Source organism: Eulemur rufifrons, chromosome 13, assembly GCF_041146395.1.
Source record: "Eulemur rufifrons isolate Redbay chromosome 13, OSU_ERuf_1, whole genome shotgun sequence".
Lineage (NCBI taxonomy): Eukaryota > Metazoa > Chordata > Mammalia > Primates > Lemuridae > Eulemur > Eulemur rufifrons.
This window is the reverse complement of record NC_090995.1, coordinates 6400462-6676647: the sequence shown is the minus strand read 5'-3', so window position 1 is coordinate 6676647 and position 276186 is coordinate 6400462. Positions and strand designations below refer to the sequence as shown.

Sequence of the window (276186 nt, the reverse complement as noted above, 5' to 3'; positions counted from 1 at the left end):
CTCGTCCTGAATTTAGTATGAAAACAAAGGGGTTGTTTTTGTTTTTGTTTTTGTTTTGTTTTGTTTTTGAGACACAGTCTCACTCTGTTGCCCTGGGTAGAGTGCAGTGGTATCAGCCTAGCTTACAGGAACCTCAAACTCCTGGGCTCAAGCGATCCTCCTGCCTCAGCCTCCTGAGTAGCTGGGACCACAGGCATACGCCACAACACCTGGCTAATATTTCTATTTTTAGTAGAGATGGGGTCTTGCTCTTGCTCAGGCTGGTCTCTAACTCCTGAGCTCAAGCAATCCTCCTGCCTTGGCCTCCCAGAGTTCTAGGATTATAGGCGTGAACCACCATGCCTGGCCAAAAGGGGTTGTTTTTTGTTGTTAATTTACAAAATCATGCTATTTTATATTGTATTGCACTCAAAGAAGACATTTAAAACTTCTCAGCATAGGTTGGTGGCTATCTATATTTCTCTGTAAACATATCTTTAAATCTAAGATTTGGCAGAGGTCCATGAACATCTGACAAATACTTATCTTTTCTTCTAGAACATCCTTTTAACAGTTGTGACTCATTAATGAAACTGTGCTTGTACATAACATTCCTGTAGTTATTTGCATAATTATATTTTCTGTTTATCCCAGGAATGCAAAATGTTACATCAAAACATTCATCTGTATAATAAACTCCATTAATAGATAAAAAGAGAAAAACCATAAATCATACTATAATCTCAATAAATAGTAAATAAATGCTTAAGAAACCATTATATAAAGTTATCGCTCATTTGTGATCAAAACTCTTAGCAAAAAAGAAAAACCTCTTAACAAAGTAGGAATAGAAGAAAACTTCCTTAACTGGATAAAAAAATCTCTACTAAAAACTTAGAGCGGACATCCTACATAATGGTAAACCGATAGAAGCATATTCTTTAATGCCAGGAATAATAAGAATCACGCTATTTTTTCTACCATTCAGCACAATCCTGGGCAGTCTAGCCAATGCAACACAATAAGACAATAATAAATGACAGATACAAGGAGAAGAAAGGAAGTGAAAAAACTGTTCATTTGCAATGAAAATGATGGTCTGTATTTAAAATACAAAAGAGCCTGCAGATAAACCTGACCCTAAGTCGAAAGTGGATATGCTAAGGTCCTCAATACCCAAGACAAACTAAGAGAACAGAAGGGAAGGGCTTGACCTACCAGATAGCAAGGCTTAGATAAAAAGCCTCGTGATGAAGGGACTGTAACTTTTATTCAGGACTACACAGATGGAGGTACAAAGAGTCTCCTAAAACAGAACCTGTTGTGTGACAGCCATGACACACAGCGGGGACAGAATGGGACTGGACTATGGCTCTGAGACAATAGAGGAAAAATACACACAATTAGACCTGGACTTCACATCACACCCAGAAAGAGCGTCTGGGTTATTTGGCTATGATTTGACTATCCCAGCAGGAGGATTCCCGGGATCAGTTTGGTTTCTTATTTCCTGTTGGCTTCCCTTTTTGAACCCTTCTCCTGTCATTCTGAAATGGCCTTCACAAATTGATAAAGGGGGTGCAAGATGAGAACTGTGGTAAGGGCCTCCCTAAAAGTAATGATAATGAGCCACTGTCCCTCTGTTTGCTTCTCTGTAACTGCCACTCTGGAGCAACATAGCTGCTGATCATAAAGATTCTGAGCCTTCTCCATAGATAACATCCCCTTTTTGAAACCTAGAGGTAGTTTCTGAGATATCTTCCAGGTCCCGAATTCCAGGGGAACGGCTGACCTGCCCAGACAAGGGGCCCATACCCAGGGACTGACTCAACCGGTCTTGTGACCACCCCCACAGGAATCTGGTGAGCAAAGAAGACAATTTCTACAACCCTATGGTTCCACCCTGAACCCAGACAATGAGCAGACTCAATTGCCTACACCAAGCTGTCTTTAAAACCCCGTCTCCCAAATTCTCAGGGAGGCAGATTTAAGAAATTCCTCCCATCTCTCTGCTTAACACTATGTGGAATTACAAACTCTTTGTCTACTGTAAACTCTGCTGTCTGGGTGTGCTGGCATTCTCTTGGCCAGCGGGCAAATGACCCTGGTTGGGTGATAATTCTTTTTTTTTTTTTTTTTTTTTGAGACAGAGTCTCACTCTGTTGCCCGGGCTAGAGTGAGTGCCGTGGCGTCAGCCTAGCTCACAGCAACCTCAAATTCCTGGGCTCAAATAATCCTCCTGCCTCAGCCTCCCGAGTAGCTGGGACTACAGGCATGCGTCACCATGCCTGGCTAATTTTTTGTATATGTTTTAATTGTTTTGCTAATTTCTTTCTATTTTTAGTAGAGACGGGGTCTCGATTTTGCTCAGGCTGGTCTGGAACTCCTGAGCTCAAGCCATTCTCCCGCCTCAGCCTCCCAGAGTGCTAGGATTACAGGCATGGGTCACCACGCCCAGCCAAGTGACAACAATTCTGTGTTAAGAATCTCATGTAGGGAAAACTGCATGTACTTTCTGAAATGATACAGAAATATAAAGTTAAAAAGTTGATCATGCTTGAAGATCTCCTTTACACCTATAATTAATCCCTAGCCTTGTACTTCAAATAAAGTTACCTAAGGTTCTTGAGGCAGCAGATGGATAAAAAACTCATTCAGAATCTCAAAGAATACATGAATGAATGGATGATTGATAAATACCCTGGATAGAAACTTGCACATATGCTAAACTTGTAAGGAAATAAAATATTTTACAGGGAAGCTAATAGTGACTTTGAAAAGTCCTATCTTAGATACTTCCTTTCTTTTTCCTGGGTTTGTAGTTCTTTTTACTGTACATAATGCTGATATATTTTAGCTGATTTACAACAAAAAATATAGGAGCATTCAATCTCAGAGGCAATTTTAATGTGGTCATTGATAAAATTACAAACTTTCATAACAAAACCATTTAATTTTGACTAAGTTGATATAGTATTCTGCATATTGCTGTAAGAGCACAGTAAAAAATAGTCTCAAAAATTCTAGTCTCTGTCAAAGAAAGGTGACAAAAATCCAAATGCAACTCTCTGACAAAACAGGCTAATAGTAATTTACTATGCTAAACATATTCATAAAGATTTCAGCAGAACTCTTTTTAGTTAAAAAAAGGGATAGAACTTTTGGAGTAATTTTGATAATTAGAAAACTTACAAATAAGGAATTAAGTACTAACCATTCTACAATTCAATCCAAAATATTGGCCAACTCAAGCTCTTACTCTTAAATAAAAGACATCAGGAATTCAAACATATTTGGGAATTTCAGACAGCTTTTTACATGCTTAGTATTGTGCAATAGTCTAGAAGTTTGAAAAACAAAGATTACGTGTGAATTTGCTAGTAGCTCTTTGAGCTTTAAGCTCACTTTGCATTTAAGCTCTTAACTTGTCCAGTAATAAGCCTGTACAAAATGTAGTGCCATGGAGCATAATGTTTGCACTCCTATGGTGTAGATAGACTCTGTTGTTTTGAAATGCAAAATTCATGTGAGATACTGTTGCCCACGTAGGCATTTCTTGAACATATTGCCATTAAATAAAAGCACTTTATTACTTCCTAACACTTGGTGGTAAAGAATGTTGATTTCCCACATTTCATAGTGTCCCTAGACATTTCTAGGTCAGTTCTGGAAAAGTTGCCAGGTTGGAGTTAAACTGTAGGATCATAGAGAAATAGGAGAATTTTTGTTAACCGAGTAAGATACTGATTTCAACCACTAGATGTTTAATTTTGAATTGGCAAGCTGGGATCTCTGTTTTGCTATCAAATACCAATTAAATATCATTTCAAATGGTTGCCTCACATCAAAGCCAAAGCAAGAGAAATAACTGAAATATCCATTAGGAGCTGTGAGTTTAAATTCCTTGCATGGAGTAAAGCCCTACCTGTCTCTGAAACCAAATGATGATAGGATGCAATGCTTCGAAAAACATGGAGACATTTCAACAAAATGTGCCTTAAAATAATAGAAAATATTACAAATAACATTGCTGAACTTTAAAAAAAAAAAAAAAAGAATGAAAGAAGGAAAGTGAAGAACCATGAACTGCAATTCTTTACTGCATCACACATTGAAAAATCACTTGGGAAAATTCTAGAAGAAGCTACAAACCCTGATTAAGACAAGATTTTTTCTTCCAGTATGGACTCTAATTTTCTATGTTAAAATCCACTTGAAGGGATCTTTCAAAATCTCCTGTGTCTATATTTTCCTTAAAAATGACCATTTGGTTTCCACATGCTCATATACATGGAGAGGCTCTAAGTGAAACAAGGTCAGAGTGAGTACGATGGTGAAAATAGGTCACAAGACTGTCACTCAGTCACAAACAGAATATGACAGTAGTAAAAATAAAACCCTAGAGGAAAGAGCAAAGAATATCTCATTTCTTATCTATGTAGAGTTCAATAGTATCACTTACTTGTGCTGTGTCTCTGTGGAGTCTCTGGTGTCTTCTGTGCCTGGGTGTGTGGCTGCACTTGGGTTTATATGATGAGTAAGTGATGGTCACAAGCCAATGAGAGAAGAGGCAACCACTTCCACCTAAACCCCTTCCTTCATCTTTTAGATGAAATATGCATGCCACAGAGTTCAAGCTGCAAAGACGTTCTGGTTATTCCTGGCATTTTATAGGACATCTGTGTATAAATAACCCAACATATTTACATACAGGGTAAAGTCCAAGTCATACATGCTTACATGACCCCATTGTTAGACATGTTCTTTTATTTTTAAGGTCTTACACCATAGGGTCCCAGAGAATGGAAAAAAACGTGAGTGCAATTAAATCAGCTTTACAGACAAGCACGTGGCTCCCTTCCTTCTTTTAACAAGGTCTCCTCAGCAGAATCCGTCTCAGACGGTCTCATCATTTACCTGCTGTATGTTTCTTCATCACAGTGGCTGACAATACAGTGTATTTTGTTTGGTTTTAGTCTCCCCCAGTAGAATGAAACCGCCATACAAGCAGGCACTTCATGGTTGAGTTTACTGTTTTCCCCTCAATACTAAGACAAGTGCCAGGCACACCACAGGCACTCAGATATATTTGATGATGGAATGGCCCAAATTTATATTTCCCCACAATTCACATTTTTGCAAGAACCCTGCATTGGTCTTGCTGCTGGTATATTTCATTTACACTCATTTCTCAGAGGAGCTGCCATATTGTTTAAAGTGAACCCAATATGGAAGATTCCAATACATCTTGTTGATAATCCTTATCCAAATTAGTACCAAATGACTGTGTCTTAAAAATTCATTTTTTTGCTCCTTCGTGCAAGAATTAATTCCAACTGTGATAGTAGGACAGCTTAGTGAAGCGATCCAACAAAATACCTGCGTGTGCGTTACTGAGCCTGAGGATTATCCACGAAACATTTTAAGAACAGGCTGACTTTTAACTTCCAGAAAATTACACCCACAGGCAGCAATAGCAGCCTATCAATCATGTGATATTTCTTATTTCTAAAGTGCTTTTAACTTTGAAAAGTATGTTGACCTCCACTTATTATTATAGAGACATAATACAAGAAAATATATGTAAGTCTTAGTTTGTAAAAAGTTTGAAAAGACACAAGTGCAGCCCCTTACCCACCAAAAAAAGATATTATGTATGTCAAAATTAAGTGCAAATGGAGTGGGGGTAAGAGCTATATGAAATTAACACAATGTACTTATTATCTTTCACTGAGTTTTAACTTACATTTTCGGAAAGATCTTTCTGTTCTCGTCCCAATCATTTTTAATGCCTATTTTATGGATGAAGAAACTGAGATATAGGCAAATTAGATAAATTGCCCATGAATTTTTGATGGGACAGGCTAGGATTAAAGCCTAGGCCTTCTGAGGACACATTTAATATTTCTTCCCTGCATAATGCTGGTGCCTGTGTATAGTAAGAGACTGTTTCAGCTAAAAAAAAAAAAAAAAAAAAAAAAAAAAAAAAATATCAAGTATGGAAGAAATAGCACTTTTCTCGTTTTCTATAACAATTTTATGCTTTGCAATCTATTCTTTTGTCTGGAGGAAACAAAGTAACAAATCATCTATTAGGGGAGGAGCTGTCATCTGATCCTTGGTCATTGATCAGCACATGCTCTCCTAGCAGCCACCCATTGTCCTCGTGTGCCTGGCTTTCATGCCAGTAGCGCTCTGCTGCTCCTGTGGCATTCTCATTCTGCCAGTGTCTTGCCCAAATCTGGCAGTTTAATCACTTATATGCTGTCCAAGATTCCACCTGCCCAATACCCAACAAAGCCATCCCCTCTCTGTGGTCTTGCTTCCTCTCTGGCAGCACAAAAGGGTCCCAGAGCTCCTCTGTTCTCAGGAACCAGAGTTTCTCTTTGCTCATCCTAGCCCAGGTGGGGATGCTCTAAAATCTCCCAGTCTTCGGCCAGCTGTGGCACTTTGGACAAGTAACTTAATCTCTCCGTGTCCCCTTCCTTCATCTTTGGATGGAGGTTTATTCAACCATAAATACTTATGTGTATCCAATCTTTGCCAGGTACTGTTCTAGACACTAGAGATACAGCAATAAACAAAACCAGACAAAAACAGATCTTCGTGGACCATCCTAACAATAATTACTAATAACTCCCCCATAGGCTTTTATTTTTTTTTATTTTTTTATTTTTTATTTTCGAGTGTGCTTTTAGTGTCTGGATTTTAACTTGTTCCACTTTTACAACACAGTCGTCCCTCAGTATCTGTGGGGGATCAGCCCCAGGACCCCCCTCAGATACCAAAATTCAAGGATGTTCGAGTCCTGATACAAAATGGCATAGTATTTGCATGTTACCTGGGTACATCCTCCCATATACTTTTTTTTTTTTTAAAGAGAGGGTCTCACTCTGTCCCCAAGGCTGGAGGGCAGTGACATAATCATAGTTCACTGCAGCCTTGAGCTCCTAAGCTCAAGGGATCCTCCTGTCTCAGCCTCCTGAGTAGCTGGGACGACTGTCGTGAGCTATGGCCTCAGGCCCCTCCTGTGTACTTTAAATCATGTCTAGATTACTTCTGATACCTAACACAATGAGAATGCTCTGTAAATAGCTGTTATACTGTATTGTTTAGGGAATAATGACAAGGAAAAAGGGTCTGTACATGTTCAGTGCAAATGCAATTTTCTCGATCCAAATGTGGTTGAATACACAGGTGCAGAACTCACGGATACAGCAGACCAACTGTACGTGCCTTCTAGTCGTCAGCAAACACCAAACGACATGTTCAAATAAAGGGCAAAAATGTTTGCTATTTTTTTTAAAGCCAAAAATTAGAGGCATATATACGGTAAAAACCGGATGTCTCATTCCTTATCCAGTTCTACTTCCCAAAGATGACAATGATCTGTTGTGCACTTGGAATATTTTTCAAGTCTAAACAAATTATTCCATTTTTGTCACAAATATACTATTCTCAAAGTGATATATTATTCACAGAATGAATAATCCCATTCATATTGTTCTATAGCTTACTTTTCTTGTTTTGCAATTTCTTTTTTTATTATTTATATTGCAAAATTTTACAGGAGTACAAAAGTTGAGGTTACATCTATTGCCTTTGCACCGCCCGAGTCAGAGCTACAAGTGTGCCCATCCCAGAACGTGCGCCCCACACCCATTAGGTGTGAATATACCCATCCCCACTCCCCCCCCATGGGCTTTTAGAGGATGAAATGAGTACATGCATATGTGTGACAACAGGTGCCTAATGCATAGTTACGGATCCATGAGTGAAAGTGATTGTTGCTATTAATAGCAGCTCATCTGAAGGAAGGATCATTTCCCTTTGAGAGTCCATGCTTAAGCGTTCTTTCCTTTGCTGTGGTTGGGCTTTGGAACCAAAAACAGGAAGAGCAGTGGTTGTCAGGCAACTTTTATTTTTCACTCTGCTTCATCCTCGCCTGAGCCAGTGAACACAGAGCCAAGTATCTGCTTGACCAGGAAGAAGGAAAAGAGAGAAATGCAAGGTGAAAACCCTTCACGGGCTGTTACCCCCCAATACCCTCCTCACCAGCAAGTGTCACATGCCCTTCGTGAACTTTCTGCACATCCAGCTTGCCCTGCACGAGAATAACTAGGAATCAATGCGGCAATTTGTATGACAATGTCCACACGACCATTTGAAGGGCTATGATCATTGAATGACTCTATTCTCATTTTCTCCAGTAGTTTTCTAACTGGAAAACTCCTAATCCAGTGGTATCCCTAACTGCTGTTCAAAATCCGACGGTGGGTCATAGTCCAATTTTATTCTTGTTTTCTTTGTTTTCCAAATGGTATAGTTATGGGGTCGTACAAGGCAGTGATTAAGAGTTTCAGCCTGGAATCATGAGTACGCAGAGGAATCTCAACCATTTGGGAGTTCTGGAACTTTAGGCCGATCCTGACCCTCTCTTAGCGTCAGTTTCCCTGTCTGTGGAATGGTGATGATAAAAAGCATTCCAGAGTCGAAAGGATTATATGAGTTTGTGCATTTAAATCACTGAGTGCCTCGCTTAGCAAGTAGTAACTGCTTGGTAAGTATTAGTGGTCATTACATGTTTCTTTCATAACGGAAAAACAGATATAACTTTTAAAAAACAGCCCACATATGAGTTCCTTTTTATTTATTTTGGTAAAGGAGAAGTGTTCGAACCAACCTGTTTCTCCTTTTCTGGCTTCTTTGTTGGTAGGGAGGGAGGGATGTTTCCAGAAGAAGCCCACACCACTTCCTTTACTTGGCTTCAAGGATGTTTTGCTTTATCTTGGTATATTTGATTTAATAAAACAGTTTCCTTTTTATAGGCAGTTAGTTAGGAAACTCAGAACATGCAAAACTATAAAGTAGTTAAACCTGGGGTTGAGAAGGCAGGAAATGAAGGCTAGGTTTCTCTTGCAGCTTCTAACCTATTTGGGGTCATTGAAATGTACCTGCAAAACTTTTAGTGTCTGTGCTTGTCCAGATTTTGATAATGCTAAAGCTGTTTTTCTTACCTGCCTCTTCAGGTATCGTGAAGAATGATATGGTAATTATCTCCAAGAAGGTGAGTAAATATTTCACTACGTAGCCTTTTGGCTAAAAGAGGATTCCCAGATGTAAGCAAATAATAGTAATATGAATAGCTGAAATTTGTTGAGTATTTCTGTGGACCAGACAATGAACAAACTGTTTGCCTTATATTAGATCATTTAATTCCCACAAAACAACATCAAAAGTGGTGTGCATATCCTGGAGTGTGGTCACATAAGTGACGAGGGGATGTCATGACAGCGTTTATAGGTACAAACTTCCTCAAACATTTCAATCTCATTCACAAGATTTCATGTTTATTTCTTCTGTCCAGAGTGGGGGAAATAAACATGAAAATTGAGTAAGTTAACTTGTTTTTCAAGACTTTCCCAGAATCAATGAATGTCATCTCTGTAGCGTTACAACTTGTCCTGGAGAAGAAAGCACTAGGTACTAAGTCCCATCTTATCACAGGACAGAACTTTTACACTGTCCCGTGACCCCCAAGAGTCACATGTTCTCTTAGACTCTTAGTTCTTGGAAAATAACAAAGTTGGCCTAGTGACTTCTGAGGTCACTTCCTTCTCTGTTATTCAAAGACATAATTTTCCCCCTGAAAACATTTATCTGTCTTACATGACAATGGACTGAAAACTAAATCCAAAGGGGCACAGAGTTTATGGGCTGAGAGCTACAGGTGCACAAGTTATCTTTGTCCTTATATAGAGCAACGAAGACAAGACCCCCAGATCAAAGGAAGGCCACCCACTCTGATAATCCCAGGTCACAGGATGGATTTACTATTTACAGGTTCTAAAGTAATGCAGACATGTGTAAGTTTAAAGAGAATTTTTTAAAGAGATTAAAGTGTCTTCCTGGAAGTTATCAAGAAGTAGACAGCCAAAGTATACCTATTAAAATGATTTGCATGTTTGGATTTTTTTTTTTTTTTTTTACGTATTTCAAAAATGAGTTAATTTGAAGAAGTGTGTTTTCTTCATGAGATCTAGAAAAAGGAGATTTTGGAGAATGGGAAGAAAATTCCCAGGACTTTACAGGGAACAAGTACCAGCAGACACGGACATTGTGCTCATCACGTACCTCGTACTCACTCAAGATTTTAATCTGCCAGCGTCTCAAAGTCAGCAAGCAGCAGATCCAATATCTGAACCAGCTAGTCAGCCTTCGGAGACTGTGCTCGTAATTACTACATTGGATTGTCTCAAAAATATATTTAATAGATCACTAGAACAAAGGAAAAGAAATAGGCTACTGTCGTGTGCTGACACAATTTCTTAGGGTGATCCAACTTTCTGTAGTCTAAATGTTCATATCAAGTAAATTTCACATCTAAATTCTTTCTCCTAAGCAGGATTTTTTTCCCATCATTTCATTCTGGAAGTTGATTTTTTTTTTTTTTTTTAGGCAGAGTCCTGCTCTGTCACCCTGGCTAGAGTGCTGTGGCATCAGCCTAGCTCACAGCAACCTCAAATTCCTGGGCTGGAGCAATCCTTCTGCCTCAGCCTCCCGAGTAGCTGGTACTACAGGCATGCGTCACCATGCCCGGCTAATTTTTTCTGTATACTTTTGGTTCTCCAGCTAATTTCTTTGTATTTTTTTTAGTAGAGATGGGGTCTTGCTCTTGCTCAGGCTGGTCTTGAACTCTTGAGCTCAAACGATCGGCCCGCCTCTGCCTTCCAAGTGCTAGGATTACAGGCTAGAGCCACTACACCCAGCCTGGAAGTTGATTTTTCATGCCTTCATAGCAAACATAGAGGATCTCTGGAAGAATATTTTCAGGTTGGTCTACGAAGCAAGAAAATGGAAACAGCTTTGTTTCCGCAGACACAGCTAACATCTGCTGCCCTGCGCCTAGTGAAAGGAAAATTCTACAGTGAAAGGAAAATTTTAAGAGATGACTACAGAAATTAGATGGCTTCAATCCTTGCACACAAATTTATACACTATTATAAAAAACATACAGCTTGTATAAGAAGAAACAGTTTTTGTTTATATTGAAGTAACAAAAAGATCCAGGAAACAGTCAACAAAGTTATGCTAAAAAATATTTTTCTGGCCTCCAAGATACAATTTTGCTACTTAAGTACTTTGGTTCTTCATAAACCTGAGCCATACAGGGAGAAAATACCAGCTGCTCCTGACACGCTGGGACCCAGTCCACGAAGGCTAGAAATGGTCTGCTTTCTGGCAGTGTGTACATGTTGTTGGTGTAAACAGTTAACTAGCTCATGGGAAGCTACAGGCTTCAATTACAATGAACCACCAAAGTTTGGAGACAAGATCCAAAATGGTCACTAAGCCTGGGATTTGGAAGAATTTATATAAATGGTCAAAATTTGTTATCTGCGGACACCAATTAAAAAAGGATGTGTAAATGTGATTCTGAAAACTGGAATGCTTCCTAAATTTTAGCACAGATCCTATGACCCATGTAACAAATGTCAGACACGATGGTTCTGAGATAACGGCATCTTTTGTTTAATTACTTGTTGGGGTGGATTTGACCCTTTGGCTATTCCCTTCCTTCCTCAACATCCATTGGTTTTCCTCTCAAGGTTCTCTGTTCTCTCAAAGAGAGCAAACTGTCTCGATACAATATTGCCGTTTAGCCAAGGAATGCAGAGTATACACACATGAGTAATTAACATGAGATCATCACTCCATTAACATATAGGCAACCAACATATATTGAACACTGGTCCCAGCACTATAAGACGTCCCCCATAAAGATGTGTTCTTGTGTACTTTTTGATGTCTGGAGAAAGTCCTGAAAAGAAGTAACTTGTCCAGGTTTCCATCACTATCTAAACTGAAAGAATCTGTAATAGACAGGTACAAGTGTCCCCTTTCCCAAGTGGCTTTATCCCCATATTGATTATGCTATTTGTTCAAATGCCCCGCTTCTCTGTAAACTGATGCAATACTGGGAGAGAGGATTTGCTAAACAACTGACAAAAATTTTGCGGTTTATGTAGCAAGCGTATTTCTTAGTATATACTAATAAAATTATTTTTTGGCTTTTTAGTGGTTTATGGTATATTGACTTGATACAATTTCCAAAAATGCCACACAAAGCAGCAGATCTTAGATTACCGGAGATTTACCAATTGTAGATATTTTGTTAGGCCCAGTTTGAAAATCCAGGCATTATTTCTGCAAACAAATAGAAATTCATATGAAACTATACCCATAATAATTAAAAATTTAAAAAAGTAAAAGTTCGAGCATTTTCTTCCATTATCTTAAGTGCTATATAATGGAAGTGCACACATTAAATGTAGGCATTGATCTCTAGAAACTGATACATCACAATTCTTATATATCCTTTACTTGAAATTTGTGTGTTTTTTAGAGATAGGGTCTCCCTCTGTCACCCAGGCTGGAGCGCAGTGGCATCATCATAGCTCACTGCAGCCTCAAATTCCAGGGCTCAAATGATCCTCCAACTTTGCCTCCCAAATGGCTGGGATTACAGGTGTGAGCCACCACGCTCAGCTTACTTGGAAGTTTTAAATTTGCTTTCTCTTTTTTCTTATTCATATCAAGTTTAAATCTCATTGTTTCAATTTCCAAACCTGCTCTTCCCAAGCAGCTGGTTAAGCGTCACATATAGACAACACATGTTTATCTCATTTCCCTCCCTGAGCCACACTGAAAAGTCAGGAAAAGTATGCAAAAGGTATAGTCAACAAATACAAAGAGAAAGGAGATGAGAGTATATAGGAAACATTTCAAAAAAAAATTTGTCCGACAGGAAGCAAGTGGAGGAGTGGCAGTTGGCTGAACTGTGTTCAAACTTAAAACCTAAGTTTTCCTCCAGGTGGGGAGGACACAGACTGAGGAGAAACCATCCCAAGCACCATGAAGGATGCTGGGCCACAAAAACCACAGAAGTGAATTTGAGATTTGGGACCGAAAACAAGGGGATTAGTTAAAAGCCAGCTTAGAGCCCTGGACTCTGGTCACCCTACCCTTTCTCAATCTCCTTTGTCCACCAACCAACCCCTTGGTCCGGAAAAAAAAAAAAAAAAAAAAAAGCCATGGTGTAATCTAGCACTTTGGGAGGCCAAGGCAGGATGATTGCTTGAGACCAGACTGGGCAATATAGTGAGACCCCATCTCTACAAAAATGTTTTAAAAATTAGCCAAGCATGGTGGCACAAACCTGTAGTCCCAACTACTCAGGAGGCTGAGGCAGGAGGATAGTTTGAGCCCAGGAATTTGAGGTGGCAATGAGCTATGATGACGCCACTGACCTCTAGCCTAGGTGACAGAGTGAGACCCTATCTCAGGAAAAAAGGAAAAGAAAAAAAAAGAAAAGGAATGAGAGAATCTCGGGGAAACAGAGACACTGCAGGCTATGGGATATAAAATTGAGGCATCAGTCATCCATGCCATTTAAAAAACTGTGACTGATGCTGTCACTATGTGTCGGACAAATATCCCCTCAGACTCCCTTCCAAAGCTCGCTGTTGAATGCATTTGTCTTCGGGTCAGAAGAGACAGAGGATAAGGAACCACACATGATCCTAGAGGACTTCTGTGGTCCCTGGTAGCTCTGGGATTTTTATAGCTGTCTCCTTTTGGTGTATCCAGTTCATTTTTTTCTTGAAAACAACTTTTCCAAAAAAAAAGACAAATTCCTCACAATCACAATTGCAATAGGAATGGTGATTATTTTCATAATGAGAAAGTAAATGGAAAGTATGATATGAATAAGTATTCTCATTATTGAAAGATTTTCTTATTTGAGGAAATTGCAGTAAATTCAAATATTTGGTGTGCTTATTTCATAATAATGATAGTTGTGGGGCTGAAGAAGGCAGATGTTATTAGATACTATTAGATCCATTTTACAGATGAGAAAATTACAGCTTAGAGTGATTAAGTAACTTAACCATGGTCATGTAGTTATTAGGCAGTGGTGCTAGTAATCAAATTCAGTTCTGTTAATTACAAGTATCCCAAAATGCTTCACAAAGTTTTGGTTAACAACTCTGCACCAAGGAAAGATTCTCCAGAACAAAGAAATAAATGTCGAGGAACACCACTCCCTACAAGTTTAGAACATCTAATTATTTGATTGTGATCTTGAAATTTAAAGGTTGGGATAAATACCTTCAAATATTATTTTTTTCCTAAAACTGAAAGTCCATAAAATCAAATTTAGAAATACAAATGAAAATGAACAATTTGGGTCAATCTTACCCAGTATTTATCTTTTTTCCGTTAGCCATTTCCTCTGACAGTTTTTCTCTGTACCTAGCGTGCTCTGAACTTGTCATCCCCCTGATAAAAGTTTTGCCTTGGTTCATAGTTGGGCTAAACCTCCTTAATATGATTTCTATTCATATAAATATTAGCTGAATATTTCTGTATTCTTTGCTAACCTTTGTCAGGTAGCCAAAATGGCCATTTGCATATTCATATTTTGATTCTAAGTTCCTGTTCTCTTTCTATGACATAGTCAGGTAGAGTCACCCTTTGGGACAGTTGGTTGAGGTGAGAGGTGGGGAATAGGGTAGGATGGATGAATTTGTGGGAAGATCAGGAAGAAAAAACCTTACAGTATGTTATTTTGGTCCATCTGCCATGCCCAACATTTTTAGGCAGATTAAATAAAATGAAAAGTGTATGAAGAACAGCATTAAAGAGGGAGAAAAGTCTTAACAGCAAAATGCTTTTTGTAAAAATGGAGGAAGGACAGTGTCCTCTGGTCATCTCCTGATGCCTAAGAGGGGTGGCAGTGAGTTCTTGAACATGTTCCAGCCTCAATAGTCTGTTAGCACCAGCGCCAGCCACGCCATTGAGATGGCCCAGCGGGGAAGACCCTCAGAATTCTGAGCTTGGGCTCAACATCCCAGTTCCCTCTTTCCTGGAAACCATCTGAAAATGGTGTGCATCAACTACGCTGCACATTTTTTTCCTTCTATTCCAGTTTCTTAATATCTGCTAAACAAACCCCAGACAAAATCTGCTCGGTGCTAAGGTTTACAGTCTATGTATAAAATACTGTAAAATTCAACCATTTTAAAAGTCCACAGAGAAACCTAGAAAACATGCTAACGTGAATTGCCTAATAATCTTTATCTTTTCAGTTTCCCCTGCTGTATCTTTCTTTTTCTATCTCATTTTCTCCTTCCTGGAGAGATACTTTTAATGTTTCACAATAAAAAAACATTTTAGTTCTTTTTTTTTTTTTTAAACTGGTGCCACAGTACATTTTAGTTATGAAAATAAATTCCCTATGGGCCGGGTGCGGTGGCTCATGCCTGTAATCCTAGCACTCTGGGAGGCCGAGGCGGGTAGATCCTTTGAGCTCAGGAGTTCGAGACCAGCCTGAGCAAGAGTGAGACCCCCATCACTACTAAACAATAGAAAGAAATTAGCTGGACAACTAAAAATATGCAGAAAAAATTAGCTGGGCATGGTGGCGCACGCCTGTAGTCCCAGCTACTTGGGAGGCTGAGGCAGGAGGATCGCTTGAGCCCAGGAGTTTGAGGTTGCTGTGAGCTAGGCTGATGCCATGGCACTCTAGCCAAGGTGACAGAGCAGGACTCTGCCTCAAAAAAAAAAAAAAGAAAAGAAAAGAAAAGAAATTCATTATGTTGGTAGTAAATTGGTTACTTTATTGGTAAGTTGAATTTACTATGTATTGTCAAATTTGTGAGCATATGTCACAGGTAAAATGATCAAGGTAGTTTTGCCATGGTGATCTTTGGGCAAAAACAAGAGAACAAAGATTTTTCTTCAATTTGTTTAGCCATTTTTTCCCCCATAATAAATATCTTTGTACATAGATCTTTGCATAGGATAAATCATTGTTTTTGTAGAGTAAATTCCCAGAAAGGGAATTGCTGAGTAATTGGTTATGTGCATTTGAAATGATAATACCTATTACCAAGATGACATCCAGAAAAGTTAAACAAATTATTCCCTAGACAATATGAGTTAATGATAATCATTTTATTAGTTTCCAATCTCATGAGTTAAAATATCTCATACAGTTTAAATTAGCATATCTTCGGTTACAGATAAGATTGAACATCCTATATTTCTTTGTTATTTATATTTATACATTTGTGAATTTCCTCCTAATCCCCTTGAAGTATTTTTCCATTGGGGATTTCATCTTTTTTACTTATTGCTTTGCAAAAATCTTCTTGTAGATACTATAGGTAGGCTGTAGATTAGCTATATATCAAATATCTTTCCCCATCCTTGCTATCGATTCAGTGAGCAGAGTACTTTCTCATCATTTGGCTGAAGACTTGGCCATGTGGCTTGCTGTGACCAGAGTAATACCAGAGGTGACACAACCAAAGGCTTCAAATGTGCTTGCACAGTTTGTTTGGTTTTCCTCTTCTGCTCCTGTGATCTGCCATGACAAGGACATACTTGTAAGTAGCGACCCCACCTGCCCTGTAGACACGTGGATGAGAACACTAAAATGTTCACGGTTATAAGCCACTGAGAATTCATTGTGCAGCATTCCAGCAGCAAAACAGGGCCATGAGATCTTCCTCTAAACATCATAAATATCAATGTGCTCCTGTCAACTAATCACAAGAGGAGACATTTGAAAATACAAGGAAGAAAGAAAAAAATATAGAAAACATACTGCTCTTTTTCAAAGAAAGAGATGCACTAGGAGCACTTTCTTTGAACTAGAATATTCATCCATCAAGTATAGTAAAGCCCAGTGCCTAGGGTCTGCAGTACTTTCAGGGGCCCATAAAAATAGTTTTCTTTCTTTTAAAATCAGATTTTAAAAAAATCTTCTAGTTCAAAGAAAATGTTGCATAGATAATATTAATATATTCATCTTTATACCAATGCCATTATAAAATATATTTTAAATTTTTTTATATGGAGGAAGGGGTCTACATAGACAAAAGGACCAAGAAAGTACAATAAGACTCACTCCAGAGCAAAAGATCAATCCTTTCCAGCCCCTTGGCAGCGAATGGAGGTTATGATCTTAGGATGCTTCCCCATTCTTCCTTCTGTGTCTTTACTGGAAGAGATGCTTTTCTTTTATGCCATATCTTCTTTTCTGTTGGTGGTGGTGGTGGTGGTTAAGGAAATGTTATCATCTCAAAGACCATCTTTCCTGCTTACAAATGGAAGAGGGAAAGGAGGTACAGAGCAGGAGGCAAGCTTTGTGCAAGTCCTCATGACTTGTTCGATGGTTATCAGCAAACAGTAGGTCATCTGGTGGATCTGGTCAGCAGCTGTCTGCGTTGGCCTGTTCCGGACTCTTGATCTGTTTTTCTGCAAGGTCGTTTTCTAGTCTCGTGCCCTGCCACTGTGTACGCAAGTAGCTAGCAGAACAAGCCAAAAGCATGCTGGAAGCAAAATGACTTCCCTTTAGCTAGCCTAGGGACATAGTCTGAATGGCCCTCGGGGTGGCTGATATCCTCACTCTCACCCTCCCCCTGCCATTTGTCCCCCCAAGCCCTGAGCTACAGTCCCCAGTTTTGCTCAATATTACACAGCAAGTAAGGGGAAAAGTCTGTACACAAAGCTAGTTCTTAAGACTCCAGGGGCCGGGCGCGGTGGCTCACGCCTGTAATCCTAGCACTCTGGGAGGCCGAGGTGGGCGGATCGTTTGAGCTCAAGAGTTCGAGACCAGCCTGAGCAAGAGTGAGACCCCATCTCTACTAAAAATAGAAAGAAATTATATGGACAGCTAAAAATATATATAGAAAAAATTAGCCGGGCATGGTGGTGCATGCCTGTAGTCCCAGCTACTCGGGAGGCTGAGACAGGAGGATCGCTTGAGCTCAGGAGTTTGAGGTTGCTGTGAGCTAGGCTGACGCCACGGCACTCACTCTAGCCTGGGCAACAGAGTGAGACTCTGTCTCAAAAAAAAAAAAAAAAAAAGACTCCAGGACCTTAACATTTCCTTCAATTGCTTGTATACTGTTGGCTTTTCATGGATGCACTTGTCTCAAAGCCCTAGAATGGAGAGTCCACAACCTTCTCTTTTCTTCTCTCTGTGTCCCACACCTCTTACTCTCAGGAGGTGCTGGGGCGTGTCTATTCTAAGTCACTCCCTCGGGCTAAGCCCATTCTGTCTTGTCCACTAATATGCAAATTGCTATGTCCCACCGTTCACCCCATGTCATCTCCCAATGTGGGCGCTTGTCATTACAATCACCTTAACTCATTTAAAGCCAGTCAGGCATTTACAGTCTTTAAGGAGTAAAATTTATATTACAGCGAAAATAAAAATTTGCAAAAGTCAATTATCTTAATGAGTTGCAGGTGGAGGAAAAAAGCCATTTGCAAGGGCATGCCAGGGTGCTACGGATGATGGAAACCAGACAAATAGTGCTTAACTCCTGCATCAGAGAGGGCAGCTGTGTCTGAATGTTGGTGTTAGGTAGATAGGGAGGGATTCTGGGCCTCCTAGTGGGTGCTCTTGCCCCCATCTTGGTCCTGCCCAACCCTAACTCTCCATCCCTAGGGAGTAGGGAACACCCTACGAATCTGCCAATCAGAACTTTGGTGCACCAGCTGCAAAAGAATCCAGAGGACTCTCTAGCCTACAGGCCAAGCTGCATGGGTACCATAAAGTCCGGAAAGTGACCTAGAACCCACGTGCGTAGTTAAGGCTCTGGTCATGTGGCTCCCAACTGTCCAATCAAAGTGATCCATGGTGACCTCTGAACCACAAGGGCGGGCCCTATCCGGGCACTATAAAACAAGACACAGACCATAGCCAACCTCTTTTTGTGCCGTTCCTCTTGCTCTCCGTCTGCTGTGACAACGGGTCCAGTCGTCATCTGTGGCGTATGTACTGTGCTCTGTAAATCTATATCTTGCTCTCGCCCTATAATCCTATATTTTCTCTCCTCAGTAAACCTCATTTTCGTGCTTGCCTAACTTTGGCATGTCTGGTCATTCTTTGGCCATGAACATGCCAAGAACCAACCTTTCAGACTAAAATCTGACATCGGGAGCAGAACAAATAGCTGTCCTTCCCGATCCTGACTGAGTTCATGGTAAGTGAAGGGAGTATGGGGGAGAATGGGGTCATATATTGGGAAATTGAAGCTAGCATTGAAAACTTCATCACGAGAGGGAGAGGATCTATGTGGAGGAGGAAAAAATCAGTGGGACTGAAGGTAAGGGTAAAACAAGGAAGGGTGTCCACACTCAGACCATAGCCTTACCCTGGTGTGAAGGAGATCACTTCCTAAGGGAAATGAGGTCTGGTAGCACACCTCAGTTTTAGGGTACATTTTTAAATGGAACAGAATATCCACACCTATTTTCATCTACTAATTATTTTTTCTGGAAACTGACCCAGGTTATAAGAGGAGTTGAATGTGAGATTTGTTTGTTGCTATGGTTTTAGAGGTGCTTTGCTTTCTTTGTGCATTTTAGTAGCCTTTGCTGGTTTGGTCTGCTTTAACTCATCAAGAAGACACGAGCCCTCCAGTGAACCAGGGCAGACTAATGGTAACCAGCTGGGAACAATCTTCATTTAAGACCCTCCTAGTTACCAGCCTATTCTAGAGACCAGCTCAACTTCTCAACTAGCATTTTCTTTCTGGAGCCTCAAGCTTCATACCCTCAACTTCCTGAAATTGCCTTTGACTCCAGTGTCTACAAGTGCAAGACATTGGCCAGGAGCTACCAGTACTAACTCTCATTCACGTATGAGTCTTAAACATGGTTGGGATGCAGAAAATGACTGCCCAAAACATGGCGCTTGGACATGCTGAGTGCTTTTGAAAATTGAAAGGCCTCAGAATCAAGGTCCGTATAACCTTGTCTTGTTCCTCCTTCCCAAGCACAGAGAGGGACTCTCTCTGAAATTTCCTTATCTAACCAAGAAAGCTTTTTACCCAAAGAAACACAATTGCCTTCTAACCCCTCCCTGAACTTCTCTATAGAAGACTGTAGAATGAACCACACCTGGATGGGCTTTTTCACAAGCTAGTGCCGGCCTCTGGGCTCATTTACAAGTTAATTTCTGTCTTCCTTGTTATTCATTCTCTCTAACAATTATTTACTGTCCATCAAAAGAATAGTTTCTGTTCCCCACTTTCTCCCTCCCCTGTGAAAAAGGTATAAAATCTTCTGTATCCCACTGAGAGGTGGGGTAATCACTGTGATTTTCTCCTGTGCAAGTTAATCAGTTTGTATGCCCTTTTTCCTGTTAATCTGCCTTTTGTCAGTTGATTTTTCAGCAAAACTTCAAAGGGCAAAGGGGAAGTCTTCCCTTCACCCATACATTTGTAAGAATTATCTGTTTCCATTAGATTATGTGATACCAATAACCAACAAGTGCAGGCATCACTTACTGTCACCGAAAATTCGGCGCTTGTCCCTGAGGCTGCATCAGAAGAACGAGGACAAGTGGTTTGAGGAGAAGGAAAGAGAAGTTTATTAATTTGATGGCAAACGAGGGGTTTAGCAGACTTTCGTCTCAAAGTCCCAAAGTCCTATTTCTGAGCAGAAATACAGAGTTTTTAAAGGTTCTGATCAATCCCATCTTTGGCTAAGGCGATCGATCGATCGATCGATCGATTGTGACCTCCACCCAGACAATTCCCTAGAGCTGTCTTCTGTGGCACAAAGAACAAAAGACATTCCCCTGCCCCTCCCAACCACTGGCCTGAGACAGGGATACAAGTCCTAGTTCTCCAAAAGGAGTGGGGGATTTTAAAGAGACTTAAAACATGTTGCCATTTTTGAGCCATTTCTTGCGTTACATATTCGCTTGTCAATATTACCCTTCCATTTCTATGGGAGGAGGGGTGGCTACTCCGTTACATTACCTTATGGTTTGGGTTTCAGAGTATCCAAAGGGTTAAAGACTTCCACAGAATTACTGATTTTTGTGACAGAGCTTGTGTTTTCTGGTGCTTAGTGGATGGCACTGTTCACCTCATTCTCCCCTTTCCCTGGAATAGCCCAGACCTCAGACAGATTTCTCTGTTCCTGAGTTCAACCCAAAGGTGTCAACCGGTCTTCGAACTCCTAGGTCACATTTTAGGCATCTGGGCCTTAGCTGAAGAATGAATCTCATTTAATAGCAGGAGAACGACTAAGAAGAAAGCAACAAAGCCTCCATCCCAACAAAATAAAGGGAATTGATGTTTGAGCAACTTTCCTACTCATCCCTTTCTCATGGTTTTAGGGAGTTTTTTTCCTCTGTCTGCTATGCTTTAACTTGTTAATAATTGCTTTAACATAACCATCGCTAACTTACTTTATAGTTTTCCAGCTCATTCTTTTTTTTTAATTTCAATTACTTAAAATGAATTTAATATCTAGTCATGAGACTGCCTCCTATCTGCAGCTGACACCCTGACCAAGGAGGGAAAGTTGTCCCTTTCCTATGGTCTTTGAAGGAAACCAAATGCCTGTTCAATTTTGCAGTGTTTGTCCTGATAATGACAACATGCAGGGAGAAGGAGCTCATCTCGGTCATGTCATTACTTAGCCCAGAACATTCTGTCCTCTGGTACTTGTCGTCTTTGTCAACGCTCAATTGCCCAACACAAGCTACGGCCTCTTCACCTTACTTGCTTTATATAATATATACTTCTTGTTGTAGCTTGAAGTTTTTTGTTTCCTTCGTTTTGTTTAATCAGCTAATCACAAATATTCTGTTCAAACAAAATAAACACTTAACATGAAAAAGAAAGCTTCTGTTGCTGTTACCAATCTTTCTTGTCCCTTTTAATGCAGGGTCTATTACATTTGGGGCTGACATTATTTTACTTTCATCTTTGGCTGGATGTTAAAAGTTGCCTTCCTAGATAAATTATCAATTAACAATTCAGCAGTTACTGAGGTCAAGCTAGGGGCCAAACTTGGGTTGATTAGGTGACAGAAAAGCAGCATGGTTTAAAGGAAAGTCTAAGAACATTAAAATTTAAAGTATAAAAAAAGAATTTGAATTTCTACGTAAACATATTAACATCATAGCTATAAAATCTTGGGCAAGTCAGAACTTTATTTCCTCAGCAATAAATTAAGAGTATTGATACTTAAATTTATTCTTAAAGAATATATACATATATATATATTTTTATATATGGGGAAATATATATATGTGGGCTGGCACATTGTATATGCTAAATAAATGGTAACTGCTATTATTTCTTTACTTAGCGAATTTCACATATTTACTATCCACTAGAATAAAAGAGGATTGCGTTTCATTTTCCCTGAAGTGACTTCATTTGGTTCTTGTTTCTAACACCCCTATTATTTTGCAAACTGTTTCTTCACCATCAGTTTTGTGAGGTTGGTGAACGAAGCTTCCCCTTCCCGGGAAGCCTGGGAAAAGAGGGCGTTGCAGTGTGTGGGAAGACAAGCATGCTCACCTTGCTCTTCCACTGTCTCCAGGTTCGTGGACAGGCCCTTAAACCTCTGGGACCTCTCTTGCTTGGAAGACACTTCCCTTCTAGCATGAAGAACACCGGGCTGTGTCTTCCAGCAGCAGGCACGGATGGCCATGGCCCAGCCCCAGAACCTTCTCATCTTCAAGTTTTGGCTCAGGTAGGATACAGCTGTTTCTTAATAAATGTTTACCAACTGATTATGTCCTAAGTGCTAAAGGGGAGAATCTAAAGGACACTCTGGCTTGCTCTTGGTGACCACGAATGCACGGTCCATATGTTTGTGTTTAAACATAGAATCGAAGCTTAGTTCTCTGTATTATAGACAAGAGACAGTAGGTAGAGCCCACTGTTCTTCTCAAGGAGAACAATTAACATGTGGTTTCTGTGGGCTTATTGCTTTTCTTTCCATCCTGCCATGGGGGACCTTTTCTGGTCTGGCCTCTGGTCCCCCTTCCAGCTCATCTACTGATGACATTGCTGGACTCTGGCCCCGATCCGTACTGACCCAACTTGAAGGTATTTCTGTTCAGGAAGAATCCCTTCCATCCTCGGCTGCCAGTCCTCTTTCTCTCCACTACTCTTTAACTTGTAACTCCCCGCTATTATTGCACATGCTACCCCACGTGAGAGAAAGAACTAGAAAACTGGAGCCTGGGGCAGTAGGTTCCTCTTCTTCGCCACGAATGTGTAAATATTGCCTTTTGCGGAGACCAGTTTCCCTCCTGCTGTTTTGTTTTGTGTTCTCCTGGCTGCATTCTTTATTTTCATTTCCCACCCGTCTTAATGTTCCCAAAGAGAGCATCAGGACAGGCACTCTTGTCAAAGGTGGCAACACGCTCCCATTCTCCCACGGTTTAGCACAGCAATGATAATGCGGAGACACTCCCTCATGTCGCTGGGAGATAGCAGACAGCAGCAACAAGAAAGCCACTGTCGGGAGAACCAGGCCAGACTTGTTCTTGCGCACACGTGAGACACGCTTTGGGGATGTCTATAAACCCTGCAGGAGTTTGAGGAAAAGGAGGCTAATACCCATTCGTCAGGAAGGTGAGGCATGGAGCTTATTTAATCTGAGAAATTAATGATAATGTGATTGCATTTGTGCCCTCAGGCTGCTATAAACAAAGGATGTGGGGGGCAGGGTTGAAGGGGGCGATATTCTTTCAGTCTAGAAGTATTCCTTGAGTACCTTGGGTTTGCCTGGCACCATTCCAGAAATCAGTGGGGAACAAACAAGGCAGACAAGGCTCTTTCCGTCAAGGGTTACACAACTGAGGAGTCCCTGCGAAGTAGGAATGACCTGGAACTTCGTTGTCCTTGATATTCCAGAGCTCTGTGGGCATTATACTCCATATCAGTTAAGAATCCTCAGTCTCTAATTTCCAACCAGCTTCTAGATTAGATTCAGAATCCAGGTTATGTCGCCAACCTTATGGCCAACTCAGTAAGATCAGAATGCCTGTCCCAAGCCAGACTCAGAGCATAACGCATTCCTCCAAACTCAAGAAGTCATACATCAGCTCTATGAGTGCTATTCGGTACATAATATTTGAAGGCCAGTGGTCTTGAAATGAAACGTAGTTATCTAGCTTGGTTAGAGAGATGGAGACTGAATTTTTAGCCTCAAACCATTGGTGTTTTTTTTTCTCTATTCTTTTAGATGTACCTTTAAAAAATAGGACCACAATGATAATTGATCCAAAAATTGTTTTGATAAAGTGGAATGCTGATCATTCATGTGTGTAAGTACTGTCCCTATTTTTGAATTCTTACACTGTTTTGCGCTGAATGGAAATATAATCCAAGGTAACCTTCTCAGCTGGACTGTCTTTTTCTTTTTTTTTTTTTTTTTTTCCTTATTTTTGCAGCCATTTCATCCCAAACCAGGACTGTCTTAAGTGTTATTCTCAGTAGAGCTATTTTCTGGTGATCCCAAGCAGAGAATTAAAACACATAAACAGCAAAGCATCCATTTCAACAAATTGAACTCAGATGGGAAACTCACATGCACATTCTTTGGAGGAACTGTGACGTAATGAAAAGTTTCTTTAAAGAGACATTTTACAGCGAATGAATTGGAAAAAAGTCAAACCTGTAAATATTCTAAAACGACTCATCCTTTGGGATGATGAGAAAGTTCTGGTGACAGATAGTGGCGGTAATTGCGTGGGAGTGAACGTAATGCCACCGAACTCTATACTTAAAAATGGCTAAAATAGTAAATTTTATGTCATGTATATTTGAGCACAATAAAAATATTTGAAAAACCCCTACTCATCCCGAAATAAGCCAAAACTTAAAAACATTCTCCAAATTGTGCTTGAATTTCCATCACATGTTATTTGGTTTGAGCCTTGAGTGACGACCACACCAGTGGTTCTTAAGTCCCTGCCAAAATCTTTCTGCATGTATTTGGCCTTGGTTTTAAAGGAAACATTTATTGGATACAGAAAATATAACTCACGTCCTTACTGATTCACTGACATAATTAAATAAGTAAATATACCATCCAAATTGAGCTCAGTTTCGAATTAAAACGCCTATCTCTCGCTCCAAGAAAATGCCTATGGCCTTTCTAGCATATGTGTTCAATACTTATATTTGTATTTGCCAAACAATTGTTCCCCTAGAGATGCCATTTGACTGCTTTGAATTCAAACACTTTGGACTATTTTATCTGATGTCCAAACCTTACAAAAATGTTTTTATGGAAAACTGGTTAGTAGTTCAATGTCCAAGGTATGTGCATAGCTCAATGATGTTCAGTTTTGTTCCATTGGGATCAATGCTCAATACAGAGTTGATGGACCTATAATCCAGGAGATTCTAGGACCATTATCAAATATCTCAGCTAGGATTCTGAAGCCAAGTGGCTGTGTGTTTTTAATGTAAAACTGACCTAGATTTGCATCTATTGTAGAATCAGGATGTTGTTTTCCAAGCTCTTTTTTTGTTTTATGGCGAGAGATAAGCTATTCTGCAGTGAGTCTAGGTACAACTACTGAAATTTTTGTTTCGTTTTCTTACATTTTTATGTAAATAATTTTCTGCAATGAACAATTTAACATAATTCTAGCTAGTTATCGATTTTTTTACAATTTAAATGTGTGTTTAACTCTGATCTGCATAAAGTGATTACTGTTCAACTAAATTCCAAAGGCTTGTTGCAAAAGTAACGTTTCAATTCCTGGCCAATGATGCTTATGTTAAGGGTTTTGGTTTTTTTCCAAAGAGAAATCTCATATTCTTCTCCAGTGTTAGCGTATATATAAGTGGCAGACTCTGTAGAATTATAACACCATTAATGATGATTCTAGTGAATATTTCAACTAGTTATGATTGAATAATCTCTGATAAAATAGATCAATTCCTCAGAATATAATGTTTGGCTTTTGCTTTTGGGATACAGTAGCCCCATTTTATATTTTGCTTAAGTTACTGCCCTTTATTTTCTCTTTTTCTTTTTCTTTTTCGTTTGAGACAGAGTCTCTATCTGTTGCCCCAGCTAGAATGCAGTGGCATCATCATAGCTCACTGCAACTTCAAACACCTAGGCTCAAGCGATCCTCCTGCCTCAGCCTCCCAAGAAGCTGGACTACAGGTGTGTGCCATGAGCCCAGCTAATTTTTCTGTTTTGGTAGAGAAGGGGTCTTGCTCTTGCTCAGGGCTGGTCTGGAACTCCTGAGCTCAAGCAATCCTCCCACCTCAGCCTTCCACAATGTTAGGATCACAGGCTTGAGCCACTGCACCCAGTCCCTTTGTTTTCTCTTAGCAATACTTTTAGTTAATATAACTTACTGGCATCAGGCTTGTTCTAAACACTTCATTTTTTTTTTTTTTTTTTTTTTTTTTGAGACAGAGTCTCACTCTGTTGCCCGGGCTAGAGTGCTGTGGCATCAGCCTGGCTCACAGCAACCTCAAACTCCTGGGCTCAAGCAATCCTTCTGCCTCAGCCTCCCGAGTAGCTGGGACTACAGGCATGCACCACCATGCCCGGCTAATTTTTTCTATATGTTTTTAAATGTCCAGCAATTTCTTTCTATTTTTTTTTAGTAGAGACAGGGTCTTGCTCTTGCTCAGGCTAGTCTCAAACTCCTGAGCTCAAATGATCTGCCTGCCTTGGCCTCCCTAAGTGCTAGGATTACAGGCATGAGCCACCGCACCCGGCCAACGCTTCATATTAATATATTTAATTCTGAAACAACACTAGGAGGTATGCATGATTGTTACTACTATTACTATTATTGTTCCTGTTTGATAAGCAAGGAAACTGAGGCTCAGAACTTGCCCGCATTTATATAGCTAACAAGTAGAAGAACTTGGATTTGAACCCAGGCAGACTGTCTTTAAAAGTGTTGTTCTTTATCCCTGTGCTATCAGACAGGCACAGCCTCATAAATTTCCCATCTATGTCCAGCTTCCTCTCTTGGCATTTGCCTCTTAGAACCCTGTGTTCCTACATTCTAATGCCCTTGGTTGTTTTGGTTTGTTTTGATTTTGGCCTTTACAGTACTTATTTTTGTTACTGAAAATTATATGGTAGAGGGCAGAAAAATGTTTCTGATTCCACTGGTTGGCTCTGAGTTGCTGAGTCTTGGTCTCCTTGTCAATTATGACTAGCAGCCAGTGAGGATAGCTAAAGTGACTTTGTCACGTGGAAACCAGTGTTTGCAAAAATACAACAGAGTTTTTAAAAATGCAAAAATATATTTTTAAAGTATTTCCCATGGAATTACTTAGATTCTGTATAAAGATAACCTAGGTAAGCATTGCAAGAAAGAAAAGAAAAGCTGAGGTCCAGCATCATTTATAAATTGTCTACAGTGGGCCTCAGAGCTGGTGACAAGGCTGAGAACAGAAGCCACCTCTCCTGACTCCCCATTTAATGTTCTTTCCACTTAACCTCAAGAACTAATAGTTTCATAGAGGGTACAGGGAAGTAAAAAGAGAGTTAGAAAACTGGGAAGGTGGTGGAGGTGAGCACAGAATGGAAAATGGAATCCACAAAGAGAAACTAGAAAATGTTTTCCAAAGGAGGTAACACAGAGCTTTAGAACTGACTAGGCAAAGGGAAGGGAGCGGTGCTCCATGCAGTGCAAGGGGCATATTTTAACATCCCAGATCTGTGAGAGTAGAGGACTCGTTCAGAGACTGCAACCCACTTGGGATGTGTGGGTAATCTATAAAGTGGGAAAGAGGAGGCTGGATGTAGACAGAGGGGAAGAAATGAGTGCCTACTCTGCCATGCTGAGAAATTAAAATTTTAGGCTGGGCGCGGTGCCTCACACCTGTAACCCTAGCACTCTGGGAGGCCGAGGCGGGAGGATCACTCAAGGTCAGGAGTTCGACACCAGCCTGAGCAAGAGCGAGACCCCATCTTTACTAGAAAATAGAAAGAAATTATCTGGACAACTAAAAATATATAGAAAAAATTAGCTGGGCATGATGGCTTATGCCTTTAGTCCCAGCTACTTACTTGGGAGGCTGAGACAGGAGGATCGCATGAGCCCAAGAGTTTGAGGTTGCTGTGAGCTAGGCTGACGCCACGGCACTCTAGCCTGGGCAACAGGGCAAGACCCTGTCTCAAAAAAAAAGAAAAAAAAAATTAAAATTTTAGCCAACCTTTTTGGGATGACATTGAAGGATTTTATAGAAAGAAGTGTTGTGATTAGGTTTGCATTTTAGAAAGAACACTCTAGAAGGAGAATGGATTGGACTTTGGGGTGGGGAGAGAGGGCTGGCAAGACTAATGGCAGGATGCAGAGAGACAAGAGGAAACTGTCGAAATGCAATGGAGAGAAAAGAGCCAATTTCAGAGACAGTAAGGGAACAGTGACCGTATGAAAACACATGCCGGAGGTGTCTGTTACGTGACACCAAGTCAAAAATGCAGAACGAAGAGCCCAGTAAGAGGTTCACCATGAGGCGCCAGTGAGACATCCGAGTGGAGATACCTAACTGATGTATGGTTCTATGCATATGGTGCTCAGAAGAACATGCAAAAGAGAGATAGAAGCTGGGCACATTGGCACATGTATGTAATCCCAGCCCCTCGGGAGGCTGAGGCAGGAGGATCCCTTGAGCCCAGGAGTTCAGTGCTGCAGCGAGCTATGATTACGCCACTGCATTCACTCCAGCTGGGTGACAGAGTAAGAACCTGTCTCCAAAAAAAAAAAAAAAAAAAAAGAGAGAAGACAAAAAAGGTAAACAATGATCACTTAGTTTGGTTTCCAAAGAGCCATGATTAGACCTTTGGAAGTTTCCTTTTATAATTGATTTGCTCAGTAGCCCAGTATTTTACTTTATACCTTCAGTTTTTCATAAAACAAACACTTAATCTTTAATTTGGAATTATTTAATTGATTGGGAATGACATTTTTTGTGCCAAGGAGTCAAATTTCCTTCTTGATTTCTCCTTGGTTGTGTTTGCTTTTGTTCATTTGGAGCCAACTGAGATATTTAATGACTAACCAAGAATGTGACCACCCTCCACCCTCGTTGTTACCATGTAGACAAGCTTAGTCAAGCAGAGACCCCTTTACTGGCCCTTTTATCTTTTATCTTTTCAAAAAAAATCAATTTGAGACTCATTTCCTTTTAGTATGTTTATCTTCTCTTATCTCGCCAACTGTAACTCTTCTATCAATTATAACTTTTATTCCGGAGAAAAAATAGAAATCTTTCGCAACCTACTCAGTCTCAACACTATTGATAACGAAAGCAGTGCAACCTTGCTTTTCTTGTGGGCTGCTCTGAGAAAAAGAACACAATAATGTAGAAGAAAGTCCAGGATTTTCATGTTGAATCTGTATTTATTTCCCTGTGGTGTTGTGAGGACAATTATGGTAAATTTGTCCTAATCTCCTGACTTTTAGCTCTTCAAAAGAAATAGTAATAATAATATTAAATTTTGTGAATGCATATGAGGGATACCATACAGAAACAAGCCCCCCCAAAACCCCCTAAATTTTCTGCTAGAAGTTTCATTCTCTTAGTCTCAAGTCTCAACCACAGAACACTGGCTACAGTAATTATAATCTCAAATGCAATCAATTTCAATTAATTATAATATGCTATGTTCCAAGTCTGAATATTTTTTTAATTTTTTTAATTTTTAATTTCTTTCCATCTTTTTTTTTTTTTTTTAAGATGAGGGTCTTGCTCTGTTGTCTAGGCTGGTCTTGAACTCCTGGCCTCAAGCAATCCTCCTACCCCAGCCTCCTGAACAGCTGGGGTTACACGCATGAGCTACTGCACTTGGCTAATCATTTTTCCTAAGTTATGTTTGAATAGTTGATGAATTGTTTTGGGTCATGATTAGGAAGCAGTTAATTTTTTTAACATAAATTGTTTTGGGTTAAGATTTATAAAGCACGGGTAAGGAAGCCAACTCATTGGGATGCCATAACGAATGATAATTTCAATTTAACTGACAATCAGACTTTTCAGCTTTGATGGAAGTTGCCATCGAGCTATATTTGAGGACACAGAAAGGGGAAGCTGTCCTGAACTTTAAATTAGATCATCAAAGACTAATCTTCCTGCCTCCAGTCTTGTTCCTTTGGATTCATCTTGAATTTTACAATTCAATTAATCTTTCTAAATAGCAACATAATTATGTTATTCTTTGGTTCTGAATCCTCAGTAGCTCTTTATTGTCTATAGAAAAGTAATCCAGTAGATTATAGCAGAAGTCTCCAAGCCTCTCTTAAAAAGCAGCTATGTGTAAACAGTAAAAAAAAAAAAAAGAAAGAAAGAAATTAAGCAGGCAAATATGTTATTTCCTCTGCATAAAATCATGTAGATCTAATATCTCAAAGAATAATTATCTCATACCCCAGGGCTTACTGCTAATGATAGTAGATTAAATTCATGTCTCAAATGGCCTTCTTGATTGTTTGACTAATTTTATTAGACTACCTCCTTTCATATTCAATTAAATTATCATTTGTTTTTTACCTCCTAACATAGCTGGTCAAGGCAGATAGTAGAAAAGTCAGCTTTGTAATTTCCTTGTTGTCTGTGCTTGCAATTTAATATTTTCCATTTATGGTTCCTTTGCAGGGATCTTTTCATGGATTGTCCATTTATGATTGTTTAAAATATATTGCATAATCCATCAGTTCACCTAAGCAGGCATACAATGAACAGCGTGCAAAGACTTTACAGTCTAATAAGATACCCAGTCTTAACCTCTGTTTCTGGAAATATGGCGGTGTGATGTTCAGAGAAATTATTCCTACTAGGACATCCCTAACAACATCGTATAAAATACTTTCCAAAAAAAGATTACTGATTAATGCTGGCAGAGGAATTAAAGAACTCTTCAGAGGCTACAGACATCAAAAAAGTAAAAAGTGAGAGCTGGGTTTTAATGTTCGAACACCCATACGGCAAAGAAACAAACCAGGGGTCCTGACCACGATAAAAGTTTAGAACAGAGATGCTGGTGCAAATTCAGGACACTTACAGGACAATATCTTTGTTAGGTGAGATGGGAAAAAAAAATTAACCATCAACTAACAGAGAGAGATAGCTGCCACAGTCTGGGAAGATTGAAAAAAAAAAAAGAGAAGAAAAAATAAAATTTTATCTTAAGTACTATTAATAATCACAAGCCTACACTCACATGGGTTTATTGCCTAAATTCACAATGTTTCACCCTCCCCCAGGAAAAAACACAGATCAAAAATTTAATTTAAAGTAATTCCAGGTTGTAGTGTTCTCTGGAGGAAGGTACGTTAAACTCAATTGCCAAAAAATTCTCGTGGTTAAAGTTCAAGGAAAATCAGCTTACAATAAAAATGACTAAATACACACAAGAACAAGCCACCATGAGTGACAGCAAGCAGAAACAACAGACTACTGTATTCACAGCTTTAAAATGACAGGTGTGGCCAGGCGCGGTGGCTCACGCCTGTAATCCTAGCACTCTGGGAGGCCGAGGTGGGCGGATCGTTTGAGCTCAGGAGTTCGAGACCAGCCTGAGCAAGAGCGAGACCCCATCTCTACTAAAAATAGAAAGAAATTATATGGACAGCTAAAAATATATATAGAAAAAATTAGCCGGGCATGGTGGCGCATGCCTGTAGTCCCAGCTACTCGGGAGGCTGAGGCAGGAGGATCCCTTGAGCTCAGGAGTTTGAGGTTGCTGTGAGCTAGGCTGACGCCACGGCACTCACTCTAGCCTGGGCAACAGAGTGAGACTCTGTCTCAAAAAAATAAAAAAATAAAAAAATAAAATGACAGGTGTTAGAATTGATAACAAAGGAAAATAGGAAATAAATGTGCTTAGGATGTTTAAAGACATACAGTAATTCATTGAAAGTATGATGAAAGCAAATTATTATCAAAAAAGTACATTTGTAAAATGTATCAAAAGGAATTTTAATAAATGAACACTACAATAATTGGTGTTAGCAAATCAACATTTTGGTTAAATAGCAGATTCAAGATAGCTAAAAAAGAGAATTAATAAATTAGAAGAAAGTAAAGAAATTATAACAAATGTAAGCTTAGAGACACAAGGATTTAGGAAAGATGAAAGGAAAAGATGAAGAACACAGACGATAGAGGGAGATCATATATACATCTAACTGAAGTTCAACACAGAAAATACAGAGAATGGGAGAGGGAATTTAAAGAGATAATGACTGAACAATTTGCAGAAATAACGAAAGAGATCAATCCTTAGATTCAGAAGACCAATAAACCCAAGGAAGAATAAATAGAAAGAAATATACTCCTTATCATATTATAGGATTTCAAATTATCAGAGGGAAGATCTTTAAAGTAGCCAGAGATAAAATGTAGATTACCTTAAAATACAGATCAACTGAGTTCTCGACTGCAATGACAGAAGCCAGATGATAGTGAAATGATGTCTAGATGCTGTCAATCAGGCTAGTACTTGATCTTCAAGCAGCATTTGGAAATATGGAGAAGTATCCTCATTGTCACAATGTCTGAAGTGTGACTGGCCAGTTACACTTCATTGTGCCTCGGTTTTCTTATCATTGTGGGGTGATAACATTTATCTCATAAGATTATTGTGAAGATGACATGAATTAAATATATAGAAAGCATTCATAAAAGCACTTGGTACATAGAAAGAGCAATGCAAGTGTTACTATCATGGTACCCTGGAGCTAACGTCTTATTACGAAAAGGGAAGTTAAGACAAAGAATTGTCTGATCCAGATTTCTAAGAGAATCCCCCATTGGAAAACACTGGAAACTACTGAACTTCTTACACTACTCCCACTATTTTTCTCCATCTCACTCTGTCACACCCTATTCTCTAGTCATTGTCACCCTCTGGATTCACTTTTTCTTTTTCTTTCTTTCTTTTTTTTTTTTTTTGAGACAGAGTCTCGCTCTGTTGCCCGGGCTAGAGTGCCGTGGCGTCAGCCTCGCTCACAGCAACCTCCAACTCCTGGGCTCAAGTGATCCTCCTGCCTCAGCCTCCTGAGTAGCTGGGACTGCAGGCATGTGCCACTATGCCTGGCTAATTTTTTCTATATATATATTTTTAGCTATCCAGATAATTTCTTTCTATTTTTTAGTAGAGACAGGGTCTTGCTCTTGCTCAGGCTGGTCTCGAACTCCTGACCTCAAGCAATCCTCCCTCCTCGGCCTCCCAGAGCGCTAGGATTACGGGCGTGAGCCACCATGCCCGGCCTTGAATTCACTTTTTCAGCCAACAAATAGTTACAGAAAGCTACTAGGTGCCAGGAACCACTCTTTGCGTTGCCTTGTGATTATATCATTGTCAATTCCCTGAAGGCGTAGGTGTCAGAGACTGGCTAGATAGTCACTCATTCCATTTCTTCTTCCTGTTCACAGGGGAAGATTACATTTCCAGCCTCTCTCGCAACTGCGGTGGGGCCACACAACTGAATTTGGGTTAATGGGGTGGTAGAAATCATGCACACCCCTTCCAGGGCTGGCCGCAAACATCCTGCGCTGTCCCGGCCTCCAGTGCTCTTTTTGCTTATGCGCAAAGGAGGAGACCAGGAGCTCTGGATTAGCACATCCCAAACACCTAATCAGACTTTGACAAAGAAATAGACCATGGTCAAGAGCTTTAAAATGGTCCTGACCAATGCAGCAGGTTTTTTTTTTTTTTTTCCTTTTTAACTTTGTAAACCTAGAACACAGCACAGTGCCTGGTTTATAGTATCTCTTCCTACAGACGGCACAAAAGTAGAACTGGGAAAATGGGCATGGAGAATTTGGGCTAGCAACAGGGCGGGGCTGGAGGGAGAGGGGGAAGAGAAGTCTCAAGATCAGCAGCTGGACGGAAACGAGAATGTGTGCTCAGCACTCTTGGCAGGTTTTCCTGTGTAAGGGCTACTTGGAAATGAAGCTTAAAGACCAGGGCAGGGGGCGGTCCACACATACAGCAATGCCAACTTGATGGCAATACACACCATTAGATGTTCTCTATTTAATTTGTACAATTAAAATTATCCTCAAGCTTTTAAGAGAGGGGAAATAAACCACACTCTTCAACTGATATTAAATCTGTCCACATTTGAAAACCACACATGCATTTGTTTCATTTACTGTTACTTTTCTTGTATTTCTCCAAGATTCCTTTGGAAATAATCACTGTTGTAAGCCCACTGGCGTATCCAGGGAGAGGGTTAGAAGCCTAGTTTCAAACATATGGCAAAGCAAATACATAGAAGTATTTGGAAATGAATTTTTCCAATCATAAACCTTCTTACTAATGCTTGGGAAAGCACAAAAGAAACTTTTATTGCTCTCTGGTGGTGATTTGATTTAAGACGAGAAAATGCTGGTAATCGTTTTTCTCCTCCGTATTTTAACATAACCTTTGCTCTTTCCTCTAAAGGAAACCATTTTTTTGTTAGCCCACAGCTTAAACTGATGAAATACCTATTTTTGTATATCATGCCACTCCAAGGGATTTATACTGTGACTTCTTAAAGTGTTCCCAGCATCAGAGTGATCTTTATAATTTTCTTTGGAACTCTTGACAAAATGTTCCAATACACAGATCTTTAAACATTTCAAAGAATTATGTTTCCATAAATGTTCATACTGTCCCTTTCTGAAATGACAACTTCACACTAGGAAAGTTCCATCCACACAACTTTGGGAATGACCAGTTTATAAAGAGCCCATGTGCTCACAACCGCATTTCAGGGTATGTAGAATCCTCCTGAGAACCCCAGTTTCAGAATCACGAATGTACGTGACATTGGCTAAGGGTGACCAGTAAGGAAAATGACTTTTCTGATGCGAGATAATATAAGAAGGTGAAAAGTTGGCTGGGCGTGGTGGCTTACACCTGTAATCCTAGCACTCTGGGAGGCCGAGGCGGGAGGATCACTCGAGTCAGGAGTTCGAGACCAGCCTGAGCAAGAGCGAGACCCTGTCTCTACTAAAAAAAATATAGAAAGAAATTTCTGGGCAACTAAAAATATATAGAAAAAATCAGCCAGGCATGGTGGCGCATGCCTGTAGTCCCAGCTACTCGGGAGGCTGAGACAGGAGGATCCCTTGAGCCCAGGAGTTGGAGGTTGCTGTGAGCTAGGCTGACGCCACGGCACTCTAGCCTGGGCAACAGAGTGAGACTCTATCTCAAAAAAAAAAAAAAAAAGATAAAAAAAGAATATGGAGAAATTGAAACCCTCAAAAAAAAAGAAAAGTAATTGGATGAGGACAGTGACATTCAATCTCTAGCCCACCTGACTGTAAAGGGTTTGAAAGCTAAGTAAGGAGTCTATATGCACATTAAACCCTACCTTTATTCACAATACGTAAAATGACTTGCAAATATATGTATTAATAATTCTCAGATTTCTGGAGATGCTCTTAAAAGTAGTAAAATGTCAAAGTGTTGCTGAACTCATAGTCACTCTTGCCACTATCTGTTCTCCATCAGTTACTTTTAGGTAAAATGTTGCTGTCGTTTCCATGTATGTGTTCCTTCAAAATTCATGTTGAAATTTAATTCCCATTTTGGTGATATTAAGAGGTGGAGCTTTGGGGGAAGTGATTAAGTCATCATGGCTCTGCCCTCATGAATGCGGTTCATGTCCCTCGTAAAAGAGACTTCAGAGAGCCACATGGCCCTTCCGTCCCTCTTGCCATGTGAGACACAGCAAGAAGGCACCATGTTAGAAGCAGAGAGCGAGCCCTTACCAAACACCCAATCTGCTGGCACCTTGAACTTGAACTTCCCAGCTTCCAGAACCGTGAGAGAGAAATTTCTATTGTTTGTAAATCACCTAGTCTAAGGTATTTTCTGATAGCAGCAGGATCAGACTAAGACAAATGCGTCTTAAACCCATTACCAGAGCACAACCAGAGGAGGATTCTTTTCTGGCTGAGAACAGAGGTATCCCAGGAGGTAAAGAAACCTCTATTTTAGTTGAAGCAATTAGTCTCCACTAGATGTTCCCCATTTATCAATGACAGTTGTCATCCTTTCCTTCTACATCCCAGCGTGTCTTGGTAACACCTACAGAGGTAAATTCAGAGTTTAGTTACAGGCTGTTGGTTTTGTTGACTGCAGGCCCTACTACGCATGGATAAATTTCCCTGATGACAATTATCTGCATGACTCAGACTATAAATAGCCTCACTGCAATCCTGTCACACGCTCCACCAAGCACTAGAATATCCAGGTGCTTGAGTTTGTACTCATGCCTTTGTTGGTGTTTGCTTGAATGAGTTTGAAAACTACTGAAACCCTTAGATACCAGGGTGTCCTGCAAGACTAAATGTCTCATCACCCGCTATGGTTGGGACTTGGGTTTATCCTGCCCTGGTGGATGGCTTTATTGCCATTCCTAGATTTACTCTCTCAGCCAGTCAAGTGCCATACGGTGTCATAAAAGTACAGGACTGGGCCCCAAATGGAAATGTTTTCCAAAGGATAATTCCGTTCTTCATTTAGAAAAAGAATGTCCCTTCCTTTCTGGAAAGTTCCAAACTGCTTTTTCTTCCATTTGCCCTCTACGTTAATTGAACTAAACATTCATCTTGAATCTTTTGAGCTGTAATAGGTTTTCTTTTCCCCCCAGATAGGATGTTAATGAACCAGACTGTTTTAAATTTTCAACTCTCTATATTAGTATTCTGCCAGTGAGGGCACGCAAAGCCTTCTCATGGGGGATGTGAACGTGGAAAGTTTCAAGGGAATCAATTTCCTTATGCTCAATTTTTATATGTACTCTTCCTTGAAACTGATCTGCCTGAGAATATGTGTTTAAGGAGTTGGGCCAATTTTCCTCTCCCACCTTCCCTGTCACTGTAGAAAAGTCATGTGAACAGCTCAGCCATCCTGTGTTTAATATGTACATGATACCAGGGTGTTAAAATCTCTGCGAATGCCAACTATAGGAGAGGCTAAAAATATTGCTGCCAGTGAAGCCTCATTTAAGCAAGGCACCATAAATCCAACGTAGAACTTTGCACGTTTCCCTCCCTTATCCATGCTTCTGTGCACGGTGTTAGAAATGGGGTGTTTTGGCCAATGTTGGAATGGCCAAATTTGGACATATTGTACAGTAGGATTAGCAAGAACGAAGACTATTTTTATTTAATGATCATTTCTTTTCTCTCCCCTACTGGTAGGCAAGAAACATGTGTCCCATCTAAGAGAGAACACAATGAAAGCAAAGCAAAGAGAACATCAGAAATGTACACTCAAGATGGCAGCATGTTATGTCATTCACTCAGCAAATTTAGTTTTTTTTTTGTTTTCTTTTTTTTAAGACTTCGCCTCCAGTTATCTCATACTTCATTCTAGCTCAGCCCTTAACTTCCAGGATAATAGACTAAACCTTGTTATTTCACCCACTAATAAACGTAACCACGTGCTCTGTTTTCCCACCTGTCAGTACATGTAACTATTCTACTGTGATCAAAAGCCAATTCCTGCACTTGGGTAGATCCCATCCTTTCTCTGCTCAGGAACAGAGAAGAGCAATTCCAGTCCTTTCTACAGCATCAATTTTTCACCCTCTCTTGATGATTTCCTATCAGTATCCAAGCATGCTGTCATTTTTCCTATCTTAAAATATCCTCCTTAATTTAACCCCACTTGCTCTGAAAATCATCCATGTTTACTCTCATGTCTAACAAAATTCCTCAAAAAAATTATCTGTGCTTGTTTTCCCTGATTCTTCTTCTCCCAATCTCTTTCATCCACCAGGTGCTACAAAATTAGGCTTTCACCTGTCGTTTCACCAGAAGTTCATTATAAAGTTCATTAAGGACTTTCACAGTTACTAAATGCAATGATCAATTTTATCTTCATCTTGCTTGGTCTGTCAGCAGGATTGAATACTATTGATTAATCTTTTCTCTTTGATGTGGATTTTCCACTTAACTGGACTCCTACTTTTCTTCCTCCCTAACTGGTCTCTCTTTTTCAGGCTCCTTCATTTTTTCTGCCTCTTCAATCCAACCTCAAAATGTTGACCTGTCACGTGGCTCAGTCTTTGATCTCTTCTCAACAGTCCATTCCTTTGTGATCTCATCAAACCTCATGGCATTAAATAACAGAGTCCATACACCAACGACTCTCAAATGTAGATTTCCAGCCCAGCCCACTCTCCTGGACTTCAGGCTTATTCTAGATTTTATTTTGCATATACACACACACACACACACACACACACATATATATTTACATCAAAGCCCTTTGGGGCATCCTTTATCCTTTATTCTCTCATATTGCTCATCAAATGCATCTAAACCTTTTGTGACCCACCTTCAGAAACAATTGATAATCAGACCACTTCTTGTCAGCCTGTTCTGAGACGCTATCATTTTTCGTGTGAATTATTCAATAGCCTCATTAGAGGTGTCCCTCCTTCCACGTTGGCCTCCCTGCAATTGTGTTCTCAACAAAGCAACCAGAATGATTCTTCCAAAATGTAGCTCAGATCATGTTATTTCTCTGTTTAAAACACTCCAGTGTCCCCTCCTCTGTTTCACCTGGAGTTAGCACCAACGTCTTTACAATGGCCCTCGGGGCCCCTCAGGGTCTGGCCTCCCATGACCTCTCTGAGCTCCTCTTCCACTGCTCCCCCCAGCCCCTCCCACACTGCATGCTCAACAAGCCCCCACGTTAGGGCCTTTGCATTGGCCGTTCCCTTTATCTGAAACACTTTTCCCCCACTTGGCTTATCTTCTCCCCTTTTTTAAGGCATTGTTCAAATCTTATGAATTCTACAAACCACCCAAGCCTCTCTCCCCACCTTTGCATTCCTTTTTCCCATTCTACTTTTTCTTTTTGCCATGTCACATAGTACCTTCTAACACACCACTTAATTTAGTTAATGTACTTATCGTCTGTTTCTTCTCACTGCAATGTAAGGTCCTTGCAGGCAGGATCTTGGTTAACTTTGTTGACTGATGTATTCCTAGAACAGAGAGCACAGCACCTGTCCATGCGAGGTGCATAAACATATTGGTCAAATAAATGAATGAAAAATCCTTTAGGGGATAGACAAACAATTTTGAAAACCATGGCCGGGCGCGGGGGCTCACGCCTGTAATCCTAGCACTCTGGGAGGCCAAGGCGGGAGGATCACTTGAGCTCAGGAGTTCAAGACCAGCCTGAGCAAAATCGAGACCCCGTCTCTACTAAAAATAGAAAGAAATTATATGGACAAACAAAAATATATACAGAAAAAATTAGCCGGGTGTGGTGGCGCATGCCTGTAGTCCCAGCTACTCAGGAGGCTGAGGCAGGAGGATCGCTTGAGCCCAGGAGTCTGAGGTTGCTGTGAGCTAGGATGACACCACAGCACTCTAGTACGGGCAACAGAGTGAGACTCTGTCTCAAAAAGAAAAAAAAAAGAAAGAAAGAAATCCATGGATACGAATGATTTCTAATTTCATAAGGAAGCCAGCAGTTCAAATGAGACACGTCTAAAGGAAAACCTTCTACCTTCAAATTGTGGTTTCCATTTTTAAAAATTGAACAGTATTCAATAATGGAAGCTGTTAAATCATCTTTTGAAATGTATTTCTGAATGAACACTAAAAGGTACAGACTATTTTTGGATACAGAGCACTGAGGAACTATTACCTAATTTATGACCAGCTTAAAATAGGACATTTTCTATACGTCTACTTTTGGAAGAGGACCTAAAACTACACTGGAAAGTTTTATATTATGTAGTTATAGTTTTTAAAATAAAAGACAAAAATCAAGAATTGATTGCCAATCCTTATTTAGAATTTCTTTATTAACTGTAAATCCTGTTAGGTAAGAGCCAATGCAGTGCCTTTTTTCTTTTTTTTTTTCTTTTTAAAGCGGGGCCGGGGGTGGGCTTTAGAAATTGTAAAGTTAAGAGCTTAACATTCGTTCCTTCCAAATTGTAGAAATTGTAGACTTAAAAGTTCAATTTCTCTCCCCTCCAGATAGCTAAATTTAATCATTAGAAAATCACCTGGCAAACACTTTAGGAAAAATAGAATAATAAAGAGCATGGCTTTGTGAAAAGACGTCCTGTGAGACCTATCTAACTTCTTCGCAGAGCAGAAGGACGGAATTGGTTAGAACGGGCATAATTTATCTTGACTTGAATAGGATCACTGGAGGAATGGAAATCATGACCCCAGAAAAGTACAATCTAGCACGTGTATCAGCCCCTTCTTTCGGTCAATTTCTAGGCAGACTATAAGTGAGTTTTCTGCACATATCACTTTTTGTGGTATAGGAAGAATTTTCGTGGAGGCAGCTCATAGCTGTGATTTGGTAGCATACAAGAAAGAGGAGTGAGATGCTACGACCAAAGCATGCTGCAGAACAAGACAGCATACACTAAGGCCAAATGGCACAAGGTCACAGTGAGCTGTTTCTGATCTGTCTACACTGGCAAAGAAAATGTTGTTTCAGGAACAAACTCAGTGCAGCAGCAATGCACATCAACACCCCAGATAGACTGGAATGTGTGTTGCCCCTAAAGATTGCCCAGCTAATGTTATTGTTCAATGCAAATATTTTCCTAGAGAAAAACAAGTCATCAAAGGCAACATTGACCTGGAAACCAAATATCTTGTAGGGTTTATGTTGAATCTGTGTTTTCTCATATTTTATTTAATGATCCCATTAATGGAATGTAGAGGATACAAATTAGATTCATGAATAATTTCAAATAAAAAGATAACATATTTGCTTCCGTACAATGGGTTTTGGCCTAGTAAGAAAAAATAGAATGCGGTTTAATTCAGTTTAGCAAGAAGATTCGTGTTCATAAAGTGACGCAAATACGGAAGAAGAAAAAATACACATCATTAAATTCACGAGTGTGTGGCTGAGCTAAAAAGAAGACAGTAAGCACGGAGAACACAGATAATGATACATTAGAAATGCTTAATATTGTTTAAAGATGGATAGGACACTAGGATTTTATGGACATAGGTGTAGCAGAGAAAAGAAATTATTCTCTACTCTGGTACGAATATCAAAGTGTCTTGGACAAAATGTATAAGAAACATGAAAACCTTAGAATTCACACACACATGAATTAAAATGATTAAGGGGTTGAAAATAGGTGATATGGAGATCGGCTAAATGAATGGGATCATTAGAAGGGGAGACTGTGGGCTGACCTCGGCCTTTTAATTTATATAGGAACATTATGCACATGGCGACCAGCTGTTCTCCAGCTCCACTGAGGACTGAACCAAAAGAAATGGGTCTAAACTTTGGCTTGTGGGGTTTAGGTTAAATATGAAGAATAGTTTCCTGACAGCGAGGGTTGTAAAATACTGAACAAATTCCCGAGAGGCATTTTAGAGTCTGCTTCCCTGGTTATCTCTTAAGAACATAAAGTGCTTTACAATCTGCTCTGTAGGGTTGCAGAGTAACGAAGAGGGAGACTAGGTTATAACTCAAAATCCTAGCAAGAGAAAGCAGGATTTCTGTCTTTATGAGTCTATACAGTCAGATGTGGTATTTCCACCCAAGCAGATTTCCATTGTGGCTGTTGTGTCGTGGGGGTTTTGTTGGGTTTCATTTGTTTATTTGTTTGTTTGTCTTTAGAAATGACGTCTTAGTGGTTGAGAATTTGACTCATTTTCCTACTAACCCTCTATTTCATTTGGAAATAAATGTGGCTCATTTTTAACTGGTTTCTAAAATTTAGATTTGTAGGATTTTTAGACAAGATTAGTGTCTTATTTATCACTCAGAAGGATATATTATGATGGTCTTTGCCTCAGTACTTTTTAACATCTTACAGCTAGAGCACTACTGCTAGGAGACCTGGGGCAGTATATTTTCATATGGTTAAAATATTTCAACTATCAATCAGACCATGGCTTGAGACTAACTCCCAGTAATAAGAACCATGGTATCTTATCTTCAGTTTGCACATATTTAAGCCTTTATTTTCTCTTGAAGGGAGAGAAGATAAAACCTATCCTTCGTCCCTGAGGGTAAGAATTTAGCTCTGTGTATTTACTCTTATTACTTGAGTCAATCAGGCAAGGTAAGTAAGAATGAGACTCATTGTTCAGGCATGTATATGCGGGAAAAATTAATAAACATTTAATGTCCGATTCTAAATTTTCTAAGGAGGCAATATATATTGGCTATAGTTGTTACTGTTTTTACAAATGAGTGTTTATATGATTATGACATTAATGGGGGACTTTTTGCTTATGTAAAAATGTCATGTTTAATATTGACTGTAAGAACTTCCCATGCCTATTACCTTATTGATGACTTTGAGAACTAAGTGCTATTTTATAAAATATGTCCCAGATCAATGAAATAATTTGTCCAAAGTCACACAGTAATTGGAGAAGTAAGAACTAGATCTCAGAAACTCTATTGAGAGATTTCCTAGGACTTTCTGTGTCAAGGAATAAATGCTCTACCCATCAGATTTACAAAACTAATGCCTGCCTCTTTCTCTTTTCTTGCCCTTCCCTTCTAATCAGAAGATCATAGTGTTACCCTTTGATAACCCTACCAAAGATACCTCAAATTAATAATGGGGAAATACTTTTTTTTTTTTTTTGGAGACAGAGTCTCGCTTTGTTGCCCGGGCTAGAGTGAGTGCCGTGGCGTCAGTCTAGCTCACAGCAACCTCAAACTCCTGGGCTTAAGCGATCCTACTGCCTCAGCCTCCCGAGTAGCTGGGACTACAGGCATGCGCCACCATGCCCGGCTAATTTGGGAAATACTTTTTAAAATGAGAGACACTCTGCAAAATAACTGGCCACAGAAGGCCATGAAGGTCAAGGAGAGTTTGGGGATAGTTCCAGATTAAAAGAGATAAAGAGACATCACAACCAAATATAACATACAAATCTGGGCTGCATTTTTTTTTTTTTTTGCTATAAATGACATCATTATTAAGTTGAAGTGTTTTGATGTCTTAAGGGGGAAAGAAGTTCTTAGTGAATATGAATATACTACTGGCACCCAAGTATATATTAGTAATACTTTGTCAAAGGTGCCTACACTCAGTTGTCCTATGCCAACGGTAGGGGTGAGAATCTAGAACAATGTCTCTAATCTCTGATATCCGTTCTTTCTGAGAATGTTTATACAGTAAACAGTCTTGGAAGACAGAAATAATGTCTTTTCTGCAGCAAAGAGCAGGCATGCTTTCTGTTCACCATAAAAGATTAAGGTTCACTGAGCCCAGGGTTTCTTTCCTGTAACACAACTCATTGAATATACAAGTGCCATGTGGCCCAGGGCAAGAAAAAGTAGGATAGTAAGATGAAGGCAAGAGTGAAACGAATATTCTGGAAATTAGAAATTCTTACACAAACGCTAAAGTTAAGCCACAAATTCCTTGATTTTCTAGAAGGAAATATGAATTTAAAATTCAGTGTTCATAAAATTAAAATATTCTGGTTTAGGACAAGCGCAACTTTTTCCTACCACTAGAGATTAAAATACCTCTCATAGGGCCTCATTCAATGGGATTCTCATGTAGTTAAAATCTTCAACAAAAACCCAACAGTAAATACCATAACAGGAAAATTTTGTACATTCTGTGACCATTATATGAGAATGTATGACTATAAATCAAGTTTCTGCCACCAGATAAGAGCAATATCTTGTTTTTGAGATTCAAGCCTTTAGGTTGACTTTTCCCAGTTGTGAGCAAATGAGTTTTAGCTGTCCATCAAAATAACCTCCTAGTTTTAAAAAAGAAAGGAAAAATAAATAAAATAAGGAGGGTGGGTTGAGGGAGAGAGAAACCCACAGCACAAGAAATTAGGCAATTTCTTATAGGATTTAAATTTTTTTAAATTTGTTGTTACTTAAAACTAGGAAGTATCCTCCCCGAATTGATCTATAGTTTCAACACTTCCAGTTAAAATCTTAGCAAACTGTTTTAGAGAAATTGATGAGGTGATTCTAAGATTTATACGAAAAAGCAAAGTATCTAGAAACGTCGAGACAGTTTTGAAAAAGAAGAAAGTGGCTAATTGATTTTCAACAAAGACGCCAAGGTATTTCAACAGGAAAACAATAAGTCATTTCAACAAATGTTAACAACTGGATATCAACACAGAAAGAAACGAACCTCAACCTAACATTATATTTGAAAAATTAATTCAAAATGGATCAAAAACTAAAGCACAAAACTTTTACAAGAAAACTCTTGTGACCTCAGCTTAGGCAAAGATTACTTAGATGGCACACATAGACACACACACATACACACACCAGAGAAAAACAACCAGAGTAAATTATACTTCATAGAATTTAAATATTTTTGATCACTTCTGAAAGACTGTTCAGAAAATGAAAAGGCAAACGCAGACTGAGGGGAAATATTTTGCAAATATTTGCAAAAGACAAATGACAAAAGATGTGTGTTTAGAGTAATAAACTTTTAGAGCTCAATAGTAAGACAAAAAAACAAGTAAGACAAACAACTCAATTTTTTTAAATGGGCAATACATCTGAACAGACATTTCACAAAAAAAGATACAAATGCCTAATAAGCACCAGAAAAGATGATCAATATCACTAGTCACTAGAGAAATGTAAATTTAAACCACAATGAAACACCACTAAACACCCACCACAATGATTAAACTTCAAAAGATTATGAAGTGTTGGCAAGGAAGTGGAGCAACTGGAGCCCTCATGCAGTGCTGATGAGAATACAAAATGGTGCAGCCAAATTGGAAACCAGTTTGGCAGGTTCTTTAAAAAGTAAACATAACATTTACCATGCATCCTAGAAATTTCACTCCTAGGCATCTACCCAAGAGAAGTGAAAACTTGTCCACACAAAGACTTCCACATGAATGTTCGTAACAGCATTACTCACAATAGCCAAAAAAGGTTGGGTATGGTGGCTCATGACTGTAATCCCAGCACTTTGAAAGGCTGAGGTCAGAGGATCACTTGGGGCCAGGAGTTCGAGACCAGCCTGGGCAACATAGTGAGACCCTGTCTCTACCAAAAATTTAAAAATTAGCCAGGCATAGTGGTGTGTGCCTGTAGTGTTAGCTACTCGGGAAGCTGAACCGGGAGCATCACATGAGCCCAGGAGTTGGAAGTTGCAATGAATTATAATAGCACCACTGGACTCTAACCTGGGCAACAGAGCAAGACCCTGTCTCAAAAAAAAAAAAAAAAATATTATGCTAAAGTGATAGCAATTTCTGTTTCTTTCTGCCTTATTTACTGGAAGTGTTACTCATTGTTCCTCACAAGTATGTGGAATTTAAATATAAGTTTCAAAATGTGGACAATCGGTATTACTAGAATGTTATTTAGTAATGGGCAAACAAAAATACCTTAAAACTTAAAATCACATAAAAGATATTTGTTAAACAAAGACTCCTTGAAAATATACACTAAATTTAAATAAAATGCAAAAGACTTTTACTGAAATAATACTTTAACATATATTATTTTGCAAGAAATGATTAATTTTCAAAACGTTATTTTTTTTCAAATTGTAAAATTAATACATGTTTATTGTAGAAAATTTAGCAAGAAAGAAAGTAACAATCTACCATAATCCCACCCAACAGGGATAATCACAGTTAATATTCTGGTATTTCTTTCTAGTCTTTTATCGTGTATGTGAACGTGCATGTTTAGTTTTATTTTCTGCTTTCTTCGCTGTTACAGAATGAGGATTATCCCATGACAGTAAACGTTCTAAAACATAATAAATAAATGCTCAATAATATCTCATGTTATTTTTGGTTACTGTATTTATCTATAGTAGCATTTTCAAACTAGTTTTTTACCCTGGAAACTTTTACTTAAATGAAATCTTAAAATAAAGCAACAACAGGGCCGGGCGCGGTGGCTCACGCCTGTAATCCTAGCACTCTGGGAGGCCGAGGCGGGTGGATTGCTCAAGGTCAGGAGTTCGAGACCAGCCTGAGCGAGACCCCGTCTCTACTAAAAACAGAAAGACATTATATGGACACCTAAAAATCTATATAGAAAAAATTAGCCGGGCATAGTGGCGCATGCCTGTAGTCCCAGCTACTCGGGAGGCTGAGGCAGTAGGATCGCTTGAGCCCAGGAGTTTGAGGTTGCTGTGAGCTAAGCTGACGCCACGGCACTCACTCTAGCCTGGGCAACAAAGTGAGACTCTGTCTCAACAAAAAAAAAAAAAAAAAAAAAAAAAAAAAGCAACAACAGAAAAAGAAAACAAAGAAGGAAGAAAGGAAGGACAGCCAGACAGACCTGTACAGTAGAAGCTGTTCTGTTTAGACGAAAGATCTTTCCTTTAACTCTTATCCTTCCCTCCAGGGCAGCTTTTGCAGGGAGGGGCTCCCTTCCACCCCAGTTTGAGTTACAGGGTAAATATTTTTTTTTAAATCAAAAGAGGAAATTTTATTTTTTTCTTAAGAGGGCTTTCATCTTTGTATACTTAATCGTAGCTTATTTTTATTAGGGCTCCATACTTTGGACTTGTCTGTGTTAAGAGAATTCTCGTCCAAGTATGTTCTGATCATGATTTTGTCAACTGATGTTGAATTGTGATTACGGCGCTGTGAAAGCCGTTTGCCCTTGTGCTTAGCACACTGCAAAGATAGAGAAGGAACAGGAAGGTTCTGTCTCATCTGTGGCTGCGTTGCCATCAGTAATTGAAAGCATAGCACACTTTTAAAGAAAATTCTATTTTAACCAGAATTTTCTCTCTTTGACCTTTATTTAACCAATAATTTTATAAGGGGCTGTGTGGGTGCTTATCTCTTCTCCCCCTCAAATTGTGTCAATTGCAGTGAAGCTTAACATTTCTTTTTTTTCTTTTTTTTTTTTTTTGGAGACAGAGTCTCACTCTGTTGCCCGGGCTAGAGTGAGTGCCGTGGCGTCAGCCTAGCTCACAGCAACCTCAAACTCCTGAGCTCAAGGGATCCTCCTGTCTCAGCCTCCCGAGTAGCTGGGACTACAGGCATGCGCCACCATGCCCGGCTAATTTTTTGTATATATATATTTTAGTTGTCCATATAATTTCTTTCTATTTTTAGTAGAGACGGGGTCTCGCTCTTGCTCAGGCTGGTCTCGAACTCCTGACCTCGAGCGATCCACCCGCCTCGGCCTCCCAGAGTGCTAGGATTACAGGCGTGAGCCACCGCACCCGGCGGAAGCTTAACATTTCTGTTTTCAAATTCAATGCTTTTATTTAAGAATATTTACAAAAAGGGCCATTATTTTTTAAGAGTCCAATCTCTATCATCTACATAAAATTTCGTTCACCCTTTTTAGCTGCTCTTCTTACCAAAATCAATACTTTGAAAAAGATGTTAGGTCAACGGCTAAAACAACTAACGTGTTAATAACCATTCGCCTTCTTACAGCATTTGGAATTAAGCATTTGTAGTTTAACTTTAGCCTGTTTCGCTCGTTTTAGTTGTTGTACATTTTAATAAAATAGTATATTTCACACCTTGTAATTCAAGATTAAAGTTCCTGTAAAAAATGTTCCCGAAATAGCAAATCAATTAGTCTGTAGGCTTCCAGAGTTTTTCCAGAAAATGGTTATTTTTCTTATTTGTACACAAATACAATAGGAAAGAAGTCAGAATGTCAGACCGGTGTCCCTGTCCTAAATTCCTGAAGGTCCCATAGCTCAGTCTGCAGAGAAAAGTGCTCTGAACATTTAGGAGATCTCCAAACGGTTTACGTTTACATTTGGAGCTCCTACCCAAGAAAAAAAGTTGCAGGATCATCTCTTTCGTCCTTTATCTCTTATTCATTGCAAAGTAAATGGCTCTTCACTACAGTGAGCCGTCCCTTTAGAGTGGAATAGTGGGTGGGCGCTGCACTATTTTTAGGAATAATGTTGGAAATCATTAGTTCTCGGAACCTACTTGTAAATTTTGTGTGTGTTAGAAGATCTGGGAAGCCCGACAATTCCCACGTTCATTTCCAGCCACTCAACCTACAGCATCCATGGAAAGTTCCCTGCTTTCTCCTCCCTGAGCCTCCGCCGTGGACTGGAGCATAAATGCCTTAGGGTGACTGATGACGCTGGAGATGACAGAGTAACTGGCAATTCATTCTTAGTGTCCTGTAGATCTTTCATTTTAAACAGTGACCTAGACCTTTTCTAAATAAAATGTTTACATTCCTTGGTGAGTAGTGGCTCTTACCTCTTTTTCTTGCTTTGCCCTACACCTAAGATTTCACCAAATGCTTAGCATTTCACTATACCTGTTCTCTCTCTCTCTTCCTCCCCTCCATATTTATATGTATATGTACATCTGTATACCACTTATTAATAATACATTTGGCACTAGTATTTTTGTTGAATCGTTCTTTTACATAACCGTGGTATAATTATAAAATGCAGAGAATTTTATATCGATAAATTAGTATTATCTAATATTGGTATAATACCATCTAATAGTGGTATAGTAAAATAAAAGGCAAACAGTAATTATATTTTATTTACTAGAACAATAATAGTCCCTTCTTACGAGCAAGGCAGTAAGTAATGTGACAGTTTCAGAACAGGTGTAACCAAGGGACACAGGTCGGACAGGGATATACTCCTGCTTCGCCAGCTACCCCCACTCCACACATACACCTGTGCCAGGTGTATCTAACACTGTAACTCCTCTAGCATTATAATTTTCTTTTAAAAAATTTGCTTAGTGCAGAAAATCATCTCATCTCAATAACCAGTGAGTCAAGCATGTAAGATCAAATAACTATTTTTCTAGTAAGTAAAATATAATTACTGTTTGGCTTTTATAGTAAAAAAAAATTATACCATAAATTTTGTTTGTACATATTATATTATAATTATAATCAAATTATGTATGATAATATAACATAATATTATATATTGGAATATATAATATTATATTATGTTATATTATTATATTAACAGTTTTGTCAGTGGTTAAAACTATCTTACTACCTTTTACATTTTGTTAAATGTAAAAATCTATGATAGCAACAAATAAAACCCACCAATATATAAAAATACAGTGAGAGTATTTGGCTTTTAACAAAGGAGATGAAAACCTTTTGTGATATGAAGATGGGATTGGCAATATAAGGCAAACTCTTTTTTAAAAAATGGTACTCTTATCTAAATAAAAGAGGAAACTTTCCAGGAAAACGCTAAAGCACTTGGGGCAGGGGAAGGTAGAGAAAGAGAAAGAGAAAGAGAAAGAAAGAGAGAGAGGGGGGAGAGAGAGAGAGACAGAGGGAGAGAGAGAAAGGCCACCACTAGAGGGCGGTAGTCCCCTCGCCTGCCATAGCTAGATCATCTTAAGCCTCCCTCCCTACTTACAGCTGTTTACTGTTTCTTCCAGCTAATACTTGATCATTTTCTTCCTCTCACAGCAAATGTCAGTTTATGTTGTTTCACTAACTTTGAAATCCCAGTCATTGAGAGGGATCATATCGGGAAGAGTAAGCATGAATAGAACATTTAGAATTCATTGCGTTTTTATTACCCTTGCGATCAAATAACTTAGAAATAAGGTCACACCTGGGATTTGGGAGCGAAATCATTTCTCTCACCGAGTACTCTGCATGCAAATAAGGTTTAGCCTGTGGCTGGCTGATGCTAGTTAAAGATTGCTTCTTCTCAAGTCACATGTTTCCCTTTATCTTAGCACACAGCCAGCTGCAACCAGAGAGCCCTTTTGCCCAAAATAGCTCTCCACCAAGCTGTCCCTTTACCTGAATACATTGAGACGGTGGTTCCCGACCTTCCAAAGGGAGGGCCTTTCAAAGCAAAATTTCACAGACCCCCTGTGTGATAGATAATTCTTGGACTCCTCAAATCGGTAGATTAAAATATTTCTAACATCAAAAAGATACTATTAAAAAAGATACTGTCACTTCAGCAACACCTTTTAATGAATTAGTATTGTATTAGTCACAACGGTGCACATTCAAAAGAGCAGTACCAATATGCAGAAGTTATTTAGCCAGTCAACAGTTAAGGCTTAGTGCCCAAACAGGTTCATGAACCCCTCTTGGTCTACCTCTTACGTACGACACAAGGTCTGGGATTTGCAAGGAGGGAATCATTGGATTTATATGTTATCCCACCAAACTTCCATTTTTAAGATGGAAATATCTTATTTTCTGGTTATATGTATTTTTAAATCTCATCAACTCACAAAATATGTATCTTTCTGCGCAGAATTAAGAAGGGATGCCAAAGTTCCTGCCATTCATCAATCAACAAACGTGATAGAAATTCATATGTAGCTATCTACATATGGTCTTCTCATGAAGATTTACCAAGGTTAACGATTTTAAAATATCAATACCAGTTTGATCTCTCAAAGACATCGATCCCAAATACCAGTGTGTTTGTATGACCGGAGCAACTTTCTCCTGGTGTCCTACTGAGTACCAACGTGCATTCCTAGCTCAAATTTCCTGCGACCTTTGACATCACAGATGAAGTATCTCCTGGCACTATTAAGAGAGTATCTGGCCTCATGTATCTCTGAAGAGAGCCAAGATTCCATAGCTCATGTCAGCTGACGATGGAACTCCACCGCTCAATTCTGGGAAAAGCCAAACTCCATCTTTTGCAAAAGTAACTTACTGTACATTCTGTTTCCGTTTCTCGTTGGAATTCATCAACCAAAGGACAACATTTTCATTATAAAATACATAATCATATATCCATGCTGGTTTAATGATTATCAAGATAAAGTATCAAATATCATAAGGATCATATACAATACTAACCTGAAAAAAACAGACTTACTCAAAAGATAGCATTCAATTCCTGTGTCAATTAAGAAAACCATCATATAATATGGGAAAATGAGTTGATTATATTTCCTATGCCTCAGTGTTACTTTACTGTAAAAAGGAAGTGATTATTTTTACTCTTATCAGATATGGAAGAGGGGTTCATGGGTCATAGGTTAACAGAGAGAGACAGAAGCTTGTATATAACCTATGTGAGCACTTTTCACTCTTTTTAAATACAAGGTTACAAGATCCTCTCTTGAACATCATAACTCCACAGTCTTTCACATGTGCTGGTGCTGTTGCTTTGTCAGACAATTCTGGTTTGCACACGCATTTGTGGGTTCCTGTCTGTAGATAGAACCTTCTGGAATTTGAAGCCCAGAGGTTGGGAAATGCCGATCTCAGTTAACCTTCATTTTCTGAGGTCCAGGGAGATTAAGTGATGTGTACAAAATTTCACAATTAACTGGGGTCAACAACAGCTACAAAACAAGATTCTCCAAGCTTTGTCTCATACAATTTCTGCTACTGCCCCGAATTATAGATAAGAGTACCTAGCATCGTGGAAAGAAGATTCCTATGCTAGTTCAGAGAACTGGGTTTTCAAGCCAGTCTATCAGCTCAATGCCGAGAGCACTGCTCCACTTCGTATCTGGAAACTCAGAAGGGAGCACAGGAAACTTATAAATAGAATGGTTACAAATGGTTTGATGTCAGTCTTAAGACATAAATAATGTTTAGCAGGTGTCAAACCAAGGCCTGGTTCTCTTTGACATTTCCATCCGTGACCTAGATAAGCCATTGGCAATCTATAGAGCCAAAATCTCTCAAAAGAATTTTACATTTTAGGAAGCCTTCTGTGTCTGCTATCCCAGCTGCCGTTCCTTCTCCTCTGCTATAATCAAGCTCCGTTTCATTCCCATAGCTCGACTGATCTCGCCTACAAGTTAGATTATTTAATTCCTACTAGCTATGAGTGTCTAATACAACAGCCCTTCCAAATATCTTTGAGACATTTAATTTCTAAAAACAAATTTGTTTATCCAGAAAGAATACTATTTAGTGGGTAGAGATATGCCTCTCTGTGCTGCTTACCGACTAGAATATTTTTTTCCAGCCAACCATAACCATAACTCCTCTAAATTCACTAAGGTATTTTTTTTTAATTTTTGAAACTTTTCAAATCACAGCATTCTTTCTTACTGAGACTGAGCTGAACCTCTAAGCCCTTCTCAATTGATCAATGAGAATCAATCGGCACTTGCAATGAAATTTATTTGCCATTTCTGTTTTATAGGATGTGAACATATTTCTCTTTGGAGGTAGAGAGTGATATCTTATAACCTCTCAAAAACACCCCGATATAGCTCATTTTACTTAAAAAAGAAAAAAAGACAAGGTTGTATTTCTTTTTTTTTTTGTCCTCCATTCCTTGTTACTTATAAACTGTGCTGAAGCTTGAAGAAAATGAATATGTCTACAGCTTTGGTTTTATCAAAGAGATAGCAAATCCTTCCATCAGGATCACTTAGATCTAAAAATTATTTCTGGAAGTACCAAAAATGCCTGCAGTCACATAGAGTTTTGAAAAGTATAGTGTTAGCTATTCGTAGTATATTCTTAATGAATGTACCACTACATTTTTTTTCCACTACATTTTTTTTTAACATAAAAATGATGTCAGTTGGACAAAACTCCCCAAAGGGTTTACAAATAAGGCTACTTAGAGGCAGCCACAAGTGGCTGACAGGTCAAGAAAGTAGACTGTCTCCTACAGACTTTGCAGTTAAAAATACCCCAGTGACGTATTTTTATAGGCAGGCCGGGGAAAATGTCCATAAATAGCTCGAGGAAGTTTAGCCAAGAATTTAAGTCGCCAGTAAAAATATTAAATTGACCCTCAATAGAAATATGTCAAATTTAGTTAATACTTAAAAAGGCAAAAATAAGGAGGAACAATTATAGCAATTATTTAAGTTTGCAGAATTATTTTGTTTGCTCTATTCTGTAGTCTTCTAATATTTTATTATTTTTTCCCTATTTTCATATCCTATGATTTTCTTCATCTTAAATTTTATTTTTATTCATCATTGCTTTAAATGTTTTCTTTCTTTCTTTCTTTTTTTTTTTTTTTTTTTCCTGAGTGTGGATTTTTAACCTTATCCCGGAAACTTTCCCTTCTGAATTTCAAATCGTCACTGCTTATCGGTCAATTTTTTTTTTAAGGGGGACAAAAATGTCAATGGGTGTGAGGGGTTGAAAGGGACATTTTTTACCTTTCTGACACTGGAAATCCATAGCCATGAGATGCTCTTCATCCTGATACGTGGCTTCTTCGGGTTTTAACTGTCGGCACTCAACCATGAACTATGACTTGGCAACTGCTCTCTAATCCTAACTCAGGTTAGTGAAGTTTCACAATTTTTTCCCTAGAGAACAGCCAACGCTGACCTGGCTCAGCACCACCAAGCGCAGATTCTTTGAAGAGCACTCTACCGGAGTCCATATAAGGAATACGGTACTTGGTCAGGGCAGCCCTTCTTAACCCAACATTGACCATGACAGTGGGGACGAGGCTTGGCAGCCACTCCCTCGTAGCCTTCTCCCACGTTAGTTCGAGAAAACAAGCTAAGAAGGAACAGAGATGCCAGTGAGCAAACTTTCAGAATGGTGGTCTGATTCCTGGTGACTTCCAACTTATTACTAAGAAAGATATCTACTTGAAAAATCAATTCATTGGACAGTTACTTAACTGGTTATAAAATTGAAAAGCTTCTTAAAGTCTTACATATTTCAACTCCCTCATCTGATGAATTTAGGGGAATTACTTTAGCTCTTAATGGATGCCAGAGTGAGGGAAAGAAGCCGGGAACAAGAAGGGGGATAGGACTGGAGTTTGGAAGAAGGATCAGGGCTTAGTTGAATCATTTTTCTAGTCTTTTGATGTGGGGAATCTCCTTCATTTGTATTTTCTTTACACACAGACGGTGGTCTCCCTTGTCTCAAAGTGTACATTTTTGTTCTCACTTTTATTAATAATATATTAATCTTGTAAGTTCTTTCTTATATTCCAATTTTCTCTATGCCTCTACTCTAACAGTTCTTTACTAGTTACTACATAGAGTAGGGGTAATTTTAAAGACTACATTAAATTTTACGTAAAAACATCTTTCTCAACATTCTTCCAATGAATGATCCCTGTCGTGTCTTTTGATATTCTGCCACCAAAGGCTACTAAAGAGGGGTTAAGTGTCTACAAAAGCCCCCCCATTCCTGTTTTCCTTGGTTATTGCAATTCTAAATTTTTACTGGGAATTTCAATGTAAACAAGTAGGAATTTGCTATGATTTTCATCCCATGTTCCTTGAAACCTCTGCGCCTCATAAACATCTGTAGGGTTGTGAAGAGGTGTGTAGAATGATCACAGGTGGGTTGTTTTCCCCATTTCTTCTGTAACCTAATTTTACAAGATTGGGGTTCAGGGACATGAGGAAAATGAGCCTTATGATTTGGACACTCCAATCGAGTGATATCGACTCAGTCTAAGACGGCCGTTCCATGATTCCCTGACAATTATTTTGAGATCCATTTGATAATTTAGAGTGAACTGTATTCATCTTCAACATAGAGTAAGAAAAAATTACTGCTTTGCTTTTGGAAAAGCATATTCATCTTATAGAGATGACAAGAGGGAAAAGGGTGAGGTTCTTCAGCGTTGCTTACGTCTTTATGTTTGCCTTTGGCAAGTGTATCAAAGGTGAATAAAGCCCTTTGGAATTTGAATTTCCAAAACACTGTCACACATAAACTTAACAGCACTCCCGGTTGATTAGAAATGCTACTATCGGGTGTGAACACCGCTGGTTTCACACGCAAAGTGTATTCAGCAAACAATGCTGGGAACAGAGCCAAGAAATGTCTTTTCTCTCACTTCATATTTCCATAATAAGTCTCTAGCCCCATTCTGTCCTCTGACTAATCCACCCACTCCAAATCTTTCCTGTTTACACTGTAAGCGAATGGCATTTTAAAAATCTTCCCCCCTTAGCAAAAGCACAAAAGCCTTGCACACAGAGACATGTAAGCAATGTCATCTTGAAAAATCTCTTAAAACAGATATTCCTTTATGAATTTCATAGATCGTGAAAAGAAATAACTCAACACTCAACCCATTGGACTCTCCATTGTAAAAGTGTCACCATCAGAGAGCGCTAGACTCTGAGTGCAAGATTCAAACTCTAAAAGATTTCAGCTTATTTAACACACAGGTTCCTCAGTCCTCTAACCCAAAGAATCAATATGAATGCTTCAGAAGAGTCAGTCCTGATTTGGCGAAACGTTTGATTTTTCTTAGCTTGTGAAATTGACGCTCCCCTCAATCTAGATTATTGAACCTTGTAGAAGATGTTATTAAACATGAGCAAAAGTTTATTTCTGAAATCTGAATAAAAAAATAAACATTCATTCACATACTAGGTGATGATCCATGGTCATTTCCCTTACATGAACCAACTGTCCTCCACTGAGAAGTCCAGAAACATCTTTAAATGACAGTCCACTAGTCAACTAGTTAGAGTTGCAAAAAGTCAACTAGTTAAGAGTTTATTTTACTTTTTTCCTTTTGTGGGCATTTTAGAAACCATTGAATCTTTTTTAAAAGATTTTATGTAGCTCTCCATAGATCAGGCATTGTTTGGATGTCTCTACAGAGGTATTGCCTTGAAGCAATTAGATTGTTTTCACTTTCTGTCTACTGAGGGAACAATTCTTACCCTGTGGTTTCAGTGAATGTTTAGGAAGACACCCAGATAAATCTGCCTATCTTGTTTTCCGTCTCCAACGGAGCCCCAATTCTGCAAATCATCACTGTCATTGGATCAAACTGCCCTCAGCCAGCACAAACTTTGTCGTGTCGGTTTTAGTCACCACCAGATCTACCACTCTCTGCCATCACATTTGACAGTTCTGCCACCGTCCTGCCGTGACCCACTGTGAGACCTCAAGGTCAAGGTTGACTGCGCCTACTTAGGTTTTGCCTCCTTTACCTTTGTGATGACCAGAGCTTGCTGGTTCTCTTTATAGGAATCTCCCTGACACTTACTAATTTCCAAGCGGAGGAGTTCCTTTTACAAGCCTTTATAATTCACCACTTGATGGGTGTAATCTTCTGCCCTTCAGCTTCTCCCCCTTTGATCACCCTAAGTGCTATTTGTCTTATATATTAGACAATAATTGTACCTGTGAGCCGCAGTTAACAGTGAGGGTAAGGTATCATTATTGCACGCTCTTACCAAGTAATTAACATCAACCAAGCTTTGTTCTCACTCTGACGTCCAACACACCCAAGGCCAGGGCTTGGAAGGGGAGAGGTCTGGGTGCTCAGCTCCTCGCCCAGGCTGCTGGCCCTGTAGGTGGGGAGGGGTGACGTGAGGAAGTTCGTTGCTGCAGTCACACAAGAGATGGTCCACGCAGTGACACAGTTCAGTCACCGTGCTGAGCCAGGAGGGAGTCCAGCCACAGGTCTGTTCAAAGAAAGGAGGAGACAAAGGCAAGGACAGCCACACACAAAAGGCTTCCAGCAAAATCAAAGGCAGGAGGATGACACAGGAGGTGAACCCCAGAGCACTGGCAGGTTTGATTGCCACGTGGGATTTTGTAGTGGATTTTTCAAATTAGAAACCTTACCCTTGGGAGGTGTGCATTCACGTAGTGATTAGTAATTGATCAAGTATGTAACCTCCCATTGAAATAGCATTCCAATTGCAACAATCCGTGATTTAGTTCCTTATATAGTCATTTTAAAATAATTGGTTCTTCCTATTGATAAGCAAGTTTTGACATGGAAAACTATTCTTTTATGCTTAGCATTCTGAAGTCTAAATTAGATAAAAGTCTAGTTACTTCCTTTACTTAATAGCCTCTTAAAGATTGCTGTTGAAGCTAGATAAATCTCAATCAAAAAATTAAAACTAGAACTGCTCGGGAATATAAACTAATATGCTTATGGTTTCCTAAAGTTGTTATTTCTCTAACACAATAATATTTATAAACTATTATCATTAGCTCTAAGTACTCTCATCTTTGTCTTTTTAAAAATTAAATCAAATTAAGGACTTTTTAAAGAAACAGTTAGATCCCTTCTCCAGTAACAGAAGACGTTCAAAGCAAAAGGATTGCTTGATCATATAGAGGTTAAAATGATTAGCGTCAGTCAATAGAATTGTTTAATCCTAATGTCTGAAAAGATAGAAAGAAAAAGAATTCTGTTTCCATGCCACTAACCGGCACATGGTGTTTGTACCCACCATGGATTTGTGAGTTTTTTTAAACTTTATACTCACCTGTCTGAATTTTCTTATAAAATTATAAACACACACAACTGATTAGCTGATAGTTGAATATAGCTGTCTATGAATAGTCTAACAGAAAATGTAACTATTAAAATTTAAATGTTTCTCATTTAACTGCCAATTTATTTGAATGATTCCCCCAATTATTTGGGGAAGAGGAATATCTAAATAAATCAGGGTAGACTCTTTTTTAGCCTTGCTAATTATTGCATACCATGAAGGAATCCAAATTACATGATTTTCTATTGTCACTGGTCAATTACTTCAGTAGTTCAGTCTCCTCAAAAGGGAGTTATAGGACATTTGTGTCCAATATTAAGGATACAATCTTCAGTGTGCTCTTATTTTCTTTCAGTTCCAGGTTTTCGAGATGTGATCCTTTGGTACTTCTCATATTCTTTCTCCCATTCTCCTCCCATTTCCACCTCTCCTGCCCCCTACCTCAAAAGCTACATCCTAAACTTACCCTTTCTCTTTAGAGCATTTCTCATCCAAATCAGCATGTTCTTTCTAGTGCAGTTCGTTTACTTTATAACTTGGGTAACTAAGTTGTTTCTCATTTGCATGAAGAGTCCAGTCCGAACAGGGAAGAGAGGTTTAAATAATTACTCTAGTTCATTAGCCTAGAAGTGGATCCTTCCTCAAGACACAGAGGAATGGTTCTGGTAGGGAAAATGAAGCTAGCACTTCACTTTGTGATGAATAGGAACAGAATGATATGCTTGAATATCAAAAAAAAAGCATTTAGAAATTGTAGGAACGGAGGCCCAGACTCAGAGTCATGCAAAGCTCAATTGGAGAAATGGTTGGGAAAAAATATTAGCATAGTTTGACGATAATGTGCAGTTTCCAAACATTCCATAGGACTTTAACCTTAAGAACTAGCCACTCTGACGGACGCTTTGTAAGATAAGACCCATTAGTGGCATTATATAGTTTAAAGGAGAAGGCACAGAAGATATTTCCTCACTCTGGTTATCTGCTCTCTGACAAGATTAGGTGGCCATTGGGGACCTCGTAATCCTCTTCATCGAACTACAAGTCAGAGGGCAAATCACAGCACCGTGAGCAGCTCTGAACTTTCTTCTTTATTTTCAACTTCAGAAATCTGCATGGAAAAAAAAAAAAAGATTTTATTTCTTTATTGATGATTCATCTAAACTTAACCATTGTAATCTGTGTAGAGGTATTCTGATATATCTTCAGGAAGACAGGATTCATAAAAATTTTAAAACTACGGTAACTCTTCAGTGATAATGGATCCAAGGTATAACAGAACTCTTTTTAAACTATTAAATGCATGACATCGACCAGCTGTATAGGAGATAGAGCAATAGCACTTGCTACTATTCATTCCTACTGCGTCAGGCACTGAGTAAAACACTCTATGTGGGATCTTGTATGAGCCTTATAAAAACCTCTAAGGTAAGAATCAATATTCTGATTGTACAGATAAGAAAAGTATATCCATCTTTCCAGATAGATGGAAAAGCATAGTGGATTATAATTTGGAGATTTTTATAGGCCAGGCCTGGTAACAGTCACACGTTAGTATGTGATTGATCAGGGAACCAACCAAGATCTGATTGGCTCCAAAGCCCAGGCCTATAACGTGGCCCTGAGCTGCCTGAACACATCAAATGTTCTCGGCATCGGTCTCAAAAAGAAACATAAATGAAAGAGAGAATACAAATCTTTTTGGCTTTGAAATATATCTCATTCATTGAAGTGGTTGGAAAAGAACTATGAGTTGTGGGAGGGAAGAACAGTGTAATGAGGTAGCATTAGCTAAAGTCCCAGACCAATCTCCCAGAGTTGGTGGTTTTAACATGATGGTTTTTGGTTTTATTTTCTTGCTCACATTCAAAACAGGGATTCCTGATAAGCAGGCAGTTTTAGCACAAGTGGTAATTCAATTCTTTCCTTATCTTGGCTTTGTCATCTTTACTAGGTGACTTTCAAGGGTGTCCAAATAGAGGCAAAAGCAGAGTGGATTGTAAATCGGAGATTTGTATGGGCCAGGTCTGGTAATGTCACCTGTCTCTTCTGCTCATTTGCCACCAGCTAACATTTAGTGACATCATTATACCTAATTCCAAGGAAGGCTGAGAAATAGTGTAGCTATGTGCTGAGGTCTGAATGTGTTCCCTGTGATAGTATTAAAAAGTGGGGACTTTAGGAGACGATTAAGCCATGCATGGGATTAATGACCTTATGAAAGAGGACCAAGGGAAATGTTCATCCCTTTTGTCCCTTCTGCCACGTGAGCACATGCAAAAAGGTACAAGCCATCACCAGATGTGGAACCTGCAGGGGCCTTGATCTTGGACTTCCCAGCCTTCATAACTGAGAAAAAGAAAGTTTTATTATTTATAAATCACCCAGTCTGAGGTATTCTGTTATAGCAGCAGGAATGGATTAAGACACTATGTGATGAAAAAAAAAGGAGGGCAAGACCCAAGTCTTGTGCTATGGCTTGGTGTTCTGGGTAGCAGCACTCTGGAGGTATGAAGTGCAGTTTGGTAGTGGCAAAAAAAAATCTTGACCACTTGCGTAGTTAAGCAACCATTATCTCTAATTCTCTTTTCTTCACTTATTTTTGTTACTACTCTCCTTTTCAGTGTTTAACTTTTATTTTTTAGTTACTGAGAGGGACCCACAAACAGCTATTTCAAAACAATAAAATGCATAAGGGCCATGTATATGTGTGCAAATTTGTGTGTTTGAGCTTGTCAGAGTTGCATGAATAGTATAAAGGCCTGTTTTGTATTTTGATTATTGCCATTTTTCCCCACATGACATATATATATATTTTAATTGTAAATACATCGAATTATTATTTTATAGCAATGAAAGGATTAGTGGGACTTACGCTTCCATGGTGATGGAATAACAGGGACCAAGTTTGCCTCCCATCTAGAACAACTGAAAACTGGACAGGCCATATGAAATGATGCCTTTTCAGACATCGGACAATTGGAACCATACGTCTGTTGTCCCTGATAGAAGAAAAACAAAAAAGATAAGCTTGGTAAATGCTCCGTCTTGTTGACTGGAGGCATTTCTCAAGCCACAGCACAGGGAGGTGAAACCCCAGCAGAGCCCAGAGGTGTCAATGCATTGAGGAGACAGAGACCAGAGTTTCAGGAGGAGAAAGCAGAACATTTTTTTTTTAATTTTTTTTTTTTTTTTTTTTTTTTTTGAGACACAGTCTCACTCTGTTGGCCAGGCTAGAGTGCCGTGGCGTCAGCCTTGCTCACAGCAACCTCAAACTCCTGGGCTCAAGCGATCCTCCCACCTCAACCTGAGTAGCTGGGACTACAGGTGTGCACCACCATGCCTGGTGGAAAAAACTTTTTAGTACACAGGCATTGGTTAGAATCCTCAGAAAGATATCACCTTGATAGAGGAGATAACTTAGATCCAGGCTCGAGGCTGTTCTGGACACATCCTAACAAAGTTAAATTTGAAAGGATCAAACTAATGCCAAGTAATTTAACTGCGTCTCAGAAGAAATTTCTATAGTATTTAAAGGAATACAACAGAATATAGTACCCAACAGGATAAAATTCACAATATTCAGCAGCCAAACAAAAATGACTACACAGGCAAAGAAGCAGAAAGATATGTCCCATTACCAAGAGCACATTCAATCAATAGAAACAAACCCAGAAATTACAGAGATGGTGGTATTAGGAGATAAGAATATCACAAGAGCTACTATATGTTCTGCATGTTCAAGAAGGTAAAGGAAAACAGAAGTACAATGCAGAGAGAAATGGAAGACACAAAAAAATTCAAACAAAACTTCTACAGATTAGAAATGCATTATCTGAAATGAAAAATACACTGGATGTGATTAACATTGGATTAGACACTCCAGCAAAGATAAGTTAACTTGGAGACACAGCAATAGAAACGTTCCAAAATGAAGAACAGACAAAAAAGGTCAGAGGAGCTGGGCATGGTGGCTCCTGCCTGTAATCCCATCAGTTTGGGAGGCTGAGGCAGGAGGATCGCTTGAGCCCAGGAGTTTAAGGTTGCTGTGAGCTAGGCTGACACCACGGCACTTTAGCCCAGGCAACAGAGTGAGACTCTGTCTGAAAAAAAGAAAAAATGAAGACAAAATAAGGACATTTTCAGGCAAATAAAAACCAAGAAAATGTATTGCCTGCGGATCTACCCTATAAAAAAAAGTTAGAGGTAGCTCATTAGGCAAAAAGAAATGATATCAGAAGAAAATTTGTATCCACCCAAAGAATAACACGGCCCTTCCAAGAAATGGTTTAAATGGGAAATTACAAAAGGCATTGTTCTCCTATTTTAAATCTTATTAAGAGATAATTGACTGTTGAAAGCAACAATAATAATGATTTATTGTAGAGTTTACAATATATGTAAAAGTAATGCACAGGACAAAAATAGTACAAAGGAAGAGGGGAAATGTAAGAATACTATTGACAGAATCTTATCAACACATTACATATGGAGTGGTATTATATTATTTTAATGAACATTGTGATAAGTTTAAAAAAATGTATATTGTAGATCCTTTGAGAAACCATCAAAAAATAAAAGAGCTAAAGCTATAAGCCAATAATGGAGACAAAATGAAATACTAAAAATAAGTAATCTCGGAGAATGCAAGACAAGGGGGGAAAAAAGCGCAGGAAACAGATGGGAGAAATAGAAAACAAATAATAAGATGGTAGATTTAAACCCAACCCAGCAATCTTACTTCTTGGTACTTACTCAAATGAAATGAAACCTATGTGCCCACAAAAACTTGTATGCAAACGTACATGATCTGTAAACAACTCAAATGTCAATCAACTGGTGAATAGAGGAACAAATAATGAAGTCTCCATACCCTGATATACAGCAAGAAAATGAAACAAACTACTTATACATGCAAGACATGGATGAATCTCAAAACTATGTTGAGGTAGAAAGGCTAGTCACAAAAAACTACACACTATATGTTTTCTGCCTTTTTTTTTTTTTTTTTTTTTTTTGAGACGAGGTCTTGTTGTGTTGCCCAGGCTGGAGTACTGGAGTGCAGTGTTTGTATGTAGTTCACTGTAACCTTAAACTCCTGGGCTCAAGCGATTCTCCTGCCTCTGCCTCCCAAAGTGCTGGGAATACAGTCATGAGCCACCATGCCTGGCCCCTGTATACTATATGATTCCATTTATATGAAATTCTAGAAAAGGCAAAACTGTAGCAACAGAAAGAAGATCAGTAGCTGTCAGGAGCTGAGGGAGAGGATTAGCTACAAAGGAGCAATGAAGGAATTTTGGGGGGTGATGAAATTGTTCTGTATCTTGACCGTGATGGTGGTTATACAGCTGTATACATTTGTCAAGGTTCATTGAATTGTACATTTAAAATTACCTCCCTCAATAGAGCTGACATTAAAATGAATTAATGATTTGATAACCACATCTTTAAAAATAGCAAGTTGACATTACAGTGAGCTAGTAAACACCCTTGAAATAAGACCCTTCTGTGGGGAGATGAAGGATAACTCATTGGAAGAATGCGAGGGGAAAAAATCAGTAGAATAGCCCCTGTTCCAGGAATCCCAGGACTGAGTGTATTAATAGAGACCCTAATCCCTTGTCTATAGGAGTCTGTTAAAATGTCCCTGAGAGCTTTGGCTCCTGTCTTATCTAAACAGAAAGAGTGACTTCATTACAGCCTGTCTGCTAACTGATTTCATGTCGAAGGCATCAGGAAATGCAGCAAGTCGGAATACCCTCGTATTTGCTACCTAGTTCCAAAGAGCAAACAAACAGGCCTCAATTAGCTAATCGAGGCCAACTGGTTTTGGTCTTAAGCGGTCGCTGGATTAGGGACAGATGACAAATGCTTTTGAGATAGATGTGTATAAACCATTTTAGAGCCTGAGGCAGAGCGTATCATACTACAAGTAGAGCAGTGTAGAGCGTAGCTGGGGAAAGAAAGCAAACTATAAACTAAGGAAAAAGTGGAAGTTAATGCCAAACAGAAAGCTAGGAGGGGCCGAAGACGCACCTGTCTTCTTCTAAGGCTCATTCAAGGGCTTAGATAGTTTTAAAATCCTTCTAAGCAGGTCAATGCAATTAACTTTCCATTCCATCTGCTTATATGGAATCTCTCATTTAACTACTTAATTCTTACTACCTTGTTATTGGCATATCAAAACATTTTTAATAAAAATAATACATAAACAAGATTTTAAAAACTTGAACAAGTGCAGAAATGTCTAAAAACAAAAAGTGAAAGTATCTCTTCCCAGGGTTCATGCTCATATATCTTCCAGAAGCATGAGTGATAGTAACATCTCCTGGCTTTTGTAGAAATGTGATCTTTATGCTGTAGCACCTAAGATTTTCAGATTTCTTATATATACTTTTGATACATATTTATATCATCAAGCATCACTTTGATTTTCCCTTTAAAATCTCTGTTCTCCTATTAGCCTTGATTGCTCCCTAGGTGTCGGTCAACGGCACCCGATTCATTCATATGCTTAAGGCAAAAATGGTGGAACATTCCTGATTCTTCCTAGTTTTCAAAACTTGCACTCCATTCTTAAGCCATTAATAAATCTTTTTCAATCCACTTCGAAAATATTTGCCGTATTCCACAATTTCTTACCATATCTACCACTACCGCACCTGGATTCGAGCCACCATTCCGCTCACTGTTCTCTCTGACCCCACTTTTACCTTTTAAAGTCTGTGTCTGTGAAATTATGTCCTAACCCTGTTAAAAACCATCCAATGACTTTCCATCACACTGAAATGCAATTCAAAGGCTTTCTGTAGCCTACAACGCCTGCCTTCATCTGGCCTTCTCTGACTTCCAACGTCTCTCTCACTAGTTCTTTTTACCCCAGCAAAATGTGCCTCCTTGCTATGCTAAAAACCAATTCCATGCATTTCTTTCTCCAGATATTTTTTTGTGTTTTGTTTTTCGCTTTTTATTCTGTCTGAAATGCTCTTCCTCAGGTATTTGTGTGACTCACTCTTCTGTATCACTCAGCAGTCTGTTTAAATGTCACCTCCTCAAAAAGCTGTTAGCCTCAAATGTTACCTTATCGGATCACACCTTTATTCATGATCCCCTTCCCCTGCCCTTGTCAGTTCTGGTGTTGTTTTTGCTGCTGTTGTTTAGAGACAGGGTCTCACTCTGTCACCCAGGCTAGAGTGCAGTGGCATCATCATAGCTCACTGTAACCTTGAACTCCTGGGCTCAAGAGATCCTCCCACCTCAGCCACCCAAGTAGCTGGGACTACAGGTGCATGCCACCACACCTGGATAACTTTTTTGTGCTTTGGTAGAGATGACGGTCTCACTATGTTGCTCAGGCTGGTGTCAAACTTCTGGCCTCAAACAATCCTCCCACCTCTACCTCCCAAAGCACTGGGATTATAGGCATGAGCCACTGGGCCCAGACTTTATCAACCTTTATAACATTTATCACCACTTGAAAATAATGTATATACGCATTTTATTATCTGTGAGACACATTAAAATTCTAACTTCCTAAGTGCATAGACTTTTTAATTTTAATTTTTACTTTTAAGAGACACCATCTCACTATGTTCCCCAGGCTGGATTTGAACTTTTGGGCTCAAGCAATCCTCCCACTTCATCCTCCTGAGTAGCTGGGACTACAGGGTGGATTATTTTTTTAAATTACTGTAATCACATCCCTAAAACAGTGCCTGTCATAGAGCAGGTGCTCAATAAATATTATTTGAATGAACGAATAAACCTTCAGCACCTTTAGCTATCTAGACAGTTTAATGAAGTGCTTCCTACTATTTATTTTCCCATGTTCCTACTAGACCTATTCTGTTCACCAAGCACGTATCAACTGGAGATATCCATTGTTTTTCTCTATCCGAGGAACAAAGAAAGAGCTAACCAAAAATAACTGAACTCAATCCATCCTGGCTTTTGAAATATTGGTGACCAGCTAACACATCAGAATGTGTGATTAATTACAAAAGTAGGTAAAGAAAAAAACTAAAGAAAATAGTGTTAATATTTGTATACTTCAGAGACTGTTTATTTGATGTTTTCTTTTTGGACTCACAACTCATTTCTAAAGAGATCTTGACCACTGTCTCCCAGTGGAAGGCTGGCTCCATCCGAGCTGACCACACATTCGTCTGCTCCAGACCATCTCCTGGGTTCCAAAGATCTTCAGGGCTGCCGTGTTCTATATTAAGCTGGATCCCTCTGATCCATTGGTTCTGGAACCCTGCCAAAGCTGCGGACATCTTCAAAGGCCTTTTTCAAATTGCAGGGTGGAACTGTGTTCTCAGAGAGTTTACTTGTGTTTTTCATGATGTCGGTGATGATCTTAACTTCAGACAACATTGCTAATAGATGGTTTCAGTCTATTTAGCAATACACCATATAACTTTTTTTTTTTTTTTTTTTTTGAGACAGAGTCTCATTCTATTGCCCAGGCTAGAGTGCTGTGGCATCATCATAGCTCACAGCAACCTCAAACTCTGGGCTGAAGCAATCCTCTTGCCTCAGCCTCCCAAGTAGCTGGGACTACAGGCATGTGCCACCTTGCCCGGCTAATTTTTTCTATGTATTCTTAGTTGTCTGGTTAATTTCTTTCTATTTTTTAGTAGAGGCGGGAGATCTTCCTCAGGCTGGTCTCGAACCCCTGACTTCGAGCAATCCTCCTGCCTCGGCCTCCCAGAGTGCTAGGATTACAGGCGTGAGCCACTGCGCCCGGCTTCCATATAACTTTTAAAGGAAAACCTTAATCATTTTTAATATTCCCCAATTTAAGCAAATGGGAATTGAGATTCAAAAGCAACTTTATGATATCCTAGCCTTCTCCCAGAGCTATGTAACTTTTTTTTTTTTAACAGATGTGTGCTTTCACCCTGGCAATTTTTTTATTTCTTATTTTCTGCAGAGACAGGATCTTGCAATGTTGCCCAGGCAGGTCTCAGACTCCTGGCCTCAAGCTATCCTCCTGCTTTAGCCTCCCAGTGTGCTGGGATGACAGGCGTGAGCCACTGTGCCCAACCATATGTTACAATTTAGTCCATTACTCTGGCCTCATCATCTATTTGGCAAGTTGTTGCCTAGTAATCAGGTAAGATTACTACTTATAATCGCACTAGGAAAAATTTTCCTTTAATTAGTGTTAATTATTTGTGTTTTTCATGGTGTAATGGAAAATTAATGAAGGGAAAGTTTTTACTCTGTTCATGGTTTCCAGTGAAATATAGACAATTTTAAAAGAATGTAGGACTTTAGTTAAAATATCTATGAGACTTTAATGAATAAAAGGTCTTGATTTGGATGTTGCTTGCGGATTTCATACAGCCAAGTGGTTCTCACTTAACAAGGAAAACAATATAAATCTCAAATATGGTGGAAATTTAATCTAGTAATCACATCCTGGCATACAATGCATAGTATTTTGAAACCCCCAGATAGGAAGGGGTTAGACAGCAAGAATGGACACATTAAAGCTGGGTTTTTTGCCCAGCTTTTGCCTTGAGTTTAAGACATAATAAAATCTGTCTAAAATTGTACCTGAAGAAAGTAAAGATGACACAGTTGAGAATCCATGGGGCTTACTCATAATAGGCTTAAAAGCTAATTTTTTAAAAGGCCAGATTATTTACTGGATGTAATTGCTATTGACCCATGTCAAAAATCATGTAATAATAGGACTTATTAAAGCTGAATTCTATTGTACGTACACAGCCCTCTCATTTGGTGTGAGGTCAGTTTAGATGTCTGCCTTAACCCTTCTTTCTCTGAGTTGTGGTCTATGCAGCCTGCTCCTTAAACTAGAAAATGTTCTGGGATCTTGCTGAGATTGTGTAACAAAACTAGGGGCTTCCCCCTGAGCTAGACATAACAAGCCCTTAATAAATCCTGTTCTCTTTCATTTTATATCCCATGTTGTCTTATTTCTGAAGTGATGCTTGGCCGGGCGCGGTGGCTCACGCCTGTAATCCTAGCACTCTGGGAGGCCGAGGTGGGCGGATCGTTTCAGCTCAGGAGTTCGAGACCAGCCTGAGCAAGAGCGAGACCCCATCTCTACTAAAAATAGAAAGAAATGATATGGACAGCTAAAAATATATATAGAAAAAATTAGCCGGGCATGGTGGTGCATGCCTGTAGTCCCAGCTACTCGGGAGGCTGAGACAGGAGGATCGCTTGAGCTCAGGAGTTTGAGGTTGCTGTGAGCTAGGCTGACGCCACGGCACTCACTCTAGCCTGGGCAACAGAGTGAGACTCTGTCTCAAAAAAAAAAAAAAAAAAAAAAAAAAAAAAAAAAAAAAAAAGAAGTGATGCTTGCGTTCCAGTTTGGATTCTATACCATGTTGTATAGTCGCTAGAAATTGACATGAAATAAACAGGATGTATAGACAAGCTTTTATCCTTGACTGTCTCTATTATCACATATACAGCTTTCATTAAGAACCTGTTTATTCTTTCAAAGGCAATAAAAGGGAAAATGAATGAGTAGTGAAATGATAGAGTTATGATGAAAACATTCATAGCAATGTTATGTTGAAGAGCAGAAATAATTCCATGGTGAAAACTTCTCAAGTTTGGCCAAATAAATAGCTATTTTCCCCTATAAAGCACTTTACCTCTCTGTCAGTAAGATTCTATTGTTCTTCGTATGTCAAGGGATTTCAGTTTATAGAGATCAAGTGGTGAGTGCCACTTGGAATTCCTGGACAGGCCCCCAAAGAAGGAATTTGTCAGAAGGACTAAAGTTTGGTTTAGTTGATCCATGATTGTATTTATTTCCCATTTACTTAAGGATCCATGGGCAAGTATAAAAACAGCTTTTCTCTTTATGTAAGTAAATGTAATTGTACTATATTAATTTTATAAACCAATTACCATTGAGCTATTTTTTAAAAATTGAGGGAGAGATAAATGGGATAAATGTTTGATTGGTATAAAATTTCAGTTATGCAAGATGAATACATTCTAAAGATGTACTGGATAGTATAGTGCTTATAGTCAACAATATTGTATTATGCATCTAAAAATTTGAGGGTAAACCTCATGTTAAGCATTCTTACCACAAAAACAATAACAACAACAACAAAAGAAAAAACAAAGGAACTCAAAGAAACTTTTGGAGGTGATTGGTATGTCTATTATCAATACCTTGATTGTGGTGGTGGTTTCACAGGTGTAGACATATGTCCAAATTCGCCAGATTGTATGCATTAACTATGTGCATCATATTTAAAAACAAATTAATAAATAAGTATTCATGAAGCAAGTAAAAAATGATCACTTTAAATAACGATTCAGGCCAGGTGCTATGACTCACGCCTCTAATCCCAGCACTCTGGAAGGCTGAGGTGGGAGGATCATTTGAGCCCAGGAGTTGGAGACCAGCCTAGGAAACATAGTGAGATTCCGTCTCTACAACAAAATAAAAAAATTAGCCAGGCGTGATGGCATGCACCTGTGTAGTCCCAGCTACTTGGGAGGCTGAGCTGGGAGGATCCCTTGAGCCCAAGAGTTCCGGGCTGTAGTGAGCTGTGATCATACCATTGCTCAGGCAACAGAGTGAGATCCTGTTTTTCAAAAAAAAAAAAAATTGTGATCTAATCTAAAGATTTTTTATTAAATCAACACACATTTATTGAGCATCTACTCTGAGGCAGCTACCCTGCTAAGCTCTGGGGATACAGCAAGAACAAAAAGTCCTTGTCCTTGTGGAACTAACATTCTTATAGGAGGAAGATTTATCTTGCATTCCACTCAACTATGTAAAGGATTTCTATAAGAAGCTCATCAATCAAGCTTGGTTTCCAGCATTCTCTGAAAAATAGGAGAGATATTCCTATGTGGTGTGCAGATAGAGCATAATAATTTAAGTGATTCAGTGATATAAGACCCTACTTAATAGTGCTATCCTCTTAAAACAGAGTCTAGAAACAAAAATGGCTGGATGATATGAAACTGCAGATCTTTGTATCAAAAGAATGTGATCATCAAGGATCAAGACTATGAGGTAGGCTTCTTCACAAGATGGATTATTAATAAAAAAAAGTAACTTTATGGTTATAAAATATGAATCTTTTTATAAAATATTTATGGAAGATCCCTGGGTTCCCAAGAAAACTGATTTCAAAATAAATGGAAATAATATAATGTTTTGACTCACAAACTATTTTTCATGAATAATACCAGAATCATCTTCCTGAGGGAGAATATTGATGTTCCACAATTAGAGCAGAAATTACAGATATGGATACATTTGGATATATGAGTATTAAAAAATACACAAAGCTTTCCTTGGTTTCAACTCCCTTCTCCACTCTCCCTTTGACCTCACTGTCTATCATAACTTCCTTCCTCATTTTTCTTTGCATTCTTCAGAAAAACAATGGAAATATCATTTATCTCTTTGAACCCATAGAAAATCCAGACACCATGTTAAATACCTAGGTAGGTGATATATGGAATGGGAATGAAAAGCTTGAAATCTTTGCCTGTAACCCATAGACATAAAAGTCAAAATGTTTGCTATGGTTTGAATGTGTCCCCCAGAAAGCGTGTTCTGAAAACTCCATCCCCAACGCAACAGTGTTGAGAAGTAAGACCTTTAAGAGATGATTAGGTCTTGAGAGCTCGATCCTCATGATTGGATTAGTGTCATTAACAAGGGAGTGGATTCATTATTGAGACAGTGGATTTGTTATAAAAGCGAGTTACACCCTCTCTTTGTGTTCCCATGATGGGATGATGGAGCAAGAAGGCCCTCACCAGCTGTGGTCCCTCGATCTTGGAATTCCCAGCCTCCAGAACCATGAACCACGTAAGTTTTTGCTCATTATAAATGACCTAGTCTCAAGTATTCTTTTAAAGCAGTGGGAAATGGACCAAGACAGTGTTACAATTGGGATCTGTTACAGAGGACTCAAAGTAGAGGAATCTGACACTGAACAATTATTAGGTAAAGTAGTGGTTCCCCTTTCCCCTTCTCCCTCTGCAGGATGAAAAGACAGAAAGAGAGATTACTCTTTGTGAATAAATAGTATAATATTTTCCTTGAATTTTTAAAATTTCCTAAATTGCTATAGCAGTCAAACACCAGCCACTAGCCAGGTAGCCTTGGACAAGTTATTTAGTCTTTCTAAACTTCAGTGTTCTCATCTGTAAATGTGCATAAAAATTGTAGCTACCTCGTGGGGTTATTGTGAGACTATGTATGTAAATCACCTAGCCGGGTGTATTGAACACAGTAGGTAAACAATAAAGAGGGCCATTACTGTTATTTCTCTTAAGCCAGATATGCAAAAATGTACGTAGTTAAACTGAGAAGCACAAACGTGCTTATTAAATAAATATTGATGAATACCTACTGTGTGCCCATCAGTTACTGGGTGCAGAGGATATATTATTGAGCAAGATAAATTCTGACCTCATGGAGCTTATGGTCTGAAAGGCAGGATTTGACATTAAGAAATAATTACTCAAATTACTATATAATTACTATCACAACAAGGGCTATGAAGGAAAAGTTCAGATGCTATAAAAGTATAACCACGGTGGGTAATTTCCTCTGAAGAGTTACAGAAGGCCGTCTCAGAGAAGTGACATTTAAATTAAGATCTAATGTCAACAAGACACATTTGTAGGGTTGGCACTGATGGAATATAGTGAAGTAATTCAAATGTATAGATAAAATCACACAAAACGTCCCATTTTAGCTGAAAACATTTTTACTTAAAAAACAATAGAAGAAAACTTTCTAAGGGTCCTTACAGTTTGAAACTATTGTTGTAGGGTATTACTGGGTTGTTAGATTCAATATAAAAATTATGAAAATTCTATTTAGTGAAATGCATTAAAATGGATTAATTTGTTACAAAATCAGGTGTGTGTTTTAAAAGCTAGACTTTTAAAAATTAACCTTGCTGAGTTTTAGGCTTCTACAGTGTGACTTACAACATGGAAATGGATACGGTTTTATTTGCTTTGGAGAGTTTTTTTTTATTTGTTTATATTTGTAGGCATCGTTGTGAAGTGGAAAGAACATTGAATCAGGCGTCAGGAGGTCTGGGTTCTATTTCGGACCGTTATTCATTCACTGGGGAGCAAGGCATTAAAACTACAGTTTCCTCTTTTGTCAGAGGGGATATTCCTTACAAAAGCCTTGAGTTACAGAAGCTTAGCAGAGGAGCACCGTTAGCTCAGGAGATGATAGTGTAGGTCAGAGAATTCCTGAAACCTCATTCGTCTTCCACCTAAACATCTGTTTGCTCTTCTTTTCTGGCTTGATGACCATAAGGGACCTGAAGTCTCATTACTTTAAGATTGGAAGGAAAGACTAAGAAAAGACAGACCAGTAGATTTTGGTGACCATAACAGAAACAAATAACTAGGAAGAGCAAAAGTTAACTTGAGATTAAATAGGAAATAATGGGAATTGAATGTTAACCACCTCAAGTTAATAGGAGTCTTTTTTCTTCTCAGTGGTGCTTGGGGTCCTGTTGCCAGAAATAATCATGCTACTATGAGAACCAACCAAAGTGTTCCTCATTTTCTCAAAATTTCACCTTCTCCATCTTGTTCTTCTTCCTAAACAACTATCTGCCTTTCCTCATCCCATTCCTCTTTCTTTTTGTTTCCTTGTCTCTTCTCCTTTGTTTTCCTTCTCTCTTGCTACTCTTTTCCCCCTACTCATTTTCCTTTCCCCTTTCTATTGCTTCATCCCACAAGAACACAATCATTAATTAAAACCCTTAATAAAAAACCAAAGCAAAAATATATTGTAATAAAAGCCTTGAAAATTATAATCAGTTGTTATACTAACATAATACAGTAGCAAGCTTGCCAACAAATAACACTGAAGGTTCATTCCTCATGTCAGCCAGTGCTACTTGTAGGATTTCCATTTGGAAGACAGTAGTATCCTACTCCTTACATGTTTGCACTTATAATTTTTTTAAGGGAAAATGTATAAAGAGTGATAAGCATTGCATTTCTGTTCAATATAGAGGCCAGTCTGAGCTAGACATACCATGCTCTGACATTGTAAGATAATTTTATTATCACTCTGTAGATGGGCTCTTCAAAGAAATTACTTGTTGATCCATAATGCTTATAGTCATGGAGATAAAAAAAAATAGGTAAATAAATCAGAAGAAAAAAATAAAAGATTGCTGTCTTAGGTCATTTTGTGCTGCTATAATAGAATACCTGAGATTACATAATTTACAATGAACAGAAATTTGTTTGCAACACGGTGTTAGAGGCTGGGAAGTCCAAGATCAAGAGGCTGCATCTGGTGAGGGTCTTCGTGGTACATCATCCCATGATGGGCAAGAGAGAGAGAAGGGAACGGGGCTGGACTCGTCCTTTTATCAGGAAACTACTCCCTCAATAACATGATTAATCCATTGATGAGGGCAGAGCCCTCACAACCTAATCATCTCTTAAGGTACCACCGCTCCACACTGTTGCATTGGAGATTAAGTTTCCAACCCATGAACTTTGGTGGACACATTCAAACCAAAGCAACTGCCTTAGATTTTGTGGAACAAACCAGGGGATTTTTAACTTCAAAACTAACAACTTTTGGTGAAATTATGTATACTCAACATTATATTTGCAAACAAGATAACCAAATGTCATTATTTCCAAGACAGTACTGATATCTAAATCCTACAGCAGGGAAATTCTTCAGCATCCTCACTGTTTTTTCACTGCATGGTCTTCTAGCTAGCCATCTTGGAACAGACTAGCAGAGGAGGAAACTACTCTTTACAAATGCCGGAATCAAAAGTGTTGGCAATAAATAAGGGCATAATGAAATTCTCTCTGATATGATTCTTTTGGTTGGAATTAATTTTCCAGAATTTGTGTCAGTAGATAGTGATGGGGTTCAAGACGCACTACCCCAAAATATGGCGCCTTGGCATTTAAGAAAGCACCAGAAGCAGGAAGGTCTTTCTGACCTTCTCCTACCATTCACCCTGAGGCAGGCCATAAAAGAATTCTCTGAACTTCCTGTAAAGCAGGCCACAAGGCACTCCAGTGAGAGGTGCCTTCCTTAAACCCAGAGGCAAGGAATGTCCTTATCTCTGAAGACAGGGGGACACAAAGAATCTGAATAAACAGGTGTTGCTAAGTTTCTCCCAGTTGACTACCATTAGATCTTACCCCCTCTGTCCTATCATACTTCTCTACAACTATGCATTTTTTTCATCAAACTTAGCATTAATGGGTCTTCATTTCTGAAGGCTCTTGTATCACATTAAACTTAAATAAATTCATATGTTTTTCTCTTGGTAATCTGTCTTTTGTGATAGGTGCCTGAATCATGCCCCTAGTGATGAGTGGGAAAAGAAATCTTTTCTCACGCGCACAACAGGATGGTTGACCAAGTTGAATTCTTGTGGATCGGCGAGGGTTGGGTTAGAAAGGAAGCCACTTAGAACAAATGAAGGAAATTATGAAACCTCTGACTCTCTTGACTAAAGCTTCTCATTTACTCCTCTGTTAACTTAGTGTGAGAGAGAGCTAATGAAACAGAAATTTTAATAATATGAGAACTCAAAATTGTTTCCATTTTCAACCCTTTGATAAATAAAAGCTAATATACTACTAATAAATTGATAGCATGTGTATGCACAAAAGAAAACAGGAGTTTGTTTTATTAATCTTATAGAGAAACAAATACTAAAGTCACCAAACTTGCAAAAGGATGAAAAAAAAATTTTTTTTTCTGGTGTTCAATTCAAAAATCTAAGGGAGAACTTTGATGCTTTGGGAAGTTATCCCACAGAGATTGGGTTATAGGTTAGTCTTTCTTCAACCATCTCAGGAAAAAAAAAAAAAAAAGCTGGAGTCCTTTCTCTGAAATCTGGAAAAACAGGAAAAATCTGTGTTTGTGTTTTGCCAGTATTCGAGTCTAAATGACTTGCAGTGTGACCATGGCACACGCAGGTCAACAGTGGCTTAGTAGGTTGCTGCCTAAACTTGAGCAAGGAGGCTGGGAGTTTCTCTCAAAATAGAAGACGATAATTTAAAATGCTATTCTTATAGGTCAATACAATCTTAGACATTGTGTAGCTTCATAAAAGTGTTTTGGTAATAGAAAGAAATAGAAATTATTGGAAACTTTGACAAGGAAGAGTCTGAAACCAAGCCCTTGTTAGTGCATCTCTGACCCTGGGCTGGGGAAGGTGTGTTAGGAGCATCCTAGGTCATCTGCAGAAGTAATCACCCTACAAGGGAAGAGTCCATCTGATTACCCCAAAAGGGTGAGGCTTCTCCTTAACTTCATGCATCTCTTTTTACTCTGATACTATACCTTTTGAGCAAACTTCTAACCTGAATTTTATTTTCCAATTAGACCTTCCTGGAAGTAAAATGATCTGAGGATTCAGATTGCTTTACAAGTATCCTGTTAGTGTAAATTAACAGATTGAACTTCTGTTTTGTTTTGGTTTTTTAATCAGGTTCTAGCAAGCTTTATTTTTTAACATGAATGAGTCCTTGAGAGTCTGTCTATTCAGCAGTGGAACTAATAAAAATGAATTTTTGAACATCTTCATTTTTAAATGGATGGACCCTCACAAAGATTTATTTCCCTGAGAGTTTCAGTTTGAAAGAAAAAAGAAAAAAAAACTACCAAACATTCTCATTTTATCAACTGTTTAACTGCAACATGGATGAACTAAAATTCACACTTTGTCATTTAACCTGAAAAATAGTTTGTGAAATCTTGTCATGTAGAATATTTACTGTTGTTTAAAACTGTGTATAACATATTATTTTAAATTATATTAATGATGGCATTTATTGAGGTTGGGTAATAAATATAATGAATGTTCATTATATTATTCTTTAACAAAAAGCAACAAAAAGCAAACAAAAAGGCACAACAAGAGATTTAAAATCCATCTCCAAAGAACTTTCTAAAATGGAGGTAATGTGATTTGTTCTCTGCCTGGATTTTCAGGGTATTTGTCTCCACAACAAGCACAACTTTAGCTCAAGTTACTCGGGCAGAGCTATCAGGATCTACCAGCTCTGCCCCTGGCTTGGCCCTGTGTCTTTGCCAGAAGGTACTATATTTGGATCTGTGGATAACAGTTGATACTTTGGCTCAAGTTGGAACAACCAACTCATTTCTTTTCTAGGAGGGATTGATACTTGTTAGTCCTTGCTGATTATATTGAAATATTTGTGAAATATACAGGATTTTGATTTTTCCTAGGGGATGTTTCTGGCCTCTTGATGAAAGAACTAGAACCTCTTCTTGTACACCAATATCTTCCTCTATCCCCTTGTATGCCAAAAGGATCTCTTGTTCCAAATTTATTAATATATATATTTCTATCTTTGGGCCAGAAGCACTTTTGTTGAGTCTAAGTTCTGAAATTATAGCACACTGATTTAACTGTCATTATATATATAAATTTAACAGTATAAATTTCTAAGTAAATGTAATGAATAATATAAGCAATACAATATATAAGTAGTATAAAATTATATTAAATATAAAAAGAATACAAGAATTTATCTTTAGTTTTTTTCCCCCCTGAAGATTAAATCCTACACAGAGAGATTTATCACCCTATGTATTTCATTTAAGAAGATATTCAATTAATGTTAATTTGGGAAATGTATTTATTTTGCCTATATTTTTCATAGTACTTTTTGGTATTACTTTAACTAGTGTGTTCAGGGTGTTTGTTTAAAAAGTTATCAAAATAATTTTTTAACATTTAATATAACTTTGATTAAGACTGTTCTACTGAGATTGATTAAGGTGTGTTTATATCATGTACGTGAGTTATTTATTTTTAATTAAAATTTTTTTTAATTTTTAAATTTTTCATGAGTACTAGCACATCAAGGTGGTTAAGTACAAATTAAAATATTTAATAGTTTGGTTTTACCTAGACCAAACTTGAGAATATTTTATTTTTCAGATTTAATTTGGATATGTGACCAGTACTAATGGAACAATCATATATATGCTACGATGTTTTCCTTCCTGGAAGAAATATCAAGCATTGTGTGAGATTTTAATTTGATTTTTTCACTCTTTTTCACATACTGGAAAGTAAGTTATTATCATCAAGGGACTCATTTCTGTGGGGAAGGCAAAGAATCTTAACAGAAGTAATGGTTTTAGCTTAAAATATTTGAAGAAAAATAGTTCTTACAATCAATTTTGAGATTTATGTCTCCATCCTGAAATGGCTTTTAATATAATCAATCTTTTTATCTTCTTGCAGTTTACCTAATCATCTGTGTCATTTATGTAAAATATAAAAATCATCAAGGAAGTTTATAATCCTAAATTAGAACCATGTTGGGCTGAATCAGACCTACGTGAAAATAAAATTCCAGATGACACAAACTTCCATAATACAGTCTGTAAAAGTAGCCACACATTTTAGTTAAATACAAGTACATATATTCAGATTGCCTGCATTTAAAACTTGGCTCTGCATACACTAGCTAGGTGTATAACTGTGAGTAAGATATATCAATGCTATGCCTTCATTTTCTCATCTGAAAATACTGTATAGTACCTAGCTGGTAGGCATGCTGTGAGGAAGAATTAAGTCAATACATATGAAGGATTTAGAAGAGTATTTAGCTATTATTAAATGTTGAAATTATTCAAAATTTCAATTTGTTCCAAAGGTATATGGTAAGTGTATGTGCCAATGTATATAACCAATGTATGTATCTATAACAATGTTATGTGTATTAATATAGACTGATAACGCTACTCTTAATTTTCAGTTTATTGTAAAAGTAAAATATTTTCATTGAAAATTTGAAAAGAAAAAGCAAATAGAAGTAGAATAAAATTATAGAAAGTTTCCCTACCCAGAAGCAACCATTGATAACATTTCTATCCAGACTTTTCCCACGAATTTTAAAATGTAAGCTTTAATGTTTAAAGGAATATTTAACTAAAATATAGATCTTGTTATTTATACATAGCAAAACTGCAGTTACTTTGTTAATGCTTCGAAATTCTGAGAAGCAGCAGGCATCAAACTTTGGCTAGAATATAGGTTAGAAAATATTTTGTCCTGTGGAATAATCAGATCATAAAAATACTTATGGATTCCAGTTTCATATCTCGGATTTTTAAAAAATGTCTTCCTTACTTTCTTCACCAGTTAACCTTTTCACAGCTGAGAGAAAGTGGCTTTGAGAATTTCCCAGAATTAATTTTATGAAATTAAATGTCAGTAGGTATGTGTATATTACACAGACTGACAGAATTTGATGGGATGTACATTAGATGCTATCTGCGGAATTAAGTCTAGTTTCGGTATATGTTATTGGTCCACATTCATTCTCTCATATTCCTTATCTTAAGAACAATTCTAAGCTTTAATCATATTTTTCATGAATTGATTCATCACTCTTACGTTTTGGCAAGGAATGACGTGCCTTAATGCATTCCACTGCAACTACAAACGTAGGTACCTTCCAACCAAAATATTACTTTCCTTGCTTTTCCCAGAGTATGTAAATGAATTTTAAAAACACTTAGTAGAGGTTCTATCTTTTGGGTGGAGAGATTTTACTGTAAATAAAGCATATCAAGATTAGATTTCCCCAAGGATCTTTCCAATCCAAAAAATACAACTTAAGGCCTTATTTGTACACTTGCCTTGTTGATAATTGTGTCCTCCGAACCCCACCATTGATGGAAAGATATATGGAAAAGCATGAGAAATTCTAAACCCAGACATGTGAAAGACCAATGAGTCAGCAGAGATTAGATCAGTGGTTTAGGACAAATACCACACTTAAAGACATTGAGATTTAAAAGCCAGCTAATTTAAAATTAACTTGGGACTAATGTAAGTTTATATTATCATGATGAATTTAGACAATTTATGTAGTTTTGAAAAGATCTGTGTCATTTTATTATCATTATACATAATATATATTCTCAAATGAAATATAGAGAATTATAAAGTGAAAAAATTAATGCCTTCATAATCCCATCTCCCAAAGATAGCTAATGTATATACATATACTTTTCTATAAATAGAGAGAGAGTTTCTACATATATGTAAAGTTTGGGGCATGGTAAACACTCACTAAATAAGAACACATAGCATTTTAGTGATACATGCCAAAATGTTGATGGTTAAAAGAACCATTCACAATGTGTCAGTCAGGGTCCTGAGAGGAAACAGATGGTAGGCTCAAACGTGTTTAACTGAAAATAATTTAATAAGGGATTCTGTATAGTGGTATGGAAAGTGTGTCTTCTCCAAAAATGACTTGCCGCCTTTTATAAGTAAGATCTTTCTAAGTAAGCACTCTCACAGTGAGCACTTTAAATGTTCTTTATTTCACATTTTCCTTAACTCATTCGTAGAAATGTGTAAGACATTACGATCAGTAGATGAAAAGCTAACAATCTTTTTATTTATCTCTTTTTGGTTTCCCAGTCCAGTGCTCTTCAACTTTTTACATCAGGGCAAACTTGCAAACTGGGAAAATGGATGAGGGTTCTAATCATGGTCTGCCCCACCTCCCAGGTTGAGAAGATTCATTTCTTGGCAAAAATTTTCATGGAAAATTCCAGAAATAAACAATTCATAAATTTCAAATTGCGTGCTGTTCTGAGTAGCGTGATGAAATTTCATGCTGTCCTATTCATCCCTTTGCCCAGCCTGTCTGTGTGGTCTAAGCTACTCACTTTGGTCACTTAGTAGCCATCTCAGTTAACAGATTGGCAGTATCACAGTGCTTATGTGCAAGGAACCCTCATTTTACTTAACAATGGTCTTAACATGCACGGGTAGTGATGCTAGGAGTTCAGATATGCTAAACAGAAGCTGTAAATTGCTTCCTTCAAATGAAAAGGAAAAAAAATTCTCCACTTAATAAGGAAAGGAAAAAATATCATATGCTGAGGTTGCTAAGATCTCTGGTAAGAATGAATCTAACCATGAAATCGTGAAGAAGGAAAAGAAATTTGTGCATAGCATATATGGTTCAGTACTATTCTGGTTTCAGGAACCCAGGGAGGGTCTTGGTATCCCCCTTGGTATCTCCCGCAGATAAGTGGGGACTATTGTAACATCTTCACATACTAAACCTTTTCAATTATTGACTCATTTTTTATTTCTATCTTATCTCCAAAATTACTCTCACATATTCTCTATTCTCTCAACCAGCCACCAGACTCCTCAATGAATTGACTTCATCTGAGTACAACATTAGCCTGGCTAACTCTTGATCTTATTATGAGGAATATTCCTCCCCTTCTGAAACACCAAACTTGGGTGGAGCTCCCCAATAGTTTTTTCAGTGCCTTTCCCACCTGTGCTTCTTCTGCATACCCCCCACTTACCAACTGGCTTTTTTTTTTCTTAGTAGAAACTGCCAGTGAAATGCACAAGTCCTTCAACACTTGCTCCTCTTCCTTCAATATCAGTTATTAAGAGCACCTCCAAAACTCAGACTTGAATCCCTGAAGCTAGTTTACACTTTGCCTTCTTCCTCAATTACGCATTTACTCAATTGCCTAGGCTACGTGGATCCGCTTGTAGCCTTTCTCATCCATAGTCGTCCTTTCCTCTCTCTCCATGCCTGCTTTAGTTCTGTCCTTCTTCCGGGACTCCTCAGTAAGCTTCAGAATGACACTGTGCCTTCTATCTTTTCCCCCTAGATTACCAAATGTTTCTTTAGGTATTAGAACTGTTAATCCTTTATGTGCGTTCTAGATTTTAAACATTAACTACTCATAACTATGAGTGGTTTATTTACCTTTCAGTATTAGGACTTAAAAGATAAACTGACTTAAAGTAGTACAGGAACTTTTTAAAGGCTGGCACTTTATAGTTTATGGGGTGCAACTGTAAAAGCTCCTCACAGCTATGCCATCTTGTAATTAAAAGTTTCTGTTATTTTGGAAGTGCTACAAGAGGTTCTGAGTCATACATTGGATAATAAAACGTTAGAGCAAACATTTATACACTTAGGCAAATACTGTGCTTGGATGGAATATTCTTAAAAACTCTTCCTGCTAAATCAGCTAATCTTTTGATCTCCTTTCTTTTTCTGCTCTAGCTTTTTGTCTGATTATGATAAAATGAGGCTTTTAATATGGTTACCTTTGTAGTCAGTGCCTTATTGCTTAGCCCTGGAGAGTTAATGAGGCCAAGGACACTGGTTTGATTTCCCTGTGGATCAGTTTCTTCTTGTTCTGCTAGTCTGTCGTCACAGACTGTCCTTGAAACCATGGCCAACCATTTCATAAAGGTCAGTTATGAGGGAGATGGAGAAGGAGAGTCAGAATGGCTCCGTGGCAGTTTATTATAAAATGCCCTCCTGGTTCCGGAGTTTCATCCTCCGCCATATACAAATAACTCAGCATTTATTTTATCCATAATTGGCTGCAGCTAGCACCTCTATGGCCCTCAACAGTGTTAGCTTACATAGCTTTCCATCTTCTTTCTCTGATCTTTAAGCTCGATGGCCTACTGAATTTACTGAGAGGCACTGTGTTGTCACAAAAAGAACATGATTTTTGGAGTCAGACCTTTCATTCTCCTTCTATCATTGATCACTTACTTGTGTGCCCTTGGTTGAATTTCTTAATCTCTAAGTTTCTGCTTTTTCCTACTTTATATGATTGTAAGAATTAAGTAAAATAATGTACACAAAGCACCAAGAGCATAGTCTATGCATAATGAATGTTAAAGTTCTCTATTTGTCTTTTGTGATACATAATCCATTGGTTAGGAAAGTTTGGTATGGCTATCATTTATGTAACACCTACTGAGTGCCAAGTATGTTTTGTAGTGCTTTATATTATCACGATTCCTCATGGTAATCTCACAAGGTTATTTATAATTATCATTTTCTTTAAGATAAACTGAGATAAAGTGTTGTTATCTGGGATGCATGGTTTTCATCTGAACACAGTACACAGCAAATTGGGGTTACAAGGCTATTTCTAGGGAAGCAGTTTTGAAGCACTACAGTTTAATAATTACCCAGAGGCAAGGGAGGGAATTTTTGCTAAAAAGGCAGATTCCGGGAGCCCACCTACAAGCTGCCCATGTCATTTAGATGCAATTGGGCCTTTGGAGGACACTTGGATAAATATCGGTCTATGCAAGATAATTTGGTTCACTTATTCTATACTCCAGGCTTTAAACTGCAGTAGGAGGAGGTTCAGAGGCAGACTAGCAACCGTGGGCTAACACTGAATTTGCATAAATAAGCAACAATGTGTTCACTCAACTCTTCCTCATCACCTCAAGATGCTTGTCCTCTAAGTGATACCTCCATAGAAGACTTTAATGAATCTTTGTTGATCCAGGCTCAATGTAACTGTATCAGCAGCAAACAGATGAGGAGGTATAGAGATGGGACTCGTAGAGTGTAACTCTAGCCATGGCCCCGTGGAACCGTCACAAGCTGTCATCTCTTATAACCAACTTTCCTATCTGTAAATGGGGATGACATTCATCTTACAAAGTTATTGTAAGGATTACCACACCACCTAGAGCTCATGGGAGGTGTTTATAAAGAGTAGCTATTGTTACTTATTGATTTTATTTTTGAGTGAGATGTCAAACTTGATAGCGTATATTAAAGCACTCTGGAAACCAGTTCTCTTACTGGGAAACCCCTTCCTCCAAAATAATCCTTTGGAAAATGTGATAAAAGCTATGAACCAGCACCGCACAATGAAGATATACTGTGAGCCACATATGTATGTTTAAATTCTCTAGTGTCCATGCTAAAAAAAAAAAAACCAGGTGAAATTAATTTTAATCATGTATTTTATTTAACCACATAAAACTATCATCATTTCAGCACGTAATCGATTAAAATTATTGAGATATTATACATTATTTTTTTCAGACTAAGTCTTCAAAATCCAGTGTGCCGTTTACACTTCCAACATATCTCAATTTGGGCACTCAATTTTCAACGGTCAAGTGAAATGTGGTCCTCCCCAAACAAAACTGTGTTTAATAGAAACGTTATTCTGCTTCCGTTTTAAAATTAAAATTAAAATTCACTGCACATTATTCCCGTTTGCTGAGGAATAAATCCCTCCAGCTAAATTGGAGCAACTTTAGAGAGACAGGAGAGTGGGCTACTGATGAGGACGTACAAAAATGAGCTGAGGATACAGCGGCTGAAGCGCTTTTGGCCGCTGTTTTCTGTCGCTGTCTTCCGGTGTGATGACAGGGTTAACTTCTACATAGCAGGGTTACAGATTTCCACCTTCCTGACCAGCAAACTTCAGAGCACATAAAGCTCTTTCAAAAAACCCAGGCAGCAGCCGCTGAACGGGCGCAGGCAGGGATTTGCCCAAAGCCCCCTGCTATTTTTAGCCCGAGCAACTGCGCGCCAACTCGAGTTTGTGCGAAGAGAAATGCACCCACTACAAAGCAGACACGCGCAGGGTTAGACCTCTGCCAGGTGCCGCTCGAAGTCCCCTGAGACTACTCCCACCGAAACTCGGTGGCGTGACTGTTTTTCCACAGCCGCAGCTTCAGCCGCCCCTGCGAACCCGGCGCGGCGCCCCTCAGCGGCCTGCCCGGCGCGGCGCGGCCTGCGCGGCCCGGAGGCGTGGCCAGGGGCGTGGCCCCCAGCCCGGGGGTGGGGCCGGGAACAGCGAGGAGGCGGAAGTTCCCGCGGGCCGTGGGGACGGCGCACGCACCGGGAGTCACTTGTCAGCGCTCGTCTGAGGCGGAGGCTGCGCCGCGCCGGACCCGAGGTGAGTGGCCGCCGGCCCGGCATGCGCGTCTCAGGTCTCCTGCGGGGAGGCGGGAGGGCCGCGGGCGCCGCGCGCCGGGCGCAGGAAGGGAAGCGCGGCCGCCGGGAAGGCGGAGGTGGCGCTTCTCGCGCCGGGACGGCTCCTCAGGTGCTTTCCGGGCGCTGAGCGAGCCGCGCGGGGACAGCGAGGAGCGCCCGGGAGAGGGCGGCGCGGGAGTGGGCGTGGGGCCGGAGGGTGAGCCCTGGAAGTCCCCGCACCCCGGGCCGGCCGGGACAAGCGCACTAGAGACGGGGGCGCGAGAGCCGGCGCTGGGGGCGACGCGGGCGGGCGCGGACCGGCTCCCGGGCGCCGCCGCTGGGCTGCCCCCGTGGCGTCCGGGTACCCCCGGGTAGTGCCCAAGGGGAGGAAGCCGGACTGGACGGAACAGGGCGTGTGATTTTTTTTCTTTGCCCTCAGACTACCGAGAAGCAATTATGTACCTCCAAATGCTTGCAATTGTGTAACCGAGGAAAACTGTGCGTGCGGAAATAAAGCTCGTTTAAAAAGCAAATCTGCCACGGACACCAGAGTTATCAATACTTAACGTACTTTGGGGGGGGGGGGTTGGGAAGACGGTGCCTTCGGTGCGTTTGACAATAAGAAGTGGAAAAAGGAAGGGCGTGATGGCACCAGGGCAGAGCTTGGAAAGAAAATGCGTGGCTGCGCTGGGCAGGGCAGGTCTAGGGTGCGATCGCCGGATCCTATCCCGAGTCCGCCTTCCTGGCCGGGAGGACGTCTGAGCCCGCCCGCCACGGAAGCGGCCCGCTCGGGAGCCTTATTTGGCAAACAGGGCTAGGCGTGAACCTCTCCTGGAAAACTGTCCCGTCGGCTGCTTTCATCCCCTGCCTGTGGCTTGAATTCTTCAGCCCTGCCTTCATTATCTCTCCATCGGGGGGAAAAGGGAGCCTCAAGATCTTGCTCTTTAACTTCAGGTCCTCCTTGTCACTCTGTGTAGTTCATCTCGACTCTTCTTTCCGCCCCCCTCCCTCCCTCCCACCCACCATAGAAGCTGGGTTTCAAGTGTGGGAAACACCAACCTTCCTAGACTTTTCCCTAAAAAGAAAGTCAGTAATTGTGCAGAAATTCCAAAATTTTCTGCGTGTTTGAAAGCAGAGTGGGCTGCTCTTTCCTGCCTGCCCTGGTATTTTAGGAAGGGGCACAACTAATAACCAGATGGAGGAGACCTGGAAAAGGCCAGTAAAAATATTGCCATTGCTTAGGGCACAGAATGTTTTAAGGCACATGAAATTCCGGATGAAGCTAGCAGGAGGAGGATCTAGAAATGAACGGACACTAACTAGAAATGAAATGACACTGGTTTTGTGGTTGAGACCTTGCCAGTGCTAGAAATTTCAATCACAAGTGGGAGCAGTCAGGAACAGAGTCCTCAAGTAAAGGGGAAGCTGCTTGTACATGGGTTGATATATACATGAAATACGTTTTCTTGTAGGGAGGAATGGGGCCAAAGGAAGTTGAGCCCAACTTTCATAATCTTCTCCTGACACAAGTTAAAGATTAAAAAAAGAGGGCAGGCTTCCTGAGAAGTATCAGTTGGCTTTACACGCTTCTGATTTGTATTGTGTGCTAATTCAAGACAGTTTTTCCTGCTAGTTTTATAAAAATCTTTTCTTTTTGTAGCAGGAAAGCAATGAAATTGTGTGTGGATCCTTATTAGCTCTCCTCTATTTATTTATCACCTATGTGCAACAGTTGGACTTCTGGTATGGCCTTTGGGTCATTTTTAGTGCCCTGTGCCTGTTACTTCGGTATGAAGTAATACGTTATTGCCCAGTGGTTCAATGTACTACCATGCCAGGGGAAAAGCTCATTTGGTTTCTAGGTAGATGCAGTGCATATTTTCCCTGATTTAACTTTTTTTTAAAGAACCAGGCTTATTTGAAAGTTTTACCTCATTTTTTTCTTTATGGGAAGGAGGAATCTGTTTGCTTTAAATATACCCGGTGGTTTGAATGACTACCTCTGCCACTATGAATTTGGTGCGATGGGATAGAAATTTTGAATGGGTTAATAAAAAAATGAAAAAATACTTAAAGACAGGTAATATAAAATGATGATTATGTTGCACAGCTCAGATTTTCCAAGGAAGTATGTTTTAGAAATTATGTATCTGTTACATTTTTAATTTTTTTTTAACACATTGACTGCCACACTAGAAAATTTTTTTTTCCTTGGGGCCACTGTGTTTTATCACATAAATATAATAAAAATGCCAAAAACAAAACAGTCCTAATTTAATGAAAATTTTTTTATTGTTTTCTGTGCATGAGTTATATGCAAGTTGAAAAATAGTTCTTGTAGCTCCCAAGGTGAAGAGACATGTGAGCTACATAAGCTTCATGAGGCCCCAGGCTCAAAACTACCATGAGTTAAATACAACTCACATGGCAGTTAATTTGTTAAAGAGGGAACCATTCTGTTTCTTAGTATTACACTAAAAAAAAGAAAAAAAAAAAACTTCATTCCTTCCAATCTCTCCTGCCACTATAACAACCAGTAGTAAACTCCAAGTTAGACTTTTTTTTTTTCTTTAAAAAAAAAATTGTATAAAACTACTACCACGAGAATGATTATGAGCATAGTTAAAATAAGGCAGAAAAAAGAAAGAACTGTTGTGCTCATTCTTTTCTAAAGCAGCAATTCAATTTCATGCATTAAGGTTAACCTCGCAGTTCTACCACATTTCGTCATGATCTTATTCAGTGGGTGATAAATGCCTGCTCTCTACTTTGCCTGATGAGGTGTGTGTATAAAACAAAAAGCAGGCTCTGGCTCAAATATCACTGTGCTAGAGTATTGCCTATCATTGCCTATTTGAAGGACAGGTAGATATTACTTTAACTGTGGAAAATACTATGGTCCTATAAGAAGAAATATGAGTTGTAGTTTATGATTGGAAAGAACAGTTTTGTGCATTAAAAAATAACTTACTGCTGGGTGCAGTGGTGTGCGCCTGTAATCCCAGCTACTTGGGAGGCTGAGATGGGAGGAACTCTTGAGCCCAGGAATAGAGACCAGCCTGGGCAACATAAGGAGATCCCCATCTCAGAAAATAAGACAAAACAAAACAAAACAAAATTCTCATTTTGAAGAATTTAACATTTGGAAAGCATGAATGGGAGCCTACTGATTCACAGTCCCTTTCATATGTTAGAGTAACTTAGAATTTAAGTAAATGAAATTGAAAGAATCTTGCCAACTGCAAACAGAAGAATATGTGAGGTGAAGGGAAGGGGAAAATCATTTTGAATTCAACCTGCAATAAAATCTTATTCTTTCTTATATACATTAGTAAAGCATTGTAAAGTACTTTGGTTTAAGTTTGAGTGCAAGAAGCCACAAACTAGGATTGTAGCAAGTTGTAGAACTCATCAAATGTCTATCTAGAAATATATTTTCTAGATATTTTCTATTTTTTTTTTAATGTATATATTTTTAAATGTTGCTGGCTGCTTCTAGATCACTCCCCAGGGAGAAGACCTCCGAGGCTGCTGACATTGTGCCAGTCGGGCAGAAATATATTCTGATATGGAATCTTTAGACTATGGAAATTGGCATGAGTGTAAGAATTATGTATTAGTTCATAGATTCCCTTTCTTAGACTGAAATTAACAAATAACTTTATATGCACTTATCCTCTATATTCTTTCACCCTCCAAAACAAAATACTAAATGTAATTTAATTTGCTTTATATTAAATGCATTAAATATGTACTAGGGTTTCAAATAAACATTTTTTTAACTGTCTCATTTTTTTTTCACAGTGTCTTTCATCTCCTGGCATTGGACTTTGAGCCATTAGAATCATGAGCAACTACAGTGTGTCCTTGGTTGGCCCAGCTCCTTGGGGTTTCCGGCTGCAAGGTGGCAAGGATTTCAACATGCCTCTGACAATCTCTAGTGTAAGCAAACTTTACAGATTTTATTACAGATGTTCATTCAGTGGCTGGTCCTGGAAATGTGAGGGCTGAGTTGTTGAAATCTCTGTTGACCTGTACTCTACTTATTATGATTGCTTGTGGGATTTAATCTCAGCAAATGTAGTTATTCATAATATAGGATAGGAAGATGACATTTAGCAAGGATAATTAATTTCAATTTAGCTTATTTTTCCATTTTCCTCCAAATTATCAATAATAAAATGGAAAAGCATTTAACTAGGGGGCAGACTGTAAATTATTTGAACTGTCTTTAATTTGGGGAATTCTTGAACCTTAATTTCTTCATATGTAACTTAGAAGGTTGTGCTGTGGGAGTTTAATGGTCCCTTTCAGCTCCAAAAGCTGTTATTAAAACTTGTTGATCAAAATGGAATAAAATGGGCCAGGTGTGGTGACTCATTCCTATAATCCTAGCATTTTGGGAGGCTGAGGTGGGAGTATTGCTTGAGACTAGGAGTTTGAGACCAACCTGAGCAAGAGCAAGAGCAAGACCCCATCTCTACCAAAAAATGAAAAATTAGCCGAGTGTGGTGGCATGCACCTGTAGTCCTAGCTACTTGGGAGGCTGAGATAGGAGAATCGTTTGAGCGCAGGAGTTTGAGGTTGCTGTGAGCTATGCGATGCCACTGCACTCTAGCCCAGGTGGCAGAATGAGACCCTGTCTCAAAAAAAAAAAATAAAATAAAATAAAATTACTGTTTTTATTATTTTCCTCAGCTCACTTTCTGATGAAGGTGATAGCCAACAGTAAAATGCCAAATCTACTTACTTTTGAAGAGGAAATTAAGGGCTTGGGTCTCCAAGTAGATGGTCAGCCTATGAATAATTGAGATTTGGCTTTTTGCCTCATTGTGGATTTAGTTTGAATGTATTCTATATGTGTATTTTAAGGATATGTTTTCATTATTCTGATGATAATATTGATGGGTAGTAATTACAACTTCTGTTTATTGACTATATGTCAGGCAGTGTTTCACTTTCATCACCAATAGGTAATTACTACTATTAATTAACTTGTTAGGGTTTTTTTTTTTTAATATATTCAAATTCATATGAATTTCTACTCTTTTACTCAAATGGTAACATAATATACATATTGTTCTCAACTATTTACCATAGAGAACTTTCTCTCTACATAAGGAGTTTAAAAAAAATTATATAATAGTTTCCTATAGGGAAGTAACATTTATTTAGCCAATCCTTTACTGAAGGGTAGTCATATTGTTTCCAATATTGCTATTAAAAACAGTGCTACAGTGAATAGCATATATAGGTATATAGGTACATAATTAACTATATGTATCTAAGTCATTTTGATAGGTTGTACAGTGAATGAAAATACCTATTTTGGGCCCGCCACCCCCCAGTCTTACCAACAAGCTTTTGGATTTTTACCAAGTGCTATAAAGGCATCATCTCATTTAATTCTTTTATCAGCCTGCGAAACAGTGGTATTATTCCCATTGTACAGAACTGTGCTGTGGGCTCCCACGTCTGGTGTGAGAGTTGGCTTCTAGGCAGTTATGTTGCCTGGCTAATTAGGCTGCCTGCCTAATAATTCCCTTTATCTTAAATTTAGTTAGCTTGTTCTCTAATCAGATATTTAGAAGAGTATCATTTTGTTTAATTATATATATGTATAAATACATAAGAAACACACATACTCTGCATCTTACAGTATATATATATATATAAAATTTGATTTTGAAAGATTAAAAATACGTATGTGGAGCACCTACATATCCCTATTAAAATACTACAAATCTCATTTTACTAATGGAGTTTCCTTTGTTTCTTGGCTATTGATTTTAAAATAGTTGTCTTTAATTTATCACCAATTTCTGTCTTGATTCCAGTTCATCACATTTTGTAAGGAAATATATTCATGTATAATCTAGTCTGCAAGTTTTAAGACTTTTGTGGTTGGATGAAATTTTAAATGTAAAGCATCCATGTGAAAATGTGTCTTGTGATTGATTCCTCTTTGAGTGAGGTAGTGTTCTTTTCCTTCTACTGAAGATCTATTATGAGAACAGGAACAATATTGGAATGTTATCTGTTTTTATGTTTTGTTAACATTATTTTACATTAAGTTTGAATATTCTACTTTATCTAAAGAAAGTTACTGTTCCGTTTAAAATACTTTCATTTCTGCTGAAAAAAAGTCCAGAAATAAATTGATGCCTGAATGAAATAAACTTAGTCATCACTTTGTTACTTGGTAAAAGAAATGCAAATGGAATATGTAAATTTTGTGATACCATGCCTTTAAAAAAGTTTTATGTTCCTCAGTTCCCTGGCAGAGAATTTGAGGTGCTAGGTCTATGTTGTGATGCTGATACAACAGAACACCGTGTACATACATGTGTGCCCTCCGCTGGCACAGAAGAATGCTTTCCTTGTGTAGACAGAGTGCTAATTAAAGGATTTTGAACATACTGATTAAAAGAGACTAGGGTAACAAAGCTGCTGAGTTATTTCTGTTCTCTTACAAAAGTCTCTGCCATCTACTGTGACCTTTTTGGGGCTTGTGCAGTGGGGCATGCTATCCACTCTGGACTGGAGAGGATTGGAGGGGGAGGGGGAGGAGAGGAGGGAATGTTGGCTCAACAGGGCTGCTGGGCTGTTGGCCTTTCATTGTAGTTATTTTTAACCCCTTGTGTGGTTTAATTTAAACATGCCTAGTAACATTGCCTAATAAAGATTTGTGTTTAATAACTAATTTATATTTTGGTTAGATTATTAATGGTATAAATTTTTAACTTACTCTCATCTTAATTAGTTCTCTGGTTAGGCTTATTCCACGTTAATTATGTAAAATTACTGGGATTTTTTTTTCAGTGATCATCAAGTTCTTTAATTAATAGTATCAAGAAGCAATTAAGACCTGAAAGCCTGCCTTAAAACATGTAATTTAATGATTCTCCTATTTTATTAATGCATATAAAATTCTGATTAAGGTGTGGCACACAGTATTCCCTGAATTATCTTTTATAATATTATAAAATTAAAAAAAAATTATTTAGAGACTTGAAACAAACCTCCCATAGTTATAGGGAGCATAGAAGGTATATTTTTTAATTTATTCTCTGTTGAAATTCTAAAAGAAAAAAAATCAGGGCCGGGCGCGGTGGCTCACGCCTGTAATCCTAGCACTCTGGGAGGCCGAGGCGGGTGGATTGCTCAAGGTCAGGAGTTCGAGACCAGCCTGAGCGAGACCCCGTCTCTACTAAAAATAGAAAGACATTATATGGACAACTAAAAATCTATATAGAAAAAATTAGCCGGGCATAGTGGCGCATGCCTGTAGTCCCAGCTACTCGGGAGGCTGAGGCAGTAGGATCGCTTAAGCCCAGGAGTCTGAGGTTGCTGTGAGCTAAGCTGACACCACGGCACTCACTCTAGCCTGGGCAACAAAGTGAGACTCTGTCTCAACAAAAAAAAAAAAAAAAAAAAAAAATCAGACGTTTTTGCTTAGTTGGGAACTTTTTCATCTTTATATTTAGAATTCAAGAGTATACATTTTTTTCTCTGATCAGGTATTATGTTGAACTCTAAAGGCCCATTTACATTTATTTGTAACAGCACTGGACTTCTGGAGTACAAACTGTGTTTTGAGATAAATAAGCCATTTGAACATTCTGTTTTCTGGAGATTTTGTTCTACCGGCATGTGAATATGCTGAATATTACTTGTATCTTAAAGCATACCAGCTATAAAATTTTAACATTTCATTCAAATATGTTCATCATCTATATTGCATGAATTTTATAGTATGTTTTGTGGATGGATTTCCAAGATAAGATTGGCAACTTGCTAACTTTTTAGAAGGATCCAGATTGCTGTAACTGCATGATCACATGTCATTGTCTTCAATTTCCTATCCTTAAAATGGAGTGCTGGCTCTAGGAGTTTTCAGGCTGTCTTTTTATGACCCTGTATTTATGGAATTGCCCTGAAGCCATGGAATGTGGGGATGGGTTTCATTGTAGCAGTTTGGGTTTGTTGGTCTTTGCCAGTATATTTTATAAGAAGAAATAGGAGACTTGTTACATAATTCAAGGCTATATTTTGGCCAGTTCATGTTCCTCCTGATGGAATTACAAGGAGGATTACGCATTTGTGGATAACATCTTTTAAGTACAACATCCTAAAGTTGAAATGCTCTGCTGTGTGTTATTTTTTAACGTATAACGTCAGAGCTTTTTTCTTCACTATCAATATTTGGATTTCCTGAAGATGATCTCCCAATTCTCTACAGACACATTTCAAATGCTCCTTCAGCAGATCAAAGTGAGGTCAGACTTTTAAATACTCAAATAATAATGACTTTGATTCTCAAGAGTTAGGGGAGGATTCATTGTTATAAGCTCAGACAAAATTTTAATTGGATTTGAAAAGCAGCAGAGTTTTGCCATCTCCTGGAGTATGGAGCCCCGTTTGGGAGGATAGCACACAACAGAGAAAGACAGTATTGTGAAACAACTTGCTGTGAATTCGTTCAGTAGTTATAGGAATACTTTCTAAAAGCCATTGAAGAAGATACAAAGTCTTGGGGAGTACAAAGGTTGGGTGGAAAAGAAATATGCAGAGTACTGTAGTACTAGGCAGTGTCATAAGACCTGTCACATAAGACACTATCTGATGAAAAGACGTTCAGATAAGTGTTTCTCAGTTTTAGAGAAACTTAATTTAGTTTGTGTAACTATATCACGTACATTTCACATATGTGGTCTCTCTCTGCTTTTAAAATATTAATTATCTTTTGTGTGGGGTTCAGAGACCTATCTTTTCCCATGTGGCAGTTTTCTGGGTTTTTTTTGTGGTTAACAAATGTCAAGAATATCAAGAAATTCTGAAGCCTTTCTTTTGGTCTATTATTTGCAAAGAAATGAACATCTTATCAGTACGTTTAGATTTTTTGTATTTGTGGAGGTTGGCTTCCTTTAGAAGTTCATTGAACTGGTCCTTGAAGGATGAAATTTGAACGCCTCAAAGCCAATATTTCTCGATGTTGGTTTTCAGTGCACAGTGAAGACGAAGACTTTCCTTGCCATTGCTTGACTCTTGAGTAAAGCTGTGAGCATAGTTGAGTGATTCTCCAGACACGCCAGCTGCAGAGTTCCCCTCATAGAGGAGGACAGGAAGACTTTCAGTCCTCTCAAGCTGAAATGGGAGAACTATCCTACCTTGAATAAATGGGCCTATTGTTAATTTTGAGCTGTTGAGTATTTTCTTTTACATTCCCTCCCAGCTACCCTGTCATAATGCCAAGTTAGAAAGTTAATTTAGTTTGTGTAACTATATAATGTATATTTCACGTGTATGTTCTTTGTCTGCTTTTAAAATATTAATTACCTTTTGTGTGGGGTTCAGAGACCTGTCTTTTCCCATGTGGCAGTTTTCTACTTTTTGTGGTCACATGTGTCAAGAGTATCAGGATGATTCTGAAGACATTTTTCTGGTCTATTATTTGTAAAGAAATGAAAATCTTATCAGTATGTTTTACTGCAAATTAGTTTTAGAAAAAAAGGGGCTTGCTTGTTTGATTTTAATAAATGTGGGGCATTTGTTAAGAGAAATTTTACTGGTAGGCAGGACTTTTGTATTTGATGGAGGAAACAATACTATAGGGTTTGGGTAAAGTGAGAATAGCATTTTAGACTTAAGTAAAGATTTTTGTACAGCCTCTTCGCCTACTCATGAATTAGGTATAATATCTGCCTAAAGTGAGAATATTGAAACCTATGGGCTTTCAGTTATTTTGAGAACTTTTGAGGCAAGAGCTTGTCTTTACGATAGCTGTTGGTCATACTGCATGTGACTATATAGTTCACCAATTGTCTTTGTCCATGACATCCTGTTTGCAGTAGTTCTTACCCAGATTCCCGTATACCAACAGGGCAAGTCATGTCTTTTCCCCCCATTTACAACTGCATGAAGGAGAAATCTGATAGGATTTAGTTAATCTGGAAACAAGCATTGCTCTGGACAAAAAAGGCGTTGTTCTTTTGGCATCTTTTAAAGGATAATTATGTTTCAGCTTTGGCAGATGAGACTCTCTAGGCCTTTATTTCAGTTTCTGAGATGCAAAAAAAAAAAAAAATCCAGTATGTAATAATAAAATTTGACAAATACTAGCATGTAAAGTATCAATATTTATATGCATTTGCATATAAATGACATAATGGGAATAAGAAGAGAAAAAGGTTGGGGACCGCTGCCTAGGAGCAGTTATATTGAGAAGGCAGGTTTGTTTTTTTTAATTAGCAGAGAGGGAAAATCACTTCTCTAGCAGAAATACTTTGTTTTTATTAAGAATATTTTTTAAGATAATAAACTATGTATGAATGGAAAAAGTGGACAGTGATGAATGAGTGTTTAAATTAGATTTGGAAGAATTTTTAATGCCGTTATTAAAACTGAATTTCTCAAATCTTTTTTGTTGAGACAGAGTCTCACTTTGTTGCCCAGGCTAGAGTGAGTGCCGTGGCGTCAGCTTAGCTCACAGCAACCTCAGACTCCTCGGCTTAAGCGATCCTACTGCCTCAGCCTCCCAAGTAGCTGGGACTACAGCCATGCGCCACTATGCCTGGCTAATTTTTTTATATAGATTTTTAGTTGTCCATATAATGTCTTTCTATTTTTTAGTAGAGACGGGGTCTCGCTCAGGCTGGTCTCGAACTCCTGACCTTGAGCGATCCACCCGCCTCGGCCTCCCAGAGTGCTAGGATTACAGGCGTGAGCCACCGTGCCCGGCCTCAAATCTTATATTTATTTCCTCCATCTTCCCTCACTTTATTTTTTTCTTTCTTGTTGCTTAAGTAGAATTATCTGCACTTCTGTGAATAGTCAGATTTCTTTTGTAGCTGATATTGTTGCTCATTTTGTGTGATAATTACGGGAGTAAAGTTCATCAACCTTCATGGCATTTAGTACGCCCAGCAGGGCTAAGCACTTGCAGCAAATGTCCCTGTAGGCCTCAGTGGAGGAGAGTAAAATGAACTGGGAGAGTTAACAGGAGGAAATGAGAAAGAAAAAGATAGATGGGAGGAGAAAAGAAAGAGGACATTTTTAAAAGGCCACAAGGGAAACAGTTATTTACTGAGTCAAATTTGGTACTTAAGAAATCTTCCTGCTTAATCCTTTCCCCTTCTCCCTTTTAAAGTTTCTTTAATTTATGATTTCCTTTAGGTAAGACATTCATATGGTTTGAAATTCAAAAGATACACTAGGGTATAGAGGGAAGAGCCTCTTGTTGCCCTGCCATTCATTTCCTCTTCTTGGAAGCAACCAGTGTCAGCAGTTTCTTGTGTGTACATCCAGAAGTAATCTATATAGTTATATGGAAATAGGTATATATCCTTCCCATTCCCCTTTTCAATTCAAACAGTAGCCTTAAAAATTACTTATTTTTTGGCATTTTTTTCACTTCACTCAATATCAGTAAATATATCTTCTTTTTTTTTTTTTTTTTACAGCTACATTGTGTTTGGATTTGTCATAATTTATTTAACCAGTTCCTCTTGGTGGACAATTAGCTTTTTCTAGTGTTTTGCTTTTACTGACACTGCAGTGTATGTTTTGCCCATATATATATATGTCAGGTAAATTCCTGGAAATGGAATTCCTGAGTCAAAGGGTTGTATGCATTTGTAATTTTGATTGGTTCTGCCAAATATCTCTGTAGAGACACTCCTACCCATAATGTGAGAATGCATGTTTCCGCATACCTGTACTAGCATGAGTTTCAACAGACCTGATGTTTTCCAATCAGATGGGCCAATCTCCACCTGTCTCCTTTTTACAGGGCTTAATCACGAGTATTCTACCAAGGATTCTCTATGTTAAAGTGGCTCATTGTTTTCCATTTCGCAAGAGTATATGTGAAATAAAAATGTACTGTCCTTCTTTAAGTGATACTATTAATTTCTTAGGGATGGTATCTTCTGAATTCCTTCATCCAGAGCTTTTATTAATAGTTATCACTATCATTTGCTTTATTATTATTATTATTAATTTTTTTTTTAGACAGAGTCTCTCTCTGTTGCCCAGGCTAGAGTGAGTGCCATGGCGTCAGCCTAGCTCACGGCAACCTCAAACTCCTGAGCTCAAGGGATCCTCCTGTCTCAGCCTCCCGAGTAGCTGGGACTACAGGCATGCACCACCATGCCCTGCTAATTTTTTCTATATATATTTTTAGCTGTCCATATAATTTCTTTCTATTTTTAGTAGAGATGGGGTCTCGCTCTTGCTCAGGCTGGTCTCGAACTCCTGAGCTCAAATGATCCGCCCACCTCGGCCTCCCAGAGTGCTAGGATTACAGGCGTGAGCCACCACGCCCGGCCTATTATTATTTTTTTTTAAAGAGACAGAGTCTCACTCTGTCACCCAGCTGGAGTGTAGTGGCATAATTGTAGCTCACTGCAACGTCAAACTCCTGGGCTTAAGTGATCTTCCCACCTCAGCCTCCTGAGTAGCTAGGACTATAGGCATGTGCCACCATGCCGTGCTAATTTGTTACCTATTTTTTTAAAGGATTTCCTTTCTATGTTAACACATTAATCTTAATTACATAGCAAAGGATTTTATATTATGATGGAAGAGTTTTTGGCATAGTGCCCTGTCATAGATGATTTTTTAAAAATTAAGCAAATCACATTTAATAGACTCAAGGGAATTAGCTTTGGAGTTTCTCTAATTGCCTGATATACAGTTGACCCTTGAACAACATGGGGGTTGACCTCCTGCACAGTTGAAAATCCAAGTATAACTTTTGACTCCCCCAAAACTTAACTACTGATAGCCTACTCTTGACCAGCAGCCTTACCGACAACACAGTCGATTAACACATATTCTGTATACAGTACATATGTTTTGTATGTATTGTGTGCTGTACTCTTACAATAGAATAACCCAGAGAAAAGAAAATTTTATCAAGAAAATCGTAAGGAAGAGGAAAAATACTTACTGTTCATTAAGTAGAAGTGGATTATCATAAAGGTCCTCCTCCTCGTCATCTTCATGTTGAGTTGGCTGAGGAGGAAGAGGAGGGGTTGGTCTTGTTGTCTCAGAGGTGGCAAAGGCAGAAGGGGTGGAGGAGGTGGAAGGGAAGGCAGGAGAGGCAGGCACTCTTGATGTAACTTTTATTGAACAAAATTTGCCTGTAAATGGACCTGTGCAGATCAAACGTGTGTGTTGTTGGAGGGTCATTTGTAGTGTATGGCTTTGAGTCACACTCTTCTCTAGCTCCTTTTATGTGAGGTGACAAAGAGACTGACCATTAGCAGGTGTTCAGTATGGTTCTGGGACATACCACTGCAGCCTGAACTCCTGGGCGTGGCCTCGTAAAGTGCTGGGATGACAGATGTGAGCCACTGCACCTGGCTCCGCAGTTTTGATAGTATATCAACATCAGGCTTTAGTTATGTTTAGGAAGCACCTTTGTGACAAAAGATTTGGAAGATTTTGAAGTTGACATGCTATTTATAATGCTTTAATAAAATTTAATATCAAATATTAGATTTACCAAAGATTTATGGAAAAATCTTTGCATTACACCTCATGATTAAGCTGAAGTGGCTCCATTAAAGTTAAAGAGAATAAGTTACATTTTTAAGGCCATAGACCAGAGATCAGTTCAAATTTTTGGTCTTCGTATTAGATTTCATAGTAGTACAGTTTAAGTACATATAAATAGGTTACATACTTTGTTAAATCATGAGCCTCTCTTACCAGATAGAAAACCTGAGTCTTATATACTCAAGATTACATTAGGATTCCCAGTGCGAGTTCAGTAGCTATTGACTAATAATCACAATGATAACAGAGGGCAGATGGGAAGCTGGGTTGCAACTGCAATCAAATTTCTTCTAGATTTGTTAATGTACATGAATGATAGAATTAATTGATGAAGCATTTTGGTTTTCTTTGTTTTCAGTACTAATCAGGTTTTGCATTTCTAGGAAATGCCCCAGAGGTTATATTTTGTAATAAATAGAGTCTTACCTCCCAAGGTACAGAGTCTTTCTGTGTGTCAGCCAGAATTTGTTTTTTGGATATTTGACCCTTCAGTTCTCTTCTTTAGTGTCATGCAAAACAAACATGCATGTTTCCACATTACAGCCTTTTAAATCGATGAATGAATTATATTTCCCTTTGAGTCTTGTGAATATTCTGTAGGAAGCCATTTCTTCGTATGCTTCTCTCGTGACAGTTTCCCTATCTTCACATCCTGTAGCAATTATTTGCCTTCAGAAGGAGTTCAGGTTTCAAATGTTAGAACTGAATCTAGCCTCAGGTTTGTTAAGACCAGTGCAGAAGTATAGTTATTAAGTCAGGAAACTGATTTTTGTGGGACTGGCCAGTGAGGGGTTTAGAAGCTGCTCTGAGCAATGGGCTTGATGGAACTTTCACTGCTTTCCATGCCGATTTTTACAATATCTATGTCTTTTGTTTAAAAAGAGAAAGAAAACTAAATTTAGCCTATGCTTTGTACATATGAAAACTCAGGCTGGTCTGGGCATATATGGCCATTAGGAGAGCCTAAGAGGGGCAGGAGTGTGTGTGTGTGTGTGTGTGTGTGCGCGTGTGTGAGAGAGAGAGAGACAGAGAGCACGCGCAAGAGTGAGAGAGAGAAGAGTGCGCGTGCATGTGTTTGCATGACAGATCAAGGATCCTTGTGGGAAGAAATTCAAGAAGGAGATAATTGAGGTATATTCAAATTTAGTCTTTGGAGATTTTGTTACTTATTATCTTTTGGTAGAGATGGGTAAATTCTGGGCACAGCAGGGTATGTCCTCTGGGTATGGTTTTCTGGCTCTGCCCTTCTCTTGGATGATTCATGTCATAACCCCGAGAGGAGAAGGTGTTAGTCAATGCATGGTGTAAGAGATCAATAAATTTAGTAAGTAAATAAATTTGCAATGTAATTTAATAAGGTGATGTGCTATAGAGTGATCGGGGGAAGAGGGTGGGAGTCTAGGGGTAGCGGATTGATTTATTTTCATTTCGGTAGTCAAGACAGGTCCTCTAACTGAGGAGACTGCATTGACTTAAGAATGAGAACCAGTCATGGGAAGAGCCAGGGGAACTGCAGTGTAGACACACAGAACAGTGAGTGAAATGGCCTTGAGACAGGAAAGAGCTTAATGTGTTCAAGAAACTGATAGGAAGGAGGCAGAGGCAGGCGTGCAGTGAGCAAGGAGGAAGGCAGAGTGAGATCAGGAGGAGAGGTGGGTCTAGTGCCAAAGTGAGAGATAAAGAGGTTCATGGAATCGAGGAGGGTAACACTGGGCAGTGGTAGGACAGCTTCTGGAAATGTGAGGTGGATTCTGATTCCTCTGGATTAGAGCTGACCTGGAAAGAATGGGTTACTATTAAATAGTATTGTGATTTTACCATATCTGCAGGCTGGTGTGTTTTGTAAATTGCTTTTGATAGAAATTCTAGGGGAAGAATTTTTAAAAAATTTTGAGTTTCCAGTTTGGAGGTAAAACATTCATTTTAGAATATATTTGTTTTGAAAAGTTATTTATAGTTCTAACACATGCAATTTTTTTATTGCTTTTTGCACACTGATTACATGTTTTCTATTTTGTGTTCTTTTAAATTTTATTATTGTAAGAAGCAGCTTGTTTCCCAGATGGCTTCTGTTTTCATTTCCTTGTGATGTTATGACCTTTTCTACTTTAATAAAGAAATGTTGCATACACATTCAGGAGTTGTTTACAAATTATTCTGGTAGCACATTTGTTAGAGACTGCTGCGGAGACAAAGTAAATGTTAGGATGTTTATTCTAGGTTAGATCTGTTGAGCTGAAAAAGGTGTGTCTACTTTTAAAAACAATGAATGTTTCAGTGCCTATTGGTTGGTTAGTGCACCCAAAGCCAAGAGTTACATTTTATGACGTTTTTATTATTTCCAGTGGAGGATGTTTCTAAGGTTTAATAAATTTTGTATTTCTGAACTTTCAGAGAGGTCACTTGGTTAGGGTTAACTTCTAATAAGAGAAGGCTGATTGATATTTGACTCTTCAGTAAATTCAGATTTTCATGCCTTAAACACATTGTAATGGCTACAAGTGTCATCAATATCATATAGCTGTAGTAGTAAATCAAAATGCCTCCATTATGAAGTAAATGATGTAACTTCATACTTCATATTAAAGGTAAGCTTTTTATAATTCAGGGCAATAAGTTTTTCTATGAGTTTTGGGGTATATTTGCAAAATAACACTTTATAACCAACTTATGAATTATCTCTATTAAGTATGATAAAATAATGCACTATGTATAAAAAACTACTTTAGATATAATAGTTTTCTTAAGGATTTAATCTTAAGATTTAAAGTAATCAAATAGTAATTAATTTCTAGCCTAAACAACAACAAAAAAAACTTCAGGTAACTGATTAATATAATGATGAATGGTCAACAATCTGAATATTTTCTTATAAAATCTAATGTATTAGCATTGTATTTTTTATTGATTTTCTTTTCACAATGATCTCTTAGTATTTATATTTTCTCCCGGCATACCACTTTAGGATTATATTTTTAATGAATCGTATTCTACATATTGTTGAGTACAGTTATTGCAAGAGCTCGCTCTGGAGCTGAATGCCTGTGTGTGAATCCTGGCTCTGTAATTTACCAGCTGTATAGATTTGGGCAAATTATCGAACTGTTCCCAGGTTCTTTACCTGTCAAATGGGAGTAAAAAATATTATTGTATTTATATCATAGAATTGTTGAGAGAAATAAATGAACACATGTAAAGTTCTTAGAACAGTGCCTGGCACACAGTAAGTACTCAGTTAAGTTTACTTAATAATAACAATAAATGTTACTTTATAGTAAATATTTACTGGCAATATGTAGTTGAAGCAGTTTTGAAATGATTATTAAAATAATATTTCTGGGTCCCTCACTTCTTAGATAATATCATCTTCAAAATTCAATTCTGGTTTTCTGTTTTGAAGGTTTTTATGTATACTTTTTTAGAAGCACCCTTTTCAGCGTGCACACACACACACACACACACACATCCTGCAGTTTAAATTGAATTACTTCATGAAGTATCTTCTTTATAGTCAGTGCATAATAAATATTTGTTGAATGAGTTGGTCCATTTCCTTCTCCATCTGTTATGGTCTGGCATAAACTCTCAAAGAGATTTGAAAGGAGGGTTGGCAATAGTACCACCTCCAATTAGACATTCTTTCCACAGTGATTGCCATTCACTATAGTTTTTTTTTTTTTTTTTTAATTCTTTTAAAGTAGCATGATATACGATATTGCTGGTGAGTAGTAGTTGCTCTGGGAAATAATTTTCTTCTCCAGTGAAGGATAAATTTGATAATAAGAGAGATTATATAAATGGAATGTAGATTAGACAAACTCAGCAATGTGCCTGCCATTTGTACTATCTCTTTCCATGAGTTTTTACAACATCAACAGCCTTTGTGTGGAGGTCTCCATGCTCCTTATGTTGTCGTTCTGTTTCCCCGGTCACAGCCAGCTGGATGGGTGCCTGACCCAAATGCAGCCATTCATAGAGAAAGTTAGGAGATTCGTATGCGGTCACACTAGTTACAAGCTCGATGAATTGTATGAAATATAAAATTCAGCAAGTCTGAACTCAGCCACACAAATAAATGGAAATCATTGTTGCTCATTCATTGATTTATTTACTCATTCCACAAATATTTATTGGCCTAGGAACTGGAAAAAACAGTAGTGAATAAAACAAAGTCTTTGTTCCCTCTCAGACCTATATTTTAGGGGGGTGAAAAAGAGACAATAAATAAAAATGGTGAGAAAATGGTATGGGGCAAAACAAAAAGCCTAGGAAAAAGTGGTAGTTGAAGGGGGTTACTAACTTGCGGAAGGTGAGCAAGTAAGGCCTCACAGGTAAAGTGACATGGATGAAGTCTGAAAGAGCATTCAGGGCAAAGGATAAAGACCTTGAGGTGAGCATTTGCTTGGCATGGAACAGCAAAGCTTGAGTGGGTGGAGTAGACAGAATGAGGGGCAGAGTGGTAAGAATTGATTTTAAAGATAGTTATTTCCCAAGATTAGATGTATTAAAATCCTGCAGTATAATTCGTTGGTGGGACAGAAGCACTTTTTCCTTAGATTAAAATAAAATGTTGTTGGCTGAGGGCAGTGGCTCATGCCTGTAATGCTAGCGTTCTGGGAGGCTGAGGCAGGAGGGTCACTTCAGGCCAGGAGTTCGAGACCAGCCTGGGCAATGTAGCGAGACCACTGTTTTCTAAAAAATAAAAAAAATTGGCTAGGAAGCTGAGGGAGGAGGAGTGCTTGAGCCCAGGAGTTTGAGGTTACGGTGAGCTATGATCATGCCACTGTACTCTAGCCTGGGCAACAGAGTGAGACCCTGTCTCAAAAAAAAAAAAAAAGAAGAAGAAGCTCCTGTCAGCATAGTGAGTTTTTTGTTTGCTTTTGGTATGCAGTAAATATTTTCTCTCAACTTTGAAAAGTCTGCTGATTGCAATGTTATATTATGAAGGACTAATGTTAATTATTACTAGTGTTTGATGTTTAAAAGGTTGTAAATACTGGTATTTGCATTCTTGGTACTGTTGTTTATATGTAAGAAGAGTGATGATGAATGAAAAGGGGGGCAGATTAAATATATAATTCAGTGATAATAACTTTTATGGAGTGGTGACCATTTATTTTCATTGCCATCATTCTAATGGTAATATTCACTTTAAAAATTAAGGTGAAATAAAATTATTGCTATTTTTACTCCAAGATTTTGGGTTTACTCTTATTTTTCAGCTTGAAAAAATGGAGGCTAAGAAATTAATGCAGATTAATAGAGGCATATTAGTTTGCAGAATGTTTCAGTCTGTTTAGGATTTGTCAAATAACATTTGAAATCGCTTTTTAAGTTTTACTTTCAGAAATGTTTCCTGGGAAACTTAGGTTTCATTCGATGGATGATCATTAAAACATTTTATTTATATCTGGCATGAATGATCTAATTTATATGGTGAACTGGTAACCATAGATCAGTTGTCTTGGCTTTTGTTATAGTCGTTACATTGTTTTTTGTTGAAATTTTAAATAAAAATGGATAAATATTTTCTTGAGGAGGGGCAGTTTTTCCAAAGTATTTTTATTTTATTATCATCATTAAACCTTTGTTCCTTTTAAGACTTAAGTTTTATTATAGCTAGACAATTATCTGTCATTCCAATTAAAAGTTTCATTACCAACTATATTATCCTTTGTGTCAATGAAACCTCCCCTCCCTGTTTTTTTTTTTTTTTTTTTTGCCTGAAGGAGGGGCAAGAAACATTAGAAATTTCTCATCAAAGGAGATTGCTATATAAAGGAGGGATTTATTCTAATAGAGAGCTACTTTCTAAATTCAATTTAATGGTAATATTCCAAATGTAATACAGATGTTATGCCTCGTTAAAATTGGTAACAATTTTAAAACTTAATTTTCAGTGATTATGTGAAGGAATTATTTTCTTCAACAAAATCTGGAGGTTGATTTAGCAGGCTCTTTAAATAAGGTGTTATGTTTGTTTGGTTTTTTGATAATTTAGGTTTTTGCAAATACAGTGGACTTTGGAGTTTCATGGTCAAATTTGGTTGTCTCCAAAAATGATTATTTGCATTTGGGTTAATTTTTTTTAAACTTAAATAAAGTTATAGTCTTTCTTTAAAAGGAAAATAAAAATTATAAACCAATAGGAAAAAAGTAGACTTGTGGTTACCAGGGGCAGGGGAAATTGGGGAGTAGCTTGCTGGGTATAGTTTCAGTTTTGTAAGATGAAGAGTTCTGGAGGTTGGTTGCACAGCAATATGAATATACTTAACACTCCTGATTATATACTTAAAAATGGTTAAGATGGTTAAAAAAAAGGAGAAGAAATAGTGGCTTATTGATTTGCTGGGTTTTAAAAAATTATTAGTACTTAACACATACAGGACTACACAAATTGATGTGACTTTTATTTGATCAACATGAAGTGATTGACTTATTAACCCTCGTTATTTCTTATAGGTATTACAAATAACATTTTTAAAAAGTTGTTTTTCTTCTTGAAGCTGCCAAGGAATTTTAATATCATTGAGATAAAATGAGTAGGCAGCAGATTATTACTGACTTTTACTTGAAATTATGGGAACTAAAATTTAACCTCAGGGATTGGTGTAATTATGGTAATGTGATTTCTTAACAAAATTGAACAGATTTACCAGGACACAGCCTCTGTATTTAAAGACAGAGTAAAGTTTGTCGAATTGGCAAATCACCGCCCAGTTCAGTAACTCTAAGGCAATTCGATTATGCCTTCTCTTAAAACACATGCACCATAAATATTTGATATATATTACTCCCAGGTCATTTTAGGTAGCTCATGAAGTTGTATCATATCTAAATAAAAATAAAATATGACATAAATATAATAAATGCCTACATATCTTGTGAGTATAAAGTATAGATGCACTTGACAGTTTAGTATTTAGCTATTGAACACTGAAACCTGATTCTTCACATACTAGGTGGTGGACATACGTACATGGCATACACATACTGGGGAAGCAAGTGTTGTGTTTTACTTCTGACCATCTAGAATCACCCCCCTTGTTTCCTTTATAGTTTTATGACACACATTATTTCTGATTGAATGTTATTTATAATTTCAGTATTTTAAAATGTTTTGGCGTGGGTGGATAGGCGTGTCACTTAGTTTTTTAGTTAACCCAAACCATTTTGCCCACCTAAAAATAAAATCTGAAGAATTTTTGTATTTTTATTAAGGATTAGTCCCTCTCTCTTGCTCTCTTTTTGTAAATAATAATTTAATTTTCAAGAGGAAGAAAATTGAAATTTACTTCTGATTATAAAAATTATTCACACACACACACACATATATATTCTAATTGAAACTACATAGGAACAATGGGAACAAAATTCTAAAAGCAAAACAAATGAAAAAACTTCCCACCAAACCTGAAATCCAACTATTTAGAAAACTACTATGGAAATTTTTGTGAATATTCTTAAAAATAGACACTTTACTGACATTCTTTATATTGAAATAACAGTACATCTTGGATTTTCCTTCATCGTGGGTATATAAAGACCCTTAGGTGCCTTTTTCTGGTTGTGTAGTATTCTACTGTGTTGGTTCCATACTTAAATTTTTTGAGTTTATATGTCTATAGTTTATAAGAGGTGTAACACGTACAGGGATGAAGAATCAAGATATCACAGTGTGTAAGGGCATGGACTCTTGAGCAGCTATTACAGGTTCAAATCTCAATAATGATACTTTCTTGCTGTGTGACCTTGAGCAAGTTACAAAACTTCTCTGTGTCTCAGTGTTCTCATCTGTAAAATAGAGTTGTTAACAGTATACCTGTATTGTATAGTTCCTGTGAAGATTAAGTTCGTATTTTTGAAACACTTGTAACATTACCTGGAAAAGAGTATGTGTAATGTAAATATAAACTATTTTTATTGTTGCTATGGATGATAGGGTTGCTAATATTTTACGATAGAGGTATATTCAGTATATTTTAGGTACTTAGCCTAAGCATCCACACATAGCCCCTTCCCAGCTTCCCATCTCTTCAAAAGTTTGTGCTTGATATTATTTTGTGTGTGTTGGATGGAGATGGGGTGAGGGAAAGGTGGGAGGAAGGAGGTTTTGAGTTTCAGAGACCTGGGCGGAGTTACTGCTAGCATTTATCTATGCTGTTCTGGCCGTGTTGCGTTTGGCATATCTCAGCTGGCCTTTGCAGCGGCTGTAAGTAGAGCCAATCCTGCTATATCCTGGAATCTAGGGAATAGTTTTAAAGGTTTTCAACCTAGAACCAGTAAAAAGCATTTCAGTTAGTGTGAGTTAGTGAATTTTGGTATTTAGCCCAGCCTAGAGATGCACTGAGTAATCTTACTGACCATTTTCTTGATTTGTGTGTTTAAGAAGTATTAAAAGTGACCCGTGTTATCTGAGAAGACACTTCCTTCTTTTTTATTTCTCCATGTCTTTTTTTTTTTTTTTTTTAGTTGAAATTTGGAGGGAATGAGTTAGACTGGATATTAGTTTTCATTTTAAGGTGGTTTTAAAAATGGTCAGAAATAGGAAAAATGTAATGAAACAAAAATTATGAAAATTTGGCTTGTGGTTATACTTACAGTTGACTCTTGAACAACAGGTGTGTGAACTGCTTGTATGCAGATTTTTTTCAGTAGGAATTACACCAAATGTGCCTACCTCTCCTGCCTTCCCTTCCACCTCCCACCTCTTCTGCCTCTGCCACCCCTGAGACAGAAAGACCAACCCCTCCTCTTCCTCTTCCAACTCAGGCTACTCATTGCCAAGAGGATGAAGATGAAGACCTTTATGATGATCCACTTCCACTTAATGAATAGTAAATATTTTTCTCTTCCTTATGATTTTCTTATATTTTCTCTAGGTTGTTTTGTTGTAGGAATATAGTATATAATATATATAGCATACAAGATATGTATTAATTGGCCAGGTGCGGTGGCTCACGCCTGTAATCCTAGCACTCTGGGAGGCCGAGGCGGGTGGATCGCTCAAGGTCAGGAGTTTGGACCAGCCTGAGCAAGAGCGAGACCCCGTCTCTACTAAAAATAGAAAGAAATTATATGGACAACTAAAAATATATATAGAAAAATTAGCCAGGCATAGTGGCGCATGCCTGTAGTCCCAGCTACTCAGGAGGCTGAGGCAGGTAGATCACCTGAACTCAGGAATTTGAGGTTGTAGTGAGGTATAATTGCACCACTGCACTCTAGTCTAGGTGACAGAGTGAGACCCTGTCTCAAAAAAAATTTTTTTTATAGTCTTTCATGAACTTCCTTGAAATCAGTGAAAAGTTATTAATCAAGGAAATCTATATTCTACTTACCTGGCTTCATTTCTTTTGTAGTATGCATTTAAAATAGTATTTGATTTTTGTGACTACTAGTTTTTATGTATATTTATTTTACTTTTGATACCAAGTCAGTCACATAAGTTAAAGGAAATTATTGTGACCAGTAGAAAATGATTTAATGTAGTGTTAGAAATCTACAGGTCATGGTGAAGCTCAGTTAGGCTTGAAGTGTTAGGCTCTGGGAAGGAACATGAGGCCACTGTCTGAAATTTATAGGATCAGTGATTTCTAAAGACAGTGGTGGTTTTCATTTTGTAAAATACACTGAAACCATTATTTCAGCACACTTCTTTTTTCCTTACTCAATTTCTTTCTTTCCTGTTATTGGTTAGCCAAAACGTCCTTTTAAGCTGATCTTTTTATATTGGATTGTTTTCAAGGTAAACCATGATAAGAAGCTAAACTGTTCTTAGATTATTCTGTCTTATATTAAGATATAGATAAGCTATATCTTCTCTATGGATGTAGAGAAAATATTCTATCTTATATCTTGTGATATTTTTACATGCAATTTATCTATTCTCACTGATGTTGTTTTTATCTTACGGTGTTTGTCTTTGCTTTGATTCTGATTTTTTAATCTTGGCAGAAATATATTGGCAAAAGTTGATGTAAGTCTAATTTTCAAGGTTCTGTATAAAAATTTCCACTGTCTTCCACCAGATTTTGAATTGTTCTTTGCTCCTGGAGAAAATTTCACTAGAAGGAGCTAGAAGGGAAAAGTTAAAGGCTTGAGAGGAAGCTAGAGCTAAAAGCTCATTTAATAGAGGGTCACTAAATTGGCAACCATCTTTTTATTTAATTCTTAAAACAAATGTTTTAAATACTACTTCTTTTACTCACCATGATCACTTTTTAGATAAATGTAAACCACAGAGGATATACATAGGATCATTAGTGTTAAATGATTCTAGATCCTGAGTAATTGAATCATCTCAATTTTTTTCCCTCCCTAAGAGTAAGGTACAGTAAGCATTACTTTGAATTATCTAACCTCTTCTATTGAAATCTACCATTAAGGTCTTGTTTTGGGAACTAAATGAGACAGGATCCCATTAGGAAAATAGAAACACACTAGATGTTTTAAATGTGAAAATTTAATACAAAGCATTGGTAAAAGAGGTTTTGGTATAGCAGAGAAGCTAAACAGGGTATATGGTGGGGCAGTCTAGAAATGAGCAACAGCAGGAAACCACTGCCATCCTTAGTCCCAAGAGAGATGATGGGAGAATGTGCTACCAGAGCCTGGATGCTGGGGCCATCTGGCAGGAGTGAACCCTTTATAGTTAATGGTAGTAAATCATTATTATACAGTATTTGCTGCACGTATTTCTACCAGTCTCTGCATTTCTTTTTTATTTTTATTTTTATTTATTTATTTATTTTTTATTTCAGCTCATTATGGGGGTAAAAAAGTTCAGGTTATATATATTGCTCTTGCCTCCCCATCCCCCCGAGGCTGAGCTTCAAGCGTGTCCATTCCCTAGACAGTGCACATGGCACTCATCATGTAGATATACACTCATCCCCTCCTCCCACCCCCATCCCCGCCAGTCAGAACTTCAAGCGTGTCCATTCCCCAGGCAGTGCGCATCGCACTCATCAAGTAGGTTGTTTATATATTTTTGGATCCATAAAAGTTTTGTCATTTTCATTTGTTTAAATCTTTTCCTTTATTTTTTTTTAATATTTCTTCAAAGATTAGGAAGTCATTTCCATTGAGATGTTCACTAAATATCCTGTCATCTGTTTTTTCTGGGTTTTGAATGTTTTTAAACTCTGGAATTCATCTGAAATTAATTTTTGTATAGGGTTGATGCATTATTTTGATGCTGATTAAGACAGCTTATTCCAACTTTTAAAGATTACCTATGCTTTGAAAAATCTTGATCTTTTCTCCCTAATTGCTGTTCTGTGCTGGATTTTTTAAAATTTGGTACTGATGTATAGTAATGGGGTAAGTTTTATTTGAAATGTCATCCTTCCTAATTCCTTATTCACTGTGAAGGGTACTTCTATTTTTAATTATCTGTGACGTGGCTATCCGAAGGCATTTTACCTCCTTTTTTTAAGATCAAAAAGTCTAGGATGTCATGTTGTAGTATAAGTACAAGACCTTTTAATATCAACTAACAAACAGCTATGTGTTCATATTGAGGTATGCCTCTCTGTTAATTGCCTTTTATATGCAAGTCTGTAGAGCGCTGTGATGATTTCAACTTTTAAATTTTGTTTGGTCTTGGAAGACAAAAGTGACTGTGTTGAGTAATGAGTGTCTAATAATGAGTTTTGGACTTGGCCTTTTAAAATCACTTGCTGTAATCATATTAGTCTGGTAACTGGTATGGAACATTGTCTAATCTTAGTAGACAGAGAAGTAAAAACCAAAATGTTAAGAAAAAGGAAGGGTAATTTCTTAATTATTAACTTCTTATCTTTTTCCTTGATGAATTTATTGACTCATTGAGGATGTTGGAATTCCAAACATACTTAAGTAGAGAGGGCATCACTTTTATTTTATTTGCTTCTAAAGTGTAGTATATTATTATGATGGAATGTCAGTGTAGACAGAATGGTTAATTTAGCATTTTTTAAAAGTTGTGTTGTGTGAGAGGGTGAATGAGCAGAAACGATGTATTTAAAAATGCATTATTGATCAGAAAAACTAGGCTGTCGTATTTAGTTTCAAAGTAAGAGACCTTTGTTTTCAGTTCCTTTCTGGTCACAATTTTAAATTTTGGTATAATGGGTATTAATTAAAAACCTATTAAAACAGGCTGGGTAGAGTGGTTCATGCCTGTAATCCCAAGCACTTTGAGAGACCGAGGTGGGAGGATTGCTTGGGGCCAGAAGTTTGAGGCCTGAACAAGAGCAAGAACAAGATCCCATCTCTCCAAAAAAAAAAAAATTAGGAAAATTATCCGGGCATGGTGGTGCATGCCTGAGGTCCCATCTGCTCAGGAGGCTGAGGCAGGAAGATCACTTGAGCCCAGGAGTTTGAGGTTGCAGGGAGCTATGATGATGCCACTGCGCTCTAGCTTGAATGACAGAGAAAGACCTTGTCTCAAAAAAAAAGAAAAAAAAAAAGACCCTATTAAAACAAACAAAATTTTTAATGTGGAAATTTTCATATTACATAAAAGTAGAATAATATAACAAACCCAATTTACTCATCACTGAGGTTTAACAGTAACACAGACAATATTATTTTTTCTCTACTCCTTGATTCCTCCACTCACTTCCAGATTGTTTTTCAAATTCTAGTGATTATATAATTTCACCCAAATATTTCTGGATGTGTCTCAAACAGTAAGACCTCTTTTTAAAAAACATAATCACTACACCATTGACGTACCTAAAAAGTTAACAGTCATTTCCCAATATCAGATACTCAGTGTTCTCATTTCCCGGATTGTCATTCATAAGTATATATGTGTATGTGTTTAGAATTGTTATTTTTTAACAGTTTGAACTGGAATCCAAGTGAGATCTATTCTTTGGGATTGGTTTATAAATTTCAAATAAATTTATAGATTTATTTTAATCCATAAATTCTTCTTCCATAGTTCTTTATTTCTTACAATTTTATGTTAAAAAGCTGGGTCATTTGTGTTATATAAAACTTTTTTTGAGGGATAATTTTAATATAGAAAAATAGAGACCATTCAACATTAGTGTTCCACAGAATTGTCATTTGTTTTCTGTGTTCGTGATTATTGTCCTGCTTTTAAAACTAAAATTCATACTATTGTCATTCTGATTGTTCACTTTTATGGAATCATATATTTGATGTCTCTGCTATGTTTATCTTCATATAACTATAAGATAAAATTCTTGATCCATGTACTGTCTAAAATCATCTTGAATACTCCATGTTAGGAAATACTGCTTTAATGTCTCTTATTCCCTCTGCTCTCCTCCTGTGTTGAAATCTAATCGGTTCCCCCAAGAGGGACCAGTTTGAAACCTTAGAACATTTCCTGCATGTCCCCAGAAAGAAGGTACGTTCTGTGCAAAGTATGGTTTTACTAGCACCTTGTTAGTGAGGTATGTTACCAATCCGAGATCGTGGTCTAGCCAGGTCAGCATTTTTATCTTTCAGGTTCAAATTCCATTACGTGTGACATGTAATTTTACAAGGGAAGTAAAGAAGTTTCTAAAAATTTGTGAGGAAGGATTTACATAATAAAATTAAATAATTTGAAAACATGAACTTTAGAGTAAAATTAATTTATTTTGTGTGAACCACTACATTTAATTATGTTACTTACCTTTATGGATTACCCCCATTTGTGTATTTATATACAAATAATCATGCTGAAAAAAAAACATCTTTCATATACATTCTTAGTTATATCTCATGTTACTCTGCAAGGAATTATCCTCATTTTACAAACTAGGAAACTGAGGGAATCCCAGAGAAATCATGTGATTTGCCCATAGGGACACAGCCAGTCAGAGGAGATATTGAGGTCCCTGTACTATTGTAAAGGGCAGTTGGTTTGCAGTTAGGTATTCTGTACCTAGTGCTAGGTACTAGCTAAGCTATATAAGCTCGGATAATTTATTTCAAATCACTAAGCTTCAGTCAGAATGCTGCAATAGAGGATAAAAGAGTACTATGAGAGTTTGAGGGGAAGAATACTTATAATTGTTTGATATTATGTGTAGAACAAGACCACAGTCCTTTAACATTTGACTAAACAGAGGGAATCCCTATATGGGGTGGTCGGACAATAAGTTTTCAAGGGTAGCTTTGTTGAAACCTCATGTGATCAGTCAGAAGGCTAGATAAAAGGGAGTTCAGCTGAGTATAAGGGAACTTCCTCCACCATATGCGTCTTTGCTGTTAGGTGAGGAAGGGGAAAGAAAAGCTGATGTTTTGAGAACAGAGTCACAAGGCGAATATGTGCCTCATGGGCATCTGTTACTTGAGCGATACTAATGGCAGTAATCTTTACAAGGACAGAAGAAAGTATAAATCTCTACTTTTGCCTGCTTGGCTCTAGCCAAATTCTGTTTCCTTCTTGTTCATCCATCCCTACTAGTTTCCAAGTTTAGTTCTCTTAAGCTTTCACCATTTACTGATGTTAGCACGCTAGGATTCTGACTGCAATCAGAATGTCTCCTTTTGGTGATGTGTTATTGTGCTAGAGGTATGCCGTCAAGAAATATGATAAACAGTCCATAAATAGAAGCATTTGTTTCACGTACTGCGTGGCCAATGTGATATATATGTAGTTGGGAAATTATGTGGTTGAAGTGAGAGAATCACATGAGCTTCGATCTAGCTCAGAAGGCTTAATGCTTAAGGAATATTGTCACCTCTAGTAGTTCTTTCAGCTTTTAAAAAACTTAAAATCACATAACATCTGTGTGGTAAAAGACCAATCAAGTATAAATAGGGACTAAGGGTGGATAATAGGTCTCAAAAGCTCTCCATCCGTAAGGTCAGGAAGGCTGAACTGAGGAGTCAGTGTGTTAATTTTTGAGATCCCTTAGATTCAACTCTTAGATGAATCCTATACATCTAAATCTATCACCAGGATATTAGTTATTTCTTATGTTTCAACCACTCAGTACAGATCTGTAGGTGATTGCTTTGAATGTCTTAGTATCAACATTTCTTTTCTTAAAATAGTCTACTTTTTTTTTTTTGTATTTGGGAACATAACCAAATAATAAAAGATACTGTTAGGTAAAGATCCTTTAACTTTTGATAAGTTAGGCAAGGTTTCACATGTAGCCTCTAGATATAATAAAAACACACTATAGGGAATATTTCTATTTCCCTGAGTCAGGTACCCTCCATTCCCTTTTGATTTCCTTCTTCTGTCTGGAAAGTAAACATAGTACCTGAAATTTCTTGCTACCGCATGTGATAATAAAAAAGCAGATGAGGCCAGGAACTTTGGGAGGCCAAATCCTAGCACTTTGGGAGGCCAAGGCGGGAGGATCACTTGAGGCCAGGAGTTCAAGACCAGCCTGAGCAAGCGTGAGACCCCATCTCTATAAAAATAAAATATTACTAGAAAAATTAGCTGGGCATGGTGGTGTGCGCCTATAGTCCCAGCTACTCAGGAGGCTGAGGCAAGAGAATGGCTTGAGCCCAGGAGTTTGTGGTTGCAGTGAGCTATGATGATGTCACTGCACTCTAGCCTGGGCGACAGAGCAAGACCATGTCTAAAAAAAAAAGAGAAATAGATGAAATCTATGTACATACATGGGTCTCTGAAAAAAGAATGAAGAGGTAGAAGAATGATGTCATTGTGGAGTTGCCTTGGACTGGCTACCTTTGCATTTTTCTTTTTTTCTTTTTTTTTTTTTTTTTTGAGACAGAGTCTCACTCTGTTGCCCGGGCTAGAGTGAGTGCCGTGGCGTCAGCCTAGCTCACAGCAACCTCAAACTCCTGGGCTTAAGCGATCCTACTGCCTCAGCCTCCCGAGTAGCTGGGACTACAGGCATGCGCCACCATGCCCGGCTAATTTTTTGTGTATATATATTTTAGTTGTCCATATAATTTCTATTTTTAGTAGAGACGGGGGTCTCGCTCTTGCTCAGGCTGGTCTCGAACTCCTGACCTCGAGCGATCCACCCGCCTCGGCCTCCCAGAGTGCTAGGATTACAGGCGTGAGCCACCGCGCCCGGCCCTGCATTTTTCTTTATGTGAAGAAAATAACTCTTCTTTCTTAAAACATCTGTAAAAGGATTTTCTTCTATGTACAGCTGAATGTAATCTTGATTTTGCTACATAAGAAACATTTTTTTATATTATCTCATACCAGAGCCTTTGTTACTAAAAGCTGTTGGTAGTCCCCCTGCCCGCAATACAGATTTTGTCAGTGAACTTCTTTTGACCAGTGAAGAACTTGGCTAGCTGAGATGAAGAAGCTATGAGAAAAAATAAAAAAAGCATAATTTCAGTATAATTTGAACATAATATATCATCAAGAATCAAGTGATCCAAGACCTCTGTCCTCTTGAACAATAAGTGAAAGAAAACCTTGGATCCAGACTGTTCTTGCAGTCTAGTAGTTTTTGTGTGTTGTTCGCAGCTTTCATACCTCTTGCAGCCTGGCCATTCCTTAAAAGATGAAAGGCACTGACTGTGACAAGTGGCATATTGCTTGTATCCCAGAATTGCTGTGTTTCTCCTTGCTGATGTTAGCCTGCGTGCGCGCCCTTTAAAATATTCATTAGGATTGGAGACTTCATTGTGTTTATTGTTCACGTGCTGCAAATGTCTAGGAATTGCTTTCTTAAATTTGTATAACATGAAGTCATTCCTGCATTGGTGGTGGGAGTATTCAGGCATTCCTGTGGGTGCTTGTGGATGGGCTGTTTGTCACTCGTGTTTCTAAAGAAAATTGAGAGGTGTAGGGGAGTATCTGGAACAGTGTTTCTTGGCTCACCTGTATCAGCGTTACCTGGAGCTCTTAGTAAAAATACAGATTTTTGTGCCTCACTCAAGACTTACTGAACTAGCATGTCTAGGAGTAGGGAGTGGGAATCTGTATTCTTAACAAGCAGTACAAGTTATTTAAGGACAAAAAAGTTTGAGAAATACTGTTTTTGATTCCCCCAACCTCCTAACAAGTTTCTTAACTTTTATATTATGGTGCTGCATTAACCTGTTCCTTTTGGTGCGTGCATATTCTCCACTGTGCACGTTGATACTGATGCAGTTTTGCTGAATGGTGGTTGGTTTGTGAAACTATCATTTAGATTGATTTTACATGTGTTTAATGTTTGAGGAAAGTACTTTTCTTGGAGTAGTTGATATTCTTGAATTGAAACAATCTGTTTTTGTGCAAATAGCCCAGAGATGTGTTGTTCCTTAATGGTGCTTATCTGACTGACAAGATTCATATTCAGGTTTTCCAGCAATTTTTATTACCTCCATTTCACTGGGAAAATTTTTTTTACCCTTTCATAGGTGTTAACTTTTTAGTCACTCTTTCCTAAAGCCCTTTATAAATGGAAATATAATTTTATTTATTTTATTTATTTATTTATTTATTTTTTTGAGACAGAGTCTCACTCTGTTGCCCAGGCTAGAGTGAGTGCCGTGGCGTCAGCCTAGCTCACAGCAACCTCAAACTCCTGAGCTCAAGCGATCCTCCTGTCTCAGCCTCCCGAGTAGCTGGGACTACAGGCATGCACCACCAAGCCCGGCTAATTTTTTCTATACATATTTTTAGCTGTCCATATAATTTCTTTCTATTTTTAGTAGAGATGGGGTCTCCCTGTTGCTCAGGCTGGTCTTGAACTCCTGAGCTCAAATGATCCGCCCACCTCGGCCTCCCAGAGTGCTAGGATTACAGGCGTGAGCCACCGCGCCCGGCCTGGAAATATAATTTTTAAAATAAAATAATGCATGCCATTCTTAAAATGACTTGCTTCTACTTTGAATAGTTTTGAAAAATCTGTCACTTCTAAACCATATCTTTGCCTTTAAATACATGCTGTAAGTAGCCATGAAACATCTTTTGTTGTTATTTTTTGATACAAAAATTTCATTTCCAAGTAAAATATATAAGCAAACACAGCTTTTTATAGACTTGAATTTGTACATATTTAAAATACAACACTTACACATTTTAAAATGTTCCTATTTTTTGAGTCAGTTCTTTAACAATGCCAAGTGCAGTTTAGCTGAAAGGTGTTTTTAAGGGCTCCTAGTTGAGCATGTGTTTTGCATTCTTCCTTACCACCCTTTTCCTTTATTGGGCTGTTTTAGTCATCATAAAGTGCTTTACTCTTTACTAAAGCAAATGCCATAAAAGATCTGCCTTAAGGGCAATTATTTCTCCATGAGTAAGGTGGAGTCAGAGTACTAAGGAAATGAAGTAAACCCTGAGTACAGCTCATCTCCTTTTATGGCAAGTAATTTCGCAGGAAGAATTACTTTGTACACCACCCATTGAGAGTCAGGCATTTCAGAAGATGCTTCTTTTGGAATGGTTATAAAGGTGTGTTCTCTCCTGTTGATGAAATATAAGTAGTCTTAGAAGACGTGGCATTCCTCACTCTCAGGTAGCGTGTGGGCTGTCTTCAGTCATGGAGGAACAGAGTGGCCAATTGAGACAAGTTGCTATCTTAGCAGCTGTGAACCGATCCTCCCTCAGTCTGAGACACTGTGTCCCTGGTTCTGGAACTTTATAGACTGTGAGAATGTCTGACTGATCATCTTAGGTTACGCAACAATGCAGTTCTTGTAAATGCATATGTACTTATACGTACTTCGGATAGACACTTGGATATGAATGCTAAGTAGCGTATAAATGATGAAGTCATGTTAGAGTTTGACCATCAGGTGGTTAAAATGTGTTGCTTTATGGTTTTGGTCATAATATGATCCTTGCTAAGTAGTTGCAGAATATCCAGAATATTGAGCAGGATCTAGTAATATGTCTTTTAAGACATATACATTTATCTTTATCCACACATTAAGGTTTAATGATATTTGTAAAATCTTAAAACAACATAGAAGTACACAAAATATAAAGTTTCCTTAGTGTCTTTTAGCCTTCCTCCTTCCCACATGGAATCTTTCCAGCATTTTAATCTTCATGCTCTGATGTACGCTGCCCTCCTCCACAAATACATGTTCTACAACTTTCTTTTTTTCTTTAATATATGTTTCCAGGTCAGTACATACACATATTTATCATAGTGATGTATTATAACATAATTTATACATCAAAATTTTTATTGATATAATTATTTTTTATATCTAGAGGTTTTCAAATGAATTTTTGCTTTTTGTGTTCAATACCTTTTTTTTTTTTTTGAGACAAAGTCTCACTTTGTTGCCCAGGCTAGAGTGAGTGCCATGGCGTCAGCCTAGCTCACAGCAACCTCAAACTCCTGGGCTCAAGCGATCCTCCTGCCTCAGCCTCCCGAGTAGCTGGGACTACAGGGATGCACCACTATGCCTGGCTAATTTTTCTATATATATATCTTTAGTTGTCCATATAATTTCTTTCTATTTTTAGTAGAGACGGGGTCTCGCTTTTGCTCAGGCTGGTCTCGAACTCCTGACCTTGAGCGATCCACCCGCCTTGGCCTCCCAGAGTGCTAGGATTACAGGCGTGAGCCACCGCGCCCGGCCTTCAATACCTTTTTTATGTGTCTATAAATAAAAGAAAAAAAATCAAATATAAAGTGTGGTAATCTCATTATTGAGTGTTATAACTTATATGCAGATTTTAGTTAAAATAATAAACAATTTGAAAATGACCTAGACATTTTTCTCAACAAATGACTAAAATATTGTAAACTTTGTTTATGAATGTCTTTCTGTATACTTGATTCTGTATAAAGTAATAATGTAATGTTTTTAGATTGCATTTTAAATATTTTAACCCTTGACATCTGCTTTCCATTCAGTTTTTCTGAAAATTAAAATTAAAAATGAATTGATTAAAGATTTATAAGTAAAATAGCTAGAATGACATTCCCATACAGTATATATTATTTATTCATGTTACTGAAAATTCCTGAATATATCCTTCCATAATCCAATGGATAAAGAATTGGTTTGATGGCCCAAAAGGGTTGATGGTCAAAATTAATATATTAATATTTTGGATGTTGCATGTATTATCTTTTTAAAAGTTTTCCTTAGTTTGACATTGATTATCTTATGCAGGCCTATGTTAAAATAAGTCAGTATTTCTGATAATTGCATAAATGCTAAATGGCAGCAAAAGCCATTAGGATTAAACAAAAATTGTTGTGGCTGGTCTGCTAATCATATAATCCAAATGTGAAAAATTGAGAGATGACTCAAGAAGAAGTGATGATTCAACAAGTTAAGTGATACTTTTAGGTTACCATTTTTATAAATAGCATGTTGTGGTGTTAAGTAATTCAATAAATTAATTTGGGTTCTACCCAGAATATGGCAGAAGTGGTTTCTTAATATACCTTTCAGTTCCATGACTGGTTCATTTTGTACTGTTACTAGAATGTGAATTTTATACCATAATATTAAATGACTATATCACTGCTTTTTATACAACTGTATCTGTCAAGAAGCCTCTATTCTTTACCTTTGTCATAAAGCAACATATCTATTCCAAGGGAGAATTTTTACATGCTAGTGGGTACCTTCTGTTCACTAACAGAAATTCTTGATACATTGATTTAGGGATCAGGTCACTTTTTCATTTTGCAAACAATGAAGTGATCATCACCTTATTCAGAACAAAGCCAGAAACTAATTCTGACTGCTGAGGGGGTTAATTTAACTGGCATTTAGCATTTGTACTTGAGAGAAGAAACTTAACCTCTTCCAAGCTCTTGAGGTATTCAGTGTTTGATTAAATCATTTCCTCACAGAACTTTTAAACTCTGACATTGATTATTCTTATCTGATATTTTAGAGTTAGCATTATCATGTTACAGAACTTTTTACTATTTCCAGTTTGTATTTAAATCCTGGGACAGTTTCCTTTTCTTTTTGAACTGAGAACAAATTGAATACTGAATAATCTCTTTGAAGTGTGTCTTCATCACCTAGTTAACTTGCTGAATACATCACTTCATATTATATTGCTATTCTTTCATGCCTTTGGAGGTTTTCAGTGACAACTGAGGTCACTTGTAAAACTAATCTTTGCCACTGAGAAGTATCACCTGTGTTTTATTTTTTGATAGCACTAGTAAGGTCAATGTCTATTTTCTCATCTCTATTTCATTGAAGTTAGAGGTTTCTTGTGCCAGAATCAGATAAATAAAGAAATATTTTTATAATGAGCTGGAGGTCTTTACCCTCCCTTAAAATATTCTCCCTTTATGTTTAAATTAATATTTTTAATTGACAAAGCATAACTGTATATACTGTGCGGTACAATGTGATGCTTTGATATGTGTAAACATTGTGGAATGATTAATTCAATATAATTAATATATCCCTCACCTTGATTCTATATATTCATCATTGAATTCCATAACTGACCACCATGTCTGGCAAATAATAATGGCTCTCCTTAATACTAGCTAGTTAAATTATGCTTGGATCAAATCAGGTTTCAATATTGTATACTTCATTATATCTTTTATATTAATGCTGTGTTCAGTTTGAAAAGCTTATTAATGTCCAGCATATTCCTAACCACTAGAACTATACTAAAGGTCCTACTTGTGTTTGTGAATGTAGGTTACATCAACACACATATTAAAATAACTTTTTGTTTCTGGGTTTGTAATCTCAGATGATACAACTGTATAAGCATGGTCTTGTTTCACTGTTCAGAATTACAGAGTATTTTCTTAAACTTTACCTAAAAAATTTTCTCAATATTTCCCATTATGTTGCAGTAACCATTAGGTATGTTTCGATTAAGGTGTTGTCATAAATTGACCTTGACATTAGCATGACAAAGTCAAAATGGAACTTATCAAAGAAGTATAGCTTTATAGTTGTTTGTCCATCTACCCTAGGCTTATAGATTTATTCATCAAGCAGTGAAAACAATTTACATATAACCACCTATCTAGGAAATTTTAAAAAATTCGAGTCTTTTGAATGTTAAGTTGAAATTAATGTATTACTTGCTGTGTAGGTTAAAAACAAAAATAATTATTTTATTACCAGCAATAGAATTCTTATGCAAGTTTTATTAAATTGATGAATATATGAGAGGTCATTATAATCAGTACAAGCTTTTTTCCAAATAATGTCTGGGGAAATGCTTTATTCTTCTTGCAACTGTTATAGAACTAATGCAACAAGTTGAATTATTTGGGGGCTGCTTCAGCCAGCAGTCTGATGCCCAGAAAATGTCTGGGCTGATGGTTTGCCAGATGCACATTTGACCTAATGAAGGAGAAAGCAACTGACAAGTCGCTGCCAATTTCAAGTTCCATTTGACTTAATCCTAAAAACAAGAGCATAAATAGCAGCCTTACAAATTCAGCTAGTTCCAGAGAAACTAGCTGATGTATCTAAATCAGATTTATCTAAAATGGTTTTTCTCATTGTAGTATAGTTCCTCTGTAAAGTTTTATTGATATAGTAAATAAAAAGACATTAAAATTTGAGTCTTCCCCATTTCACAAGGCTTATGTCAAGCAGATGTGACACTTTCAAGCTCATACCAAATGAGTGAATTGTGATTTCAGAATTGCTTAAAACTATATTTGGGTGTAGTTTTCTTTTTTTGAAGGCTGCTTTATGTATGATTCATTGTCATATGTAATATTTATCTCAAAGGAAGGATTGTAAATGGATTTAATTGAATTAACACTTTTCCTTGATGTATTTGTGTTTCTAATGATGCTGCTTAGCATTATGAGGGTGTATCTTAGCAATAATATATTTACTGTCAATAAAATCTTTCTGCTTAATATTTTGAAGTTGAGAGGATAATTGATATTTTATTTACTAGTAATGAATACTTTTTTTAAAGAAGTGAAAATTATAATTCAGATACCTAATATCAATATCCTAATAAAGGTACAAAGTAGAGGAAGGACTTATACCCATTGTACTATATATTAACAAAACATGGTACCATGATGGAAATATGATTATCAATTTTATGATACAAAATTCATTTTGCAGAGGTAATTGACTATGTTCATTTATTAAGATACCTTTTTGAGGCTACCTTCACATTACAATTAGAGAGCAAGGGTGAAAACATCTCAGTGAATGACTCTGTAGCTCAGTCTTAAAGCCTGTTTGTGGTATGGTTTCTATTGTTTACATGTCATCAAAAAGATTTATATAGGATGGTGCGGTGGTTCACTCCTGTCATCCTAGCACTCTGGGAGGTCAAGGTGGGAGGATTGCTTGAGCTCAGGAGTTTGAGACCAACCTGAGCAAGAGCGAGACCCCGTCTCTACTAAAAATAGAAAAATTAGCTGGGCACAGTGGTGAGCACCTGTAGTCCCAGCTAATTGGGAGGCCAAGGCAGGAGCCTGACTTAAGCCCAGGAGTTTTAGGTTGCAGTGAACTATGATGACGCCACTGCTCTCTCGCCTAAAGCCTGGGTGACAGAATAAGACTCTGTCTCCAAAAAAAAAAAAAAAAAACGATTTATGTAGAGATCATGAAACGGCTTCATTTAAAAAAGTAGAAATCTGTTTTATGTTAAATATATTGCAACAAAGAAGAATGTATATCTGGCAGGCTGTCCTGCAGTTCAAATCATGGAAGATTTTGGGCTACTGTTAGCTACCGATATTTTACTGTTTAAAACTTCCAGCTTGAGTGTGTACCTGCAGAGTCTGAGAGGATCTCAGGAACCTGTTTGTAAGGGAAGCTTTAACTTGTTCCATGGCCTAAGAGAAAAAACTACATTGTTATATCTATAATTAGAAAATCCTTTCTGGAGAACCAAAAGAATTATTTTGCCACTGCTCAGCTAAACCTAGATGTTCAGCCAATAATCCAAATGAGGATCGACCTGGGCTTTGAGGTCAGGGCTAAATATTGAGAAACCAAATATATGTGCTTTAAAAAGCAGGCTCATTTGGATTGTGCTTGTGGAGAGACACTACTGTAACGTTTATTCCTCACTCAAATTCAGTGGCCAGATTTAAAGTTTGGGCACCTACAGGAGCGATTTCAAAAGTCTTTTACCCATGGCTAAAAAATGAAAAATAAATATATTTATTTATATGTTGTATAAATATATATTTATATTTTATATTAAAATATATATTTTGTATAAATATATATTTATATAATGTTATAACATACTTTTATGCTTTTGTGTTTTCATATATTTCATTGATTTTTAAATATATTTTGCTTTTTTAATGACATATTCCCAACTCAGCAATCTTCACACATAGATCTTCTTTTCAAAATACTTTCTACCTAACACATGGACTTTCTTAGTTACTAACCTGGTTAATCCCTGGACTAGATGAGATATGCATATTACTTATTCTCATAAAACCTTGCATTAAGAAAAGGGTAGCACATTTATGAGAATTGTATGTAAGTACTGTAATTTTACTAATTATTTAATTAGTCTACTTTCTATACTAATTTCACAAAGGCAGAGCCTGCATTTTTCGTGTTCACTGCTATGTTGCCTGTTTCCATTGTGTCCTTGGTACATGCGGCCATAGTCAGATGAGGAAGGGGAAACTAATGTGGGAGAGAAGATCCCTGAATAATAAATAAAGTTTTGAGGTTTTTGCCCCCTCTTACATCTATATTTTGGTAATCTAGGTTCTCTAGTCCTCAACGTGTGACTCTTCACACAGCAATTAAGTTTTTGATCAAAGCTGTCAGTTCATTATGTGACTTCTTAATTATAACTGCCTGGCATTTTTTTCTCATTTGGCAGATAGCTCAAATAAGAGGTGTAAAAGCTGTTGATTTGGTAGAAATATAGCTATCGAAAATTTTTTCATGGAATTCTTTGGGAACCGGCATTGTGATCTATTTTAGCATGTAAAAGGAGTTCCACTCCTATGAATGAGAGCTTTAATGCTTTCAAAATAATTTGATTAGATTGGTTACACCAAATGGTCACCAAAATATACTTTATGTTAATAGATGTTTCTGGAAAAAGTGAAGACTTCTCTAAAAAATAAAGACTTTCTTATAGTTAAGAGACAGGCATATTATCTTTTTTTGTTGCAGTGACCGCAGGTCTTTATTGAATTACAAGAGGTAGCAAAACATAAAATGGATGAAAAAAGTAATTATTCATATATTTTTCTCCCCCTTTATTGGGAGTAAATTTAAACTGTCATTCATTTATTTAGTGAATAAGTAATATATTTATAACATTCTAATAAAAAACTGTGTAACTAACATATATAGTAAATAATCTCTCTGCTACTTTGTCCTCATCTGCCCAGCTCTGAATGAGTAACTTCTTATCTCTGTCTTTTGTGTGCCCAGTCCCCAAATCAGTAACCATGGTTAATAATTTTCAAATATCCTTTTAGAATTTTTTATGCACATTGAGGCAGATATGAATTTATTTTCTCCTTTTTTACACTAACGAAAGCATATTGTGCATGCTGTTCTATGCCTTACTTTTTAAAAACTTAATCAGTGCTATTTACAGATGTTGCCATATCATCTCTTAAAAACATCCTTTTTTCTTTTACAATTGCAAGTAATTTCACTGTGTAGATGTTGCATAATGATATTATCAAGTATTACAGACAGTACAGACAGTAAAGTTCTGTTGTAATGCTTGTTTTGAAAACGTGATTTTGTTCCAACAGCATTGATATATTAGAGAACAGTTTGAGCATAACATGAATTCTGTATTTGCTTATGTGTGATTTAGTTTGGGAGAAACATTAGGTGGGTATAGAAAATTGTGCCCAGCTGAACTGAGCCATTTAGAAATACACAAAACACACACACCTGAAGTATCTGCTTGGTTCATTGGATTTGTTATGAGTCATCTCCATCCACATCTGGTGTTACAACTTTTCATCTGATATTAGGTAACCCTCTTTCTGTCACGTCACAATAACTCCCAAGCTGCAACCCACTTCTACGAGCAAACTTCTGGTCTTTTATCAAGGTGAAGTGTTGTACCTCTAACCCTGTGGTTTTTACTGCTTAATTTTGCATAGTACAGTGGTTTTTAGGAATGCATATGTTGTATCAGCAGAACTGATTGTATATGATTTCACCCATATGTGAAGATATTTGTAGGATAAATTCCCAGAGGTAGAATTGCTGCATCGAAGAGTATATGTATTTACATTTTTAATTTTTTTTTTTGGCTTTTTGGGTTTTTTTTTTTTTTTTTGAGATGGGGTTCTTGCTATTTTGCCCAGGCTGGGCTTGAACTCATGGTCCTCCTGCATCATCCTCCCAAAGAGCTGGGACTACAGTAGGCACAGTGCCTGGCTTATATTGCAATTTTAATATATATTGCCAGACAGTCTATCATGAATGTATGAGAGTGCCTAATTCCCCAAACCTTGGCAACACACAGTTATCACATTTATAGTTTAGCTCCCTGATGGGTGAAAAATAGTGTTTTAGTGTTTAGATACAGTCAGCCCTTACCTGAGAATTGAAAATATTTGTGAAAAATAAACAACAATAAAAAATAATACAGGCTGGGCATGGTCATACCTGTAATCCTAGCACTTTGGGAGGCCAAGGTGGGAGGATTGCTGGAGGTCAGGAGTAGGAGACCAGCCTGAGCAAGAAGGAGACCCTTGTCTCTACAAAAAATAGAAAAATTAGTCAGGCGTGGTGGCACATGCCTTGTAGTCCCAGTTAACTCCAGACGCAGAGGCAGGAGGATCTCCTGAGCGCAGGATTTGAAGTTGCAGTGAACTATGATGATGCTACTGTACTCTAGCCCTGGCAACATAGTGAGACCCTGTCTTAAAAAATAATTTAAAAACATACAGTGTAACTATTTACATAGCATTTACATTATACTTGGTATTACAAGTAATCTAGAGATGACTTAAAGTAGGAGGATACGCATAGGTTGCCTGCAGCTACTATACCATTTTGTATATGGGACCTGAGCATCAGTGGATTTTGCTCTCTGGGGGGGTCCTGTAACCAATCCCCCTCGGATACCGTGGGATGACTGTACTTCCATATGTTTTAAGAACCATATGTATTTCCTTTTGTGGGACGAACTCTTAAGGTGCTAATGAAAACCTTGTATGTAATAGAGAATCTAAAAGTGATACTGTTTTGACAGTGGTGACTATTCATACTTTAATAACTCAGTATAATTTTTTTCTGAATAAGTTATCGTGCCCATTAGCAAAAGCAGCGCATTTCAGAGCATTTAAAACCTTGTAAGAGTATTTGAAAAGCTGTGAACTTTATTAACATCTGAATTCTTTCATTACATTATAGCCAAAGGGATACGCGTTTACACAGTTAACATTTTAATAAATCTCCCAAACTAGCGGATCAATATGTATAATATTCAGCCTCAGGAAATTTTACATAAATTATACAGACATTTTCCCCTTTTATTCTGGGGTATTGAAGGCAGAGTGAAGAGGGGAAGAACAACACAAAAGATGAATAAAAAGGCATAGAAAAGGTGTTTGGGGTATTCAGGCCTTTATTTTCCATAAAATAAGCGAAAGCAACTGAAATGGTATTTATTTTTTTTAATTTTAATTTATTTTTTAGTTCTTCTACTAGTTTTTAAAATTCAAAATATAAAGAAGACATTTTTTAAAGTTGCCGATAATCGTGCCTACTCCCTTTTGGTGATATTATTGCTGACACTCACAAAAAATATTTTCTAAATTTCTAAATTATGTGTTTAGCTCTTTCAAATTTTATGATATTTAGGACACACAAGGTGGTCTTTTATGTTCTAATATGCTGTTCAAAGTGCTATTTGTGGATTTGTCAGTTTGTGACAAGGTAAGTTCAGGGATTGAGAATGCAAAATTTTTTAGAGCTATTTGACAGAGTAATTTTGTCTGTTGAATTTAATAGTGAAAATTGGGGGCCTGTATTTGATGTTTTTTAAAAGTTCATTTTTCTGATAAGTTAGTTTTCGTACAAGTATTGGTCTGAAATGGATTGAGGATTTTAAGACTGGTTCTTCACAGATAGTTTGAGAAGCTGAGCTCTATGCTATTTCGTTAATTAATCGTATTTGAGCACTTCTGATTCCTCCCTCACTCAGCCTCCCTCTCCTCAGGGAGAGGTTTCAGTCATCATTTATCAAGGGCACACTGAGGAAGATCCTCCCACCAAAATAAAAATGTTGGGAGGAAGTAGAGTGATACCCCGTCTTGGAAGACAGAAACTGGGGAAGCCAACTTCTTTCCTCCCCAGAGGAGCCAGTTGATGGGATTATGAAGTTAGGCTCAGTAGGAGAACTGCAGAGATTTTTAAAATGAAGAAAGGAGACTTGGGGGGGGGGGGCTCTGTCTTTTTCTGCTACTTTTCTCTTCTTCATTTCTCCCCTTCTTCCTCCTCTTCTCCTTCTGCTTCCTTGTCTCTCTTCCTTTTTGGTCTAGATGGTTAGGATTTTTGACTGAGGAATTTGTGGTTTTTTTTGAAGCTTGTGTGATGTTTGGAAATGCCTGTGTTTCTCCTAGAAGCTAGTGGAGACTTCCAGAGAGTTAATCAGGGTAGCCATTTAGAGTTAGGTTTTAAGAGAGAGAATTTCCTCCTGATTTATCCAGCCACTTTATCTAAGTAGGAGAAACAGATGGGATTTAGGGAATAAACTGTTCAGGAATAAAACGTGCATTTGGCTGGAGTGTGAAATATGTTCTCTCAGAAGGGCTAGGTGGGCGGGGAGGACAGCCCAGGCGGTGGTCATGAGATTGGCTTTGGAGTCAAACTGCCGGGTTCCAACCCCAGCTCTGCGACCTTCCAGCTCTGTGACGTTAGACTGGGAACTGAAGCTCTCTCTGTCTTGTTTCCTCTATCATATATTGGGGATAGTAGTACCTATTCCATATGGGTTTTGTGAGGTTGAATTTGAGTTTAATGCACGTAAAACGTCTAACTCTCCAGTGTAGTTTTTCTTTCTTCTTCCTTTTTTATTATAACAACATCAAGCCTGTACCAGGTAGCATGTTGAAATGGATATCTTTGTGGTTGTTGCTACTTATGTAGGTGCTGGCCAGATACTTTGCAGGGTGGGCAATAAGTAAGGTTTCTTCTAGTTTGTCGTTTTGAAAATTTTGTTGTTTTTCATCAGCAAACAGAATATTTGTCATTGTGATTATATTTTTGTTTTCAAATTTGGAGATATTAGGAGATGTTGGGTATTACTTAAATTATTTTCCATGTATTTCTTATTTCCCGTGTCCCTATGGAACTGATAGTCACAAAAGAGAGGCATAGAAAGGTAAATTACTAGAGTGTCAAGCAAGTCTAAACTCACACCCGTCCCCCTACCACTTTTTTGCTTGTAGAATTCAGTGACTGCTGTACTGTTTTGAAAATAACTTTCTTGAATGTTAATTCAGTATTTAAATTATTACTGTAAGAGGATTCCTTTAACCTGTCTTTAGCCAGTAGAATTTTTAAGAGTAATTTAGTTAATTTCGACTTCTAAATAATGTTGTTTTATAATAGCTTTTCTTCATGTGGGAGGAAGATGTTTTTCATAGTGCAACTTCACATTGGGACAAGAACAGCAGTAATGTTGTCCAGGTTTTATGGTGAATTTGTGTTAGAGATCTGCCAAATTTCTCCTCCTATGTGTTTGTGCCTGTCACTTGTCCACCAGAAGGATTTCTTTCATTATCAGTTAAACCACTTAGTCTCTGATGATAAGGGCCAAACATCTGATTTCTGTACCAACTTTGATATCTCTGACTTGCTTTTTCTCTATCAAACAAGCAGGAAAGGCCATTTGAACATCTAATTCAAGAGTTCTTTGCCCTTTTGTTCTCACTCTATTCTTGTTTTTGTTAGCTCCTAAATAGCAGGTTGTGATTGTAGCTAATACCAAGTTACTTAACATTAGAGTTTACATTTATTATATGCATAATGATAGGGAAATTGACTGTGTTTAGCTCTCACAATATTCTTTTATTCCTATTTGGAGTCATTACTTTTACATTTTTATAGGACAACTCAAATATCTTGTGTAGAAATAATTTATAATACTCTCAGAATAACCAGAATTCTGTCTGGCCTTGGAGTCCTACTCTGAAGTTTCTTTCACTTACTAGTGTCATCACAGTCCAATGGAAAGTTATTTTATCATTTTCTTTTGTAACTAAGTTTATTATTTATTTAATATTATAAATCTAGGTACTCTGAACCCTAGATTGAAACTCACATTTCAATTTATAGCATTTGCTACAAAAAAGCAAAAATGTGATCTGATTGAAATGACTGGGATGTATAAAGAGAATTGGAACTTCATGGTCATGGTTTGTACTACTTGCATGGAAAAAGACCATTTACAATATGTAACTGAAATTGCTGAATGGTTTCTTGTGTCTGGTCCTCTATGTAACAGTAACTTGTTGAGTACATAGTCTGTTTCTCATTTTCAGATTCATGTATCTCCCGTTCCATACCCGTGGCGTGTGGTTGTCTGCCTTCTATTTAGACATACCCAGGAATAGGAATCTCATTACTTTACGAGGAAGTCCATTTTATTGTTGGAATGTTCTGGATGTTTCCCAGCTCTTAACTGTGCTGAGAATTGAAATCTTTCTTTCTGGAACTTGCATTCATGGACTCTAATTCTTGCTTAGATGAGCATGAGATTCCTGGGTCCTCACTCAGACTTTATAAACCAGAATCTCTTGTAATGAGTCTCCATAGTCTGTATTTTACAAAAGTACCCTGAGGGATTTTAAAGAGATAGGGAAAAAAAAAAAAATCAAAACTGAAGCGATTTTCCTACTGTCACACCGCTCAACACAACACTTCTGACACCAGATGTGTGTGGGTATTTCCCCACACATGAAGCAGTCATTTCTCTGGGTGTCCTACAATTCAATTCAGTCTGATAGTAACTATCTGACACAGATCCTACAGACTGAGAGCGTAGTCCCGCAAGACTGCCTCCCACTTCAGATGGCTGTCACAAGTAGTACATTGTCACCTATACTTTTGACTGGCTGGCTACAAATTGTGGGTTCCCACGTCCCCTTCCTTAGGGTCAATTAATTTACTTGAAGTGCTTATAAAACTCAGAGTAACACTTTACTTACATGTACCTATTCATTATAAAGGATTTTACAAAAGAATACACGTGAACGGCCAGATGGAAGAGATGCACAGGGCAAGGTGTATGAGAAGGGGTGCGGGGCTTCCATGTCCTCTCAGAGCACGCCACCCTCCAGGTACCTCCATTTGTTTCACTTTTTGGAAGCTCTCCAAACCTAGTCCTTTTGGGTTTTTATGGAGGCTTCAGTGTGCAAGCATGATTGCTTACATCATTGGCCATTGGTGATAAATTCAAACTTCAGCCCTTCCTCCCTTTCCAGAGGTTGGGATGGATCTGAAAGTCCCAACCCTCTAATCATGCCTTGGTCTTTCCAGTGACCAGCCCATCCTGAAGCTACGGGGGGCCTTCAGCCACCAGTCATCCCATGAGCATATAAAAGACACCCTATCACTTCAGAGATTCCAAGGATTTTGGGAGTTGTATGCAAACAAATAAGAGGAAGACCAATTAATACATATTTCACATTCTCACAGATTTCGATCAGCCAAGTGTGGGAATTATTGCTTTGTAAAACACTGTGTAAAACATAGTAATTCATGTTCATCCTTATATTACATACTCAGTCTTTTCAACATCATCCATTTTTAAAGTAATTCCTAGTATGATATAATTTCTGGATCTTTCACTGTTCTAATTGTGGTTGTTTCTCTGGTGCTGAATTACACATAATGTTCTTAATATCTCAGCCAAACAATTGACAAAATGCCTTAGACTGGGTGATTTATAAACAACAGAAATTCATTGCTCACAGTTCTGGAGATTGGGAAGTCCAAGATCAAGGCCCCAGCAGATTCAGGGTCTGGTGAGGGCTTACTCTCTGCTTCAAAGATGGCACCTTCTAGTTACATCCTCACATGGAGAAAGGGCAAAAAGGCTAACAAGCTCGCTCAGGCCGCTTTCATAAAGGCATTATCACATCCTAAAGGTCCCACCTCTTAATACTACAGATTAGGTTTCAATATATGAATTTTGGAAGGACACAAACTGACCATCACATTCTGCCTCTGGCCCTCCAAAATTCATGTCCTTCTCAAATGCAAAATACGGATTCTATCCTATTAGCCCCCAAAGTCTTAACTTGTTCCAGCATCAACTCAAAAGTCTAAAGTCTAAAGTGTCATTTAAATATTATCTAAATCAGGTATGGGTGAGACTCAAAGTACAATCCTGAGGCAAATTGCTCTCTAGCTGTGAACCTATGAAATCAAACAAGATACATGCTTCCAAAATACAATAGAGGGACAGGCATAGGGTAGACATTCCCATTCCAAAAAGGAGAAATAGGAAAGAAGAAAGGAGTAACTGGTCACAAGTAAGCCCAAAATCCAACAGGGAAGCAACATTAAATCTTAAGGCTTGAGATCCATCTTCTCTGACTCCGTATCCGACACTCTGGACACACTGGGACAAGGGTTGGGCCCTTCACGGCTGTGGGCGGTGCTGTGCTGGGCAAAGTCCATTACACAGCACTTCCAGGTTGGAATTGCATGTCTGTGGCTCTACTGGTATGTGGCCCTGCCCCCACAGCTCCACTAGGCATTTCTGTCGTGGGGGCCCTCTGCAGTGGTCCCACCCCCACAGTTCCAGTAGGCATCGGCCTAGTGGGGGCTTTCTGCAGTGGCCCTGCCCCTGTGGCAGTTCTCTGCCGGGGCCCTGAGACAGAGAACTGTGGCATCCTTTGAAATCTAGATGCAGGCAGCCATGCCCGCATAACTCCTGCACTCTGCAGCCTGGCGGAGATGGCGCTGCACAAGTGCTGCCGAGGTTTGCCACTGTGCCCTCTGGAGGAGTGGCCACTGGTGCACCTGGGTCCACTGGAACCTCACCTGGGACTGCTGAGGGGCGCTGGACCTGAAAGCAGAGCCTGAAAATCATTCTGCTCCCAAGGCCCTGGCATTCTGGGCCTGAGATGAGAGTGGCAGCCCTGAAGATATCCGAAATGCCCCCAGGGTCACTCCTCCGTTGTCTTGATGAATAGCACATGGCTGATCCACACTCACCTTCTCACCACAGGGTGACTTGGCCACACCCTGGGTGTTCTTCCCTGAACATACTTTTTCATTCTTTTCAATATGGCCAGGCTGAGAATTTTCCAAATCTTTTAAGTTCTGCTTCTCTCCCTCCCTCTCTCTCTCTTTTTTTTAAGTCAATCTGCTTCCCTTTTGATTATGAATTCTGTCTTTGTTTTTCTCTTCTTGCATTTTGTTATAAGCAGTTAAGAGAAGCCATGCTGCCAGATATCCTATCGTGGCTCAGAAGTTCTGCCCTCCACAAAACGCTAGGACACAAACGCAAGTTAGCCAAGTTCTTTGCCACTTTATAACAGGGATTGCCTTTCCTCTAGTTTGAAATAACATGTTCCTCATTTCGATCTGAGACCTCGTCAAAATGGCCTTTATTGTCCAAATTTCTGCCAACATTTTGTTCATGACCACTTAAGTAATCTCTGAGAAGATTGAGGCTTCCTCTACAGCTCTCCTCTTTTTCTGAGTCGTCACCAGAATGACCCTTAATACTCCCTTCACAGCAACAAAGGCTTTTTCTAGCATGCACTTCCAGGTTCTTCCAGCCTCTGCTTGTTACCCAGTTCCAAAGCTGCTGCCACATTTTTGGGTATTTGTACAGCAGTACCCTCCTTTTCAGCACCAGTTTCTGTCTTAGTCTGTTCAGGCTGCTATGACAAAATACCTTGGACTATTGTAATTTATAAACAACAGAAATGTATTTCCCACAGTTCTGTAAACTGGGAAGTCCAAGATCAAAGCACTGGCAGACTTGGTGTCTGGCGAGTGGGCATGCCTCTTAGATGGTTCCTTATGTGTGAATAAGGGCACTGACCCCATTCATGAGGATGGAGCCCTCATCACCTAATCGTTTCCTAAAGGCCCCAGCTCCTGGTACCATATTGGAAATTAGGCTCCAGCATATGAACTTTGGGGTACATGAACATTCAAACCACAGCACCTGATACAGTGTAAACATACACAATACAGTGGGACTAGCACTTTCCCTAATATGAACAGTGCTTTATTTTTTTTAAATGTAGCCTAAGACTGTATTACTACTTAGAAATAAAAAAGCTGTCACATTATTGATTTACAAGAATAGCATAGCCTTGTAAAACTTCCCTGATGTTATTTTTGTACACTCCTTATCAGGCCTTCCAAATTCTATCAAATTTCTCTTTGATTTTTTTTTTTTTTTTTTGCTTTTGAATCTAAATACTCTGTTATCAATTTATCCCTGTGTATTTTGTGTTATCTTCAAGTCAATAAAGAACTTTTGAGTTCTTCTGCAGGTTCTTCCACAGCCTGGCATATTCTCTTCTCTACCCTGTTTTTCTTTTTTTTTTTTTTTGAGACAGAGTCTCACTCTGTTGCCCAGGCTAGAGTGAGTGCCGTGGCGTCAGCCTAGCTCACAGCAACCTCAAACTCCTGGGCTCAAGCGATCCTCCTGCCTCAGCCTCCCGAGTAGCTGGGACTACAGGCATGCGCCACCATGCCCGGCTAATTTTTTCTATATATATTTTTAGCTGTCCATATAATTTCTTTCTATTTTTAGTAGAGGTGGGGTCTCGCTCTTGCTCAGGCTGGTCTCGAACTCCTGAGCTCAAACGATCCGCCCACCTCGGCCTCCCAGAGTGCTAGGATTACAGGCGTGAGCCACCGCGCCCGGCCTCTACCCTGTTTTTCGATATCTACAGATTGATATGCATACCTCCAAAGTCTATAAAAAGGTTGCTGGAAACTAGTAATGAATCAGCTCTAAGAAATGGAGCTTGTGTTATTGATTTCTTATGATTATAGGATAGTTAATAAGAATCAAGAAAGGAAATTTTAAACATTTAATCAAACACCTAAATATAGTTTTAGGTTTTTTGGGTAAAGAAAGTAAATATACTAAATAATCCTTTTGAATTAGGGCAGGGTCATGTTGCCAGTTTTTTGTTTTTACATTGCTTGAAGGAGAAAATTATTGGTTTGCAAATCACTTTGGTAGGGCAAAATGCCTATTATACCTCCTTCCTCCCTTGTTTCTTCCAGTCCAAGTAAAATACAACTAAACAAAAACAATACTTATTTAAAAAAATTTTTAAAGCTTGCTATAATTCCCCAGGGAATTCTCAGTGAAAATTAATGCTGCCATTCCAGTGGTTTTGTGCCAGAACCCTTTTAAGTCCATAAAGTTTGACTGTGATTACAAAACATGTTGCAAGGAATATCTTTCCCACCTGAGTGATTCCGAGCTCTTAGACATTATGTGTCAGCATGTTAGTGACTAGTTTAGTTCTATAATATTGAACAATGTAGTTGGAGAACTCGTGGAATAGTTAGAGGATTTTGCTCCTGGAATAAGAGTTTTCTAACTCAAATAATATTTTGATATTGTATACTATTTTCCACTTTGCTTGGAAGTTGAGGAAATGGCTTATAAAAATTGCCAGCACAGGATAGTCACTAAGCTAACCAGGGGATTGCTGGGTGGATTTTCATGGAAATGTATTCTTGATGTTTAACTTTTTGGATAGATGTTTGCATATATTGAAAAAATGTTAAGGCAAAGTGTTAACCTGTGAGATAGAAGGGAAAATTACCTAACTTTTTAATGTCGCATTTTTCATTTGCTATCTAATCCTCGTTATCTTACATGTAGAAATGGAAAGTATAAAAAGAGAATGTAGAAAAGTACCCACCATAATACCTGATATAAAATAAGGACTCAATAAATGGTAGGTACCTTTGTATATATTTTCTGGTATAATATGTATGCTTTTATACATATTATGTATACTTTTAACAGTTAAGAAAGTGTAACTCTGTTACCCACCCCCCTGCCTTACCACACACACACTTATACATACCGATATCTTGTGTGCTGATATATGTAATGCACATATTAATCATTTGCTGAAAGAATGCCACCTCATCTCAAGCTACTCTAACCTAACTAATGTAAAATACTGGTCTCTTAGAATTCAGTTCAACAGTCCATAGTACTGGTAATTTTTGAGCACATAAGGAAAACCCTATGTAGATCCTAGATTGACCTGCAGCTTCTGGTAGTGAATTTTTGTTTTCTCTGACAGTAAGGGCTTTAGCCATATCCTTATATTTGAGTGACACTGGGCAGAACTGATTTGATACATCAGAGCACTAATGTAATGAATGAGTGGGAAGCAGAGAGAGGAGGAAACAGCGATGTGCTGTATACTCTCTACCAGGCAAACCAGAATCTTAGTCCCCTCTGCTCCCTCACTCCCACCCCCGTGCACACTTTGCACAACTGGGAGCAGTGACATTGCTTAATAGACTTTCCTTAACTGCTGTCAGCACCCTGCCCTCTGCCAAGTCCAGTATTACCCAGAACACAGAAACACATGGTGCACCACTGCACCAGAACAGGAATCATTCAGAGTTGCTCCAATTTATTTTACTCTTAGTTAAAAAAAAGAGGGGGGAAAAAAAGTGGCACTGACATAAGAACTTTTTTTTTTTTTCATGTCTAGTTGCTGTTTGTGATTGTGCATTTTATTTCTGTAGAGGAAGTAAAACATCTAGAGTAGATTGATGCTTTGTGACTGGAGACCAGAATGCTAGAAGTGATCTAACAATTTGGTGCTATCTTGATAAAAGCCAACTGTGCAGGCTGGTTCATTGGGCAAAAATAAACAAACAAACCAACCCAACCCAACCCAACCACTGCAAGAAAAGGCACAGGAGACCTATAAGGGGTATTGGTGGTAATTTTGACCTAAACAAAGAGGAACTGGAAGGAAAAGGCTCCGTAGGGGCTCAGAAACTTGGCTCTTTGGGACAAGTGTTGCTGAGCCTTGGTTCTGAAAGGCTAACAGATGTAGGAAGGAGTCTGACACCACACTTCCTGGGGCTGGAATGGACTGAAGACTTCCCCGTCTTCTCTAAGGGATAAGAGAGAGTGACTAGTAGAAAAAGTACTGGAAGGAACCAGGAGTTGGCAGGAGTGGATTTCTTGGAAGCAATATGGCCTTCAGGAGTAATAGCTGTATAATATTAATATAAGCAATCTATTATAAATTCCTTATTTAATAAACATCCTGGACTTTTTTTGTCTTCATGTGTTTGGAATGCTTCCCCGATCTCTACCTTCTTCGTGATTGCCGAAGCATTATCATGCTATTTATATTTTCCTGTGTATTAGATTATTGTACCAAAACCCAGATCTTTTAGTAACTTTTGGTTTGACTTATGGATGTTCACATTGATTTTGATTATTGTTCATCTGGTAGTCTTAATTCTGTTGCTGTTTTAAAAATCAGTTTTGCAATGATCTTGTCTTTCCTATCTTAGACCGAGAGCTGGTTTTAACCGTTTCATGCTAATCCCAGGAATTCTCTCAAACATTTTAGTGTTTTTTAAATACGGAAATAAGAATAATATATATCAAACAATGGAGAATAATGTAGAATTTATTTTAGTCACTAGATGAAAAATGGATATTAGTGGTAATGACTGTTTAGACTAATGAAAAATTGTAAAGTCTGTGTAAATATTTTTTATCTCTTGGAGTTGAAAGGGACCCTAGAAACATTTGATTCAGTCACCTTGCATAGCTGAGCAGAATGAGGCCAGGGATGAAAATGACTTGCCCAAGGTCATAGGATTTCTTAGCGGTAGAGCTAGAATTGCCCTAATGTTTCCTTTGTAAGGGTTGCAAGAGTGTGGGATCATAGACACTTTCATATACAGTTTGGGGAATTATTAATGGCCACAAATATTCTGGCTGGCAATCTCATGTCAAAGAGCAAAAACTTAGATGTGCATACTGTTTTAGAAATAATTCCTGAAGAAAAAAATCTCATAAGTTTGCCAGAAGTACAATATTATCCATCACTTCATCTTTAAGAGCAAAAAAATTAGGAAACGACTTAAATCACTGATTGATAGCCTATTTATTAAATACTTTTGATTTGCAGTGTGGTAATTCATCAAATGTTTATTGCATATTATGTTTAAGTCCATGTACAATGGACCTAAAGAGAAATTTAAGGTACAGTTACTTCCCAGAAGGAGCATCCTCCGAATGTGATGTGCAGACCCCAAAACTGTTGATTATAGTTTGAGATGAAGTAAGTACAGAAATGGAGACTAAGTTTCTAGAAACTTTTGTATTATTGACAGTAATCTTGTGTCTGTTGAATCTAATAATAAAAGTCTGGGTTTATATTTTATACTGTTTATTTACATTTTATTTTTCCAGTAATTTATTAGAATTGGTGGCAGAATTGATATATGACAGATGGAGAGGGGAGAAAACTGACCTTTCATCACAGATCATTTGCGGAGCATTACTTTATGGGAGTTGCATACACGTGTGAAAAGTGAAATAGTATAAAACAGCAGATGAGGGAAAAGGCCACGCCTGTTCTTATACCTCTTTTCTTAGAATTGCAGATAGTGCATTACTGAAATAGGCTCTTACTCTATGTTAGTGATTTACACTATGAAGATTATAAAAGTTTCTTTAAAAGTCAATCCCTGTTTTTATAAGCTACACTTAGTATGTTGAAATCATGATTTTGTACCACTTTAAATATTCATTCTAAGAGTTCTTAAATTTTCTTGATGCTAATGGAGTTTTTGTTTCAAAACATCTTTAGTTTGTGGGTTTGGAAGGGCCTGTGATCCATTCCCATGCCCCACCGTCCCCCCACTGCCCGCCCCCACCCCCCGTAGAAGTATGCTGGTACTGGTGGTTAGGAACCACACTTGGAGAAACTCCGTTCTTAGGTTTCATTAAATCATAAGTTCCTAAAATGTTTTTGGTCTTAGATGCCTTTGAGAATTTGGGAAAAGTTATGGTCCCACTCAATGGAAAATACATGTATGCTTGCATACAATTGCAAATGATTCATCTCATTATTGAACAGAACCTAGTGGAGAGGGAGTGTTGAAATGTGTGATTATGTGTTAGACTGTTTCCAGGTAAACTAGAGTTGACTAATTTGCCTTTAATCTTTATAGTTACCTGTGACATTTTTAACATTTCTGTTATTCCAAAGTGGACCGCATAGAAATACTAATTTCTTTATCATTAACAAATTTGTTTGATTTTGAGATGTTTGTGGATGTGTTCTTTTTACAAATTACCATACTTTTCACATTTCTGGTAGAATAATATTCACACATTAACTATAAAACACATTAAATGCTTGGGCTTAGACACATATGGATTAGCTGTAAAATGAAAATGTTACTATGGCATCTCAAGAGTGAATCACAGTTTAGGAAGACATGTTTCTGTTTTATTAGGCATTTGGTAAAGTAGAATAAGATGGTATTTCAATAAATAAAAGTTCCTCATGGGAAATACAATAAGACTAGCAGAACAAACAACACAATATTAGCAGAAGCCTGTGTTTAAACTCGGTAGCTCTGTGGCTACATAAGGAAAGAGACATAATCACCCTCTTCTGTTTGGTTTGGTGAGGCATGATGACACATACTTTGAGGTATTCTCCTCATTGCTACCATATAAGGTGGTATTCTCTAATTTTTGGGTAAAATTGATTACTCATGACCAAAACATAAGGCCCACAGTTAAAGTAACCAGTGCTCATGAGTCAGGATTCTACACATTTGCTCACAGGGAACAATGTCAGTGATTGCTTGATTTTTCTCCCTACAATTCTAACCTACAAAAAGCCAAATCATTTTATTTCACAGAAAAAGGTATTAAATCCAAAGTGGTCTCAGATTTTAAAGGGGCATGTTCACTTTAGACATTTCAACCAGAGATTGGCATTTTAAATGTGGTTGAGTAGCATTTGTAGATTGATCCTAGTGCCAATACTATGTAACAACAAATAGCGCAAGACAGAACAACATTAAGTGCTCAAGTGGGATATTGTAGGGTAGATTAATAAGCACTCGATTGATAGTAAACAAATTAGGGTTTGAAAAAACCCTTAATGGATATGTTTGGAGAAAAAAAATCAGTACTTCGCGAATTTTCTTTACTTCTGTTCACTTTACTAGTACTTCAGGTGCCAGTAAAAACTCCACTGGGATTTTCTTTATTTGTGATATTTGGTGGTGGTTGAGTAGCACTGATTGTTGGCAGGAAAACAAGTTCTATGTGAGTTCTCTATCATAGGAGTAATGCTCATACATTTGTATGTGTTTTTTGGGGAGTGGTGATGCTAAAAAGTCACATTTATGGTACTCTGGGAAGTATTTGGGAGATAGATACCTAGAAACCTTCAACTGTAGTCTCATGAGTCTGGATTCGAATTTTTTATTCTACAGCAGGTACTGGCAAATGTATTTTGAAACAAAATTAAATATTGCTCATTAATTAGGTTGTTTAAAAAACAACACTTTTTTCAGTGCTTTCTTTGCCTCAAGAAAATCCTGTTGGTTAGATTGATATAATTTTATTTAAACATTTCTTCAAATTTTGGTAATGGCACTTTTAAAAAAACAACAGCTTCCATTTTCCCATGGTTTGGTTCCCAGGGTTTTTGGACATGGGAAATTTCTGTTAGTGTTTCTTTCTTTAGCTGTCATATTTATATGTTCCTTTTTTACATTTACTAAGTCTGATGGCATTCCTGCCATACCCGTGGTGTTAGGGTCATGTGTTTCCAAGCATTCCATATTTGCTGAAAATATGCAGAAGGTTGAAAACTTGCACTTTGGTAGTGGCTCACTGTATAGGTGCTTCTCTCCTACTTGTTACCCATAGTACATTTTAGAATAATTACCGAAGTAAGTTCCCTTTGAACCAGAACAAATTATTCTGTTTAGTAAACATCTGACAGTTAAAATGGTGTTATTGATATTATAACAGCGGTTTCTGTAATATACTTGGGCTTACATATTTTCAGTAAATCATTTCTATTGCTGACACCTATTTTCTGAGTTTTGTAACTGCTGGTTTATTTCCAAGGGAAGGCAAATTGAGGTTTTTGTGTGCATATTGAGCAGTTCCTGTAATTTAGACAGATAATTTTCATTAGAGAATTCTATGACATTGTTAGAGTCACTGCTATGGCTAAACATTTTACCTCTTGATGGAAGAGCTTAGGGCAATATAGCAGCTGTGTTGAATGATGATTTTAAAGAGAAATCTTAGGCAGTTAAACTTATTTAAAATGGTATCTGCCATAATGAGTTATCATTTTAAAAAATGAAAATTTTTTTTATTTCTGTGATGGAGGTGCTCTCAAGAGGTAATAGCTGAGGGAAAGGGTTAGTTTAACAGGTATATCTAACTTCTTATGAATACCAAATAGCATACTTCTTTGTGGATAAGTTACATTTTATACTTGGTGCATTTTTGAGTTCCTTAGCTAAGTGGTCTTTTGTCTTGAGATATTAGTATTTTATCTTCAGTGCAGTTTTATAAAGACACGATGCTACTTTTTTGTTAAAAAGTTTTAGGAAGAAGTGTTGCTAGAACCTTACTTCTGTATGGAAGCTAAGCATTTTGGGGAAATTTAGTTCTAAATTTTATTTGAGAACAATAAATTAAATACATGTTTAATGACACACATAAGTATTACTGTGAGAAAATTGGCTCAATAGTTATAGTCGTGTATGTTATTTTGCCAATGCAAATCAAAATATAAAATCTTCTCTCTTCTATAACGAGTGATTATTTTGATATTCTGTTCAATTTAAATATTGTTTTGTGCATGTGCGTACAATTAGAGACAAGGCCTGAATCCAGCTTTCCAACACCTGCTATATTTCATCAGTCTTTCTTCCCACATGATCTTGGTGCCCTATTCTTTTTATACCAGTACCCTCCTTTGTGTCCCCATGTGTTCTCTTGTTTTCTTTCATTCTTGTCCTTCCCCATGCCCAGCTCGAGGCTTCTTCACCAACATCACCCTGTTGATTCTTTTCCTTTGGCCTCTTGGTACGGAGGCAACTCTAACTCTCCTGGGAAGTGGTGACATGAGGTTGCCGTTCTGTGGCAATGGAGTCTGGAAATCTCAGCAGTGAAGGGGGATGCAGCGAACTAAGGTTCTGAATGTGGCGTATCCGTCCGTGTTGCTGAGTGGGGGACAAGTTTAGGCTTAGAGAAGCAGAGGGAAGAGAATGAATGAAGGAGGGATGTTTGACCTTCCTTTAAGGAAAGAAGTGACAAACCAGAAGGAGATCTGACCGGTCAGTTAGAAAAGCTGTCTTCTCTGCCCTGTAGGTCCTTGAAGTAGGCTTCCAGCCTGTGTGCATTTGTGGCTTAGTAGAACAATGAACGGTAATAGTGAGCATTCCCTGTGCATTTTGTGGCATGTGCTGTGCTGGTGTTTTATTTAACCTGCTCAGCAGCTCTGTGAGGCATGTGGCATTATAGTCCCCATTTGCAAAGAGAGGGAGCACTGGAGCTTAGAGAGGCCAAGGAAATCTAGGTCACAGAACTAGCAAGTGGCAGAGCATGAATATGAACTCATGTTTGCCTGACTTCAAAGCTTATGCTCGGTATTGGGTCTTACTTGCTGCGTGCACGTAAACAAGTCATTTAATCACTTTGAAGCTCTGTTTTCCCACCTGTAAAGCAGACTCCAACTCTCTTACAGTAGTGAGGAATGATGAAGGGCCCCACAGTTCCCGGCTTACTGCTGGTGCTCAGTAAATAGTACTAATTACTTTGTTCCTGGGTCATTTCTTTCTCAGGGCAGTAAAATACTATGTGACAGGAGCTACCCTTCTGGAAAGACTGAAGAAAATTTGCCTTTGAGTCTTTTGTAGTCAAAATAAGATGGGGGAAGCTCAAGACCCCTGATTCCTTTTTCCCTTATGGCCTCCCCACACCTCTCTCTCTCTCTCTCTCTCTCACCCCCTCCCCCCATCTGCTTATTAAAGATTGGACTTCCTTTTCAAGAGAAAACTTCTTGTAATCCATAATTTCAGATAAAAGGGTTAAAGTGCAGCTGTTCCTAGGAGTGAGTTTTAGTTCAAGTATAGGTGATTGGCATTAGATCCTCTCCTATCTGAGTTAATGGGGAGGCTCAGTAAAGTCTTCCTGGAGAGCACACAGTTGCTAGGTTTCTTCATTTCACCATCAGTAAACAATTGCCCCTAGAGGTGGTTCCATCATGTGCAGCCGGGTATGCTTGCAACTTAAGAGAGACCATAAAACAATGTTTTTAAAGAAGCATATAACTGCAATTAAGCCTATGGAAAATTGGGCAGTAGTACTGAAAAATACATCTAAAGATCAAAGGAGAAGCCTTTGCTTGTGATTAGTTTGATTTATACTGAACTTGACCCCGGGAGCCTCCCACAACTGCTTCCTTCCTACACATTGTGCATTCATGAAATGTATGCACACTTACGGCTGCCATGTCATATGTACACGATACACTGATGACAGAAAGTTATCACTGCTTCAAACAAATGCAAGCTATTCAGACTTGCAGAATCAGTGAAAAATGAGCTATGCAAATAATGAATGACCTTGCAGTCTTTCCTAGACTGCTCACAATTCATAATGATGCTGCATCCTACCCAGTTACCACAAAAGAAACATTTATCTCTCTAATGAGTGAACAGCTTGAGGAAGTAGTTCTGGGGATAAATGAAGCTCATAGTACTATTCAGTGAAGTATTACCTTTTCACAAGTCCTAAATTTGTTTCTTTGCCTTGGGCATTTCCCACTATTTACATCGTTAGTTCAGGCTCTTCATGCCCTTAAATTTAAACTTTGTGAGTAGGGATCCTGGGTAGAGAATAATGAAGACAGTAGAGATTTAGAAAGGATGTCAGTGTCAGAAACCTAAGATGATTAATATTACTACTAAGCTCAAAAAACTGTAAACAAAAAGGAGTTAGTGTGGCTGTTTGAATATATGAGAGATCATTCAGACGGTGATGGGCATCTTCCATTTCTGCTAATTGATTGAGAAAGGATTTTGATTAAACACAGTTAGGCTTTTCCTACTATTTGCTAGATAAATAAAGTTACCAAGGGAAGTCATGGCATGTCTTTGGAGGTCCTAGAAACTGTATGTTACTAACTGTCTAAAATGGATTTATTTTGTTATACTGGAAATAAGCTTTGACTTTTGACCTTACTTGGTCAGTTCAGCCTAATTATTGATTGAAGATTATAATTTTCAGATTAGAATCTATTTTTCTGTCCTTATTGGTGAATTAAGATTATTTCTGCTAGAATTTAGTATATTAAACTGATGTACTGATTTTATTGATTTCTTATTTAATACAGTCTAATCAAATATTTTTCTAAAACCTATACTATTTAAGGCTCTTGGAGAAGAGCAAATTATAATACATGATCCCCAAATTTATGGAGCTCGTTTTGAAGTTGGAAACAGATGGTTTGTATTTCAGACTTCAACTTTGACATTGTAGGAAGCAAAAGGCATTTGGAGATTTTTACCCTCATTTTATTAATAGAGATTGACATGATTAGAACTCTCCAGTGTGAATGGTAATGAGACTACCATTTGGAAATGTAAAGATGGAGGGAAAGGGAAAGGAATATGGAAGGTGTGAAGACAGGGAGGGTCTTTAAAACCTGTTGAGGTGGGCAACAGGCAAGATGAAGGTGAAAGATGATCAGGATATGGACTATGATGGGAGATGAATGGAAATATCAACAAGATTTAGTAATTTTCAGAGATGTGGTATCCAAGGAAGAGGCAAAATTCATGAGGCTATAGGATTTCTGTGCCCTGTGACCTGAAAATAAGGGTGGTAGTTAGACTAAAAGCAATCCTCAAAAGATAGGTAATTCTGAGAAACTGATTTTTAACATCTTGAGATGATAGGACCTCAAGAGAGTCTAGTGGGCAACTGGAGCAAAGGAGTAAGAAATGTTTATCTGGTTATGACATTGTCTTTGATTTGATTACTTTCTTCTTATATTGTTCATTGCCTTTATATTACTACCGGACTAGGAATATTCAACTTGCTTCTGTTGGGTACATTTAGAGCAAATTTCAGTGTTTCTATTTTAAGGCTACTTTATGTGAGGATGGTGAGGTTAATTTAGCTGCATTCTATTTCTGGTTAATTTTTTTTTAATGTTTGCCCTTTTAGCTAAAATAAAACCTAGGATGATTAATGTTTATACTTTCTATCCTTACCAGGATTCCAAATTTTAATTCATTTGTTCATTGTAGTGGGGAATAGATGTTTCTTTGTCCCACAAGAGTCTTCCAGATTTGACTCTTATTTTAGGATTAAACCTATAGCTTTGTACAGGTAGCTCACAGATAGATAAACTTTTAAAATTGGCAGGGACCGTATAAGGCCTTTGAGATCATCTAGTGCAGCCCTCACATTTCTTAGATTAGTACTCAGAGGTCAAGGTAATAAATATCTCATGTGATCATTATAACAATCCTATAACATAGTGAAGTGACCATTCCGTAGTCCCATAGAAAGCAGCAACATAGCCGACCTTAGGAACTGTTTTCTTTATAAATGTACTTCACAATTTAAACAATTTAGTTCTGTGTAGTAGAGAAGAAAAATTACTATTTTCTATTATTAAATATTTTCTTTAATACTTAAATTAATAAAAAGAAATACCAATTATTAAAACAGTTCACGAATATTTAGTAAAATAACATCATTTAATATAGTTATTGTTGCTTTTAAAGACATTTTCCTTGCTCCTAAAAACACGTTCATATTTTAGTAAATATGTCTGCTTTACATAGTGTTTTGTGTGAGAGTGTGTGTGTGTGTGTGTGTGTGTGGTTTTTTTTTTTTTTTTGAGATAGGATCTTGCTCTGTCACCCTGGTAGAATTCAGTGGTATCATCATAGCTCAAACTCAGACTCGTGAGCTCAAGTGATCCTCCTGCCTTACATCTCCCAAATAGCTGGGAATACAGGCAGGGGCCACCACACCCATCTCATTTTTCTATTTTTAGTAGAGACAGGGTCTCGAGATGTTGGTCAGGCTGGTCTTCAACTCCTGGCCTCAAGCAGTCCTCCTCCCTCAGCCTCCCAAAGTGTTAGGATTACAGGCGTGAAACATCGTACCTGGCCTACAGAGGGTTTTAAAATATACTTTAAAAAATTCTGTTTTATATTCTTCTTGGATTCAGTTCTGTGATCCTGAAATCCAATATATTTAATTTTCATTGAATTTTGGAACTACTCTGTCAATTATATGATATAAAATAAAAGTGTATATGTGTGTATATACAAACTATAAATATAAACATGTGCATATATAATATAGCTATATTGACAAGTTTGATATGAGTTATTTTTTGATCTGTTTTATATCTTTAGTATCAACATTTCACTAATATTTCTTACTACCATTAATATCTTGCCAGCATCTGAGAGGGATTGTTTTGTTTGGTTTTTTGTTAGTACAAAGATGAAAACAAAATCACTGTATGTATCTTATAGAGAATATTTGATTTACAGGGTTTGAAATTTTTTTATACTTTGGTAGATTTTATATATCCTTGCTGTAGATATTTTTTTCTTACTGATTTCAAGAACAGTGCCAATCACTTGATTGTTATATGTTAAAATGTTTGTAAATTTCAAATTATATCAAGTTTTAGTTTTTCTCAATTTCACAATTTAAAACTCAAGATTTTGCCAGTGTTAAACAATATATATTGTGGCATTCATGTAGCATATATTTTGTGAGGGTCTATAATGTGGGGAGGAAACACAGACATGGTTCCTGCCTTCATGAGTCTTGTCTAGCAGTCAGTCCTATTTTCTTGATTTTTGTATCCAAATACTTGTTCTTACGTACTGGGGTTGGTCTGCCTTGATTATTATTTTAAAGAAAGAATTTGACAATTGATAATAATCAAAACATAACTGAGCATACACTGTTCATTGTTTTTATTGCTTTGCCTCCAAGTTATGTTCAGTGAGCTGAGGATTTTGCGTATGTGTATGTGTTGTGGTTTTGTTTTTATCAAAAAGTAATTTCAGTAAAATGTTCTCCAAAATTATTAGTTTTTTTAAACTGTGGTAAAATACATATACTGTAAAAGTTAACCTTTTTTTTTTGGTCATTTTTAAATGTACAATTCAGTTGCATTGACAGAATACTTTCACGATGTTCGACAACCATCATCGCTATCCATCTCTAAAACTTCTTCATCATCACAGACAGAAACTGTATAAAATCTTTAGTTTCAAGTACTAGAGGAATACTGACTACTTTCTTTCTTTCTTTTTTGGGCCTTGTCACACCCATCTTCCAGCAACACAGTATTTAGTGTCATCTGCTTGTGCTTATTGAATGCTGAGTTGTCATTGGAATTAAAATGGTTTCTTTGATTTGTACTTGCTTCATGTTTCTAGATATATATGAAAATTGCACTGCCATTCATTTATTGTAACTTTACATTTGTTTCTTTTGGAGCAATAAAACATATATACATGAAGATGGGAAGAGATCAAACTAAACAATGTAAACACAGAAAATTTTATTGAGCAAGGGAAGAAAGATTGGGGAATAAGGACTTTGATATACAAAAAAAGTCTGGCAGTCTCAGATACAACCAGTTTCCTTCCCTTCCTGCTAAATGCCTGGAGCAGGAAGCACACCCAGTATAGAAGATATTTGGGCCTGTGATCTGTAAGAATTCAGTCCCCAAACACTGGATATGAACTGGACTCAACAGGAAAGATTGTTCAGTAGATCCTCCCTCTATATTACTCTTTGTGTTCAAACAAAAATGCAGCTGTTTAAAGAGTCTTAAAAAATTATTTCTAAAAGAGTATAAAACCGCCATTCAGAATACATTCTTTCTCTACATTTTACATTCTAAAATGTGCAATATCCTTGGCTAAGTCTCTTCCTCATTCATAGCAATCACACAACTATTGGTGTGCAATAAAAAAATGGAGAAATTATCAGTGAACCTTTTTTCAGAAAAATTATTTCAGTTCTTTGTAAAGCAAATAAGAAGTTAAGAAAATAAACATGGAGATCATATGAATTTTAGCTTTACAAGTTAGCAAGATAATTTTGTGTTATTTTAATGGCATATTAATATACTTTTGGTATAAGCAAAAGTATAATTTTTGTCTGCATTTATTATTCTTTATTTTTAAAGAGTGACTCTCCTAATGAAATGTATTTATTACAGCTAAAAGATGGTGGCAAGGCATCCCAGGCGAATGTAAGAATAGGTGATGTGGTTCTCACCATTGATGGAATAAGTGCAAATGGAATGACTCATCTTGAAGCCCAGAACAAGATTAAGGGTTGTACAGGCTCTTTGAATATGACTCTGCAAAGGTAAGTTGCTTTTTGTTTGCCTCTGAGAAAGAAAACAACATTAAGCAATGTGTTTTTGTGTGCCTGATTCATGGTGTTAACTAAGGAGCAGTTTCTACCACCATTGTTTCAGGTAAATAAATAAAAAAAATAATGGCTCTTAAATTGGGTAATTGAGCAGTATGAGAATTGCTGAAAGCTATGGATTATTTCCCCATCAAAAGGCATGTATTCACATACTCAAAAATTATGTGTTTTTCAGTTTCAGAGAATTCAAGAATTCTTGAAATTTCTCAGTAGAGTGCAGGCTAGGAATTCTTATTGCAGGGTAAAATTCTTGGTCTTAAAATTCTGAACAGCATATTAGAGGATATTCTCTTGGGGTGTGGTTTGGCTTTCCTTTGTCTTTTTCCCTTTTGTTTTTTTGTGTAGAAAAACAATTTTTAATTTGCTCATTTGAAGGCTAGACTTTTTGAACTTTTTAAAGTCACTCTGGCTTCAATTATAAAATAGTCAATCATTACATGGATTATAATGTATCAGGTATTTTGAGCATCCCAACATTTGGCCTACATTAAAATCACCTGGAGTGCTTTTTATTTTATTTTTTTTTTTTTTGTTGAGACAGAGTCTCACTTTGTTGCCCAGGCTACAGTGAGTGCCGTGGCGTCAGCTTAGCTCACAGCAACCTCAAACTCCTGGGCTCAAGTGATCCTACTGCCTCAGCCTTCCCGAGTAGCTGGGACTACAGGCATGCGCCACTATGCCCGGCTAATTTTTTCTATATAGATTTTTAGGTGTCCATATAATGTCTTTCTATTTTTAGTAGAGACGGGGTCTCGCTCAGGCTGGTCTCGAACTCCTGACCTTGAGCAATCCACCCGCCTCGGCCTCCCAGAGTGCTAGGATTACAGGCGTGAGCCACCGCGCCCGGCCTTGGAGTGCTTTTTAAAAGTACTGATTTTTATGATGAATCAGAATTTCTGGAAGCAAGGATTAAGAATTATATTTGGTTAAGTTCTTTATGATTATTATGAGTTATAAAGTTAGAATCAGTGCATATCTTGGGCTGAGGGGAAGGGAGGAGAAAGACAGAATGGAAAGAGAGTGATTGAGTGATAGCTCTGAAACTTCAGCTTTATAAAGAAGGTGTAATAGTTTAATCATCTACCAGACAGTTGTGGAGGGTTTTAAACAAGTCTTGTTTTTGATGATTACAAAACGTATTCTATATTTTATTAAATTAGGAAAACACCATTTCCTCCCCAAAACATCTCATAGTCTCCCATAAATTGTCATACATTTCTGAATCTTTAAGATGGAGATAAAATATGTGGTACCTTCTAAAGGTTCCAAACATGGAACCTTTTTTCTTGGAGTTTCTCCTAGACTAGTGTTTTGTGGAAAGCACTTTGGCAATGCTTCTCTAGTCTTTGCTACCGCTGTTCTAGGAATTGCTATTTAAAGCATTTATACAGGGTAAATTATACTTGTTTGTTTGAGTGAGTATCAATTTGGTCTTAAAAATAAATAAGAAATTTCTTTTGCAAACTTACACTGACTTAGATATATAGATCTACTTTGATGTAGCATGACTTTCTAACTAGTTCCCTCTTCGGGGGCTTTTTTTATTTTTAGCAGGAGAAATTCCTTTTAGTGGGACTGCTGAATCAATTGTTACGTGTATGTTAAAATTTCATGGCTACTGCATAGAAAAGTAGTCAATGAGAAAAGTAATCTATCACTAAAAAAATTCTCTTTTAATAGTATTCTTCTGTTCTATATATTTAGACATACAACACCAACCAAATGAAAATAGTCATTTTTTTAAAGCAGTTTTACCAAGTATGAATTTTGAAAAAGAACGAAGAGGTCAGGAAGCTTCATTTGTCTGAGATAGCAAGGAAACAAGACAAATACAGATGATGATGGGCTGTATCTCACATTCTAAAACTGCCAGTTTATGGAAGGGTATGACTTCTTTTTATGGGCTGCCTGTGATTTCTTTCATTCCAGCCTGCTTATTTTCACATTGTGCTGCTTATTTTATGACCCAGGACCCAGTATCTTATTTTCTGTTGGAAACAGTTCTGGGCCCTGTAAGACTAGATGAACCAGATGTTATTCTGTTTGGATGCATTTCCAATTAAAGTAATCTGCTACTGACTCTAATAAAGATTCTTTTGGGCTACTTAAGTACAAAATCTAATAAACTAACTTACAAAACCAACTTAATTTTAAACATTTGGGCATACTATTTAATCTTAGCTTCATATTTCTGAATATAGGCATGCAGGGGCCCGAAATGTGAGAGCATTTTAGAGTCCCTTTGTTATTAATTGTAATTCTCTTCATGTTTTTGAACACTTTCTTGTGTTAAGTAATGTCAGCCTGTTTTCATAGTGTGCGCATCTGAAAAAATTCATGGTATAACATTGACAATGCTACTAAAGAAATACTTTTGCCTTTTAAGGGAAAAATAAAAACTTTGAAGAGTTATCTTTGGTTCTTCCCTGTAACCAGGGCCATTCTTCCTGTAAGTGCTCTCTTTCTCATACCAAAGGAAATATTTTTTTCTTCCACTTATTTCTGAATTTGAGCAGCATTCTTAATTGGCCTCCAGTCACTTCTTTATCCCACCTCTCACCAACCAAACTGCTCTGAATTCGCCTTCCAAACTGAATTACCTAGGAGAGTACTTCTGAAAAGTGCAGCTCTTTGCTTCATAAACACGAGGTTTTCTTCGTGAATATGTAGCAACTCTCCTTTACCGACTTGTCTTAGTCTGGTTTCCCCAGAAGCAGAGCCTGAGATGGGGATTCTTGTGCAAGGGATCCATTAAGGGTGTTCTTTCAGATGTTACTTGCAAAGACGTGAGTGCAGCAGGATTAAGAAGCAGAAGAAGCTGAGAGGAGCAGAGATGTGATTTCAGGAAATGTCTAGCCTCACTCAATCCAGCCGGAAACTTGGGATCAGAATTACACCACAGAGTCTGTCCTGCCCTTGAGGCAAGGGGACTGGGCTTTTGTACCCTTCCCCCTGCATTTGTTAGCTGTTTGTTTGCTGGCTGTCCTGGACTTACGTTGTGTGAGTGAGCAGGGGAGAGGGCTAGGAGGTGGCTTCTGTTGCTTCCACAGGAAGTTGCTGGTGTGAACCATTAGCAATAATGCAGGGAGCACCTGGGGGGTGAGTTTACCAAACTGCTGGAGGGGTGCCAGGGGATCCAGGCTGGGCACCAACAGCATGTGCAAGAGCTTCTCTCCAGACCTGAGTCCTCTGCTCAGAAGATCATGTTCTCTGTAACTGAATCCCACTCATATTTTCCTCTCCAGATCACCGCTGCTCGCCACCGAATACCCTCTGTTCCATTTAGGATAGGTTTCTCACTGTCCTTCACATGCCTTATGCCATCTCATGCAATTCGCTTCATCTAGAATGCCCACCGCCTGTTCCCTGCCAGTGCGTGCCTTCAGATCCACAAACCCATGTTGAACCTCGTCTCCTGCCCATAGTCTTCTCCTACTGTTGCTTCTCATTCATGTTTTTCCCTTCTGAATGCGTATGAAACAGTTTATACCATTCAGTTCAGTGTTTTATTATATACCAGGCATAATCAAAAATAACAAGGCTGAGTCTGTGAGTCATAGACAAATAAACCTAATTAGTTAATGGTCATACCTAATACTGCCTGTGTTATTAGCTAATTACTCCAGGTATATTAGTGCTGTTTCTCCAGCTAGACTCCTTGAAAGCAGAGACCATGTTTTTTGCACTATTTGTATTTGATAACATCTTATATAGTTTTGTGTTTTTTATGTCTAATAAATAATTTTTTGATGGGCACCAGTATTATTTCCCAAACTTTGAATCATTTATTTATTCCACAGATATTTAATGAACTCTGTGTGCCGGGCACTGTTATAGATGCTGGGGACATAGCAGTGAGGAAAACAGACAAAAATCCCTGCTTTCATAGTACTGACATTTTAACAATTAAGCAGAATGTGTAGTATATCTCATGGTGATAAACATGGTGATAAATGTTACAGGGGAAAATAAAGCATGAGAGAGAGAGAGAGAGAGAGAGAGAGAGAAGGGGCAGGGAATTAGAATTTAAAAGAGGGTAGTAAGGAAAGCCACAGTGAGAAGTTTATTGGCTATCGGGGCCATGAGTGTCCCAGGCAGAGGGAAGAGCCAGTGCAGTGGCCGTCGGTCAGGGAGGCCAGTGTAGCTGGAGCAGAGCGGGAAGACTAGAGAGGCCACAAGAAGGGGGTAGAAGTGGAACAGAACTTACAGGGCTTTGTGGATCATAGTCATGTTTGTAATCAAATTTAGGTTTTCCTGGGCCTATTAAAAGACTGTGAGAAAGCTTTGGAAAGTTATAGCTGGTTGGCCGGATCCAGACAGGGTTCAGGAGAGAAATGACTTCATTATTGGAAAGGGAGGCCAGAGGAAGGAGCAGACCAAGCCTCACCCCAGTCTCACTAGTGGTGGCGCTGGCACTGCCTTTTCCTGCCAGCCCTGTAGAAACGCTGGATGGTCAGCACGGCTGCCAGACTCTGCTCTCCTCCACCCAGAAACCCCCAGGGGCAGAACGTAAGAGAGAAAACCTATTTTTGTTTCTGAAATGAAAATTACCAGCAATTTTGTTTTGTGGATTTGTTTTGCATTGAGTATTATTATTAAATATCCATTAATTTTTAAGAAAATGTATGTGTGCATTTTTAAAATTTGATTTCAGTTTTAGGCCCAACCTCAATATTCTAAAATAGCATTTAGATAATAAAAAGTAAGATAAAGATACTTGCTTGATTAGGTTGTTTTGTAACTGTTATTTATTAATATATCTAGTCTAATTGTCCTTCTATGACATCCTAAAAAATAAGACCTGGCTCACTATACTCTGAGTATCTAATGAATATAGAGGTATGGATGGTTTTATTTTGAGTTCTCTTTTATCCTTGAAAAGAATTGGAAAATACTTTTTTCTGCATCTGAAACTAATTCTAGGAGTACTACAACTAGACTATGAAAAATTCTATTTAAAATATTTACTCTTGGGGAAATCAGGCAAACAGCAGTGAGCTTATTTTAAAATATCAAATGCATTTTGCCTATGATTTTGATCCAAGTCAAAGTAGACCGTTTAAAAAATTAGATTATTTCAGCTAATAAAAGAAGAAAACTACTTTCGAGAGCTTTGGCATCTAATAAATAACTATTAACTATGTTAGAATTGGATTGTATGAATACAATTTTTTAACTATTTCATTTATTTAGTAATTCTCTGTGTAGGACATAGGTAAACTTGCTACTAGCTTACCGTGGGATTTGGGACAAGTTACTAAACTACTGGGCCTTAATTTTCTTGACTGTAAAATGAGGTCCTGGATGATGCCTAAATTCCCTTTTTGCAATAAAAATTCTGGTTCTCGTTCTGGTTTTCAGCTGTAAACTGATAGGTTCCCTAGAGCTTGTTGTTAGATCAAACCAACTTAAGTTTGCTTATTTTGGCTGAGAGAATCAGGAAATTGGACTTTCTTCATTGGAGTTATCTTAAACTGTGCCAGGTTAACAAAGTGACTTGTTCTGTTCTGCTCACTTTAAGGTGAAAGGTAGGTCAGATGGATATTCAAACATTTAATCATCAAAAAATACAGTATGATGAATTTTTATCTTTATTTTGTATTTTTGAATTAATCCTCTTGGAATCACAGAGAATATATATAGCTTTTCTGATCTTCCTTGTTTTTAATATTATTGGTAGTGGGATGTCTGTGATTTTTTTCTACTTTTGTTTTTTGTTCTTCAGTCTTCATTTAGTGTATAACTTGTTATGATTGGAAGTGAAAGATCTAGAAGAGCTGAGTTTTGAAAAATATTGATATACTCTCTTTCTGCCTTCCCCGTCTTCTTCATCCTTCAAACAACAACTACAAAAAATTGTCAGAGGTCCAGTAACCACTACTAATGAATGGCAGATTGGAATAATTTAATAGGTACCTTGGGTTAAAAGAAAAAAATAGCTATCGTGCCAGACTGATGCTATTAGCCATCTTTTGTTTGATTTTAACGGATTGCTTCATATCCTATTACTGTTAGCTTTATGGGTTCAACTCCGCTCTTTCTCTCACTAGTAGAATAGAGGCAGGATTTTGGAAAGTATTTTTTCAATCAAAGTTTTCAGTTTTCTATCTGAAGTATTTCAGTTCATGTGAATTAAAAGGCATTTAGTTGGGTTAACTTTTCTTTTAATAATTGGAGTTGCACATTATACTTTATAAGAAGTATTTATGTATCTCTTTTTCTTCAGTAGGGATAAAGATTGTTGGAAATGGACTTACAGGTTCCATTTGGTTAATCTTTTTGAATAGTCTATAGCAGTTTGATGATAAGTAGATTTGATAAATGTGGGTTGGTCAGGACATATTTTGAATTTTGGAATTTTTCACTTCAAACTTTACATCTTGAAAGTATGCACTTATTTTTTAACATAGAAAAATCTATTCCTCTGAAAGAAAAATTATTTCAATCTATAGTCCTTGGGAAAATAATCCTAGGAAATAATACATTTAAAGATTTGTTTAATTTTAAATCTTTATTGTAAAATTATTTTGGATCCCACCTAAAATAGTGTTTGTGAAAGGAAATTCTAATATGTAGAATTTTTTTTATGTGTGGAATTTTTAAAGGCCATGAAGTAGAGGTATGAAGAAGGTGAATGGCAATAACATTGGCTTTGAAATTAGGCAAACTTGGTAAAAATCCTGGTTTCACCCCTTCCTAGCTGTGTAGTCTTAGGTAAGGTTATGTAGCTGGGTTTCAGTTAACCATTTGTAAATGGGCATTGCAATACCTGCCTTTTAGGGTTTTTATAAAGGTTAAATGAAATCAGACATTTAAAGCACCTAGGACATAATAAAGATGTTTTCTCTCCCTTTTTCCTACTTCTCTCCTCAATTGATAAATGAGTTTTAATACGGCCGCCTCCATTGTAAAGTTACTTCTAGAAGGTCATGTTTGTTTTGTTTCTTGGCAACAGGATGGGTGTGACTGGAGGAAAAGGGAGAGGGAAGTCAGGTAGGTAGTTACCTGAGAAAGTCAGAAAGGTGATGAAGCAAGTATTAGAAGAAAGGATTATTTATTCAGATGAATGATTTTTTTAATCATACAGTTGTAGTTAAAGCTTTTTCAAAGAGTGTAGTGGATGCAGGCATGTTTACTGCCAGCTAACTACTGCTTTGGTTCAAAATTATTGTCTTAACCAATAATTTATGGCCCATCTGGCAGGAAAAATAGTGACAGCAGAAAGAAACCAGTACACACCTAGTCTTGTTTATTCTGCTAACTCCTCTTGTTCTTAGAGGAACAATATAGACATACTTCTCTTTTACTATGGATTAAGTCAGAAGCACAAACAAGCAAAAAAAGTGAGGTTTTTCCTCTCATTCTCCCATCCAAATTCATGGATATTCCCTTTTATGTAATTTTCTGAGTAACATTAAAATCAAGTAAAATTATTAACTTTTGGACCATGGCTTTATGATACTTTTGGAAGGAATTTTCTTTTAAAACCCTTCATCAACATTATCATTAGTTACTGAGGTTTGAAATTTCGTAATGTTCATCAAAGAAAAAAATTTGGACTTTTTCTCCAGATTTACCGTATGACTAGCAGCCATAAAGGGTAGATATGAAGAGAATGATTAGTAATCTTTGCCTTTTTTTTTTTTTTCTTTTGAGATAGGGTCTTACTCTGTCATTCTAGTAAGGGCAGTGGCATCATCATAGTTCACTGTAACTTCAGACTCCTGGGCTCAAACAATCCTCCTGTCTCAGCCTCCCAAGTAGCTGGGACTATAGGTAGGCATCACCATGCCCAGCTAATTTTTCTACTTTTAGTAGAGACGGGGTCTTGCTTTTGCTCAAGCTGGTCTTGAACTCCTGAGCTCAAGTGATCGTCCCACCAGGGCTCCCAGAGTGCTAGGATTATAGGCATGTGCCCCCGCACCCAGCCAATACTCTCTGCCTTTACGGAATTTATAATCTCTTCATTGGGATAAGAAGAGGGAGCAAGTGCTACCCTGGTTCAAAGAAGGGTAAGATGCCATTGGAATGGGAAGGCTTCATGGAGGTGGTGAAGCCTGGGCTGGGCTTTGAAGGACAAGGGGACCATCCCGGATGGAGGAATACCCTCTAGGTGGTGTGGAGACGGCACATCTCCAGGCATATGTTGGGATGAGCATGTTGACCAGCTGGAGACAGAGAAAAGAATGAAAGGAAAGGGAAGTTAGAATATGGCTTTGCAAGGTCTTAGACACTGAGGTGTCATTGAAAGTTTTGATCAGAAAAGTGACATTTTCAGGATGATATTTAGTGAGACTGTTTGGAAAGAGGTAGAGGGAGACCAGAGGCAGGGAGACTAGTCAGGCGAGGACTGCAGTAACTTGGCCAAGTGGGGGCTTGGAATAGAAAACAGAGGAGAAATGAGAGAAATGGGAACCTGTGAACAATAATTCGAAAAGCCACAGTCACGGGCTGGATATGAGGAAGGAAGGAGGAGTCAAAGCTGTGTCAGGATTTTAGCCTACTTGGGCCTGGGCTCAGTCTTCTGCCTCTTTCACCCGCCCCTTGCCCTCTGCCACTGGAGTCTGGCTTCTGCTCCTGTCGTGTTACTGAAGCTGCTTCTCACTTGAGTGTCTCACAGATTGCTCAAGCTCAGCATGGTAGAAACTGAGCTCTAGACCAGGTGCTGTGGCTCATGTCTATAATCCCAGGGCTTTGGGAGGCTGAGGCTGAGGCTCAAGGATCACTTGAGCCCAGGAGTTCGAGGTTAGCCTGGGTAACATATTGAGACCCTGTCTCTACAGAAAATTTAAAAACCAGTCATGCGTGGTGGCGCGTGCCTATAGTTCCAGCTACTTCGGAGGCTGAGGTGGGAAGATCCCTTGAGCGCAGGAGTTCGAGCTTACAGTGAGCTAGGATTGTGTCCCTGCACTCCAGCCTAGGTGACAGAGTGAGACCCTATCTCTAAAAAAAGAAAAGCAAATAAAAATGGAGCTGTACACCTTGTCTCACAAATTTGCATCTCCTGCTGCTGCACTTGTTTTGGTAAATGGCCCCACTGTCCACCGCATTACCCAGGTCAAAAAGACTCATTCCTTGTCTGAACCTCCCACTTTGATTTATAACCACCTGTTCATTAGTCTTTGTATATGTCTCAGAACAGACTGAGAATAGAGTAGAATAAATTAGCATGGCATCGCAGCATGGTGGGGAGAGGCCCAGCTCCTAGTCATCATGCGTATATCTTAAATGGAAATGTTTAGGATTCATGTGTTCAGCATATGTTAATGAAACACTTGCTGTGCTGGTCACTGGCAATAGAAAGGAAGTTCTCAGACCTGTCCTCAAAGAGGTCAGAGTTTGGAGCACTGGTTTCCTACCTTACATAAAGACTTCTTTATGTCAAACATTTCAGGGATAACCCCTGTCCCACCACATTAAGGTAATAATTGGATTTTTAGTAACTGTGCATTTTATAAATACGGTATTTCAGTTTTAAATGAAGGTGTAGATTTTCTGCAGGAATGTACAAGAATCTACAGTTATTTAAGAATCCAGATATACACATGACTTAAGCGTACTTTATTCATGGATCCCTCCTGAAAACTCAAAACTGTGTGCCAGTTACCTCCAGCTGCCTCAAGTGTGGTTCAGGCGGGGAAGTACTAGCCAGGAATATTTCAAGCCATCTGAAAGTAGAGAGACGGGGAAGCGGAGATACCTGCAGGGAGGGGGAGACTGAGGAGAGGCAGCATGAGTGTGGGGAGGGAAGCAGAGACAAGGGCACAGATGGGAGGACAGTTGATGGAGTAACGGAAGATTCTCCTGCCCACGTCTGCTTATATTAGCACATTGGAAGGAGCATGATTCTACAACTTTGGGTTCTACCAAATTAACATAACCTTTATCGTCATTTTAAAAATGAAAAAAGCTTAATTTCAGAGTTTTAAAATGAGAAGTACTTAATATTTCCTTGTTGTATGAAAAGGAATAGGTGAATAAGATACAGCATATGCTCACTGATTAAGTGGTAACAAGATCACACCTAACTCTTCAGGGGTGGAAACAATTTACTATATATTTATTACATACTCCAGTGCTTACCACCATGGCGTGCACATAGAAGATACTCAATACATATTTATTGAGTTGTAGAGAATGCCACTTTTATAAATAGAGTAATTTTTGCTACTTTTCCCTGGCAAATTTAGAAATCATTCACAGGAAGTTATTAGTGAGATAAAGACAAACTGATCATCCTCCTGTATTTAAGGGCAGCAATCTCCATAGAGTTCCAAATAAACATTTTTGTCCGTAGCTTCAAGAGCTTTTGGAAGGATTGAAATTCAAGTCATTCTCAACTATTTTTCAGGGGCTGTTGTTGCTGTTAGTGTCTTAAAGACTGAAATAGCTTAGGCTTCATATGCATGGAAAAGTACATGGGAGTTATTGGTCATGCAAAACACATGTGTGGTAGAGTATTTATACTTCAAGCTTTTTTGTTTAATGTATTTTAAAGCCTGCATTTTCATAGTAAGTCAGCTTTAGAGATGGGTTTTCAAATGTTACTGGTCCTACCTAATAATTTCTTTTTACCTGTCATGAACCCTGTTGAAATGCATATAAAAATAGTCTTTCATTCATCTGTTTTTTGTGTGTATGAACTTTAATTTCTTAGTTAATACAGTAAGGGTCCATTTCCATATTTCAATAAGGATCCATAGATGATAATTCTAAATTCCAACGCCTCTCTTACAATCAAGCCTGCCTTTATCTTGGCTGCTGTGGCTAAAGTTGATAGCAGTGTTTTCCTGTGTAATTCATCCTGTTACAATGAATGTGAGGGACTTTCCAGATTCTTTTGTTTTACTGGAATTATGTTATATAGACTAGGTTTTGAAATAATGGATTATTTATTAGTCCAGAATGTTTTTGTTATCCTGAGAATATTTTTGGTTACCAAATCATTCTTAAAACTAAGAAAAATATTTTTATATTTGAAAGGAAATCTAGTTAACTGCCTCTTTCAAGGTAGAATTTTAATCTCTTTGATACACTAAAATGTAGAAAAGTACCTCTTTTCTAGATTTCAAAGATTCTATAATGTTTGTGTAGATTTCATTTTTTTTTTTTTTTTTTTTTTTGAGACAGAGTCTCACTCTGTTGCCCGGGCTAGAGTGAGTGCCGTGGCGTCAGCCTAGCTCACAGCAACCTCAAACTCCTGGGCTCAAGCGATCCTCCTGTCTCAGCCTCCCGAGTAGCTGGGACTACAGGCATGCGCCACCATGCCCGGCTAATTTTTTGTATATATATATTTTAGTTGTCCATATAATTTCTTTCTATTTTTAGTAGAGACGGGGTCTCACTCTTGCTCAGGCTGGTCTCGAACTCCTGACCTTGAGCGATCCACCCGCCTCGGCCTCCCAGAGTGCTAGGATTACAGGCGTGAGCCACCGCGCCCGGCCTAGATTTCATTTTCTAATAGGGAACCCATTCGCTGTAGTGTGACAAAGAATTGTCTCTGAGGGATCAGAGTGAATTAATTGTTCCTTTGATGGAACTTTGCTGTGATAGTTTTAAATTTTTGCATATAATTTCCGTTGCTATATAATGTTTACAGTTGAAATTATTTTAGTATTAAGCAGAAAAGTGTTTCTTATTTATTTATTTATTTGAGGAAGCTTGTATCAGTTATAACAGTGTTCTTGCTTCCAAGAACTTTAGGTAATAGTTTTCCTACTGAGACCCAAGGGAAAATGTATTAGGGAAGTCATTAGGGAGGCAATTTCACTGTTGTTTCTTAGTGCATAGTAAGAATTTAGTAAGTAAAGCGTATTAAAGAAAAAAAAACCTTGCACTTGAAATTCTTACTCTAACAAGTTCCTATGCTAGAACTTTATGTACATTAGTCATTTAATCATATTAGCAACTTATTATGGCAGATACTATCATCCTACTATACAGAGAGTTAAGTAAGTACCTCAAAGTCACACAACTTATAAATAAATAAGCCAGAATTCAGACTCACGTCTGTTTCTCTTTATGATTTTCTACATCATCACACTGTCTCTTTAAATACAGAAATTAAAAAATATTTTGATTGCACAATTATACATGCTTCTTCTCTAAAAGTTATTTTGCTCTTCCAAATATACCACATTAAGAACTTTTGCCGTTAAATGCATTTTTATAGGAGGCCGAAAAAGAGGCAATTATGGAAACATTTGTTTGAAATTCCAGTAATTTCAAATTCCATGGAAAATATTAGCAAGGACTCAGTGTTCTTTGAAAAATTTTGCTTTGTTAGAAGCTTGCACAATATTCCAGCAGCAGTATTACTTCATTCATTCCCTTATAAGCTCCAATGTATGCATTCTCTGAATAAATTAAAGCAGCTTTAATACTGTCTTCATCTGCGAAGCAGTTTTTCAGTTGAATTAAAATGCATGCCTAGTTTAAGTATTGAGAACAGACTTCATGGATTCATAACATCTTAGAATTTGAAGCAACTCCAGCCATCAACCAGTAGGGCTCTTAGTTTACCAACCCCATTTGTCACTATTTATACTTTGAAATTTCTTTTTGATCCGTGTGAAGATTACCTACTGTGACAGCCCTGTGACAGCTGTGCACAGTAACAACACACTGGAATTGAAATTGTTGCAATACGGGAGGGAAGGAAGAACAGACAGTTTTGTCAACCCATGATCTTAACATTCCCACCTTGCAAACCTGTTGACCTTGCTCACTGCTTTCTCCATCTATCGTATATGGTCTACTTACAGTGTTCTTGTAGGTATCTCATCAAAATCGTATGCTGATAGATAAGTTCTAGATTTAGTCCTAGATTTAGTGGTAAATTGGTTTATAGCATAACTCTTAAGGGAGCTAACATGTTTGCATTTTCTCTGATCTTTTCTCCTACTTTCCAGTTGCTCATTTTCCTGTATTTCTTTCTTTCCTTAGAGCCTCAAAATCCCTCCACTGGACTCTAAGGTGCCAAAATGTCCTCCCCCTAACTATATATGTCTAGAGTTTGAATAAACCATATGTAATTGAATTACAGAAATTGGAAAAATGTTGACGTAACTTTTAGTGGCCACACAGACCTTAAGATATTGATGTGCAGTCCCTCCCATACAGGTTGGGATGAATGATGATGGCGGGAGGGCGCAGGCTAGCGTTGTTCAGTCTCCTGAAGTTTGAGATTCTGAAAAGGAAATGTTTTTGAAACCAAGGACAGTGAAAAGTTTTCTGGGATCTTAGAGAAGAGAGATTTTAGGTTAGAGGAATTCTATGATTAAAATACAGGGCAACTTACAAGTTGGTACAAAAAGGACTTGATTTTCCCAGGAATCAAATGAGATGAGTTGGGTTAGAGAGGTGAAAGACGTTTGAAAGGATCTTAAAACCGTAGTGATATGAGTAAGTGACAAGATGAATGGAGTTCCCTGTAACTTATACTTATGTATGTGTGTCTATATATAATATCTGGCTGGATACTTTCCGGACAGACCTCGTATTTCATACCTCCACATTCCTTTGTAGTATGGAAAACTGTGTGTGTGCTTCAGGCTGAACTTGTTGGCTAAAGAGGACTTATATGGGGAATGGAAGAATGCAAGAGAGGATTGGGGCCACAGAGGCCATAATATATGAAGGAGAAAACGCCCTCTTTCCTCATTCCTTTTCCCTCTCTCTTCTGCAAGCATCTGTTTAACCAGAGCAGGGTACCAGACGCTAGGCTAGGATCAGGGAATAGGTGGATAGATAAATGCATCTCTTAGTTCAAGAAGCCCCTATTGGGAAGAAACAGACATGTAAACGCACCATTTTTATGATACAGGTAGATGATTCTCAGAATGTGGGTTTATACAGGTAGCAACTGGAACATAGAGGAAGGAGTCTGAGGAGTTAAAGATGTCCCAGGAGATGATGCATAAGTTGAAACTTGCATATAGAATAGGGCTTGCTGGCTGGTCAATAGTAGGAGGAGAGAACCCATTCTAGACAGAAAGGACAGTTTATGCAAAGCCACATTCAGTTCTGAGAGCTTGTCAGTAGTTTAGTAGAGCTGAAATGTAGTTTTTGAGGGGCAGGAAGAGTGGGAGATGGTTAGAGAGTTGGGAGGCTTCAGATTATAAAAGATCTTGGTTGCCAAAAATAAAATTTTGAACTTTGTTTGTAAGTTAATAGGAGACTGGGTACAGTGGCTCACGCCTGTAATCCCAGCCCTTTGGGAGACTGAGGTGGGAGATCACTTGAGGCCAGGAGTTCAAGACCAGACTGGGTAACATAGTGAGACCTCGTCTCTATAAAAAATAAAAATAAAAAGATTAGTCAAGCATGGTGGTGCATACGTGTAGTGCCAGCTACTAGGGAGGCTGAGGCAGGAGGATCACTTGAGCCCAGGAGTTCAAGGTTGCAGTGAACTGTGATGACACCACTGCACTCTATTCTGAGTGACAGAGTGAGACCCTGTCTCAAAAAAAAAAAAAAAAAAAAAGCAGATTATGGAAGAGTTTTTTGCAATGTAATAATAACAGATTTAATAAGAATAAAAAATATTTATTGAGTAGGTACTGTGTGGCAGAGATTTTTTTAAATGCTTTACGTATCACTCATTTAATCCTTTCAAGAACTCTGTGAGTTATAGATGCTGTTATTATTCTCTTATTAAAGATAAGGAAATGGAGGGGAATAGTGCCTAAATAATTTGCCTAATAATATACCACAACCAGGATTAAAAAAAAAAAGAAACCCCAGGTATTCTGGCTGTGTAATACATATAGGGTGCAGAAAGAAGGGACTGGTCAGGAAACTGTTTCACAAGTGTAGGTGGGAACTGCTGAAGGCCTGGGCTGGGAGAGCGTTGGGGTGGAGGAGTGAGAGTTCCGATGGCGAGGGCTGAAAGTCCCCAAACTGGTTGAGTAACTTTCTGTTGAGCAGCTGTGCTGATGATCCCTGTCTTACTGCCTCCTTTCTATTGTTTATCCCCCATGTCAAACTCCGTTCTAGTCCTTTTGTTTAGTATTGCTGCTCTCTTCCTGCCTCCCATTAGTAACACTGATTTACTCATTCGTTTAACAAATATTTGTCAGGTTTTGGTTGGTATGAGTCTGCATTAATTGCTGTGCAGCTACAAAAAGAAAAAGGAAAAGACAGAGTCCCTGCCTTTCAGGAATGTTTCAGACAGTGTGATAGGTAAGATTAGTCAAAACCTGAAACACAAGTCAGAGGTCATCAGAGTGATACAAACTCCTGGGAGAGCCATGTGGCATTCGCTTGTATACTTCATTTTCCCTGTATATTTTTAAAACTGTTGGAGATAAATGCATCTGGGCTAGTGAGGTTTTCAGTTCCCTGGTTTCCCTGAAGTCAGAACTGGGTCCCTCTTAGTGCCACTGTACATTCTCTCTGTAAGGGTGTAGAATACCTGGTCTTCCTTAACATACACCCCTTCCCAGTTTCACAACATCTTGGCCTTAGGAGGGAAAAAAAATCTCCTTCTTGTAAAACCTCATTCACATCTGCCCCTGGCCTGTAAATTCCCTAAGGGCGAAGGCCATTCCTATCTCGTTTTCAGTAGTATGTTCTGACATTTCCTGCAAACTTATCATATAAGTGCTAAAATATTGAATTGAATACTGCATCTAGGGTGAAAATTTCCTAAAAATCCTCTTATCAAGAGTTAGGAAATCAAAGTATAGAGCTAAGGAAAGCTAACGTACACAAGTTTGTGATGCAAAATAAAACTACACTAAAGTATAGTTTTTATGTTTTTCCAGAGTGGAAAACACAAAATTACAACACTGCAGATTGGCAAGAACAGTTTTGTGTGGCAGCTCCACATACTGTAGCCCTTTCTGGGGAGCCATAACTTAACGTCCCATGTTTAGATCTCAATGATATTCGCAGCCCCTTGTTTTGTCCATTACCCCGCTGAGGAGTGAGGTTATTCTTTTTCCTTTCTACTGCGTCTGCTCATTGTGAGAACAGAATCCAAACATACCTTCTCTGTCCTCCTGGATGGGGCTGATGGAGGACACGGCTTCTGTCATCCGGATTAGCTCCTCCCTTGGGAGTCTGTGCCTGAGTGATCCTCACCTGATCTTCACTGGGTCGCATTTACCCATGGATGGAGTAGACTGTGCCTTAACAGAGTCTCTGTCTCCAAGTTCCATTTCTTCACCTTCTGCCCTCAGGTGTGGCAGGTGCCCTGGGCAGGGGAGAGGCCTGCTACTCTCTCTCACTTCCTGTTTCTTTTTTTATCTACTTTTTTTTTTTAGGCTTAATTCACTTTATTTTTCTTGTATAAAAATGCTGTGTTGTAGCCACAGCTGGAGCCTGTGTCCTCTGCACAGAGACTCTGCTGTGGGTCTTGATAAGATGGTCAGTGAATTCCTGGTAGGGAGACTTGGCAAATATTGTCTCTTTCCAGAGGTCAGGAGTCAGATAGCTATTGGTCTTGGGCGTGGTATCAAGAGTGGCCTTGGCGAAGTTGCCCTGGGTGCATTGCAGCCCTGGCTGAGGTGTAGCAGTCATTGATACCAGCCATCCGCAGCAGGTTCTTGGGCACAGGGGCTGAGACAATGCCAGTTCCTCTAGGGGCAGGGATGAGACGTACCAGCACAGAGCTGCGTAGGCCTGTCACCTTGCAAGGAACGGTCTGGGGCTTGCTGATCTCGTTCCTCCAGTAGCCTCTCCACACAGGAACAATGGAGAGCTTGACCAGGATGATGGTCCCTCGGATGGCAGTAGCTACCTCCTTGGAGCACTTAATACTCAGACCAGTGTGGCCATTGTAGTCTCTGATGGCAACGAACCCCTTGAATCTGATCTGCTGGCCAGCGTGGGTCTGCTTTGGCACCAGCATAATCTTCAAAACCTCATCCTTGAGAGATGCCCCCAGGAAAAAGTCAATGATCTCAGACTCTTTGATGGGCAGGGAGAAGAGATAGATCTCCTCTAGGGGTTTGATCTTCGTGTCCTTGACCAGGTGGCCCAGCTTGCTGACAGGCATCCACTCCTTGTCCTCGGCCTTGCCTCCATCAGCTCCATGGCCCTGGCCTCGGCCACAACCCCAGTCCCAAATGCCACTGCCATAGCCTCCACAGAAGCAGCCATGGCCTCCTATTCCGGGACTCCGGAGCCTCCGGGCCCTCCCACTGCACTAGCGTTGTCTGTCATTTAGTGTTTTCTTGGAGAAGAAGCCTACTCTTTTTTTTTGAGACAGAGTCTCACTCTGTTGCCCGAGTGAGTGCCATGGCGTCAGCCTAGCTCAAAGCAACCTGAAACCCCTGGGCTCAAGCAATCCTCCTGCCTCAGCCTCCCGAGTAGCTGGGACTACAGGCACCCACCACCACGCCTGGCTAATTTTTCTGTTTTTAGTAGAGACGGGGTCTTGCTCTTGCTCAGGCTGGTCTTGAACTCCTTACCTCAAGCAATCCTCTCACCTCGACCTCCCAGAGTGCTAGGATTACAGGTGTGAGCCACCGCGCCCGGCCTTTAATTTTTTTTAAACTGGCAAAGATTGTATATGTTTAACATGTACAACATGATGTTTTGAAATATGTCTACATTGTGGAATGGCTAAATCAAGCTAATTAACATATACATTACCTCATGTACTTACATTCTTTGTGGTGAGAACTCCTAAAATCTACTCTCTTAGCAATTTTCAAGAATATAATACATTGTTATTAACTATTAACAGCATGTTGTACAGATCTCTTGAACTTATTCCTCCTGTCTAACTGAAGTTTTGTATCTTTCGACCAATGTCTCCCCAACCACCATCCCCCTCAGTAACTACCATTCTACTTTCTGCTTCTATGTGTTCAACTTTTTTAGATTTTACATAAAAGTGAGATTTTGCAATATTGGTCTTTCTGTTCCTGGCCTATTTCACTTAACGTAATGTCCGCCAGGTTCATCCATGTTGTCACAAATAACAGGATTTCCTTCTTTTTTAAGGCTGAATAGTATTCCATTGTATGTGTATATGTGTGTATATATATATATATGTGTGTGTGTGTCTATATCATATTTTCTTAATCCATTCACTGATGGACATTTAGATTATTTGGTATCTTGACTATTTGGGTTTGATAAAAACTAGTGCTGCAGTGAACATGGGAGTGTCGGCATCTCTTCGACATACTGTTCTCGTTTTCTTTGGATACGTATCCATTAGTGGGATCCTATGGTAGTCCTGTTTTTAATTTTTTTGAGGAGCCTCCACACAGTTTTCTACAAGGGCTGCACTGTTGTTAATAATTTACATTCCCACTAATAGTGTGCGAGGGTTGCCTTTGTCCACGTCCTCCCCAACGTGTGTTGTTATGCTGACGTTCCTTGTGGTTGCATCACTCCAGTCTCTGCCTCTGTGGTCACTTTGCCTCTTCCTCTTTGTATGTCCCTGTCTTCTCTTTTTTATCTTAGAAGGACACTTGTCATTGAAAGTGTCCATTAGGGCCTGCCTGGATAATCCAGGATGATTTCTTCTCAAGATCTTTAACTTACTGAGTAAGTGGTGAATCTGGCACTGGCCAGACTTGTGACTGGGAGCTGTGCCTTTCCATCACATGACATGGTGATGCCATGCTAATTTCTTCCACTCTTATTTCTACATGGTCTGTTATGAGGCATCGTCTGTATGCCACCAAGTCCTCCATTTAATTAAGGCTAAGTTCACATCTGGTCAGTTTTTGCTACTGTTTGCTTAGCCTCTGCTTTGGTAAGTATATGCAAAGATTCATTGATCAATCTTTTGGGACAAAGACTGGTGTTACCTTACTGTGGTTAAACCCGGCATAAGAAAATGCAGCTGGCTTCTTCGACAACAGCGTAGACTTGTATTTCTGGTTTAGTGAGACTAATGAGGAACATCAGAGTTCCAATCCAGACCTCATCACATACTTGCTAAGAGCAGGTTACTTCAATCCTTAGAACTTCAGTTTACTTACCATAAATTAAGAATCCTTATTTGTAGTTAGTTTAAAAAGTTAAGCCTGAGCATTTGATGAGTAGTTTGCCTAAATGGAGCATATAAATATTTTTAAAAATATAATTCCAGTGTCTATGAATTTCCTCAGGATAATTTATGCCTCTGACCTAGCAATAAAAGTTAACTTTAAAAACAATTATTTATATCACAAGTGATGGAGCTTGCTCCTTTAAATTTAAAAAATTTTAATGTGTCAGTATCTTTTGTTAACCATGTACGTATGTGATTATCGTTTTAGATGCCCAGATAATATTTTCTTTGCCTATTTGTGGTATCCCTCTCAACATACATTGGTTTTATGTCTGTGTATATTTTTCTGGGGGTGCAGGGGAAGGATCATTTTTCTTACCCAGTGCCTAGCACACATACTAAAAAGGGAAAAGTTATAGGAAAGAATGTTGCTCAGATCACATCATATTATTGTACTTTTGGCATTTGTGAGTGGTATGGTAGCTCCTTCCTAAGAAGATATTCTTATTAAGGTTGGAAGGCACTGTTTTTTTTTTTTTTTTTGTTTTGTTTTTTGAAGAGTACTATGTTCCAATTTTGAATAATAGTTCCTAGACATGAAACATGACCATCTTTCATTTTTATTGTCATTTCTAGTAGATGATTGTTGAAAATTCTGAGTACTGGATAAAACAAACTGTCCAAGTCTAGTTGTTCTTACTTCTTATCTTTTTCTTTATTTTTCACAATTGCATAAGCCTATTTGTTAAGGTCATGGTAGTCAGATATATTTTTCATCTATTTTCTCATGAAAGGACTGACTTTTTAAAAATATTATTTTCTTGTCCTATTAAATTACAACTGAGCAGATTTCAAAAATATATATATTTTTAGAAAGTAGTGTTTTTTGATATATATCTTATTTCTTGGTATTTTTGTAACAACTCTTATTTTTTTTAATTTCAAAGTATTACGGGGGTACAAATGTTTTTGGTTACATAGCCTGTCACCAATATAATGTTCAGTGTACCCATTAAGTTTTCACGTGTCCCCTTCTCTCTCCCCCTTACTTGATTTCCATTGAGATTTACTTCCCTTTATGTACATGTGTGCTCATCAGTTAGTTCCAGTTTAATAGTGAGTACATGTGGTGTTTGTTTTTCTGTTCTTCAGATAATTCATTTAGGATAATAGTCTCCAGTTCCATCCAAATTGTTGCAAAAGGCATTAAGTCATCCTTCTTTCCTCATGGCTGAGTAGTATTCCATGGTGTACACATATCACATTTTGTTAATCCACTCATGAATCGATGGGCATTTGGGTTGATTTTACATCTTTGCAATTGTTTGATTTGATTATTTATTTTTTTATTTAAGCATATTATGGGGGTACAAATGTTTAGGTTACATATATTGCCTTTGCCCTGCCTGAGTCAGAGCTTCAAGCATGTCCATCCCTCCAACAGTGTGCACTGTACCCATTAGGTGTGAATATACCCATCCCTTCCTTCCCCCTCCCACCTGCCTGACACCCTATGAATGTTACTACTATATATGTACATAACACACGTGTTGATCAGTTAGTACCAATTTGATGGTGAGTACATGTGGTGCTTGTTTTTCCATTCTTGTGCTACTTCACTGAGTAGAATGGGCTCCAGCTCTATCTAGGATAATACAAGAGGTGCTAGATCACTATTGTTTTTTGTGGATGAGTAGAACTCCATGGTATACGTATACCACATATTATTAATCCACTCATGTATTGATGGGCACTTGGGTTGTTTCCACATCTTTGCAATTGTGAATTGTGCTGTAATAAACATTCAAGTGCAGGTGTGTTTTTGATAAAATGACTTCTTTTCCTTTGGTTAAATATTCAGTAGTAGGACTGGTGCATCAAATGGTAGGTCTACTTTTAGTTCTTTGAGGAATCTTCATACTGTTTTCCATAGGGGTTGTACTAATTTGCAGTCCCACCAACAATGTAGAAGCATTCCTTTTTCTCTATATCCACACCAGCATCTATTGTTTTTGGACTTTCTAATAAAAGCCATTCTGACTGGGATAAGGTGATATCTCATTGTGGTTTTGATTTGCATTTCCCTGACGGTTAGTGAACATTGAGCACTTTTTCATGTTTATTGGCCATTTGTCTGTCTTCTTCTGAGAGGCTTCTGTTCATGTCTTTTGCCCACTTTTTAATGGGGTTGTTTGATTTTCTTGCTGATTTGCTTGAGTTCTTTGTAGATTCTGGTTATTAGTCCTTATTGGATGTATAGCTTGCGAATATTTTATCCCATTCTGTAGGTTGTCTGTTTGCTCTGTTAATTATTTCCTTGGCTGTGCAAAAGCTTTTTAAATTTAATCACGTCCCATTTATTTATTTTTTTTGTTGCTGTGATTATCACTGGGGTCTTCCTCATAAAGTCTTTGCCTAGACTGATGACTGGCAGAGTTTTTCCAACATTTTCTTCTAGAATTCTTATGGTTTCATGCCTTACATTTAAGTCCTTTATCCATCTTGCATTAATTTTGTGAGTGGTGAGAGACAGAGGTACTGTTTCATTCTGCATATGGCTGTCCAACATTTACAGCACCATTTATTGAATAGGGCTTCTTTTCCCCAGTGTATTTTGTTGTCTGCTTTGTCGAAGATCAGTTGGCTGTACGTGGATGGCTTTACATCTGGGTTTTCTGTTCTGTTCCATTGGTCTGTGTCTCTATTTTTGTGCCAATACTATGCTGTTTTGGTTACTGTAGCCTTGTAGTATAGTTTGAAGTCTGGTAATGCGATGCTTCCAGATTTGTTCCTTTTGGTTAAGATTACTTTGACTATTCATGCTCTTTTCTGGTTCCAAATGAGGCCTAGAATTATTTTTTTGTAGACCTGTCAATATGATGTTGCTATCCTGATGGGGATTGCATTGAACCTGTAAATCACTTTGGGTAGTATGGACATTTTAACAATGTTGATTCTACCAATCCATGAGCATGATATGTTTTTCTACTTGTTTGTGTCATCTGCAATTTCTTTCTTCAGGGTTTGATAGTTCTGTAACATTGGGCTGTAGGCTTAATGTAGTCTGTGTCTTAAATGAACTATTGATTGTATAATGCAAAAAGCTATGAAGTTGTAAGCTCAATTGAGTAGGATTTGTAAATATTTTCTTTCTACTTTTGTACAGATAATACAAATGATGGATACAAAATTTGTTTTGACCTTTAACATTTATTATGCTTACTTTGGGGGGATTATGTATCCTCATAGAACTGAAGGTAGTGATGGATTTTTAAAATACTCTGATCTAAATGATATTGCATTACCAATACTGCCCTTGCTATTAATTTCTCCTGGAGTAGAAAATGTTTGTTTACCTACGACAACCCCTTTAAACCTTGCCCCTCACCTCCTCACACACACATCTATGTACACACAGCCTGTTCCAAAGAGGAAAGTTTCGGATTGGAGGTATCAGTGTAGAAAAAGAAGGTAAACTTCACCTAGAGAAGTTTTTTAATTTCCTTCTTACATTGCTTTTAAAATTGATATTGAACAAAAGCTATTTGGAAATTTGAATTTACTACTTTGAAGAGGTTCGGACAGGTTTTCTTTCCTGATACTCTTACTCTTTAGGGACATACATTTATGTGATTTAGTTATTTATCTGATATTAAATATAAATTAAATTTGTTATTTTCAATAGAAGATGTCTTAAGACATATGTAGGTGTTCTTCATTTTTACATCTCATTTATAATTTGAAGTAATTTTTAAAATATAAAGCTAAATTTAGTCTGTGCTAATTGGTACAAAAACATCAGGGATATTAAATTTTTAAACTTTAATGTGTGTGTGTGAGATATATATATGTGTGTGTGTGTGTGTGTGTGTGTGTATATGAATATCTTACAATTTTTACTTAATAGGTGCAGCCCTAACACTCTTTTTGACAATAGACCATTCCTTTTCCCAACATAAATATTTAATGGATTTAAGGCATTAGAAATTGCGTGTGAGTTCTAGTGTGGTTATATTAACATTGTACCATCTAGGTTTTACAGTTTTACGTTTAACTGTTAAGATTTTAGGGTTTAAGAAAAAAAATATTTCTCTAAAGTTAGTGGTAAAACTTCAGTTATCCCAGAAACCTCAGAGCGTGGCTAGTTCTGAATAACTGAATTCACTAGATAAATTGACATCAAATATCTCAATTTTTAAAACTGTTTAATGTAACATATTCATAAAAGTTTTTCAAAAATTATTTCCTTGCTGCTCGTTTCCTATTGCTGCTGTAATAAATTACCGCAAAGTTAGTGGCTGAAAAGCCCCTACAAATTTATGATCTTACAGATTTGGAGGTCAGGAGTCTAAAGTAGGTTTCACTGGGCTAAAATTAAGGGGTCTGCAAGTTTGTCTTCCTTTCTGGATGTTCTAGGGGAGAATCCTTTCTCTTGCTTTTTCCAGCTTCTAGAGACTACCTGCATTCCCTGCTTTGTGTTCTTTCGGCCTTTAAGGGCAGCAGTGGCTTAAGGAGTCTGTCTGGTATCATAACACCCCGTGACTGACTCTTCTTCCTCCTTCTTCCGCATTTAAGGATCCTTGTGATTACACTGGGCCCACTGGATGATCCAGGATAATCTCTCTATTTTAAGATCATCTAATTAGCAGCCTTAATTTCATTTGTATCCTCAGTTCCCTTTTGCATGTGATATAACGTATTCATAGGTTCTGAGTATTAGAACAGGGTCATCTTTGGGAAGCTATTATTCTGCCTGCCACGTTTTGCCTTCTTCAAGTGTTGACTTATGTGTACTGAACTGACAACAGCTATATAGATTGCATGAGAAAGAAGTTCTGACTGATGATATATTTTATCACCATCTATTTCCCAGAGTGAAACTCGGAGTCCTTTGCAGGCTTCCCTTCGGGTTGGTTGGTCTTTTCTGTGGTGGTTGGTACTGTCTGCACTTCTGCAAACACAGTAGAGATTTTCTATGTCAGAGCCATTGAGGGCTACTGTTGAGAAAACGTCAGTGCTTGACATGCCTTCCCATTCTGGCTAAGTGCAGCGCTGTTAAGTAATCTTTTGGGTGTTTGCTTTTTTACCCCAAAAAGGCCTGTCCCCATCCTTACCCCACATCACAGTTGATGTGTCTGACTTCTGGCCATTGAGGGTGCTAGTTTTTTGACACTTCTGATCTGTGTTGGATTCTAGCCTTATCCCGGTTTTCTTGCCACCTGCTGCACTCTTTATTCTTTCATACTTTTTTTCCCCTTTGTGTGAAAGAGCATATTAAAAAAAAAAAAAAAAAGAAGCCATAGAAGTTTGGGTAACTTGTGCAAGGTTACTTATCACTGGCTAATTAGAATTTGAACCCAGGTTGCATAATCCAGGAGAGCCCAGACTCACCACTCAACAGAATTGCTGTCCAATATTCATTCCAAACACTGAGCCTTTACTATTTTAATTTTTTTGCTTTTTTTTACTGCCTTTTATGAAAACTATCAACTGAGCCTTTACTTTTGAAATCCATTTGTCATGACATTTTTATAATGAAATCCTTCCAGCTAGAAGAAAAATCCTTACTTTGAACATACATTTATTTACAGCGGGAAGGCAGGAGTAAGATGGATGGTATTTTCACTCTGCCTCAGCCCTTTAGACGGCTACGGCAGGAAATTGGAGGAATACTGCCTATGTTTTAGTAGTTTCAGTAGAAACAGCTCATATACATCCAATTTTCAATTTAGAAGGAGCTAAGATAACTGTTTTCAGGACATTCTTTTAAGAGAAGATAAGAGAGGAAATAAAGGGGTGAACCAAAAGACATCAGATATAAAGTGCCTGTTTACTCCCTGTGAGTGACTCACATTATTCCGCTTTAAAAACATTTTAGGAATTCATCTAATCTTCTTCAGGGCACACCCACTTCCCTCTAAGCCTAGCAGAGTTCACAGATAAATTGGTCTTTCTCAGCTCACCACTTTTGTTATGTAATTACCTTGCCAACGGGTGATAGTGATTTGATGTCCTGCGGCTGGCCAGAGTCATCTTATTCTGTCTCAGTTTCTTCCTTGTGTGTATCAATAAGTACCGGATTAACATATGTTTTACCTAATTGCCTTAGCAATATTTCTGTGAGCTGAAAAAGCTATCCAAGGTGCCAAGTCCTTACATAATGATGATCATCTTGTCCTTTAATTTGTGTTTTACTTTAAATGGTTACTCTTTTTAGTTTCCTACATTCATGGTTTCCTTAAATAATTATTTACAGAAAACCAGTTTTGTGCTTATTTGCTTTTGGTCCTGAAGTTTAGGATGCTGTGTGGAGGGTTAATTGACTTCATTTCCATGCCAGCACTAGGGCACCAGGCCTGCCAGCTTCATTTTCTTCCATGTGAGGGGATTCTATACACAGTGCATGGTTAGTTGCTAAATGACCTCTGTATTCTCTTATGTCTGTCTTAATATATGCCTTCTCATTCTCCTGTTAATTGCTTATTTGTATGCATATATCCTCTGATCTGTCAATTCCATTCCTAGGAATTTATGCCATAGATATACCTACAAGTGTGAAAGGAAGCATATTTAATCATTAAAGCATTAAGAGCAAACTGAATTTTCATCAGTAGGAGACAGAGTCAGTATATTTTGATACATCCATATAATGGGACAAAACATATTATTTTAAAAATGACCAAATTTTTATTCTAATATAGAATGATCCCCAAGATAAGCTGAAGTTTAAAAAGTTAAAAAAGCAAGTTGTAAGACAGTGTGCATAGTACCTACATTTGTCATTACTGTTCACAGATGTCACAGTGCTGTTTGGGTAAAGTGTTGTCTTGCTCAATTAACATCGTTTCTCTTCATCTCTTTTGTCACTGCCTATAGAGTTTATTACCCTAGAGCATTGTTTTCCTTCTTTTTAAAATCTTTTTTCATCTTTGTCACCTGTTACTTACCAACATTGTATAGAGACTATAAACCCATTAGAGTATCCCTCTCCTGTGGCACACTGAATTGAACATTTTCCTCAGTTGTATTTATTTGCCCTGATTGTCAGAGGTGGCTTCTTTGTTATTGTGGATGGAGTTTTCCCCATCTATTTTATTCATTTGTAAACATTTATTAAACATCCCTGGGCCACAACTGGTAGGAAAACTGAGATTGGTAAATTATAGCATGGTCAGAGGGCTTGGAGTCAAGAGAGATATTATGCATATCAAAATTAAAAAATTCTGATGTCCCGTATAAATCCTCAGTAAAATGATATCAGTACCTCGTATTTGTATGATGATTTGCAGAATATAATGCTTCTGTTTCTATGCCTTCTCGCTGAAGTCAGCTATATAGTATCCAGCATACACACAAATATATACATATTAATTATATGTGGAAATTAAATAATATAATATATAATTATATAATGATTCAGTAGAATTGTCATCTGAATACATTTTCTTTGTTTGCTTATTTTATAAGGTTTGGTTCAAGACATCTCTCTAGTCCTAAATATTTTTGCCATAATCTATGATTGCATATGGATTGTTTTTCTATATAAAATACATTTAATTCTCACTTTTTGAATTCAAAGTTTGGACATTTCAGAAAGATTTATGCATTATTTATTTAGTAGTAACATTTCAATTACTTTTCCAATTTATAAAGATTAAATCAATCATAGAAGATGAGGAATTTGAAAGACTTGTCAGCAAGTGTTTGACATGTGCTGTTGTCCTTGTAAAATTATTTTAAGCTCTGTTGTCACGCACTGAAACATGCAAGGAAACAATGTGGCTTTGGCCAGAGCTTATCATCTCTTCTCAGAATAACTTTTGTATGTTATCTCTAGTGACATTTTAGCTTAGTTGTTACAATTCAAAGTATCCATCAGAGACACCCCAGATTTACTTAAGCTTTAAAGACTTGCTGTTCCATAGATGTCTAATTTAGGAACTCTAAAAGTTTGAAATTCTAAAACTCTTAATTTTGAAATTCTATTGTGGCCTCAGCAGTTCTCTATACTTGAGAGACAAAAGAGAATAGTTCTGGTATTTGTAATTAATTATGTTTTTATTTTTTCCCTTACTAAAAATTACCCATCATAATATTTTGAATTTTTTGTGCAAGCGTTACTAGAAAAAATTCATGACAGTGGTGTGTAACTTGTCTTGGAAATACACTCCAGCTGGACTGAGTCTGAAGTCCTTGTGGCAATAAAATTAAATAGGTAAAGAACTAAGTGAATAGGAAAGGCTAAACAACAAGCAAAAAGGATAAAAGCTTGAGCTTAACATGCCAATTAGAAAATTCAGATAGAAGAGCAAAGGCTCAAGAAGAGTTTAGAACATTTTGAAGAACAAGGTGAAGAAGGCTACCCTATCATATATCAAAATATAAAGCTAAGGACAGGGTGAAATTAGTGCTATATAAGCTTAGTGTATACCTGCTTTGTGCCTGTAATGCTACCAAGTGCCAAGGCCAGAGGAATGAATAGTCTGAAGACTGCTAGATTTACATTTGAAAAGGGCCCCATAAATTACTTGTGCCAAAGCTGGACCCTAATGAATTTATGAGTGTGCAGGAAATGAAAGGGCGTCCCTCGGACTCTCCAAAATCAAGGCCCTGAAACTTTATCGAGCTTAAACGCTCGAAGCAGATTACTAAGGTTACATTTTTAGGGATTTGGATTTTAGAGTCAAGTTTTTTTCACTTCACAGCCCGTGTATTTAACCACTGCCACATATTGATTGTTCATTTCATCTCCCCAAATAAAAATAAATGTTAAGGTCTTTGGAAAAAGGATTCATTTTTTATTCAGCTATGTGATGTCTCTTATAATACACATAGGAGTCTTGACACACTGGCAATTCTAAAATATACATAAATATGAAGAATTAAGTTGAGGCAACATAATGATTACCTAACCAGCCACTATGTCTAGGATGTGACCCTTAAAGGAAAAGGTGATAACAACTGAGGTCAGCTCAGAAAGAAAAGTCTTCCTGTGCAGCTGAGCATAAATTGTTCTCTAAGAGGATATGGAGGAGTGGAAGGGCTTCCTTTTTCTTTTTCCTTTTCTTTTATTTTCTGTTTTCTTTTGCTTTGTGCTTTAGGAAATATGTTGTTCATTCTCTGCAGAAGGACTGATTAACTTTTTTCCTATATGTGAACTGATTATTTCTTCATATGTTCAATAAATAAAGCTATTACATAGTAAAGTTTACTTATAATCAGGTACGATTTTTAACTACACCTAATGATTCTTAAGCTTACTTAATCACTGTTCTCAGTGGCTACCTAATGCCTAACAAGAGTGTGATTCTGCAGTTGAGAAGACCTGTGGATATGTACACGTTTTTATTACTGCAGTCGTAAAATGAACACTTTGATGACAATTTTTTTATGTATCATCACAGTTAACTATTTTCAAAATCTGAGGGGCTTAATCTCCTTTATCAGTCATTTAGTGACAACCGTTTCTTGACAGTGTAATATATACTCTAGTATAATTTTAAAATATCCACAAGTTGTCAGGTTAACTGGCTGAGAGATTTGTTTAAAGAAATGTGGACAACATTCTTGTGGTTGGAAAAAGCAGGGGGAAAATGAAAGTTTTGTTTAAAAGCTGGTTTTAAAGCTTGTGTTATGAAAGGGATTATATCTGAGATTTAGAGTCTTTTTAAAATTAAAATGAAACAGACTAAATTCTAACTCTATAAATATTGTCTATTTATATTCAAAAGTCCTAAAGAGGCAACATTAAAAGTAACTTCTGATTATGCATTATATGACCTCAGTAGAGCATTTGTTGACCAATTGAAAAGAGATATAAAAATCTCTTAAATACAGTAAAGTCTACTCTAGGCAAAATTGCATTTTAATAAATATTATATAAGTTTAAAGCCCAAATATGAAATTTTCTATAAGAAAAATATGAGTGGAATCATAGTGAAGGAAAGATCTTTTTCCCTTAGGCTTTGCTTCATAAAATAGTGGTATTTGAAATTGGCTAAAAAACAGTAATCTAGTTTCATATGGTGGCAGTAGGAAAAAGACACATCAGGGTAATATCAGGCACATCTATGACGTGGTCACAGAGTTTGGAAAGGGCAGGGCAAGATAGGGTGACTTTGGGTAATCTAGTTTGATTAGTGCATCTGAAGCAGAAGGAGACTAGTTAGAGATGTAGTGAAGATATGTATGTTGGAAGATATATGTGTTTTTTTCTGGGTTTTCTTTTTTCTAATAAATATAATTTTTTTTCTTATATGCTATTTGAAAGTATTAGCTATAATTCTTTCTGTGTGTGTGTGTGTGTGTGTGTGTATATATATATATATATCACTGTTACTACTTTATTTCATATTTTGAATCCCAAATGCATCTGGCAGATGTAAGATAATTTCAATTTATCATGGGTTTAGTGGGATGTAACCACATTGTAAGTTGAGAAGCATATATTAATATATATATGAAGAAAAAGTTAATCCCCAATGTGTGTAAGTTTGTCAAATGTTATTTCATCATAGAATTGTGGTGTAGTAGAATTGAATATTAATGTGAAGAATCCTTCTGCTTTTAACTTTCCTTTAGCTTATAAACTTTTTCATTTGAATCCTTTATTTCAGTCACATTAAAGGGCTAGAGTAGTGAGATAGATTGTTAATAATGAATTTGACTGTAAAGTACCATATGATTATAATATTAAATAGATCCATTATATATCTATTTTGGGGGGGGGGGGTCTTCTGGTGAGGACCAGAAAACCTGCTAGACAAATTCTAAAAGAGCTGTAACACTAGATTCATTTCATAAATGCATGGAAATGCCATACAAATTCTAGGTTATTTTATTAATCAACTACAAGTTATAGGTATAGTACAAGATAATTTACATATATTGCATCATATAATTCTCAGGATAACTCAGTGAGGTAAGTGATATTATCCTTTTACAGATGAGGAAACTAACATAGAGTAGTTAATTAACTTATACTAATTTACTGCTGTTAAAATGGTATTGGTACCTAAGTCTTGCTTGGCTCCAAATAAAATTCATGCTTTTATTTTCTTGATACTATGATGTCTCCTTGTAATGGTAAGGTAGGTGAGTGGGAATAATTATACCCATTTCTCAAATGAAAAAACTGAGGCATAGAAAAGGTTACTGTACGGTAGAATGGGCAAGAAAATACTAGTTAGCCTATTTTAACTGAATTTCAGTTTTTCTGTCTATACGGAAGAGGATTCAACTCTGTCCTGAAGTATCCCAGGGTGATAGTACCAGGAGGCCAATGGAATGCATTCTGAGTTCTCTGTCTGTAATTTTCTTTCAATCGAAGAAGCTTTGCTTTCTTTTTTTAATATTAGACCTTGAAGTATATTCAAGTGTTACCAAAAATTTTAATACTAACCTAATTTAGGAATAAAAATTTCAGCTTTCAGGTTTTATTTGTTGATTTATTTTTATTCTAAGTAATATTATAAATCAATACGTTTTCTATTCCATTTTTCTGTAAAATGAACTGTTACAGTCTTTTTTAGGGGAGTAGTAAACAATTTAACGAGAACTAAGTTACATAGGTCACCTCTACAAGTAGTTGTAATGAAATTTTTATCTAGAGAATTTCAGCCATAGCAGTGATATATTTGAGTCTGTATAGATTTTCATGCTTATTGTTTTTGGTAATCTACAGGAAACAAATTTATATCATAGAATGAGGATTTTGATTAGCATGAAATTGTGGTAGTTTGACATAGACTAACTTATTGTTATTTTCTATCATGAAACCTGAAAAACTAAAGAAAGATTTTATTATGATTTTGATGTTGATGTTGTGCAAAGTCTGCCTGGGTGACCTGTCAAGGTATATTATACGACTCTTTGATTTCTTAAGCCTTTTCTGAGGATTTTGTCAAGTTTCTGAAACTGGCCTAGTTTTGTTAGGATCCAACTTTACTAAGCATAGCTATAGTAAGTATCTAGGTTACAACAAATGTTTTTGCTGACTCTGAGATGGAAAGTTGTAATTATCTGAACTGGACAGGACTATCTAGTGCTATTTTTACAAGGCTGCTCTGCCTCTGAAAATTTTCCCTCTATGGCTCCTTATACTCATGTTCATCAATATTCTAGCACATTTAACTGCTGATCTCTTTCTTCAGAACTCACGTAGGGCACATATTCAACCAGAAGAACAGTGAATCATGCTGCATCTTGTTTTCATAGGAACGCTGCAGCGTAAGCATATGCCAGTGTTTGCTTTGGGGTAGATTTCCCTAGAAAACAGGAGATCAGTGAGATGCTAAATTGCAATTTTATGTGACAGACAGCTGAAAACAAGGCCATGGGTGAAAGCAGCCAAACTCTTAGATGTTGTGCATGTCAAAACAGGAACAAAGATTAGAATGCAAGTTCCATTTTTCTTAAATATGGATCCCAACATTAATTAAAGTATGCAGCTCACCCATAGCCTTGGGTGTGGTCCATGAACACAGCTGCTACTCTGTTCTGTGAATTATTATATTTTATTACCATGTATGACTGGGCCTGTAGATTATAATCATTGGTGCAAATGAGAGAGAAGGAAACATGTTGGATATACAATAACATATATATTTTTGGCCTTGGTTATTTGTGTCTTTGTAACTTTTTTTGGTGCAAGTACTTTTGGAGAAAATTTCAATATGTTGAATTTCTTTATGGGGATTGAGAGCAAAGCTTGTTCTCTGGCCAGTCTGGGATAGTTTCTTATCTATGCGGATGCCGTCACCAATCACTGTGATGGTTTCAGAGGCATCCAAGGCCCACGCTGTCCCCCAAAAATTGCCTCTGAGGGCAAGTGCACATAATTGCATGCCGTCGGAAGCCTAGGTGTTGTCCTTGTACCCAGGATTCAGTGAAGGGCCTGAGGGGAATTGGGAAAAGGAGAGTCACTGAATTCCCTTTGATGATGCAACATATAGCTGCTTTTTTCTCCATCTAACTTTATAGAAACTAATGTAGCTGCCACCAAGCCCTGGATTGTTTCTGGCTGAAGGAACTGTTTAGAAGACAAGCGGACCTTAGTTTTCTTCTGGGGATCTAGGGGTGATTCTGTATATTATGGATGATTTGGAACTGAGTTACTCCATTTTCCATTATTACTATACTCCCCCATTCTTATGGCAGCTAAGAACTGAGGTTTCCTGAAATACGACTGGTGAGGTGGCTTTCACAAAACTATATTGGGTTTAACATTAGACTCTTCTCTCATAAAAGCCTAGAGCCTGAAAGAAGATTATAACTGCCACTTGTGTTTAGTTTTTCAAGTCATGGAGGATGACAGATATCATAGCCGACTCTATGATAATGTCTATTGATAATGGCAAACGCTATTCTAAGCACCTTACAGACATTTTTCAAGTTTAGTTTTCACAATAACTCTGTAAAGTAGGTAGGTATTGTTATTATTCCCGTCTTATAGGTAAGGAAACACAGAGAGAGAGGTTAAGTAATTTGGCCTTGATTGAACAACTAATAAATAGAGGAGCTGGGATCAGAATCAGGGCAATTGGGTTTTAACTCCATGGGATACTGGCCATTTTAGAGGCCATGTTACACTGCTTATCAGATTGACCTGGCTAAGGTTTAGGTGATTTTTAAAAATTTACCTATGGTTTGCTTGTCTTTGAAGCTAACATTAGTGTCAGGTTTATCTGCCATTCTGTTCTGAGTTCCTCTCAACTTGTCCTAACTAATACTTTCCTGAGAGAAATAAAATAACTAGCTAATATAGACAGATTTTCAGGATGAAAAGGAATGTTGTATGATGCAGACTGTGCAGTAGAGGTATTCATGTTCCCTTGAGCTTGAAGAGACCTTGTGGGTCAGCTGATCTGGGCTTGCCCTGTGCAAGAATCCCCAAAATGACACAGCTCCGGTGTGGGCTTCGCCACTGGGCAGCCATTCCAGTTAAACAGCTCTAATTAAAGCAACGTTCTTTGAATTAAAAACTCACTATTGGTATTCGGCGAGAACATTACAGAAGAGCAGCCAAAAAAGTTAAACATCAAAATAGTTATAGAAGAAAAGAATCATTATCTTGACAGGAATCAGGAACTTTGATGCCAAAATTACATACATGCTTTTTCATTTATCGTAAATAGTTTTTAAAGATGACAGCACAGAGCATGCTGTATGTTTTTTCTGTGCACTAGTTGTCACCCTTTGTGGGGTCTCAGATCTTTCTGTAATAAAAAGAGGAAATTAACATGATAGGAATTTACTATTCTCATTCTCTAGAGGGCTTTTAGGGGATCCTTAGAGCCAATGTAAAGAAGACATCAGATTAGAGGGTGTGTTTTTCTCCCACTAAGGAATCTATTACATTTCATATTTTTTTATCAAAGAGTTAGACATCAGTGTTTGACTTCTCCATATTTTCACCCAGTGTCAAATAGGGGAAATCTCTGTTGTCTAGTTCAGTTTTTTTTTTTTTTTTTTTAGACAGAGTCTCGCTCTGTTGCCCGGGCTAGAGTGAGTGCTGTGGCTCACAGCAACCTCACAGCCTGACTCACAGCAACCTCAAACTCCTGGGCTCAAGCGATCCTTCTGCCTCAGCCTCCCGAGTAGCTGGGACTACAGGCATGCGCCACCATGCCCGGCTAATTTTTTCTATATATATTTTAGTTGGCCAGATAATTTCTTCCTATTTTTAGTAGAGACGGGGGTCTCGCTCTTGCTCAGGCTGGTCTCGAACTCCTGACCTTGAGCGATCCACCCGCCTCGGCCTCCCAGAGTGCTAGGATTACAGGCGTGAGCCACCGCGCCCGGCCTCTAGTTCAGTTTTATAAGTAGTTACTAGAGGATGTCATTGTTGGAACAACACATACAGTAATCTAGGGTCAGGAGCTCTATTCTTCTCAGCGATTATAATTACGTGAAAAGCATATTTGGTGAGGACGTGTTTTACAGACATATCCTACCTAGAACCCTGTGTTAATTGTTGTTGTCGCTAGGTCTGTTAATTTTGTGCTTTTGTCGATATTACTACATGCAATACTTTTCTTTTTGTTTTTTTTTTCTTTTCTGAGACATGGTCTCGCTCTGTTGCCCAGGGTGGAGTGCAGTGACACAATTATAGCTTACTGTAGCCTTGAACTCCTGGATTCATGCAATCCTCCTGTCTCAGCCTCCCAAGTAACTGGGATTACAGGTGCATGCTACCAGGTACAGCTAATTTTTTTTTTTTTTTTTTTTTTTGGAGACAGGATTTCAGCTCTTTCTATGTGGTAGTAAACATGTGAAGCAAATCACAAATAATATAAGAATTTTTAAAAATAAATAAGTACTTGAAAGTTTAGCTGGCTTTAAATTTTCCTTTTTTCAGATTTTGATATTATTATCACTTTGAATAGTTTTAATACTTTTCTATCTCACTTAGGGTAAAAGAGCAGGTCCTTATAATGTGTTCTGGCCCCCAGCTGTCTCTCCAGCTTTGTCTGTCCCTGCTTTCCCCAGCTTTTCCTGGAACCGTTCTAGCCCCCTGGCACATTCCTGCCTCGGGGCCTTTGCACTTGCTATTTGGGCTGCCTGCAATTCTCTACCCCAGGCCTCTGTTTAGATTTTACCTCACTATAGAGGCCTTCTCTGACTCCTTTGTATAAAATAGTGTGTCCCTTCCCGTGTCTTGCTTTACTATGCTCCATAGCACTGTTACCGAGCATCACTTCTTGCTTGCTTGTAGCCTGCCCCTTCCAAGTAGATGTAAGCACCTTCAAAGGAGGGACTTTGTTTTATTCATCACTGTTGTGATGATTGAATTGCTACTTGACAAGACGCTTTCTTTCTTAGAGATTTTCAGGTACTTAAATATTAACCATTTGAACTTTAACAGACTGGAGTGGTATCATTCACACTCCGTCCTGTTACCCTTTTATTTTCTTCCTTTCTTCCATCTATCTATCTATCAGTTCTCTGGCTTGGCTTATAACTAACTGGTTGAGGAAATTCTCTTCTCAAACCCCAATCAACTTCTTTGGCCCCCTGACAAGGATCGTTATGACAAAAGCACTCACCCTTTCCTAGAGAAGTAATCATCAAATGGTAACTGCCTGTTCTGTGTGTATCAGAGCCACACGCAAGTTAAAGCCAAGCATAAGCACAGGAAACCACAGATACTCGGATGGACTAGAGCAATTCCCTTGCTTTTGTCTGTTTTCTTTCTCCCACTCTTCAAAAGTCTGTCCAGCTTTGGGTTTTTTTCTCTCTGTAGAAAAAAATGTACTTTATTAGTTCCTGTAGTAAAATAGAGAAGATGCGAAGAGAGCGAAAGAGACTCTGTGTGTGAGGGCATGTGTTTGTGATCAGTACAGTCTTTTATAAGCTAAAAGCTATTATAATATGCTGATATACAACTGTTTTGTACTTTTCTTTATAGAAATATAACATAATCTTTACATATTCTCAAATCATTTAGAAAAAGCCATTGCCATATTGATTTAAATGTTTACAGTTCGAGTTTTTAGGACAGTAGACTGAAGTGTAATAAAGTATGGAGAGACTGTTTAAACAGACATCCTTCTGCACTCTTGAGTGCTCACTTTTTATCCCCCTGGAGTTGCTTTGTTATTGCAAATTGACAACTTTGCAATTAAAGTGATTAATGATGTACCCTAGTGTTTATGGGTCCCAAGGTCAGTGGGTCCAAAGATGGCCATGCTGTGGGAAACTTAGATAAGAGCTCATCTCATAGAAGATGAACCAAAACCCTCCTCTTTTCTGTATGATTGTTTATGAGTTAAATATATTAGATATGGTTGAAGGAGTCACCAAGACATAATGAGTAATGTGAATAATCTTTATTGGTCTAGTTCTGTTGCCTGATTCCTCATGCTTAAACACTAATGTGAACATTCATTGAATACTTTATTAACTTAAAGATGTTCTTTCATAAAGCTATAGCAGGAAAATGCATTAATTGTTTAAAAGTATAACAAGTATAGTACCATTCATTGGATGTTCTTAAGGTGCAGTTTTGCTTGATTCTTTTCTAAATAGTTCTTGATAGAGCTATTGTTTATTTATGGCATTATTTTTTGCTATACATTATTCTAACCAGTTTAGTACAATTTTAGTTTCAAATATAACTCATAACTTAGAACTCCTTCAACTGTTCAGCTAGAAGTTCTGAAACTGTTTATAATGAATGCATCAGGGATCTTTATTTTGCATGCTACTTTTACAAAAATCAGTCAACTTACGGCTTTGTTCTTTGAATTCCATGTGCTGAGGATTGTACTGGGCTAAAGCACTGGTATGTCACCATCACGGCTTACTCCTGAACAGTGGCTTCACACTAAGGCTAGAGAACAATAAGCAAATTGTTGAGACGATGGCACTAAGCCATTGCCAGGACACTACACAAAAGTGACTTGTGATGATCACAGTAGTTCAAAGGGAGATATATTATCCCATTGTGTATTTGCCAGGATTTGAAGAGAAAAATGTAGGGATAATTTTTTATAATTATATCTCAGTTTTTAAACCTGTTTATTCATTTAAACATCCTTTAAAATTACTTGGTTTTATGTCGTATATGCATTGCTAAAGTGGAAAGATGCTCAACGTTTATCTAATGAAAGATAATTATAACAATTTTAATTTTGAGAAATGGTTTTCCATATTCATATATTTGGATTTTCTCACCAGGGAATATTGGAAATATATTCTAGTTTGGTGAAGGAAATAGGATTTTCTTCTGCAAACATTGATTAAATTATGCTTATAGTCCTTGGATATCTTATTAAAGTCCAAGAAATCACACATTTGATAAGAAAGATAATTAATATAACAAAAGGTTTTGGGGATTAAGTATTATAATATTTCTTTCCCTTAGTTTTAGCCACTTAGAGGAGACTTAAGTAAACATTTCAGACTTTATGAAGATTTACTTTTTCTTTTTTTTCCCCCCAGACTGTCTTACAAAATAGCAAAATATATTGCTCTTTCTTTAGACATTTCTTTAAAATAGCATTTCCCAGAGAGTTTTTTCCCCTCCTAACTCTAGTCTTGAGAAATGTTTCCTAAATAATGAATTGTCCTTCAAATGAGTATGGGCAGCCATAGTATTTTCTTCTGTAGACATTTAAAGGCTCTGAGACGTCCTGTGCCTGAGATGCTGGGCAAATTTACCTCCTTGTTTGTCAGATATCTTTGATAACAGAACCTTTTTTTGTTTTGGTTTTTTAGAAAGTAGTTTTCCATGAAACATGCTTTGAGAAAAATCTTCCTTATTATAAAAAGTAGTACATGTACATTGTAAAAAATAGGAAAATGTACAAAAGAGAAAAAATAAATATTCCTAGAGAACTTCTCCTAAAATATTGGCGTTTCCATTCTTTTTTCCCATGTAGTAATCATGCTGTATATGCTATTTCATATCTTTTTTCCACATCATAAAATAAGCATTTTATCATGGCAATGCAGAATTCTTTCTAAGAATGATTTTAATAGTTATATAATGTTTCATCATGTGGTTATATTACAATCATTTCTTCACTGTATATTTAATGGATTCTTTCCAATTTTGCAATATTATAAATTACACTGTAGTGAACAAATATCTTATACATAAAGTCTTTTTCATATTTCGGATTGTTTCCTTATAATAGATCCTTAGAAGTTGATCAGTATGTCAGAGAGCATGAGCTTTCTTTAAGGCTTTTAATAAATAAATGCCAAAGTATTTTTCAAAAGAGCTATACTAATATATAGTTCTTCTAGCAACATATGAAAGTTTCCTCACAAGCATAACAAATGCATTAACTTGGATAAGCACTTAAGAATATAAATACAAAATAAATACTCATTCAGTGGCCCAATTCAACCAGAACATATTTAGTATCTTCACAGAGAGACCTGATACCCTGTGGATGTAGTCATGGATGTGAGGAGAAAAAGGCTGTTGGAGGTAGAGATTCAGATAAGATGGTTGAGGAACCACTCTAGAATCAGAAAGTCATGTTTATTACACTTTAAGCCTTTTAGGTGGGGAATAGCCTTAATTTAAAGTTTAAACATTGCAGCTTTCACAGACAGGATTGATGTTTGTCTTTCCTCAGTTAAGTTGGTAGAGAACTAGAGACTGCTAATGAATACCTAGTAATAAGAATATTGGATCTTGCAGGATTTGACTTATATGAACTAATTAGAAGATTGTGAATAGTCGAAACTATGAATTATGAAATGATAAATTCTGATGCTTTAGTATATTAAGGTACATAATAGCAAAAATTCCATTAATGAGAAGTTTGTAAGTTTGTAAAAATTCATGTTTTTTTCTCTTTTTCTTTCTTTTTCCCCCAGAGCATCTGCTACACCCAAGTCTGAGCCAGTTTCTGTTCAAAAGGTGAGTGTCTAATCTAGCATCGCTGGGGTACCATTTGATGGTACCATTTCTGAGCCATTGTAATTTCCATTTCTGTCTTAGGCCATACTGACATTTAGCTTATAATCATGATATAATGTTCCTATTGTTTTTTTCCTTAAAAGTAAGGAGGAAAATGGAAATCAGCACATGCAGAATTATTATTTGTAATTACACCTATGTCATAAAACATAATTATTTCCAAAGCCATACATTATCAATAACTTACACCCAAATTTCTTATATTTCTATTCACTTTTAATTTACCAATCTTTAATCATGTACTTTTTGAAGAGAATAAATAAGTAGTTACCAAAAATGAATATCACAGTAAGTCTTTAATAACATTTTATTAATAAGTATTTAATTACATTTCAGAGTATTCTTGGATTAGGTTATTGGCAAGTACCAAACCTTTTTCTCTCTTACATATCCTCAAATTGTCTCAAATCGTTATTCATACATATCTGGTTTATGCTTTTGGGGGTTTTCCCCTAATTTTATTTGTGCCCCTTCATTTGAATTACTCATTATACAAATTGAGCATCCTTAATTTGAAATTCCAAAATATGAAATGCTCTGAAATAAAAAACTTTTTGAGCACCAACATCATGCTCAAAAGGAAATGCTTATTGGAGCTTTTCAAATTTCAGATTTTTGAATTTAGGGATGTTCATATATTCTGCAAATGTTCCAAAATCTGAAAACGTTTGAAATCTGAAACACTTGGTCTCAAGCTATTTGTGTAAGGGATACTCAGCCTGTACTGATTTGCTTAAGCATTAAGCTACTTGGTTTTCTCAGTTTTCTTTTTTTATAAGATTAATTTAGATTACCTTTTTTCCTTAAAATTAAACATAATAAAGCCACCATTGTATTTTTTTTAATTTGATTGTTTTTCTTTTGGATGATAGTGTGGTGAGTAGAGATTTATTTTTGAATGTCATAGAAGCCTAATCTGATTTTTAAAAAACTGTATGCTTTGAAGTAAGGATTTACAAACACAAATTCTGGTACTTTTAGGAGAAATTGACCTTTATTACTACTTATTTTTTCTTTGGCTACTTGCAATGAAAAAATATCAAAGATAATTTTTTTTCCTCATGTAACTATTAAATATTTATTTTGGAAAAGGAAAAGAATTTTATTCTATCTCTGAATCATATCTTAAAACATTCAGGGAAAGAAATAGAGATGGATTACAGGAAAGAGAAAGAATTGATTTTTGTTTCATTCATTTGGTTGCCTTTTTAAGTTTTTTTTTTCCAAATTCTTTATTCAAGTTAATTAATTAGAATGTGCACATTTCTGAGTTAGATGAAAGTTATCTTATTCCTCATTTGTTTAAAGAGTTAGAAATGTGCTGCTGCTTCTGCATGAATCAGATTCCACTCTGAGGAGAAATTAAACATGTTTGAAAGATAGAATTATAATTGAGGCTCTACATATTTTAAAATAAAATTATTTCACTTAGTGTTTTGTTTATTGTGGAGTATTTGAAAGGTTTTCTTTTGGAATATGTCTGATTTGCCACAATGACCTTTAGGCTTTCTGATAGTTTTCCTACTCTACATCCTGGGTTTCAAAACTCCTTTTATTTTTATAAAAAAAAATTTATACTTAGTGTGTGCATCTGTGTTGTGCATGTTGGGATTAGTTAGCATGCATGTTATGCTGTATCAACTCATTGTTTTTATCCGGAAATGTGACGTTTGAGTTGCTAACATGATTGTGTTCGTCTTTTTAAAAATCAGCTCTGTGTTCTTTTCAGTGAAATATATTTTGCATGTGTTTGGTGTGTTTTTGTGTATGTTTATTTTTATTTTACATAGGGAGAACCTAAAGAAGTAGTTAAGCCTGTGCCCATTACATCTCCTGCTGTGTCCAAAGTCACTTCCACAACCAACATGGCTTACAATAAGGCACCACGGCCTTTTGGTTCTGTGTCTTCACCAAAAGTCACATCCATCCCATCACCATCGTCCGCCTTCACCCCAGCCCATGCGACCACTTCATCACATGCTTCCCTTCCACCCGTGGCTGCCGTCACTCCTCCCCCATTCGCTGCATCTGGACTGCATGCTAATGCCAGTCTTAGTGCTGACCAGTGTCCGTCCGCACTGAGCGCTGGTAAAACTGCAGTTCATGTCCCACGGCAGCCCACAGTCACCAGCGTGTGTTCCGAGCCTGCTCAGGAGCTAGCAGAGGGACAGAGAAGAGGATCCCTGGGTGACAGTAAACAGCAAAATGGGTAGGTAGCTAAGGGTGCTTTCTGCTCTTACCAAAACTCTTCTTTCAGGTAACTTCCAGGAAACACTTAATCTACACCCTCTCTCCCCCCCAAGCCCATCAGCTGCTCTTTGAAGGAAGGGAGATGAAATTTTATTTGCTTCATTAACATGTGGCCTCTGTGTTATTGTATACATATGGCACTTTCTACAAAGCAATTATAGGTTTATCAAAACCTAATTATGTATTTGGACATATTATGAACCATGTAACAGACTCTGTAACTCTTTTTCTCCAAGTCCTGGCTCAACATTGAGCAGCTGGCACTTGTAATGCAAGGCAAATCTTGAATCTTTCTTCCTCTGTGTTTCCATGTTTCCATTCTTTGGCCACCAAAAGTTTAAACAGAGTGATTACAGTTGTTGTCACATTATGCTTCTCACCCTAAAGGGAGAGGAAATGAAGAGTTAGTAAGAGGCTTTTTCCTAGGAAGTAGTCTTAAGAAAACAGAAAACTAGTCCATATTTGACTCATGTCTATGTATGAAGCATTAGCTTAGAGGAAGTAGCTAACAACATTCTTTTCAGGTAAGCTTAAATTAGAATTTATTATTTAAAAACCAACAGTAATGAAACAACAAAGGTTGCTTAGAAAGCATCAGAAGTAATTTAGAGAATATTTTCATTTTAAAGATTTTTCTAAAATGAGTGGATTTAAACCAGTGGACATTAAATTTATAATGTTAATAAGTTTTTGAAACTCTATTCCTAATAAATATTCCCTTTTAGGGTATATTTTAAAAAGTTATTTGAAGTTGTTAATTTATTTGAACCACACATAGTTATAAGATTATACATCAGTTTTTCAGTGACCTTCATTTATAGAAGGTCATTTTATTCCTTTTGGAATTCAGTGATAATACTTTAAAGCAAATCATTTATGTAAAATCATCTTGATCAGATTTATTGTGACAAAAACGTACTTTAAAAGGAAAACAAAGAGAAATAGTTTGCACGCCTGATGGTTTTTACCAATGCCAGTTCCCAGGAAAACATAATTAAAATAATTGTGTGGATAGGTCCTTTCTATGAGATAATCCCTTCCGAATGTTAATTCATGTAGTGAAGAGACTGTGCTTTCGGTAGCACTGCTGCCATGGCAACCTTGGGGCTTTGAAGGGAAAGGTGGCAGGGTTCCAGGCTGCTGCCGAGAGAAAGAGCAGGAGCTCTGAAGAGCAGCTACTGAGCCGGACCGATGGTCTCGTGGTTGTGGGTGGCTTTTTAAAGTTTTGATGTGTATATTGAGGAAAACTAGTGTCCTTCAAATCATGTTATTTTTTCTTTCATGTGAGGAAGAGCAGCAGTATGGAGTGTGGAGGTGTGTTTGGTTGTAACTTTTTTTTTGTACGTCTATTTTAAGACAATAGACTTTCAGAATAATCAGAGTACATCCCCTGAAAAGAAAGGTGCTGCCTGTCAAATGCTAGCCACACAAAACACTAGCACAGAAGTTTACTACATTTATTAAATTCCAGGGTCAGTAGAAAAACAGCCACTGAAGGACACGTCTTAACTAAAACCTTTTCTCCTAACATGCCTTAAAATTTTACGAGAAAGTCGTCTTAATGAAAACTTGTAGTGGTAAAAGCAAATTGAGATTATGGAAAAGTACTGCATTTAAAACATCTGAAAACACCAAGCTTAAATTTTGTGTTTTATAAGCACAACATTGGTGATAAAACTTGAAATGATTTGAAGCTTGTTATTTTCCAGCTGAAACTAGGCAGTGCTGTAGTTACAGGGCCTGTATGGTGGCTTCTCAATCAATCGGCAAGTGTTTATTAAACACATGCCTGCTGTCCAACACTGCAAAATCCAGGAGAAAAGGGACTAGTATATATTTTGCATCATTAATAAGCAGGTTACTGCTTTGCAACTGCAAACTGGGTAAAGTTAAAAATCACTTGATTTCAAACGTTGTCCAATTGCTAGGACAAGGAAAACTTGATTACTCTGAAAATAAAGTATGGGATCTATGAAATTCTAAGACAAATTTGTAGTGTCTTTTTTCTCACTACATTTAAAGAAACCATAAATAAATCAAACACTTTACTAGTCATTGAGGTGTCATTTTGAAGAGTAGCTGTTTTGTGATATCAGTGAATGCATTTTCTGCATCAAGTGTCAAACTGTTTTTCTGAAATCTAAGTGAAACTTTTTACTATTCTATTTCTCAGATTTTTATAATGTTGCAAAATGTCTGCAGTAAAACTTTTGAAGTTGAGTTGTTATTTTTTATTAATTACTTTTTAAAAAAATACATACCAGTGACCAACATTTTAAAAGTTCAGGATGTAAAAGTTAAATGCTTAAGTTGTCTTTTTCTTCAAAGCACCAGGAAGACTTCGTTTTTAAGTGATTTAAAGTAGCCAGCTAATCTGCCAAGTTGATAGATATCCTATCCAAATTTGTATAGGATTAATAAACACACGATTTATATAAGTCCTTATTAATTGACTAATTACTAAGAAATAATTAGCTATTCATGCTGATAGTATAAAATCTGTAGATTATATTGATATTTTTAGAATATTTCTCCATAATACTGTGGAAATATTCCTGTTCCTTCTTATAAATAATGGTTAAGGGACTTTAAGAAATTTTACGACTGGTGCAGTGGCTCATGCCTATAATTCTAGCACTTAGGGAGGCTGAGGCAGGAGGATCACTTGAGCCTGGGAATTTGAGGTTGCAGTGAGCTATGATGATGCCACTACACTCTAGTCCAAGCAATAGAGAGCGAGACCTTACCTCAAAAAAAAAAATAAAAAATAAAAAATAAAAAAGAAAGAAATTTCAAATCTTTCTTCTACATATACAAATTATTGGTCATGGCTGGCTGTTTTCATTACTTCTCTGCTTACTCTACTGAGAGCGAAATGTGACTTTATATTCCAAACTGTAAGGAAAGCTGTTTTGTGACAAGTAGTTTAATCGATTTACATTTTCCCTTTCCATACATCCTTGCATTATAATGTGCCACTGCTTTCAAGAGGTAAGTCTGTTAGTATCCTATATTAATTTCAATTTCGTTGGACTGCACTTTTTTCTAACAGTTCCTGTGTGGTATTTTGAAGAACTTGGCTTTGAAAGACAGAAAAATAATGATGTGGTAGTAATGTTTTAAAATGCTTTTCTCTTTGCAGAAAACACAGGTGACAAAGTTAGTATCCACATTACTGGAGAGGAAATATGGTGATTTATATATGAGTAATCAGCATGAATGCCCGATTTTTTGCAAAATAAAGTTACATTTTGCAAAAGAGCTCTAATTTAGAATAACCACATTTAGTGTTTGTAATAAGTTTGGTTTGCATCGCTATGTTGTGGTGAATTGCTTTATAGTAATGAATAGTACTGTTTAAACTTATTTCGTAAAATATATGTGGAGTTTGCTGTGTAATGGTTTAAAAGAAGCAGTGCTTGGGGGAATGTAATTTGTATCAATTGAGACTGCAAGAAGACAAAGGTAAAGATAGAAGAGAAAGCATAAACATCTGTACCACTAGTGAATAGCACATGTAACACTGAGTTGATGTCTACGTTAATATCAAAAGCCAGTGTTTCCTAGGTAAAGTCTCTAAGAACCTTTATGACTTCTCTAGAGAGTTTTAATTCAAACAATGTTGCTGTCAGGTTCAGACTTCTATATATACAGTTGTGTGTCAGTGGATAATATTATGGAAAATCCATACACCTTTGAAATTAGTTATGAGAGAGAATTATCAACTTATTAAATGTCACAGTTGGTTGGCATAGACATTGGCAATTACTGTGGTATAACTTTCAAACCTTGCTTTTGTGTTTCACTGGTACTGACACTAAACTGCCTGATGATGACTAGCTTTAAAAATAGGTAAAAATCACATTAGATAAAAACTTAGTTATTTTATATTAACCAACTTATTATTTTGAACATGTGCTTAAGTTTCTTTTGCATCACACTGTAGAGCAGAATTGGAAATACTGAGTATTGATCTTGGGACATACCAAAGAGAATTAGGTATTAAATTATTAGAGCAATTTCGTTCCAGTGTGGCTGTGGTCTTACTGATTGAATAGTTTTGTTATATATACATAGGAATATTGCATACCAATGTATTACCAAAACATCCCCAAATCCTGATTATTGTTTGTCTATTTATGATTAAATTCTTATATAGGGAGACTTTGACTAATTACTCAATTCCAGTAGGAGAAACAATTGGACTTATAAAGGGGAAAAATGGAATTTGGAAAAATAAATCTAAACATTTAGGTTAAATATTAATATATATTTTTTTAAAAATCAAGATTGAGATTCATTAATCTATTAGATTTTACTACATTATGCTAGGAGTTTCTAGATGCGTGATATAATTTAGTTCTTATTTACATTCTGAACGCTGAGAGATTACATAATTTTCTCAAGCCATGCATCTTGTAAGTAATAGAGCTAAGATTTGAGCCTCTGTCTTTGGAAGCCAAATTTTGATGTGCTTTCCTCTGTATCACATGCTTGTTGTGACTTGGGTTTATTTCTGTGATTTTGAATTCATGTTTTTTCTTGATGATTATAGAGTTGAATCAAGGCCATGTGAGTGAATTGATGTGCATATGCTACCGTTGGGTTTGATACTACTATTTTTGAGTGGTTGGGGCATCTGTCTCAACAATAAACCTGTGTTTGTGCAGTTTTCAAAGTGCCTTCAAATATGTTAAACTTAAGACCTCGCAAGAATATCTGTGTGACAGAGAAATTGTAATTCATTTCATTTTTGAGGAAAATGAGGCTCTGGTAGATTATAGCTTGTCCAGGGCACAGCAGAAATGGACAACACAGCAAGGATGAGAAGCCAGGACATCTGAAACATGAAAATATTTGTTGGACATATTCAAATTGACATCTTTAGGTTGAAATCAATCAACTCTCCACTTGCTGCCCATCACCAAACCATAGGACATTTTCTCTCCACCTTCACGTTGACATAAAACATTTTTCCTAAACTTTAAAATGTTTAAATATACATTCAAAATTCTACTCTGTTCAGGAGTTTATTTTGCAAAACTACTTCCCTGCTGCTTAATACAGCAAGGCAGAGGAGAGAATGCTTTGCATTGCGGCTAGAGAAGAGTAAATACAGGCAGACTATTGAGATTAACTTATTCCTGCATCCTACCCTCACTCAGTGAAACCTAGCCCTCTGTTGAGTTTATGAAACTGACATTGACGTGGAAATATACCCACACTGACCAATCTTAGCATTAAAACTGGCAGGCAGTTTTTTTTTTACTATGTTTATAATGAATTATTACTTACTCTGGCTGAACATTGTTGCAGAATTGAAGAACACTACAGTGTGTTCTTTGACAAACTATATCGTTGATACTTTAGTCTTCTCTATCCATAATGGAATATGAATGTGTTTCTAATTATTCTACACTTAACAGACTATGTGAGTGAATTGCTTTGAGATTCTCCCTTTTCAGGTGTTTTAACCTAGTTCCTTTACTGTGTCATGTCAGATATGCCTTTCTAGGCAATAATTATGTCACTGATAATACAGAACTATGGAGTTCCCAAAGATCACTAAAGTTACCAGGACTTGCTTGTAGATGAGGGTGGTAGTAATCAAGGACAGGGGAGAGAATGAAAATTGAGTGATAGCCCATAATTAATGATCCATTGTGCTTCCTACATTTTTCATCATAATCACTACATTTTAAGAAAGAATAGAATTATCAAAAAGTGTCATTTTTTTATAATATATGATTCAGGATAATTTATATGAGGAGATTAAATTGCTATTAATATATACCTTTATTATGTGACACTGGAAGATTCTCTCTTACTCTCTTCTCATTTTAAAAGTAATTCTACAATGATCTGTTTCTACATTTTATGTCTCGTTATGCTCTACTTTTTGTTAGGACCATAATAAGAATTTGGATTCGTGTTAAAATGAATTTTATAAAAACCTGGACATTTTTTAATAGTGGATCTTTCTTTTTTGGTATTCAGTAATTTGAGACTTAAACTAGCATTAATACATAAAATAGTTTTCAGTGTTTTAGGGAGAGAAACAGGTAAAACTGCCATCCTTGATCATATTAATAACAGTGTAGCAGAATTTTGACTAACACATGTTCAGTTTTGTCTGTCTATGTTTACACGTTTATTTGGAAGCATGATGTTTGCGTAACATCTTTACTTGATTTCATTGTTTTGAATTTTGTTATTTCACTTTTTCTTTTTCTTCCTTTCTTTTTCTTTTTTTTTTTTGGTCTCATCTTTGTCTGTTTTTCATCATCCTGGGAACATCAATGTCCTCTCTACTTTGTCACATCTTTTTTGTGTATTTTATTCCTCCTCAGTAACCCTGGCACCGTGTAAGTATTAAATACTTAATCAGTGGTTCGTTTTGTAATTTTCACCATCTCTCTAACTTTTCATCTTGCTTTGTACTTAATACCACCAGCAAATTTTGTTAGTATTTTCTCACTAAAAGAATTCTCAAAAATGTTAAGGAGCATAAAACATATTTTTTATGCTAGAGAACTTCATATAAATCAATGGGTGTGTTCCGAATGCCCATCCTTCTGCAATAGAAAAACTTAGTAAGTTAACCTTCAAGAGGGATAGATGAGTGTTATGGATGGTGCGTGCTAGAGTTAGCGATGTAGTTTGGGCCTTCCTTCTTTAGTATTTTTTTTTTAAATGTAATGTCTGTATTTTGAAGTACATTACTTGCTCTTGAGAGTTAAGTTTACATTCTATCCCAAATACGTTTTTAAAAAGAAAATCATCAAAATTATTCTTTTTTTAAATCATAGTCATCAGAGCCTGGAGTTTCAGAGCCAGGAAGAAAGCACTAAGTAAATATTTAGAAATTTCATATCACTTAACACAAGACCTGAAGCTGTGTAGTAAGTGACATAAAGAGTCTAAGGTGTACTATACTTTTTGCAAGCATGTCATGGCTAAAAATGCTACTTAAGTGGTGTCATTTTTTATTCTTAATGTCTTAGCTTGACATCATGATTCTGTTTTTATAGACCACACCTTTTATAAAGGATAAAAGAGTCTTGTACTTGAAACTGGCACCATTTAAGAGTAAACTACTCTCGGTAATTATAGACAAATTTAAAACTATAATAATTTTAGTGACTGAATATAAAATTTTTCAAGTACTGCGTAAGATAAAGAGTTGTCGGTTTTATATCTGCCAAAGGCAATCTATTTATAAAGTAATCTATGCCTATTGATCAATTTTTAAAAATTTTGTCCATTTTAAAAAGGACTAGGTTTTGTTCAATATTAGTGGAAATTCTTTTAGACATTTCACTTGTGGAATCATAAGATATTACCACTAATCATAATATGTCTTACTATTTTGCATAAATATGCACAAAATAGTCTTAGAATATGCGTTGATTTGGTTTTCTAGTAATCATAAAAGAATACATTATCATGATCATTACTGTGTATTAGGTTATGTGGAAAGCACTTTACATACGTTATCTATCTTATTTATTCCTCAGAACAATCCTTTTATATGCAATTCTGTTTCTCAAGTGGGAAAATTGAGACTTTGAGAAGTTAAGTGACTCAGATAAAACACACACTGAGTCTGACTTTAAAGCCAGTGTTGTTAACTTTGATTCTATCATGTTCTTTACTGGGGAAATTCTTCCAGCGTACTGAGACAGTTTTGATAGTGTGGCTATTAAAGTGACAACAGTCATGTGGCATGCTGATAGCACTATGATTTTCTAGCAGTGAGTGAAACTTAGCATGTGTTGCCACCCACATTTGACCACATTTAGAGCACTTTGTTTACTCAGATCTTGTGCCAATACTCTGCTAGTCTAGACTCACGTTCCTTTTTCTCTTCTGAAATTAAACCAGTGGCCCAGAAGTTTGTATTTGTCTTATTTTGGGGGCGGAGAAGTAGAGAGTATTTATTATTGTCAATAGATCTTACAGTGTTAAAATAATTTACATTGTAGATTCCTTACTGTTTATGCTTTGTTAATAGGAAAATGAATGTTCTTATCAAACTGAAAGTTCTTGAACTCTGTAGTTCACAAATTTCTTTCACATGTATTATTTAATCCTCAGAACAGTGCTACTTTATATGTGATATTCTTTCCTTGTAAATGAAAAAAACTGAGGGTTAGTTAGATTGACTTATCCAAAATCACACATCAAAAGTCAGAGCCGAGATTTAAATCCTGGTCTTTTTGTACATATTAATATTTCAGCATTTTCTATTACACCACAACTCTTCTTTGCTATGCTGACCCTGTATAACACCTTTATTTAGGATAAGGGATATCTGTACATATGAATGAGAAAACTATAGAAAATAACAGATTGGACCCTTTTCAAAATTGTATTTGGTATTGCTGGTTTAGCTTCTACCAAACCATTTTTGGTTCTTGGGCTGAGTGAAGATATGATCATTTAATTTTGGGAAGGCTAATACAGTCCAGTAGTGTGTTGATATTAACTGTGGTTATGAATATAGTCCGTACCTGTGTGGCATACAATGAACGATACCAGTAATTTCAAATTATTTGATTTTGACTACTGTGGACTTTTCATTTTCTAGTTACTTTTCTTTTTTTCTTACTTTTTTTCTTTCCTTTTTCTTCATGTTGGAAATCTGTCTTCTGCTGCTCTCCTCTGTCAATTTAAAGGAAAATCCCACCTAAACGGTAATCTTTCTGTTGAATACATTCTTACAGTATTATTTATATTAACAAATACACTTTTATTTTTACTACTAAAAAAACCCTAGTCTATTTTAGAAAGATGCCTTTAAAAAAACTGAGGCTGAGTATACTTGCAAAAGCAAATTATATAAAAGAAACATTGAGGATTTAGTGTATAAATTATAAATAATTCTGTAGAGGATATTTTATCTCTTTAATATAATTGTATAATTTTTAATTCTTTCTTTCCTTCTTAACCCTAGCCCACCGAGAAAACACATTGTGGAGCGCAATACAGAGTTTTATCACATACCCACTCACAGTGATGCCAGCAAGAAGAGACTGATTGAGGACACTGAAGACTGGCGTCCACGGACTGGGACAACTCAGTCTCGCTCTTTCCGAATCCTTGCCCAGATCACTGGCACTGAACATCGTAAGTGAACTTCTAGGTGTCCTAATGGATGAATGTTCTTTGCCACAGAGAGTTGCATTTAGACCGATTGGCAGTTATTAAAAAAGAACCCTGAGAGAGTTTGATTTTAAATTAGAGTGTGCATAATATGAGTTCTGTAAATAAGACACCAGCCAAGGAGAGTATCATTGAAAAACACAGAAGTAGTACTAGTAGTAGTAGCAGTAGTAGTACCGAGTGTAGTATATAGTAGATAACAACATGGTGTGGAGTTTTAGTGGATCCGTGAAACTTGAACATTTGATACTGATTGGTATAGGTAATTGCTTAAGTGATTTTGAAGCTGAAAGCAAACTGATATTGGATATTGCTTATTGTATTTCAGTGAAAGAATCTGAATCCGATAGTACAAAGAAGGCAAAGTAAGTTCTCCATCTTTTTGTAAATTGAATGTTTTCCTTTCATGAATGGTCTTAATTTGGTTTTTCAAATTTTCCAATGTAATGGTATGGCATTTTGTCTTTGCAACTAGAAGCTAAACGTTTAACATTGGTGCCTTTTGTTTGACCTAAATGTACAACTTACAGATTTTTAAATTAGTGGATGTTGTCTGGATTTTATGTCTAAGGCGTCTTTTCCTAAGTATTGAATGAAGAGATGGGGCAGGAGGGTATATTTGGGGGTGCTTTGCTAACAGTACCTATCTCTGTGAATGAGTTCATGTGTTGTCTTGCAGTCACTTTATTTTGGGCATAAAAATCAGTGTTTCCAAGGGGGCTGTATAGATTAATTTCTGTATTTCTAAAAATGCTCTACCCTTAAAATTTTTGCTATTTAATAAAACAGCTATGTGAAATTAAGCTTTTATGAGGCATGCTTTCTGCATGATGGAATTAGTGTAGAAACTTTCTCTTTCTCTTTCTTATGACTCTTCTATCACTCTTTTTTTTATTTCCACAGGGAAAAGATACCCCTTCACGTCTTTAGTCCCAAATACACAAAATTACGTGACTGGCACCATGAAGTTTCAGCACGTGCTCTTAACGTACAGTGATTTATGAGCCTTGCCCCCCACGCAGCCAGCACACACCTTTCATTCACTTTTTCTTTTTCTTTTTTCAACTTTACTGCAAAATCTGTATTAAATTTGCCTCAGGAAAAAATAGATCCTTTTCTATACTTTTCTAAGAATTTCCTGTTGTTGTGAGAACAAGGAAGATGAACGTGTTTTGTGCTAGTTGGTAGCTCACAAATGTAAAACCAAAAAAAGAAGGTTGAGGGACTAGAAGTCTTCAGTGGATTTACATCTGTTTCCATTGTTATTAGGGTAGTAACCTTGGAGAAGGAATTATTTTCGTAAGTTGAATTTGGTCGGTTGGTTGAAACAGAGGCGATCGAGAAGATAATGTCCTTGTCCAATTTGGAAAATACTTCCTTTATGTTATTACATTTCCCAAGATTGCTTTTAAGTTCATTATTATGTAATATTCAAAGTCGATTGCAATTTATTCTAAGTAAGCGCAGGATTAAACAGAGAAGACTTATATTAAAGAGTTCATTGTAGATTAGGTATCTTTTAAAGCAAGTACTATTCAGGATGGCTGTATGAAGAGCGGGAAGCCCAGATTTGGCTCCTGAAAAAGGAAAGAGAATTTTACCCCTGTTTGCAACGGGGAAATACAGTGTTCTTTGGTTTGGTTAGATTCAAAGACCCTATTTTCTACCAAAGGAAATGTTTCTAAGCTGGTGGATATTTTTAGGGTAAAGACAGTTTCTAGGCATTAACTCATAACATATAGAAAAGGTAGCTTTTTTTTTTTTTTAAGCCAAAGGAAAAGAACATAAAGTAAATTGCGATATGTATGATTCTGAGACATCAGAGAAATGTTTTACTTAGTGCTATAAACTGCTGTGCATTGCTGCCATTCCTAGGGAGCTATGTGTTGGGCAATACATGGAAGCTAAACATATGACCAGAAATGCTTTCTGCCTTGTAATATAATGTATTATATATTAGGTGTAAGTTCATTAATAAATGCATTTTGAAGTTTGGAAAAGTAATAAAGTTGCCTTTAACTTAGCTTTGTACTCGTTCTGTTTCCTTGAGGCCAGTAACAGTGCCATTCAGGGCTTCTCACAGTATCACTTGGGCAAAATAAACAATCCTCTTCATATTTCATTTGGGAAACATTCTTAGTTTTGTGAGGTTACTAAAATGTGAGTGTAAAACATGGCAAAGGATCATGTTTGATTTCTCTCCCTGAGTTATCACTGTATTTAACATCACATCCTATGTGAGTAACATATAAGATCAGTTAGACTGTGATGCAAGCTAGAATTACTCTCTGTGGGAAAATGGTCACTGAAGGAACTTGCCTGCAGTCAAGGCTCCATGTGTGTTTTTCTAGGTGTTCTTCACTTTATTGTCACAATAGACTAGGATAAATACCTGATAATTTGGAGAAACTAACAATAATTTCAGTTAGTGATTGGTTACTCTTTAAAATTTGGCCTGCCAAATGCACTTAAAAAGTAATTCTAGGATTTACCCATGCTCATTTCCAGTATACTTATGACACAGACGATGTCTTTCTTTTATTACATCAGTTCTTCTTCAGATACTAAGAGAGAGGTCTTGGCTGCTTGTGCTTTTATGATCCTGACATCAATCCCAGTTATTAGTGCCTCTGGCCCCTGTAAGAAAATCTACTTTCATAGACCAGGCTTTCCTATACCTAATAATTCTTTCTTGATCTCAAAAGATGATGTCTGAAAGAAAATAAAATTAAAGTCTTATAAAAAACAGATGGTGTGGTAGAGTAAACATGATATTTTCCACCAAGAACCCAATTTCTAGAATAACTACAGAATTGATAGAACTCACGAGGAAGAGTTTTAGGTAAATATGTTTCCCGTAATATAGACAGGACAACATGTATAGAACTAAAATTTGAAATAGGTGCAGTTCAAAATAAGAATTTAATACCTTGCCTAATTAAAAATAAAGTATTGTGTCATTGAAAGCATAGACTTAGATGGAATGATCCATGTTTGAAGCTGAGGACAAATGTTCAGCCAAGATCACAAAGGACATTCCATCTAGCCCTGTCAGAAGTTGAATTCCTGAGCTCAGTGAATCTCCTGGGATATCTTATATTGCTAGCTTAAAAGCTAGCCAAAAATTATAAATGCTGCTTGCAAAAATATTATTGTAAGTCTGGTGACTTAATTTATGACTTGTTTTTGTTTGTCTCTCTTATACAGACTTTCTTTATCATAGCCTTGTTTTTAATGTGAAATTGGGAGGTGACTCTTAAGAGTTTTCAACATTTTTTTTCTTACAATGTTTTAAACAAGTCAGAAGAAGGAATTTTTTGTTACACAGTCAACTATGTTTTTGTTACCTCAAAAAATACATTATTTGTGGAAACCGAAACATATTTGTTTTGTGCATCATTATGCCCTTTAGGAAGGCTGAGACATAGAGACATCTTAGAGCTTGTTCAATAAAAATCATTGCATTAGGATGCAGAATAGAAGTCCCTTCTTTTATTCAGATCTGTTCAAAACTGAATAATGAATTGATTTTTTCCCCCAGATAAGTAATTTTGCAAGTATTGTATCCCTGATATGTGTATGTAAAAATCATATAAGCCCTAAATATTCATTTATTGCCTGCATTCATTCTTTCAATTGAATAATTACTGGATACGGAGATGCCAGGCACTAATCCATGTGCTAAGAATACAGTGGTGAGTAACAGATTAATATATAAGCAAGATGACCTGAGGTAATTGTGTTATCAAGATAATAAAAGAAGTTTATATAAAAGAAATTTGGCTTAGTCAGGAAAGGATTACTTTAGATTATGTGGACCTCCGAGGAGATGACCTTAATGTCAACACCTGGGAGAGGAAAAGGAGTGAGCCGTGTGGAGGGCGGAGGAAGCAGCTATGGAACGGAGCACGCAAGTGCACGAAACAGAAAGGTCAGTGTGCCTGAAATGTGGGCCAGGAGGGGAAGCATGATATGAAGACACCATCTTCATGCACATGGGCAAATCACTTACATTCCCATTAGTGTCCACAGCATTTTCATTGGCAAGCATTATATCGGGTCTAACCACCTTCAACTAAAATTACAAAATGAAGAAGGGAGGTCAGTCAGCGTGCTACATGAAGTGCACTCATCTACTCAGTGCTGGCCGTGATTATTACCAATTTAATGTTTTTCTTGTTGAGACCCAGCGAGGACCTAGAAAGGGAGGCATAAAAACATAGTATATGTTAATAATGTGTATGTAGGGAACTGAAACACAATGTCTTGTAGAATATACATAAAGCCAGACCCCCAAAATCTTTGATGTATAAAAATTTGACATACAATGCTCTATTCATAATTTAGTGATAAATTTGTTGACTACGTCCTCTCTATAAAATCCTGGCTAGAGTTGCTTGGATTCTTTCCGTTTGCTTAGCCCATTCGAGAAAATGTCTTAAATCAAGTAAATATTTCCTTGCTCATTCTTTCCAATTTAAGCATCATAGCGTTTTTTTTTTTTTTTTTTTTAGAAGTAGTAAGAAACACAGGAGTGATAAATTCTGCGTTTTGCATTGAGATTTGTAACTGGCTGACTACTTTCTGCCCCTGAGTTACCACTTCTTTAAAATATGAAGTTGGAATCTGTGGTGGACACTGTGATGCTCACCCAAATACCACTTTTCTGGAGGACTCGATACCACTGCTGCCGGGAGCATGGTGGGCAGGCAGCCTTCACGTGTCAGCCCCTTCCCAAGTCACCTCAGCTGCAGACACCCCGTCCCTCAAGGCCCCACGCTTGGGGGTGCTGCCCATATTCCATGACCTGATTGACTGGGAGAAGAGGGAGGTCAAAGCCTAGCCATTTCGGCCAATTAGCAACCATGGGAAGGGCCATTTGGGCTCCAGAGCTGCTGTGGAGTGTGCTGAGGCTGTCCTAGGTCCTGTTCGGCCACTCCACTTCTCCTTCTGCCCACTCCTCTCTCCTTTCCTTTCCTTTCCCTTGCAGAGGTGTTGATCCTTGAGGCACTTCTTAATAAGCATCCTCAATACTAAGCCCTGTCTTGAAATCTGCTTTCTGGAGAACCTGGTCTGCAACAGAATCATAATCTTTCAGATCTCAATTTGTACCTCAGTTGCACAAGTTCTCTTCAGCATGGTCCTGTTATTTATCTTCTCATCATTTTCTCTGTCTTGGTCACTTCTGATCTTTTCTCCTTAAATCTTCAACCCAGAACACAAATGCACCATTTCTGAAAGTCTTTAAAGTAAAAGATCAGTTCAGCACAGCCTGAAAGGTATATGGAAGTCAAAAGGAAGATACATTTTCTTTTCTTTGCCTCAAGTAAAGGGTGTTTATTTGTTGACTGCATCACCGGCAGCCTAGGAGTAATGAGCAGGTGAAGGTATTTCGATGTCAGATACAGTCAGAATTATATGAATGAAGCAATGAAATGAGAAGCTTCAAAATGGAAAATTAGGATTTACTCTGAGTAAATGTAGTGAGTACTTAAAATAGGAAAGCCGCACTTAACAAAATGTTACAATTTTGCATGTTATAATTTTTCATGTGTGACATTTTGGAAGTATATGTATTAGCCATTTAATGAGTCACTTAATAAATTTTGTTTGAACACATCTGCTGTTTTCTTCACATCCTTAAAAAAGTTTACCTCTGGTTCTTTCCTGGGGGCGGAGGGTGGGGGATGCTGTTGCCATGTAGCCTTTGGGAAATGTTCAGGGTATGTACAGATATTCCACAGTCAGGAGGACGCTGCCAGGGGGGCTGAAGAAACTCAGTATCTTGTAATGCACCGAATAATCCCACAAAATGAAGAAATACCCAGCCCAAAATGCCAGTGGTGTGCTGCTCAGAGTGGCTGGGTTGAGTGTTAATGCTCCTTCTTCCAAGATTTTCTTTTTCCTTCCCATAGCTGTATATACTCATGCACGGTGCACCCTCTCCACCCCTCACAGTGGAAATAATCTTCTCACCTCTCAACTAACATACTGTATAGTTTTTACCTCTCTTTTGGTACCTACTTTTCTAATTTGTATTATGGATATTTGTCTACATTTCCTAAATTTCCAACTAGAGTATGAGCTCTTTGAAGACAAGACTCTTAGTATAATAACATACATTGGAAGGAAAAGGGGTTCTAGTAGGCGTGGTATGTCTTCCTGGATGCAACTGTAGCAGTGTAAGTAAAGGTCTACATGTTCAGCAAAATGACTCAGCTTGAAGGTAGGTATTAGGATTATGTGATTCATTTCTGGGGAGCTACTTCTTCAATTAGAAATACACTGTTATTCATCAGCTCAGGTTGCCAGAACAAGATACACAGACTGGGTGGTTTGAACAATAGAAATTTATTTTCTTGGCCAGGTGCAGTGGCTCATGCCTGTAATCCTAGCACTCTGGGAGGCTGAGGCGGGAGGATTGCTTGAGCTCAGGAGTTCGAGACCAGCCTGAGCAAGAGCGAGACCCCATCTCTACTAAAGATGGAAAAAATTAGCCGGGCATGGTGGCACACACCTATAGTCCCAGCTACTTGGGAGGCTGAGGCAGGAGGATCGCTTGAGCCCTGGAGTTTGAGGTTGTAGTGAGCTATGATGACGCTATTGCACAGTAGCCAGGGTGACAGAGCGAGAGTCTATCTCAAAAAAACAAAATAAAAATAAAATAGAAATTTATTTTCTCATCGTTCCGGAGGCTAGAAGTTCTAGATCAAAGTGCCAGAAGGGTTGGTTTCTGGCGAGGCTTCTCTTCCTGGCTTGGAGATGGCCACCTTCTCACTGTGTCTTCACATGGCCTTTCCTCTGTGCGAAGAGTGAGCTCTGGTGTCTCTGCTTCTTTGTATAAGGACACCAGTCCTGTTGGGTTAGGGTTCCACACTATGACCTCATTTGGCATGAATTTCCCCTTTGAGGGACCTATCTCCAAATAGTCACATTAAGGGTTAGGGCTTCAACATATGGATAAGAGGGGGATACCAATTCAGTCCGTAACATATACCAACTGTCCTTCTGTGCTGACACCCATTTTGACAGATTGGTACTTAAGAAAAAGTTATTCTTAAGTAGAACCACTGACTTGGACCCCATTGGAAGCATGGTTGTTATCTCCCTTGTACTGCTTCCTTTTTGACTTTGGATGACAGCTATTTGTCTCCATGTCCCATGTACAGAACTAGAGTAAGCTCTTTGAAGGCAGGAGTTTTAGTATCTCCCACCATATTTGGCATGAACAGTTATTAATGGAGAACAAATATCCTCTTATAGGCTGTCCTGTAGTGCTAAATACTGTCCACACGATTTCTAGGTGAAGGCCATCAGATGGGATTTTGGCACTGGAAGAATAGATCTTAAGACACTTTTAGGAAGAAACCTATCACTTTTGTACATTCATTGAAAATTTAGTAGGCAGGCTGGGTATGGTGGCTCACACCTGTGGTTCCAAGCACTTTGGGAGGCCAAGACAGAAGGATTGCTTGAGGCCAGGAGTCTGAGACCAGCCTGGACAACATAGCGAGACCCCATCTCTACAAAAAATAAATTTAAAAAATTATCTGGGTATGGTGGTGCATACCTGCAGTCTTAGCTACTTGGGAGGCTGAGGTGGGAAGATCTCTTGAATACAGGAGTTCGAGGTTACAGTGAGCCACAGTGATGCCACTGCATTCTGCTCTCCAGCCTGGGCCACATGGTAAGATTCTGTCGCCAATGGAAAAATAAAAGAAAAGAAAATTTAGAAAGTAGAAACCACATAAATATTTTGAAACATAAAATTTTGTAAGTTTTAAAAAATTTTGGTTTATTCATAGTCATTTACCACATAAAATAGATTAATGAAGAAACACTGTTTGCCAAGCCCATCCCATGCCTTTATTATGACCGTGTTTCACACATACTGATCTCTTACTACATATCCTTATCAAGTCACATGTCAGTTGAATATATGACCTAAAACTATTCTTTGTAAACTATACAAAGAAAGCAAGAATCGTTCCCTTGTCTGATATTTGCACATATTTTCTGAGATAATAATTAGCAATCAGATTTGCCCCAAAATACAGAACACCAAGGCTTCTCTACAATATAGTCTAATTAAAAAAAAAAAAAAAAAAAGAAAGCTAGATAGAATCTCTTAGCTGATACCATCATATAAGTTCTCACGAAATATGTTCGCCAACCTAGAAAAAATGCCACAGGTCAAAAAATGGGTATATGATCAAGTAATTTTTGTCTGTTGCAAAATAGGGAATATTTGTGATTGATCTTTCCTTTTCTCCTTGTTGATTATACTGTTTTATGCAAATACTGGTTTGGTGACCATAATGAAAGGTCGCCATCTACTGAACATAAGTAATTACTACACTTCAGTTCCTTGTGAGAATAGTACTTTAAAATTATTGAGGCAAGGAACATAGTTCCTAACTACTCTGTGTATTTTCACACAAAAATTGTTTAGTTCAATGTTTAATTTTGGAAACACCTGAGTATTTTTATAAAATTAAACCTGTATTATTACCACTAATAAAGATGTTTTATTAATAAAAATCAGTATTCGTAATACGCAAAATTGACTTTCATAGTCCAGAATATGCACCAAGTTCTGAGAAGCAGAATTTTATCAGTCTAGTAACCCTTCTCTTATGACATTGGGTAAATTTTTTTCCAGTTTACCCTTAGAAAGGTAAATTATACAATAAAATTATTTTATTGAATTAAACCAGAAAATAAAATGAACTTATCATCTTTACTAAAACTCAATATTGAAGAAGACTCCTGCAGTTTAGTTATTTTTTTTTTTACTTCAAAAGAAATCACAACTTAAAAAATTAATTGGCGTTGATAATGGGCAATCTTCAGGACGATAGAAGGCTTAATTTTCTATCTTTTGCAGTTATTCAATTTAACATATTTCGGTCACATTGAAAATTTCAGAAGACCACGGTTTCGTTATGTGAAGATTTGTTTATTATAATAGTATGATTTTTTTTGAGACAGAATCTCACTCTGTCGCCCTGGATATATATAGTGCATGGTGTCAGCCTAGCTCACTGCAACCTCAAACTCTGGGGTTCAAGTGATCCTTTTGCCTCAGACTTTGAAGTAGCTGGGACTACAGGCACGTACCACCACTTTTCGTGTTGGAAGGCCGAATTTATTTAGCTGTAATCAAATAAGGCCACATTCAAGAAACTTCAGATTAGCTATACTTAAAAATGTACATTACTTTGTAAAAGTCTAACTACTGTGTACTTAATAATTTCAAAAAATGAAAACTATTTGTCAGTTTTAAAGTTAACTAACCTTTTAATGACCTTGTTGCGTCTGCTTTTTGTTGGAGAGCATTTGAATATCTGGTTGCAGCATGGAGGTCCACAGCTGCAGTTGATCCTCTAGATGGGTATCAGTCACCTTAAGGGCATCTTGATTTGGGTTAGGTAGGAAAATGTAGATTCACAGCAATAAGTGTTTGAAAAGCAAGAAAGAAATTTTGGGGGCATGTTGCCAAAGGCTTAGGTATTCTACTGCATTTTTCCATATTTCAATTGGATCTTTCTTAACATCAAACAATGACTTTAAAATGTCATTTACTGAGAGCTCGATCGATTCCATGTGTAGTTCTTTAGGTGCCTTGGTGATATCAACTAGGTGAGACTGAAATGCTAATTTCAGTGTGATGTCATGATTCTCACAGTCAGTGAACCTTTCATTGTATTCTCCAATTAATAGGTCTATAACAGCTCTGTACTCTCTAAATGATTCGCGTATATCATCCTGCTCATCAATGACTTTTGCTAACAGAATAAAATATCCATCTGAAATTTCCTTTTAAAGAAGTGTTTTGAAAAAAGAGAGATTTTTCGAAATGCTTGGATTTTTTATTTTTGCTACATATCATATATAGACTTAGTTTTACCTTGCAAAGAAATATTCAGATTGTTTTGATTTGACATGATATCACACAGAAATGCTGCATTCCTATAGAAATCCTCTTTCAGTAATTCACATTGCTGAGTCTGTTCCTTGAAGTTTAACTATATGTTCTTGCAGAGATGAAATTTTGGCAAACACCTGTCACTGTGAAAGTCAGCGCACTTCAGAATGATATGGCAAATTCACACTAAATACCTCCTCATTCGACTTTAGCATATTAGGAAACTGACCATGCTGTGTTGCATTTGCACAAATATAGTTAACAGTACTTATAATTTGTTGCAAAGTGTCACTTAAAATAGTAGCTTTAGCACAGAGATTTTGCTGATACAAGATATAATGAAAAGAAATGAGAGCATCTGGATCTGTTAATACTTTTTTTATATGTGCAATAAACCCTTCATGTTTTCCTGTCGTGGAAGGTGCACTGTCTGTACATACACTTGCTAAATTTACCAAATTCAGTCCAACTTCATGACATTTATCTTGAAAGTTGTTGAAGATACCTCCCCCCTGGGTTCTGTTTGCAAGAGTGCCCAAAGTGAGTAACTCTTCGTAGCAAAGAAGATCTTCTGTTATGACCCAAATGAAATTACAAAACCTGTGCCAAGCTGTTAGTATCAGTTGATTCATCCAAAGTGATTGAATAATATATATTTTCCTTTTGAAGTATTGCATGAAGTTGTTCTGTTAAGTTGAAGGCTAATTCATACTGCCAGTCAGTTACGGTTCTCCTTGAAAGAGGCCATTGTTTGTACTTTGAAACGTTAACAGGGTCTAAGCATCCTACAACTTCAACAATGCATTCTTTCACAATTTCTGCATCACTGAATGGCTTCCCTCTTTTTCCCGAGTATATAAGCTACTTTACAAGTTGGTTCAGTGGCATTATTTCCAGGTCTTATTACTGCTTGAAAGAATTGTCTTTGTGTTTCATCTTTTAATATCTGCACTACAACCTTTCACACCTCTCCCTCTAATTTAAAATATTTGTGGTCTTTATGAGTGTTATAATGCTGATAAGCATTGAATTTCTTTAACGTTCATATTACAGTATCAAAAAGCAAGCAAATCATCTTATCTTTAGCAGAAACAAGATAATATTGCAATTCCCAATCCTCATTAAAAAATCTGTTTTCTTCCTTCAGTGTTCTCTTGGTCTTCTTTGACATGATGGGCTGTTAAGCAGACAGAATTAAAAAATACTGTCAAGCTGTGCAACAATTCACAAATTCCACTTCAAACAGAAACACAGTGCACTGTTACCAAAAGCTCATAACAGATTGGTGTACTAGACGCCCATAAACTCTCGCCAACCAGCCTTGTAGGGTAGTGGTGCCAGTCAGGCGGGGAAAGTTAGAACTAAATCGTGAGCAGAGCAGCCGTCAATTTAGCCCTTATGGCTTGTTAATGTTCTAATTGTCCCGGTCAATCTGGGAGGATTATTTCGTTGAAACTTATTTTACTCTTTGGTATTTTAAAAATAAAATAAAAATATAAAAGACAAACACAAAAATATCAATAAAAATAAAAGGATTTCTTCTGTAAAATTTGGATTCAGTCCAAAGGCTGCACTTAACCACCTAGAAGGCCATTTGTGGCCTTAAGGCCACAGGTTCCCCACCCCTGGGTTAGACAGTGGGTGAATTTGAAGTTTTAATGCAGAGAAGCAACACTTTTAAACAAGCATGTTGGAATCAAACTTACGCTTGGCTTACAAAGCAATGGAATCCAATATTTCTTGCTAAAATTAGCAAAGCTTTTAGCAGATATATTGTTGCAGCACTTACTGTGTGTCACTCACCGTTCTAAGTGCTGGTTCGTAACAGAGTTCAAGGTGCTGTCATGGACTTACAGTCTAGTGGAGCAGACCTGCAATGAAAACAACAAATAATGTAGTTTTAGGTTACAGTATACTTTATAAAGAAATAATATAGGACAATGTGATGAACATAATGAAGGGAGAGGGAGAGTAAGGTAATTAGACAGTAATTAAGGAAAAAGAAGATATTTATGCTGAAATGTGAATGATCTGACAGAATCAATCTTGTAGGTACGGAGGATATGTGTTCTTTAGGTGGAGAACAGCAAGTGCAAAGGCCCTGAGGCAGGAATCAGCTCAGTGTGTTTAAGGAACTGAAAGAAGGCTGCTATGAAATGGGGCATGGTAAATAAGGAAGAGAGCGATAAGAGATTGAGTGAAGGGAGCAGATTATTTATTACCTTGTAGGTTATGTGAAGGAATTTAGATTCTTCTCCCAATTTAATGGGAAGCCCAACACAGGTTTATAATCCTGGGAGCAACATCTGATGTGTGTTTTTAAAAGATCACTTAGTATTCACTATGGAAAATCAATTATAAGGGAGAAATAATGGAAGCAGGAGACTGTTAGGAGTGTTCCTACAGCTCAGGCAAATGATGACGGCTTAAACCATGGAGGTGGAAAGAATTGTTAGAGGAAGAGCTGATCGGTGTATAGAAATATTGGGGTGGGGGTAATGGAGAATGGAAAATTGATAAGAGTCACTGAATTTGGTGAGAATTAATTCAGTTGATAAGAACCGGTGAAATTGAGAAGAGTAAATTCAGTACAGCAAAAAAGCTAATAGAATCAAAAGGTAGCAGAGTGAGTGAGAAAGGAAAAAGGGTGCTTAAAATTTAGATTTCAGACATGTTGTACTTGATGAAAAAGTAAAAGTTACGAATTTTGGAGCACGTGGCTGCAGTATTCCAAGCCTAAAGCTTTGCCTTAGGGGAGTATGTCACTGAAGTGAAGAAGTCAAAGAATTTAATAATTAGGTTATTTATTCAGTGATTCAACATGATGACATTGAGATCACCAAGAAGGATTGGTGGAATGGGGTAAAGAGGAAGGCAGTGAGTTGGGCTGAAGCAAACGGAGGGGGGTAGAGAGGAGAGAATGGGAAGAGGATACCTGAGTGGAGTCGTCCAATGACACGAGCTTCAAAGGGTGTGGGATGTGGGAGGATCGCAGATGCCTGATGGTATTTGAAACAGTAATGAGGAGGACGCTTGCTTCACGTCCGGGTTTACAAGAATATGGTATATGAGAGAAAAGGCAACCTCTGTTTGAAGGGACTACAAAGAAGGTATAGAATGATAGAGGGTTTGTGGGGGCTGTGAGGGATGGTAAATTGATCAGATTAGGAGATGCAAAAAGCAATAAAGAAATGAGTCCGGCCGGGCGCGGTGGCTCACGCCTGTAATCCTAGCACTCTGGGAGGCCGAGGTGGGCGGATCGTTTGAGCTCAGGAGTTCGAGACCAGCCCGAGCAAGAGCGAGACCCCATCTCTACTAAAAATAGAAAGAAATTATATGGACTGCTAAAACTATATATAGAAAAAATTAGCCGGGCATGGTGGTGCATGCCTGTAGTCCCAGCTACTCGAGAGGCTGAGGCAGTAGGATCGCTTGAGCCCAGGAGTTTGAGGTTGCTGTGAGCTAGACTGACGCCACGGCACTCACTCTAGCCTGGGCAACAGAGTGAGACTCTGTCTCAAAAAAAAAAGAAATGAGTCCAAGAGATGATGGATGTATTTTTTGTAGATATAGTATAACATACGCTCATTTTTTACTTGATTCACACCCTATAGAACATTTAGACTCTATAGAACATTTTTCTATAGAGATCAAGCAATAGTATAGATAACTAAAGAGTTTACAAAGTATTAAGACTGGACACTTAATAATGGTAAAATCCATTAGGAAAAGGCAACAGCAGAGAAATGTGTCAGAATTAAGGCAGAGTTTGAAAGGGGTGAAAAAAGAAAATATCAACAAAGAGCAAACTTTTCCCCCCAACACAAATGTCTTAGTTCAGGCTGTTATAACAAAAATACCATAGACTGAGTGGCATAAACAGCAAACATTTATTTCTCATAGTTCTGGAGGCTGGGAAGTCTAAGACCAGGGTATGGGTAGGTTCGGTGTCTGGTGAGGACTCGCTTCCTGGTTCATGCACAGTGCCTTCTTGCTGTGTCCTCACATGGAAGAAGGGGCAAGGGAGCTCTCTGGGATCTAAAAAATACTTAAAGTACTACAGTTGCATGCAACCATCTGTTGTTATGTGACTGGATAAAATACTTTGTTTACATCAAGATAAACAACATCCATATAATTTCAGATCTATAAACACAGTATTCTGACTTGAAAGGAAATTTCTGGTTACTTTCTCATAGTATACTTTTTAGGCAGCTGCCCCACGAGATGCTGGAAAGTATTATGTACGAAGTAGTACAGGCAGACCTGGTCCAAGTTCCGCCCGACGCTTACTAGATGCATAGTATTGAGCAACTTAAAGTATTCAAAATGCATAGTCAGTAAATGGGAATTCCCATCTACCTTTTCTTCTTTATGCATAATCTTTTATCTCTTGGAAATAGCCATGTTAAAGGATTTGGGGGAAAAACAACTCATATTTTATGGTGGTGGGGTTGTTGGTTTTGGTTTTTAACCTTTTGCAGATACGAAGTAAAAGAAAAAAAAAAACCCAACTAACAGTGTTCCCAAAATTGAACTAATGTACATTTAAAAGATGGTATAGATTATAAATGTCTTCTGTACTTTTCATTAATATTTCCTTTGCTTTGTTCATTTTACTTCTGAAAACTTAGGTTTGACAGTTCTCTGGAAGACCTACCTAAGAGCGGACCTCACCCACCTGCAACTCCTCAGGTGTTAACTATTGGTAGCCAAGTAGCCACACTTTCTAAAGTAGCAACTACTTATTCTAGGTAGTTTTTCCTTCTTGGTATGTCTAAATGTCAGTGCTGGTGGTGAACTTACATACTTAAACCGTTTGACTGAAAAACAAAAGGTGATCACTGATTACAGAACTGACATCATTAACATAGAGACAAGGAAGCTTGGCACTCAGCCTCAGAACACTGCTTTACACTGCTGTTGTATGTTTTGTTTAGTTTCTCACTTCTAATGTAGAATCAGAAAATTTGTGTTTTTATTTATTCACTTTGTGATTTGGAAAGTCAGCTTGCTGAGTTTGTCGTAGTCTGCTTTTCTGCAGTAGAACATTCACCTTTAAAAAAAAAAAGATAATTCTCCTCTAAAAAAGAAATACAGAAGTCATACATAATGCTACCAGGGGCCCACACATATTCTAAAGATATTCTGGTCAATAATTCTGCTTATAATGCTAGACTTTGCTGATACTAAGTCCTTTTATATTATTATTTGTGATACAATATGATAAAAGAAATTTGTTAGTTTCCTTTTCTTCTCACTGGAGAAGAATAAATTAGCTGATTTATTTTTTAGCTGATTTTTTATAGGCTTAAGTTTCTAGTTCTTACTATTGGCCATTACTTCCCTCAACTAGTAACCATGGCCTCAAAGATGCAGAGTATTGAGAAACTCAAACGTTGAGTCACTTGCTAAATTTATTCTTCACTTTGACCTGGGTTGAGGTTCGCACTTAATTACTTGGTGTTGGAGGTGGCCACTGTCACAAACATTTGAAAAAAGTGGTCATGGTATTCATTATAATGATAGTCATTAATAACTTGCACCCGTAAATGAAGACAGACTATAAGTTTCACACTATGCATTTTAGACTTTGTTTTTATTTTGCTTAATAAATATTCTCAATTTTAATTTAATAACTAATTTGGAAATTATAACACTTCTGATGATAGAATATTAATTCCTGTTCAGGTGTTTGATCTTTTCTAAAAGACCAAGGGAAATTATTATTTTAAGTAACAAGAGTTCTGAAGATAAAATTTTATATCTGCATTTTAAGATCTTTTCAGAGCTTACTGAAAATAGAAATATGGAACTCAGCAGAGAAGGTGCTATTTTGATTATATTCACTGTAACTACTGTTTATTTTTGCAGAGGTGCTTAGCCTCTCAGAGATTTACTCTCAAGTTTTAAACAGTTTTTCTTGTTCATGTTAATATTGATATGTATTGCTGCTTCTGAACAGGCAGCCAGCTATACCTGCTACTCCTTAAAATGCAAGTCTCATTAAAATGGCACCCTACCAGTATATATCATCTCTAAGGTAAAACTCTTTATATAGAGACTTTTTGGAAAAAATAACTTAGTTTTACTTCTTTCTCTGCTTATATTAATAAAAATTCAAACTTCCTGTTTAGATTTATTTTTTACTTAGTTGGCAAATCAATCTTCAAATGTTTGTTATGATACTGATTTGATTTTAAATACAGCTAGAGACAGTGAACTTTAATATATTCAAAGGTGTTTGTATGTCAAAAATCCATTTTATGAAGGATTATACATCAAATTTTAATTTCTGAGGGAAATTATAGCAACAGTAAATTAGTGACCTGAACTCATGTTACACCTCTTCACATTTTACACCTTTACAATGTCTAAGTATTAATATAGGATGGTTGCTATCTTGTATTTATTATGTTGCCTTTTCTCACTTCTCTTTTTGTTCCTCTCCTGTTTTTATTTCCCTACCTATCAGTTTTAGCAGCTCCACAAAAAATGTAGAAGTTTCTTTGGAAGGTTTTCGAAACTTTTCTACCTTCTCTCCTCCTGCTAGATATAGCGCTGCAGTTCTGAGTAGCGCAGCTGCCACTGTGTCCGCTGTCATTGCTGCAAAAACCAGGTAGAACTATGTGTGCAACGTGTGTCTGATGTGATGCCAATGCTCTTCACCGTACAAGTCACCTCAAAGAAAACACACCTGTTTCAAAAGGTCACAGCCCTATTACGAGCACTGGATAATGGCTATTTGATCTAGGTTGTGGATGAATCCCACAGGATTTGTTACTGATTTTTTTTAAAAATCATCTTTTTAGTCTCCTGTTGCACCATGTTTGTATGATATTTCTCAACTGCATGGATTATTGCATGTCATGTGCGTATTGGGTTCTTATGGTTTTCAGTTTTCATACTTGAAACATAATAAAATATAAATGAGTATTTTAAATTTCTGCTGATTTTATCCTTACCCACAACTTTTAGGGGTGATTGAGAGCCTAACTACTCTCCGAAACACTCCTCTCTCCCCCCAAAAAAATTGTTTTATTTTTGTGGGGTTTTTTGTTCTTTGGTGATTTCTATAGTCTTTAAAGCTTTAATTGCTTTCTAAAAGATTGCCTTGACCAATTTTGGTGAAAATTTAATTAATTTTATGCGAACGAGTAAAATAATGTAATTTAATTAATTTTATGTGAATGAGTAAAATAATGTAATAAACTCTTGGCCCTTCCTTTCATCCTCTTTCCCTGCTTTGTGCTTCCCCACCCTTTCCCCTCCCTCTCCCATCCCCTCTCTCTGAAAGGAAACGTTTCTAATCCTAGACCTTAAAAGCTACTTTCTGCCATTGGTAGTGTGATTTTTGACTTCAAACTCTTTCTGAATGCTTGCCAGGCTCTCCAATCCTGAAAGATATCACCCACTCCTGGATGCACTTTGCATCAGCCCTGTCTCCAGGCCTTTAGCTTTTCCCTATCTTCCGTCCTCCAGGAACTCAACTGGCTCTGTCCATGTTAAGAAAACAAGGTACTGTGGGAATATACGGCAAGTGAGTTGCTGTTAAGGGCACTGTCGTCTCTAACACTTAACCACTGTGTGAACAGGCCAGATGAGAACATCCTTGAGTTCCAGGGATTGGTGCCCAATGTTGAACTAACTGCAATTTGAGTACAGTGGTGATGTGCAAGCGCACTGTTTTGTATCATTATTAACTCACCTTTTAACCCTTTCTGACATCTTTCATTAGTATACTTGATACTTGGTACGAAACTTTGAGTCACTGTGCAATTATTTAAATTGTAGTAGAATCGTATCTGAAGATTTTTCTTGGAAAAGCAACTTAATTTTCACTATATCTGGGAAATGCTAAAACACAAAAATTAATTTCCCCCCCTAAACTTAATGATTAGACCAAAAAATTTTAGGCATAATATAAAAAATAGAAATATCACAAGTATTTATTTACTGAAGGTATAATCTCAATGAAGTAACTGTATAAAATCATTTTTGACAGAACAAAGTCAATGGCAAAGTGTACAACTGTGACTATAGTTAGTGAAAACCTGCTTAAACTAGGCTGTCTATTGATTAGGTGTTTGTATCCTAACCACTGTTATGAAGGTTTTTAATATACTTATTGTTATTCTGGGTAACTTCTACGGGATGTGTTTAAGCAAGGGGAGAGGGATCATAGTACATTTTATTCTAAGAAAAAAAATACCTGAAATTGTTTTGTATTTTGTATATTTGCAGAATTGTGTTAAATAAGCAGATATTTTTCATTGTCAGGGCTAAGTTTGTACTGAGACAGGTTACTGACCACTTTGAAGTACACTTTGAGTACTTGACTACACTTGGACCACACCTGAGAACCTGCTGGAAGGCTATAGATCCTCCCTCCAGAAAAGTGCCTGTGTGCACACACACACAGAAGTATGCATGCGGTTGTGTATTGACTGAAGTTATCTGTGGATCCACCCCTAGAACAAATATTAGTGGTCATTACCATTGCTTTTTATTAACAGCAATGAGGGACAGGCAAAGTATATTTTGATATTTGAGAGGGGGAAATGGTTCTTGAAAAGATAGTTGGCATTCTGGAAAGCAGGAATATGGGGTTTCCTGAGAAGACCCTTGCTAACTTAGTGGGTTCCCCAAAGAGCAGATGGGATAGTGTCAGAGACATTTTATCTCTGACTTTTGCTTTTGTATGATAGTAGTCTTTAAAATCATAAAAACAGTATAATACCAAACCTGTTTCTTTTCATTGTAGTATATTTAGCACTTTGAATTTTGGTGTAAAAACTCTTAAGTTAAAGAATTTTGTTTAGGCAAATATTGAAAATTTTTATGTAAACACAGAATTCTGGAAGGAAAGGCATTCCTTACCCCTTTACCTACCCAGGTCCTTTTATAGAGCTCTGACAGAAGAATTCTAAAAACAAAAAGTTGTGCATAACTAAGGCCCTTTCAAAAATATTTGTTTCCTACCACTTCAAAGTCTGTATATTAAAATATCATTTTTTGGTAAGACTTCAGCTAAGAACTGATTAGCTTAGACATTGATAATTAAATATGTGATATACAATTGGCTTTTTAAAAATTCAGAAGGAGGCTGAGATGGGCGGATTCCTTGAGCCCGGGAGTTTGAGGCTGCAGTGAACTACAGTCGTGCCATCGCACTCCAGCCTGACTGACAGAGTGAGACCTTGTCTCTAAAAGAATAAATAAATAAAAATAAACATGCAATTAGAATGAAAGTTACTCTCAAGTGTATTCTTCAAGCAGAGTTTTTCTTTTGAAAATAGACTTAAAATTTCCAAGTGTTCTCAATCTGTAGCTGAACTTTGTTTGCTGTGATAGTTAAACAAATGTGGGAAAGGAATGTAAACTCAAGATAAATTAGGTTGTTGACACTGAAAGCTAATTTTTGTTCCTTTTTCTTTTTTCCTGATAAGCTTTGTTTTGAAAAGAAACCCTTACTCTATTGGTATATTTGTCTCTATTTTCAGTTTTTGAAATATGAAACGGAAATCTTGGTATTCTTGAAATAGAAATCATATTAATTTATTATTTCATTTCGGTCCTTGTTTACTTGGCAGACTAGTGAAAATGACCATATTTGATTCTCAGCATCTGTGGGATTAGCCGAGAGTATTTATGGATTTACACTAACTTCCTCATTAGAGTTCTTTAGAGGGCATTTTAATTTTTGTTTAGAACTTAGGTATACCTTAAATTATTTAAATTTAGAAAAAATATATTTGACTCATGAGTTCAGAAATAAGATAGTAATTGCATTTAAGTAACAATGATTAAATTAGTCACTAGAATTTTAGAATATCTTGCTGCCAGTGATTATTGATAACATTTTATTCCCAAATATAAAATAATATGGCAAATAAGTTTATTATTCCTTTCATCTTTAGTACATGATACCTAATGTTTATGTGTTTTCTTTAAGTATTAATAGTAGCTAATAGTTAAAAATTAGAAAAAAAAGATATGTTAGATCTTTAGAGGCCTGGGCATCATATATTCAGACATATGATTTCCTATATAAAGCCTAATAGCCTTCCATTACTACATGAAACGTTTTAAATAAATACGGATCTATTTTCCCAGAGAAAACTGAACTTCAGATGAATTGTGAATTTAAACATAAATGGAAAAACTTTCTTGCGTATAACTTAGATTTCTATAAATTCTTATTTATTTATTTATTTTCAGAGACAGAGTCATGCTCTGTCACCCAGGCTGGAATGCAGTGGCACAATCATAGCTCACTATAACCTACTTCTCTTGAGTAGCTAGGACTACAGGTATGCACCACCGTGTCCAGCTAATTTTTTAATTTTTTTTGTAGCGATGTGGTCTTGTTTTTTGCCCAGATTTGTCTCAAACTTCTATCTTCAAGCAATCCTCCCACCTCAGCCTCTCAAAGTGCTAGGGTTACAGGCATGAGCTGTCGGGCTTGGCCTATAAATTCTTCATAATCTACCCCAAGCCCTTTGTATCTGAAGAGTACTGTTTAAGATTTAAACATCTTAGAGCTTTTGAGAGAGAATGTATGCAAGCCTGTGTACAAAGCGTACAATAACAAATTAAAATATTTTTTAGCATATATGATGCTTATTACATGGGAATTTTAAGAAATTTAAAATTGAGTTGAGGAAGCAAGATTGTATCTGTGGTCAATGTCCTGGACCCAAACTCTTCACAAACTATATTTAGAAGTAAAATTATCAGTACAGATGAGAGGTGTTTATTTAGTAAATGTACTTATTACTAATACACCAGACCAGATAATTACAGGATGTAGAACTAATAGGCCCTTTCATTTCTTGAGCATATACTCTGTGCTGCCCACTGTGCTAGGTACTTTCCATGTATGATCTCATATTTCATTTAATTCTTACAGTAACCTTGGAATAAAGGTAGTGTTTTTATACCATTTTACAAGTGAGGAAATTTACTGAGTTTAAGTAACGTACCCAAGGTCACATTAAAGTCTCCAACCTTGGGTAGTTTATAATGTAGTGGAAGAGACAAGTACATAAAGAAGTTACTATTAATAATAATTTTAAAATGGCTGTTGCAAGTCAGCATAAAATTATATCCCCTGCACTTAACAAACGCCATGAATTAAAAGGAGTGTCTGTACTTCTAGAAGCCGAGTACTTAAATAACACGTTAGCTGCTTAGCATGGAGCCCAGTGCATGATGGATATTATTATTAATTCAAATATTATTAATGATAGATAAGATTCGGATGGGTACAGACAGAGGGTGGAGAGGGGTACCCAGAGCCTGGAAAAATAGAACTGGGGACAGAGAGTAGGGGCAGCCAGAATATAGTTTGTAAAGCATAGTGATAGGAGATGAGAGTAGATTGGTAGATTGTAGCTTTGTCGTAGAAGGCTTTGAGTGTCATGCTGAAGTGTAACTTAGCTCTCCATCCTCTAAATGGTTAAATCCATTCGACAGCATTTCCATCCTCTGCTTAAATACCGTCTGCGACTTAAATGTGTTAGGCACAGATTTCTTTTTTTCTTGGGATGATTTTTTTATTTTATATTAGGAAGTACGTACTTGCTTTTGTTGAACCAAATCTATCTCACTGTAGATTCAACTCACTGACATTAGGCAAACAGAATATGAGATTTGAGGGTGGCTGTAATGCTTCTCTTATGGGTTTGTTCATACCGTGGGCCAGTACTACCAGTTCCCTCAACCGAACTATTAAGTTTGGACCTGAATTTCTACCATCCTGGTCACTCTCTTCTAAATAAATTTGTCTGGCAACTCTCTTGGAATTAAATTTTAATTCTTTCAGATTAGTAAACATTAAATGATGATCATTTGGTTTTGTTGTTATTTCTAGATTATTTTTTGTTTGCTTATACATTTTCTTCTTAGAACTGAGACTCTATAGATTATTAGTTACTGTTTATCAAAGCCACAAGAATACTTAATCCTAGAATGAAAATGACCTGTATATAAGTATTTCAAAAATCATTTCTTTATAAAAATATTAAAAATAAGTCTTTTGTTATTCCACCATATTATCCTTTTCATATGTTAAACTCATATTCTGTGCCTTAGAGTATGCTAAGCTCTTTATACATAATCACTTTATTTATGCCTCATAGAAATCTTACGAGCAAAATATTATCACCAAGGTTTAGGTAATTGAGACTTAGAGACATAAAATAATTTGTCTATCACAAAATTTTTAAAAGATGCTCATAGCCACTGTACTATAATGTTTGAACTCTGTTTCCACTAATGCTTTTTGTTGTAGTGCCTTTATCGATAATTGTGTTCAACATTCTCATTACATAAGCAGTCTTTCAGTCTTTATTTATGGAAAAAATTATTAAAGTACATAAATTTTTCATTGTATAGTATGTTTTAACATCAAGCAAGTCTTAGGTTTTTTTTTTAAACTGGTCAGAAATAATAGAAGGTGATGACTCTATTGTACTTGAATTTGAGAGAATAGAGAATAATATTTCAAGAAAGTAAACATATCTTTAGTACAATTTTTCAAAACTGTTTCGTGTCAGAGGTGCCTCAAAACCACTCCCAGGTTTGATGTTTCACTAGAAAGACTTACAGGACTCAGCACAGATAGTTGTACTCATGATTAAGATTTATTACAACAAAAGAAATAAAAATAAATAATTTTAAAAAAAGAATACAAAGCAAAATCAGCAAAGGAAGAAGGTGCAATGGGGCCAAATCTGGAAGAAACGAGGCTCAAGTTTCTAAGAATCCTTTCCCGGTGGAGTCACACACGACATGCTTAATTCCTCCTACAGCATGTTATGTCAAAATGTACAAAGTGTTGTCTACCAGAGAAGCCCGACTGGAGACTATGGACCCAAGGTTTTTATTAGGGGCTTTTTATGCAGGTACCCTGTGCCCAGTTTGTAGGAAAATCCTGGACTCTCAGAAGGAGAGCAAGTGTTCAGCATAAACCATGTTGTTTATACAAAGAGTTTAGGCCCAGTGAACCACTGTGTACCAGTTGGACAAAGTTTTACGTCACTGGGAATAGTTTGCCAAGGGCCAGCATTGCAAGCAGGCCTTCTAAGGATGGGCAGTCTGAGGTCACTGTGGTAGGTGTTACCTGAGATTCAAGAGGCACTGGGGAGGTTAGGTGCTCTTGTTCATTTGGCAATAATACAGTGGACGTGATAGAATTTGAAATTTCTTTTCATTGAAATAATCTCTACTTAGACAGTATAATTAAGGGTATTTATTTCACTGAAGTCATCAATATAGTGCCCAATCTGTATCAGTCTGTTCCTCCAGCTATTGATTCTAGTTATTGAAAGAATTGAGTTTCTGTACATGGAATTATTTAACCAACCAGTATTGAAAAGTTAAGTAGTAGGAAGTATTTTATTATTATTACTGTTATACTTTACTTGATAGAAATAATGGCTGCTACAGTATTGTATCATTCCAAAGCATATATTTTATAGTTTAGGCTAACTCACATTATTTTTTTGTGGGGGAAATGATATATATATAATTATAAATAACAAATGACCTGGTAATAGAGACTGTATGATCTTCTAATCAAAACTGGAACCAGCATAGACAAAGACCTCCTGTTAAGCACGTAGCTCTGTTGAGAGAAGATAATGGTAGGCTGGTGTCTTTTTTCCTGTTACTATGAACACAGAACACTGGGCGTTCTTTTAGGCAAGGGATGTTGTCTCTTGTTTGTCGCGGTGTGATCGGGGCATAGCACGTCTGACATATCATAGGTGCATAAATATTTATTGAATGAGTAAGTATGTGAGTAAAAAGAGTAACTTGTGAGATGTCAGGGAAATGAAATTCATAAAATACCAGAAGAATGTGGGAAGTTCTTGCCATTTCACAGAGATTATCAGGAATTCTCCGGTCATTTATTATCTTAATCTAGATGACTCTTTTGAAATGTTGAGATAGAGAGGTATAGGAAGGGGAAATTAGTGTATCATTTAAAGAGATTGGCTATGAGATTTTTAATAGGCCAGTTTCTCAAGGTAGCATTTCCAAAAATATATTTCGTAGAACAAATGCAGTCTGACAGCTTTCCTTTCCTTTCCTTCAGTCATGATTTTAGATCATTGCTGAGAGATTACTACCACTTCATCAAAAATATTTCTTTATTTTCTTTACAGCAGCCCCCAGGAGGCTTCTCCGCAAGTGGCTTCTTCCTCGGTGGCTTCATCGCGGAGCGTGCCCGAGAGCGTGGAGGGCCCAGCCTCGGGCAGACCAGGGGTGGCCGGCCTCACCACCGCTGCTGCCTTCAAGCCTCTGGGATCCACCAGCGTTATCAAGTCCCCAAGCTGGCAGCGGCCAAACCAAGCAGGTAATCCAAAGAAATCTCTTGCTTTTCTTAAGTGAGTGTAATTATGAAACCGTGTTCTGGGATATATGATAGAATTCACTGGGAAAACCCATTCTCAACCATCTAAGATTTAGAAAGGACTGTAAGGAAGAGCTATGGCTATTTTTCTCTCTGAAGTGTCTCCTAAACATTCTCTGTGTGTATTTGATGCAATTACATTTGCTATTCATAACTGCAGAATTAAACATTTCCTTGTTTCCCAGATTACTCAGAAAGCATGTGTTGAATGGTAAATTCAGGGTTCTATTTCCTAACAGACTCTATTGTTGGAAGGTTGTCCCTGGAAATACAACACTCTAGTTTTGATGATGTGTACAGATAACTACAACAGAAACATATGTTGCCATCAAACAATTCTCAAAGAAAGCATCTTTTAATTCTTGTTGTTTGACGATTTATGAAGCAGAAGGGGAAGAAGGACACAGTACTAGCAAGAGAGCCTTTGGATGGGAGGATGGAACAGCGTGGCCTCAATCTGGAAACCTGAGTCCTCATCCACTTCTACAAATAAATAGCTTGAAATAGAGTCATTTAACCTTTTTGACCCTCAGTTTTCTGATCTGCAAAATGAAGGGAGACTAAATCGTTTCCTGTTTCTCCCAACATGAACAAAGTTTATGATGATATAACAAAAGTACCTCTTTCAACAGGAAGATGGGATTATACTTAAATGTTGCCAATCCCAAACTCAGCCTTCATCTCTCCTTTATACTCTCCCTGGGTGATTTTATCCAGGTCCCTCTAACTACCCAGCCATCAACAATTTACAGTTTTCTCTCTCCTGAATTCCCTGTCCTCAAACCATTGACCTATTTGCTGTCTCCTGGTGGCACCTCAGATGCAGCATGTCTGAAATGACCGTGTCCTGTCTCTGGGGATTGGACGTCCACTCAGTCACCAAAGCGAGAATGTAAATTTTAGATCTCCCCATCCCGCCACCCCCACCCCCACCACCCACTCCCTCCCACAGTAACTAACACCCAATGATTTCACTTCTCAGTAAATTTCTCAGATTTCTTTCCTCTGTCATCAGAACCATCGCCTTGTTTCAGGCCCTGTCATTACAGATGACTTCTGACTAATTTCCTTGTCTCCTCACTCCTTCCATCTGTCCTCCATACTTCAGCAAGTGATCTTTCTAACACCCTGATTTGCCATGTCACTCCCCTGTGAACAGATGCTTTACTCTCTCACCATCTTTAACATATCATTTCAGACCTTTTGTACTTTGGCCCCTACTAACTTCTCAGCCTCATCTCTTGCTTCTGCCCAGGTTACAGTCTGTGCTTGGTTGCACTGAACCATCTTCAGTTTCTGAGACGATGCCGTGTTAACTTGCTTTCGAAAGTTCTTGTCCCTCTGTGTAGAATGCACTTCTTCACCTAGGCCTTCACCTAGTCCTGGTCTTTCCTCATCAGTTTTGGGATGAGTGTTTTTTTTTTTTTTTTTTAATTATTTCTTGTACAATGATATGAAATAATATGGGAAATATTCATGATAAATTATTAAGTGAACAATGCAAGTTAAAAACAACAGTTTCATATTTTTTTCCCCACCCCCCCTTTCCCGAGTCAGCACCTTCAAGTGTTACCACTCCCCAAACGGTGCGCAATGCACTCATTGTGTAGGCATACCCCCATCCCCTCCCCCACCCCCCACCTCAGTCTGATGTCCAATTGGTGTCGTTAGTTTTGGGATGAGTGTTGATTGAATACACAAGGGGCTACTTTCAAAATGTGATAGTTTTAAGAATTGATCATTTAAGAATATTTTTGACATTTGTAAAGTGGATTTTAGTTAATTAGGGATCCATCTTTATTTGTATGTTTTCCACAGTGTTTACATGTATTAGACACTAAATAATTCCTTTATGATAAATAGATTATCTTTAAAAAAGAACTAATCATTTATACAGTTTATTTCATAGTAGCGTATGTTACATGTTGCTAATTTTGCAAAGAAGCTGGAAGTATTTGTGTTGTGTTGGAAAGAGGAGAGGCCATTGCATATGATCTAGACTATTTAAAAGAAAGACTATTTTATTGTTTTTAAAGACTTAAAATATTCAGACAAATATCATTAGCCTCTGAACTATCTGGACTATTAATTGACTGAGCAAGACCTGTTCTCTTGGGAAAACAAGCGCTGCTGAAGCTCAGCCCCATGGATGTTGAGTTATGTGTGTTTACTTAAAGCCTGTGTATGATAATGGAGATTCACTGTAATTATTTTGTGTCTGCATTTGAATACAGAAAGTAACTTTCAGAAAAATCCCTTTGGTGTAACTGGAAGCCAGCAGGAGAATGTTTTATAAAACAGCAAGGAAAAGACTAAATTTTGGAAGTAGAGATAGAAGGGAAGGCACAAAGTATATGGACAGCAGAGGGCGGAAAGTATATATATGGCTTTTGGAAGTTCAGAAATTTATGGTCAAAAAACTGCCCTGCCTCTTCAAGTGGGAAGAAAAAATTCCAGTTGATGTGGAACTCCTGGAGAACGCAGTATAGCAAATTACCACAAGAGGGCGATGGAATCCTTTCTTCTCTGAGTCTATTTAATTTGTCAGAATAATCAGAGCAGGCAAATAATAGCAACTATAATGATGATTCACATGGTTAGTATTTAAAACATTACGGGTTTTTCCAGAAAATATAGGTGAATTTAATATGAGGAAAACTATGTCATTATAAAACATTATATCATCTTATATAACATTGTAAGGCAATATTATGAAAAGAAAATGTGTTTTCCTATTGTAGAGTCATAGTTGAATTACATCATAATCCTTAGCTCAAATCAGAAAATATTTACTGAGCTCCCATTTATATTACTCTAGGTGCTATAAATTGGCACTTAATCAGTTATTACGTTACGTAAAAGTTACTTATTTTACACTATTTTTTGAAGTTAAAAAATAAATATAAAATTCCCAGCCACTCACATTCTTTTATGGTGCCCCACCCAAAGCTGTATCACAGTTTAAAACAACCACCACAAAAAACCCACCTCAGAATCTATTCTGATTTAGTCTTAGATATAGTAGTTTCAAAGATTGCTGATGCAAAGGAAAAAATGTTTTATTTAGAAAGTGATAGCTCTCTCTCATTTTGGGTTCTGTGTTCTCTACCATGCACCTGTGAGAACAGCAGTGCCAACCAAAGGGATGCAAAAGCTGGCGAGGTGAGGGAGTGAGCTGGGGAGGGCTCATTCAAGTATGGGGGCAGCTGGCATTGCTTCTCTCCCAGTCCAAGCTTCAGGCTTGCTTTCTCTTGACAATTCATGGCTGTGCCCTAGTGTTGGTGAAAAAAGGAACAAAAAATAGATTTGATCCCCCTCCCCCACACACAGATCACCGAAGAGTGACGGTTACCTGTGATGTCATTTTAAAATGCAGTCATCCCTCAGTATCCCTAAACTGTTGGTTCCAGGATCCCTGTGATATCAAAATTCAAGGATACTGAAGTCCCTGATACAGTAATCAAATGGTGCAGTATTTGCATATAACTGATGCATATCGTCCTATATACTTTAAATCATTTCTAGATTTCTTACAATACCTAATATAATATAGATACTATGTAAATAGTTATACTCTATTTTTTATTTACATTATTGTTGTATCATTATTTTTTCTGAATATTTTCAGTTCTTGATTGGTTGAATCTGCAGAGGTAGAACCCACAGATACAGAGGGCCAACGTGTGTAAGTAGATGTATATAAGTGCATGTACTACTTATTCATACCCTGCCCTCTGGGGTATGAATTTCAGAAGGTTAGCATTTTAGTGCAACATGCAAACACACATAAATATTTTGGGTCAGAAGAGAAAGTGTATTTCTTACTGTGTTTTACAATTTAAAAAAAAAAAATGGAAAGTCACTGATTTATTTATTTATGTTAAATATGGCATTTATCAGAACAAAGTCACAGATTTAAATATTTTAGAGTCATACTTTTGTTATTGAGTGATGCCTATTGTAATTTTGAAGTGATGGGCCAAAAAAAGACTTCATTGAAAGGGTTGATTGAAATTTTAAGACCTACCAGTATATTCTGAGCCTGTCTTAGTTTTCCTTCACCTCCACTGAAGTTTGGACCTTACGTCTTAGATCATTTCCCCTGTGGTGTTACATAGCCTGTGTTACTCAGAAATCTTTTAAGAACACAGTAGTGTTAAGCCAGTTGATAAATAGGGAGGAGGTGTGTATGTAACAACATCATAGTTTAGATGGGATCATGTTCTGTATCTCAGGCATATAGTTTAACATATACCACCACACACACACACAAAGCTTGCCAGTGACTAACAAAGAGTTAGTCTGTCAAATAAATATTTTAGGTTGCAGAATGTTCAAAAGTTCATGGTCTTGATGTAAGTATTAAGATACAAGAAAAGTAAGACTCCAAACTTGAGTTACATGTAAGCTGGCAATACTGCTTTCTACTTGCCCTGTGTCTTTGATAATACTTGCATAAATAAGATGCAATAGTCCCTCTATAAACATTGACTTGAATCTAGAAAAATATATAAAAGGTGAGATTTTTCTTGTGAATGTTGGATTTGTACTTTTTAAAACTTAATTTGAATTTACTATATTTGTATGCCTAACAGATTTTTTATGTTCAAATCATTCATATTATGTATAAGTAATAAGTGGTTAGACAGGAACATAAAAATATGTTCTTGTGTTTATGTAGGTGACCTAATTTTGTAAGTAAGGTTTTTTCCTAGATTCTGTTTAAGTTATGGATGCCAGATTAGGTAAATTTAGTTCACTAGATACAAACATATGTATAAAATATTACTGTCTTACCAAATATAAATGAGCCTTTATATGTTCAAACATATCAGTTTTCTAATTTTAGTTTCATCCTATACAAAATGAGAATGATTAGTTCATTAGAATATAAGCAATTCCTTGCTAGATTAGGACCCATTGTTCAGAAACCCCAGTGTTGTGACAGGTGGTGGCCCTGAAAAATAGGAATGCCTGCCCTTGGGGTATGAATTTCAGAAGGTTAGCATTTTAGTGAGCCTGCAGTTTCTTTAGCTATTAAAATAAGAATCTTAAAAAAAGTCTCTTATATCATTGTTGCGAAGATCAAATGATGCAGCATATACTTCAAGTGCCTGGCACCTAGAGGGTACTCAAAGAGGTTAAGTTCGTATCTCTTTATTCCTTTTCATGATAGCATTAATAACTGACACTGTTACCGTACAGTAAAACAGTTTGCATGTGACTTCCCTGCTTGAAAATATCTTGGGCTCTCTGCTGCCCACAGGTGAAATATTTAGTTTCTTAACAGGGCTTTTTGTCCTCTTACAACCTTGGGCCAACCTTCTCCACCCTCATTTTGTAATCCGTTCTTTGTGTCCAGTCACCCAAAGGTTCACCAGTTCGTACCATTCTTTGGGCACACACCTGTGTGCTCTGTACAAGCTGCTCCTTTTATTTGAAATACTTTTCCATCCCTTCTGCTCCTGACAGACTTCCGTTTGCCCTTTAAGACCAGCTGTCACCTCCTTTGTGAAGCTTTCTTGAGCCCTCTAGTTTAGTTACCTGTTCATTCTCTATGTTCGTGCAAAATTTTGGTAGTGTCTTTATTGTAGCATTCATCATGTTCATTTTAATATTTTACATACGTATCTTTTACCAGTGTTTTGAGATCCCTTTAAGGACAGGGACCGAGTCTTACTCATCTTTGTTCTATGTCACCTGAACAATACCTGGCTCAGTTTATAGGCCCTCAGTCAATGTCATTGAGTGAGTGAGTGGGTGGATAGGTCAGTCAGTTTGTCTTATTTTGGACATCTTCATAGGATTTGAAGAACACCTAGTTCATTTGCCGGAATATTGTTCTGTTCTCTTCCCAAACTTGAAATTCCCAAGCAGCCGTTGAACAAAGGTGGAAGCGCTGTCTGCCAAAGGCTGCTGTTCAAACATAAGCATGTTGCTCGAGGAGAAGGGGACTCCACTCTCCTTGAAGCATCCAGCTCCCATAAGAATTAAAGCTTGTCATAAGCAGTGCCACAACTAGTGTTACGTTATTTATTTCCAGGAATTAAAAAGTAATAGTTCTGAAGCCCTATGGTAGGAATTTTTTTTTTTCTCAAAAAATAAGTGTCTTTATTGCACATAAGGAACCAAGCAGTGGAGTGCAGATAGAATAGTAAGAAGGCGGGATCACTGTTTTGTCACTGTGTACAAAAGCTTGGATGCAAAGCACTGATAGATAACATAGAAATCAGCAAAAAAAAAAACAAAAAAAAAATGCAAAGAAGAGTTAAATGAGATTACAAGGCCCAGGTGTAGAGGTCTAGATTGGTGGAAAGGGGAGAGAGACTTGGATAAAGTTCCAAGCATACAATCTTGAGGTAGCGTATGTATTTGTTTACACTGAAGTCCTATTTTATACAGAAATAAAATTTTAATGCTTGTGCCTAAAGCAAAATCACATGTAGTCAACGAACCTTGAACATTTTTAGGAAGAGGCCAAGTTGGAGAGGAAACAACATCTACAAAAACTCTGTAAGAATTTGGCTTCTCGAAGAAGGGCAGGTAGTTCAGTATATTCAAGACTGTCTAGTGACCAGAGAGAAAGTTGGATGGATTAATGGGGACATTGAATGTCAGAGTGCGGACTTGATGATGAAAGGAAGCTTATTAAAAGATTTATAAGCTGGAAGTGGCAAAATCAGATTTGCATTATTAAAAGGTCATTATATTAATAGCATTATGACTTCAGTGTAGAGATTAAGACTGAAATCCTGGAGACCATTTAAGAGGCTGTTGAGGTAATCCAGAGATGATGATAATGAATATTACCCTGGGCAGTGGCAGTGATTGGAGAGAATTCCGTGGGCAAGAGAACTAACTGCAGGGTACTTAACGCTTAACCTGACCAGGATGCAAGTTTTAACCATTGCTTTTGCCAGGGAGCTTGATTCCCTATAGAGTACTTACGTATCCTCTGTTAAAACACTGGTGGAGGATTATCTTTGGCTTGGAGAAACTATTGGTTCTGAGCAAGCAAGACTATGGCACAGAAAATTGGTTGAATATTATCTTTAGTTTTTTTATGTAATGTGTCAAGTTATAAAATATAAATGTGGATTGATTGCATCTTGTACTTAAGAAATAAGTTTACTTTTATATTAATAGTATGACTATTAATGCAGCTTTTTCTCAGGTGAGTGCATTTAAACATTGTCTAAATGTTGACTCTTGTCTCCGCGGTTCACAGTTGCAAATATGAGATTGGTAGCCTTGGCGTGATCCTCATTGCATTGTCTGCCTGTGCAGGAAACATTTGTACTACATGTTGTCATGGAAATAGACATTATGAGATAGAAATTTCTTCTGAGACAAAAGAAGAGAAATTCTATAGAGCCCCATTGGTCAAACATTAAATAATTCATGTTGTTATTTGTATGTAGTTCAGAAAGCTTTAGGGTGATAGGCCTTTTTAAATTTTTTCATTAATTACAGTAATTCTTTCTCCCTTTCAAAATATAATATACTGGTTTTTTTTTAGAGCATCTGCAATGGTACTCAACGAATGTATTAACATTATATGTATTTAACAAGCAACAATTTCTGCTGAAAAAACAATGAGTTATACATTAGCTAATATCTAATCAGCATTTTCTATAGAAAACAGTGTCACTTTATTTCATAGAGCCATTAAATTAAAATAAGAGGCTTTGGTATGTTTTCTTTCACAGTAGTCAGTGTTGTCTGGCTGTGCTGAAATTTTTTGTTTGCTGTTTTCATTAGCAGTTCTCGTAGCATGTTAGAATGCCACCTTCATGCTTGCTTTAATTGTATGTACACACAACTCGCAGAGAGCCCTGTTTACTCTCCTGTCCCCTGATGCTGGCAAGGAATTAGTGGGTTTCTTATTGTTGTTGTCAGATGTGTTCATAGGAGGAGGCATTCTACTGAGGAAAATAGAGGCGTTTAGTTGATATAATGGTGGCATACTCAAGACACAGTATTTTATCATTTAATATTAGACATTCTTACCCTCTGATACTCCATGCTGAACAAATACTAATTTCCCTACATTCTTCTTAAGGCACCAGTCCGTTTGTAAGAATCAGGTGCTATGTATATAAGCTTTGTGTTAGTGAACTGCTTTTTTCTCTAGGAACCAGTTTTGATCTCTAGTAAATGCAAGGGCTTTCATCGACAATAGTGTAAAAACATAAAAAATGGTAATTCTTTTTGAGAACATAAGTTGTTTTGTGGTTTGAAGAAGCATGACACAAGTAAGCTATAGATATAAAAGGTGTGACCATTTGAAGGTCTTTTAGGCACATGAGAAAGGAAAAAGATACAAACTTGATTTTTCACATGGAATGTTGCATTGACTTCAGCTTCTGTGGCACCCTGTCTGAGGAGTCCCTATTTGAGGATTTGGAGCTCATGAGCACTATGGCAGCCTAAAAGGAACAAACTGCCTCGTTTAACAGTAAAATGGTGGTTATCATTGATTAATAGTAATAGTTATTTTATAACAACTTTTGATTTTAAAAATTATCTTTATTCACAGTGTACAATAAGGTGATATCATTAAAATTAAAAATTAAAATGGGTACCATTTAGTCACTAAGGTAATAAAGTCTGAGAAAAGTCAAAAGAATGGTCCAGAGTGCTACAGTGGGTTGAACCCAGCTGTTTTGACTCTGAATAGTGGATTTTCCTGTGTTACAAGATAACATCAGAGAATTTATTTGAGGAGGACTAAATCTCTTAGGGATGAGATAGAAAGGATTCTTGCCTTGGATAGGGAGGATAAAGTGACTAGCAACTGCTAAGATCTGTTTCACGTAACATTTTCTTTGCATCTAAACTCCATTTTAGAAATTTAGATCATTTGGCTAAGATTCTAGTTAATATGGCTCTTTTTCATAGCCTGCCTCTGATGTGTGCTACATTTAGCAATAAAGAAAAGCTTATTTACTTCATTATGGACAGAGCTTTGGGGAGATCTTACGTGTTCTTTTTTTTTTTTTTTTTTAAAGAAAGACTGAGATATATTTGTGAGATTTGATTAGATCAAAGACTGAATGATGTGCATCTCAGTTGTAAGTGGATATAAATTCTATCTTTTATTTGAAGTCTAAAGGAGATAGGGGTGAGAAAGGAAATTACTGTTTCTATAACCATCCCAAATTTCATTGTAGGCTTTGCGCTGCAGTAATAAATCGAGATAACTGGATTTGCTTAGCTAAGATGGATAGATTTATTGGTTCCATTTTTAAATTTTTATGTGAATAAGTAAACTGCTACCAGTTGCGTGTATTTCATCTCTTCTAATAATGTTTTATTGCCATCTGCTCCCCTGCATTTTGACATCATTAAACTAAACAGTCCACTTGCCATAGAGGCCTGACTGGGGCTGTCCGTTGTCAAAACTGGGTGTGAAGCATGTAAGCATGCTCCGTCTCCGTATATAACGAGTAGATTTTTGTTTAGAATTATGATTCTCAGATAGGAAAAAATAAAAATAACAGCCATTAACTGCCTGCTTTCTTTTCTTCTAAATGTTCTTTTATTGAAATTTATTTCTATGTTGGACGTTTTCCAGTGCTGATGCAAGTGCCCATCTGTGAAAGCTCTTTATCACCAGTTTCTTCTCGTCCTGAGATTAAAATATTAAACCTTCTATAAAGGAAGATATCTGAATTTGTTCACATGTGCTTTTCATAAAGAATTATTACTTCTTATTAATTGACGCATGTGGTTGTTTAAACCAGGGGCTGGCAAACTATGTCCCTTGGTCATATCTGTCATCACCACCTATTTTTTTAATGGCTAAGATGGTAAATTTTATGTGTATTTTGCCAAAACAACAACAACAACAACAACAACAAAAAGCTTGGGAATTCTTAAATTGGTCATCTCCAGAACTTTTTCATCTTCCCAAACCCAAACTCCATACTGACTAAACATTAACTCCCCATTTTCTCTTCCCCCCATCTCCTGCCAATCACCATTATATTTTCTGCTATAAATTTGCCTACTCTAGGTACTGCATGTAAGTGAAATCACACAAGATTTGTTCTGTTGTGTCTGGCTTATTTCACTGAGCATAATGTGTTCGAGGCTCATCCTTGTAGTGTGCATCAGAATTTCCTTCCTTTCTAAGGCAGAATAATATTCCATTGCGTACGTGGTGGCACATTTTGTTTACCCATTCGTTCATTGATGGACATATAGGTTGTTTCCACCTTTTAACTATTGTGAATAATGCTGCTACGAACATCGGTGTGCAAATATATCTGTTTGAGTCCCTGCTTTAATTCTTTTCCACCACCTATTTTTGTGACTAAAGTTTTATTGGAAAACAGCCATACTCGTTTGTTTACGTAGTGTCCGTGGCTACTTTCATGCTATCATGGTGGAGTTGAATCGTTGTAAAAGAGTCCTTAAGGACCACAAAGCCTAAACTATTTCCTCTTTGGATTTTTACAGAAAAAAGTTTGTTGACTCTGGTTTTAAACCATATTGGATAAGAAAAATTACACTTGGTAATTCTGCATGGTAGTTGAAAACTTTACTGGAGGCCATGAGCACCCTTGGCAGCGCTAGTCCTGAGACACTCAGGTCGCCTGTTTGCTGGTCTACATCACCTCCAAGAATATAAACTCTCTCAGGTCTGATATCTTATCTGTGGATGTATCTTTTATACCAGAAGAATTCTTAGATCTGAAACATCGTATGTGTTCTCTAAGCAGTTGTTGAATGAGTGGATGCTTTATTTTTTCACGTGTAAGGTCTTATGTCAGAGTGTAATAATAATAATTGACAATGTGTGAAGCATTTCTTATGCATTCAAGGAACTGTAAGAAAACACTTGACTTAGACTACCTATTTAACCCTCTCACACTTTGAGGTAGTTATTATTTTGCTGCTTTACAGATGAGGAAACCAAGACCCAGAATAATGACATTTCTAATGCCACAGCTAGAAAGTAGCAGAACTATAGGAGCGCAGGTGTGTATCTTAACCTTTAGTCATCATGCTAAATACACTGTTTCCTCCAGCATAATATAGCTGCGCAGTGATTTCTGCTTTTAAAAGAGATGTGAAATTCAAGCATAACTTTGTTCTTTTTTTTTTTTTTTGGTATTTTATGTTTTAAATTATTTTATTTATTTCAGAGTATTGTGGGGTACATTTTGGTTACATAGATTACTTTTGTACAATTTGAGTCCAAGTTATAAGTGTGCCCATCACTAGATAGTGTGCATTGTACCCATGAGGTGTGAATTTGTTCATCCCCTCCCCTCCCACCGGCTTGATTTCCAATGAGTTTTATTTCCATATGTGCACATAAGTGTTGTTTGATTAGTTCCAGTTTAATAATGGTCAAGCATAACTTTGGATAATGATAATAAAGTTTTATTTATTTTGCAGATCTAATCACTTTAATTTGAGAGAGATATCTTAGAGAATTAGTAGCATTAGTAGAAATATAAGGAGTATCCCAATTTTTAAATTTTATGGTAACTTGTATTTATCATCAGAAACATTGTGAATATTGTTTGACATGGAGAAATCTAAATTTTTTATTCTGCTTCAGTTTTTTTTTTTTTAACTTACGTGATGAGGATTCTATTTATATGGGCAACTGAAGCCTTAGCTACCTTTCTACTTTATTTCTGATACTAGGCCGCTTTCTCATTTATATAAAAAGAAGAAAATTGGTGGGAAAATGATAAAAGCCAAACCCATTTGGGTTTCATGTACTTTGGAAATAAGACAGGTCAGAACTCTAGGTTTAATTTGAGTATAGAATAATTTTAAAGTATGTCCATGCGGTTTTCTCATCCAAATATGAGCAATTCTACAGATTTAATATTTTAAATAAGTTCTTAGCTTACAGAGTCTGTATGAGTTTATCAGTGATCCTCTTAAATATTTCTGAGGTCATGAATATGCCTCAGTTTTGTTATTTTTTTAAATATTTGCTCTGAATGTTTTCTTTTTTGTTTCTTTTCCTTTGTTCTCTGTTACTTTTTTTTTTAAAACATGAAGCACATTGGCCTCCCACAATTAAAGCACAGACTTGTCTTCTCATTATAAAATTAGAAATTAGAACAGTGATATTGAGATTATTTAGAAAATCCTGTGTATATTGTGATAAACAGTTTGTTTATTTTTAACTGATCAGTGGTGAAAGCAGATATGTTAAGATCTCACAACTTTATCTGCAAGGTATATACTGGATTTCTTTTACTTGTATCACTAGCCAAATGGAAGTTTTCTATGTAAGGTGAGTTAGTAGGGAGAAAAAGTCAAGTCTGTATGTACTGGATTTTGATGATGTGTGATGTAAGAAATTAAAAAGAGAACTGAACTTAATCCATGTCCCTACACTCACTTTAATTAAGACACTCTAGATCCAGTTTAATCTGGGTTCTTAAAGTTGAAAGGCTGGTTGCTAATGGAAGAAACCAACCTCCTAAAGTTGTGGCAATATTTGATACTTAGCCTTGGGTGCACCTGTTCCAATTCTTTATAGCACACATACCAGCATTCTCCACTGCCTAGAGAAATGATAATAGTTTAATCTATCCAATTTTGCTTTTAATCATTGAGGGGGAAAAAAAATCTTTGATTTCACTTTTAAAAAATTGCACAAACCTCTCCAGAATGTACTTTCCTCTGATCCCAGATCTTGGCTTAACTTTTTCCATTTCTGTTGGATATGATTTCACGCCTGGATTATGGAGAGTAGACTGTTGTTTATGCTTTCAACATAAGGAGCTTGACAGACAAAATGCACATATTCTGTGCTGCTCTTGGTCACCATCTGTTTGAGAAGGTTGGGGAAGGGGCAGAGAAGAAAGTGCTTGCTGCGCACAGTAACATGCAGGCGTGTTGCCATCACTGCGACCCAATTTGGTACGTGTAAAATTTCTGTCATACCTTGGAGAACATATTCTCTGAGATGTTGAATTACAATACTTTATCTCCCCAAGAGTGCCAGATTGTCACTTTGATGTAGCCCAGTTATTTATACAAAAGTACAACATTAGCCTCAGTGTTTTTAACAGAACACTCCTTGCAGTTGAGCCAGTTGTTTTTCACAACATAAAATATGGTCTCACATGTGACTTCTGCCTTGTTGGGGCTGTAAGAGTTTGTGTTCTGGGAGGAGAGAGGGGACATTGTTAGTATTATTAGTATTCATTGAGATTTTCAATATCAGCCTTTCTTCTCACTTAGTAAGAATGAAATATAGGATTTTTTCATAAAGAATCAAAATGTATTAATACTTTATAGTTATCCCGAGATTTATGTCCATAACTTTCTGTGGTGCTTTATCTTAATCCAAATGTAGTAGCTGAAGTATTTACACCAATATGGAATTTGTACAGCAGGATGGATTCAGTGCTTTACGCATGTTTGTCCTTAGCAAAAGCATTAGATCTATTATTTCTCTTCTAAAGCAATTTATATATTAATAAATTCTCTTAAATGTTTCTCAAAATATAAAGAATCCAGCCTTGTATCCATATGTTTTATTTCATCAATTATAATGGCTAAAAAGTATGGGCAGCCAGGTTTAGGGAAAGAAAGTTGTATCTTTGTAAGACACTAATCTTTTACAGAATACATAAAGGGCTTAGAAGTGATCATCCAACCTGTTAAGGACGCCAGGGGAAATAAACATAATGCTTTCATACATTATTCCTACATTTATCCTAGCAGGCTCAGTAAGGAAATTAAAATAGCAGAAATTAGTCGTCTCTGTTACCACTATCCCCTCCTTTGAACTGGCGCAGAAGTTAATACTTCCAGGTTTAGATCACATTTGAGGAGATCTGCCTTCATATTGTAATGCATCAAGACAGGGACTGGCAAAGAGCTCAGCACACAGTAGGTTCATAGTAAGTTTGATGAATGGATGCATCTGGTCAGGCTTTGGAGTCAGACAGGCATGATGGTGGGTCCCAAATTCTCCAGTGTCCTCCCTTGGCTTCCGTGACATACTGTCCTGTTTTTTCTCCTACTTCTCTGTTTTTGTCCCTAAGGTATTTATGTTATTTGCTTTCTGCCTTCTATTTTATTTTCATGCTACACTTTCTCTGAATAATGTCATTCATTCCCACAAACTCCAGTGTCATCAATGTGCTAGTGCCTCTTGAATCAATTCTTCTAGCTCAAGATATTTCTCCTGAGTTTATATATTCAATAGAATGTACTGAATGAGCCATAGACACCTCCAACAACAACAACAAAAAATGCTCTACACTCTATAAGGGAAAGGAACATACACATCCTCTGTTGTGTACTCACGCATAGCATAGTGCCGGCCACATTATAGATTCTTAGTGTATACTTAGTGAATGAATAAATATCTGTAAGTAAACTCTTATTTTTACATCTTTCTAGTACTTGTCCCACTGTAACATAATTGACTGTTTATTGGTCTGTAACCTTGTGTAAGTTCCATGAGGGCAGAAATCACATCTGCCTTGTTCTTCTTGGCAGAACCCAGCACATTGTTTGTATTAACATGTAGTAGTTATTCAGAAAACATTTGCTTCATTTCACTGTTCTACATGTCTTTGGGCAAGTCCTTTTTGAGGTTTATATTGTTGAGCTGTTAAATAGTTACAATCATACCTTAAAATTTTGTTGTAAAATGAAACAACTCAGTTATTCACTCTTTCTTTTAACTTTTTACTACGAAAAAAGGTCAAATATATGTATAATGTATATGAAAAATAAGTAGGGACTTGGTTTCTTGTACGTGTATGGTACAAGTGGTGTAGAGATGAAAGGAATTATAGATTAGAAGAGATTTAAGAAACATACAACCAAGAGAATGCATGGACCTTGTTTGGATACTGATTAATATTGTCTTGGCAGGTCTGTGGTAGGCAGAATAATGCCCCCACCCCCAAAGATGTCCATGTACACAGAACCTGTGAATATGTTATGCTATATGGTCAGGGGAATTAAGGATGCAGGTGGAGTTAAGATTGCTTATCAGTTGACCTTAATATAGGGAGATTATCCTGGTGCGACTCAATGTAATCACAGGGGTCTTAAAAGTGGAAGAAGGGGAGGCAGAAGAGAGGAGCAGAATGATGCAACATGAAAAAAACTTGACCCTGCTGTTGTTTTTGAAGATGGCCAAAAGGGCCATGAACCAGGGAATGTGGGCAGCCTCTAGCAGCAGGAAATGCAAGGAAACAAATTTCCCTAGAGCCTTCAGAAAGAAGAACAGCTCTGCCGACACCTTGGATTTTGACCCAGTAATATCTGTAAGATAATAAACTTGTGTTGCTTTTAAGCCAGTAAATTTTTAGTAATTTGTTACAGCAGCAATAGAAAACTAATAATAGTTAGATAATTAGAAAAAATCAAAAATCAACTGCTTATTTGATGATATTAAGGAATATTTTTGTTTTAAGTGTGATAATGGTGTTATGGTTATGTGTTTTAAAAGAATACTCTTTTAGAGCTCATTAAAATATGGATTAAATGCTGTATCTTGACTAAGCTTCAAAATAGTTCAGATGTGGCAGGGGAATGAGTAGGATACAGATGAAACATCAGTTATGAAGTGATGATTATCAAAGCTTGATTCTTTCCCTTTATTAAATTTTCCTAGTTTTTAAAATAATGAATTGGTTTCTTAGCATCCTCTAAGGATGATCAATGTGGGTTTTTATTTAAATTTTAGAATCATTAGGAGCTCATGGATTTAAACATATTTGAAGTATTTCAGTCTGTTTAATTATTATTCTTATTGATGTTTGAACTGTCCCGTCTGCTTCTTGAAAGTCCTTTTGCTACAACTCTACTGATAGCTTCCTTATTTTCTAATTTGACAAGACGTTCCAAATTCTCCTTGTTCATTTTTTGTCCCCATCCTAGAACCAGCAATTCCTCCTTGGAGTCTGGTTCCTTCTAGTAGAAAGACAATAACTTTGGTGCTGGAGTTATTCTTTCTCTAAACAATGATTTATTGAGCAATATGTCAGGGACTGCTAGGTGCTAGGGAGATAGCAATGAATAAAATAGACAGTGTTCCTGGCCTCAAGGTATGGGGAGACAGATAAACAATTGAAAAATATATAAAATGTATGCTACAGGGAAAAAGAAACCAGTTAAGGAATATAGGGACTGCTGGTTTATAGGGAAGGGGGCTATTTTGTATAGCATGGTCAAGGAAGACCACACAGATAATATGGCCTTTGAGCAGAGACCCGAAGGAAGCAAGGGAGCAGGGCAAAAGATTTCCAGACAAAGGGACTAGAAAGTGCAAAGGCCCTGAACCAGAAGCATGCTGGCCACTCTAGAGAAATTGTCGGGAGGCCAGTGTTTGTAGGATACAGTGGGCAAGGGGTCGCGTGGCAGGAGATCAGGTCAGAGAGGTGGCAGGGGTCAGAGCCTACAGGACCTTTGTTTTTAGTGCTGAGTTAGGAGGGAGCTCTTGGAGGGATGTGAGGCGAGGAGTAGCATGATCTTACTTCGTTTTTACTGGCTCTGTGTTGCTGGCAAGAGTAGAACAAGAAGATCTCTTGGCGGTCACTGCAGTAATCCAAACAAGAGCTGATGGTGGTTTGGACCAGGATGTACTAAGGAGGTGGTGAGACATCATCAGGTTACATGTTTTTTGTATCGTCATGAGCAGTTCATTCTCCAGCACGAGACTCGCTCTCCTCCTGAATAAATGTTCAGCAATACAGAAACACTACATCTAGTAAGGGTAAGCCACCTTCGAAGACACTAGCAACGTCTCTTGTGACTGAAGTTTGTTCTTTGGGACATCATCCCCCAGCCCCGGTCGACTAGTTACATTTCCAAGTAAAGTTTAACATAATGTATTTTGTCACCTAGTATATGTCAGTAACAAGAATATTTTATTGGTAGTTGAATAATTTTATATGAACCAAAGAATCAGCTGATTTAATTTCATGCCTATTCGAGTACAGTCGAGCCAGGTGCTTAACGTAGTCACCATTGTTTCTTAAGTGCATTGATTTAGAATTAACAGCCATTTATGAACAGGAATAGAAAGCAAAAATATCAAATAACTCACCTTACTCTTAATCCAGTTAGAAAACATCTGTTTTCAAAAAATTCACACATGTGCTACCAGGAACTAGATTTATCTTAATTGGTGTTTTCTCACTGGAAACTATTTATTATGTATATAAACAAGTACCTTTTAGGGAGCTCAGCTATTTTTGATACACATAGTAAATGATTAGATAATTTCTAATTCGTTATATACAATATAATACTAGATGTTATTGTATATAACATATTATAAAAAACCCCAGTAATATATTTGTGTAGCCTATTAGTGCAGAAGTTATTTGGATAAACTTGATAATCACCTGGCCAGGAACTTGCAATAATTAAAAAGAAAATTAAACCTCAGGATAAGATCTTTTAAAACTTGTGTTAACTAATTTGCCAAATAATGCAAACCTGAATCATCAGCTTGGGGGAAAAATGCAATTAAGATCTTCCTAGATTAAAGAATTTTCACTTTATCATTTCAAATGATATATTATAAAGATTTTCCCAATAACAGAAGTTAAGTGTTCTACCAAATCAATATTATGTGGTTCAATGTTTTAAATTTTTTTGTCTCCAATTAATAGTCTATGGTCCAAAACAAATAGCTTTTTTATTTCTTTGTAGTAAATTTAACTGCATGCTTAGTAAACCAGAGATTTGATTGATTTTTCAAAAAAGTATAACTCTTTAGAATTCTCAGATATATCACTATAACAAATATGTAAAAACTAGCAATTCAACAATATAGTATAGGTTGGGTATATTTTACTTGATTAACTTAAAAGATTTTTATCTTATATACTGAGAGAATATTCTGGTATACTGTTAGCTTTTCCTATTAATTTATGTTTACTTATTTAATGGTAATCTTTGTAATCTTAGGTTTGACTACTATAGTGTTGAAAATCAAAAGAAAAGATTAAGTATGAACGTAAGTCATTCAAAACCTTTAGAAGATGCATAAATAACAATCCTAAAGTTAATGAAAGAGATTCGTACCAACACTATTGGTTTGGAGACTAGCTAGTGGGTTTGAATTTCTGGAGGAGTTTTGTGGTACTGAAATATATTTGGCACAAAAGAAAAAAAATTTAAAGTGATTTTCAAACAAGGTCCCAGTGGGGTAGAGGTTAGGCATAAAAGAAACCAAATTTAATGAAAGTTGCTCAAGATTAAAGTTAACAAGAAAATCTTGAGTCAAGAACTAACTTCCTCCTAATGTTCTCATTGTGACAGTTTACTGACTCGCTTGTTACTCAGTTCAAATAAGTCACTTATACTTTTTGTGACTTGGATTCTTAGATTATGAAATGACGCTGATTCACTGCTCTTATTCAGTGTCTCACTAGAAATTAAAAGGAAAAAAACCTTTTTGTTACAAATAAGTAGATTTTTTTTACATAACAGTAGATGATTTCACAATGGGTTCAATAAATTTGAAGCATTTTGATCACTGTGCTCCCCATGGAAGACTAGTTATCTCTCTGTATGGTGTAGTTCTCTACAAAATAAGATGGAAGCCGGATTCATTTGTGGTTCTTCCCCTCTCCCAAGACCTCACCGTCTTACACCTCCCTCTTCCCAAGAAGCCAAGCGAGACCAGAGACCAGGAGGTTGGCATTTAACTGCTCCAAGGTTGCCCATTCCTGTGCTAGAGGAGTGAGAAACTCAGTCTGAAGAAATGAAACATCACTTTGTTCATACGGGAAATAACTGCGCCTTGGAAATGTTCAGGACTCGGTAATTAACAGGGCTTGTGTAGCTTTGTGTGCGGGCCAGTGTGCTAGCAACACAGCAACAAACGGAGGTGTGAGAATTTCTTTCATATCCAAAGTGGTTAAAGTGGGGCAATAACAGAAAGCAAGGCTTTTCTTCCCAAGAAAGGAACAGCAGTAGAGCTTAGAGCCTTTTTATATGTGTTTAAGATACAGTCACATGTTTCATGTTTAAGAATGGCTTCTCATGTTAAATGAGTTAGTTCCCCATATACCTTCTCCTTGAGGCATGGGCCAGATGGATTATGTCCCATTTTACAATGACTGATGGAGAATTACTGCACTCTTTTATTGCTGAAAATGTCTCGGTGACTCAGTACTTTAGGGCTTATGCATAGATAATGTGATAAAATACAGGCATATGGTAGATGAAAGGGTTTGGTTCTCTTTGAGTACTGATTTTCAGATTTTCCAATTGGTAACTTTCCCATTATTTGAAATCCTGAACCTAATCCACTTTTTAAAAGTATCTGTCTCTATGGTCTTCCTTTAAAAAGCAAAAAAGAAAAAGGAAAAAAGAAAAAAAGATTTGGGAACTTCCCTTTTTCATTTAATTGGTTAAATTTTAATTTTTCGCCATCTATTTGTAATGCAGTTTTCTGGTCATGGATAAAAAGAAGTATACAGTTTGTATTCATTTTTTTAGGAGTGAATAAGCGACTTAGGGAGGAAAAGATAATAGGATATTAATAAATAGCAAATAAATTATATAGGTGGCGGTGTTATGGTTGTTAAAGATTTGTAAGGAGGAACAGGCAAACACTTCTAGCTGGGATCATTGGAGAAGAAAATGGAACTCCTATACGCCTTGCAGAATGAGAGAACTATACGTAGCAGTGGAGAAAGGGACATTTTATTGGCTGAGTGTCATAGAGGCAGGGTCTGGTATGGCATGTTCAAGGGATAGTGAGTAGTGTTTAAGAGCGCAGACTCCGGAGCCAGGCAGCCCAAGTTCAGGACTGCCTTTTACTTGCTATGTGACCTTGGGTGGGTTTTTTAACCTCTCTTTGCCTCAGATTCCTCATAAAGTAAAAAAGTCGTACTAATCATGCCAAAATCACACAGCTGTTGTAGATATTTAAGAACAGTGCCTTCAAATATTGCGCAAGTTAAATATTAAGTAAGTATAATTTAGTATGATGATGATGATGGCAGTGATGTATAGGGAAACATAAAGGACAAGGTTGTAAATAAGACTGGAGTGGATTCATTGAGAGACTGGACCGTCAGGAATGCAAATAGTTTGTAGTGAGTAGTTACAGAAGCTTTATAAGCAGGCACATATGATCAGGGTAATGTTTTTGGAAAAATAATCTAGCAGAATAGGTTGAAGAAGAGAGTGACAGAAGAGAGAGTGATTAGGACAATAGAGAATGGGTTTGGGTTAGAAAGGAGGGACAGACCTGAGAAACATTTACGATGAAAGATTTTAGGGCCTGGGGTCTAACCCGCAGGGACGTGGGAGGCAGAGTAGGGGAATGCAAACATACAGGAGTTCTTAGGAAGAGCTGGCAATGTGTGCAAGAAGAGGAAATCCGTTTTACGTGTTGTGAATGTGAAGACAATAACTGGAATTGCGTTGAAAATGCATATCTGGTGATCTGAGAGAAATCAGGCCTGGATGTAGAAATAGAAGACCCACAGTGGCAAGAGTTGGGCTGTGTGAGCAAATGAGGTACCAAGGAGGAGAGTATACCACGTGAATATTACAGCCATGCTCTTTTCCATCTCTGTAAGAGAAAGTGTGAGCTTAAGAGGATGGAAACAGGTTCCAAGTCCAGTGGACTCACTTGAAACACGGGCAACAGCGGAGCTGCCCGGCCTGTGAGTGCTGCTTCCCAGAGCGGGTGCCGGGCGGAATGCCGTAGGAGGTGTGCTGCGTGTCCGTGAGCGCCGGGTTTCTGCATCTGCAATTGCACATTGCTGCGAACAGGCTTTATGCTAGTGAGGGAGAATTGTCGTTTCAGTTATCCCGATTAGTCTCACCCAGTTCTAACCGTACGTTAATATGGATTCTGTCAATGTGTATGTGTGTGTCTGTGTATGTACATTTATATATACGTACATCTATCTATATGGAAATACACTCTGTTGATTTGTATTTTGTATGCTTTTCTTACAAGTTGTTCCTTTTAAACTATTTTCATGTGCACCTTTTATCTTCCATTAGATTTTAACTGCCTGTGGGTAAGGAATAGACCTTCTGTTGGTTTCGGTCCCTCACAGCTTTCTCATTCATTCACTTATACGTTGATTCCAGTCCATTCATTCATGCGTTTATTCCAGACACTCTATTAAGTTGCTAGGGTGGTGAATAAGACATAGTTTCTGCCCTTAGGGAGATCATTATCTGTTAAATAGTTGGGGGAATAAAAGACATAGGAATATGTAATAGAAGCAATAATAAAGATGTACACAGAAAATTGTGATAGCATGGAAGAGAAACATTTAATTCCGATCGTATGGAGGTTGGCAGAAGGGAGAGGTAGTCCAGGGAGGATTTGTGGAGCAGTTGACTTCCGGGCTGACACTTACGCAATAAAGCAGTGGTTGCTAGGTCAGTAGGACGAAGGGCAGAAAAATGGCATTACTGCCAGTGAAAACGGCCTGAGCGTGGATAGACCCATTCACAGGGAAAAGTGAAGCAGTGTGGAGCTGCCGTAGCGTAAGGTGAAAGGCAGGGTGGTGAGAGGCAAGGCTGAGTGACAGGCCAGCACCCCTGGAGGGACCTGTGAGCAGCACATGGAAGCCCGGACCACATGCAGCGATCAGAACAGGGAGGACCTTGAAATGCTTGGCAGAGAGTTCTATTGGGTCAGATTTCAGTCTTCGGTGGCAGTTGGGAGGATGAATTTAAGGAGGATGAGACATTTTGGTGGCTGGTCCAGGTGGGAGACATTAAGGACCTAAACCAGGACAGTTTATAGGAATGGAGAAGAGGAGGCAAAATCCAGCACTATTTGTGATCTCAAGTCAGCAGGGCCTGTTATTTTGAAGATGAGCGAGAGGAAGGAGCAAGGATATGCTTCTTAGGTAGCTACCTGGGTAATTGATTGCACAGTCTACTTAGAGAACACAGGAAGAGAGAGAGTATAGTGAGTTCATTTTTGGTATTGTTATCTTCAATACACTGAGATTTTAAATGTGTCTATGATATGTTTGGAATTAAATCTAATTAATGATTAGCAGAGACGTCTGGATAACTGGAAATGCATCACCTTCGATACTCACCTTAACCATATCTCTCTTAGAAGCAGGAGAGACTCTGCTTTTCCTACAACACCCTGTGCACACATCTGTCATAAACTTACTATCCTATTCAGGCGTGTGGCCTGCAGCCCAGGGTTTAGTTCATAACCTCACCATAAATGTGAATGAGTGAATAAAGCAAGTGAATAGATCATGTTAACAATTATTGTTATTTGATTATTAGGAAAGGTTTCTATGTGGCTTATTCTTGTTCTAATGCTTCTGTGTTTTAACTCGTAGCACCTTCCACTGGAAGAATCTCAAACAGTGCTACTTCCTCAGGAGCAGTGGCACCAGCCAACTCGGCTCTGGGGCAATCCCAGCCAAGCGACCAGGACACGTTAGTGCAAAGAGCCGAGCACATTCCAGCAGGGAAACGAACTCCGATGTGTGCCCATTGTAATCAAGTCATCAGGTTGGTTATTTGTTTCTTGAAACGTTCTTGAAAGTACTTAACACCAATGTTGATTTTTTTTTTGGTATCTTGAAATATTTGAAATTTTATTAGTGAAAATATTCTTGCCATAATCCTATATAATACCTATTATTGAGTAGATTAATATGAATTTATCTCTGTTAAAATCTATTTTAATGAAAAGTAATTCTGGGCTTTGTGAAAATAAAACTAAAAATGCTAATTGTGTCCGTTATTAATTCCTATCAGAACTAAGGAAAAATAGTGATTGATGTGGCCTTTCAGAGAATAATAAACTTTTAAGACTCAAAGGTGCCCTGAAGATCATTTATCCCAATTTTGTTATTTTACAAATTATAGAAGCAAGAGCTTTAATTTAGATGAAAAATAACTAGTAGCATGAAGTAAAGAACTTTGAGCCCTAGAGAAAAGAAGATTGGATTTTTGAATACCCAAGCACCACAAGGTGATTACCTGCAGGTCTATTCATAAATGCTTTGAGTGTTAGATTGGGCAATAACTTGATTCTTTAAAATATTTTTCGTCCAAATCTATTTCATTATCTCTTAAATTCCAAGAAGGAAAAAAGTCTCAGAGATCTTAAGAGTATACTATACTAGAACTTATTAAATCTCTGAGTGTTTCTTAATAAGTAGCTTTTAAAATGTTATGAGGTGTAGGTATGAATGCTAATTGCAGGCATCCCACCAAAGGGACCTTGTTGCCTCTTTGCGAGTTGCCTTGTTGACAGTAACAAATGACTGTTTGAAATGATTTCTCAAGCTCTCTTTTTTCTTAATTTATCCTATTTTGAAATGGTTGAAACAATGGCTTCTCTAAAGCTGAATATGGTTAAGACTTAATTGAATGTTCCCCTCTATCATATAATTATTGCTTAGCATAATATTTCCAGGGAATATTTTAAATGGAGCCAAGAAACCTCAATACTTCATTTAAGAACCAAATATATATACTCCTCTTTAACCTGCTATTAATTACATAATGTATGTGTCACGAACATATGTTAAAAGTTGAATAGCTTTTTTATTTTAAAGCTAGTCAAATGTTCATTGTGACATTCAAAAAAACATGAAAACAGGAAGCAAAAACAAAGTTCACACATCGTGCCACGTCCCCAAATAATTATTTTCATTCAGACTTTTAAAACACTCACACGTAAGGACAGATACCATTTTACAGAGATGTAATAATAAGATGGTGTTTTGTAAGCTATTTCTTTCACCTCAGTCATATTTTTCAGAGTGAGTACTTACTCCTTAATAAGAATTAGTCAGAAGCAGTGGTAGTAGTAATAGTGATGATGGGGAGGAAGGGAAAACCAGTAGAGGTTTCCAAAGTCTAGCATAGTATTCGGCACGCAGAAGGCATTCAGCAATGTTTAACTGAACAGATCATGCATGACTCCAGACCCGTTCATCATTCAGGCCATAATGTCAATGTGGCTACAGTCATTTTCCTAAAAGTACTAGTATGGGGTCACTGTCTTACAGAAATATTTAAACTAATATAAAGTTGGTGCTGCTTTATCCCAATAAATAAAATAATGTTTTGATTATTACGTGCATTTAGTTGTTATAGTTTTGGATTTAATATTGATAAAATAAAAATAAACTGACTTGTAACATTGCATCTATAAGTTATAGTATTTGGGTTACCTAGACTGATGTTTAGGGATACTCCAATATATTCTGAATCAAAACACCATTTATGGAGACAGAAGTCACTGCTGTTATTTGTGTGCTGTTGTAAGCAAGTGACTACCAGATTAGTTAACAAAATGTCAAAACACATAAATTGCAGATCCATGTTGTCTGATTATAAAATTCAGTGATGTTCTATAATCACTGCTACTAGCACTTCTGAAAAACTTACTTAGTGTGGACAAAATATGAAGATCAAAGTGAAAATTACATTCACCACCCTTAACTGCCATGGTTTCAAATTTAATGCTAAGCCAGGATGCAGTTTTAATGCACAATCATCCTGCCATATAAAATAAATCTATATTATGCTAATAACATGAGTGGCTATCACTTATTGCTCCCTCATCTATTAAATTTTATATTGGTCTGGATTATCCACTAGTTATCAGTTAAGCATTAAAGCTTCATTTACTAAGGAAGTTAATAGGAATGGGGATTAGTCCATGTCAAGATCATGTAACAGTAATTAACATAGCACATTGGCCTGGTGCACTAGTGCTAAAGCAGCTTGAATAGATTGTGGTCAGTTCAGAGGCCTCGTCAAAGCATAATTCTAGTTCCTGGCCTCGGTGTCAGTATCACTTACCAAAGCAAAGAGGTATTAGATCAAGTGACATGCTTTTGGACACCTGTTTTAAAAACAACCTGCAATTGCAGGCTCGATACTTTCAGTACAGAATATTATACCTTGGCAAACTCTGAGAAGTTTAAGATTTATTTTGTAATTTATATTGTTAGTTTTCTACCACATAATTTATATTGTTCTTTTATAATTCATAGTTTTGTTTTATATTTACTTTTTCAGTATTTCAAATTTTCAAAAATATTTTTTATATAAGGACAAACTAAAGCAAATTTTGTTTTTTATTTTATTGGCTTTTTGGTGGGTTTTTTTTTTTTTCGCTTTGTTTTAGCAGAGTTGATTGTTTTTGGAAAACCTCAGAAACCTGAATGTTAATATTCAGCTGGTTATCTCTTTATAGAACACATTGAGTTTAAAATTCCATAGTTAATTTTATTTGGATCTAATGTTTAAAATTTTTTGGCTTATTTGAATCATGAAAAGTTTATGGATATTCTGCCTAAATTGTATTATGGAGTCATTACTTTAGTTACAAATGAATAGGTAGTTACATCATAGGAAATTCTACTGAAGCTTTACGTTTGCTATGGAACATTTCTAGTCCAAATATTAATATCATAGAAGTACCATTTCTTCAACTCTTGTACTCATGAATAAATTGATTGTTGGAGTGGTAGTATGATGGGGAATCAGAAAATTAGGCAGTTGTAGCCAAAACCAGATTTTAGTTTACCTGGTAGAATGGGCTTATAATCAAACATCCTAGTTTCTTTCTTTTTTTTTTTTTTTCTTTTTTTTTTTCCTTTTTTTTAAGAGAGGGTCTCACTGTCTTGCCCAGGGTGGAGTGCAATGGTGTGATCAGAGCTCACTGCAGCCTCCAGCTCTTGGGCTCAAGCAATCCTCATGCTTCAGCCTCCCAAGTAGCTGGGACTGCAGGCATGCGCCACCATGCCCGGCTAAATTTTTTTTTTTTTTTTTTTTTTGTAGAGACTGGGCCTTGCTTTGTTGCCCAGGGTGGTATTGAACTCCTGGTTTTAAGTGATCCTCCTGCCCCAGCCTCCCGAAGTGCTGGGATTACAGGCGTGAGCCACCACATCTGGCCCCTGGCTCCTGGCTTGAGCCCAGCTCACCTTCACCTCCGTCAGGTGTCATAGTGTCCCTGCTACCTATTTAAATTCTCTTGCTTCCTCTCTACCCCCCACATAAACGGTCTCCCTCTCTCCCCTCCAGGCTTTATTTTTTTCCTCAGCCCTTAATATGTAACATGCCATAGATTTTCTTTGTTTATCTTACGTGTCGTCTCCCCCACATTAGGCTCTGAGTTGCATGCGAGCAGAGCTTTTCTCAGCTTTGTCCCCTGCCACGTTTCCTGTTCCTAGAACAGTGCCTGGCACATACTGAATTTAGTAAATTTTTGTTCAGTTGATGAATGAACTTTTTCAAAATATTTATAGGCTGTATATCAGAGTTGCCAAGTTGAAATTATATCTCACTTACTTGTCTTATTATAGAATCACATTTCTCCGGCTTTGCTGATTTTCTAATAATATAAAGAATTGACTCTAGACTTTTTAAAGATTGTCAGTTAACATTACCTTCTTTAAAACTTGTTCTCTTTATTCACTATTATGTTTAAGCTCATTTTACCTGTACATTTATTTTTGAGGAGCCAGTCATTTATGCCTTTAAGATATAAAACTATAGTTGGCTTCACAACCCTTTAAATGCAGTATCTTAAAGGGTTACAAATTAAAGATGATAATGAAAGTAGAATTATATTTTTTAATGTACCAATTTTGGTCATAATCTACTATAAATGAAGAATTAGTAGTAGAAAATAGTGTTTCCAAATTTGAGGAAGGATTGTTAAATAATTCTAATGTGGGGTCTCTTACTTCGTGCTTGTGTCTTTGTGAATGTGCGTATGTACAAACTCTCCCAATTACCTGTTCTGTTTTACTCTTTTTCTCTGGTTGTATTGTTCTCGGGCTCTTTGCTCATGCCAGGCCCTTCCTAGAAGTTGGGCAATATAAAAATATACAACTGGGCTGGGCAAACTAGCTCATGTCTATAATCCTAGCACTTTGGGAGGCCAAGGCAGGAGGATAGCTTGAGGCCAGGAGTTCAAGACCAGCCTGGGCAAGAGTGAGAGACCCTGTCTCTACAAAAAATAGAAAAATTAGCCGGTCGTGGTGGCACGTGCCTGTAGTCCCAGGGGAGGCTGAGGCAGAGGAGGATTCCTTGAGCCCAGTAGCTTGCTTGAGGTTGCAGTGAACTATGATGACACCACTGCACTCTAGCCTGGGTGACAGAATGAGACCTTGTCAATAAATAAATAAATAAGTAGATAGTATTATTATATCTAATTAAGTGTAGTATCAGATTCCATTGTTATTCTTGAGCACATGAGTCATATGTTATGGCTTTTGAAGGCTTTTGTTTTTAACTTCTTTTGATGCAGTAACTTTTGGTCAAGTAAAGATTTTGGTCTGTAGTGACTGGGCTGTAGAAGATTCACACTTTACAATTCATCATCCACCGGATCTTTGGAAAGTTGGCTAACTTCTCTGACGTTTCCTTCATCTGCGAGTATATGATAGAGTTAACTTCTATCACTGAGGTGGTTGTGAAAATTAGATAACAAAGATAGCAAGTAGTAAGCGTTTAATTTTGAAGCTAAATTCCGTTAGGTTGTGCCTGTTGACATCTGCATCTGCCATTCCTTTTACCGTTATATTTGTGAGCTTTTCTTTTTCTCTGAGCTCTTCTTTGGCATCCTTCCCTACCTTTCCTTCCATTTTTTTTTTTTCTTTTTTGGCATAAGTCTCACAGAAGATAAACAGGATAAGAAGTTTCATGCCAGATCTCTTCTCTCTCTGTCAGTCGAATGCTTTAACTCGCCCCCGGCCCGTCTGTCAATCAGCAGGTGTTTAGTCAGGGCTCCTGGGGCAAAGGAGTACTAGGAGAGCTGAATACCTAACTCCACTTTGCAGCTCTCCCGAGCCTGTCATTCCGGTTCACAAAGGGAAACCCAATCCTACCTGGAGCAAGAACTTCTTCAGTGGTAATCCTGTGTTAATGAATTTGTTAAATTAGTCTTTGCTGACACCGAGAAGAGAAGACTTCGTTTTATGTAAGAAATTGTCTTCCTTAATCTATACATAATTTTAAGGGCATTGCTGAAGAAGGATGCTCTTTCAGTGCCGCCGAGGAGTATCAGGTTAGGCCAGTATTTGCCCTGAGTGCTTATTTAAACAAGATCTGCTAGGACCAAGGGTCATTTTCAACTTGTTTTTTAAAGGTGCAGAGGGAATTACTTTACTGTCTAAATTTCCTTTTCCTGTTCACATTTTAAAGGAACTGATGAAATATTTTAAAGTTATTCTCTTAATGGGCTATAGTTGTAATGAATTTATGTACTTTAGCTCACAAAGTTTTTCGAAAGCCTTTTAAGCATACCAAAATATAAGATAATCTTCTAAATTACCAAAGATGGCAAAAGAATGAAATTCATGGATGGGACCATTAAAAACGAAGCTAGCATCGAGACTAGACAATACCTACAATAATGGCCTGCATGCTTGCCTAAAGGTAGACTCTGAATTTGACTGTAAGCCTTCTAGCAGTCCACCAAAAAAGAAAGTTAGTATTGCAATTTACAATAAGAAAAAAAATAAACTATTGCTCAAGAGAAGCACAATTGTTCTTGTTACAAAAATCCGATAGGAATTTTTCTGAGGAGTCCATGTGAAAATGTCCCTGAGTGATCTCACGAACAACCCTCCAGCAGCAACCTTCTGGAAGAGCAAGCGTGAATTTCATAGAGCTGTTTCCTGTAACAGCTGTCAGTACTGACTGACGTGTTACACTAAGCACCGTTGATGAAAGTAATCGTTCTCTGGGGTGGGGCAGGCCCAATGTGCTGTAATTCGTAGGACCCCGTTCTCTGCTGATCTGACTTGATCTCAACATATATTTTAGAAAATCTGGAAAATGAATTGTATGTTCCGTAGTTATTCTTGAATGTCTTTTTGTCACAGATGAATCTTGTTAAGTGTTTGCTAGCCCTGACAGACATGTTCTAGGAGCAGAGTTTTACTTTTTATTCCACGTGTACACACCAACACTTCGCTTTCATAGGACGTAGGGTTTGAGGTTGGACTGACTTCCTTTGAAAATTGGGGAACCAAACAAGGATATTGGCCTCAAGGGTCCATCCAGCCTTATGGGTGAGCTGATGATGTGCCCAAATAAAAAATTCAAATTCATCCTAGAAAATTGTTTTTAATCCATTTTAATGTCCAGACAAATAGTAGCATAAAATTCCAAAGTTCTACCCTACCCTATGTCAGGGAGGGTCATAGTAAATTTCACACATATATACCCAGATAACTACCTGGTGGAAAAGCTCAGAACACTCGGAAAACTTTGTCTAGCTTTAAGTAGTGTGACTCCTGGTTTACCTCTGAAGATAAACTACTTGCCAAATATACACGGAGAGAATTAAATGAAGGAACTTGTTGGAGTAGGATTGTTATTTTATAAATCAGTTAAAAATTGAGGGACAGCCTACCAAAAGTAATATATCTGATTGAAAAATAGGTGATCTGTAGTTTTTTCTTTTCTGGCAGGAATTGGTTACCAAAGGCATTTCTTGGTAGTCATAACAAAACTATAGTACCCTGGAGTTTAAAAAAATGATAATAATAAACTACTCATCTCAAACTTAAGAGAGCTGTATACACTAGCTTATACAAAATGACATCATATTAATCAAAAAACAAGTTAACAAAAAAATGGAGCTAGAAAATACCCTCTTATACCCCACATAATAAGTTTTAATCACTCATCAAGAGCCTTTCTCCTTTCCAACTCTTGCACAGTTGGGTGCTGGTTCTGAGCAAACATTAGTATGTTTGCAAAGAGTTTACCAGTGGGAGGTAGTTATTGAGTAGCAAGGTTTCTGTTATTGTCAAAGGTTAAAAAATGCTGCGACTTTGTGATACTCAGTGCTGTGACTATTAATAATCCGCCTTAGCAGTCTGGTGTCTGCTGCTTGCTAACAATGACCATGTGGTCAGTCAGGGATGATCGTTGATGGTAATGAGGTCAGAGGCTGAACATGAGTTGAACAGAGCGGTATACTAGAAATCAGGAAATTCAGCTTCTGGCCCTGCTGCAGTGATTTTATATTTGTCATATCGTTTTGAACATTCTGTATCTCAGCTTCTCCATCTGCGAAACTGAATTCGTAATAACTGCCCTGGTCTATCTCACAGGAATGTTGTATGGACAAATTAGATAAGTGTAAAAGTGCCTTGGAGGGAAAGCCACTCTGTGAATGAGAATTAGTGTGATGTAGGTCCTGCAGAGTGTGTCGCACAGGCTAGAATGGTTAGTCTCTGCCGGCTTCGTGACTAGATAAGGCTTCATAATGGATTCCTGCCAAGCAAACCAAGCCCGTCTTATCAGTTCATGACTGTGTAATATTTGGTGGAAACAAAAATCTCCTTACAAACATTTGTTACCTTGATACAAATGTGCATTAAAAAGTTGTCATGTTTGGGGAGGGGGAAGAGGGTGGGACGTTGCAAAAAAATAGATATAAAATTTCAGTTATGCAAGATGAGTAAGTTCTAGAGGTCTATTGTACAACACCATGCCTGTAGTTAACGATACCATATTGTGCACTTAGAAATCTGTTAAAATCTCATTTTCCGTGTTCTTACTATAATAAAATAAATTTTTTTTTTAAAAAAATAGGCCATATTTGAATTAAAGAAAACTTTTCCAAGTAGTTTTAAACAGTCATTATGTAATACCCACTTTACAGTGTGTGTAGTCATTTTAGAGGGTGAGGATTTGATGTGTTTAATAAAGTTGAGAAATAAGTATGTGAAACAATGTGTGGGGAAAAGAAATTGACTGGAGTATTTTCTCAGGTAATAATTATTACTATTTTTAAGATTTTGACTAATCAAATTGAGGACTTTTTTATTCTATAGAAATGTCAAAGTCTCATCTCTGCTTATGCCACATATTTTTTCTGGTTGCTTTGTGTTCTGTCACGGCGACTTTCTGTCACAGTTAACATCCCCATCCTCCGTCCTCATCGTGATGCACACGGATCGACTCACTGCACTCTATGAAACATACCGCCAGATTCCCCGAAGACAGAAAAAGGTGGAGCGGGGGCCTTCCTTGAAGGAGTCCCTTATGTGCTCTTCCTCCTGTCCCCTTTTCTCTTCACATAAATGCGGAGTCCCTGTGTGAATTCACAGCAGCCATGTGTTCAGTCCTTGCAAAGGAAAACTGAGCACGTATGGAATTGATTGGACATTGCATAAAAGCGGTCCCATCCAGGCCAACTTTAGAAACTTTCAGTCTTGAGCTAAGTTGATCTCTTTTGCTTCTGGCAGGGGACCATTCTTAGTGGCACTGGGGAAATCTTGGCACCCAGAAGAATTCAACTGTGCTCACTGCAAAAATACAATGGCCTACATTGGATTTGTAGAAGAGAAGGGAGCCCTGTATTGTGAGCTGTGCTATGAGAAGTTCTTTGCTCCTGAATGTGGTCGATGCCAAAGGAAGATCCTTGGGGTGAGTATTGGAAATGTTTTTATTCTCAGTGAGGTTTCAAGCAGAATGATCTTTTGTTACGAAACTCTTCTGACATTTTAGCTTTTTATTTTCTTCTTGCTTTGTCCCCTCTCCGTTTTCCTCACTATTTATTATTGTAAAGCAAAACTAAATAGACCTCTGTAGAAGGATATCGGACTCATGGGGTTAGGTTGTCTTTGGTTTTGTCTCACTGCGTGCTGGCCTGTCTGGTGAAAGTCTAGCCACTGTGGGGAAAAAATAACTTGCTGTGGGTGTGCTACCTCCGCAGGACCCTGTGTGCTCAGGAATGAAGAGGTCGCCCAGGACCACACACGTCCGAGTTCTCAGAACTGACACCTTCACTGTTTTAAATTAAATTCCATAGCTTTTATAAGAGCAGCATTTCCCCACTTGTCAGGGTTCAAGCACAGGACACTGATTTCATGAAATATATAAAACACGAGGCTTATAAATGATATATTTTTCTTGAATGCATAGAATGTTTAAAAATACAACCTCAGTTTTATGAGAGTACACATGTGATGGAAAAATAATTTCAAACCATACCTTTTCTTTTTTTCTTTTCTTTCTTTTTTTTTTTCCATAAAGGGAGTCATTTAGAAATTAAATAGTACATAATAAATAATAATGAATAAACAAATCTCCTGCTCCAGAATACCTAGTTCGCAATTATAAAGTAAGGATCGAGCATTTCTTATGGGTGACCAGGAACGGGAATTTGATTTTAGAAGAAGTCAAGGGGCCTGGCCTCACACAAAAGTTGGAAATGGCCCTGCTGAATTCTAGTACTTTCAATATGAAAATACACTTATGAAACCATAATTCATATTAATTGAGAGAAAAGTTAGTATGAACTATTAAGTAGTCTTAATTTTAGGGCATACCTTTAAATGGGTCTAAAACTTTGAGGACACTTAAAATTATAAACACACCACCTGAAATATAATATTTCTGGGTTATTAGCTTGTGTAATATGTTGGGAACAAAGGAACGGAATGGTTCGGCCTGTACCTTCCCAAATGATGACAAATAATTGGTAGATAACCACTAATACTGGTTTAGTGTATAAATATATTCTTTGGATTCTAGAATAAGAAAACAAAGTCCAGTAAGAGTCTTAGAACCAAATAAAGTTCTAGGAAATGGAAATCTTATATTTGTTCCTTCAGAGATGGGCCAGAACTTCACCAATAGGATAGCACGTCTGGACTGTGTTTTAGTTGTTTGATTACCTGTTAAAGAAGAAATAGTAACAGGATGAAAAAGAAAGTATATTCTGGAAGCCCTGGGAAATGATTTGGTTCAGTGTACATTTGTTATTAATGTTACTGGTGATCTTGTTAGGCCTATACGTCTGCCATCTCTGCCCTTTGTCCTTCACTAGTGACCTATGGCATTTTCTATGGCTGATAATTTATTCTATATCATTTTATTTTATTTTAATATTTTTATAAAAGAAAACATTTCACTGTACAACAATTAGGAAATACAAAAAATGTAAAAAATAAATTTAAATGACCTAGTTACCACAGATAATTGCTGATAACCTCATGATGTATTTTTTCCAGTTTGCTCTGTATCGGTAATGCATTTACAAAATTGTAACCTTGCTTTATGTATGACATCCTCTTTTTTGTGATAAATATTTAGAGTAAATTCCCATGTTGTTAACTATTCATCAAAAATGATTTTCAATGGCTCCATCTCTTTCTCTCAAACCAAAGAAGTGATTTCTTGTAAAACCAACTCCCTAAAAACCTCTTTTACTAATTAACATCTGGCCCATGTGGCCGGGCGCGGTGGCTCACGCCTGTAATCCTAGCACTCTGGGAGGCCGAGGTGGGCGGATCGTTTGAGCTCAGGAGTTCGAGACCAGCCTGAGCAAGAGCGAGACCCCACCTCTACTAAAAATAGAAAGAAATTATATGGACAGCTAAAAATATATAGAGAAAAAATTAGCCGGGCATGGTGGCACATGCCTGTAGTCCCAGCTACTTGGGAGGCTGAAACAGGAGGATTGCTTGAGCTCAGGAGTTTGAGGTTGCTGTGAGCTAGGCTGACGCCACGGCACTCACTCTAGCCTGGGCAACAGAGTGAGACTCTGTCTCAAAAAAAAAAAAAAAAACATCTGGCCCATGTGTTCAATAATTGGTATAACCACAGGGCCATTGTTGATTAGAATCCAAGCTTTACGGTTCAAATTTTAGACACTCATTTGAGTGTGTGCTTAGTGCGGTTGCAGCCGATTTCCTAAAGCATGAACACCTGTCAACCTGATTGGATTACCTTGATCACATTATTGCTTCTGTGACGCACCGAAGTATCTGTTTGTTTTAGTTTTTAAATGCTTCCCCCTTCCTTCCTGACATTTTCAGATAATACTATGAAATTTTTATAAGTGAATATTTTCTGATACCCTTTGAGAAAAAGCAGGATGCGTTGTAGCAAGCACTTTATTCACTGTATGTTTAGTGTTTAAATGACATGGGAACCATTCCTTAAATAAGTTTATTGATTTGTATTTGTGACAAACACACTCATGTAGTCCATTGATTTAGATGATCTGTGATTCTGTCTGTAAGTATCTCATGTTACTTGGATGGAAATCGCAAGACAAAGATGAAGCATGTGTGTCTACTTTGGGTCACCTTTACAGGACTTTATTGGTACAGCTATTAAAATAAATATTTGTGTGCCAGAAGATACAAAGCCAAAAAAGAAAAGAAAACAGAAATAAAAAATAAATAATAAATATTTTGTATTTAATGTCATCTTTTTTTTACATCTCATTACCCTTCTGTAACAGGAAGTCATCAATGCTCTGAAACAGACTTGGCACGTTTCCTGTTTTGTGTGTGTGGCCTGTGGAAAGCCCATTCGTAATAACGTTTTTCACTTGGAGGATGGTGAACCCTACTGTGAGACTGGTAAGATCTCGAAGCCATTAGTTTCTTGAATTTTGAATAAAGGTAAAACATTAGCCCTTATATTGCTATAAAGTTGAAAGAAAATAGTAAGTGAAGTAGTTTTTTAAATTATTTTGGGAGCATTTAATGTTGCTCTAAACATATAGGAAAAAATTATTTAAACTTTTTATGTGACTTTGTCAGAACAGGTATTTCCAGCTTCATTGTAAGAATTGGGAATGTAAACATTACTTAGTAGGAAAAATATTTTGCTTGAATCCCCAATAATTTATGGATATAAATTCTACCAAATCATGTAGCTTAAATCCACCTCTTATAGTCCAGTCATGAATTTTGAGTGTTTATAAACATCAGAAATGTCCAACTTCAGAATATGATATTGACTTGCTTTTTAAGGCAACTGCCTTGAAAATAAAGTTGAAATCCTTTGTTCCTTTTACTGAATGGAAGGCTAATCCTGGCATTACCCTTGGTAAAATTATTTTTAATAAATTAAAGGGACCTATTTATTACATTTGTCTTTTACCTGAACTCTGAACACTTCCTTTTCCTTCCCAAAGTCTGTGTTTCATTCCATTTATTTATTAATATTGCCCTTGGCCGGGCGCGGTGGCTCACGCCTGTAATCCTAGCACTCTGGGAGGCCGAGGTGGGCAGATCATTTGAGCTCAGGAGTTCGAGACCAGCCTGAGCAAGAGCGAGACCCCATCTCTACTAAAAATAGAAAGAAATTATATGGACAGCTAAAAATATATAGAGAAAAAATTAGCCGGGCATGGTGGCGCATGCCTGTAGTCCCAGCTACTCGGGAGGCTGAGACAGGAGGATCGCTTGAGCTCAGGAGTTTGAGGTTGCTGTGAGCTAGGCTGACGCCACGGCACTCACTCTAGCCTGGGCAACAGAGTGAGACTCTGTCTCAAAAAAAAAAAAAAAATATTGCCCTCACTTAGATATTACTGCCCACAAACACGTTCAAACCATAAAATACTTTCCCCTTATCAGGCCTCCACTCACCACCACTGCATTCCACGATTGACTTTTATTGCTATTCTGCCTTGAAATTGGAAGTGCATTGCTGGGAGAAGGGAATATTCCAGAGTAGTCAGGTTAGAGGAAGAGTCAGCTTCTAAGTTGAAGCTGTATTAACATCACTCAACCCTTCTTTGCTCATTCAATATTCTCCTATTTTCACCTCCTTTTGACTCCTTAATTAGGACCAACCTGGATCTATTATTCCAGACTGTTCACCAGGAACCATAATTCCAGTGAAATCACCCATGAGCAATTTTGGGACAGGTTGGCTACAAACTGCCTACGCTGATTCAACCAGAATAATTCACATTTTGTAATTCCACTTAATTTTCTTGAAGAAAGAGCTGTTTGATTTTTTGTTTTGTTTGTTTGTTTTAGGAGCTTTGCAAGACATTTTGACTAACTAGCAGATAGTCCCTATGTAACCAAAACACATATAAAACTCTCTAGTCTAAATATCGTATTTAATGTATTCAAAGAAGCCGTAATTTAAAAACCCAAAGGGAAAATATTATCGAATATTTATTTAAATGCCACTTTTAATCAACTTGGTCTATTTTTATTCTTTCTTTTTCTTTAACTCCCCAAACCAGTTCTTAACCCAGTCTTCTTCATTTCAGTAAATAGCCCCCACTGTCCTCTATCCAAAAACCTAAGGGCCATTTTGGATTCTGCTTTTTCCCTTGTTCTTCCCATATGCAGTCTAATCAGTAAATTTTCTATTTAGTAATAGAGAAACATCTTGTCAAAACTGCTTTTTTTCCAAAAGAAATCCCAGTAGTATTTATAATTGCAATTTGTGTCAGGTAAATGGTGTTTTCTGGCTAAGATTTTTCAACATGAAGTCATAAAATTGAAAAGAAAATATAGCAAAAGAAATTGTGGCTAATATTTTTGTGATACAGTCCAGCAAGACATTCAGTCATGGAACCTATTCGGGACGTTTCCTGTTGACTTTATTTTTCTTCCTCATCCAAGGCAGATACACTATGAAATTTGCCAGTATCAGACATGTGTTCTTGATTTATAGTCGTTAGTCTTATTGTTGCGTTATTGGGAGCCCTCTTGTATTTCTTTGAAACAGTCACGTTTACTGATAACTGGTCAGAGAACGATGTTCTCTATACGCATTGGTCAGTCAAGTAGTTGGAGAGAAGTGAGAAATATTACATGGGAAATTATAATAAAGAATGTTAAGGTGTGGAAATAATGTTTACCAAGGGAAACCTGAAACATACTAAACATGTATCTCAAGCCAAATATTATGCCATCGCCTGAAAACTTTCTAATTACTACTCTCTGTGTCTTCAGCATCTCATTTAATCCCAATGTTATTGTAGCTTTCTAGGAACTATCATTCTAAAACTTCGTCACGTTTATGTTACATCTCTACCCCCTGCCCCGATACAGATTATTATGCCCTCTTTGGTACCATATGCCATGGATGTGAATTTCCCATCGAAGCTGGAGACATGTTTCTGGAAGCTCTGGGCTACACCTGGCATGACACTTGCTTTGTATGCTCAGTAAGTAAACTCTTGTTTCCTAATTACAGGGGGACAGTCCAGCCAATTCTAGCCTGATTACTTAGTGGAAATATCAGCTCTTGTATCTTTCAGTCCTTCAAACCTAAAAAAAAAAAATTTTTTACAGTGAGTTTGAAAGTTGTTTATTAAATTTTTTGGCACTTTTGAAATTATTTGGCACTTAATAAGATCCTTACCCTTAGAGAAAAGGCAATTTTGAATAAATTTTTGTCTGTAAGGATGAGCTGTGTATTTCTTAAAACAGTAAGAGTCCTTTACTTAAAAAAAAATATGTTATTAGAGTATTTTTTAGTAGTTTTTGGAAATACTAGGTACTTCTTAAAATAGAAATAAACAATTATAAAAATCTGATACTGAGTAATCTACATGCTGATCCATTTTTTTCCTTAGCAAAAGCCAATGGGTATTCTTTTCTTTCTTTTTTTTTTTTGACTGCTGTACAATAAACATGCAATAAATATTTATTTCATATGTTATTTAATAATTTTGGTTTTAGTTTTAGTGATTAGAATAGATTCAAAGATTAACATTAAGATATATTTTTTTGAATTTAGAAAGTAAATACCCAGTAAAGGTGTGCTGTATTCAGATGTTTGATTTCTTAAAATTAGACTTAATATTATGCAATATCCAATGGTTTTCAATACTCATGGTATGAAAGGGGGAAAAGTTATTTTAACTGAAGTCCAGTGATTTCCCCAAACATTACCATTGAAGCCTTTCTTGTTTACCTCACCCATCTCTTAGACTTCATAAAGTCTATAAAAAGCAACAACTTCTAGCAGATTTGCCTTCTCTTCTCTAATAGAGCTGCTCACGAGCATTATAATTAACAAAAGCAGAAGGAAAGGCAAGAAGGTGTAAATGTGGGTAGTTAACTGACTTTATAATCATACAGCAACCAGATGTTGACTAGGGCTTTTACTATAAGGGACAAATAAATTAAAAAGAAGTCTCGGGTATTCTATGCCTATGTAGTTGGAGCAAGCTAAGTTGGGCACAGAAATGTCTGGCAAAGCAAATGAATTGTATTTTCTTTTTGAATGCTTCTGTTCTCTACAAGAAAAAGCAAATTTAAAACATTATTTAGAATGTAGGGAAAGAAAGTATATTTAACATGACCTCTTTCCGTATTGATTTTTTCATTAGGACTAATAGGTAAAGAAAAGTAATGATCAGTGATTTCAATAAATTAGAAATACATTCTAGGAAGAAGTCATTCTTCATTACTTTTGAAAGATTACATGCCATGTCTTAGTATTATGAAACGATATCTACCAACAATCAACTAAAGTGCTTCATCTTATTATTCAGTGGGGGGAAAATTACTTTCCCCTTCTCTGGCATACTTGATAAAATAATGATATTCTCTTAAATAATGCTTCTTTTTCAGGTGTGTTGTGAGAGTTTGGAAGGTCAGACCTTTTTCTCCAAGAAGGACAAGCCACTTTGTAAGAAACACGCTCATTCTGTGAATTTTTGAAAGTCAGCACTTCTGGAGAAGAGAAGAAATTTCTAGAGAAAAAGGAGAATTAAAATTACCAATTAATTTTTAGATTTAGTATTTATACGGAGTTTTGAAAAATAATAGTGGCCCTGAAGGAATAAATTCCAGCTTTAAAAACCGAGTTCTATGAGGAAATATTTGGCTTCAGAAAGTAAAGAGACAGTTTGGCATTTATTATGACTTTTTCCTGTATTTTATGCCCATAAAATAATTTTTATAAAAACCAATTTCCTGGTTGGCTATTAAATTCATCTTAGAATAAATTAGTGAAGAATTAAGTTTTAGAATAAAAACTCCAGTCTTTATGCTGAAATAATTATACTTTCTTTTCTTGTTAGGTAGCTGTGAGTAAATCTGCAAAAGGCAATGAAAATGCTTTACACTTTATCAATAAGAGAATCATTGTATTTTTTAAGAAAACTAATGCTTATTAACAGCAAATAGGAGTTTAAACAGAGAATTTTATCAGTGGTAGGTGTCAGTTTTTAAAAAACCATTCAAACATTAGATTTTCCTTACAGTTGATCATTCTATAATTGTAAGGAAGGGCGATGAGGTTTTTGATCAGAATGTGTTTTGTGCCAATAGGAGATGCTATATTTTTTCACATGTCCCCCCAAAAAGCTACAATAGAGCTTATAAATCTCAAATGTTTGCCTTTTATTAAAATGTGACTGTTTCTATTCATTGTGTTCCATCACCTATATTAGTCAAAGTCAATTTTTTTTCCCTTCCTTTACTGAGGTAAAGAGCTAATTAAATAACTTTGGGCTGTGTAACAGTTTTCTCTCTCTTTAAAGAGAATAAATAGAAAAGAATGTGGCTTGGAATTATGGTAAATCAGAAGATTACACCCAAAATTAAAAAAAAAAAAATACCCCCTTTTCAGATAATGAAACTGATGAAAATTTGAGAGCTCTCTTTGCTGAATAATTTTTTTGCTTTTCTTTTTTTTTAATTCTACATTAGAAAAATAAAAGATTAACTTAGGGATATGGTAAAATCAAGGGTTTGTTTGGTTTGGTTTGGTTTGTTAGTTTTCTCTCAGTAAGAAGTGAACCACTTTCAAATGGGATCATGAAACTTGGAAAGCTTTGATTCACAGAGGTTTGGTGGTATAGGAGGAGAGCTTGATTAATTACTCGGATTGGCCTGGCATTTGTTTTCCTCACTTGGAGAAAGAATTATGTAGATACCACATGAAGGCAGAGAAACAATTGTGGTAAAACTGTGGATACTGTTGATGTTTGCCCAGTGGGAAAACAGATTATACTGTTATGCGTTTGATAGTATTTCTCTTTGTTTCCAGAATAGATGAAAGCCCACGACCCCACTAAGTAATAATTTCAATTTGTTTGGGGCAAGGAGAGCCCCGAGTCCTTCCTACCCCATCACTCACTCGCCCCTTCACGTCCATTGTGTGCGTGTTTGTTAAAGAGGAGGTTTTAGGCTACGATATTTGTTTAACCTCCCTAAGAACTTTCAAGGCTTCTGTCCTGAAAGCCGTTAACTTATGGTCTAGCAGATTTACATTATATGCAGATAATAATTAACTGGGGATAAAAGAATGGCAAGGGGTGACACAAAGTGGCAAACTGAATGCCTCTCCAGTAGCAACCCCGGAGTACCCCCCTCACCCTGCATCTTGCAGGGAGGCAGGAAGTTTCTTTTGAAATAAAGTGCTGGAGCTGAATCGTGCATTATTTCTCATTGCTGCTGAAACCACCTCTAAGAGACCTGCTGGCTACCGTGCATTATCACGTATCTTAATGTCAGTCTTTTGCAATATAGAATACAAAATAAGCTGGTGGTTTTGTTTTGGTTCTTTTGTTTGTTGATTTAGGTTTGCCTTCCTAGATTACATGCCAAGACAGTATTTGATAAGTCAGTGGCATTTGGGTATTTTCTTCACAGAATTTTATTTGACCTGGTTTGTTGTTTTTTGTTTTTTTTTTATAAAGTTATCTTACATTAAGGATGTCATCTCTACTAGACTTTTCTTTCTCTTTATTATTCGTGGAGCATAATGTTGCACTTCTCCGAATTTTATCCCTAAAAGGGTGGTGTCGCTTCCTAATTTATCATTTTGTCTTCGTGCTTTGTCCATCTCTTCTGTGGCAAAGCTTCATCTCCGTTCCTAAACCAGTTAATCCTGTGAAATAAATACTGAACATCATCCAGAAGAGTCTCTGTATTTTCCAGCGGGAAATGCCGTAAATGCACCAGCAGTGATCTTTTCCTAACTGGCAGAGCACTTTATTCTTCCGCTGAGCTCTCTGAATATTTATTTTTCTGATTATAAATATTCCATGTCAGTAGCCTTTTTTTATTACTTCTTCACCGTAGAACATATACTTGTAGTGTCTCTAGATGTACATTTTGTAATGCTGTACTTGGTATAACACAGATAAAAATTACAGTACATGACTCTAAAAACTCCCCTACTTGGATTTCCCATTTTCCAGATTTTAGGGATAGGTTCAGATTTATAATATTTCTCTAGACTTACATGGACTGAATTTTGCACACTGAAGTAGCAACCTAAAAATTATGCCCTCCGTGTATGCTTGTATAGTCGGCCCTCTGTATCCAAAGGTTTCACCTGTGTGATTCAACCAACTGCAGATCAAAAATATTCAGAAAAAAAAGGACGGTTCTACCTTTGCTGAACATGTACAGACTTTTCCCCTTGTTATTATTCTTTAGACAATACAATGTAACAACTATGCACATAGCATTTATATTGCAGTAGGCTGTTAAGTCATCTAGAGCTGATTCAAGGTATTCGGTAGGATGTGCGTGGTCCTATGCAGATACTACAGCCCTTTTATACAAATGATTTGATCATGGTGGATTTCGGTATCTGAGAGGGTTCTGGAACCAATCCCCGCAGGGATACTGAGGGACAGCTATAGCAGCATACATTTTCCTATTAGGGTTACACGTGGAGTCTAAAACTAAAACCTAATCATTTGCTCATGTATGAAAACAAATAGAAATAGTAGTTTAAATCTTCAAAATATGAGTGTAGCCTTATGTTTAAAATAATCTACAACAAAAATGTACCATTTTCAAGGGCCACTATATTAGGAGCACTTTTATAGAAAATGATTCCTTCCTTTCCTCTGTTTAAGTGTGACGCTAGTGTTGTGTTAACACTTGTGTGGCGTTCGGAGTCCAGTCGTCCCTATGGAAACGAGAGGCTTCTCAGACATAAGGGAAGGGAAACACACCGCGTGGTTTCATACAGATCAATTCTGGCTTCAGTTTGTCCCGCTCTCTCCTCAAATGTTTAAAGGTATTAGATTTGAATTCGCAATGTATAATTTGCCGTATCCATTAATCTCTATTTTCTGTTTCTTAAGTTTTTAAGTTTGTATATATCTGCTGTTTTGCTTTTGGAGACATTTTCTAATTGAAAGCCACATGAGAAATGTAATCAGTATAGTGATACCTTAATGTACACATGCTCAATAAATAAATGACTGCATTGATGTAGACAAGCTCTCCTGGTTTTTCTTTTTGGGTGGTAAGTGGTTTCCATTAAGTCATCATGGGAAAAAACCATGTTCTATACTCACAGGGTAGGATAAGATGTCATAGTTCTCAGAAGAATCCCTCTTTTATGATATGTGCCTATCAAAGTGTCCCAGAAACAAAACATTTTGAAAATATTGTCACATTTATTCTACTTTTATCTATTCTACTTTTTACGCTCTGCATGTAGAAGGTACACAATGCCTATGAGTTAATAGATAAATAAGTTCTATTGGTTGTTAACAAATAGTTATTGCTGAAATTATTTTTTGGAATAGCCTGTCATATCAAGCATGAATGATATCATAGATCATAATCAGACCGCATAAATCATCTACCTTTTCACATTTTGCATTAGCCAGGGTACGTTGCTTCATGCTTAACTCATCCCAATGTCATTCGCTAACTATTTCATAACCAGGTAAGCTCCCCTCTTCCTCATTTGTTTATTGGTTTGAATAAGATTTTTTTTTCCCAACTGCACAAAGTTAAGACAAGCGTTTCTGTTGCAGGCTGTATATTGGGAATAAAAGAGAAATTCAAGTCTATTTGCTCACAGTATATTAAACTCCAGAAGCCCAACTTTTAAGGGCATCAAGCCTACATCTGACATTTTAATAGCTGCTGTTTGGTTTCTATCAATCACGTCATTGCACATTAAAATACACCGACAAAATAAGAGATCTGTCATTCCTTCGTTAAGAAACAGTAATCCAGTACAAGATTTATAGGCTTAGGTCTCAACTGTGTGTTCACAATAAATCCCCATTCAGTGCTCAAAGCAGAGCAAGCCTCCCTGTCGCCCAGTGTTCTCTAGTCAAAATGTCCCCAATATAAGACTATCAAAGGTTTTCTTACAGAACCACATATAAAATCCTTTTGCCAGCAAAAGCTTAATTTAGGCCGGCGGTTTCCCTTTTGGAGACAAGATCTTGGTTATATCAGAAACACATCGGTCCTGATGTATTATTAGCAGGCCTGGTGTTAATTAGGGAGAATTACCAGAAATAGTTTGCTTCGTGGAAATTTATTGCAGAATCACACTTGACGGATGGCAGAATAGGAGTTGCTGAGAGAGAGCAGCTCCCACTCGTAACCACTAATTAATAGGGTGCCAGAATTCCGCAGAGAAAGCTTCATCCCGAGTGTGGGAGCCTCCCAGGGAAAATAGTTCCTTTGCAGTATTTAAAATTTAACAGAGGAAAGGGGCTAGGACACATGGCTACTTAACCGAAATCTCAAACTGATACGGTTTTATGTTGTACATATGAATGAGAGGATTGAACTCAGCAAACACCAAGCCCAGCGGTTGCTTTTTAGCACACAAAGGAGATACACACGTTATTTTTAATGTGACAAGGGTCTGATTTGCCAAACTGTTCATTTTGGGAAGAGAGTCTAGAGCAAACCATTTGCATATGGTATTATATTATATTACTGAATTTCATTCCTGATGCTGTGATTTAGAAGCTGTCCAGGTAGGTGGCAAGATTGCATCAGTGGTTAAGAAGAAAGGTGTGGCCCCCACACCTTGAACACAGAGTGGGGGGGAAAGCGAGGTGCATTTAGTGATGGGCACGGATGGCGGAGCACGGGGAGAACCTTATTAAATGAAAGTTTGCCAAGTAGGCAGTTTTTTTTTTTTCCTGTCTATAACTGCATGTAACCACACACAATAAAGCTTGGAGCTATTGTTTAGTGTAGAAGAATAAAACATTTCCATGTCAGAAAACCACTGCACACTGACCACAGGGAGAAAGAGAAAACAATTTAGAATTCACAGGGAGTATAATTTTTTAATTTCGCAAATATAGCAAATAGAGTCCCCAAGGAAAATGACTTCTGTACCATGTCCCTGAACTGATTGACAGTCTCATACATCCATATGTCAAAGGACAAAGTTTCTGTCTTTTCTGTCCAAAGTTTCCTAATTGGGTTCCAAATTATTTTTTTCATCTTCATATTCTAAGTTGTCATATTTGCTCTATAGTTCAAATATAATTGGGTTTGCTTTTTTTTCTTTTTTTTTCCCTCTTTCCTTTGTTTCTTTTGCTTGTAAAGCACACACAACTGGTGCTATTCTAACCTACTCAGACGTACCATTGTTTCTATGTTTAATGTATTTCAGTAAACTGTAATATCTTTAGCTGTGTGTTTTGAATTTTCTAGACTAGGGTATCACTGACATGCACAACTGTTTCCTTGGTAAATGGGAAAATAAATGGAATTCCAGTGACATCACATTTAGTTTTTGCATAAATAAACCTGTTTAGGTGACCCTATATTGACGTTATTTAACCCCAGAAGCTTTCTCTATCCACTTTTGCTTGGGAATCCTGATAATTTCAAGCCTTCTTAGTTGAATGAAATGGACAACAGAGGAATCCATGGAGCTTTCCAAATATAAATGTTGAAATAGTAAGTTAAATTAATTCTGGCTTTATCAACTGGAACTTACCATTCATTCTGCTCTGCTAAATTATTGTGCTACTGCGTAAGAATTTCTCTGGTACCATTTTAAATGCTTTGAATACTTCTGCCTGTAGAAAAGATAAATTGATGTGAATCTATTATAGTTTGTTTATGCTAATATCTGGGAAATCTTGATGATGATCTTTAACAATGTCTACATAAATTATAAAAGAGAATATTTAGGGATAAAAAAGTGTTTGGTTACTCCTAGTATGTCAGTCTGGGTCCAATCAGGAGAGAAATCACACCGTAAATTAGGAGAAGGTTAGTATAAATTAGGAGAAGGTTAGTAGCATTATTAAGCTCTGATACAAAATAAAAACATTAGATTCTCAACTGAATGGAAACTTCCATTATCTAGAACATCACTGCATATTCTTGATGAATTAGAGAATCAAACAAGAAATTCCTAACTTTGTTATTTATTGTCAAAAATCCTCTGATGATTAATAGCTGGGCACAGTGGCTCACGCCTATAATCCCAGCACTTTGGGAAGCCGTGGTGGGAGGATTGCTTGAGCCCGGGAGTTCAAGACCAGCCTGGGCAACATCGTAAGACCCCTCCTCTACAAAATAAATAAAAATATTAGCCAGGTGCGGTGGCACATGCCTATAGTCCCAGCTACTCAGGAGGCTGAGGCAGGAGGATCGCTTGAGCCCAGGAGTTTGAGGTTGCTGTGAGCTACGATGATACCACTGCACTCCAACCCGGGCAACAGAGCAAGACCCTGTCTCAAGAAAACAAACAAACAAAAAAAGATAAAATACATTTCTGACTATTTTTTTTTTTTTTTTTGAGACAGAGTCTCACTCTGTTGCCCGGGCTAGAGTGAGTGCCGTGGCGTCAGTCTAGCTCACAGCAACCTCAGACTCCCGGGCTCAGACGATCCTACTGCCTCAGCCTCCCGAGTAGCTGGGACTACAGGCATGCGCCACCATGCCCAGCTAATTTTTTTTGTATATATATATTTTAGTTTTCCATATAATTTCTTTCTATTTTTAGTAGAGACAGGGGTCTCACTCTTGCTCAGGCTGGTCTCGAACTCCTGACCTCGAGCGATCCACCCGCCTCGGCCTCCCAGAGTGCTAGGATTACAGGCGTGAGCCACCGCGCCTGGCCCTGACTATTTTTTGATAAAAATTTTGAAAACAACTGTCTTGGTCAGTGCCAATTTGTGGGCCCTGGATTGGTGCCTGTCTAAACTTTGTCCTTGCTCTGCAGTGAGATAAGTACTAAAATTGAGGACCATTTAGGACCTTTTGTAGCAATTTCACGTTGCCGTAGTTATCAAACTTTTGATCAGTGAGTTTGTCCCAACGAACAGGCATATGCCAGTTTGAGTGCTGAGCTTCAGTGGTGAGTCACAGGTGGTGTGGGATGTGGATGGCTAAGCACTATTTTAGGTCATTTCCTAATATATTAGACTCAAACAGGGTGAAGAGAATTATTATCCTAGTTCTTCTAGGATAATAAACTTACCTTTTGGTGCATTAGGCATCATGTGTTGCTAATTTGCTATAGTTTCAGATTTTCTACCTGTAACATAGAAAAGGCATTAGCGTGGAGAATATAATTTACATTTTATATGGTTCTTTTGTTTCCAAAAAGATGCTAGTACTTCGTTAATAGTTAAAATCTTTGGCATTCTAATTTAGCTTAAATTTTACCAGAAAATCATTAAATTATCAATCAGAAATGTAAGCAATAATGTCTTTTATAAACAAAATTCATTTTTATAAACAAAAATAAAGTTTCTCAATAAATATAAATAAAAGAAACAATTGAATAAATTTCAGCTCTTTCTATGTGGTAGTAAACATGTGAAGTAAATCACAAATAATATGAGAACTTTTAAAAATAAAGTATTTGAAAATTTGGCTGGCTTTAAATTTTTGGGTTTTTTTAGATTTACATATTATCATCACTCTGAATGCTTTTGACTTATTTCATAGAAGATTCAGTGATGAGGATGTCAGACAAGATTCCACTTCCTAACTAAGGAATGTGAAATTAAGGACTTATCTTGAAATTATTAAGCAAATATAGACCTGGCCTATCTTGGCTAACACAGCAACATTGGATCATTAATTCTTAAATTCCTTGACTCTGAGTGATTACCTCCAGATTTTTAGAAAATCTAAAGCCACCTCAAATTATTTTTCAAGTGTTAAACAAATGGAAAAAACTAAGTTGGGGCCATAAGGAATGAAGAGTTCTCATTTCCTGTGTTCTCCACAAAAGGCAGCAGATGACTCTGTTTTCCTAACAAGGCTGTGTTGAATGCTGGGATACTTTGCCCCTCAAATTCTGTGGAAATACCTAAAACTACCCACTTTACAAAAAAAAAAAAAAAAAGTTTGCAATTTAATGTATTTAGCCTAAACAGGAATAGAAAAAGAGACATACCTGAAAAAAAATGGCAAAATTGTGCTTCCAATGTTAACACAGGGTGGGATGAAGCTCAACGAGCCTGTCTCACACTTGGAAAGGATGGAGAAGAAATTAAATATTTTGCTATTTTTTTAATCTGTATTTTATACATCATAATGTATTTAAGATTTGGGACAGTTTTTAGTCCCTCTCTTTTAGTAAGTAAGCTTATACAGTTCAAACATGTATCCAGGCTAATTTATTGTTCAGCACTGACATTTGGATTTAACTTCTCCCAAAATGCAGTAGTATGTTTAGGAATATTAATACTTTTCTATCTCACTTAGAGTAAAAGACCGGGTCCTTATAATGTGTTCTGGCCCCCAGCTGTCTCTCTGGCTTTGTCTGTCCCTGCTTTCCCCAGATTTTCCTGGAACGTTCTAGCCCCGTGGCACATTTCTGCCTCAGGGCCTTTGCACTTGCTATTTGGTCTACCTGAAGTTCTCTACCCCAGGCTTCTGTTCAGATTTGACCTCATTATGGAGGCCTTCTCCGACTCCTTTATATAAAATAGTGTGTCCCTTCCTGTGTCTTGCTTTACTATGCTCCATAGCACTGTTACCATGTGACACATCTTGTTTGCACTCCAGCCCAGGCAAAAGAGCCAGACCCTGTCTCAAAAAAAAAAAAAAAAAAGAATCTTCTGGTAATTAACATATTTTCAATATGCAAAGTAAACATAATGTCGCATTGATTGTGTTTGTCAAGATCTACCATCTAAACATCCAGTATAACTGAATAGTTCTGAATATTTGAGAGATTTAATTGGTTGTATACTAAGATATAGCCAAGGGGATTTTTTTTAAATAAGTTCATTTTCTTCTACTGTAATTTTTTTCCTACAGTTAAAATGAGTAAAACATTCTTAATTGAAGATTTTTTGTTATTTGGGATTTCAGTTTATAGAAGTTTTCTGTATAAACCTTAATCCTTGTCATATAGAAAAAAGAATTATGTTCATATTGAGTAATAGAAAGCAAGGAGATTCACAATTTCTCCTTCTCAATAAACAAAACAATGAAGCGATCAAGCCCATTGATCTGTAAGAACTTGGGTTTGTTACATAGTCTTTGTAATCTGTGCGGTATGTTTTCTGTTACATTAGGGTTCACTAGTACACTGTGTAACATTCTAATGGGAGAAACTCTGGGCGTCAAGTTTTTGATCCACATGTTAGAGATGAGAAAATGAAAACTCAGAGACATGATTCTCTGCAAACATTCGATTTTTAACTGGAAGATCTGAGACTTAGACTTTCTTTTTTTTTTTTTTTTTTTTTTTTTTTTGTTGAGACAGAGTCTCACTCTGTTGCCCGGGCTAGAGTGAGTGCCGTGGCGTCAGCCTAGCTCACAGCAACCTCAGACTCCTCGGCTTAAGCGATCCTACTGCCTCAGCCTCCCGAGTAGCTGGGACTACAGGCATGCGCCACTATGCCCGGCTAATTTTTTCTATATAGATTTTTAGTTGTCCATATAATGTCTTTCCATTTTTAGTAGAGACGGGGTCTCGCTCAGGCTGGTCTCGAACTCCTGACCTTGAGCAATCCACCCGCCTCGGCCTCCCAGAGTGCTAGGATTACAGGCGTGAGCCACCGCGCCCGGCCTAGACTTTCTAATAGACTAGGGAGAAAATGTATTTCTTTATCCACATTCCCTTAGGATCCTTCTTATTAACAAGGGACAATTCCCATATATTCAGTTAGTAAAGGACAGTACTGGGAATGACTTAGTTTTGCTAGAATATGTGAAACTTAAAGGCTGTATCTGACCTGTGCAGTTGCCGGCCACACAGATGCCAGTATTTGGGAGGTTTGCAATTGGACCATCTGTTCTTCAGGGGTATTTGTGATGCGATAGTCCTCTCTGCAATGCACCATTTGCTGTGCTTTGTGTTTTCTCGACGTTTCACAGTCCATATGCTGTGGATATAAAACGGAAAAACCACAGGAATAATGGAAGTTGGTTTGGTGTGTACATAACACCAAATGAGATACCGAACAAATTAGCAGACGGTAGGACATGCATTTAAAAGTTCTTGCCCACCCAGAGGTCAATAATACCTATTTTTAAGATGTTGGAAAACAGGTCAGAATGGTTCACGCCCAGTTAATTGTTACCTTTTCAGTGTGATGAATTGAGTGCCAGGCTGGGAAGAAGGAAGAATGAAAGATGGAAAAGGTGAGAGACCTCAGGGAGAGGGGAGAGAAACTGCGTAGCTGTCCGATTATGCTGACGAGGTTGCGTAAGATTCTTGGTTTTGTTCAGTTGAAATAAAATCTCTCTGCTGTCTGGCAATGACAGGCACCGCTGCTAAGCCCACTGGAGCGGAGCCGCAAAATCCAGCTGCTCTCGCATCTGTTTTGCATGACGTTTCACTCATCAGCAAGTAGCTGCCGCTAGGAATGGAAGTCTGGGTAGGATATGCTATGTGACTTTCTAAGCTATTGCCATGGAAAACACATTGAAACCGAATTCACGCATGCCATGGTCTATGCCCAGAAATTATGGTCTTGTCTGGGTGGTGTTAAGCATTTGACCTGTGGCGAGTATCTCACACCTGCTTCTTACATTCAAGTTGTTAATCCTTTGTTCAGAAAATGAGACATTCTCTGAAATATGTGAATGGACTCCTACGACTTAAATCTTAAGTGTTTAGGTTCTTAAACCGGTTTGAACTGAAATAACATTGATGAAATAAGTGTGTTTTCGACTTCTATTACGTTTATTACACTCCAGAAACCTGTGTCACTCGACTTCGCTCTCATTTGAGATCCATGACTTGCTTGGAACGCTTGCTTGAGTTCCGAGTGGGTAACAAAATGTTCTGAAAACAAAATGTTTTGCTTCCCCCAAATTTTAAAAAGGAAGAAGAAAAAAAAAATCGCTAACGAATCTCTTGAAAGGATTGTAATAAAGTTCACTCTCATGCTAATAAATATCTTTCTCACACCGATATTACGAGGAGCTAATGGAATATGTTCAAGAACTACAGTTGATCTCAAGACCAACTTAAACTGTTGTTCAAGTAGAAGCCTTAACCAGTAATAATCAACTATAGCAATTGTATGTAAATATGCGAGTCAAGTGCTTACAGGGAGAAGATCTTGTTTAGGAGGAACACAGGAATTGGCATTTGGAAGCCCTATCTGAGCGTGGGTTTATACACAGAATAGCTAATAATTTGGATCATCTCCAAATCTATAGTGTTGTTTGACTAAATTATTGTTCAGCACTTACATAGAGGGGAGACTGAGCACTTTCTTGGAAGGAAGGAGGAAGTGGACGACAACCGGAAGCAAAGATCAACCTCTTAAAATGCTCGGATCCACTTAGCTGTGCCCATCCCTGTCCCCCACTCAGCAAAGCAGCCCTTGGCCAGGACTTACCCGGTGTGGCTTCAGAATCTCCCTTAGGAGTCTCGATCCTTGACGCTAAGCTGCTTATCAAAACAGCGCACCCAACCCCACGGGGTTCTCTTCCCAAGAATCACCCTAATAAATTCCAGTGATCTGCACCTCGAGTTTCCAGGGATGTTCTAGAGCTTCTCACGGATTGGCCCCCAGGGCAATTGCCTCGTAGGTCAACTTCTCTGACCACGATTCCCTCACCGAGGAATCTTCTGACCTGGGAAAAACCGCAGAACTCGGTGGAACCTACATTTCTTCATTAGTGCGTGCCCACATCACCTTAGAGCATGATTCTCCAATCTCTTGGAGAATTGTGGTGACACAAATGAGATCCTGTATGAAACTTGTCAGAGCTCCAATCTATTCAGCCCTTTTTTTCTGGGAGACTAAAGAGGTATTACTCAAAAAGCAAATTCAAATTATTAGTCCTTTGTTCAGAAAATGAGACATAGGAAATATAAGAATGGGCTGCTGGAGCATGAATCTTAAGTGATCCCAAATCAATTGGAAAATTACCGTTAACTATCTCAGAGATTCCCAATGCATATTGAAGCTGAGTGTGCTTGCCATAAAAAAAACTGATTAATAGTTTTAACTGTATATTTCCCAAATTCACTTGACCATGAACTTCTTTACTTAAAGAACTCCTATTCTACGTAATCTAATTTAGGAAATACTGGTTTATCCTTTGTCTCTTTTTTTAGGGTGAATGTCCCGAGTCGTGCCTATCTTTATATGTTAGACCAGTGGTTCTCACAATTTAGTGTATATCAGAATCTTCTGGAAGGCTTCTTAAAACTCGATTGCTGGGCCCTGGCTCCAGCGTTCCTGATTTAGTCGGTCTGAAACAAGATGAAAATCTGCATTTGCAACAAGTTCCAGGTGAAGCTCATCCTGCGGGGCTGGGGGCCGCTCAATGAAAGGCACCTGTTCTGGCCCTAGACCAGGGCCGCTCACTTTAACGGGCAAAGAAGCCACCTGGGCATCGTGTTCGATGACACGCGTGGGCTCCGCCTCCAGAGACGCTGATTCAGGACACGTAGAGCGGAGCCAGCAAAGTTGCGTTCCTAACAAGCTCCCAGATGATGCTGATGCCCCCGGTCCGAAGGCCACACGTTGAAGAGGGATCCTCTGGCTGAGATGGCAGGAAGCAAAACAGCAGGGAGCCTTGGGGACCCCAAAGGTAGGGACCCACATTTTCTCTCCTCTTGTGTCTGCAGTCAGACAACCACGCTTTGATTTCTAAAAATGAGATGCATAGAGAAATATGCTCTGCTCCGAGGATTTTGCAAATTGTTTTCATCGTGTGTTTTTCTCTCTGAATTTCTACGGCACCAGGGATGGGTAGGGCGGCGGCGACAGGTGCTGAGCAGGCTGGCGAGGGAGCCGGAGCCCCGAACACCAGCAGGGCACGTGAGCCCTGCGCGTGCATTTGGGATTCAGTTCAATGTCAAATGGTAGATGATTTTTCATCATTTCGGATGAGGAGTGTTAATTTCTCTAACCTTTAGCAGTAGACTTGCTGGGGGTGGCAGGGGTAAGTTCTAGAACGTGCTACTAAGCCAGGAGTAAGGGATTTAGGTCTTGGGCTGGTGGATCGCTCGTTATGTCTCTGACCCTGGAAAGGCACTTAACCAGTTTCGATCAGAGCCTCCTTCTTTACAAAAGGAGCTAGATCCGTGCTTTCCATGCTTGGCTTTAATAACTAACTCCCTTTTAAAAACGTCTTCAGAACCCAACACGTAAAACACACACTGGGCACTTTAATTTCTTAATTTTTTTTTTTAGCAGAAGATGCTTCTAACTTGCAAAACCACAGAAGGAACTCTGCATTCCTCACGTTCCCAGCAACAAGATTTGTAACTCCCTTAGCAGGAAGGCCTCCTCGATTCCTTCCGCTCTAACGCGAAAACACCTGTGAGCATCGCGGACCTGTGTTGTTTGATACACGTTCATTCAAATGCCCCACAATGACTTTGGCTTCTCCTAAGAATAGTTTGGTTTTGTTTGCCATCTTAATCCATTTCTTCAATGCCTTTCCCCTTAAAACTAACAGGCAGATTTTTTTTTTTTTTTTTTTTTTTTCTTTGCAAACTATTGAAAAAGCTGCTTTGCTCTGGGAGGGGAGGCAAGCCGCCCCGGGGAGGTCTGGGAGTTGCTTTGTTTTCTTAGCTGCGCTGTGCAAATGAACTGAAGGTTTAACACTTAGGTGCTGTTTGAAGATATAATGCAACAGAGCCCGGAGTAGGGAGTCCAGGAACACCTCTGCCCGCCCTGCCCACGGCCCCTGCTCTACAGCTGTTCCCGGAGCTGCAAAGCTAAAATTTGTTGCCATGGCTTAGACCTAAACAAACCCGTGCCTGTTCTGGCAGGTAGATCATGTTCTCCGAGGGCAGCCCTGCTCACTCGTTCCACGGGTTTCAATCATGGCTCCACCGTCCCCCATGCTGAAGCCGCAGTTTGTCATACGATATGGTGCCTTGTCACTTAGCAGCAGACTCCGTGGTGTTGGAACCGGCCTGTTCCTCCTCCTTCCCCCGGCCATACTGGAGCTTCTGTCCTCGGGGACCTCGCTGTGGGACCACCTTGCAGGCGTTAATACTTTTCCCACTAAACCTGCTTGGATGGAGGCCAACGTGAACGCCGCACTCAACAGCGTAATGGATATTCCAGGGTAGTTTTCCATTTGGTTCGTTTCGAGGCCACGGAGGGCGATATTCCCCCTTCTCCCATCAGTGGTCGTCCTTCTTTTTTAATTTCCCATTTCTCTTTCTGTCTCTCCCTGACTGCGCTCTGGGAGATGAGTCTCCTTTAGGTTTATTGTAGCGCCATGATACTTGGTCCCATTTTTTTAGTTCCCTCCATCTCAGAGGACTCAGAAGAAATTTTAAGGTCCAGAAGGTCTCCTAGGAAACAGTAAAATGACATAACCTCTAATTTCATGCAACATATCAGAGAGGTAGGCCATGCATGTATGTTCCTGTATCAACATGAAGTCCAACCAGCAAGTGCAAAGGCACAGATCATTTTAATTGGAACAGCGTCCTGCACGTACGCGCACACACACTGGCCATGACAGTGGTATTATTTTCCTGGCAGCTAAGAAAAAGCGTTATGTGGTCTGCACAGACAGTTTCAAAAGATGCAAATAAGTGTTACTCTGGAGAAATCCCTAAGCCCTGGATTCTTGAAGGAATTTATTGTGCTGATCCTTATGTGAGAGATTTTGGGCAACAAAATGGCCCATGGTTTCAACCTCCCAATGGGTGGGAAAAGACCATCATTTGCATAAAGTCAAGTTTTTTTTTTATCAGCTCTAAGAGCAAAATAGGAGCTCTCATCCCAGAAGACATTTCTGCAAGGAGTTGAGAGAGAATGAGCCACACGTGGTGGTGCCTCACTCACCCTGCACACAGTCACTCATTCAGCAAAGCCATATTGGAGCACCTGGGAGTGACAATGGACCATGCAGTCATGGAGGATGTAGCGATGAACGAGACACAAGCATCTGCCCTCCTAAAGTTTCTGGTCGGTCAGGAGGGGCAATAAACAAATTAGCGGTTGAGTATGTAGGATGTCAGATGCTAATCAGAGTGCAGTAAGGACAGGAGAGGGATAGAGCCTGCAGGTATGGGAGACCCAAAGGAAGTGAGGGAGGGAAGGGAGGGAGGAAGCCACGTGGATATTTGGGGAAGATTGTTCCAGGCAAAGGGAAAAGTGTGGCGTGTTCAAAGAACAGCAAAAGGCCAGTGTGGCTGGAGGCGGCGAGAGAGTAAGGACATTGGGAAGGAGGGAGGTTTGGGGAATCCACGTAGGGCCTGGTTGTCCATTGTAAGGACTTCAGCTTTTACTCTAAAGATAATTAGTGTAACCAGTCCTTTGGGTTGGTGTGTGTTACTCACCCTCAGTCTCTGTCTGTCTCCACCACCCCCTTTGAGGCAGGTCTCTGGAAACCAGTGGACCACATTCCGACGTCTGAATGAATGAAGGCCAAGGGTGTCTGTGACATTACTAACCACCTTTGACTTTTACTGTGCTTTGCTCACAGGGCAGGGCTTCCTGAACACTCTATTTTTGGCTCAAAAGAAAAAATTATGTCGTTCTCGTCTTGATGAAATTTCACAAGTCTGGACTCCCTCTAATTTCCGGAATACAAAATTTAGTAGTCTTCAATTTTCCTTTTCTCATTGTTTTGCCGTTTCTGTGCCCAGAGGGAGTGCGTTTTCACCATGAGATTAGCCCCTGGCTGGAATCAACTCTTGGGCGCTGGGAAGAAGATTCCCGTAGAAGAATTCTTAATGGCTGGGATGGGCGAGGAGCTAGGTGAAATGACCAGGTGTTGATACCTTGCTGAAGGGCACCAGAGGTTAAGTAGAAGACCTGCAGCCACAGGTGAAGGGAATAACCTCTACCTTCATCCCACATGAAACCCCCCAAAGAGCTGCTGTGAAACTTGAAGTTAGAAATACAAGACTCTTGCATTTTGTCTATCGGTTCGGTTGGTTGATTGTCTTAGAGTGCTTCTTGCCTACCTGTTGGGTTGGTTCATCGTCTCTAAGTTGTTCTCGTACGTTCTAGAGCTCTCCAGAGCTTTTGGGAAATCACATTGTAATGTTCACCACACACATTTTTTTTTTTTGTACCAAAAAAATAACTAGCAGGAGCAGTTTAAAGGCAAAAGGGAGTCCCCAAAACAGATCGTGAATGTGTTCATGTTAAGCGAGAGTGAAGACGACAATGACTTTGTCTTGGTGATGGTACCTGGTGGGGGGCGGAGAATAGGAACCGGTGGTGTAGGGTGTAGCTGCAGCCCTCGGATTTTGTTCAATACCACTGACAAAATGACTTCCTGGCCGCCCTCCTCCCTCCTGCCCTTTGCTTGTCTTGGTGAGTTACTGCCAGGCCGGGCAACATTCACCTTGCTCTTCAAACTACTTTCTGGCCACGTGACAACGTTTTCCAAGCTTTGCAGACAGTGCCCTGTAAGCACACACAAGGATGCTCTATACTCAGGATGAGATCTGCTCCTCTTCGATTCCAGGTACATCACGTGCCCATTGGCGTGGCTAGATTTTATGATGAGCTTGGAAAGGTGAGGAGCAGTTGGCACGTGATCATTTATCCCAAGAAAGAAAGGCCCCGTAGGGTTGGGTCGTCCCTCTGCCACCCTCCTCGAACAATCATTGATCAGAATAATTCCCCCAAACACTTCGCTCTCGTTCTGTTTCCAGATCACCACCTCTGTGTGACATCATGGGGACTCAGAGCAAATAAATCTCCGGAGACTCCTACGCAGGACAGATATTGAGATGGATTGTCGCGGGAGGGCACTGCTTATCTCCTCACAGAGCAGGGTTAGCGCTAAGGCAAGGCTTTGACGAAAAACACTCCTGGGTCTTCTGTGGACCTCGGCGTGTCCAGAGCATTTCACCATCGAGTCTGGACATTGCCCGGAGCAAAATTAGAGCAGGATCTTATTAGCGGCTTAAAACTAGGGCCATGCTTTGGGGTCCAAGAGGAAGCAGCTGTGACAATACCTGCTAGTTATTATTATTGTTACTGTTTTTGTTTAACGAGCAGGGTAGAAGCGATTTCTGGCTGTGGCTATGAAACCAGTCTTTGTTGGTCTTGAAAAAGCAACCATCGACAAGATACCCTTTTCCAAGTCCTACATGGAAATTTTAATGTCACCGCAGGAGGACTGTATGATTTCGCATATGCGATGATGCTTAGGACTCATCAGAATTTTTTTTTTTTTCTTTTTTTTTCTTTTTTTTTTTTTTTTTTTTGAGACAGAGTCTCACTCTGTTGCCCAGGCTAGAGTGAGTGCCGTGGCGTCAGCCTAGCTCACAGCAACCTCAAACTCCTGAGCTCAAGCGATCCTCCTGTCTCAGCCTCCCGAGTAGCTGGGACTACAGGCATGCACCACCATGCCCGGCTAATTTTTTCTATATATATTTTTAGCTGTCCATATAATTTCTTTCTATTTTTAGTAGAGATGGGGTCTCGCTCTTGCTCAGGCTGGTCTCGAACTCCTGAGCTCAAACGATCCGCCCACCTCGGCCTCCCAGAGAGCTAGGATTACAGGCGTGAGCCACCGCGCCCGGCCACATCAGAATTTTTATTATTTTTTTTATTTCAGGTGAGATATTATCTAACTCTAGTACGATTGGCCTTTATCATCAGAATTTGAGATGTAGGCAATTGCTGAGAAATTGTTCTGTTTCCAAACAGTTTCACTCTTTCTAACTCAGGTTAGAATTTGACAATGGGAGTTGATCAGTTTCAACACATCGCTGCAATCTCGAATGAGACAAAAGAATGACAAAAGGATTTTGGGTGATGGCAAAATAAACGCTTATGAGGACAAGGCAGAGAAGTCACTTCAGACTGAGCTGGTCTAACAGGCCACATACGGGGGATCCCAGTGGGCTGGAAGTCAGGCCAGAGAGCAGCACAGGCGCAGAACACAGATGTATCCAAAGATACTTCCAGCCTGGAGAGGGGAGAGAAAACCATTTAAAAACACAGTAATTAGAAATTATTAACTTTATTTGAAAGCTAGGAAGACTGAGGTTCGGAATAGTTAAGTACCTTCCCCAGAGTAGCAAATGGCAGAATTGGAACTTGTCCCACGATCTGTTTTCAAAGCCGGGTTCCGTGCCCTTGTCTGTAAATTGGCGTGTTGGACTCAGCTGCTGATTGCAAGAACATAATGAAACGTGTGTGTATGTTGGACCCCAAATAAGTCAGGACCACATGACAGTCTTGATTCTCCTAAAATTTACTTTTTAATCTCAGAAATTGTAAACCAGCAGCCTGTCCACCTGCCAGTTGTGATTTTTATGTGGCCATGAGGTTTAAAACATTTTAATCATTGTTGCCAACTATTAATAGTCTAAGGATTATATACCTACAAGGTCAGATGACTGTCTTGTTTCAAGGAAGAGATGGATTTGGCAGCTGGTGGCCTTGCTGCGTGGCCCCAAGGGGCTGGTGCTGAGTGGCCACTGTCCCTTTCCACAGGCAGGAGCTGGTCCCTTTGTCCCTGAGACCCAGGACCTTCCTCACTCATCTGTGCCTGCCCGGCCTGGCAGTCACGTGAGTCCGAAGCTCCTGATTTAATAATGTAAAGCTCCAGAGA

At 37.5% G+C, this 276186-nt stretch overlaps 1 protein-coding gene, 1 non-coding gene and 1 pseudogene across 5 annotated transcripts; 1 reads left to right on the top strand and 2 right to left on the bottom strand.

The window, feature by feature from the left end:
- The first annotated feature begins 82642 nt into the window (after positions 1-82642).
- Positions 82643-260680, top strand: PDLIM5 (PDZ and LIM domain 5). 4 transcript variants are annotated; one of them, XM_069485342.1, is made up of 17 exons: positions 82643-82707; positions 86529-86666; positions 144395-144546; positions 182906-182948; positions 185126-185217; positions 193937-193954; positions 194215-194387; positions 194752-194788; positions 208986-209105; positions 210827-210970; positions 211738-211869; positions 218526-218716; positions 241081-241255; positions 249982-250162; positions 252990-253110; positions 255553-255668; positions 257083-260680. In XM_069485342.1, the coding sequence occupies exons 2-17, from the start codon at positions 86571-86573 to the stop codon at positions 257170-257172; spliced, it is 1881 nt and encodes a 626-aa protein (XP_069341443.1). In that variant the 5' UTR covers positions 82643-82707; positions 86529-86570; the 3' UTR covers positions 257173-260680. The 4 variants fall into 4 exon arrangements, with proteins under 4 accessions (XP_069341443.1, XP_069341444.1, XP_069341446.1 ...); XM_069485343.1 differs by lacking the exons at positions 193937-193954; positions 208986-209105; positions 210827-210970; positions 211738-211869 and having other exon boundaries at positions 184799-185217; XM_069485345.1 differs by lacking the exons at positions 185126-185217; positions 208986-209105; positions 210827-210970; ... (5 more) ...; positions 255553-255668; positions 257083-260680 and adding exons at positions 188401-188417; positions 191609-191623; positions 195327-196545.
- On the bottom strand, positions 160888-161781 carry LOC138393993 (small ribosomal subunit protein uS5 pseudogene; annotated as a pseudogene).
- Positions 174298-174359, bottom strand: LOC138394022 (U7 small nuclear RNA). The gene has a single exon (XR_011235289.1). It is a non-coding gene; the product is annotated as a U7 small nuclear RNA (small nuclear RNA).
- Positions 260681-276186: the final 15506 nt, after the last annotated feature.

Coding starts and splice junctions, on each gene's coding strand:
- PDLIM5 (XM_069485342.1), top strand. CDS start 86,571: ATGAGCAACTACAGTGTGTCCTTGGTTGGCCCAGCTCCTTGGGGTTTC. Junction 86,667..144,394: donor TGCCTCTGACAATCTCTAGT/GTAAGCAAACTT, acceptor TATTTATTACAG/CTAAAAGATGGTGGCAAGGC. Junction 253,111..255,552: donor TGAACCCTACTGTGAGACTG/GTAAGATCTCGA, acceptor GCCCCGATACAG/ATTATTATGCCCTCTTTGGT.